At 53.4% G+C, this 229250-nt stretch overlaps 5 protein-coding genes and 1 pseudogene across 15 annotated transcripts; all 6 read right to left on the reverse strand.

Annotated features, from left to right (window-relative positions):
• Window positions 1–2344: 2344 nt before the first annotated feature.
• Window positions 2345–14405, reverse strand: KLHL30 (kelch like family member 30). Of its 5 annotated transcripts, none has more exons than XR_014296981.1 (9): window positions 14318–14405; window positions 11688–12501; window positions 10242–10377; window positions 8268–8354; window positions 7571–7726; window positions 6224–6412; window positions 5548–5693; window positions 3548–4176; window positions 2345–2659 (listed from the first exon to the last, which is right to left on the reverse strand). XR_014296981.1 is itself a non-coding variant. In XM_082658113.1 (8 exons), the coding sequence occupies exons 2-8, from the start codon at window positions 12459–12461 to the stop codon at window positions 3925–3927; spliced, it is 1740 nt and encodes a 579-aa protein (XP_082514239.1). In that variant the 5' UTR covers window positions 12462–12501; window positions 14318–14405; the 3' UTR covers window positions 2345–3924. The 5 variants fall into 5 exon arrangements, 3 of the variants coding, with proteins under 3 accessions (XP_082514239.1, XP_082514240.1, XP_082514241.1); XR_014296982.1 differs by having other exon boundaries at window positions 2345–2679; XM_082658113.1 differs by having other exon boundaries at window positions 2345–4176.
• A 5633-nt stretch (window positions 14406–20038) lies between these two features.
• Window positions 20039–47347, reverse strand: ESPNL (espin like; the record flags this gene model as incomplete). Of its 2 annotated transcripts, none has more annotated exons than XM_082658165.1 (9): window positions 20039–21631; window positions 23675–23869; window positions 24747–24856; window positions 25864–25981; window positions 32075–32206; window positions 40642–40824; window positions 43680–43866; window positions 45508–45698; window positions 46941–47347. In XM_082658165.1, 9 exons carry the CDS (start codon window positions 47232–47234, stop codon window positions 20039–20041), a joined length of 3003 nt encoding a protein of 1000 aa, XP_082514291.1. The 2 variants fall into 2 exon arrangements, with proteins under 2 accessions (XP_082514291.1, XP_082514290.1); XM_082658164.1 differs by having other exon boundaries at window positions 24759–24862; window positions 46941–47234.
• Window positions 47348–48225: 878 nt separating this feature from the next.
• Window positions 48226–77277, reverse strand: SCLY (selenocysteine lyase). Of its 4 annotated transcripts, none has more exons than XM_082657651.1 (12): window positions 77145–77277; window positions 74259–74374; window positions 68275–68375; window positions 63680–63860; window positions 60368–60495; window positions 60023–60187; window positions 58901–59007; window positions 55042–55078; window positions 52254–52337; window positions 51681–51780; window positions 50148–50223; window positions 48226–49272 (listed from the first exon to the last, which is right to left on the reverse strand). In XM_082657651.1, the coding sequence occupies exons 1-12, from the start codon at window positions 77231–77233 to the stop codon at window positions 49119–49121; spliced, it is 1338 nt and encodes a 445-aa protein (XP_082513777.1). In that variant the 5' UTR covers window positions 77234–77277; the 3' UTR covers window positions 48226–49118. The 4 variants fall into 4 exon arrangements, with proteins under 4 accessions (XP_082513777.1, XP_082513778.1, XP_082513779.1 ...); XM_082657652.1 differs by having other exon boundaries at window positions 74259–74371; window positions 77145–77264; XM_082657653.1 differs by lacking the exon at window positions 77145–77277 and adding an exon at window positions 68670–68767 and having other exon boundaries at window positions 74259–74280.
• An 18247-nt stretch (window positions 77278–95524) lies between these two features.
• Window positions 95525–146682, reverse strand: UBE2F (ubiquitin conjugating enzyme E2 F (putative)). Its single transcript, XM_082658945.1, has 10 exons — window positions 146561–146682; window positions 140830–140963; window positions 131192–131221; window positions 127095–127160; window positions 113923–113990; window positions 106806–106876; window positions 103326–103383; window positions 101761–101793; window positions 99468–99530; window positions 95525–96192 (listed from the first exon to the last, which is right to left on the reverse strand). The coding sequence occupies exons 2-10, from the start codon at window positions 140945–140947 to the stop codon at window positions 96142–96144; spliced, it is 558 nt and encodes a 185-aa protein (XP_082515071.1). The 5' UTR covers window positions 140948–140963; window positions 146561–146682; the 3' UTR covers window positions 95525–96141.
• Window positions 142353–142799, reverse strand: LOC309824957 (small ribosomal subunit protein eS19-like; annotated as a pseudogene). Its single transcript has one exon. The product of its transcript is annotated as a small ribosomal subunit protein eS19-like (transcript).
• A 967-nt stretch (window positions 146683–147649) lies between the features above and the next one.
• On the reverse strand, window positions 147650–228798 carry RAMP1 (receptor activity modifying protein 1). 2 transcript variants are annotated; one of them, XM_082657909.1, is made up of 6 exons: window positions 228537–228798; window positions 212172–212310; window positions 178258–178297; window positions 156732–156779; window positions 154351–154396; window positions 147650–147932 (listed from the first exon to the last, which is right to left on the reverse strand). In XM_082657909.1, exons 1-6 carry the CDS (start codon window positions 228586–228588, stop codon window positions 147805–147807), a joined length of 453 nt encoding a protein of 150 aa, XP_082514035.1. In that variant the 5' UTR covers window positions 228589–228798; the 3' UTR covers window positions 147650–147804. The 2 variants fall into 2 exon arrangements, with proteins under 2 accessions (XP_082514035.1, XP_082514036.1); XM_082657910.1 differs by lacking the exons at window positions 147650–147932; window positions 154351–154396; window positions 156732–156779; window positions 178258–178297 and adding an exon at window positions 180941–181554.
• Between the last annotated feature and the right edge of the window lie 452 nt (window positions 228799–229250).

The following is a 229250-nucleotide window of genomic DNA, read 5'->3' on the forward strand; positions in this document are numbered from 1 at the left end:
TCCCCCACGCGCCTTCACGCCTGGCTGAAATCTAATCCTCATTCTTGGGCCCTCATGTCACAGCCTCAGCCCTGGCTTCCCAGCGGCCTGCTGCAGTCAGGCTGTTCCCACTCTCCTCTCTTCCTCCAAAGGAAGGACCTTTGCAGATGAAGTCATGGGAATCAAAGCTCCCTCTGCCCCCCAAAACAATGGGAACCTTGTTGTGTGGTCTCCCGGTATACAGGCGGGCAACCTTTGCTGTCCGTCGGAGCCTTCCCAGCATGACATCATCTAATTCTCAAGTCACGTGATTGTCCCCATTGCACAGACAAGGAAACTGAGGCTAGGTCTTGGGATCGGCCTGAGGTCACGTAGCCACCAAATGAAAACTCGTCCAGATCCAGGCCCCGCAACTTGAGGTCAGTAACTCTGAAGCCCACAGATTCAATTCAATTCAATGAATGTTGACTCAGTTCCTGCTGCGTGCCAAGCACAGGGACAAGTGCTGGGAACCTGCATGTACCTCCTGGATGGGACCGTGGGCAACCTCAGGTCTAATGCTCAGGGGAAGCATTCCTTCTCACCTCTCACCAAGAGGGTCTCTTGGGTTTTTTTCTGCTAATTGTTTCCATGTTTTCAAGAGATTCATTTTAAAATTAGGCCTTAGCCCACCTCTCAGCTTATTACAAGATGGTAGGCTCTCAATGGCTCCGTTTGCCATTGTGGGAAGAAGCACATTCTTAAATGTGATTGTGACCAAGGTAATTCCTAGGACAGTCTATTAGCTTTGAGGACATCACGTTGCCTCCTAGGGTGTTCATGCCAAACAGGCAATTACTTTCTCCGTGAAGAGTCTCATCACAGTCTATTCCATTCTTCAATTAATCCGCTTCATGCCCGGCTGTTCTCCTGTGTACCTGGTCCTGCACACATAGCAACAGCAGCTACGCTCAGCCTGAGTGTCCAGCGCTGTGCTGGGCGCTGGGAATCAAAGACGAATGACATAGCCCTGGAAGAGTGGACATCCTTACGCTGTATGTGGCTGAAACTACCCCGTTCTTCAGCCACTACCAGAGTCCAGGTCAATACGCATACTTTCCACTGGGCCACCTGGTCAACCAGCCAACTGGTGCAGTGGTCTAAATGGACTACAGTGAACTGTCATTTGACCCGTCCATTTAATTACAAATGTCAGCTGGCTGATTCCAGCAATCCCTGTCCCTGCCTGGTACAGGGAAGATGCTCAGTAATGAAATGGTCTTGTCTAGGAGGTACTGGAAAATCCAAGTCCAGTGGAAATGGCTAGAAGCATCCCTAACCCCGGCTCATCTGGGGACCAAAGGGAGCTTCCCCCGGCTCAGCTGTGCTGGGCCTGGCGGCTGAGAGCACTGTGGTCGCTGCAGACAGGGTCTGTCACTGCAGGACACTGGAAGTGTCTCCGTCTACCCAGCATGGTCTGAGGGAAAGGCAGCATGCCCCCACCCGCACACACGAGTATTCTGGAGTAGGGCAGGTGGTCGCCTGCCGTGGGTCTCAGAGTGGTGGGCATCTGCACGTGTTCCAGGGTTACCTGTTCCCTTTTCTAGATGCCGCACTAGCCCCAAGCCTTCTGATGAGCCTTGATTTCTGGGGGCTTTGGAAAGGGGTGTGGAGGCCTGGATTCTCCACGACCATCCTTGCTTGAATGAGTACATGGGTGTCCATCTCACATGAGAATCTCCTGTGTTTGCTTTGTGTGCTGGAGACCTTGCTTGCCCATCCTGGTGCCCTGTCCACCCCTCTCCACCTGCTCTCTGCCCCTGCAGGCTGGCCACTACAGACTGTGTCCGTGGCCTGTCTTTCCTCTGATTCTGGTTGGGTTTGGCCAGTGGGAGGCGCTGGGGCAGTGGCAGTGGCTGCGTTCCTCTAGCAAAGGCCCCAGCCCCTCAGCAGCCCTTTCCCTCTAGCTCCCTTTCTGGGGTCTGCACCTCCTCTGCTCGGCCCTGGAGGCCGAGGGGTGGTGGCAGCTCCCCACCGTCGGTAGCCCTGGGAGCTCCTCGAGCCCTTGCTGGGTCCCCCTCAGCCTGCCCGCACCTCGGAAATAGCTCCTCATTAAAGTATTCTCCATCACTCAACTGGAGGGGCTCGATTCCAGCTCTGCTGATCAGACGAAGGGCGGTTTGGCGCCCCAAAGTTGAGGACAAGGCCCTGGGGTGGGCTATGCTCCCCCACCCCAAGTACTGCCCCCCAGTGCCATGGGGGCAAGTGGGGCAGAAAGCAGGTCTTCTAGAACACCACCTTTTCAACTACCCATTTGTCATCAAAATAAGTCCACTTTGACACGTTCAGTTTTTGTTTTGAAAAAGCACTTTCAATCACTGTCTGGATTGAAAATTCAGAAGATTTTCTTAAGGAAAGATTCAAGGATCCCAGAAACCTTCATCCTCATTTTCGCCCAGGCCACCAGCCCACCACGTGTCCTCAGGTGCAGAGAGCAGACACTCAGCAGGCCCCGCTCTGTCTGGGCCCTGGGGCCAACTGAATTCTCCCGTAAGACATGGCTGTGAGGGCTCAGGTCTGGGAGCAAAGTGGATCTGGATCCATAGAAGCTGGAGGGACCAGGGGCTCCTTCCTCAGGACCAGGGATGTCAAGGGTCCCTTGGGTCCCTGATGCCTTCACAGAGGAGCTTGTGGGCTGGTCCTGGAGAGGAAACCCGGGTCCTGAGGGGGTGGGAGGTACCCGAGGCCTCAGCTGCTCGGTGCCAGGCTGGACCCAGAGCTCCCCATCTGGAGCCCTGTGTCCCCTGACAGAGCCTGTGTCAAAGGGGCTGGCCCACGGAGGACCCAGTGGGAGTCCTTCATCATCCCCTTGGCTACAAACTTGGCCTTGTTCAGGATGAGGTGGAAGGAGCAGGGCGGCCGAGCCAGCCCCGCGAGGGGACCCAGTCCAAGTCGGGGGGCTCTGGGCAGGCGCGAGCCACCCGAGTCACCCCAAATGCTGGTCTTCCTCACTCAGGAGGCCGCCTGGGCGCAAACCACCAAAGCGCCCAAGGGCCATCCCCCGAAGTCCCTGCAGGACCCCCGCCCCTGTGGGCCCCCGTCTGGGGACCTTCATTTTGATGAAGAGCCTTTGTTTAGAAGCAAATCTCCCCAAGAAACAGGGGGGGGTCCTGGCTCTCGCTGCTCGCCTCCCTGGGAAGCCCTACTGCCCCCTCTGCCCCCAGCGCCCAAGCGGGTGGGAGGACCCTTCTCCTCCTGCCACGCCCCACCACCTTCCCTCAGAGCCTCTGAGTGCTGCCCTCCTGGGGCTGACACAGAAAAGGCTGGGTCTCCTTTGTCCCCAGAAACAGTCTTTGGAAACAAGGTGCCAACATAAGGCTGGGGGCAGGGAGAGCAGACAGCCCACCCGAGGCAGCCCCATGTGCCCGAGGCCCAGAGAGGGTCGGCTGCCGGCCGTGGTCACACAGCTGTGGGACAGGCAGAAGCAGGCCCCCCAGGGCTGGGCGCTGACCCCACCTCAGGCCCTTTGCTCTGTGCTGCCCGCCCTCTGCAACAGCCTCAGCTTCCTGGGCCTCCGTGTCACCCTCACCTGTGCAGGTCCTCCAAAAGCCACCAGTGGGACACACAGCCAGGAGCGGCCAGTATTCAGAGAGCACGGGAGTTCTCTCAAGGCTCCCCCGGCCCTGGGCTCCTTCCTCTGAGGTCTCAGACACCCCACAGGCAGTAGAGCTGCTTCTCCCATCCATACAGGCTTCCAGAGGCCCAGCCCTTCCCGCGGGTCAGCTCAGAGTTTGGCGTGGTGGCTGCGGAGACCAAGGCTGTGTCCTCTGACGTCCCCTGGTGGCCCGAACCCAGCCCAAGCCCTGGAGGGGACGGCGACACTTTGGTTCACAAGCCACAGTGAAAGGGGGCCGTCCCCCGGGGCGGGAGCTCAGCGGGCCTGCTCCAGGCGCGCCGAGGGGCGGCTTAGGGCTCCTGGGTGGGCCCGAAGGGCTGGGTCCACTTGGAGACATCCAGGAAGACGGCGGAGGCCCCATGGTAGAGCCAGAGGCGGGGCAGGGCGCCGTGGCGGGTCCAGGCGTCGCGCCGCGGGTCGTAGGCCTCCATCTCCACGTGGTAGTCGCCGTCCATGCCCTGCCAGCGGCCGCCCGTCACGTACAGCTCATCCCCCAGCGACACCAGCGCCCCGTTCTCATGCAGGCTGTGCAGGGACTGCACCTGTGGACAGTCCTCGGTCAGCGTCCAGTGGGCGACTGGAGGGTGGTGGTGACGGTGCCCTCGGGGTGGGACGGGGGGACATGCAGAGAGGACGGCCCGCACCCCATCCAGGGTACCAGCACACCTGCTGCCTGGGACCTCACCCCGGCTGCCCCTCCAGGACCCCTCAGACTCTCCCTTCAGTGGAGAGACCCCACTGGTCCCCTCTCCACCCTACGTCTCCCAGGATGATGTTTCCGGCCCCCTCTTTCTCTCTTAGGCCTGAATTTGCTCACATCTGAAGCTGGGGAGTCAAAGCGGGTGGGAGATGTGGAGGGCTGACCCCAGGGCTCCCTCCCAGGGTGAGGGCTGGGCTGCGCTTCTGGTTCTCGGCGGTTCTCTCTCGGAGGGAACAGATGTGGCCTCAGCCCTGACTGGTGCCCCATGGGACCCATCGCTCTGCCCCTGCACCCCTTGCCTCGGCCCGTAGCCTAGGGGTGCCCTGGATGGGGGCTGCGGGGTGAGGGCTAAAGATGTGGGCCCTTCTGGAAGAGCCTGGGAGGGCAGGAAGAGAGAGGTCTTGGGTGGCACCCCCCAGGCCTGGGGAGGACCAAGTGGAGCCCCGCACAGCTGGGACCCAGCCCAGAACCACGCTGTGGGCTGGGACGGGCCCGGCCGACGGGACCCAGGAAGAAAGCGGCAGCCTGGCAGGTCCTCCCTGCACCTGTTCTGCCACTGTAATGGGGGCCTCCGGTCAGCTGAGCGCTGACGCCAGGGGCCAGCTGCGGTCAGCAGGATCACAGAGGCCTTGCTGCTGCCCTGCTGGCCCAGCTAGTGCCGAGGCCACCACGGGCTCCGGGCACTGTCCCTCCCCCTTCTCGGGAAGAAACAGGGGGAAAGGCCAGGGCTCCGTTGCCCCCAAGGGTCCACCCACCGCGCCCTCCCCTGGGCCTGATGGAGGAGGGAGGGAGTAGCGGCAATGGGGGTGGGGTGAACGGGATGCCTAGGAATGGCTGCTCCCCGCCCCCACAGCTCAGGAATCCCCTCCCTGGCTTGACCACCCCCAGGGCCGGGAGACTCACTCCCCCTCGGGCCCGGCCGACACCAAGAAGGAAGCGCTGTCTCTGAGTCCACAGGTCCCTGAGTACTGAGCCCGGTTTTGCCCCCTGAGGAGGACAGGCGCTGTGTGCTGGGGACGGAGCACCCTCCACGACCAGCAGCCTGAGGTTCTCGGCGCGCTCATCCTCAGGGGGGCTCTGGGCTCTCGTGTCTCCATTCACTGTCCCCACCTCCCTCGGTGGCGACACCCCCAGACCCCACCGTCCCCAGGCCTGCTCTCTGCAGGGTCAGGGGTCCAGGTGGGGGTCGCCCTGGGAGGTGAGGCTGGCTCACCTTCTGCCACAGGTTGGCCCCGGGGTCGTACACGTAGACCTTCTTGGTATTGTCCCCCACCAGGTAGAGCGCCCCGTGCAGCGCGGTGCAGCGCGGCGAGGACAAGTACTTGGGGAGGAAGGGCGAGGCGACCACGCTCCACGCGTCTGCGGGGACATGCCCCAGCCCGCGTCACCAGGCGGCCGTGCGGCCAGGGCTCCCGAGGGGGCCCAAAGCCTGGCACAGAGTCTAGAGCCCACACTGGCGCCCACTGTGCCTTGGGGTCCGGGCCACTGCTCGTCCCCAGGAGACCAGTTCCAGGCAGAGGCAGCAGCCAGACAGCTTTCAGTCCCAGGGCTGGGCTTCCCTGTCCCCCGCCCTGGGCACTCTGCCCCCAGCCCCCTATACCTCCAGGCTGGGATGGAGCTGTGGCTCTGAGCCGGTGACCCCCTTTGTCCCCTGCCCCCTTGGTCCCCTGCCTTCCTCGACTGTCCCATCCGCTGCTGATGGGGCCGTGGCGGCCGGCGCCCTGCCCCCCTCGACCTCACCTACCCCTGGGGCCTCCACCCTCCCGCTCACTGAGGTGGGATCCCACCTGTGCCCTGCCCCCGGGTCCCACCTACCCCTCGGCCACACTGGGAGGGACTGGTGGCCCGGCCCCGGCCCCTCCCCGTGCCCCATGCCCCCTCTCCCCGACCTGTGACGGGATTGTAGCACTGCAGAGCCAGGGCGTTGTACTTGCAGGCGCTGGAGCCCACCAGGTAGAGCCTGCCTTGGCAGCCGGCCGCCGAGAAGTTGCTGACGTACTTGAGGGCGGGGCTGACGGGCGTCCAGGTGTCCGTGTAGGGGTCGTAGCTCTCCACCTCTACAGCATCCAGAGCGGTGCCTGCAGGGGCAAGGCGTGGAGGCGTCAGGGCTGCAGGGGGCTAGGATGAGCGAAGGCTCCCAGAGATGCAGGGTCTGGGGCCCTGTAGAGGCCGCAGGGACCACTCCGGGCGCCCCAGGAGGGGAAGGGCACGGCCTTGAGAGGCAGGGGACTTATCCTCATTTTACAGAGAGCGAAGCTGGGGCTCGGAGAGGTGAGGGTGTCTGCCCAAGGCCTCACCTCCAAGCAGTGGCATGAGGGTGGGCACCTGGACCCAGGACCACCCGACTCCAGAGTGGGCAATGGGGCCTCACGGTGAAGCCCAGCCTCTCTGAACATTTCAGAGCCCAGGGCGCTTGGAGAGGTGCCCGCGGGGCCCCCAGGAGGCCACCGCCCCCTGACCCCTCACGTGGTGGGGTCCTTCCGTGGGAGAGAGGAGGTCAGTGGATGGAGCTCTAGGCAGCACCTCCGCTCTGGATGTGACAGTGACATAGACCAGCCGTGGGTGGGAGGGCTTCCTGCTCTCCCTGGAGCCCACCTTGGGCTCTGAGAGCCTGGGGACCCTGAGCTGCCCTGGGCCCTACGCGTGCCCTCTACCCTTGGGTCAGGGATACGGCAGCCACTGAGGGCAAGGGGGCCGGCCAGGACAGGTGGGGCACCTAGGACGGCCTCAGGGCCAGCTTGTCACCTCCAGAGGCCTTGGGAAACTCCCACACGCATCTCATGTCTCAATACTTATCTAACCGTTAGCGTCTCCTTGCAGCAGCTCTGGGGTGTAAGGGGGATAAGGTGGGCCCTGGGCTCAGGCTGAGGGCGTGGCGTGGGCAAAGGTGACAGCAAAAGGAGGCACGGTGGGTCCCCTCACCCCAGGGACGTCACCAAGGAGGTGGCCCCAAGCTGAGGGCTGAGCCCAAGTTTCTGGGATGGGAGTGGTCGTCCCTGCTGGCAGCTCGAGGCCCCAGCTCCTCATGGGTCCCTTTCGGGGACTGACTCGTTGTCCTGTTCTTGCGTCCCTGGAGAGCATTGAATCACCCTGGGGCCGGCTACCAAGGCTCGCGTCTGAGCCTCACCCCAGATGCCCAGGGAGCAGGTGGCCCAGGTGTGGGGGCGAGAGGCTGCCAGGCGGCAGAGGGCGAGGAGGGGCCGGAAGGAGGCAGGAGGCGAGGGGAGGGGCCTCACCGCCAATGGCGTAGATCTCCCCGTTGAGCGCCGCGCTGGCGTGGTTGGTGCGGGCCTTCAGCATGGGCGCCACGGGCCTCCAGGCTGCCTCCCTCAGCGGGAAGCACCAGGCCTGCGTTGTGGACCAGGTGTCCGTCTTGGTGCCCCGAGAGCCCCCTGCCGGGAGAGGCTCTGTCCACTCGGGCGCCCGCCAGCCTGGGCTCTCCAGGGCCCCGCCCCCTTCCCCCCCCCCCCCGGCCAGGCCTCCGTCCTGCTGGACACTGGGCAGGGGGTGGCCGTGGTGGCGCAGTCTCGCCGTGTGACTTGGACACCCCAGAAACAAGCGGAACATGATCAGTGGTTTCAAACCTCCACGAGTGGAAGCTTTCTTCTCAATCAGACCTTACAAGGACCCCCAACTTCTAACACATAAAACAGAAGACTGACCCCGGCACCCTCCATCACACAGCTCCTTCTGGGGAGGCCCCGGCTGTAGGACAGAACACAGAACGGTTCCCTGCACCCTCGTGTGGACTGTAAATGTCCCTGCTTTCACAAGATGGAAAGGTCTGGAAGAGCCTTGACTAAACGGGCAGGTATTCCACTGAGTGCAGGGCGAGGGTTTGTCCTCACGACCATTACGTTCAGGGGTCAGATCTGCTCTGTGGATTAAGCTGCTGGGAGCCTGGCTCAAGGCGGGGAGCGCCCGCCTGCCCACCTGTCACGTAGACGTCGTTGTTCAGCGCCGCCAGAGAGAAGCCCCACTTGTGGTAGTCAGGGAAGTCTGGGAGCGCCATCCACCTCTCTGGCAAGAAGATTGAGGGGTCAGGGTGGCTGGGCTCACTGCGGGGGCCTCTCCTCCCCGCTCTAGGGGTGCAGAAATGTCCCCTCACCGGTGGGGAGGGCCGAGGGGGGGACTCAGCTGAGGGCAGAGGTGGGGGAGGACACCGGTGGGGTGAGGCTCGAGGTGGCCCCGGGTGCTGCGTGTGCACCGTCTCTCCTGGAGACCCCCGGTGCCCCACGCCGCCCTCAGAGCCCGGCACCCAGACTGGACACCTGACTGCACCCAGGGTGTGCCGAGTAGCGGTCCAGGCTCCAGAGGCCAGGTCTCACCCCGGCACTGCAGCAGATCCCACTGACCCCCGACGGCCCTCTTGGGCCTGAGTCAGGTCCCACCTCAGTCAGATGGGGGATGGGTTAAGGGGCCTGCTCACTAACCACAGGGGGGGTTATGACACCAGCCTCATTCGTTCACTCGTTTCTCATCCGTTCATTCATGCTGAGCACCTTCCGCGCCCACGGGCAGCGTGGAGGGGATCAGACTCAGCCATGTAGCGGGCAGAGCGGGTCCAGACCCCAGCTCTTCTGCACCGGCAGTGCGGCCTTGAATAAGCCCCAGCCTCGGCTTCCTCTTCTGTAGAATGGGGCTAATTCCCATCTCTGGGGGCGTGGGGACTACAGGAGACTCGTCTGTCAGACGGCTGCTGTTAAAGGTACAGCGTCCCCAGTGTGAGGGATGGGGTAATGCCCCCGCGCTGGACCTGCCTTCACGAAGCTACACGAGGTAAACTGAAGCAAGAGACGAGAAAGTGCTTTGAAAAAACCAAAATGAGGCAGTAAGTGTGGGAATGGTTAAGTCCTATAATGGACACATTTTGGGTGCTTGTGGGAGGCTGTGGGAGAGACCTGGGCCTCGGGGACGTCCCCGGGAGGACTTTGTTTACTGTTTACGACAGTTTTCAGGACATGTGAAACCCCAGGCTTCGCCGGGTGCCAGCCCGCTGGGCAGGGACTGCGTGTCCCCCTGACTCATGTCTGTGTCACCCCAGGGTGGGGACTGCCCAGCGGTCACCAGACCTTTGCCTGCCAGTGCCCCCCTGCCTCCTCCCCTCGGGGTCTGAGGGACAGCTGCTCCTGGGCTCAGCTCCTGACGTCAGCCCCCAAATCCCTTCTCGTCAGGCCCTGACTTGGGACAGCCGGCCTCGGACTTCCTGGAGCCCGCCAGCCGCTGACGCCATGGGGGTGGTGGCCACCTGCCGAGCGGCCCCAGGACAGCGGCCAGCTCCGCAGTGCTTTCCAAAGAGCTTCCTGGGGCCAGTGTGCCCCCTCCACCGTCCTGCTGCCCCCTCAACCCTGCTTTCTTGTGGTCAGGAGAGGCCCCATCCAGACGGCAGGCCTGGCCCCTCTTCCCATTGGCTCCTTGTTACAAAGGCCATCTCACAGATGAGGAAACCGAGGCTCAAGGAGGTGGAGAGACCCGCTCAAAGGCCAGAATCAGAGCCCCACTGGGCCGACCCAGAGCTCTCACTCCCCAGGCTGCCTGCACCCCCGGCCCTCTGTCCTCCCCCTGGGACCTGGTTCCACTGGGCGCACAGGGCAGGGGTGCCAAGAGGAAGCAGCGGTCAGGCCGCCCTCCCACTCCGGCCAGCGGCCACCTTCCCACGCTGTGCCGTCTGGGCGGTAGGACCCTTTACCCAAGGCCCTGGGGCCCAAAGTTAGGGCTGTGGCTGGAGGGAGAGGGGGCCGCAGCGCCCCCCCACAGTCAGCCCCCCTCCCTTGTGGGGGCCCCGGTTTCCTCTGCAGCCCCCCATCCCGCCCCTGCGCGGCCGGTGGGTGCCCCGCTCTCTGTGCAGCCCGTGTCGCGGTGCGGGGACAGCAGTGCCCGTGCCCTGGGCGCCGGACGGTCACTCACTGGCCTTGGGGTCGTAGAAGGCGAAGTTCCCGGGGCGGGGAGCCAGCTGCTCGGCGTCCTCCTCCTCTTCCTCCAGCGCCCGCCCGCCAACCACCACCAGAACCTCCTCCAGTTCCCGCGGGAGGCCCAGCAGCGCCTGTGGGGCCGGGAGGGCTGGGGTCAGAGGCGCCCAGGCGCCGGCAGGCCGCTAAGGTGGCTTCTGCGGCAGGGGGTGGCCGGGGCGTTTGGGGGCAGCCGTGGGCCCTCCGCGTGGCCCTGTGACAGGGCGGGGCGAGCTGCAGCGCGTGCGTGCCCGGGTGTGCTTGTGTGTGGGTGCGCACTCACACACACACACGTCCACACGCCATGCCGGCGACGGTAAGAAGCGCTCAGGGCCGGGAGAGGCGGGGGCAGCAGGTCCTGGTGTGCCTGCGCGTGAGACCTGCTCGCTTCGAGCGGCCAAGGCCCGTACGTTTCCCCAGCTCCCCACCTAAGCTCCCCGCCCCCCCAGGAGCCCAGCTCCCCGAGCCAGCCTGTGGCAGGTCGCGCTGGGATGGCCCAGCAGGAAATGCTGGGATGTTCCTACCTGGGTGGGTAAGGAGCCACCGCCCAGAGCTCCCAGGATCCCGGGGTCCCACTGCCTCTCAGACCTGCCCTCCCACCACCCGCCGTCACAGGGTGACCACCTAGTGGGCGGGGCTCCTAGCTGGCTCCAGCGCGAGGCCGCCCTCTGTGCCTGGCGGGGCCTGGAGGGGCCTGGCGGGGGAGCGGTTAGTATTTGCCACCACACACCCCGCCACTGGCCTGAGCCACGTCTTTGTCCCCTGACGTGGCTCCTAAGAAGCCCTTCCGAGCAAGGCTGCCTGGCAGCGGACAGACTTCGGCTCCCCTGGCCCGTCGCTTCATTAGGACCTGTCCACCCACTGGGCCCACCTCCAGCACAGATAGGAAATTGCACCCGATAAACGCTGGAGCAGCTTCCTAAGGGGCAGGTGGTGGCCGGCTGCCACGCCTGTCCGTGCTCCTTGCCTGGGCGCGAGCTGTGCCGTCTTCCTGTACTATGGTCCCCCTTGCCAAGCTCCTATCCTTCCTCTAAAGCCCAGCTCAGATGCTGCCTCCTCCGGAGAGCTCTCCGTGACTGCCTGACCCTCTGAGAATGCCCACAGTCCAGCGCTGGCCTTTCTCATGCTGCCTTAGGTGTGTTTCCAGGTTTGTCCCCACCAAGCTGTGGGCTCCTTCAAGACAGGGGTTGGGAATGACCACTTCTGGGGTCCCCCTCCCCTCACGTCCAGGGTATGGCACACCCAGGGGCGCAACCTGTACTTGGGGATGAACTGCGACCCCCTCACAGGTAACCGGCCCAAGGGAGGCAGAGTTGCAAGGTTGGGGACACCCCCATCATACTGTCAGTCCCCATGCCGGTGGGGTCTCTGGAGCACCTCTCCCCGCTCCCCACCCGTCACTTACCCCCTCGTGGCCCTGGGACAGGGCCTCCCGACAGGCCTCCGACTCCCGGATCAGCGGCTCCGTGGCCAGCAGCTGCTGCATGCGGGGCCGGGGCACGGCGTCCAGGTGCACCAGGCCGAGCAGCTCGGGCAGGTGGGTGGCCCGGGCCTGGGGGTCGTGGCGCACCCAGCGCAGCAGGGCCTCCAGCCGGCTCTGCTCCGGCTGCACCTGCAGCAGGTCGCCAGCCAGACAAGTGGCCAGCCGCTCTTGGGACAGCTGCAGAAACTCATCCTCCTGTGCCACGGCCTCAAAGTTCTCCCTCAGGAAGGCCCAGGCCTTGGCAGCCACGCCCAGCAACCCCTGCTGCTCCCCAAACTCACAGATGCCGAGGCAGTTGGTGGCATCCAGCTGCTGCTGCAGGTAGCGGCCGCAGACCTTCTGCACGGCGGGGAAGTGGAGGCGCGCGGCCGTGCGGGTCAGCGCCTCCACGTTGCCCTGGGTGATGGTCAGCCGGCCCGTGTACACGAAGTCCACCAGCTGCGCCACCACGGCCGGCTCCATGTCCCTCAGCTCCACGCGCGCCGAGAAGCTCTCGGCGAAGTCGCCCGCGAACATGGCGTGGAAGTAGGGGCTGCTCAGCGCCAGGAGCCCCCGGTGGCAGGGCAGCTCCCGGCCACCCACCAGCAGCGTGACGTCCGCCAGCTTGGGCTGGAAGCGCAGCTGCCGCAGGCCGTCCAGCATGTCCTGGGCGTGCGAGGGCAGGTGGAAGTCCAGGTCGTCCACGTTCCACACCATGACTGCGCGGCCACCTACTCACGGGCGTCCCCACGGGCTCCTAGGGAGAGGAGCCAGCACGGTCAGCCACGGGGACGGTCTCCTCAGCCCGAGTCACCCATCCACCCGACCGTCGGTCTGAGCATCAACTGTGTGTGAAGTGCTTCGCCCAGCCTCTCACCTAAGCCATCCCCACAGCCCTGCAAGGCAGGCAGTGTCTTTCCCAGGTTACAGTGCGGAGGCTGAGGCTCAGAGCGGGCGGGAGACCTAGTCGTGGTCAAGTGATCAGGGCAGGACAGGCCAGCAAGGGAACCAAGCCTCAGCCCCCCTCCATACCTCCTCCTGGAGCGTGGGGATCCCTGTGGACCCCCAAACCCCCAAGTGGCCTCCTCTGCTCCCAGATCCCACCTTGCTGGGGAGAGCATCAGCATTTGAATAGTTTCTGCCCCATAGGTCCTCACTGGGCATAACCTTGCTGGGTCACCTTGGGTGAGCCACGTCCCTCTCTGATCCCAGCTTCCTCATGTGCTGATTAAGAGGCTGGCGGTGAAAGGGGCCGAGGGGTCACGTCCCCACGGCAGCTTGTGCTGTCACGGTGCCCCCCACGTGCCAGGCCCATCCTAAGCTTTGCACAAATACTCATCACTCAGCCCTCGCGGCCACCCCGAGAGCTGGGTGCTGTTTGAGTCCCTTTGACAAGTGGGGAGACAGAGGCAAAAAAGGCTTAGGTCGCTTGTCCAAGACCACACAGCTCAGACATGGGGAACCAGGCTCGGGGGCCTGGGCCCTGAACCCCCAGGTTACACGTCGCTGGGCGTAGGTTGGTAAAGAAAAGCAGGCAAAGGAGACTTTCTGGGGGGCGGCCGCCGTTCATATTGCCTGATTCAACAGATCCTTTTCTGGGCTTATTTAATGATGTGCCTATTTCTTTATGATCTTCGGGTATTTTTGCCCTAAGAAAACCGCCCCAGAGAAACAAAGGTTCTGCACAGGTGATCTCACCCCGAGTTACCACACAGCAAAAAAGCTGTCTGTCCGCCAGGGGGCAGCTTCGGACCCATCAAAGCGAAGGCCAGTGCAAAATGCTGGGTCAACCAAGAGCCATGAAAGTGACAAAGCCCCATAAGGAGAACCGTGCACCACGGGTGCCCCGGGGCGGGGGTGCCGTTGGTGGGAGTTGAGCAGGGAAGCACCCCAGGAACCCACCTAGGGACCCAAGGACCTGCCTGGGCTCTGCACAGACAGGACTGGTAGGGAGCCCTGGTCCGTGTCCATCCTGCCTGACCCAGCGGTCTCGCTGGCCAGGATGAAGGCGGCCCTTCCCTCCCAGGGGAGCGCAGGAGATCAGTCAGGCGGCCGCCATCCCCAGGCCTCTCATTCCCCTCATTGCTGTGGCCCCGTTCTCCGGGCATTGCAGCCCTGGGGACCAGCGGGCCAGGGTGCCCAGCACCTTCCCGTGGGGCCTCAGGTCGTCTGCTGACACCTGCTGCCCCGCAGTTCCAGCAGGGGGGCGGGCGCTTCCAGAGGGTCTCAGAGCCTCCACCCAGTGCCTGCCAGGCCAGGAGAGAGGAGGGCAGAGTGGGTGGGACACCAAAGGGCCTTAACCCAGCTCTGGCCAGGGGCTGGCTGCTGTGGCCTCGGCTGCAGTCAGAGGTATGGTCCAGCCTCCCCCGGCCCACCCTCGCCCTCTTCCCCAGCCAGGACCTGAGCCCCCACCCCACGCTGAGGGGCCTGGCCTAGCCAGCATGCAGGGTCTCTCCAAAGCACCCAGCGCTGTGATCTCCAAGCCCACTGAGCTGTCCCACTAGAACCCACCCTCCCCTCTGGTGCCAGCCCTGGTCCTCACCTTGCCTTCCCATCTGCCCCCCAGACCCTACCTCTCAGTCAGCACCTGGACCTTGTCTCAGAACTCAGCCTGGAGAGCAGGACTGCCCAGCGGCCAAGGGGTATGGAGGGCCTGCTGGGATATGACTGAGCTGGGCTGGGCTGGGCGGGGCGGCCACGTGGGGACCGAAGGGTATTTTTAGCCTCTGTCAGTGTGGGGAGGGAGGAGGGAGGGAGGGTGGCCAGTGGGGGAAGGAGAGAGGTGACAGCTCTTCCCTGGCTGTCCTCCCTGAAAGCCCACACTGGCCTGGAGCCTCCTGTGACCCCCCTGAGACAGGACAGGTGGCAGGAGGCACCGCGGGGCAGGGGCGAGTCTGGGCTCACCCCCTCCCAGTGGTGTTCGGCTGACGGCGGGGGGTGGGCACGGCTCCCCCCACTTCTGTTTCTTCATCTGCAAGAGGGTCCCCCTCAGGTGAAGCCTGTGCTGGGGACTCAGGAGCCACACGGAGCCCCCAGTGCAGGGCCTGGGTGTCCTGAGCACCCAGCAGGTACCAGCTTCCCTGTGGTTATTGACAGGTGCCCACATGGCCTCTTATTCTCCGTCAAGCGGGGAAAAGTTATCATCATGAAGAAATCTGGGTTGCTCAGCAAAGACTTCCGAAACCTGGGGTCCCTGGTGGCGAGGAGTCTCGGTGGTAAAGGAGGGGCCAAGAGAGGTGCCTGCCAGGCTGGTAACAGGGTCGTGGGATCCCAAGCATCTGTCCCCTTGTATTGTGGCCTTGGCCTCCCTGCCCTGCTGTCTTCATTAGTCGTGAGCATCAAAGATGGCTAAGAAATGGGATCATCTACAAATACAGCAGCGGCGGCTCACAGCCTCCCCGGAGTGGGGAGTCCCTGCCGTCTGGGTCTCGCTGGGGCTCTGGAGCCGCAGGCCCTGACTGAGTCTGGGCTTGAGCCCAAGGAGCTGCGAGGGTGTCTCTCATGCCAGCGGTCAGAGGAAAGCTTCCCGGCCCAGGGCCTGCAGCCTGGTGAGGCCAGGTGGGGCCTCTACCTGTCAGCCCCTCCTTCCTGTCCCCGCGTGGGCCTTACCGATGCAACCACTTTCTAGGCGTGTTGCAACGTGGGAGAGTCAGGTAGGGCCGAGGCTGACAGGCCTCCTGACACCCACTAGGGACTGGCCTGATGCTCTTATGGTGCAGAGAGGCCCGGGGGTCCCAGGGTGACAGTCTCACTCCTGGCAAGATTTGGTAATTTCCCAAGGGTATCTGGGTGTCATGACACCTCGCGTCCGAGACAGAGGGCTCTGCTTCCTGCTGGGGCGCTGGTTGTGAGCTGGGCACCACAGTCTCTGCTCTTATGACATGAGGACCCCGTCGTTACACACATACTGCAGTGATTGCCTAGTTGATTATACGTTCACAAGATTCTTCCATACTTTGCTCACTCACAGGTTTCCTGAATCCGTGCTTCCCTCCCCAGCCCAGCCCAGCCCAGCCCAGTCATATCCCAGTTCAGGCCAGTCCAGTCATAGCCCAGCCCAGCCCAAGGCCCTGCCCCCTGCCCCCAGAGAGTCCCAGGACTTTCCCCGTAGCCTCGGGCATCAGCCTCATGCCCAGGGGCCTCATGGATGTCTCCACCTCTCATTGTGTCCAGGGCCATCCTGGGGAAGGCGCTGGAGGGGGAACAGAGTTATTGGTCTCGCCTCCCAGCCCCACTGTGTTTGCAGGCAGAACGCGGAGGGTTAAGGCATTCCCGGCTCAGGCTGGAGGAAATGAGGACAGGGGATTCTGATGACAGGCCACTTCACAGGCAGCCGCCTCCCCTCGTGTGCCAAGAAAGGAGGCCCTTCGGGGACCCAACGCCTCGGATGACAGGTCAGTTTGGGAAACTCGAAACCAGGGACTCAACATATCCTCATCATCAGATTGCTACCGAGTGGCGCAGTTTTTAAAAATACGCTGCTTGTTTGTTTTTATGATTATAAAAATAACACATGTTCATTGTGGGAAATTTAGAAAACACAGGAAAGTACAAAGAAGAAAACTGGTAGAAGGAAATCCCCATGAACACACTGGCGTTAGAATGACAGCAGTGTGTGTCCTGTGTTATCACAATATTCTATCGTGAGCATTTCTGATGTGATTAGTCTTTGAAAATATGATTTTGGGGACTTCCCTGGAGGTCCAGTGGTTAAGATTTCGCCTTCCAAGGCAGTGGGTGTGGGTTCGATCCCTGGTCGGGGACCTAAGATCCCACATGCCTCGTGGCCAAAAAAACAAAACAAAAACCAAAACATAGAAGAGAAGCGATATCGTAACAAATTCAATAAAGACTTTAAAAAATGGTCCACATCAAAAAAAAATAAAAAGAAAATACGATTTTTAATTTCATCATAAAGGGAACATATCACACTTTAAGAAGGTGGAAGTGACACCCAGTCGCTCCTATTAAGGGACGTGTGAGTTGTGTGTCGTTTTGGACTATGATAACTAGTGCAGTGTCGCCTCTGTGTTTACTCCCCCAGAACAGATTTGGAGAGTGAGATCCCCAAGGTTTACATCGACGTGTGGACAAGAGGGTCATCACCTTGGGTGACGGAGGCCCTTTCTCCACCAGGAGGTAAAACTGTCCCCTACACTTGGCCCAGTGCCTTCACGCCGTGAGGTCCTGCTCAACCAGACCCGTCCACCCCCTGGGTCATACATTTTTTCCCCCAAATAGTTACCAACATTCTCTGTACTGTTATTAATAATTCCTTCTTTCCCCCACGGATTTGCTGCAGTGCCTTTATCTCAAGGGCAAAGTTTTCTGTGTGAAATATCTCAGCTTTCTCTCTTCTGGTCTGTTGATCTGAGTGACCATATTCTGGGGTCAGAACCACCTTGTTTGATGGACTATTGCTTTGTAATTATGATGTCGTCATATTTGAAATGTAAGTCCCTTCGTTACTCTTCTATTTAAAATCTTCTAGTCTGTTGTATTAGTTAGCTATTACTGCATAACAAATGACCCCAAAGTCTAGTGTCTTAAAACAATGAACATTTATTATCTCACACAGTTTCATGGTTCTGGGACCACTTTAGTGGGTGGTTCTGCCTCAGGATCTGTCCTTAGATGGCTCCAAGGGGCTGGCCGGACTGCAGTTGTCTGAAGGCTGGCCTTGGGTGGGGGCCCACACGGACCTCCCCACAGGGCTGCTCCGAACATGGTGGCCAGCTTCCCCCAGAGATAGGACAGCAACAAAGATGGGAGCCTTTCATAACCTACTTGGAGGTGCTGTCTGTGGCTTCTGCCATATTCTGAGGTACAATGTGGGAGGGACTCCAGCAGACGTGCTTCCAGGAGGTGGGCTTACTGGAGGCCTTCTTGGAGGCTGGCCTCCACAGCTCGCTTTGTTCATGGTTTGCTTCAAAAGAACTTTAGAGTCATTCAAAAAGAGTTTGACTTTGCCTAAATCTATGCATTGATATGTGAACAGCTTACACTATTCCCATATTTTTCCCACACAGCTTTTTCTTCATACTTGTCCTGCACATGTTTATGAGCCGGGGAGAGAGACGGGGTTCCCTTTCTCCAGTATTTTCCCAACTCTTCTGGAAGCCCCTGTTTTTGCACCTTGCTTTGTGTCTGGTCACCTCACAGCCTCCGGATCCCTAGGTAGTGGCTCCGGGGTCCTCAGTGAGCTTTTGACAACTGGATGGCAGGATTATAGGGACCAAACAGGCCTCACAGCGGCACGTGCGGCCTTGCCGGGGCCAGCCCTCGCCTACGGCAGGGGACACCTGCTTCCCACAGGAGAGTTGCTAGTGGGCCAGGGGTTCCCAGGTCGCTGGGCATCAGGATCACCTGGAATATCTTTAAAAAGAAACCCAGCTTTATCAGCCCAGGCAAAGGGACTCAGAAGCCCCGGGGCTGCTCCCAGGACACCGTGTTTTTATAAGAAGGACCCCCAGGAAGCAGAGTGTCCGCAGAAAGGCATTTGGGGAGTCCCCCGTGACCGCCAAGCAGAGAAGTCCTCTCCTCCCTTCCAGGCCTCAAGCTTGGGTCTGAGCCCCCCGCCTCAACCCCTGCCTGCCACTCACCTTGAGCCCAGGTCCTCATGGACCCCAGGGTACTGTGGGCTGCTCCCAGCTGGCCTTGGTCCAGTCTCTTAGCTGGGAAAGTGAGGGCATGGAGGGACTTGCCCAAGGCCATAGTGAGTAGGCAGGGACGCCTTAAGGTGGGCGTGCTGGCCCCCCGCTCAGTGCTGTCCTGAGCGCCCTGGCCAGCAGGCGACCTCTGGGACAGCGCTCTGTGTCTGCCGCCCACCCCGCTCCGGGCCTCCTCTGAACAACAGTGTCCTGCAGGAGGCCCACAGGGAGAGAGACATCGGAGCGCCCAGCACCTTCTGACCCCCGGCCCCCGGGCTCCCCCCACCCCCCTTGGACCTGCACCCCGCCAACCTGGGCAGCGGAAGCGCCCTGTGGACCAGCCCTTGTCCAGCTCCAAGGGTTGAGTTTTGGGTCTAAGCGCCAGGGCATCATGACGGCAACAGCATATGGGATGCTCCCAGCTGCCTAGGGTTGGTGCCCTGCTCATTAGAACCTGCTCCTTAAAATACTGACACAGGCTGGTGTCCCTGTCACCCCAGGACAGAGACCCCCTCATACGGGACCTCAGTCCACCCTCGCCAGGACGCTGGGAATGGGCGGTCAGTGCCATACCCCCATTTCACAGATGAGGAGGTAGAGGCTCTGTGGGGCTAAGGATGCTGCCTCTGTTTCGGCCGAGCTGAGCTGAGGACTGGGTCTTGGTGCCCACCAGGTGGGGCCCTCGCTCTCTATGGGCACAGGTAGGAAGGCCGGCCAGGAATGGATCTTTATTTAGCAAACTCACGTCAGGTGTCCACCCTGCAGGAGGGTCTGGAGTGGAGCCATTGCCAGCGCTGCCCCCGAGCCCGGCCCTGGCAGCTCCGACTTTATATTTTCCTGATCATCCCTCCCTGTGACAGCCTCAAGTCAGCTGGCTGGGAGGACCCTCTGTTCCATCCCACATCTTGTCTGAGCCGTCCAAGCTCTGCAGGCACGTAGGAACACCACAAGAGACCCCTATCCCAACGGGTCTGTCTGCAGGGAGGCGGCGGCCCGTAGGAGATTCCTGAAACCTCTCCCCAGCACACTGCCTGCTGGGGCCACGGCACGGCTGCAAGACACCTGTCCCCTAAAGCCCCTTGGTGTCCCTCCCTGACCCGGAGAATTCGGGAGTCTGGTCTCTTGCCCGTCGAATCCCGTTCTCTACGACCCCCAGCTCCTCTGCCACTTCACAGGTGGGGAAAGGGGACAGAAGAGGGGAAGGGGCATGGCCCAAGGTCACCAGAAGGAACCAAGGCGGGACCCGAGGAGGGCAGACGGAGGCTCAGGACGCGACCAGAGCCACGGGCACCAGAAGCACTGAGAGGAGGGACACCCAGGCGACTCTGGAAGGAGGACCAAGGGGAAACCCGGGCTGGAATCACAGGTGCCTGAAGGAAGACCAGGCAGAAGGGCGCGGGCCGAGATGGCAAGTCATCCAACTTCGGGGCCGACTGGGGGACTGACTTTCGGGCCAGCGGTGAGAAGGGCTCTGAAGCTGATTCCCGCCAGGGGGCAGACCTGGAGGGTGGCAACTAGCACGCTGAGGATCCGCCGGCCTGCCCTCAAGGCTCACCTGGCCACCAGGTGGGCGAAAGGAAAAGAGGAGAGGACCAAAACCACACCGGAAGCCCCGTTGGTAGGAAGGCAGGCTGCCAGCCCATCTCACTCCCCGAAGCTGAACATCTCAGCTTCTTTCTCCTTCCAGAAGGCGAAGCTCCGGTCGATGTAGCCACAGATGTCCTCGCTGTTGAAGCTGCCCCGCTGGGGGCCGGACCCCAGCCTCTGTGCCGCGGGCCCGGGGCCGCCGCTGGGGCCGGCATGGGGCAGGGGCCGGAGCGGGGTCAGGCCCGACTTGCGGCCGGGCTCTGCGCCCCAGGGGTGACTGCGGCTGGAGCCGAAAAAGCGGGCTTTGATGTCCTCGAAGCCGTCGGTCCAGGCACGGCGGCCGGCAGCCACCTCGTCCGTCACGGCCTTGTGGAAGGCGCGTGCGGCCTCCCAGCCATGGGCGCCCAGGTGCTCGAAGACCTCGAAGCAGAGCAGGTGGCGCATCTTGCGCTCCTCAGCCGACAGGTCGCACTCCAGGAGCTGGAAGTAGCCCAGCATGAAGAGGTCCAGCGTGAGGCTGCCGTAGGGCACCGGCGCCCCGTCCACGTGGGGCAGGAACTGCTCGGGGGACAGGGGGCCATGGGGCCGCCGGCTCAGCCGCCGCAGCTGTCGGGCGGGCACGTGGGCCAAGATGGACTTCCAGTTGCCCAGCAGGTGGGCGATGATGCTGCGCTGCTGCCACAGGTGACCCAGCCGCGGGCTCTCGCTGGACGGCGGGGAGGGCAGCTGAGGGCCCCCGGCCGCCTCCCGCCGCCGCGGCTCCACGCGCCGGGCCTCCAGGGTCCTGCAGGCCACCGTCTTCAGGGCCGGCGTGTAGGCCGACTTCTTCCAGTGGCTGAGGAAGAGCATGACGATGCGCTCCTTGCGGAGGCTGGCCAGGTCGGGGCCAGGCACGGCTCCCGCCTCCGACGGGGCCTCCTCGCAGCTGATGCCCGAGTCGCTGGCCTCCTCCGCGTCGCCTGGCCCCGGCTCCCCTGCGATCGGGCCGCCGCGGGGCTGCAAGGGGGAGGGCCAGCAGCCTCTCAGGCACGGCCCCGGCTGGGGCCCCAGCTCACAGGGGCCAGGGCTCGGGGTGCAGGGCCGGCCGGGGGCCGACTCGAAGTTGCCACGAAGTGTCCGCACCGACACCCCACACTCCTGGATCTCGCGCTGGGCCTCGCTCCTCGGAGGGCTGGCTGGGGCCTCCCTGGGGGCCTCCAGTGGGGGCCTCTCCTCGCCTGGCACCAGCCCGTTCACGCCCTTCAGCAGCAGCGACAAGCTGCGCACCAGCCGGGAGACGTGGCTGCACCAGAAGGGCAGGGGCTGCGCGCCGGGCGTGGCCTGCGGAGCCCCCACGGAGCCCTCCGGCTCGACCTCGGGGCTGGGGCCCTCCTCGCCCTCCAGCCCGGGCGCGCGGGGCAGGAAGTGGCTGTTGACAGTGATGCTGACCAGGGGCGCAGGCAGCAGGGCCTGCAGCTCGGCCGCCAGCCGGCCCAGCTCGCTCTCGTACTCCTGGCAGCGGCGCCGCAGCTGCAGGTCTGCGATCTGCTTCTCCAGGTACACCAGGTCGTCCTCGGTCAGCAGCTCCCCGAAGGGGCCCAGGATGGCCTGGTGAGTCTGCGAGTACCGCCAGGCCGCCTGCTCTGTGGCGCCCGTGCTCCCGCCGTCGTCCTGGGCACAGGGAGGGCAGCTCAGCGGGGCCACAGCCCACATGGCGAGTTCCTGCTGGACCCCAGCCCAGCCCCTGGACACCCGCTGGCCACTGCCTGGACCCTGAGGGCAAACGAGGTGAGCGGCCAGCCCCGTTCCCAAGTCTGAGGCTCAGGGCAGTCACCCACCCTGGAGGGCCCAGTCTTCCCCTCAGAAGGGGTAAGGGTGCCTCTGCTCTGCCACCCGCATGTCCTCCTCAACTCCTCAATGTTGATTTCAAAGACTCTCTCTCCTCAGAGCCCCCCAATCCCTCCACAGAGTCTTCTGCGGTTGGACGGCAGCCCTAAGGATGGGCGGCCTCAACAGCTCTGCTCTCAGTTCTTGCAGCACGTGGCCAACTTCACCCAAAACACCACCCCTCGAGGCTTCCCCTGGCACCAGGATACAGCTGTGCCCCCAGCACTCACAGTTTGCGGGGGAGAACGACACAGAGAGCCTCCGAGCTGGGCCCCCTCTGGGTGCAGCTCTGTGCCCACCTGATAACTTCTCTGAGACCCCTGATGGAGGCCCTGCATCTGCCCCATTTCACAGGTGAGGGGACTGAGTTGCCAAGAGGCCCGGGATTGTCTGGTGCCAGGTGGCACTCTGCACAAGTAAGTTCTGATTCCTTGTCCCAGGAGGCCCGGGGAGGGGAGCAGGTGCTGCAGGGGTGGGGGGGAGCTGCTGTCCTGGGCAGTGTCCGGCCCACAAGGGTCAGGCTGTGACTGGGCCAGGCTGTGACTGGGCCAATCCCTTCCCCCTTCAGTCTGTCCTTCCTGTTTCCCGGAGTTCTTCCACATACCCTTGGCCCTGCCCCAGGGTCAGATTCCAAAGGGCTTCCTGGCTGTGGCAGGAGGCCCCACCCACCCCTGCCTGGCTCCACCCTCAACCCCATGGGTGTCCATCTCGGACTTCGAGGACAGGCTGGGCCATTAGACCAGCGCCACCCAACACTTCTGAGATGAGGGGATGGCATGCCGAAACCTGCCGTGGCCATTAGCCACCTGGGGCTACGGAAGTGAAATGTGGCTAATGCAGCTAACTGAGGGGCAGGGGGGTTATTTTTATTTCATTTAATTCACTTAAGTAGCCACATATGGCTGGCATTATTGTATTGACAGGCAGCTCTAGACCAAGGGTGCAGAATACATCATTCAGACAAAATTGCATCCCTCCAGGATAAGACTCTACAACAACGGTCCACATGGTAGCCAGAGGGAGCCTGTTGAAATCCAAGTCAGATCACAGCCCTTCCCTGCTCAGATTCTCAACGGTTCCGCCAAGGTGATACCTGCCTGACCCCTCTCCGACCTCACCTCTGCCCACCCTTGGGCCAGCCCATCCGTGCCTCAGGACCTTTGCACTTGCTGTTCCCTCTGCTCCCAATCACTTGTCCCACATTCCCATAGGGCTCCCCTCTCACTTGCTTCTGGCCCCTGCTCAAGGCCACTCCCCAGAGAGGCTGCCCCTGACCACCCAGGCGGAAGAGCCCCCTCCCCTTTTCATTGCTTCACTTCTCTCCTTAGCACTTGGAACCACCCTCAGCGCAGTTGCCCAGTCACCCCGCCTTCCCTGCTGGAATATAAGCGCCAGGGGGCGGGGCTGGTCTCCTTCACTGCTGAGAACAGAGCTTGGCACACGGTGGGCACGGGATACAATCGTTAGATCCAAGAACATGTGGGGACCACATCATTAGAGATGAAGGGTTACAGGTGAAGGGACACAGCCCTCAGATCTGGTTCAGCTTCATGGTCTGGCAGAAGAGGAAGCTGAGGCCACAGAGGGACACGCAGTGGCGTTCCGGGTCTCAGGACTCGAGGTGTGTGCTCAGGGACCCCACCTTCCACGTCCACCAGCCAGTACAAAGCCTCCTGTTCCCGCCTCCGCCCTCTACGCTCTGGTCCCACCCGGGCCCCGCCCACCTCCCACAACGCCACGCCCCTCACCCCATCCGGCCCTGCCCTCCAAGCCGGGCCCCGCCCCCTTTCAGGCCCCGCCCCCACCCTCGTCCCCGCCGGGCCCCACCTGGACCTCGGGCGCTGCAGCTGCGCCCAGGCGAGCCTGCAGCTTCCGCACCATCACCTGCCGCTTCCACTCGGGGATGGGCCGGCCGCGCTCATCCCGCGTGGGCACCAGCCCGTCGAGGTCGCCCGCGGGCAGCCCATCCAGCTGCAGCGCGACCAGGCTGTCCGGGGCGCCCCGCGCTGCCGTCTCCGTCACCTGTGTTGACAGGCAGGTCGTTCAAGGCCCCTGTGGGCCCCTGGTCCGGGAGGGAGCGGAGGGGAGGACCGCCCTGGGCAAGCGCAGCTGAGGGAGGAGGGGCGGTGGAGGCTGACCAGGTAGGGCAGGGGAGCTGACCACTGACAGCACCCCCAGCCTGTCTAAGTGTGAGTCTTCTGAGGGCAGGGACCCCGCTGTGCCCTGTGGGACCCAGGCACGTGTTGGGAGGCTTGCTGGCTGAGAGAGGCAATCAGAGATACCGCCCAGGGCACGCCATGTGGATGGGCAAACTCGTTTGGGGAACAGTTGCATAGACAAGTTTGGTGGCCAATTCTGGACTGCAGGACTTGTCAGAGCCTTTAATGTGCTATGTGCACTGTAACTCTACAAGGGGGCAGCACGATGCAGCACTTCCCAAACTCAAAAAGAGCATCTCAGGGGCTGAGAGTTCCCAAGACCCATTCAGGGAAAGGGTGGCTGGATTTAAAAGGGGCTGGTGCCCAGAAAGAGAAGGAGTGGGCCGCTGGGAGCCCCCCGAGGAGGAGAGCAGTGGGCGCCAGGCCCACCCTTCCCATGGACTGATGCTTCCCTGTACCGTGACAGCAGCATCTGTCAGGATGAGGGGCTTGGGCCACTGGAACCCCCTGGAATCAGAGAAGTGTCCCTCGTCTACTATGATGGGGAGACAGGTTGCTTCTGGCCTTGGAATCTCCATCTCCTCAGATGCCAGCCAGTCACCCCAGGGGCCTCCTGGAGGAAAGGGCCTGGCTGCCCCAGGAGTGACCTGGCTGGGGCCCACACAGGAGAACACGGTGAGAAGCCAGCCGGGCTTTGGCTGGGGTGCCTTGGGAGACAGGGATACGGCGGGGGTTCTCACCATAGGGACGGCTGTGGCACCGGTGGTGACCCTCGGGGGTGCTGTGCGGGTCACGTGCTCCCTTGGAAGAGGCTGGTCAGGCTGGCCGGGCCAGGCTGGGCTGAGAGACGCTGCCACTGGAAGGAAGGGGCAGCTGGAGTCAGAGAGGTCGGGGGATGGGGAGCAGAGGACCCCGGACCTGGGGCAGGACCGGCCTTCCTGAAGTACCAATGGACTTGGAGCCAAAGGCCCAAGCAGCTCCCTGCCAAGTGCCCTGGGACCTGGGCAAACTCATTCATCCCTGGCATTCCAGAGGTGTCCTTGGAGCCCCCTCCAAGCCCTGCCGGTTGGGGAGCCTGCATTCCACCCACCTCATCCCATCCCATGGCCCGTCCCCCCCTCCCCAGCCTCTCCTGTAGCCTAGAAAGAGCTGGAAAGGGCATAGGGTTCCGTGGTCTGGGGATCTAATGCAGCCGCATCAGACCACAAACCTGTCCTTTCACCGCTCCTGCCTCCACTAAGCACGCACGCCGCACGCACCCCTACGTGTGACTGTGTAACTGCACCCGTTCCATGAAGCACGCTGACCTTCCCTGCACATGGGGCCTCCCGACATTCTTCATGCTAGTCCATTGCCGTTTCATTTTCATAAGTGCTGTCACGGTTCCCTAACGGGTGGCGACCGCTCCCCCGCCCCCTGCTGGAATCTCAGGGAACAGCAGCGGACTCGGAGGCCCCTTCAGACACAGCCTCTGATTTCCCTCTGCACAGGCTGAGGCCCAGAGAAGGGAGGAGGCTGCCCGAGATCTCAGCGGCAGGAGAGTCAGGCCGCGGGGGCTTCAGGGCTCACAGAGAGACGCCCGAGGGCTGGGCAGGAGGCTGTTTAATTGTGGTTGTGGAGTTTGTCCTCACTTGAAAAAGGCAACAGGACAATAAAGGAATCCTGGAAGAGCGGGGGTGCTGGCTCACGGGAAGGGGTGGCCCCGGCCCTGTCCTCAGTGTTCTGCGTGCCCAGATGCCGAGGCTTCTGCTCCCCACCTCCCCCCGGCCCCTTCGAAGGACCTCGGAGGTGAGGCCGGAAAGGCCCGCTCCCAGCACGCACAGCCCAGGCCAGCCCTCCCTGGAGACGTGTACGCACCAGCGGGATCCCCGACACCTGGGCCCCCTCTTCTTCCATCCTCCAGGGAGTGCCTTGCAGCCGACAGCGGAGGAGGGGGGAACGGCGGCGGCGGCGGGGGCGCCATCAGGAGTGGCACCTGGGGGCAGACAGGCCTGGTCACTGGGAGGCCCAGGTGGGGGTGGGAGGCATCCAGCAGGCTAGCCCCGGCCCGATCTTCCTGGGGCTGGGGCTGTGCATCTGAACGGAGCTCGGAGAGGTAAGTTTGCGGGAGTGAGGGGCAGCGCCCCTAGAGGTTCTGTCCACCCCTCCACACTGGTGAGCAGCGCTCCCCAAACATACCCACGCACTTGTCTGAGAGTTCACCCCTCGGTGAAACCCTCGTCTCAAGGCCCGGCTCCCTGTGGAGGCAGCTTAACTCAGCGGCTCTGGGCTCTGGGTCAGGGTCTGGTGTCCCCCTCGTGCTCACTCACCACTCCTTGGCCTTACAAGAGACACGTGCACACTTGCACACACACACCCTCCCTGACTGTCCCCTGACTGTGCTGAGACACACTGCCTGGACCTGCCCCCTCTCTCAGCCCTGGGCATAGGGGAAACCACAACGAACTTGCAACTCTTCTCAGCCCCGTAAACAGTGCGGCCGTGCGACCGCGCCTCAGAGCAGAGGCGCTGTGCCCAGGACCCACCATGCAGTGTCTAGGCCACTCTCCCAAGGTCCACCCGGAGACAGAGACCACCAACATTGGTCCCCGGCAGCCTGGGGTCAGGGAGATCCATCAGCCCCACTCTGGGGCTGCAGGGGCACCCGCATTTCAACCCCATGTCTGCCCCGGGTCTGGGGCGAGGCACAGACCTGGCCTTGACCATCTCCCCTGCCCTCAAGCGCTGACTGGTGGGCAGCCGGAAAGAATCCTCGACCTGGAGGTGCCACTGCCCCCTGCATCCCCCCCGGCTGAGGCCTGCAAGGTCTCAGCTTTTGCATCTGGCCAATGGGAGCCAAGAGTCGAGACTGGAGCACGCAGGCTGCTGTGAGGCCGCAGGTGGTGCGTCCCTCCCCAGGCGGCAGAGAAGTTCTCCGGGAGGACGCTGAGCTGTCCTCCAAGGACTCCAGAGCCGGGCTTGCTGCCTTTTGGTTTAAAGCTGAACGTCAGAAGACTGGCCGGCCGTCTTTCAGATGACGTGGCTCCCGGCTGAGCCAGGATGGCCTGAGCGCACACGGCCACCCCAGCTCGGGTCCCCAGCAGGGAGGGCCACTCACGGCGGTCTCTCTGGGCACCCACCACCGGCTGTCAGACCAAAGCGCCTCGCCCCGCTCCCTCCAGTGGGTAGCTGCAGCGGAAGGTGGCCTCAGGGCTGCCAGGCGGGGCAGAGGGGCTGGTACCAGCCTGCCGCCCCCAGGCGGGACACGTGGTTTGGCGCCGGTGTCACGCATGGGTGGTTCGTGCTGCAGCTCTGTTGAAGGTTCTCCAGTCTCTGTCTTGAAATTCTTAATCAGTTGTTAACAAGAAGCCCACGTTTTCATTTTGCACTGAGCCCTGCACGTGATGGAGCTGGAGCTGCAGGGCCAAGTCCCCCGGCCACGCTGAGTGTCCCCTGGCTCACCTGTAGGTGGGCCCTGTCCCTCCCGCGGGCAAGGAGGCACAGGCGTTAGGTGGCCTCCCCAGCCTGGGGGATTCCCGTCAGAAGAATCCCCGGCTCTGCAGCCACTGCCTCGGGCCCCTCGGTCGCATTCCCATCCAGGACCCTCGGCCAGGCGGAGCCACGGGGAGGGGGACACAGCCCAACCCCTTATCTGCCACCGCCCTGCACCTCATACCTCACTCTCTGCAGGAATCTGTGCCGAGAGCCCAGGAGCCCTGGTCCGACAGGGCGGGGAGTGTCCGCCAGGCCCCAGCCGGGAGGACCTTCAGAAGCAGGTGCTGGGCTGTGAGCACAGGAAGCTGTTGGCTGTCCTGGACCGTTGGGGGCTGTCGCAGCTGCCGCCCCCAGGAGCTGGAGGTGTCGCATTAATATTTGAAGGCTGAGGTGTCGGGTGGCCCGGCGGGCTTGGGCTGGGTGTGGGATCCCTTACCACTGTGCCTTAACCCTCCGCAGCGCAGGGGCCGGGGGAGCGGACCCTCGGGAGAGGTGGGGGAGACCTGAGATCCCTGGTCACGCAAGAAGGGACCACCCAGATGACTCCCGCAGTACAGCCCTCCAGGCACAGATGGGGAACCCAAGACTCAGAGAGGCAAGGGGCTTTCTCAAGGGCCCACAGCTGGGACGGGGCAGAGCTAGACCAGAATCTTACTTGAGACGCCCCTCTTTGCTCCTTCCAGGACTGAGAGCCCCTCGAACAGCTGCTCCTTTCGTCCAGGGGCATCAGCAGTGGAGGAAGAGGCAGGCGGGTGGGGTCTCTTACGCCCCTACCGAGGATGCAAAGCCCTGGCCGCGCTTCACCCGGCTCTTCCTCTGGGCTGCCTTTGCACGGGAGGAACCCAAAGGAGGAGTAGGCTGCTCGCCGACTGCTACAGAACACGGGCCTTCCCAGGCTCAGGGGTCCCCGCCTGTGGCACAAGTGTGTGCGCGCAGCAGCCATCTGGGCCCATATCGGTCACACTGGGACTTGGAGGCGGGAGGGGATCCGACCAAACACGACGCTTTCTCCCTGCCGTGTCTCCGACCTAGGAATCCCCTGTCTTCTTCCAGCGTCCGCAAGGCAGGAGCCCGTTGGCCTAGGAACTTTATGCAGGGTCGAGTCAGACCCCAGACCCCACGGCTGGCGCCGACGGTCTGATGGGCAGAGCAGGGCTGAGTCCCAGGTGGGCCCCGGGCCCCTGCACAACCAGGACAGGGCTGTGAGGCTGCCGCAGTCTCCCCTGCTCCCTGCCCCTGCCTGGGAGCCCGCAGCCCCTCCCCGCAATTGAATCTGCTCTGGGGTTGAGGGGCAAGGGCTTCCCAGTCCCTGCAGAGTGAAGGGCTCAGCTGGGGTGGCTGGGGCCCTGTCATTCCGGGGAAGATGGAAGAGGCAGGAAGTTGGTCCAGGGCCCAGGGGGATGGACTTGGTGCCAGTACAGTACCCACAGCCTGGGAGACCTCATGCCACCTGGTCCCTGAGGCTGGAGTCTGCTCCAACCCTCACCAAGGAGAAGCCTTGTGGAGTCACTCAGCGTCCCCCAGGCCTGAGTTTCTCTGCCTTTGCTGGGAAGAGGAGGGGTTACTGAGAGCCCCCGGCAGGGCCTGGCACACGTGGCACTCAGACCTCTTTGCTGTTGTTAGCACGGTGTCTTGATGATCTCTGAATTTCGGCGGGGACGGGGGTCGGCTGTGGTGTTTCCCAGGTGACAGGAGTATCCACATCCCCGTGTCCCTCATTCAGGCCCTGGACACTAACCGAATCTACGAGGACCCGAGGGAGTGGCAGACGTTGGGTCCTGACGTTTGGGATTCTGACAGCTGGGCGTGTGCTGCCCCCAAAGGGGGCTGTTGCCCTAAGGTTGGCGGTCAGCCGGCCCTGGGCTGGTGCCCTTCCCATGGCCTGGTGTCTCCTTTTCTGTGTTTTTGATGAGATTTGAGCAGCGCCATGCCTGCCATGCATTATATATCGAGGACAGCTGTGGCGAGCCGGGTTACAGGCCTGTAATGCCACCCGGGCCGAGAAAATCATGACCCGCAGATGGGCGACGGCTGAGATTCGGTTACTGGCTGCACGGCCAGGCCCCGCCCCTCCCTGGGGGAGGAGACTGCCCAGGGGAGTCCCTTGCCCTCTCTGGGCCTCAGTTTCCCCATCTGTAGAAGGAAGGGGTCCTAGGGCCCTTCTGGACCAGGGGAGGGAAATTAGCACCCCCGTGTGCTCACGGCACACGTCTACCGGCCAGCAAGCCTCCTAGTTACATTATACAGGTGAGAACATCGAGGCTCACAGACGCTCAGAACTGGGGTGCCACCCGGCCGGGAAGACTCGCTCCAGCTCTGGTGAGCACTGAGTGCCGGGCTGGGGGCAAGCTGAAGGGCTAGGCTCCCCCTCCTGGGCCGCTACTCCTCACTGTTGCTGCCGTCCAGCGTCTCACTCTAACCTGGCCCTGCAGCCAGGAGCCCAGCTGCCCGGCCCACTCCTTGGGGGTCAGAGAGGCCCAAGCCCTCACTGTGCAGAGGGGTACCCCAGGCCCAGGGGGTGGCAAGGCTTGGTCAAGGTCGAGGTGGTGTGGTCGAGGCAGGGCCTGGCCTTCCCGCGCCTCGCGGAGGCCCCGCAATGGGCAGCGGGTGAACCCAGGCCCTGCGAAGCCTCCCAGGAAGGGGGCGCCTCCCACAGGGCAGGTCTCCGTTCCCCGTCCAGCCGTGCCCCCCAAGGCTGCCTCTCTTGGGACCCACGGCTCCCTGGGGGCAGAGGCAGGCGGCCGTGTGGAGAGGAAAAAGATGACTTTCAGCACCTCCCCTGAGCCCGACACAGGGAGAGGCCACGCGGGCGACCTCTGGATATCGTGTTTCCATCAATACTGCATCAGGCGCGCAGCTGACAGCCTGCCGTCTGCGGGGCCGGGACTGCCGGTGAGGCGGGGGCTGGCGGGGAGCAGTGGATCCCAGGGAGGTGGCCCAGCCTGCCCGCTCTCCACCACCGCAGGTGGGGCACGTGGACGGGCTGGACACCGCGGGCCGGAAGGCCGGGAGGGGAGGCTACACAGACAGGCCAGCCCGGCTTGGGGAGTCCTGAGCGGAGGGGATGCTGCCTTGTATCCTGTGGCGACACCAAGGAGGCCACCAGGACCAGGCGAAACCGCAGGAAGCCTGACATGGGCTGGTCCCCAAAACCCTGGGGGCTCAGGAGAGCGCCCAGAGCCTCCACCCCCCTAGGAGAGCTGGGCACAGTGGCCAGGAGGGGCTGGCAGATGTGCCAGGACCTGGGGATGGAGAGCAGGGGGCAGAGACCCTGCTTGGACAGAAGGCTCAGCCGCGGGCACCGCCGTGTGGGCTGGGGACAAGCAGGGGACCCCGGCCAGAGGCCCGGCGGCACCTGCTCCCTGGCAGCCGAGCAGCTGCCCACCCCCCCTCCAGGCCGGCCCCAGGGCCCACACGGAGGCTGGGGGCCCAGGCGGCCAGGGCATCCCTGGCCGCTGGACTGCAGAGCTCTGTCCGCTACACCAGGAACCCACTGAGTTCGCGCAACTTCTGGAACCCAAGCCAGAAAGACAACGCTTATCATACGATAGCCAATCGAAGGGTTAGTGAATAATCAGCACATCGATTACTTCAAGCAGTGAGTATAGTCCTGTTTCTGAAACCACGACACCAGGACAAACCAGGACTCCCAACTCGTGTGCCCCGAAGCACCCCTGGCCTTTGACCCAAGGCCTCCTGGGTGTGGCTTTCAGGCAGTGGAGACAAGAGGCTCTCAGTGGTGGTCGGGTGAGGACCAGGCCACTGGCCCGGGGCCGGGGCCGGCAGCTCAGCCTCAGCTGGTCACGGATGCTCCGGGGGGCGCCCCGAGGGAAAAGGAGGCACGGCAGCCCCTCTGGGCCTTGGTGCTCTCACCTGAAGGCAGGGCCAGGCAATCCCAGGGATGCCTTCCGAAGGGGCGGCCGCTACAGAAAACTGCGGCACGATCTGTATTCGCCGCCCGGGGCCTGGAGTCAGGGGTGGAGGCCGGGCGGGAGGGCGCTGGCCCTACGCTTCCCCACCGCACACCCGCCCGGCCACCCTCACCTGTCCACTCGCTCACCCGCCTGTCCACTGCTCCACTCATTCGGCACACATGCGTGGTCCATCACGTGCTGGGGGCTGGGACCCACGAGGCCCTTGCCCTTGCGGACCGAGGCCCGGCGAGGTCACGTGCCCAGGTGGGAGGGCGGGACGAGACTCTCCTCTTCCGGGCTGCACGGGGCTGGCCCGCCTCACTGGGTCACCTCACTCAGGGCCCAGGGCCCTGCTCCCACCCCCGGGGTGTCTTCAGCCTGACACAGCGTCACCCAACAGCAGCCCTGGCCGGAAGCATGGATCCCAGGTCCTAAGTGTGGTTGCTGCGGCCCAGGTGGAGGGCAGACCTCGGCCGAGGTCCAGCCACAGCCCAGCACTGGTCCCGGCTGTCACGGCCCCGGTCGCAGCCCTGGTCCCGGCACCGGCTCAGGCGCGGCCAGGCCCTTTCACGTGACAATGACACTGCGTACGCAGACGGCTCCCCAGCTACCCGGCCGTCAGCGCGGCAGGGGTCTGTCACCCGGGGGTGGGGGGGCGGGGGCGGGACCGCGAAGCTTACCGGCCGGGTGCTGTCGCGGAGGTACTGGGCGCAGTCGCGGTGGCCGTGGTACTCCGCCAGGTCTGCGGCCGTGTAGCCGTCCTCGTCCCGCAGGGCGGGGTCCACGCGGTGGGAGAGCAGGGTCTGGCAGCACTGTGGGGAGGGCACACCCGTGGCCGCACCGCCGGCCCCCCCACCCAGCCCCGAGCTGGGGCACGGCCTGAACCCGTGCCCGGACCCAGGCCGCCCTGCCCGCGGGCACCGGCATGCCCCTGTCCCGGGTGGGAACCCCAGGCGCTCGCGCTCAGGAGCTCACCAAGGGCCCAGCTGGTCAGTCAGCGACCCAGCCGGATCCTAGCCAGGCAGCCTGACCCCGACTCTGCCCTTGTAACCCTTGCCTCGGGTTCAGATACGGAGCCGGGTTCCATTTTTACAGCGACCTTCGGAGGCGTGTGTCATTTTCACACGAAGAAACCGGGGTGCAGGAGGCTAAACACCGTGGCTTCACCCCAGGACTCCGGGCCTGTGCCCTGCCCACCTCCCCCTGCCCACTCCTTGGCCTCCGGTCAGGCCTGGCACTCGATGAGCCCCTCTTCTTGGCCCCAAGCCTAGGCGAGCTCTGGGGGCTCCCACCCTCACCCTCTGCGTCTCTATGTCTGAGCTCATGGCTCCACCAGCCACACGCATGCTCCCTCCTCGCTCAAGCCGGGCCTGGGCCCCCTTGTCTCCCTCCTGACTGGTCCTCTGGGCTCGTGTGATGGGAGCTGGGAGGAGAGGAAGGCCTGGAGGCCCAGAAGCTGGGAGGAGAGGGGAGGATGGAGGAAAACAAAGCGAGAGGAGATCCGGGTCTGCGAAGGGCCCTTTGTGAAGGAGGCTGTGAAGGGCCCTTTGTGACGGAGGCTGCGATGGGGTGCGGGGGGAGGATACAGGGCGCTGCAGGAGCCGGCCGTGCGTCCAGAGCGTGTGTGTGTGGGGGGGTCACAGTGGAAACGCAGTGGAGCAGGGGCCCCCGGAGTGTCAGGCCTGGCCCCAGATGGGCGGGGACGGCACCCCGGGGGAGGGAGGGGGAGGAGAGAACTTGCCCCCCGAATGACGGCGATTACTGCTGGCAAACGATGGTGACCCATTTGTGAGCAGAGGGTGGGTGGTTACAGATGACCAAGAGTTAGGTCTGGAAATCCGTGAGGTAGCCGTGCCAGCGGCAGAAACAGGTGGGCAGACGGACCCGCGTCAAGGAGGAGAGAACCAGGCAGGTACCACCAGTCCACTCTCCAGAGTCAACGTACAAAATGGACTAAATGTGAAAGGCATCTTCCTAGAGCATTACAGGCAACAAGGAAGTGAGGGCTTGTCAGACCAAGCTCAGGACACAAGGAAAATCCTGAGGGATAAGCCCACCACTCAGAACAGCTTTCGCCCTAAGAGCAGGCTGACGCAGAAGAAATGGCTCTAACCAGAGCAGCTGTGTCACAGGCTCACGAGACTAGGGAGACCAGCAACAGTTCAGGGTCCACTGCAGGCTGGGCCTCCGCCCTCAGAGAAAAGGTAAAGCAGGAGCCAGCCCACCCTCTGCTTCCTGTCACGCAGGTGCTCCAGGAATCTCAAGCCGGATTGTGGACTAATATGATCCACGTGTGCCTGTCAGCCAGCAGCAAGTAAGACGTCACCTGAGGCCCTAAATAATGATGTGCAGCATCGACTCAAACAAAACCAGCAGCACAAGGAAATAAGATACCAGAAACGAGAACCAGAGGACCCAACACACAAAGAAACAGACCCACAAAGTCCTGAGAAATAGCAGACCGTAACACAGCTGTGCTCACTGCTTTCAAGGAAGTAAAAACCAAGCTTGAAAATTTAGGCATGGAATTGTAAATTCTAAAACGCGGCACAGATTTTAAACCATCAACAGAATGAAAAGGCAACCTACAGAATGGGAGAAAATACTTGCAAACAATGTGACTGATAAGGGGTTAATATCCAAAATATACAAAACAGCTCATACAACTCAATATCAAAAACAACCCAATCAAAAAATGGGCAGAAGGGACTTCCTTGGTGGCACAGTGGTTAAGACTCTGCACTCCCAATGCAGGGGGACCGGGTTCGATATCTGGTCGGGGAACTAGATCCCACATACTGCAACTAAGAGTTCACATGCCACAACTAAGGAGCCCTCCAGCCGCAACTAAGGAGACCACCTGCTGCAACTAAGACCTGGCGCAACCAAAAAAAAAAAAAAGGGCAGAAGACCTAAATAGCCATTTCTCCAAAGAAGACACACAGATGGGCAACAGGCATGTGCAAAGATGCTCAACACCACTAATTATTAGAGGAATGCAGATGAAACCCACAATCACCTCACACCTGTCAGAATGGCCATCATCAAAAAGTCTACAAACAACAAATGCTGGAGAGGGTGTGGAGAAAAGGGAACCCTCCTGCACTGTTGGTGGGGAAGTAAACTGATACAGCCACTATGGAGAACAGTATGGAGGTTCCTTAAAAAACTAAAAATAGAACTACCATACGACCCAGCAATCCCACTCCTGGGCATATATCTGGAAAAATGAAAACTCTAATTTGAAAAGATACTATCACTTTGAATTACTGGTTTCCTCATTAATTAATGAATTAAATAAAAATGTTTGACACAGGCTCATTTTATAGTTGAATGAAAGTCATGATTACCAGCACTTTATCCTTTAACATGTGGAATCATTGCAAATTCACGATTAAAAATCAGACAGCTGGAGACGCAAACGTCAGGTTCAGCATTGCCATTGGTGATGTCATTTGCTCAAATAGTGAATAAATTTTGGTAAAGTGCTAAATAAAACAAAAGTCTATCTTCCCTCAATATATACAATCGGACCATCCTTGGAAAACTCTTATGTATATTAAAACTATGAAGAAACATTGGTGTATGTGTACGTATATTTGAATTTAGGTTCTAAGCTTAGATAATTACATGTACTTGAGTTAGGTTCGAAGCTCAGATAACTACGAACAGGTTTTCTACCTACATACCTGTCCGATTCATTGGGAACTTGCTTGGGGCACAAGACCCTTCCTCACTGTGCAGGACTGTTCTGGAACAGCGGGCTACCCGGCCTCCCCCACAAGAGCACCCCAATCGTTGTAACAACAGAAACAGCCCTGAAATTTCCCAAGCCGACCACTCATCTACTGCAGGTATTCTCTGGTTCCCGAATCCTTGGTCACATACTAAGCAAGTGCTCAATAACTCTTTGTTCAATGAGTGTCTGCATGAAGGAAAGCGTGGACATGAATCGTTGACCATTAAAGACTCTAAAAAATTAGCCAGCACAGAAAGTCGACAGAGGCAATCGTCTGCTCGGAACGCCTTTTTGGGGACTCACGATACTCAATAAAAATTCTCTCTTGAATTAGCAGCAATGTTAAGCTAGGTAGAGAACTACCAACGAGTTTTAACTGCATATCTAAACCTTGAAGGGACCTCGTTTACACCTGTCTTCTGCTGTTTCCTCTTCAACCTCCTCAGCAAAGCCCCAGACCACACCCCATCTTATGGCAACTTCCCGGTCCACAGCGAGCCCTCCTCCAAACAGCCAGGAAATCATATGCCCTCTTCTCGGGATCCCACAGCAGCTCCCAAATGGCTCCTTACACAATATTAAAACTAGTTCAAGGTCTTCCACCACTGACCTCTCACTACAAGCCCCAGCTTCTACTCTCCACTCTGTCCTAGCACCCTGAGCGCTTATAACCCTCTCTCCCTTGCTAGAAACCCTACTCCTTCCGACATTCACTGCTTTAAGAATGACCGTCTTCCAATAAACTCTGTGTCAGTAACTCAAAAAGAAAAGAACGACCATCTCTATGAATTCTTTCTAGATTAGCTCAGCTAACGCTACTCACATAGGTGGTTCTCAAATTTGACATATATTAGAGTCACCCGGGGAGTTTTTTTTTTTTTTTTTTTTTTGCGGTACGCGGTCCTCTCACTGTCACGGCCTCTCCCGTTGCGGAGCACAGGCTCCGGACGCGCAGGCTCAGCGGCCATGGCTCACGAGCCCAGCCGCTCCGCGGCACGTGGGATCTTCCCAGACCGGGGCATGAACCCGTGTCCCCTGCATCGGCAGAGGACTCTCAACCACTGCGCCACCAGGGAAGCCCTTACCTGGGGAGCTTCAAGAAGTCCTGATACGTGGGCTCCCTAGGACCAATTAAATCAGAATCGCTGGGGTAGGTGGAGCTCAGGTATTAGAATATTTTAAACCTGTTCTGGAGAGTTGTAGTGTGCAGCCACCTTTGAGAACCATTACACCAGTGCTATCTACCACACTTAAAATCCTAAGCAAAATGTTAGCAAATTAAATTCACCTACGTATAAAAGAGATCGTTTTTCATGACCAAATTGAGTTTACTCCAAGAATGCAAGGTTGGTTTAACATTTTAGAGAGTAATCAGAGTAGAAAGCAAGGTCTTGAAGAGACAGTTGCACACCCATGTTCATTGCAGCATTATTCACAATAGCCCAAAGGTGGAACCCAAATGTCCACTGATGGATGAATGGATAAAGATAACGTGGCATAACATACCGTGGAATATTATTCAGCCTTATCAAAGAAAGAAAGCCTGATACATGCCACAACATGAATGAACCTTGAGAACATTATGCTAAGTGAAATAAGGCAGTCACAAAAAGATAAATACTGTATGATTCCACTTGTATGAGGCCCCTAGGGTAATCAAGCTCATAGAGACAGAAAGGAGAATGGTGGTTGTCAGGGGCTGGGGAAGTGGGGATGGGGAGTTGTTGCTTAATGGGTACAGACTTCCCGTTTTGCAAGATAAAAGTTCTGGAGATGTGTTGTACAACAATGTGCATATATTTACACTTCTGCACTGTACACTTAGAAATGTTTAAGATGGTCAATTTTATGTGATGTATTTTTTACTCAATTAAAAAACCAAGTAATCAGTGTAATTTGTGACATAAGAAAGACTGAGATACAGCAAAACAAAACACATACTAAACTGTCATCATCCCCCACTGGGGGTGCTAGGGCAGGAGCTCATTATTCTGAAGTTTTATTTTTAAAGGGTGGGGGGGAACTGTCACAGCTCGGGGGAGCCTAAGGAGACAAGATGATGAAATGTCACGTGGTGTCATGGAAGGGATCCTGGAACAGGAAAAGTACGTCAGGTGAAAAGTAAGGAAACCTGAATGAAGTATGGACTTCGGTTAGTAATATTGTATCAATTTTGGTACATTAATTGTGACAAACGTACCATGCTAATGTAAATTGTTAATAATAGGGGGAAATGGATGTGAACTCTGTGAGAACTGTCTGTACTAGTGTCTCAATTTTTCTACAAATCTAAAACTCTTCCAAATTATTCTAAAATAGAATTTATTGGGGCTTCCCTGGTGGCACAGTGGTTGAGAGTCCGTCCGCCGATGCAGGGGATACGGGCTTGTGCCCCGGTCCGGGAAGATCCCACATACCACGGAGCGGCTAGGCCCGTGAGCCATGGCCACTGAGCCTGTGCGTCCAGAGCCTGTGCTCCGCAATGGCAGAGGCCACAACAGTGAGAGGTCCGTGTACCACAAAAAAAATAAAAAATAAAATAAAATAGAATTTATTTTAAAACGGGGTGTGGCGTGGGGTGGGAATGAAGCATTATCCTATATTTCCTGGATGAATATATTTCTGGAATTGCTAACAGATTAAGACCCAACAGACAAATCAATAATGTGTGGACTTTGCTTCGCTCCTGATTACAGCACAAGCAGGGAAATGGATATTAGATGGCTACTAGACAGACTGGATATTAGATGATATTAAGAAATTATTGGGGGCTTCCCTGGTGGCACAGTGGTTAGGAATCCGCCTGTCAATGCAGGGGACACGGGTTCGAGCCATGGTCCAGGAAGATCCCACATGCCGCGGAGCAACTAAGCCCATGTGCCACAACTACTGGCCCTGCACTCTAGAGCCCGCGAGCCACAACTACTGAGCCCACATGCTGCAACTACTGAAGCCCACGTGCCTAGAGCCCGTGCTACACAACAAGAGAAGCCACCGCAGTGAGAAGCCCGCTCACCGCAACGAAGAATATCCCCCTCTCGCCGCAACTAGAGAAAGCCCGTGCGCAGCAACGAAGACCCAACGCAGGCCAAAAAATTTAATTAATTAATTAATTTTTAAAAGTAGTCTAAAAAATAAATAAATAAATAAAAGAAATGATCATGAATTATTTTTAGGCGTGATAATGGTTTGAGGCTGTGATAAGAAACAAAGGGAGTCTTCGCCTCCTGGAGAAGAGTCCACTGAAGTATTTATGGATAAAAAGATGTGCCTTCTCTGACTTGCTGTTAAATAATAGTGCGGTGGAGGGAGTGGCCAAGAGAGGCCAATGAGCTGAGGCAGGAGGCTCTGCTCTTGTGTGTTTAGAGTTTTCGTAACAGATTGAAGAGGAAAGCAGCTGTCAGCCTTGAGGCCTGAGCTATTTTATTTTCGCATTAAGGGAGGGTGAGGCGGTGGTGGTCTCTTGGCTTATCGGTGAGCTTCTCGGGCTCCTATAGACTATTTCACTTGAAAAAGATGCTGCTGCTTAAAAAGTTTTTAGAGCGCTGCTCCAGCCACCCTCCCGATTACGGAGCCGGAGGCTGGGAGACGGGCGGCTGCCTGAGCCTCGCTGCAACGGCTCAGGGCTCTTCAGGCCACCAACCGCCAGCGGGGACCGCCCTCCCCGCCTCCCACCCTGTCACCTGCTCAGCTTCTTCTCTCGTGTCCAGGACAAAAGGGATGACTGTAGGGGTAACTGCAGGGTCTTCCTCTTCTCTGAGGACTGCCCTGGCCCGGACTGAGGTTCACGCCTGCCCTTCCCCTCCCTCTAGATAGGGGCGGATTGGGGGCATTGAGCCAGGGAGGGCTGAGTGGTGGCTTGCAGGGGTGAGAGGAGGGGGGCTGGGGTGGAGGGGTGGAGGGGTGGTGGGGTGGAGGGGTGGTGGGGTGGAGGGGTGGAGGGGTGGAGGGGTGGTGGGGTGGAGGGGGGCTGGGGTGGAGGGGTGGTGGGGTGGAGGGGGGCTGGGGTGGAGGGGTGGTGGGGTGGAGGGGTGGTGGGTTGGAGGGGTGGAGGAGTGGAGGGGTGGTGGGGTGGAGGGGGGCTGGGGTGGAGGGGTGGAGGGGTGGTGGGGTGGAAGGGTGGTGGGGTGGAGGGGGCTGGGGTGGAGGGGTGGAGGGGTGGTGGGGTGGAAGGGTGGTGGGGTGGAGGGGGGCTGGGGTGGAAGGGTGGTGGGGTGGAGGGGGGCTGGGGTGGAGGGGTGGTGGGGTGGAGGGGGGCTGGGGTGGAGGGGTGGAGGGGTGGAGGGGGGCTGGGGTGGAGGGGTGGAGGGGTGGTGGGGTGGAGGGGTGGAGGGGTGGAGGGGTGGTGGGGTGGTGGGGTGGAGGGGTGGAGGGGTGGTGGGGTGGTGGGGTGGTGGGGGGCTGGGGTGGAGGGGTGGAGGGGTGGAGGGGTGGTGGGGTGGAGGGGTGGAGGGGTGGAGGGGTGGAGAGGTGGTGGGGTGGAGGGGTGCTGGGGTGGAGGGGGGCTGGGGTGGAGGGGTGGAGGGTGGAGGGTGGAGAGCAGGAGGGACCCCAGGACTCCTGAGAGTCAGAGGAAGACAATTTCAGCAGCGCTGCCAGGAGCTGGACTGGGCCTCTTTCTGATTCTTCAGAAGGTCCTTGCGCCTTCCCATGACTCTTGGTGGCCGCCCTGGGCTGCATTCACACAACGCTGCTCAGGCTGGGCCCCAGGGACACTTTGGGTTCCAGCTGGAAACAGCTGTCCAGAATGTAGGCCCAAATGGGATACCCGGTTGCACCTCAGTAAAGACTGGCCTTTCCTGGGCCAGGAGCATGTTGCTCACGACGGCAGATGCAGCAGGCATCCCCGGGCACTGTGGGAATGACACGGGAAAGCCCGGGAGCCGGCATGGGATGAGCTGACTCACTTCGGAGCCCTGCTGGGTGGGGCAGTGGAAGAGTCAGCCTGTGCGCTCCCCTCAGATGCAGCCCTGCCTTTACAGGAGGTCAGTGGGCAGGTGATGCCAGTGCGGGGCCAGTGGCTGACGGCCAGGTCTATTCCCAGCGTTGGACCGTAAATATTTGAACACCATCCCTGCCTACTCTGGATTTCTGGATGCTGTTTCCTGGGAACTGGGCCACAGGAGCCCCCAAGGTCTATCTGGATCATAGCGAACCCGCCAGGGCTCTGCTCCCAGGCTGCTCCCATCAGGGGGCCAGCAGCTAAAAGGCCCTCCGGGGAGGACCGGCAGGAAGACCGCTCCCTGAGCGGGAACCTGGGGAGTCTCTGTGCTAAGGGAGGGGCCGAGCACACAGATTTTGTTCCCAGCTGGGTCAGAGTCTGGATCCTGGGCAAGTGACGGGCCCTCTGAGCCTCAGTTTACCTGTCTGTAAAAGGGGACTAATCACATCTATTCTACAGGGCTGTGGTGAGGGTTAAATGACTTATTCATAGGAAGCCTTCCAGGACTGCTGGCTCTCGGAGGCCCCCCAGCCCCACCGCGCACCCTCCCCCGGCCCCTGCCTCACCTCCATTTGCCCGCTCTCCGCTGCGTCATGGAGAGGGGTCCCACCCCAGGAGTCTCTCATGACGGGGGCGCCCATCAGCAGGAGCCGGTCTAGAATGGGCGTGTGGCCGCCTCGAGCGGCAAAGTGGAGGACGGTGGCCCCCTCGTTATCCCGCGCTGTCAGGCCGATGTCCGTGAAGGTGACCTGAGGGACGAGGAGGGGGGATGGGCCAGCTGAGGCTGGACGGGGGTGACCACTCCTACCTCGGGGCAGGAAGCCCTGGGACAGAGCTGGCTCCTCTTGGCGCGTCCCGGGCAGCATGGGAGGAAGTGAGCTCAGTGATTTTGCTGGGAGACTCCACGGTCCCCAAATCTGCCCCAGCCCTGACCGTAAGCTGAACACCCCCAGGGGCTGGTTTCACACATCAAATAAAGAAATGCCTTTGGGCGGCACCTAAGGGACAGTAAGCAGATGTTTGCTGATGAAGGGAGGGAGGGAGGGAGAGAAAGGACATCCTGGCACCAGGCCTGTTTGTACCCTATCACGTCTCCAGCACAAAGATGCAGGGGTGCTGGGAGGCGGGTCCTGAGCAGCCTTCCTCATGGTGGACCCAAGCCTGGTCACCCTGCGGCTTGGGCCCCGTCCTGCTGGCAGCCACATGAGTGACTTCTGGCCGGCCCTCCTCACGGGCCCTCAGCTGCCCCTCTGTGAGGGCACCAGTGGGCTCTGGTCCACGGCACCCGGCCAGGCCCGTGGGCACGCAATGGACTGCGTGCACCGGGGCAGCCATGTGACAGTGAGGCGTAAGGGGCTCTTCTTCTGCCTTCCTGATAGAAGGGGCTGGTGGATGTGGCGTCACCCCCTTTTCTCCCTCTTCCTGCCTTGAATGCGGCCAACTCTCACCATGAGGGAGAGGCTGGGAGAACAGCAGAGATGTGACCCAGTGTCAACGGCCTCTACGTGGGAGGGACAACCTTTCAGTGGCTCAGTGCACTGGTCACTGCAGCCAAACGCTGGCGTCTGTTAGAAAAAGGCCAGTGAGCCGGGAACAGAGACCCTCCCCTCGGCCAGCTCCCCGAAGGGAGGGGGCGCCCAGCGCTGGGTGGGTGAGCCAGGCTGGACGCCGCCCCCTCCCCTCTCCGTCCACCCTGCAGGAGGCGGGGCTGGGGAGTCACATCTGGAAAAGCCTTTCTGGCCCTGGGACCCCGTGGCCCCAGCTGTTTCTCGCGGGATGAGCCCCTGTGGGGCTCCATGGGGCTCGGTGGACATTCTTCCCTCCTGCCCACCCTCCCCCTGCTCCTGGGCACCCCCGCTGCTCCGAGCTGCTTCTCCTCACCCTGCACAGCCCACTGGCTCACTCCCACACCGTGTGCTGAGCACCTGCTGCGATTGTGGCCCTGCGGCCAGAGATGACCAGGACTCAGGCTCCCGCAGGGCGAGCAGTCCAGGTCTGGGGACAGGCACTTTTCTGGGAGGCCAAGATCTGAACTACAGTGAGGGGACATAAGGACAACTCCACCCAGCGGCCCGGGCGGGGCCGATGACGGGAAAGTTAGTGCAGCAGGAGCCGCAGAGCTTTCTCCTGTGAGAGGAGCTGGCCGTGTAGGAGGGGCTGCAGCAAGGGGCCCTGGGAGGGGACTCAGCCTGTACGAAGGTGCGGCTGCCTGAGGGGCTGAGGCCAGCCTGGGAGATCCAGCAGCGAAGGGAGGCTGGAGGCAACTGCTGGCAGCCTCTGAGGCCAAGGTGAGTGGCTGGAGGCCAGATTCCTTCCCTCCTTCACTCACTCATCAAACATCTCTGGAGCCCTTACTATGTGCCAGGCACAAGGAATGCAGCAGCAGGGCTGCGCCACTGCTTCCTGGAGCGGCTGGAACTTACAGCCTGGGGTGGGAACAGACAACCACCAAGATGAAGGCAAACACAACGTTCATCAGTGTTGGTACAGGACAGACGGCAGCAGAGCAGGACGGGGAGCTGGGCCAGGTGGCTGCCATCCTACACAGGTGGACAGGGGATGCAGTGGGGGGGAGGCACATCTGGGGAGCTGTCACCAGGCAGAAGGTGCAGCACGTGCAAAGGCCCTGGGGCAGGGAGGCCGGCCTGCTGGAGGGAGGGCTGGAAAAGCAGGCCCCATGCGAAGGGAGGGAGGTTCTGAGTGAGGAAGGGCTCTCCCTTCTCCACCAGTGACCTGCGTGACCTTCAGAGATACCAGCAGACCCTGGCGCTCCCAGCTCGCAGTCCTTCAGCGGCTCCCCAGTGCCCCAGGAAAGAGCCCAGGTCCTCCCGGGGCCTTGGTCTGCCTTTCCGCCTCACGCCACCCCACGGGCTCTCCCAACTGTGACTGAGCTGGGCCCCCGCTCCTCCAGGAACCACCCCCCCTGCCCAGCCACCTCCTGCCCAGCCTCAGTTCTGCCCCTCCCCAGAGAGACCTCTCCACTCTGAGACTTGGCCGGGTCTCTGTAATGGACCCTCAGAGCTCCCAGGCCAGGGTTTTGGTGGCGGAGCCAGGAAGTCCTCAGCCCTGGAAGAAGTGTTGGCGGAAGGCACCCTCCTCAAGCTGGGTCACTCTGTGTTCCTTCTGGAAAGAGGTCTGGGTGACCCTTCCATGGGTCCAGCGGGCAAGAGGGGAGGGGTCTGGCCCTGGGCTCCAAATGGCCAGGGCCAGGCACTGCCTGTGCCAGAGACAGAGCAGCTGGGCGCCACCGACGCTGAGGACTCCTGGGGGAGGGGCAGGAGAGCCCCCAGGGGGCCCTGCACAAGCCCACGGTCCTGCAGGGGCTGACTTTCAGTCCGCAGCCACCTCCAGTCAAAGCTGTGGGCTCCGGGCTGCACCACGGGGCCGAGACTGGGCCTGGCATGTGGGTGCTCTGAGCCATGGGCCGGCCCATCTGCTCCCCCAACCACCGTGTGGGTCCTCGGACTTCCTGCGGGCAAACTGAGACCCAGTTTGGGTGTGCCGCGCCCACCCCAGCCGGGAGCCACTCGCTCGAAGGCGGTTCTGCAAGCCAGTTGCCAGCTTTCCCGGCCCTCCCCTGCCCGCGCCCCCGGCGGCCCCTTACCAGCCAGACGACGAGCGAGTAGTGGCCGCGGGCAGCGGCGGCGTGCAGGGCGCTCATGCCGTCGAGGGCGCGCAGGTGTACGTCGGCGCCGCAGTCCTTCACCAGGAACTGGGCCAGGTGCAGGTGGCCCTCCTGGCAGGCCAGGTAGAGCGGGGAGGCGCCGCTGCGCGTCCGCCGGTTCACGCCGCTATGGGGGAGGGCGGGGTTCAGAGGGCGCTCGGCCCGGGGGTCGCGGGGAGCCGCTCCAGCCAAGGGCCCAGATCGGGGAGGGGCGTCCCGGCACCTGGCTGAGCTGTTGCGGCCACCCCGCTTCCCGGCTGAGGTGAGGGGCCCAGCCGGCCACCTGTAGCGTTGCACAGGTTGCGCACAGCGCAAGGGCACGGGGTCGGGGCGGGGGTGAGGTGGGCACGGGCCGCCGGAATCCAGCTTCCCCTCCCCCACCCCCCTCCCCATCAAGATGTGCGCGCCGCCAGGGGTTGGCCGGCAGAGGGCGCTTCTTAGGGGGTGACTAGCCCAGCAGGGCCTGCAGTGGACGGGTCAGGGAACCTCCAGAGCTGGGGGCCTGCTCTGTACAAGGGGCCAGTGATCAGGGCAGTAGCCCTTCTGTGGTGCCCAGCCCTAGCATCGGAATTCCAGGCCCCCATGTGGATGGACTGGGGCAGGGTCGTCAGATTTCCTGCATCCGGCTTTGCCTCTATGGTGCTGCAGGCCCAGGAGAGTTCTTAGTCCCCAGGGCAGCCCCTCCCCAAACCGGACCCACGCCCTGTTGACAAAGACTTCACCTCTAGGTCCTGTGGTCGGTGCCGGTGGGAATGTGGGCCCTGGGGCGGGGGACCTTCCCGTGTGCTTGTGTGTGCTTTAATGTGAAATCTTCCACTTTTCAAATGACAGAAGCTGCTTCTAAAACTGCCGGTCTAAGAGACACTCTGTGGCCGGCCGGGCCCGGGGCAGCTGGTGTGGACGCTCTGGGGAAGATCCGCAGAGGCGAGTCCCGAAGGCCTTTGCCGAGGGGTCGGGATGGGAAGGCCCAGGGACAGGAACACTGTTCCACAGCTGAGCTGTCCGGTCTCGTCCAGGAGCAACCGTGGGGTGGCCAGGACAGCCAGCCGGCCAACAAGAGGCCCGCAGAGGAGAAGGCGTGTGGTTACAGAGGCAGGCAGGTTTGGGGGACAAAGGCCAGGTCAGGTGTGGGGCGGACACGGAGTCCCACCCCCAGCCAGGGCAGTAGCCCTGAGAACAGACGGTGGGGGGCAGGCCACGTGCACGGCACCCTAGATGGCCCGTTGTGTGCCCAGGGTATCTTTTGTGGGGCGCAAGGGCCACAGCGGTGCCCACGATGGGGAAGGGGAGTCCCGCTGCCTGCTCCCCCGCCTCGCCATCCACCAACTCCAGGTGGTGGGACAGGGGTTCACAGTGTCAGGAACCGGACAGTGTGGAGGGAGAATTCAGGCCGACCTGAAGGGGCCCCCAAGTCCACTGCACAGCCTCTGCTCCCTTCGGGTGGCTTGAGGGGGCCACCTTCCCAGCCAGGGGAAGCCGGGCCCTGAGACGCCCCCAGGCAGGGCCGGGAGCTGCCTGAGCATATAGAGCGCCTCCTGCTCTGACTGCTGCAGCAGCTTCCTCGCCGTTCTCACTGCCCCCTCCACGCTCCGAGCCTCACCCCGAGCGCTCTCCGCCCGCGCCTTGGCCACAGACTTGCCCCTCCACACTCCCCTCCCCCAAGGCCCGCCTCCAAGGCGGCAGCCCCTCCTCCGCCGCCGCCTCGGTGCGGCCTCCCCAGCACCTGCACCCCCCGGACTGCCCAACAGGCGGCGCTGCGGCTCCTCACCTGCCGTGGGCGGCCGTCAGGAGCTTCAGGCAGGTCAGGTCCCCGCTGACGGCGGCGTGGTGCAGCGGCAAGGCTCCTTCCAGCGTCTCCAGCGTGGCTGCGTGGCCCTCTCGCAGCAGCCACTCCACCAGCACCGGGTGTCCGAAGCGGGCGGCCAGGTGCAGCGGGGAGACGCCCGAGGAGTCTCGGTCCTACGGAGGCACGGGCGGGGCGGTGAGCGGGCGGCGGGCCCGGACCCAGCCCTGCCCGGCAGCACCAGTGCGGCCAAGGCCAGCCGCCCGGCACCACAGCGCCCGGGACCCCGGCAGAGAGCTTCCGCCCCGCCCCTCCGTCCGGCGTGCTCCATCGCGGGGCGTGCGGGGGGAGGTCTCTGGGACTGAGAGGTCGGCGGCAGGGCCAGGATCAAGTCCAGGCCTTCTGGGTCCAAGTGCATCCGAGCTCCCTCCCCTTCTCTGCTCGCAGTCAGAGCGGCTTCCGCTCGCCCAGCTGCGCCCGCGCCGGCCGGTGGCCTGCCCCGTGTCCAGGGCTGCGGCGTCTCTGGGCCTCTGCCCCATCCCCACTGAGCGCCCACCCGCCGGCCCCCGAGTCCTCTTGCCGGGGACCCTATCCACCGTGGGCCTCTGGCAGACCTGGGCGTTCTCCCAGGCACAGAGGTGGCCCCGCTCCCGCCCCCGGGGTTGTGCGAAGAGCCGCTGAGGATGAGGACGGTGGCCTGGAGGCTGTTGGGACGCTTAGGCTGTGACCGCTGAGTCCTCCCCGTCCCGGACCGAGCGGGTCACGGTGATGCCCACCCCCCGACTCCGGCCTCTGGGAGGACGTCCTTACACCGTCAGAGCTGGCTCACCGACCTCCCGTGGTCCTTCACCCCCACACGGAGCACCCACCGGGCCGGCAGGAGAAGGGAGAGGCGGGCCCTGAGACTCTTCTCTTCACATCAAGGTTCTCGTCCCACTGCCCCCCACAGCTGCGCCTGTGCTGTCACCCACCGGGGCCCCCGGCCGTCCAGGCCGGTGCCCACAGCTCCCGAGCCCGAGTGCCCACCTTGCTTCTCTTCGTAAGGACCCTTTTCTAGACCCTTCGGAAACAGGCCCACGGATCAGGCCTGATAAGGGCTCCGTGAGATCGCCACTGGCAAGGCCAGGTGCCCCTGGGTGGGACGTGGGGAGGAAGAACAAGGATGGCCACTCTGTGCTGGGCGCTGGGGGACGCGAGGGGGTTTAGGAGGTGCCCACTTTGGGGGCGGAGGGACGTTGGGCAGAGACAGACGCCATTGACTGTGCCGTGGGGCCCGCGTGGTGACTCCCCGAGAGGAACAGCCCAGGGCCGAGGTGCCCAGGGGAGGCCGAGGGCTCCGGATCCAGCTCTTGGCTCACGCCTCCCTCCATCCCCATGGACACGGGTCCCCCCGCGGCCACCGTGCCCGCTCGGCTCACCTGCAGACCGCAGCCCCCTTCGCGCACCAGCCAGCACATTTCGGCCAGGCTACCGGTGGCGGCGGCGTCATGCACCGGTGTGGCCCCGTTATGGGCCCGCTGGTTGCCGGGTAGCTGGGCCCGCTGAACCAGGAACTTGACGCAGGCCAGGTGGCCGGCCCGGGTGGCGTGGTGCACCAGGCCAGCCCCCAGGGCGTCGGTGACCCCCGGGCCCAGGGCACCCGCCTCCAGCAGCCGCTCCAGGGTGGCCAGGTCCCCATCCTTGGCGGCCGCGAGCGCCCGCTGCTCCTCCATCCACCCGGCCGGCTCTCCTCGACTCACGCACAGGCCTGGGCTTCCTGTTTCAGGCGTGGACGCAGCTCCCGGCTCCGGTTACCTGATAAGCGGCGCACAGGGCAGATGGGAGGCGGCAGGGGGGTGGGGGGACAGGCCTTGGGGACCGGGCCTCCGCAGCCCAGCCCCAGCCGCTCCCGCGGCGCCCGGAGCTGCGGTGGGCAGAGGGCGCGGGGGAAGGGCCCACACCGGGTTTGGGTTGGGGGTGGGCGCTGGCCCAGGGGGCACTGCCCTGTGCTGGCCCACGACTCCTCCTCCCGTGGAGCGAGGGCTGGGATGGACTTCCCGCGTCGAGCAGGTGTTCACAGTGGCAGTGTCCTTTCCAGAAAGCGGTAGGCAGCTGCCCTGAGGGCTGTGCTGGGCCATGGGAGGCCACCTGGGAGACCCTTCTCACAGGAGGGCAGACCCATCCAAGTGGAGCCCTTTCTGGGGACCTTAAGTGTTTGGGACATGTTGTCACCCACCGGGAGCTGGGGGCCTTCCTGGCCCCTGAGAAATCTATGCTGGATCCTGGCCTCAGTTGGCCTTGGAGGCTCCGTGAACCTCTGGACAGCAGCTGCTCCCCAGGGCCGGTGACGGGCTCAGGGCCCTGACCGAGAGTCTCTGGCGCTGCAGCTAAAGGTCCCGAGTGCATTTTTCAGAGCTGCCAAGCATCTTTTTCCAGACTGTTCTCTTCCGTGGGGCTGGACACCCATAGTTCTTTGCTGGGGGAATCGGGACACCACAGCCTCTGCCTGGCGGAAGCAGGATGCTGCATGTTAGGGACCTACTTTCTAGAGCTCCCAGAGACACAGTCGCAAGCCGAGTTCCTGAAGCTACAGGGTGATTATGCAGTGAGCAGTGGGTCTGACCCCACCCCACTGCCGGCACAGACACACTGTGCCCCCAAGAAGAACCCACTAGAAGAACCACAAAATGTCCAAAACAAGCACTGGAAGCTTTTATTAGTTCATCTAATTTCTGACGGTTGTTTCCTCAGAGCCATCACGAAGTTCCTTGCACCTTTCAACCGCACATTACAAGTGTTATTCAATTAAAAAAACCCACTCCTATGTAAATGTCTCCATAGACACGACATTTGATGTGAATCAGACACCACAATGCCACTGTGAAGATCAAAGAATCCTCCCGCAAATACAACTGAGATGGGAGCTGAGCGAGGGATGAACGATTTTCCGCCTTGGGAATGAGCCAGCATCACGCAGGCGCTGCCGCCCATGACTCTGACGGCTGAGCTGAAACCCTGAGCAAATGATCGAATGGAAGGGATGGGAGGGGCCTGCGGACTGGGAGAGAGGGCGCCCAGTGGTCGATGGCCCGAGTGACCAGCAAGTGATCAGGAGGATGGGCGGGCCTGGAAGCGGGGGGACGCCCAGCGGGGAGGGGCCTGACCACAGGGGCCCCCACCCTCTGGAAAGGGCTTGAGAAGGGCCATGAGGGTGAGGAGGGACCAACCTCTCAGGCAACAGGTGCACAGAGGCCAGGACAGCAGCCAAAAACCAGGTCTCCTATTTCCATAGAGCAGCTGACAATCAATTATAAATACTAGCATTTTACCTTTCGGATAAAAATGCCACCTTCCAGGAAGGGCGTGCTTACAACAAGCTCGCCCCGCTTCCCAGAGGGGAGGGTGGACGCGGCTAAAGAGTTTCTAATCCAACTGGTGCCACTGGGCAGCAGTGACAGGGACGGTCCCACGAGGGCATCTTGTCCTGGGCCCCTCAGCACCGGTGGCGTCTGTGGGCCCAGCAGACCCACTCCCTCACTGACCAAGGGACGGGAGGGAGCCCGGAGCCCACACGCTCTGGGACAAGAGGAAGACTCCTTCTGGCACCGCCCTGGGCACTAGGCCTGGCCCTCCAGCCGGGCCACCGCCTGCTTCAGGTCCTGCACGACGAGGTCCACTTCGGCCCGGGTGGTGCCGCGGCCCACGCTGAGCCGGATGGCATTCCTGGCCAGGTCCAAGGGGACGCCGCAGCTCAGCAGCACCGGGGATGGCCTGTGGGGCGGGGAGACGGGCCAGCCGTCAGGACACGGGCTCTCCCGGGCTGCCGCGTGTCCTTGGCCAGCTCCCCACTGGCCACGCACACTCTTTGGCCCACTGTCACCAAGGGCCGGCTCAAAGCCTCCCTGCTCTCCAGCCGGGCCTGCCCTGGCACAGGCCCCGACCCCGGGAGCACAGAGGCGGCCGTTGGCCCCTGCACCCGAGAGCCGGAGCCCGGGGTACTGTGGCAACTCCCGTCTCCAAGGAGCTAGCGGGCTCGGTTCCTGGAGGGGACACTGAGCCACACGCGAGGCAGAGGGACGGCCTCCTGCAGACCCTGGAGGCTGCGGCCCGCCCAAGTCAGTGCTGAGTTTGGTCCCGGTGCCCTGGCCTCGAAGAGAGGCCTGTTGCTCATCACGACCACAGCTCCGCTCTCTCCAGAGCCCAGGTGGCCGCATCCAGCTCTACTCCCACCTGCAGGGCCCCCCAAGAAACCGAACCCCCTTCTCTTCCTCCAGCAGGGCTGCTTCCGATGCCCAGGCCCGAGGCTCCACCCTCCCCTCCCGCTTCCGCCCGCTCCTGGCAGGGGGCGTGATCTGAACCCAAATCTGGTCACAGCTCCCAGTTTTCTCGAGGCTGAAGTGGGCGCCCGCAGCCCGGCCCTGCTGCACCAGCCCGCCCCTCCTCCCTGCTCCCCACCTCACGCGGAGCCCTGCTGCCCGTCTCCTGGTCCAGCCCGAGGCCCCTGAAGGCTGCAGCTCCCACTCGCTCCTCCCGAGGGCCTGCGCCGTCTGGTCACTGTCCACGCCCCTGCTAGGCTGCAGAGCTGCCCAAACCTAGAGCCCCGATGCGCCCTGGATGCCGCGGCCAAGTACGTGGAGAGCACTCACCGGTCTCCATGGTCCGAGTGGCACGCAGCCCCCAGGCTGGCCAGCAGCGTCCTGCACTGGGCCAGCACCAAGCGGCCTAGGAGACAGAGCACAGGGCCCCTGAGGTGGAGTCCAGGCGGGGGCCGCCTCTCTTCCCTGCTGCAAGTTTGGACGCTCCCTCCCTCGTACCACCTGACGGAATCCCAGGGCACAGGTCCCTCTGACGGCAGGTGAGAGAAACCACAGCAGGTCCCAGAGGAAGCGCTTCCTCTGCCCCTTGGCTGCAGAAAAGCAGACACTCTTTGGCCTCATAAGACTGGCCTTGAGAATGTGGTACCATCAGCTGCCTGGCAGGACTCGCAGAATCCTGACGAGCTGCCTTACCGAATAACATGCTGTCCTGGTAATAATGTCTAACTTGACGTCTCTGTTTTCTAAAGGGAGAGACACTGGGAGCTTGTCTGTGTTAAGCTAGAAGGCACTTCCCTCTTCCTTCACGGGCACAGAGATTTAAAAAAATACAATGATGGGAATTCCCTGGCGGTCCAGTGGGTACGACTCTGCCCTTACTGCCGAGGACCCGGGTTCGATCCCTGGTCGGGGAACTAAAAATCCCACAAGCCACGTGGCACAGCCAAAAAAACCCCAAAAACATAAACAAACAAAAAAAAAACCCAACACCGATGACTGCGATTTAATTAAAACGAACAGCCTGTCTCATTTAAATTAACACAGGTCATCACAGAATATAAAGTCTGCCCCCAGAAGAAGCGGGGAAGACACTAGAGGGAGGAACTTCCCTTCCCACAGCGGGGAGACCTGGAGAGTTAGCCGTGTGCTTCCTTCCCAACGAGGATGCACTCCAGACCCGGTGACGGCCGCCCCAGGGTTTCTTCGTGGTCCAAACACGCTGCCCCGTTTCTCAGAGTGACCAGGAGGCAACGACCTCTTCTTCTAAGAGGTGAAAACTGCCCTTCAGGTCGGCTCTCCCGTGCTCTCGGGGCCACCGTAATCTCCTCCCAGACAAACAGGATGCTCTACACCCAGGACTCAAGCCTCAGGGACTCCGGGCAGCCAAGTTCTAAGCGTCTGGGATACAAGTCGCCCTAAGACTAATCCTAACCCGAACCCTAACTTTTCCAGCTGGGAGGCAGAGATCGCGGGAACTAATGAAGCCCACAGATCTGCACTTCAGCCTGACTCTGGGCCAGTTTTCACTTGGTTGCCTCTACTTTCCTGACCCTCATAAAATGTTTTGTAAAAATTGCAGACAAAGATGGACCAACTAGCCTAAAATTCAGTTCACTTTATCTCCATCCCTCACATCTTTGGGGCGGGGCTAGGACCCTGTGAGAGCTGAGCGCCGCTGTGCTGTGTCCAGAGAGAGCCTTAGCACCTGGAGCAGGTCAGCAGCTGTGCCCAGAGCCCCACCACCACAGGACAGTGCCTGGTGGGGTGACCCTGCCCTCGGCCAGTGCCCATGCCTCCCCACGGCTCAAGCTGTGCCCAGCCCAGCCCAGCCCCCAGCCAGGGAGAGCTGGGGGCAGTCGTCACCTTGCAGCCGGGGTCCCTGGATGGAGAAGTTACAGGTGTTGGGGAGTCGCTCAGTGCCTGGAAACTGGCTGTTCAGATGGACCCTCTCACCAAACTCGGCCTGGAAAATGAACAGAATATGTGCAGTAACATCTTCGAAGCCCCCTCCCCCCAACTGCTTGAACTTCAGACTTTCTGGAAAACAAAACCTCACTCTTGGGAATTCCCTGGCAGTCCGGTGGTTAGGGCTCTGCACTCTCACTGCTGAGGGCCTGGGTCCAATCCCTGGTTGGGGAACTAAGATCTCAGAAGCCACACGGTGTGGCAGGAGAAAAAAAAACCTCACCCTCAACACACAGAATGATTATCTTACTGATAAGCATCTACTGATAATAGTCAGGGAGACTGACTATGGAGAGCAAAGTTAACTGGGAGAAGAAACTTCTGAATACATTTGGATCGTCTTCACACAACCCTGAGATATTCCGTCTCTGGCATTTCTGTCACGTGTCTGTGAGAACGTCGCCTGGTCTGGAGCCCGCCTTGGGGGGTCTCGGCCCGCTGTCCCCAGAGCCCCGGGCCACGGGCGCTCACCACCAGCCTCTCCTCCAGGTAGTCGCGCACAGCCTGCATGTGGGCTTCATAGGATTCGCACTTCTCTGCCACCAGCTCAGCCGCCTAGGGACACAGGAGGGCCCCTCAGTTACGGTGAAACAAGGGGAGCAAGACAGCTTTAAGCAGCAGAGGTGATTCTCCCCGAAGGCAGACCGGTGACACGGCCTCAAACTGCTCACTCTCTGGAACCTCACGGATACACAGTACGCGCCGACCGCGTGACCGGGGCCGGGATAAGTGCCGAGTACCCTTCACTTGTTAACAGGAATTCACTTTTTCGGGCTTCCGGATACCCCAGGCGCTGCAGGGTCCCTAGCCGGTGACCAAAGGCAATCCCAGTCCTGAAGGCACGTCCATCCCAGGGACAGACACACCAGGGAAGAGGTGACCACGGCAGACCGGCGGGTGGGCGCCGTGACGGGAACTCGGGGCAGCGGGGAAGGGCATTCCAGGTAAAGGCCCTGCAGGGGGAAAGGCGAGCGCTCCTGAAACAGAGTGAGCGAGGGGGACAGCGCCCCAGAGGCCCCAGGACAGGCGGGATCTGAGCCTAAACACAAGGCAGACGCACGTGGATTTTGAGGAAGGGGTGGGCTGCTCTGATTTGTGTGTTAGAACTGGATGCTACGTGGAGAGTGGATGAGGCATCCACACACAAGACGGGGATGATCCGGCCTGGAGTTGGTACAAGAGGCAGGTCCTGGACCTCTCGTGGAGACTGAACAGACAGGCCCGGCTGCTGCGTCAGGTGCGGGGGACGGGACAGGGCAGATCAAGGGCACCTCCTAGATTTCTCAGCTGAGAGCCTGGGTGGCAGGAGGCACCACGGGGAGAGACGCCAACGATGCAGGAGAGAGAGCAGGACACATCGTGGGCTCAGAGGACACGTTGAGGAAGCAGGTGGGACGTGGGCCTCCCAGCAGGTCAGGACCTGCCCTGAGACGTCAAGTCCAAGACCGGAGCACAGGCTGGCATCAGAGCCACGGGACAGGGTGAGCACAGCGAGAGAGAGAGGAGGCACCCAGGATGCTGATGGGTGAAGAGGCAGAGAAGGAACCTCTAGGGGGAGAAGCGGTCCCACAGCTGCAGGAGGTCACAGGGCGAAATGGGGACCTCCTCGACCAGCTTCTGGGGAGCAGAGCAGGTGTCAGGAGAAGGGTAGGGGGTGAGAGTGCGTGCGGGCTGCTCTGTGGGGCGGAGGACCCGGGAAGAAGCTGGAGCAGTGAGGACCATGGGAGGCCGGTTTTAAAGGCTGGGGGAGGAACACCCTGGCAGAGGACTGTGAGGGTGCAGGGCAGGGGGTGGCCGCAGGGGGGCGCCTTTCTTCAGCCGGCACACGGAGAAGGGGTGGAAGGCAGCATAGAGGCCTTGACTCGCCCCAGGGGGGCCAGGACACACCTCCCAGGGGAGAGGGGGGGCGTGTCCCGAGCCAGACCACACCGAGGAGGGCCAGGCTGAGCAAGGGGAGGGGGCGACAATGGTGTGCCACCCCTCCAGTGACAGCAGGGTCAGAGGGCCCGGGCACAGGTGCAAGCCAGGAGCGAGGAAAGGGTCACGGCTGCAGAAGGGAGCGGAGGGGCCTGCTGCTGCGCCGCCATCTAATCCTCATCACGAAGATCTTGAAGAAGCTGCCCCTCTGTCACCGTCTCGGGGGGCGGGGGGTAACTGGACCCAGGGGAGGAGCAAACCTGTGGTGATGACGTCATTGCTTTTAATATTAGAAGAGACTTGAGAAAAGATGCTTCCCTTTTAAACGCTAAGCGCATGAAACCCACTCCACATTTCTCAAACAGCACATCTCCAGGTTGATAAACACCATTCAAGGTTCCTCTTATGTTGGTCTGTGTCTTGGGATCATGAACGTGATCTCTCCTAAAGCCAGGAGACCTATTAAAGCTGCTGGGAAACTGATGTGAGATCGCAGAAATATGCGCTCTGGCCTCCGCCCTGGACCGGGCACGGAGCTCCTGAGACCCTTGGGATTTCCTAAGCAGGAGGAGCAGCCTTTATTCTAATATTCTGGCTTGGGCTCTGCTTCCTGCTGCCAAGCTCCTAAATCCCTTGGAACTTCCTGGGTGACAGTGTCTTTTGCCCTAATGAGGCGACCCCGGGTGGGCTCCTGGATAGGGGCTGGTCACCGAGTCCTGATTAGAAGCCTGGAATTTTTGTAGAGATGGGAAAGGGGCTGGAAACGGAGTTGATGACTGATCAGAGCCTCCATAGAAACCTCAACAGTGTGGGTTCAGAGAGCTTCCAGGTTGCTGATCACAGAGGTGCTAGGAGGCTGGTGCCTGGAGAGGGCATGGAAGCCCCTTCCCACATCCCCTGCCCTACACTTCTCTTCCTTCTGGAGGTTCACCTGTACCCTTTATCATATCCTTTCATAATAAACCAGTACTCTAGTTTCTCTGCGTTCTGTGAGCTGTTCTAGAAAATACACTTGAACTCAAGGAGGGGCCATGGGAACCTCTGATTCACAGCTGGTTGGTCAGTAGTGCGGATGGCAGTTGGCATCTGAAGTTGTGGGTGCCCACAACTGAGCCCTTAGTCTGTGGGCTCTGACAGTAACTCTGGGTAGACAGTGTCAGAATTGAATTGTAGGAAACTCAGCTGGTGCCACAGAATTGCTGGGTGGGGACCCCCAACCCCGCACATCCGGTGTCAGAAGTGTGGTGAGTGTGGCAGTGGTGTGAGAGTGAGGCGGAAACACAGGAGGAAGACATCGATGGACAACACACGGCTTCAGCTGTCCGAGGTCACCAAGGCTTACCTTCCCAAGGCCGGCAATCATCGGGGTGTTCTCTGTCCTGTAAGAAACAAAGGATTCAATCCTATTTCCATGCAAAGCGATTAACAGACATCCCTGGAAGGAATTCTGTCTATCTGAAAGTCAGGTGTTCAAATAAAGTCACACCAACATCTTTCCTAAACAAGGGCAGCTGCCAGTCCCCAAACCCTCGTCATCGCCCAGGGACAGTAGACGTGGCCCACTGTGGGCAACATACAGTGGGCATCCACGTGACAATTCTACCTGGACCCGCCTCCTACCCAGGAGAAAGCCCTCCTCCAACTGCAGGCCCCAGAGCCCCCCTCTTTGGTCTCCCTGCCAAACCAGGTGAGGGTCTGAGGAACTCACTCCCCACTCCGTTCCCTTCAGCTGACATTTCAGCTGAAGCCTCTCAACTGTAATATAGGATGAATCTTTTGTTACTACAGACTTGGGGCGTAGTGTGTGTGTTCAGGGGGGCTGTGCAGGAGGGGACAGGAACACCCCCAAAGACCAGTGGTTCCCATACACTGATGTAACAAACTGAAAAACTACCCTTCGGGTTTCCCTGGTGGCGCAGTGGCTGAGAGTCCGCCTGCCGATGCAGGGGACACGGGTTTGTGCCCCGGTCCGGGAAGATCCCACATGCCGCTGAGCAGCTGGGCCCGTGAGCCATGGCCGCTGAGCCTGCGCGTCCGGAGCCTGTGCTCCGCAACGGGAGAGGCCCCAACAGTGAGAGGCCCGTGTACCGCCAAAAAAAAAAAAAAAAAAAAAAGAATGTGTATTTTGCTGTTGTTGGGTGGAGTGTTCCAAACAGGTTGATTAGATCCTGTTGGTTGATGGGTGTTATTGCGTTCTTCAACACCTTAGCCAATTTTTGTCTAGTTGTTCTATCCATTGTTGAGGGAAGGGTGTTGAAGTCTCCATCTATAATTGTGGATCTGTCTATTTTTCCTTTCAGTTTAGTTTGGTTTTTTTATTCCTCACATACTTTTCAGCTCTACTGTTCAGTGCATCCACATTAGGATTGCTATGTCTTCTTGGTGGACTGATTCTTTTATCATTATATAATTCCCCCTGCCTCCCCCATCCCCGGTAATTTTCTATTTTCTTTGCTCTGGAGTCTCCTTTATCTCATGTTATATAGCCATTCCTGCTTTCCTTAGATTAATGTTAGTGTGATACACTTTTTTCCAACCTTTACTTTTAACTTGCCTCTTGCTATATTTGAAGCAAGTTTCTTATAAACTGCATATAGTTGGATCAGTTTTTTAAATTTTTATTCTGCCAATCTCTGCCTTTTAATTGGTATATTTATACCATTTACATTTAATGTAATTGTTGATGTTCGGGCTTAAGTCTTCCATTTTATTTTTTCTCTGTTTTCTTTTTCCTACCTTTCTGTGGGTTACTTAAACAGTTTTCAGAAGTTCAAGTGAAGAACAGGAACCTTACCTCCTTTTACATCCCTTTACCCTCCCCCATTCATAATATAATTATCTTAAACATTTCTTCCACATACATTTGGAAACACATCAGACAGTGCTATGATTTTTGCTTAGGCCATCAAACATAATTTAGAAAACTGAAGAGAAGGAAAGTCTATTTTATTTACTGTTTTTTTTTTGTTGTTGTTGTTGTTTTTGTGGTACGCAGGCCTCTCACTGTTGTGGCCTCTCCCGTTGCGGAGTACAGGCTCCGGACGCGCAGGCTCAATGGCCATGGCTCACGGGCCCAGCCGCTCCGCGGCATATGGGATCTTCCCGGACCAGGGCACGAACCCGCGTACCCTGCATCGGCAGGCGGACTCTCAACCACTGCGCCACCAGGGAAGCCCCCTATTTACCCATATTTTTGTTTACCATGCTCCTTCTCTCTGATGTTCCAAGGTTCCTTCTTTTACTGTTTCCTTTCTGTGTAAAGAACTTCTTTAGTCATTTTTAGCATAGGTTTTCTGGTGACAAATTCTGTTAGTTTTTTCTTTCATCTGAGAATGTCTTGATTTCCTCTTCGTTCCTGAAGGATATTTCTGCTGTGTTTTTAATTTGGTTTGACAGTTCTTTTCTTTGAGCACTTGAAAATTTTTGCATACTTTCTCTGGCCTCCATGGCTTCAGAAGAGTAATCTACTGTCATTCAAATTATTTTTTTCCTATAGATAAGGTGTTATTTATTCTTTCCTCTGGCTGCTTTCAAGATTTTTCTTTGTCTTTCTTTTATGGAAGTTTACTATTTATGTCTTAGGGTAGATTTCTTTTGGTTTATCCTGTTTGGGTTTTGTTCAGCTTCTTGAATCTGTGGGTTTATGTCTCTTGCCAAATTTGGGACATTTTCAGCCATTATTTCTTCAAGTTCTTTTTCATCCCACCCTCTTTCTCCTGTCCCTCCAGGACCTCAACGAAATGAATGTTAGATCTTTTGCTATAGTCCCACAGGTCCCCAGAGGCTCTGTTCAATCTTCTTCCAGTCCACTTCCTGTCTGTTTTTTATATTGGTTACTTCTATTGTTCTTTCAGTTCACTCTTTCCTCTGTTGCCCCATTCTGCTGGTGAGCCTGTCCACTGAGCTTTTCACTTTGGCTGCTGTAGTTTTTAGTTCTAAAATTTCTGTTTGGTTCTTCTCTACATCTTCTTCTTCTTTGCTGACATCTTCTATTTCTTCTGTTTCGAGGGTGTTCATAATTGCTCATTAAAGCATTTTTATTGTGTTTGCCTTAAAATCTCTTATCAGATAATTCTAACATCTTTGTCATCTCAGTGTTGGCATCTCTTGATCGTCTTTTTTCTTTGATTTAAGATCTTTCTGGTTCTCAGTATGATGAGCGATTTTCAGTTGAAACCTGGACAGCCCTATGTCATTATGAATCTGGATGCTTCTTAACCCTTCCGTATTAGCTGTCTTTTTTTGACCTTCCTCTGGCAGGAGGAGTGTGCCAACTGACTACTGCCAAGCGGGGGCAGACGTCCAGGTTCCCTCCTCGGCCCGTGTCAACATCCAAGAGGAGAACGCACCTTGTTAGTGATGGGTATCGGTGGAAGCCCAGGGTGCCCACGTGGTCTCCACTGACACCTTGGTGGGGTGCATGACTGTGGTGGGGCAAAAGTCCTGGCTCTTCACTAGGCCCTGTCTGACACAGGTGGGGTGTGGGGCTCTTGTCACAGCCTGTGTGGGTGAAGTCTGGGCTCCCTACTCTCCTTTGTGGCACAGGTGGGGGTAGCAGCAGTTTACCATGGTGACCGGCTGGAGAAGAGCAGGTATTGTCTAAAAGTTCTCTGTATTGCTAGGCTCTCCTTTCCCTGGTCCACTGGCTGGAGAGAGAGGGCTTTCTTGGGCATTTTTCATCAGCCCTTATTGGTGTTTTTGAGTTGTGGGCTTCTTCTGCTCCAATTCTGGAATAAAGGAAGCAAGAGAAACCCTAGGGGACTCACCACATGTTGTCTGTTTCTTCCTCTTGTTATCAAGTTTCTGACAACACGTGTGGTGCTGGTGCCACCTCATTCCCTGGTTAAAACACCCCTGCAGGTCACAGGGACACAGGCGCTTTCAGAGAGGAAACCAGGTGCTCACCCCGCAGTCAAGAGAAGGGCAGCACATCTCAGCCGGGGGGCTGGGCCAAAATAACAAAAGGAACTGGATGCTTTGAAGCAGCTGAAAGAGACTTCCTTCATCTGCTTTGAATCATCCCCAACGAGACTGCAGATCTGTGAGTCCCAAGTGTAGAACCGGCCAGTGGAGCCACGTCTGACTCAGTGGAGATGACAGCGCTGTGCTATCACCGTGCTTCCAAGAGACGGGAGAGCCACTGCCCTACATACAGACAACACAGCCAGCGGCCCAGACACCTCGTTAAACTTCTACCTTACCCTGGCCTGAAATTCCGTTCTTGTCCACCTCCAAACAGCATAGGGTACAGAGGGGTGAGTTCACCGAGCCCTCGGACATAAAGTGCTCCAATCCTGGGGCCATAGAACTGAAAGAAAAGTCAGTCATTTATTCAACAAGAACCTTCTGGGGACCTTTTCCATATATGTATTGAGAGGCCCACAGAGATACTCTATGACGTCCAGGCCCGCCTCCTCCGGTCCCGCAGGTGGCCACCCATCCCCACTGCAGACACGCGGGGGTCACAGAAGCCTTTGGGTGGGGGCAGGTGCTGGACTCTGGCCCCCAGCTCGGGGGCAGCAGAGCACCTGCACGGCGCGTGGGAGACTCTGTGAAGGAGAGGGGCTGGAGAGAGAGATGGCCAAGGGCTGTCCTGCAGATGACTCCATGCTCTCAAATCCACATTAGCTAGAAATCTCAAGGGCCCCCATGTCAGGCCAGCACCTCACTCCCTTGGGAACCAGCTGAGGGGAAATTACTAAAAATAATCCAGCTTCTAGTCAGCTGCTGGAAAGATGAGCAAAAGCTTCAGAAGGGTCTTCACTGTTAACTATTTCCCCAGCACACCCTAGAGATGAGGGCTGTGAAAACCACAACCTCACACTCAGAGCCACAGTTTAAGTCAAGTTAGAGAAGCCATCATTCTTGAACCCTGCATCTTCCGTCCCTGGGTGTGGGGGTGAGTGGGGTGAGGAGGGGTCTGCACACACTCTCCGGGCTGCAGAGCTCACTCACTCCCAGGCTAAACCCACCTGTGACCTCCACTCCCCCCATCCTTTCCCCGACCCTGCCTCTCCCCCTCCCATTCCCCCCTCCCCCGAAGGCCTTGCCTGGCCTCCCCTCCTGCCCCCTATGAGCTGCCCTGTCCAGCATTCCCGGTGGGCACTCAGCCCTCAGCATCCTAGCTCTGCCGGGCTCTCCTCTGAGCTGCCGAGGGCGGGGCCGCGGTCTGCCCATCACCATGACCCAGGGCCTCGCTCGGCATGTGCGCCGGGTGCACCGGTGACGGAGGATGAGCGGGGCCGCGGGCTCTGCTTGCAGGTGAGCCTCCCGGGCATCGAGGCGTCTCCCCGGCAGGAGGGCAGGAAGGCGGATGGACGCACCTTGTGGCCCACGACGGTCAGGAAGTCCACGCCCAGGTCCCGCACGTCCACGCGCCGCTTCCCCAAGGCCTGGGCGGCGTCCGTGTGCACGAGCACCCCCGGCAGCCCGCCCGCCGCCCGCTGCTGGTTCAGGGCTCGGACTCGCCGGCTGATCTCAGGCACCGGCTGGAGAGGGAGAAACACACGGCTGAGTGTGTTGATTTGACGAAGACGGAATGAGAGAAATGAGGAGTTGTTAATGAGGATGCACCAAAAGGTTCCCGGATTGAAGAGCAGGGGAAAGAAGAGGCGGGGCTGGGAAGCCGGGGTCCGCGCTCCATCTTCCTAAGAGGGGCCGCGACTCACCATGATGACGCCTGTCTCGTTATTGGCCAGCATGATGGTCACGAGGCACGTGGCCGGGCGGACGGCCGCCAGGATGTCCTCAGCCTCCACCTGCCCATTCACCTTGGACACGGGGACAAAGGTGACCTCTGAGGAATAAGACACAAGCATGAGGTCAAACCCACAAAGTATCCTTTCTGGAACGTTTACTTAGACACAGTGAAAAAAGCAGTTTATCATAAAGGTTCAGAAAACTATGAAGAAGGAATATGAGCCCCTTTATCGCCCCGCCCACAGACAACTGGCTTGAAGGCTTCGTCAATGAACTTCAGTTGGGGGGCTGTCTGGGGACACCCTGTTCCGCCTCTAAGGGACCCGCAAGCAGCTGAGACACCCTCAGTCCATGGGAGCATCTTGAGGTGCTAAGTACTTAACCTTCCCTCACTCGGCACTGACCCAGCCTTTGTTAAGCACCTACCGTGTGCCAGGCACCTAGAATCCTACTACTGCAGATGGAAAACAACGAGACGTGACCAAATCGAGGTTTTGGGTTCAAAATGGTGAAGACAAACACACCCACTTTCCCCGCAAGGTCCCATGGAAACGAGAGAACGGATATATTTCTCAATAAGGGCGACCACCTGTGGACAAGGAATTTTGAGCAATGCCCAGAATACAGAAAGATGATGTCATTAGACTAACAGCATCAGGGAGAACCCACCCAGGACACTGATAGGCGAGAACTGACTCCACAGAAAGTAGGAAAGGATCCAGAGGCCACCCACGTTCAGGGTGCACTTGTGGAGAGCAGGGTGGGGGCCGACTGCCGAGGCAGGCAGGGGACCAGGTTCCGACGGACGAGGACCCCGCCTCATACCCAGCAAGTGGGTGGCAGCAGCGCTGGCCTCGACAGCAGGCGGGCTCCGGGGTGGGCGGGCGGTGCGGGGCAGCAAGAGAAGGGCGGAGCTGGTACATCCACTACGGGACTCAAACGGGAGCAAAGGAAAGGCAGCTCCGGCCAGGACTTCTGTCTTTTTATTAAGTCTATGAGCACCTGCTCAACATCATCAGCCCTCAGGGAGACGCAGATCAAAACCCCCATGAGCTCTCACTTCACACCCGCTAGGACGGCTGTTACGGAAAACACAGACACTAACACACGTTGGCGAGGACACATGGAGAAACTGGAGCCCCAGGCACTGCTGGTGGGAATGGAAAACGGTGCAGCTACTGCGGGATACAGAGGTTAGGGTTAAACAAGATACTGCGAAAGGTGAAACAGAGTTACCACATGACACAGCAACTCCACTCCTGGGTATATACTCAGGAGAAACAAAAACATTTGTCCACACACAGACTTCTACACACATGCTCACAATGGCGTTATTCGTAGCATCAAATGTCCATCAACTGTTCATCAACTGACGAATGGATAAAATGTGAATATTATTCACCCATGAAAAGGAATGGAATACTGACACAGGCCACAACGCGGATGAACCCTGAAGACATGATGCTAAGGGAAAGAGGCCAATTACACAAGACCACATATCATGTGCCTCCATTCATATGAAAGTCCAGAATGGGGGAATCTCCAGAGACAGAATGTATTAGTGGTTGCCCAGGGTTGAGGGAAACAGAGTTACAGTTAACAGATGAGAGGTTCTTTTGAGGGTCAGGACATGCTCTATAATCGACTGTGGGGATGGTTGCACAACTCCGTGAATTCACTAAAAACTACTGAATCGTACACTTCAAACAGGTGAAGAGTATCATACGTGAGTTCCATCTACATAAAGCTGACATATATAGTAAAAAACAACAACAGCAACAATTGGACAGCGTGGAGGTGGAGGGGTGTGAGACAGTTGAGGTCAAGTCCCCGTTTTATACCAGGGAGTCAACAAATAGATGCTTGAGTTAATAAACTAAGAAATGGAGATTATGTGTGTAAGTTATTAAGTATTAACGTGGAAGTAATTAAAGTGATAAATGCCACAACCACGAGAAAACCTGAAGGCAGACTTGAGGGGCGGCTGCCTCTGAGGAGCCGGACTGGGGGCGGCGGGGAAGAGCCTCCACTTTACAGCAATGCTTGAAGCCCTTCTGTGATCTTTAGGTGCATGTCTATTCTTTGTAAAAACTTGTACAATTTTAAACAAGAGGCAAAATGTAACAGCAACCAATAACAATGTATTAAGTTGCCCTTCCCTGTACCTGAGACACAGAAAAAAAGGCACCAGGGATTAAAAGGAAGGACAGTTTAAACAAGAAAGTTGGACCTGACTGTTTTTTAGTTAGAGTGGTGCATAAAGAGAAAACCTTTCCAGTGGTCAAAGGGGAAACGTGGTAGTAACAAGGCTCACAGTCAAACCGAGCAGTTCTGGCACGCTCCTTTATCTTTTTTTTTTTTTTGCGGTACGCGGGCCTCTCACTGTTGTGGCCTCTCCCGTTGCGGAGCACAGGCTCCGGACGCGCAGGCTCAGCAGCCATGGCTCACGGGCCCAGCCGCTCCGCGGCATGTGGGATCTTCCCGGACCGGGTCACAAACCCGCGTACCCTGCATCGGCAGGCGGACTCTCAACCACTGCGCCACCAGGGAAGCCATCCTTTACCTTTAAGATAAGAACACTCTCGCCTGCCTCCCCTTCAGGTTTCCAGGCAGATAAGGTAAGAAGGCAAATGCTTCGTAGAAAACCAGTCTTATTCCAAGGAGAGGTCAACCCTGGCTGTCTTGGGAAAAATGTCTCTTACGTTTCCAAAAGCTAGTATCTATACCCTGTGTCTTGAGATGTCACATCACAGGACATGTGAAAGGACCAGAAGTAGCCAGGGCCACTGCCACTGCTGGGCAGAGGCTCCACCTGCCCCTCAGACTGCCTGGCCAGGTGCACCTCCCGGTGGGGCCCCAGCACCCCCCCCACCTCTGCTCCCCCCACCCCGGGAGGCCCTCACCTCCTCTCTGCTGAGATAACAGGCTCCCAGCAGGGGTGCACTTATTCTTGTTTTTACCACCAGAACTTGATGTCTACTGGATCCACTTTCTTTCTACCAGAGGGAGTGCAAGCCAAGATTCAATCATTAAAATCAAACAACGAGAAGCACGGGTTAGCATCTATAGGCATGCTGTTAGATATGCACGTATGTATCCTGTACAAGAGTCTGACATCTCATGCGGTGATAAACGACCAGTTCCACGCACTGGTGATTGATTTCTCCCTCAGGGAAAATCTGGAAGGACAGGCCTCGTAACCTTCGCCCCTGGGCACAGCCAGGCAGCCCAAGCGCCAGAGGGCCCCCGGGTCGCCACACCTCAGCCAGCTGCCCACTCACCGGCCACTTGTTCTTCCACCAGGTGCTCCAGGGGCAGGCGGATGGAGTCGTGTTCCACAGTGCAGGTGATGATGTGAGGCAGGGCCCCCTCCACTGGGCTGGGACGCTCGGCCGTGTCCCCCACTGCGGCATGGATTTTGTGGAAATGTTTCACCACAGAATGGATTACTAAATTATTTGACTGCAGAGACAGAGCAGAAAAATCATTTACGAAAACTATGCTAAGGGGAGACTCAGAGTAACAATCTCTCTCATTTGTAGTTTCCTTTGTAGCTAACATTTAAAAAGAAAACAACCAAACAGAAAAACGGTCTCAAAGAAAACCAGCTCCTGAGCTGCACCTTCTGAAAGGCCGAACTACAAAGATTTGGGGGTTTTCAACTTGCAAAAATATCAGAATTCGTTTCCGGTGGATTACGCACGCTTTTTGTTAAGCAACATTACGCATTTTAAAAATTTTCTAAATCTGTCAAGAAAGAATATTTTGCCCAGGCACCCATCGCTGGTGGGAACGTGAGCTGGCACGACCTCTGTTAAGGGCCATCTGGCATATCTATCAAACAGGCCCTCTGACCCAGGAAGTCTAGTTCTTGGACTTGATCCTACAGCTACACTTGCACAGAAGCAAAATGATGGATGTAAACGGTTACCGGTTAAGTGTACAATGACGTAACAGCAAAACCTTAGGAAACCCTTCAACGTCTATCCATAAGGGGACTTGTTCAGTGGACACCGAGCAGATGTAGAAGCATAGGGGGAACGCCCTAAGGGCTGATGCCAGAGATCTCAAAGCACCTGTTAAATGAAAACAGGTAGCGGACATTATATGCAGTATCACACCACTTGTATAAAAAGGGCGAGAAACATACACATTTGCTTATACATCCCCCAAACCCTTGAAGAGGTAGAAAGGGAAGGAGAAAAGAATATATAAATCTACACACTTAATCTGTTTTTAAGGCAAAGGCTATCTCTGCAGGACTCGACAGAAACTACTACTGGTCTCCTGTAGGGAGAGGAAGTGGATAACTGAGGGGATAGGTGGGAGATTTTTGTTTTTAAGGACCTTTTCTCTTACTGCTAAATACAACATACACACAGGAAAGTGTATAAAACAGAAATGTAAGTTTCATGAGAAAGTATGACAGTGAAGGCCTGAGTAACCGTGACCTGGGTCAAGACGAAAACAGGACCCACACCAGGGAACACCTCGCACCCGCCCTCAATCACTGCCCCACCCCCATGCCAGCTACCTCCACGCTGATTCGCACGGTAATCATTTCCTTGCTTTTCTTTATGCTTTTCCTCCCTAGGTAAGGATCCCTAAGTGATTTTGCTAATTTTGCCTCTTTTTGACCTTCAAATGAATGGAATTGGACTGAATTAATTTTTTTCTCAACTGAAGATCCAACCTATTCGTGTGTCTAAAGGCGCCACCCAGCGGGAAGGCGGTGGCTGCTGCTTGTTGGGTGCTGAGGAACCCACACACGGTCAGCCGGTGCTCAGAGGACTTGAAAGGCACTGAGAGTCCAACAGGTGGCCCTGATGGAGGACCAGGCGGCCGACGGCAGGGCTCACCCAGGTCTGAGACGCAGCAAACCAGATGAAGGGGAGGAGACGGCCAGGATGGAAGGCTGGATGTGTCCCTCTGAAGGTGGATGGCCCTTTAAAGTCCCAGGTCACCCCCTCGCAGAAAACACAGCGACTCCTGGTCCGGAAAGGAGGGCCTTCGGGGGCCGCACACCTCAGGTCAAAGCTGAGCCAATCCACCGTGAACGCGACGAAGGTGCCTGGGCCCCTCCCACGGGCCGCCTCCACCTGCAGGTACCAAAGGGCACAGGACTCCATGCTGAGCACCCAGGTGGCACTGGGAGCACAGCAGCCTCCGTCGCAACTAAAAACGTACCACGTGCCCCCAGGCCACCAGGCCCCTCAGCACCTGGCCCCAGGCAAGACCAGGACGGCCCACAGGGCAGCAGGGGCGGCCCCTTGCGGGGCACCAGGAGTCTGGTCCTGGGGGGTGGTCGGTGCCCAGGGGCCTGGCGGCAGCTCCCCTCCCCTCTGGCCAGCTTGGCTCGGCCCGGGCCCGGCTCAGCATAGCCTCTGGCTGACGCCCGCCGCTCCACACTCACGATCCCTCCGCGCTGCTGCTGCAGGGGACTGTGTGGTACCCTTCCACCCGGGACTGCATCAGAGGTGTGAATATCGGTCCATGCTATCTGCAGGGACATCTGCGTTGCCGCCAGTCTCTCCTGCCTGCCCCTGCTGCCCACGTGCCCCCTTCTTCTATGGTACGTACCTGAGAGGAGCTGCTGGCTGACGGGGTGGCGTGGCCTCGACTTCACGAGGTGATGCCCACCCACCTTCCAGAACGGTTTCCAGCCTGCACTCCTGCCAGCACCGTGCGTGCTCGCTGCTGTGCATCCTTTGTCAACACTTCTTGTCGTTGGACTTCTTAATTGTTACCATCCTGATGGGTGGGCAGAGGCAACCCATGTTGTTGTTTACCCTTGTATTCTGATCACTTCATGAGGCTGAGTACCTTCTCCCACGTAGAAACCACATGGGTTTCTCTGTGAAGTGCATATTCACTTTTCTCGCCCATTTTTCTACCATCTTCACCCACTGTCAGGCTGGTCTTCTGATTTCCTTCAGGGTTTTCTGATGAACTACAAATTGTTTAGTGGTGGTGGTGGTGGTAGAATTTATCGACCTTTTCTTTTATGATTAAAGTTTTCTGTATTTTATCTAAGAAATCCATCTCTTCAACATCACAAAGGCCAGGCCTTGTCACGTGACAAGGACCCATCCAGGTATGGCCCTGTTTCGGGCCTCGTGTCTCTCCTGCCCTAAGACCGTCTGCCTTAATTAGCAGAACAATTCACGGTGTTCTTAATCTTGAAGAAGATTTGGCTATTCTTGGCATTGTGTATTTCCATATAAATTAGTTTGCGAGATTCCATCAGAAAAGAGTCAGCATTTTGACTGAAGTTGCTTTGAATCTACAGGTCAGTCTGGAAAGAGCTGACGTATTTATCACGCTGCGTCTTCCCATCTGTGAACATGGTATATACACTGCATTTCTTTAGAACTTCTTTGAAGGCTCTCGGTAATGTTTCTATTCCTTTCCCAACGTGTGTGTGCGGGTGTCTTACAAAAGCTTTTTTACTAGATTTATTTCCTAAGTATTTGATATTTTTGGTGCTCTGGTAAATACCTGTTTGTTGCTGGTACATAAAAATACAATTGCTTTTTTTATCTAATAACTTAGCTGCATTTACTTACTAACTCTAATAATCTAGCTGCAGATTCTCTTGGTTTTTTACGTGGACAGTCACATCACCTGTGGATGACCTTCTTCTCCAGTAAGAAAATGAGATGGTGAGAATTACTAACTGAGTAGAGACCTCGACATCATCACATTGTCACTGAGTATCTTCTATCCATTTAAAAATAAGTACCTTTGAAATCGGGTCAAACCTCAAACTCTTTTTTTTTTTTTTAATTGAAGTAGAGTTGATTTACAATGTTGTGTTAGTTTCAGGTGCACAGCAAAGTGATTCCATTATATATATGTTCTTTTTCAGATTCTCTTCCATTACAGATTATTACCAGATACTGAACATAGTTCCCTGTGCTATACAGTAGGTCCTTGTTGGTTGTCTATTTTATATAAAGTAGTGTGTATCTGTTAATCCCAAATTCCTAATTTATCTCTCCCCCGTTTCCCCTTTGATAACCCTTAGTTTGTTTGCTGTGTCTGTGAGTCTATTTGTTTTGTAAATAAGTTCATTTATATCATTTTTTTAAGGTTCCACATATAAGTAATATCACATTATATTTGTCTTTCTGTCTGACTTACTTCACTCAGTATGACAATCTCTAGGTCCATCCATGTTGCTGCAAATGGCATTGTTTCATTCTTTGTTTATGGCTGAGTAATACTCCATTGTGTATATATATATGTACCACATCTTGATCCATTCATCTGTCCATGGACATTCAGGTTGTTCCCATGTCTTGGTTATTGCAAATAGTGCTGCTATCAACATTGGGGTGCACGTATCTTTTTGAATTAGAGTTTTTGTCTTTTCCAGATGTATGCCCAGGAGTGGGATTGCTGGGTCATACGGCAGTTCTATTTTTAGTTTTTTAAGGAACCTCCATACTGTTCTCCATAGTGGCTGCACCAATTTACATTCCTACCAACAATGTAGAAGGGTCCTCTCTTCTCCACACCCTCTCTGCATTTATTATTTGTAGATGTTTTGATGATGGCCATTCTGACCGGAAACCTCACACTCTTAACAAGGTAAGCAACTTAGTGGGATTCAAAGGAATGATTACAGGCCAGAATGAAGGGGAAACTCTCTTTATTGAAACAGCAATGCAAAGCAAATTAATTTATACGTCATGTAACAAATATCCTATCAGCCCCCTGGAATTCACTTATAGGATAAATGTTGGCTAATTATATCAAGGACAAAGCATTACTCTTTCTTTAAAAAACAATAATACCAAGAGGCAGCCACCTTCTACATTTTCAAAAAAATAACTTACAGCTAAAAGAACACGAGACTGTTGAGACTGTTTACCTCTGTGCCCCCGGAAGTGAAGATCATATCTTGAGGCCTCCCACCCATCATCTTGGCAAGGTTTTCCCGAGCTGCGTTGATAATCTCCTTGGCCTTCCTACCTTGAGGGACCAAAGTGGAAATTCATTAACTTTGCTTCACCAAGTCCAATCAACACATGTTTAAAAGAACAACCAGACATGAAGGAGTGAGAGATCTGAGTGGGCAGTTCTAAGACAAAACGTGCTCCACTAACGTGAGCTACAACCAGAAATCACTCGGCGAAGGGGCAGCTGTAAGATGTCAGCAAATCAGTGAAAACTACTGAGATTTCAGTAAGTTAGTAAGAGCCAGAAACAAATATGGGAGGATGCCTGGGAACCCTAAAATTCCCTGAGACATGGTTTTCTTCTTACCGGATGCTATGGGAGAGGGGAAGCTGTGGCCATCTGCCTTGCTTCCCATCCGTCAAGACAGGAGAATGAAAGGATGGAATAATTTGCTTAAGATCACGCTGCAAAACAACAAAAATAAGCAAAAATAGAACTTGTGACTCCTCGACACAAAGCCCGATGCCATATGTCATACTGCCAGTCCCCTAGGTAATGAGAAAGGTCACCGCCTCAGGGACACGTTTGCTTTCAAACAGCTGCTAGGAGCCCAGCTACTCCCAGTTTCACTGGAGAGCAGGAAAACAGGAACCAAACTTCATGCGGCAGAGAAAGAAAGGCTCTGGGGTGGGAATTCTGAACATTTTGATAGCCATTTTGAGTCTGTAGACCAGTAGACTCCAAACTTTTTTGACTATTCAGTCCTATTTACAAAAAAACTTTTCTGAGCAGGTACCACTAAAATAAACAAATAAATAATAAAACATACGTAAAAACAGAAATGTAAAAAGATGTGGTAAAAATAAATATACAAAGTAATCCACACGCTCCTTAAGACTATTGCGTAGGTTCTAATTACAAGCAATGAAGGTCTGGGGTGTCTAGGAACCCAGTCCTTTCAACCAGTGATACTTGAAAAGACTGCAGTAAATGTCAGTCAGTTTGGGCGGGACCCCGGCCTGGTCCACTGTTGGCTCCTCCTGAGTGCCGCTCAAAGCCCGTCCACCAGCTCACGGCCCACTCTTCTTCCAGGATTCTGCTGAGAAGCCCCCTCTGAGGGGATGCTGGGCTGATCCCACAGCAGCAGGTCCCCTGCCCATGCCCCACTGCCCTTCCCAGGACAATCGGGTGGCCCATGTGGCGTGTAGCCCCCAGAGCCTGTTTCGATGTGCCTGTAGACCTTCATATAAGCATTTCACAGAGTTTTCTTTTTCCTTTTCAAAAATAGGTTTCATAATTTACAAACTGGTTTGCAAAAACTTCCCTTTCCACTTATCGATACGTCTTGGAGACCCTTCTACACAAGGATTCGGGGGGCTACCTCACCACCCTGATGTACCTATTGGAACGGCTAAAATGAAGAGACTGGCCAGTCCAAGTGGTCAGGAGGATGTGGAGAAAACGAAACTCTCATTCACATCAGTGGAAACAGAAATTGGTACAAGCACTTTGGAGATAGCACAGCAGTTCCTTAGGACGTCAAACTTACACCTCCCATCTGACCCTGCCGTTCTGCTCCTAGGTGTTTAGGGTAAACAGTGTTTACCCAAGAAAAAAGGTGATGTCCACAACTTGTACATCAACATACGCCCAAAATGCCAACCCAGACCTTGTTCTGGACGCCACTCACCCTACCTGGATGTCCAACAGGCATCTGAAACTACACACATTCAAAGCTGGATGTCCGGGGGCTTCCCTGGTGGTGCAGTGGTTAAGAATTTGCCTGCCAAGGCATGGGACACGGGTTCAAGCCCTGGTCCGGGAAGATCCCACACGCTGCTGAGCAACTAAGCCCGTGCGCCACAACTACTGAGCCTGCGCTCTAGAGCCCGCGAGCCACAACTACTGAAGCGTGCACGCCTAGAGCCCGTGCTCTGCAACAAGAGAAACCACCGCAATGAGAAGCCCGCGCACTGCAACGAAGAGCAGCCCCCGCTCGCCTCAACTAGAGAAAGCCCGCGCGCCGCAACTAGAGAAAGTCCGTGTGCAGCAATGAAGACCCAACGCAGCCAAAAATAAATAAATAATAAATTTAAAAGCAAAAACAAACAAACAAAGCTGAATGCCTGCCTCCCTCCCCTCAAACTGGCTCCTTTCTCAAAGGCTCCCAGCCTTTCCTTTCTCAGTAAGTAAACAGCATCTCAGTCCTTCCAGGGGACCAGGGTGAAAGCCCCTGTCTTTCTCCTACCCCATCACCCAACCCATTATCAAATCCTGTAGGATGTGCCGTCAAAAATGTCCAGAATCCAACCCCACACCCCCGCCCCAGCCACCAGCTGAGTCAAGGCCACTGCTGGGATATTCCCCTGGCATGACCCCAACTCCACGGACCCCACTGTGGTCCATTCTCCACAAAGTGGCCAAAGTAATGCCTTGAAAACCCAACAATTCTTTGTGCTCTGTGCTTTCCCCTCACCGGGAACAATGCTTGGCACACAGTAGGTACTCAACCACTATTGGTTAAATCACCTGTGTTCAAAGTGTGGTCTGGGGAACTCTGGGGGTCCACAAAGTCAAAACTATCTTCATAATAATACTGAGACATCATTTGCCTTTTTTACACCCATTTTCTCACAGGTATATAAGGAAGCCCTCCAGAGGCTACGTGATGTGAATATTGCAATGGACTGGAGACAGAGCCAGGTATGGGACCCAAACGTCTTCTATTTATCCAGACCTTGAAGATTTTCAAACATGTACCACAGTGCCATTCTTCTCACTAAATTTGTTCTGCTTTGGAAAAGATAGTTTCTTTTTCATAAAAAAAAGTTAACATGTAATGGATTTATTATTGTTATCTTTAATGAATAGCTACGTATCTATTTAAAGTGTTTTAGTGTTAAGCTCTGATATGGCAAATATCTACAGACAAAGCATGCATAAGCAGAGGCTCTTTGGGGTCCCATGAGTGACCTCAGTTATGTCACCCCTCTGCTCAGGCCCTCCAGACGCACTCCACCCCAGGCCCACGAGAGCCAGCCCTCACCTCACAGTGGCCTCCACAGCCCAGCGTGGCACTGCCCCCAAACCCCTGGGACCCCCGAACCCCCTGCTGTCACCCACAGCCCTCTGCCTGCAGTGCCTCCCCAGGTGTCCCCTCCTCATGTCTGCAAACATATGCCATCCGAGAGTAGGGTCTTCTCCGTGAAGCGGGGCCCCTCCCCCAGACTGTGTGCCCTTTACCGGCTTCACTGCTCCCCACAGGGCTCTGTCCACCTCACACACCTGCATCTGTAACTGCCCTGCCTGCTGCCCCTCACAAGAGCAGGACCTTTGTCTGTTGGCTGCCCCACCCACCAGGCACAGAGTAAGCGCCCTCCAGGCAAGCTGAGTGGAGACTCACGGGGGAGGACTGAAGCCCTTGAAGGTGAGCCCCACACACCTGGGGAAAAGGCCCTAGGGAATCCCTGACAGCAGCAGGAGGGGTGATGGTGGGAAAACCCCAGAACCCAGGGCTAGGAGAGCTGGGTTCCAGCTGGGGACCAGCCCGAGATGCTGCAGGCCGCTGGCCCACTCTGAGAGCGGACGCCCTCATCTGTGAACCTGAGCCCCGATCCCCACCCACCATGCAGGTTCTCACTAATAAGAAAAGTGGGTGCGTGCGAGAGCACCGTCAACCTAACTCACTGTACACACAGTGACACCCTCCCTGCATTTCCACAGCCAGAGGCACCCACCAGCGCTGGGGGGTGAGCCGGGGAACGTCATAGCACGGCGTGTGTACTGCCGTGTCAGCTAAGAAAGAGTTCTGAAGAGACAACAGCTTGGCTTTAGTAAAGTTTTCTTCTCATTACACTAGGCATGCTGATTGCAGAAGAATTAAATACCATGATACAAACAGAAAATACTCAAAACCTCCTGCCATCCCGCTACTCCAAGATAACTGCGGTGGGAGCACCTGGTGCGCGTCCCATCTGCGTCGGGGCTGCCCTTGCTGCCACTCTGCCTCCCTACCACGGAGGCATTTTCAGCTGGAACACATCTTAATTAAGGCCACATTTAAATGAAGAAAGCCTTAGATGAGTTAAGAATTTAGAGCCCATTTCCCAACTTCCACTGCAACCGAAATGCCAACGCATGGCCACGGGACCAACCTCTGGCAATGGGCTACAGGCCAGAGTGGTACTTGCAACTTCCAGAAGTGTCTCTGAAGGACTCAGGCAGCCCTTTCTCCTCCTCTTTCTCTCCGTCCCACAGGCCGGACTGCTTACATGATGGCTTGAACTGCAGGAGCCATCTTGACCCCAAGGGGCAGGTGCACGTTAAAGATGGAGGAAGCTCTAAGATAGAAGGAGCTGCATCTCTGGTAGTGGCTGAGCAGCCACGTGGGCCCTGGACCGTGAGAGAAATAAATTTCAAGCTGTTTAATCTCCAGGTATTTGGGAGTTTCTCACAGCAAAACTATACACCTGCCATACTTGCTCTACGTAATTTTTTCTTGGGTGGTGGGCAGGGGAATCAATCACACGGCACATAACGTGCATTTTCCACTTGGGCCAAATGCTGCAACTCTCCTCCTAGGTCGTCAGTACAGTCCACACCATCGCTTTAAGGGCGACCAGAACTCATGCCAGGGCCTCCGCCCACTTATGTGATCCATCCGTGACTGATGGACACTGAGGCTATAAGCGAGGTAGTAAAAAACATCTCGGGTTTCTGAACTCTGCCCACACCGCCTTAATATTGGCCTTAAAACAGATTACCCTCCAAGGGATTATTATCATTATTAAATCATAATATTGTGAAAATAATTAAACCATTCTACCATACAGGTGGTTTTTTCTTTCTTTCCTTTTTTTTTTCTTTTCCATTTCTACCTGAGTGTCAACAGAGAATTACTGCAATGCATTTTTAGTTATGGTTCTTAATTTGTGGAAACAAAGGCTGTCAAGGCAACATGCAATCCACAGACAGACAGGCGTCATCAGGTCTAGAAGGGTTATTTCTCCCTGAGGGTTATTCCTAAATTTCTTCATGATAAATGCTTTTTATTAGCACTTGACTGTTCTCTGGATTCTCCAGTTTTCTGCGTCAGAAACTTCAGTTTCACTAGAGGAAAGATTAGCTACAAGGCAACGTCCAGAAGATTAGCCAGAATACATGTATAAGATAAACCAACAACAAAGTTAATGAATGACTAGTATCTGATTTTGCAAAAGCTTTTAGTTATCAAGCTGTGAAGCTCTGAATAAGCAAACCGACATGAAAACCCACAAAAGTCTATAAATTTGTACACAGGTGTTGCTAAATCCTAGGGCGTGGCAGTAGTCTGAAAGTTATTTTAGTTCATCAGTGATCCACAGTTAAGATAGTTTATCTTCATTATCCCCGATAAAGCATTAAATAAGAAGACACAGCTTCAGCTCACTGTCTGAAAGACACAACGTGACTCTGCCATGTAACTCCTGATTTGAAGCAAATTCTTTTCCAAGACCTCCAATTTAATGCTCTACATTAAAACAAGAATAAACGAGAAACATATAAGAATATTTATAATTGAAGAATTTGAAAGTAATTTTTATTTTTAAAAAAAGACCAGGATTCTATGTGATACTGATGTTGTAAAAGATCTATTTTGCAAATTTTGTAACAGTTGACTGAGACAGATACGTGACAGGGTTTTAATAGGTACTGTCACTACAGACAATTCTTAATAAGACAGCTTTTTCATCTGGGAAAGGAAGACAGGAGAGTATGTTAAAGATGAAAGATTATGGTATCAACAAGGCTCAAATTTGGACTTCTCAGGAAAAAACTACCCAAAATTACAGCTAAAGATTTGCAGTTAACAGAAAATCTATTCAAAACCGAGTCATCCCATGTGGGATTCTCTAATTTCTCTAAGAGCACCTCTGCCCCCCACGTCTCTGATCTGCGTGTGTCTTCTAGAATTACCTGCCGCGTAAGGGCTGCTGGGATTTCCCCAGGCTTCCTGCATGGCTTCAGTCATGGCCTGGATGACTTCCGGCTCCAGGGGGGTGGTTGCATTATAGTCCATATACACTTTCCTGCTGGAGAGAAAATAAAGACGTGCCTATTAGGGAAAAGAAGGTGAGATCTGGAAGCGCAGCTGCACCCTGTCTATCGTAGCAACAGGAGCAAATGATTCAAGGTCGGGGCGCTTCTCTGCATTTACATGTGCCGGATTCTACAAGCTCAGAAATTTCCACATCTTCATTACTTATGGAAAATGTATACATGTTTTCCAACCATCTATCAATAGTATTTGCTAGTTTCCTTTATCACTGTTAGGAAATTGTCCCTTTGGACTTTCAAAACTTTTTTCCACCACTTGGTAGGAGGGGTGGTCCGCTGGGCCTGGGCTACCTACCTGACTCCAACCTTCCTCCTGAGGGAAGCAGGGGAACCTTGCAGTCCCAGGGAGCCGCACATTCCTCAGGGCTTTTTCCCTGGTTTTTCAACTTCACTTCACCAGTAGTCTTCCTTTATTTCCCTGCAGTGCCTGCGATGGCGTGAGGCTCGGGTGATCTAGGCGCCCACTGCTCCCCCCTCTCTCCCCTCTGCCTCCCCTGAGATGCAGTCTCCTCTGCGGGGTGGGGGGCATGTGCAGGCTTCTCCTCCCTTTGCACTTTCCGTTTTCTTTGCCTAGAATGACCACACTGACACCCCCACCTTACTTTTTAGGTCTTTGCTCCGACTTGACCTTCTTGTGAGGCAAACTGGGCTCTAAATAAAATTGCAGCCACCCATGCCCTCCTCCCCAGGGCTGTGCCCCCTGGCACCCCGTTTCTCCAAGGCACCCCATCATCTAACACACTAGACTTGCTCCTTGTTTATTCTCTATCTCAACAGAAAGTAACAGAACAGCAGCTCCACAAGCTCCCGTTTTCCTCCCAGCTCTGTCGCCAACACTGAGCACAACGGCCGGCGCGGAGTAGGGACTTGATTTATAAGGTGACAAATGTCACAGAAAGCGCACAGCCCCTGAAAGATCCCTAAGTGAAACTTATCCGCATATCTTTTTACCAGTACCAAAAACTTTCAGGAATATGTAATAGTAGGCAATCCTCCCAGATACCATTAATTATTTCACCTGACTTTAAAATCAGCAATAGCATTTAAACCAATCCACATGAAAATTCAAACACAGTTACCAATGGTGGCTGTTAAAACACAGGTTCTTTAACCCACGGAGTGTTTTTTTTTTGGCCGCGCCTTGCAGCATGTGGGATCTTAGTTCCCCGACCAGGGATCAAACCCATGGCCCCTGCAATGGAAGTGAGGACTCTTAACCACTGGACCACCAGGGAAGTCCCCCCCATGGAGTGTTTTAATGCAGCATCTTGTCTCTAAGATGCCCAAGCACAAGGCTTTGGGGCTTGGGAAGTCTGAGCAGCCATCCTTGGCCACCCGGGTATTAGGAATCCCTGGGTCCTGTTGAGTCTTAAATCTGCATGTGCCCCTAACTCTGCTCTCACTTCCAATGGTAAGTATTCCAAAATGACTCAAACCACTAGTGACCACAGCTCTTCAATCTCCTGCTTGGCTGAGTTAATTCAAAGCTTGAATTTCAGAACACTTCAGAGATTTCTCTGCCCCATTATTTGTTACTTCTTTAAAGTGCTATCAATATTGCACGGGAAAGCTAAACTTTATTAGGTTCATAACCAAAAAGAAAAAGGCATCACGAATCTCTTCTCCACTCGGTACATTTTCCCAGCTCCCTTTTCTCAGTTCCAAGCAAATGAGACCTAATGAAAGACATGGCAGATTTAGGCCTGGACCCACATTTTAAAGACACACACCCGTTCCTCATACTCAGGTAGAGAGGATTACCCCTCCTACCCAGAAAGTATTTAACAAATTCCTGGGTTGAGGGTGAAGACTCACAAACAAACAAAGATGCATCTCCCCCGCCCAAGGGAAGGTCCCAGCAGGCTGGAACAGCTCTGTGGGCTGGAGTGCCCCCCGCCCCGGTCTTCACCCCCACTCTGCCAGGTGCTCAGGCCAGCAGCCTCGGGGCATCCTTCTTAACCCTACCTCTCCCCTACTCGGAGGACGCATCAGCAACTGCCCGGTTTATTCTCAGTACAAACCCTTCTCCCGCCACCCCTGCCACCACTGCGGTCCACACCGCCTCTCCCTCCTCGATTGTGACAAAAGATTCCCAACTGGCTTCCCTGCTTCCTGCAACCCCTACTCCCTACAAAGCAGCCAGAAGGATTCCTTTAAAATGTAAAGTAGTAATCTGTAATATAATTAAACGACGTCACTCCCCTCTCAAACCTCCAGGACACCCCAAGTCCTTCCTGGACTCTGCGGCTCTGCTCGTGGACAGCTGCCCCAAGCCCCTCCGCTCCGCAGTCCTCGCTGCCCTGGACCCCAAGGGCTCGTTCCTGCCCTCGGGGCCTTTGCTGCGGTTTCCTCTTCCCCGCGCGCTCGCTCCCAGAACTTGTGCGGCTCACACCTGGATGTCACTCAGGTTTTAGCCCAAGCGTCACCTCCCCGGAGCCCTTCGCAGGCCACGCCTCGCATCCGCTCGTCCTCCCAGCGCTCATCCCTGCTTTAGGCCTCCCGCGCGGACAGCCGGGCGGCGCTGCATCCCCGCGCGGACCCTCATGCCCGCGAGAGACCGGCCTGCTGGCGGCCCCTCTCCTGGAAGGACCCCTCCCCTGGAAAGTGACCACCAGCTGGCCGCCCCCTCCCTCGGGGAGTGACCACCGGCCGGCCGCCACCCTCAGACCTCGCCACGCGGCGCCTGGAGGGCTTCCTGGAGGAGGGCGCCGACGGCTTCCCCTGCCTTCCGCTCAAGGAGCGCACCTCTCCGGCGGGCTCTTCTCTGCTCGGCTGCCAGGCTGACTCGCCGCTCGCCCCTGCGCGTCCCTGCTCCGCGGCCCGGCCGCCTCCATCCCAAGCCCTCCCAGCCCGGCCGCCCCGGGCGCAGCCCCAACCGGCAGAGCATGTCACTGTCAGGAGCGCCACCGGGAGGGGGGGGGGGGGGCCGCGAGGGCCGGGGCGAGTCCGGATTGGCTGAGGTGCACACTCCCAGCCAATCCTCGCGCTTCAGTGGCGCTCCGCCGGGAGGCGGGGCCCCGGCTGCGCGCCGTCTGGTGATGGGCTGGGGGCGGGGCTTCATGCGCGTCACAGGGGGCGTGGTCCCGGCGGCGGAGCGCGGGCGGAAAGGCTGTGAGCTGGCCCTGGGCGGTGAGCGGGTAGGCGGCACCGGGAGCGAGGGCGGCGGGGGCCCGGGGGCGACCGGGGAGCGAGGGGTCCGCGTGCTTCCGCCCGGCTGGAGCGGGAGCCCCGGTCCTCCGAGGCCGGCGGGCCACGCCCTGCGTCACCGCTCCCGGGGGGCTCCACGATGATCCGACCCTCTGCTTGGGTGACTTTGGGTGAAATTAGGGCTCATTTCCTGCGGGTGGATCTGAGGGGTCTGGAGTGGAGGCTGTTACAGGAGCCAAGGCAAGACATGAGGAACACCAGGCCCGGGCGCAAAACGCAGGAAAGATGGATCCGGGACAGATTTAGGGAACGGGGTCTGCTGAATGTGGGGCACGCGGGAGGGTGAGGGAGCAGGATGTTAGTCCCTTTACCCTGACAGGAAGGAGCCCCGGGATGGGGAAGGTGATGGGCTGAGTTTCCGACCTGTTGGTTTGTCTGAGAGGCAGCCAAATGGACATGTCTAGTGTATCCTGCCAACCATAACACAAGTCAGTTGCGAAAGCGGTGAGAGAGGGCAAAGATCCAGATGTTTGAATTCTAGTGAAGCCACCCACCGTCTCTTGCCCTTTTGACAAAATAACAATTTCTAAGTTTAATTGAGCCCTGAGCATGTGTCAAGCACTGTTCCAAGCGCCTTTCCTGTATTCACTAGTTTCCTCTTGATAACACCCTTATCAAGTGGGTGCCTTTATCCCCACTTTATATATGAGGAAAGTCAGGTACAGAAAAGGTCAGCATCTTGCCCAAGTTTACACGGGGAATAATGGAGCCAGAATTTGAATGCTTTGTCAAGAAATTGAATTTTAGGGCTTCCCTGGTGGCGCAGTGGTTGGGAGTCTGCCTGCTGATGCAGGGGACACGGGTTCGTATGGGTTCGTGCCCCGGTCGGGGAAGATCCCACATGCCGCAGAGCGGCTGGGACCGTGAGCCATGGCCGCTGAGCCTGCGCGTCCAGAGCCTGTGCTCCGCAGCGGGAGAGGCCACAGCAGTGAGAGGCCCATGTACCGCAAAAAAAAAAAAAAAAAAAAAAAAAGAAATTGAATTTTAATTGGATGTTTGTAGACTTGCTCAATTTTATCTCCTGTTGGGGTCCAGAAGAAGTTGTTTTTTTCCAGCTCTTCAAGTCTCCACATTCCTGGACTCCTTATTTCCTTTCATTCTTGCTTGCAAACCGAGCTCATTTCTTGCCAAATGCGGCCAGGAGCAAAGGACACACCAACATTTAAGAAGCAAATAGAGGGCTTCCCTGGTGGCCCAATGGTTAAGAATCCACTTGCCACGGGTCATGGGTTCGAGCCCTGGTCCAGGAAGATCCCACATGCCGCGGAGCAACTAAGCCCATGCGCCACAACTACTGAGCCTGCACTGTAGAGCCCGCGAGCCACAACTCCTGAAGCCCGGGCGCTTAGAACTGTGCTCTGCAACAAGAGAAGCCACCACAATGAGAAGCCCTCGCACCGCAAGGAAGAGTAGCCCCTGCTCACCGAACTAGAGAAAGCCCATGTGCAGCAACGAAGACCCAGCACAGCCAAAATAAATAAATAAATTTTAAAAATACCCTTTCAAATTAAAATAATAATAATAAAGAAGCAAATAGATACACAGAAGCTCAAGGCCAGTGAAAAGAGGAGGAAAGGAAAGGGAATGAAGGAAGAGCGTCAAAATACAGAAGGTAGTGTAAGTGCAGCTGAGAGGAGATCTGAAGTGTCTGCTGACACTCCGTAGTCAATCGGGAGACACTGATGGTCTCAGCGAGAGGAATTTCAGTAGAGCAGTGGCGGGGCAGGGGTGATGCAGAGCTGAAGAAAGAACAGGTCAAGAAAGGGTGGCGAAGGCAGGCAGCTCTTCAAAAGGTGGAGGAAGGAGGCCAAAGGGGTACAGGATGAAGGGGAAATGTTTTAGAGACTGAGCATGTTTATAGCTGACGGGAGGTAGCTAACAAGGAAGCTGAAGATAGAAAGAAGAGGTGAAGTCCTGGATGCAGTGAGCGGGCATGAGGGCAAGAGCAAAGGTGGGGGGCACGTTTCATTCTCTAAGTCTATATGGAAGGCCGTAAGGGTGGGAGCTGGAGGGGCCCAGGGACCACTGACAAGGGGGTTGATTCATCTCCAGCCCCCCTTGGACCAGTTAGGCAGCGGTTAGAGGGTTTGCGTTTCCAGGTGGATATAGTGAGTGTAGTGGTGAAGTCAGAGACAAGACAGCGCCCCATGTGGCTGGCGATGCCCACACACAGAGGACCAGTGGCCTCTTCTCCACTCTTCCTAGAAGCGGTAGCAGCCACCACGATTCCAAGTGGGCTGGTCAAACAGATGCAACAGGTGCCCTAACAGGGTGTCTTAATTACGAAATCAGTGTCCAATAAAGACTAAACGTTTGAGGAACGCCATCTCCATGGAAATGAGGAAGTAAATGCACCAAACAGCTCACACCTAAGGGAAAAAAGTGATACAGCACTCAGTGTCTTCAGTACAGGAAAGGTCTACAAGGAGATAAGGGGGTATATCTTATTTTTTAAAAAAGGCAGTCACAAAACAAGAACAAACAACAATAAAAAAAAACACATTGGGACCTCCCTGGCAGCTCAGTGGTTAAGACTCTGCGCTTCCACGGCAGGGGGTGCAGGTTCAACCCCTGGTTGGGGAAATAAGATCCCGCACGCTGAGTGGTGAGGCAAAAAAAAAAAGAAAAAAAAACACATCGGACAGAAACTATAATAATTGAGGTTTAGGGCTTCCCTGATAGCGCAGTGGTTAAGAATTCTCCTGCCAATGCAGGGGACACGGTTTCGAGCCCTGGTCTGGGAAGATGCCACATGCCGTGGAGCAACTAAGCTCGTGTGCCACAACTACTGAGCCTGCGCTCTAGAGCCCGTGAGACACAACTACTGAGCCCACATGCCACAACTACTGAAGCCCATGCACCTAGAGCCCATGCTCCACAACAAGAGAAGCCACCGCCATGAGAAGCCCACACACCGCAATGAAGAGCAGCCCCCGCTCGCCGCAACCAGAGAAAGCCCGTGCGCAGCAACGAAGACCCAACGCAGCCAAAAATAACTTAAATAAATAAATAAAATAATTGAGGTTTAAAAACAATAGAGTTGCCAGGGATTGGGGGGAAGGGAAGGATGGATAGGTAGAGCACAGGGGATTTTTAGGGCAGTGAAACCATTTTGAATGATACTATAATAGACAGATGTAATTATAGAGTTGTGAAAACTCATGTACAACACCAAGAGTGAACCCCAATGTAACATGTGGGTGACAATGATGTGTCCACGTAGGTTCATTCGTTGTAACAAATGTTACCTTTGTGTGATCTCGGTAGTAGACAAGGTTAGACATATAGGGACAGGGTTATGTGGGAACTCTGTTCTGCTCAGTTTTCCTGAGAACCTAAAACCGCTCTGAAAAATAAAGTCTGTTTTTTAAAAAATCAATAGAGGGACTTCCCTGGTGGTCCAGTGGTAAAGAATCCACCTTCCAATTCAGGGGACGCGGGTTCAACCCCTGGTCAGGGAACTAAGATCCCACATGCCGTGGGGCAACCTAGCCTACGCGCCACAACTACTGAGCCCGCACGCCTCAACGAGAGAGCCCGCATGCCACACACCACAGAGTCTACACGCTCTGGAGCCTGCACACAACAACTAAAGAAGAGAAAACCCGCACGCCACGACTACAGAAGCCCACACGTCGCAATGGAGGATCCCACATGCCGCAACGAAGACCCAACGCAGCCAAATACATAAATAAATATTTTTAAAAAATCAATAGATGGGCTGAATAAAATAGGCATAAAAAGTGAATTAATGCCCTAAATGCCTGAGCATAGGAATTCCCTCAGATTATTGCTCAAAAGCATAAAGAGATGAAAAATATGAAAGAAAAGAAACATCCATCTAATAGTGATTCTCAACTGGGAGTGACTTTCCCACCAGGGGACATTTGACAATGTGTAGAGACAATGTTAGCCGTCGTAACTGAGGGTTGGCGCTTCCGGGATCTAGTGAGTAGAGGCCATGTATGCTGCCAACCAGCCTACAATGCACTGGATAGCCCAATTTGGGGCCAAATCTGGCCCCCAACGTCAAGAGTGCTGTGGTTGACAAACCCTGTTGTGGTTCCATATTTCCACTTGGTATCATTTCCTTCTGCCTGAGGACTTTGTTCAAGGTTTCTAGCGGGGCTAGTCTGCTGGTATGACTTTCAGCTTTCGTACATATGAGAAAAATCTTTATTTAGCCTTCATCTTTGATATCGTCCCTAGATATAGAATTCTAGCTTGAGTTTTTTCTTTCAATAAAGATTCTTCTCCACTGTTTTCTCGCTCACATTGTTTCCAACAAGAAATGTGCGATCACCCTTTATAAATTATGTGTCTTTATTTCTCGACTGCTTTTAATATTTTTGCTCTGTCACTGATTTTAAGCAACTTAGAATGTGATTTGATGTAATTCTCTTCATGTCATTGTGCTTTGAAGCTGGTATCCGTGAGTTTGTAGTGTTTATCAAGTTGGAAATTTGTCAGTAATTATATCTTCAAATAATTTTCTCTCTCCCCTGCTCCTTTGGGAAACTCTAATTACAAGTTGATTGGGCTGTATGAAGTTTTCCCACAGCTCACTGAAGTTCTGAGGGTTTTCTTCCCAGATCCCACCCCGTTTTTCATTTTGTTTTTATAATTGCTATATCTTCAAGTTCACGAATCTTTTCTTCATCAGTATGTAATCTGTTGTTAAACCCATCCACCCAGTGTGCTTTTCACCACACATTTGTGTTTTCTTCAGGAGGCTTATTTTGTGTCTTATATTTTCCATCTCTTTACTTAACATGAATTATCTTTTCTCTACCTTACGGCACTGTTTTAATGCTCTGGTCTCTAACATATTTGTCATTTCTGGGTCTGTTCTGACTGATTTTCTTCCCCTCTAGACGTGGCTCTTGTTTTCTTGCCTCTTTGCATACATTGAAAATTTGTATTGATTACTAGGTATTGTCAGTTTTATCAATACCTTCTAGGGTGCTGGGTATATAGTTTAATTTAAAATTTAAATGAGATCCTTGTAGGTTTAATGCAGTTGTAAGAATGGTACAGAGTCCCTCACCCAGTTTTCCACAATGGTAACACCTCCCCACACTATAGTAACCCACTCTGTAAGTCTTCGTCTTTGGGTGTATTAGACCATTTACATATAATTATTAAATGGTAATACATCTTAAATCTACCATTTTACGATTTGCTTTCTCTCTGTTTCATCTGGTTCTCAACTGTTTCCTTTTGCTTGCCTTCCTTTGGGTAACTGAACATTTTTTAGTTTTCCATCTTAATTTCTCAATGTTTAAAAACAGATATAATTCACATACCATAAATTTCACTCTTTTAAAGTGTAAAACTTAGCATTCACAAGGTTATGCAACTACCACCATCTAATCCCACAACATTTTCATCACCCCAAAAAGAATCACTGTACTCGTTAGCATTCAGCCCCTCTTCCTCACCACAACCGCTATCAACAAGCCACTTTCTATCTCTATAGATTTGCCTTTTCTGGGTGCTTCATACAAATGGAATCATACAGCACGTGGCCTTTTCTGTCTAGCTTCTTTCAGTCAGGAAAATGTTCTCAAGGTTTCAGTCCAGGTTGTAGCATGTATCAGTAATGCCTTTTTGCTGACGATTACTATTCCTTTGCCTGGCTGCACCACATTCCGCTTTTCCATTCGTCACTTGATGGGCATTTGGATTGTCTCCAGTTTTTGACTATTATAAAGGACGCCGCTCTGAGCATTCATGTACAGGTTTTCACGTGGAGATGTATTTTCAGGTCTCTTGCTTATATAATTAGGAGTGGAATTGCTGGGTAATGTGGTAACTTTATATTTAACCTGAGGATTCCAATTTCTCAGCATCCTCAGCAACATTTGATGCCTGGTTGTTTTGATTTTAATTAAAAAAACTTTTTAAAAAAATTTTAGCCATCTTTGTGGGTGTGAAGTGATCTTGATTTGCATTTCGCTAATGACTAATCGTGATATTGCAATTTACAGTATGTATAGTTCACCTTTGTCCCTGTTCCTAGTACACAGAGGAGATTAATCCAGTCCTGTTGCTCCACCTTAGCCACAAGCACGAGCCCCCTCTGTCCTGTACTCCTCTGTCTGCAGATGGCTTTTGTCTCTGTTGTCCTCGTCTGCGTTCTGGGAGAATTAATCAAGTTTGTGTCCACGTCATTGCTGTTTTCCCAGGATCGGTCCTGCCTGTACTGTTGTGCATTTATTATTATGGTTATAGTTTCATTCTGTTGCCATTTCATCTTAGCCTGTAGTCTCCTTATGAATTTTTGATTCCGGGTCAAAGGTGCCGTTTACTGCATTTTCCTAAACATGTGGACTTCTTTTCCCCTGCAAAAGTTTCTTTAAATCCTACACTTCATTCCCAGCGTCATGTTCATCCTGAGTCTGCTGGATACCGTTCCTTCTTTTTCTGCAGGATTTTCCGTGGAGCCGTTTACGCAGGCTACGCAAGCAGTTCAGACATGGCGTCTGTCAGCTGAAGGGCAGGTGGTCTGCCGGCCCGTGTGGCCCAGGGCTGCCGGCATGCCCCGTCTCCGGGCAGGGGCCTGTCCTGAGCAGGCCTGACTCTGGCGGACTCATGCTCTTAAGCTCCTGCTACATCTACTCAGCGTTAGGTCATCACATCGTAAGAACCTACTCAGTTACTGCCGGATGACTGAGGTGAGGCCGTGGGTTCCAGATGCTGACCGACGCCCGGGACAGGCAGAAATACATGTGAGCCTGCATGGACCACTTCCTTGGTGCTTCTGGAAGCCTGGGCGAGATGAGGACACTCCAGGAACTGCCCATCTGCCTGTGAGACAGGCTTCACGGGGGGCACCACCTGAACTGAATCCTGCAAGGAGCCCCAGGAGGGAAGCTCAGAGTCTGGGGAGAGCGGGCCTCACCACAAGGTGGGAAAGCACTGCTCTGAGGCCAGGGTCCCCGGCACAGTGGCTGGCAGGTTGGACAGGCCCAGTCACAGTGGGCTCCGTGTGCCAGGCCAGGTGCTTCTTCTGGATACGTGGGAAGACATGGCACGGGACGGGCTGCTGTAGGAAGCCCTCTGGCAGCACGTGAGGCGGCTGCCCCACGTGTGCTTTGGTCTCGGCCGGCTGTGGCCGTGCCTTCCTCCGCTGCTGCTCTTCTGCAGAGACTGTGGTCCGTGTCACACCCGGTCACTGGCCTGGCGAGACACCAGCGACCACACTGGCTCCGCAGTCACAGCACTCGCCTGGGACACAGGCTTTCTCTGCTCCGACTCTAACGTGAGGCTGAAACTGCTTCGGAACAGGCTGCAGCAAGGCTCTCTGTCCCCAGCGCTGCCCCCGGCTGTGGCTCCCAACTCCATCCTGGCTGCGGGAAGGGAGGACGCAGGTGAACAGGGGTACTGAGGGTGGAACAAATTTTTAAAAAGAGCTGTTTGGTAATGACTGGCTTAAGAGACAAAACAATCTTTGGCCATCAAGCACCACGCATCTCCTGGGAACGATGCGTCGTGCGGAAGGTGAGGGCTGACACCGAGGCAGTGAGGATCCAGCACCAAAAAATATAACACAGACTAGTGAGTCCTGCCAGGCGGACAGGAGACCCAACAGGCCTCACTCGAGTACCAGAGCAGGGGGAGCATCCCTGGATGTGACCTGTGGGGGGCCACGCGAGGTGCCGGCCCACGCACAGCCAGTGCTAACCCTCTCTCCGGGCCCCCGGCCCCGGCCCAGCATTTGTCCTGGACTGCAGTGCACGGGGCCTGTGCGTAGTCTCCCCTCCAGCGCCGGGAACTCTTGGGACGTGGATTATTTCTTCCAACTGGCCATAAGTTAAAAACCAAACCAAACCAAAAAGAACAGTGAATTTACCGGGAGGGCTCTGGCCCAGTGCATTTGGTAATGAAAGTGAATGAGACCTAAGATGGATATTTAAAAAGAGATTATAATTCAGTTTATACAGCTTGACATGAATAAACAGACATTCTTAACAATGCAAGGTCCCCAAAGGCCTCTATCACGGAGTTTTTTGAAGAATTTTTTCAAACTACAATTCTTTCAATAAATCAGTTTTGGTAACCCATGGAACCCCAGGGCATGAGCGGTAACTTCAGCAGGTGATACGAACCCCTCTGCAATGGCCCCTCCAACCTGCTGGATTCGCTTGAGGCAGGCCATGGGAGCATGGGGAAGAAGGGTGTGACAGTTTTTCTCATTTTCCGAGTTCTTCTTTGGCAAAGGAAAACATTATTTTACTAAAACTATATATTAGCATCTTACTAGACACTTTATGAAGAATAATGAACTTGTAACAAAACTGACTTTCCATATTTTTAAGTGGATGGAAGTGAAACAACCCCAGAACAGATGGCAGCACCTGGGAAAGGGTCTCCTTAAAGCTGCCATTGGTGGTTAACGTCTTATTTATTTATTTATTTACGCCTGTGTTGGGTCTTCGTTGCTGTGCGCGGGCTTCTCATTGCGGTGGCTTCTCTTGTTGCGGACACGGGCTCTAGGCTTGCGGGCTCTAGAGCGCAGGCTCAGGAGTTGTGGCGCACGGGCTTAGTTGCTCCGCAGCATGTGGGATCGTCCCAGACCAGGGCTCGAACCTGCGTCCCCTGTGATGGCTAACATCTTGTTGGACTTTTTTTTTTTTGCGGTACACAGGCCTCTCACCGCTGTGGCCTCTCCTGTTGCGGAGCACAGGCTCTGGACGCGCAGGCTCAGCGGCCATGGCTCATGGGCCCAGCTGCTCCACGGCATGTGGGATCTTCCCGGACCAGGGCACGAACCCGTGTCCCCCGCGTCGGCAGGCGGACTCTCAGCCACTGCGCCACCAGGGAAGCCCCTGGGCTTTTTATATGAAGAGAATTCTGCTTGATCTGATAATCAAATCAGCAGAAAGTCCAATGGTACAGGAATTTGGTTTTTTTCACAGCTGTTCTTTAAAGAAAGAAGTGCGGGGCTCACGGAGCAACCCAGGGAACAGTGGGATTTGTCCCCTGAAGCCATGTAACACATTGTGGTGATCACCACTGCCTGGGAGCTTGCCCTCCGAGATTACTTTGCTAAAGCTCCAGCATCCGGCAGGACTGCTGAATCAGCTTCTGCTGCCCTAAGACAGAGACACGCTGCCTCCGCCCCCAGACGTCCTGAGAGCGGCCTGGCTGTGGCCAAGCCACGGGGAAGGGCGCTGGCGCCTCCCGAAGTTGTGAAGTCTTCCTAGACGAGTGTGCAAGCCCCGGGTAACGAAGGGCAGAGGAAGACGTGCACGGACACTTTGGAGCACTGAAACCGGCAAACACAAAGGGACACGTTCCTCTCAAAGACTACATTCAAAATAGTTTAGCTACTGCAAATGGTCTGAATAGGGGAACGTTTTAACATGAAGTTTGTACTGCAGGCTTCTCCAGCCACGTGCAAGGCCTGACTTATCTGAGGTCGGTCGATCAGACAAGCAGGCCTCTGAGGCTTTCAGTGCTTGGAGGTGAGGGCAGGTGAAGCAGGGCGTCTTGTGAAGCTACCCATAACCCACGACACACCGCTCCCTGGGGCCAGCGTTCTGCAACAACGCACAGTGGCTGAAAAGAACACACAGGAGGTGCGAAGACCAGGACTGCAGGGAAAGAGGAGACACAAAGCCGGGAGGTCAGTGCTCAACACCCGGGTTACACTCGGCCCAGCTCCTTAGAAAGGCTGCAGAGGAGGTAGCCTGCAGGTGGTGTGTTTGAGGGAAGGTGAGAGGCGAGATGTGAGCCTTCTCCTTCTGAGAGGGCTACTCTGGGGAGCTGTTTCCTTCTAGAAAAACACGCAGCTGACATACCCCATTTTAAAGAGCAGAGTCGTGGGGATCCACCTGACCTTCAGAGTCAGAGCTGTGCCACAGCGTCATGCCCCAGGCCTGCCCCACCCCACCCGGCCCCAGGGCTAGTCTGGCTGGCCAGACGCTCGCATCCCACCCCAACCCCCGCAAGTCAGAAATCATCAACTGTCTCTGGGCTGGTGGGGCACATGGACGGCAGCCAGAAATGTTACTTTGGCCTAAGAGTGGGAAAAAGACCCCAGGAAAGCAAAAGTCCTGGAGGTCAATGTCCCGCAGCCACCAAAAGGTGCCACGGGCCCCGCTGGCCAAGCACCCAGCACAGTACCACTGGCCCACGGAGATGGGCCAAGCTGGGTGGGCTCCTTAAGATGGGAGGGGGCAGGGAGGTAAAACGCCTCTGAGATCACCACTGGACAGAAAGGGATGATCGTTACGTGGAAATGTCATTTTTGAAGAACTGCTTGACCATGTATTTTTCTATATTGCGTGAGGTCAGAATTAACAAGGGATCCTCTCCCTTGTTTTCTATATTGTGTGAGGTCAGAATTAACAAGGGATCCTCTCCCTTGTTTTCTATATTGCGTGAGGTCAGAATTAACAAGGGATCCTCTCCCTTGTTTTCTATATTGCGTGAGGTCAGAATTAACAAGGGATCCTCTCCCTTGTTTTCTATATTGCGTGAGGTCAGAATTAACAAGGGATCCTCTCCCTTGTTTTCTATATTGCGTGAGGTCAGAATTAACAAGGGATCCTCTCCCTTGTTTTCTATATTGCGTGAGGTCAGAATTAACAAGGGATCCTCTCCCTTGTTTTCTATATTGCGTGAGGTCAGAATTAACAAGGGATCCTCTCCCTTGTTTTCTATATTGCGTGAGGTCAGAATTAACAAGGGATCCTCTCCCTTGTTTTCTATATTGCGTGAGGTCAGAATTAACAAGGGACCCTCTCCCTTGTTTTCTATATTGCGTGAGGTCAGAATTAACAAGGGACCCTCTCCCTTGTTTTCTATATTGCGTGAGGTCAGAATTAACAAGGGACCCTCTCCCTTGTTTTCTATATTGCGTGAGGTCAGAATTAACAAGGGACCCTCTCCCTTGTTTTCTATATTGCGTGAGGTCAGAATTAACAAGGGACCCTCTCCCTTGTTTTCTATATTGCGTGAGGTCAGAATTAACAAGGGACCCTCTCCCTTGTTTTCTATATTGCGTGAGGTCAGAATTAACAAGGGACCCTCTCCCTTGTTTTCTATATTGCGTGAGGTCAGAATTAACAAGGGACCCTCTCCCTTGTTTTCTATATTGCGTGAGGTCAGAATTAACAAGGGACCCTCTCCCTTGTTTTCTATATTGCGTGAGGTCAGAATTAACAAGGGACCCTCTCCCTTGTTTTCTATATTGCGTGAGGTCAGAATTAACAAGGGACCCTCTCCCTTGTTTTCTATATTGCGTGAGGTCAGAATTAACAAGGGACCCTCTCCCTTGTTTTCTACATTGCGTGAGGTCAGAATTAACAAGGGACCCTCTCCCTTGTTTTCTACATTGCGTGAGGTCAGAATTAACAAGGGACCCTCTCCCTTGTTTTCTACATTGCGTGAGGTCAGAATTAACAAGGGATCCTCTCCCTTGTTTTCTACATTGCGTGAGGTCAGAATTAACAAGGGATCCTCTCCCTTGTTTTCTACATTGCGTGAGGTCAGAATTAACAAGGGATCCTCTCCCTTGTTTTCTACATTGCGTGAGGTCAGAATTAACAAGGGATCCTCTCCCTTGTTTTCTATATTGCGTGAGGTCAGAATTAACAAGGGATCCTCTCCCTTGTTTTCTATATTGCGTGAGGTCAGAATTAACAAGGGACCCTCTCCCTTGTTTTCTATATTGCGTGAGGTCAGAATTAACAAGGGACCCTCTCCCTTGTTTTCTATATTGCGTGAGGTCAGAATTAACAAGGGACCCTCTCCCTTGTTTTCTATATTGCGTGAGGTCAGAATTAACAAGGGACCCTCTCCCTTGTTTTCTATATTGCGTGAGGTCAGAATTAACAAGGGACCCTCTCCCTTGTTTTCTATATTGCGTGAGGTCAGAATTAACAAGGGACCCTCTCCCTTGTTTTCTATATTGCGTGAGGTCAGAATTAACAAGGGACCCTCTCCCTTGTTTTCTATATTGCGTGAGGTCAGAATTAACAAGGGACCCTCTCCCTTGTTTTCTACATTGCGTGAGGTCAGAATTAACAAGGGATCCTCTCCCTTGTTTTCTACATTGCGTGAGGTCAGAATTAACAAGGGATCCTCTCCCTTGTTTTCTACATTGCGTGAGGTCAGAATTAACAAGGGATCCTCTCCCTTGTTTTCTATATTGCGTGAGGTCAGAATTAACAAGGGACCCTCTCCCTTGTTTTCTATATTGCGTGAGGTCAGAATTAACAAGGGACCCTCTCCCTTGTTTTCTATATTGCGTGAGGTCAGAATTAACAAGGGACCCTCTCCCTTGTTTTCTATATTGCGTGAGGTCAGAATTAACAAGGGACCCTCTCCCTTGTTTTCTATATTGCGTGAGGTCAGAATTAACAAGGGACCCTCTCCCTTGTTTTCTATATTGCGTGAGGTCAGAATTAACAAGGGACCCTCTCCCTTGTTTTCTATATTGCGTGAGGTCAGAATTAACAAGGGACCCTCTCCCTTGTTTTCTATATTGCGTGAGGTCAGAATTAACAAGGGACCCTCTCCCTTGTTTTCTATATTGCGTGAGGTCAGAATTAACAAGGGACCCTCTCCCTTGTTTTCTATATTGCGTGAGGTCAGAATTAACAAGGGACCCTCTCCCTTGTTTTCTATATTGCGTGAGGTCAGAATTAACAAGGGACCCTCTCCCTTGTTTTCTATATTGCGTGAGGTCAGAATTAACAAGGGACCCTCTCCCTTGTTTTCTATATTGCGTGAGGTCAGAATTAACAAGGGGTCCTCTCCCTTGTTTTCTATATTGCGTGAGGTCAGAATTAACAAGGGACCCTCTCCCTTGTTTTCTATATTGCGTGAGGTCAGAATTAACAAGGGACCCTCTCCCTTGTTTTCTATATTGCGTGAGGTCAGAATTAACAAGGGACCCTCTCCCTTGTTTTCTATATTGCGTGAGGTCAGAATTAACAAGGGACCCTCTCCCTTGTTTTCTATATTGCGTGAGGTCAGAATTAACAAGGGACCCTCTCCCTTGTTTTCTATATTGCGTGAGGTCAGAATTAACAAGGGACCCTCTCCCTTGTTTTCTATATTGCGTGAGGTCAGAATTAACAAGGGACCCTCTCCCTTGTTTTCTATATTGCGTGAGGTCAGAATTAACAAGGGACCCTCTCCCTTGTTTTCTATATTGCGTGAGGTCAGAATTAACAAGGGACCCTCTCCCTTGTTTTCTATATTGCGTGAGGTCAGAATTAACAAGGGACCCTCTCCCTTGTTTTCTATATTGCGTGAGGTCAGAATTAACAAGGGACCCTCTCCCTTGTTTTCTATATTGCGTGAGGTCAGAATTAACAAGGGACCCTCTCCCTTGTTTTCTATATTGCGTGAGGTCAGAATTAACAAGGGACCCTCTCCCTTGTTTTCTATATTGCGTGAGGTCAGAATTAACAAGGGACCCTCTCCCTTGTTTTCTATATTGCGTGAGGTCAGAATTAACAAGGGACCCTCTCCCTTGTTTTCTATATTGCGTGAGGTCAGAATTAACAAGGGACCCTCTCCCTTGTTTTCTATATTGCGTGAGGTCAGAATTAACAAGGGACCCTCTCCCTTGTTTTCTATATTGCGTGAGGTCAGAATTAACAAGGGACCCTCTCCCTTGTTTTCTACATTGCGTGAGGTCAGAATTAACAAGGGACCCTCTCCCTTGTTTTCTACATTGCGTGAGGTCAGAATTAACAAGGGACCCTCTCCCTTGTTTTCTACATTGCGTGAGGTCAGAATTAACAAGGGACCCTCTCCCTTGTTTTCTACATTGCGTGAGGTCAGAATTAACAAGGGACCCTCTCCCTTGTTTTCTACATTGCGTGAGGTCAGAATTAACAAGGGACCCTCTCCCTTGTTTTCTACATTGCGTGAGGTCAGAATTAACAAGGGACCCTCTCCCTTGTTTTCTATATTGCGTGAGGTCAGAATTAACAAGGGACCCTCTCCCTTGTTTTCTATATTGCGTGAGGTCAGAATTAACAAGGGACCCTCTCCCTTGTTTTCTACATTGCGTGAGGTCAGAATTAACAAGGGACCCTCTCCCTTGTTTTCTATATTGCGTGAGGTCAGAATTAACAAGGGACCCTCTCCCTTGTTTTCTACATTGCGTGAGGTCAGAATTAACAAGGGACCCTCTCCCTTGTTTTCTACATTGCGTGAGGTCAGAATTAACAAGGGACCCTCTCCCTTGTTTTCTACATTGCGTGAGGTCAGAATTAACAAGGGACCCTCTCCCTTGTTTTCTACATTGCGTGAGGTCAGAATTAACAAGGGACCCTCTCCCTTGTTTTCTACATTGCGTGAGGTCAGAATTAACAAGGGACCCTCTCCCTTGTTTTCTACATTGCGTGAGGTCAGAATTAACAAGGGACCCTCTCCCTTGTTTTCTACATTGCGTGAGGTCAGAATTAACAAGGGACCCTCTCCCTTGTTTTCTACATTGCGTGAGGTCAGAATTAACAAGGGACCCTCTCCCTTGTTTTCTACATTGCGTGAGGTCAGAATTAACAAGGGACCCTCTCCCTTGTTTTCTATATTGCGTGAGGTCAGAATTAACAAGGGACCCTCTCCCTTGTTTTCTACATTGCGTGAGGTCAGAATTAACAAGGGACCCTCTCCCTTGTTTTCTACATTGCGTGAGGTCAGAATTAACAAGGGACCCTCTCCCTTGTTTTCTATATTGCGTGAGGTCAGAATTAACAAGGGATCCTCTCCCTTGTTTTCTATATTGCGTGAGGTCAGAATTAACAAGGGACCCTCTCCCTTGTTTTCTATATTGCGTGAGGTCAGAATTAACAAGGGACCCTCTCCCTTGTTTTCTACATTGCGTGAGGTCAGAATTAACAAGGGACCCTCTCCCTTGTTTTCTATATTGCGTGAGGTCAGAATTAACAAGGGACCCTCTCCCTTGTTTTCTACATTGCGTGAGGTCAGAATTAACAAGGGACCCTCTCCCTTGTTTTCTACATTGCGTGAGGTCAGAATTAACAAGGGACCCTCTCCCTTGTTTTCTACATTGCGTGAGGTCAGAATTAACAAGGGACCCTCTCCCTTGTTTTCTACATTGCGTGAGGTCAGAATTAACAAGGGACCCTCTCCCTTGTTTTCTACATTGCGTGAGGTCAGAATTAACAAGGGACCCTCTCCCTTGTTTTCTACATTGCGTGAGGTCAGAATTAACAAGGGACCCTCTCCCTTGTTTTCTATATTGCGTGAGGTCAGAATTAACAAGGGACCCTCTCCCTTGTTTTCTATATTGCGTGAGGTCAGAATTAACAAGGGACCCTCTCCCTTGTTTTCTATATTGCGTGAGGTCAGAATTAACAAGGGACCCTCTCCCTTGTTTTCTATATTGCGTGAGGTCAGAATTAACAAGGGACCCTCTCCCTTGTTTTCTATATTGCGTGAGGTCAGAATTAACAAGGGACCCTCTCCCTTGTTTTCTATATTGCGTGAGGTCAGAATTAACAAGGGACCCTCTCCCTTGTTTTCTATATTGCGTGAGGTCAGAATTAACGAGGGACCCTCTCCCTTGTTTTCTATATTGCGTGAGGTCAGAATTAACGAGGGACCCTCTCCCTTGTTTTCTATATTGCGTGAGGTCAGAATTAACGAGGGACCCTCTCCCTTGTTTTCTATATTGCGTGAGGTCAGAATTAACGAGGGACCCTCTCCCTTGTTTTCTATATTGCGTGAGGTCAGAATTGACGAGGGACCCTCTCCCTTGTTTTCTATATTGCGTGAGGTCAGAATTGACGAGGGACCCTCTCCCTTGTTTTCTATATTGCGTGAGGTCAGAATTGACGAGGGACCCTCTCCCTTGTTTTCTATATTGCGTGAGGTCAGAATTGACGAGGGACCCTCTCCCTTGTTTTCTATATTGCGTGAGGTCAGAATTGACGAGGGACCCTCTCCCTTGTTTTCTATATTGCGTGAGGTCAGAATTGACGAGGGACCCTCTCCCTTGTTTTCTATATTGCGTGAGGTCAGAATTGACGAGGGACCCTCTCCCTTGTTTTCTATATTGCGTGAGGTCAGAATTGACGAGGGATCCTCTCCCTTGTTTTCTATATTGCGTGAGGTCAGAATTGACGAGGGACCCTCTCCCTTGTTTTCTATATTGCGTGAGGTCAGAATTGACGAGGGACCCTCTCCCTTGTTTTCTATATTGCGTGAGGTCAGAATTGACGAGGGACCCTCTCCCTTGTTCTCTATATTGCGTGAGGTCAGAATTAACGAGGGACCCTCTCCCTTGTTCTCTATATTGCGTGAGGTCAGAATTAACGAGGGACCCTCTCCCTTGTTTTCTATATTGCGTGAGGTCAGAATTAACGAGGGAGCCTCTCCCTTGTTCTGTATATTGCGTGAGGTCAGAATTAACAAGGGACCCTCTCCCTTGTTTTCTATATTGCGTGAGGTCAGAATTGACAAGGGATCCTCTCCCTTGTTTTCTATATTGCGTGAGGTCAGAATTAACAAGGGATCCTCTCCCTTGTTTTCTATATTGCGTGAGGTCAGAATTAACAAGGGATCCTCTCCCTTGTTCTCTATATTGCGTGAGGTCAGAATTAACAAGGGATCCTCTCCCTTGTTCTCTATATTGCGTGAGGTCAGAATTAACGAGGGACCCTCTCCCTTTCAGTCTGGCCCAGAGGGCAAAGTCTTCACCTGCACCACACACGTTTCCATTTCACTACGGGCGCTGCCATCATTTCTTCCACCTCTGTCCGCACCACTAGGGGAGGGTGCCGCCGGGAGAGCTGGGGGTTGTGAAATGACTCGGGCTAGAGCTGGCAGAGAGCAGCACGCCCTGGGTCACAGGGGCACCAATCAGGCGTGTCGATGGCCAGCTGCTACCCTCCTGACCCCCTAGCAGAGGATGGCTCTGAAGCCAGTTGGTGAGTTGAAGTATGTGAACTGGAGCGCCCCTCCCAGGGTGACTGTGCCTGACAGGCTCTGGGCCACAGAGACGCTACCATGCCCTTAACCAGCCCCATCCTTCCTGCTCTGCACACCCGACGGAGTGGCCCGTCAGCCAGGGTCACCCTCCAGTCTAATGGGCATGATTGCTGGTTACAAATGGGAAGCATGGCCCGAATTCCTCCCCCGCTGATCTCCAGGACAGACTGATCTCATAATCTGGGATCACGTCATAAATTAAGAAAAACGAGCCAGACCGGTTAGCTGGTAGACGGGGGAATCCAGAGGCCTAAGGAGGCTGGCTGTCAGGTACACTGGAGCGTGTTAGGTGAGCGGCAGACAAAACCATACAGATGTTTATTTTGCATTTGATTCCAAGGGTTCAGATGTCGAACGCTGTAATAAAGCCACTCACCTCTCCTCAGTGTTCTGACTCTGAAGTGCACTGACCTGACCCAGGAATGGCTGAGTGGCGCCACTGATTCCTGGCCCTCCAAAGGCCTGGGAGACTCAACCCCGAGACGGGGCCCAGAATCAGAGAACTCGGAAGGCCACATGGGTGGTCTCAGTGGCATCAGACATTGTTTGGGCCGATTCCTGAGGTATCTCTCCTGTCCCCAGAACACGAGGGTCTGGCTCTCTTGCGCAGTGGCTCACAGACACATGACCACGGCAGAAACACCAAGCCCCTGGCGGGGCTGCGCTCCAGCCAGTTTCCTCTGGGCAGCATGTGAGAAAGGGCTCCCTGCTATTATTATTATTATTTTTTAGTTCATCCAGATCTAGCTTCAAAGGGTCCCTAAACTTTGCCCCATCTGGACCTGAAAACAGGAGCTGATTTTCACAAGCCAAATTCTCGTTGCATTTGGACAGAACGAATACTGTGTCTTTTATATTTTCTTTGTATTTCTCTTCAATAGTTGCTTGACCCAACATCTTTCTGTCTGCTCTATACAATGAAAATACAAACTAAATGAGAATAGAAAAAAATAATTAAAGCATTAAATTGTACAAATTACAAATCTGTTCCAAAATATACTTACATTAAATAAAATACGCATTTCAGTGAGAGATCTACAGTGAACGACCATATGCACTCTGGGAAGCTTCACGACACCTGGGCAGGGCCAACATTCGTGGAAGGAGCGAAGGGAATTCGCATCCAATCACGGTTTGCAGCGGGTTCTGACCGCCGTCTGCGAGCTACACTGAGCACGTCATTAGCATCGCCTGGGCAGGGACTGACTGGGGAGAGGGGAGAAGCAAGCTCTAGCCTCAATGCTGAGTTCATCACAACTTCTCGAGAATCTCATTAACAGCCTATACAGTACAGTTTCAAAAAAGTAAACATGTTAAGGTAAGCAGACAACTCTTTAGGACCCGAAGCACATTTTCTGGCTGTATTTATGCGGAACTCTCTGTCTACAATGGGCGGTCGTGAAGAGGTGCTTCCTCGGGACGGCATGGTCGCGGGACTGGGGCGGCCCAGCAGGACTGAGGGGAGCCAGGGACGGGAGGAGACTCCCTTCTCGTTTCAGCTGGAGACAAGCTGGTAGCGCACAGTCCACGGCCCCGCAGCCCTCTCCTCCTGTCATCTGGCGTAGCGCTTAATGTAGTCTTCAACTTTATTCCGGAAGTCCTCCTGTGGGGCAGAGGGGAGGAAGGGGGGGTGAGTCAGCGCAGGGCGACACTTCAGGGACAGGCTGCGTGCCCCCGAGCCAAGGGCCCCCGCCAGCTCTCGGGAGGGCGTGCAGGGTCCGGCCTCCAATCCTCCAGTCGCCAAGGTGGCAGGAGACTCAGAGACCCACGGGGCTGAGTGCCACCTCCCTGTCACTCTGGGTGCCGGGAGGGGACACAAACAAGCTCTGGGCGGACGGGAACCAAAGACCCTTCGTTGTGCCGACGGGGAGAGTGAGATCCACCAGTGTGGTCAAGGTCACGATGCGGGTCCGGCCGGGACTCTGGACCACAAATGGGCATGAGCCTTGGCTGCGGCTCTCAGGAAGACCCTTGTGTCCTGATCTGTCTCCCCAGGACCCTGCTACCTATGGCCCAAGTGCAGCCCGCCATCAGGGTGACCACCCTGCCCGAGAGGAGAGGTGGGCTTGCTACAGAGGGCCCTCCTTGGGCATCAAGCAGAGGCCACCTGGGGGCCTGGGCTGATCCCTCAGGGGTAAAAACGCTGTATGGATGCAGGTATCTCCCAGGCTAGCGCGAGAGGGAAAGCCACCTCAGATCTGAGCCAACGCCCCAAGTGTGTCCCCAGGTCTTTTCTCTCTAAGGTCAGGAGCAAAATTCCCTGGCCTTACAGGACTGGGAAGGGCCCCTGGGACTGTCTGAGCCACGAGTGACTTGGAGCCTGTCCACCTCAGAACACCCGCCCGCATTTGGTGGCGGGACAGCCTGTGACCTGAAGGCGGGCTCTCAACCCTCTCACCCCCACCCACAGCTGCACACAGGGTCCCAGGCTTCAGTCCCATCCAGCAAGAGGCACAGCCCCGGGCCCTGCCTGCTGCAGGGGCCACCCTGGGAGGCGCGGGCGGAACGGGGCTGCTCCCCTCGGCCACGCTGCAGTCACTCTTTCAGGGTGGGGCGGGTTCAAGGAAAGGGGAGAAGGGGACCCCTGTGGTCGCCACCAGGCGGCCCAGGACTGTGCTCAGAGGCTCCCTCACAGCTGCCTGCCCGCAGCCAACACGGGCTGCACAGAAGCCCTGGCTGTCTTCAGCAAAACTCTCACAAGGTCACCTCCACGGTACCCAGCTGCCGACATACCATCGGCTCCCAGGCAGCCGCGGCCAAAGCTCCCGGGATGCGGAGTGACGATCCCACAGACACCCAGGACCACAGGTGCCTCAGCTCAGCCTTAATCACCTTTGCTCTCGTCAGTGAGAAGACCACGAACCCTGGGGCCAAACCGCCTGGGTTCAAATCTTGGGGTCCGCCCCTTCCCGGCAAGTCTTTCACTTCCTGGTGGCCCTGCTCCCTCAGCAGCAAATCAGGGGCAAGAGTCCCTCCCTCGTGGGTTGTCAGGGGAACAAGTGTGTCTGGGAGCAGGTATGACACTGCCTGGCACCTGGAGGGCCATGCAGGGCTGCTGCTACACCATGTCACCACTGCCCTCCTGCTGCCCTGCCCCAGTCACACGGGGCCTCTGAAGCATCGCTGAACACCAGGAGCGCAGTCCTGCCTCAGGGCCTTTGCGCTGCCGCTGAGGCCTCTGGAACGCTCCCGCCTGAGGTCCACTTGGTTCACAACCGGCCTCTACTCACATCTTACCAGAAGGGCTTTCCCTGAGAACCCGACATAAAGCAGCAACACCCATATCTGCGAAGCACAATAAAATGAAGCCTGCCTGTAAGCTGCAAGTCTCTTCCTATTTCATACAAAGAGCAGGAAACACCCTTCCGAGAACAATAAAAAATAAACAATCGTAACATGTTTTTTCTCCTCCTGGCTCTATAAGGGTGTTCCCTCCCGACAAGGTTTAGTCTACAGGGGCTACAACTGTTAGTGCTGAGTGGGGACATCCTTGTTGGGCACAATGACAATGACAGGTGGAGTTAGAACTTGAACAGAGCCTCCTGGGGGCCCACCTGCAAGGCTTGTCAGCACGGGGGACAAACAAAGGCTCCTCCCCGCCAGGGCCGCCCCGAGGGTATAGATGGCTGACTGCCAAAGGCCGGCGAGGCCAGACTGAAGACCTCGGCCGCCTCCCGGCCTGCTCAGCAGGACGTGGCCTCCTCTGCCTGCCCGACCAGAGGCACCCGCTGACCCTCCGGGGCCACCGCCTGACTCTCTGCTCCCCGTGTGCCGGGACACGTGCCGGGGGGCCCTCCTGCCTGCCCTTCGGGGCCCTGCTAAGGCCGGCTGTGGTGAACACCACACGTGGCACATTTAAAACGCCCGCGCGGTCTGGCACACGGTAGGTCTTACATGTACAGAAGCAGCTGACCTCAACATTAAGCACGGTATTTAGAACCAGCTTGATGGCCTTTAGAACGTCCTACGTTCAGAGCCACGTCAGCCCATCCAACAGCGTTAGGTGGCTGACTCCTGGGCAGGGCAAGGATTCACAGGGAATGTGGCTCAGAAAACGAAACGTGAGGTCCTGTGACTAAACGGAGTCAGCGCCGCAGAGCTGTCTGCTTAGGCCCGACCAGCTCCGAACAACCTCCAGCAGCCTCACCTCGGCCACGCTCGGCCGCCTCCCGGGCTCCTGCCCCAGACCCTGTGCCTTGTGCCCGCACACTGTAAGGATGTGTGTACGAAGGGCATTTACTGCAGCGCTGTCTGTAGCTGGAAAATAATCCCGTGGAAAAACCTGAGTGCCCAGCCATAAGAGAATGGTTGAGAAAAGTACGGTAGAGCCACACCACAGGATATTATTCAACAGCTCCTAAAATGAACGAGGGATAGTTTATGCACTGACTTGGGGGGAAAAAGCGAAAATACACGAACAACGACAACAAAACAAACACGACCCCATCGCTGTGGGCTCGCGTGCCCCTGCACTCTGGGAAGGTGTGGAGGGCGGTCAGCCCGCTGGGTGGCGGCAGAGGTGGCGGGGGTGGGGGGGCGGTAACACCCTTGGTTCGGTCTCCCTTCTGTGCTCCTACGCCATCATGCGGTAAAGCGACGGCCGCCTGTTGTAGATCACTCATACTGAACTCTACCAGGGAACCACACCTAGAAACACTTCTGTCTGACCTCGGGTCAAACACTTTTCTGAGACCACTCACATTTATTATAATACATCATTCATACATTGCTTTAAATTCTAGTCCCATTTAATTCAATGGGATTTAATTCTAGTTAAATTCTAGTCACCATTCTCAGTTTCATACTTATTTAATCAAGGGGCAGTAATTATCTTTTCACCAAATACATCAACCTAGAATATTCCTGTTACTAACTTACCTTGTCCCGCAAATGATGTTCTGCAGCTTCAATATTCAGTGGGTCATCAAAATTCAAAAGATCCTTAAAAAGAGAGAAACTCAAAGTAAACAATGGAAAGAATCTGTTTTTCTGCTGTTGCAAGTCTTCATTTTATGAAGCAGGCAACAGAAACCTAATCAGAAAATGACAGAACGACCCAGAGCTGAAAAAACTCCTGAGAACTAAAGTTCCTTTTGATGTAGGAGCACTGAACGTGAGATACATTTTCAGATGGTGATTAACGGTCCACTGAAAGAAGGCAGGGATGTGTTTACTCACGATTACCCAACGTTTGGTGAGGAAAGAGTGACCACACTGATTTCTAATGCTAGTTTTGATACTTGGGGAATGACAAACCACTCTTATTATGAGCATTTCTAAATAAAAAATCCTATTAATTTTTCCTTAAAAATTCATTTTCTCCTTTATTTTGTGATTAACAACTCTGTCTTCTAAGTCTATGTTTCTATTCTGACTTTGCCTAGACTCTCCCTTCACCTTTAACTCACCTCCACAAGCACGGCACTCACAATCCAGTAGGAAGGACGTCTGCAACCCGACCTAACAACGTAGGATGGTGCCACTGTGGCCAGGGCTCCCTGGCCCCAGGGAACCAGCACCAGACCCTTTCCACCTTAGAAGAGCCCTGGAATGCTACTCCCCCCCACCCCCAAGAATAATGACGGATTTTAGATTGAAGACCGTGTCTTTCCTTTATACTACCTAGTCCTCTTCTTAAAGGTCAGGGCAGAAACATTTGTTATGTTGAGTCACTGCTTTCCAAAGCCACTGATGGATCATTGTAAAGACAACTGTTATTTCTCCTGAGGAGAAATGTTTAATCTGGGGATTGTATTCCTGATTTGGAAATAAATATGGGTGTGACCAATATGTCACAAATACAGCCAGGAAAAATTATAAATCTCTATGATCATTAACAGCTGGGAAATTAGTTCCAAGTCCCAGAAATAGGCAGAAATATAAAGCACGTATTATATGAGAATCCCGGTGCATATACAGACTCACACCAGACATACAGAATTCTTCATCTTCTTTACCATGTATTTTACCTAAAATGAATATTGAGTTGGAATAACCGTTATAGACTTCATTAGCAAGTTTGATGGGCTCTTTAGAATTTGGAAGGTTTGGAGTGCTTGGAGAGATGGGGACCCATCAGATGTCCTTCAAAAGAGAAGCAGCACAACTGCCAGGCAGGTTTTAAATCACACTCCAGCCTCTGCATCTCCAGAAGTAAAACTTCATTCACTTCAATGGAGAAGCCAAAAACAATCACAACAAAACAGCTGAGACCAGCAGAAACCTGTCCAGATGGCCCGGTACCCCTTGGGTATTGCCTTCTCCTGGAGATTACGGCAGGTCCCGAAATCAGGAGGTGTTACTGGACCACCCGGTGACATCAGCCGAGAAGGCAGGGGGGGCAGGCACTTAGGGGTCTCCTCTGGGCTCTGCTCTGCTGTCTTTCACTGGCTGAGGACGGCAGGGTGAGGGAGCCGTCCCGCCGTCCTGGGGGCTGTCCAGGATGGGCTCATTTTCATGGGGGGACTTAGGTTTTACCAAAAGTAGCAGAGATTTTTTTTTTTTTTTTTTGCCCAGAGACAGATCCCTGAAGCTTATTTCTTTCAAAGCTTCTTTATGATCAAAAAGCCAAAACTCAAAGGAACGAATAATACTATATAAAACTCCAAATACCAGCTTTCCCCCTTTCCCGTTCTCCTACACCTCTTCCCGCCCTCCAGCCCCTGCCTGAGAGGTGCTGTTCTCTGAGGACAGCAAACTTCACTGATTAAGAGAATAATTCTAAGGTTCTGGGTTTGTGAAAAGCCTAAAGGTTGGTGACGACACACTCCTTCTCCCAAACTGGGCCTCTGGGAGCGAAGGAAGCTGTGGACTGGCTGCCGGTGAGAGCGGACGGTGTGAGGTGGGCCAGGCGCTCCCAGAGGGGCCTGCGTGGAGGAGACCACAGAGAGCGGAACTGGCCCACGCCGGCCCCCGGGAGCGAGGCGGCCACGACAGCAGGGCGGAAGTGGGGACGCTCTGCTCCCGCCCCTCCCGGCCCCAGGACCTCCCAGAGTGTCACTCCAAAGCCCCCTCAGTTCTTGTCTCACTGCTCCTCTGATTCACAAAAGTGCCAAAGAAAAGGGGGTTTTAGTGCGCCCACACCGCTGGTTTTGATCCCCTCATGTTATCCTTGATGCGATCTTTAAAACCAGGAGGCAGAAAAACTTGGGATTCTGGTCAACATACTTACAGTAAACAAAGAGTTTAATCCCCAGACAACATCCTGAAATGAGAAAGAAAGACAAAAACAAGTTTCAGGTGGGGATGGTCTCTAAGAGATGAACCAGTTAAGTCAGCATATAGTGGAAGAGGTTAGTTTTCTGCAGGAGTTATTTTAAAAGGTAGGGCCTAGGGCTTCCCTGGTGGCGCAGTGGTTGAGAGTCACCTGCTGATGCAGGGGACGCGGGTTTGTGCCCCGGTCTGGGAAGATCCCGCATGCCGCAGATCCTGTGCTCCGCAACGGGAGAGGCCACAACAGTGAGAGGCCCGCGTACCGCAAAAAAAAAAACAAAAAAAAAAACGCAGGGCCTAAAAAGTTAGTCTCAGGTTCCCCCTTGCAACCTGGGGGACAGCATCCAGCGCAGCAGCTCTGTTACCAGCCATTGCTCGCTTTTTGTGCACTTGGCACAGACTGAGACCTATGAGTGGTTTTAGGTGGGACAGCATTTATAATCCATGCCTGACTGAGCCAAAGTGGACATGTGTGGAAAAACGTTACGAGAGAGAGAGGCAGGGAGACGGCACATGTGATATGCCACACGGCTCTCAGAGCTTCACAAACAGGCTGACTGGAGGCCCACGGCCCTTTCAAGTTGAAAGGTGGGACCATCAGTGTCAGAGCAGCAGGACGGTCACCAGGGAAGACGGCGACTGGCTCAGAAGACCACGCCTTTGTGCTGAAGTGCAGGCTGGGAACACGGCTGCCCCTAAACCCAGTCCCAGGCGATCGCTCTTCTGGGCAGGATCGATCCCTCAGCAGACAGGCAGAGGCTACGACCGTGTGGGACCAGTTCACTACTCAGGCAAAGAAGATGGCAAAAGTCAGGTAGCTGCTTACTACTAGGTGAACACTGCCCAAAAGTCCTGACTCCTTCTGATAAAAGGTCAGGCGTGGGGAGAAACTGCAGGTGCCTACGGACAGCACCATGGAAAAGCCCTGAGGCGAAGCACAGCCAGCGGCCTCACGTGGGCACCCACGACACGCACCCCTGAAACCCACTCAAGCCATGTTGGAGAAGCAACTGGGGCCACTTATTTAGTCCCTGTGGCTCCCCTTTCCACCCCCTGCCCCAGCAGAGGGGCCCCCGTGCAGCACACCTGGCTGCACCCTGCCACCCCTCCTCTGTCCAGTGTAACTCAGAGCAGACACAGAACATCCAGCCTTTCCTTCCTCCGTCTCTACCCACGCCTGGCGAATCTCCACTGCTTAAAGGGGGAGACAACTATCAAGGACTGGGGCGAATAACAAGACGAGGGTAGAAACAGTAAACCACCGAAGCACAAACCGTAAACGGTAAAGGGCAGAGGGGAGAGGAGATGACCCGACACCCTAATCCCCGCCCCCAACCGAAGAGAAGTGGGGGCAGAGCTGAGCAGGGCCAGCGCCTGGCCAGCAGCCCCAGGCAGGCGGTGGCGGGTGGGCAGCGTGGGCCCGTCCACCCATGCAGATGGGACAGCGTGGACATCGCTGTCCTTACAGGAGGCTGGCTGCCGATGGAGGGGCATCCGGGGAGGTGTGGGCAAAGGACACGCTACCTTCAGTGTCCTCGTGGGGGCCCAGCCAGTGCCGTCAATCGAATGTTCTCTCAGTAAACTGAAACAGACACAGAAAGGCACAGCGGTCAGCAGGGAGCAGGCTCCAGTCCCGCGAGCTGCTCAGCGTGATTTCTGGCGGAACGGAGGTGCACGTCTCATGCAGTCCGTCTCTCCTCTGTGGCTCCACAGTTTCCTGTGTCGCTACAGAAGGCCTTCTCTGCCTCACGCCTGTATGGGTCCTCCAGTCTAATCGTGAGTGTTATTTTTATGTATTGTACACTCAGCAGGGGAAAAGCGTGCTTAAATCAGAACATACAGAGCGCATCTGTCAATTTAACATTCGGAAAAGGACGGTGACAACAATGACAGCGGAGCTTCCTGTTTGCGTGTCAGCAGGACCCAACACTCACCCAGTGCCCCAAGACCAAAGAGGGAGGGGTCCCGTGCTACAGAGGAGAAACCAAGGCGCAGGGCAGCACCCGCCCCAGGGCACGCGCCCCCAGATGGAGCTGTAGACTCACCCACGTGAGCACCTAGCACATGATTTTAATAGCTGTTTAAAAAATAAAAGCAGATGAACACAAAATTCTGGAAGGTGCTCACCCGCGGGTGGGAGGACCACGCTCAGGGAAGGTCACGTGGGCTCCAGGGGTACGTGATGTGAGCTGACCTAAGAGTCACTTTCATGACTGTCCTACCAGCTGCAACTGCACAGCATGTGCGCATACAAATAAGCACCAGTTAGAGTAAATAAAACTAGCCTACAGCTCACTTCGAGCGCCGGAAAGAAAACTCCCATCATGCACCCTAATCCCATCTACCCGGGGCACGGCTTCCCACCCTGCAGAGGTATCAGTGAGTTGTTGAGATAAAATCTCTACAACTTCTGAATAACTTTTTGGGAACCAACTGCCTAATCCTGGTGCTTTATATGATCCAAGGAGAGACTTCTTTACTAAGACAGGGGAAAGAATTATTTCTGATCTAGCTTATCCTTTTCATTTATAGACCTTATTGCAATTTTAGCTATACCCTTGTTTACTTGTTTAGTGCCTGTCTCCCCACCAGCTGGCAGACTCCATAAAACAGAGATCACAAACTGCTCCCCACTGTGTCTGGGCTCAGCCAACATTAGCTGATGGAAGGCAGGCGGGCAGACTGGGCGACCAGTCAGCGCCCTCTGAGCTTCCCCGTCAACAAGCACAGACAGAGCAGGACTGCCCCTGGAGGCCAGGTGTGCCCATGTCTGGGGCCGCAGATCTGGGCAGGGTGACACCACGGAGGTTCAGGCCCAGCCTGAGCAGATGGCAGTCCCGAGGGAGCTCAGGTGACAGCCACGTGGCCATCAGAGAGGGTACAGGCAAGGGGACAGAGGATGCCCCAGGGACTACACTGGAAACTCAGGTTCTAGGAGAACAAAAATCTGAAGTGCAACCGCCGGGTTCATGGCCCTGGTCCCTCCAATCCCACAGACATAGCACTGCTGGCCCTGAGCCAAGAGCAGGGTGTGGGCCCTTGGTGGGAGCAGGGCAAGTCTCACTAAGAGAAGCAAAAAGCACCCCTGTGACTAGACCAGACCCCATGGAGCGCCAGGCACGTCATTTCCTTTACTCAGGAGATGCCATGTCCAAAACCATCGCTGGACATTGTCTAGTTTTTCACAAAGAGGTAGTCTTTGTACATAAACCTGGCACATTACTTCCCTCAGTTAAATTCCCAGAGGTGCAGCTGACAGGTCCGAGGGTATATACAAATTAAATGTAGGCCTTATGGCTGAAGGACCAATGAAAGGTGTACAGGTACACGCACTCTCCAGTGGAACGAGGGAGCCTGTTCTCACACACACTTTGCTTTTGTATCTGCCAGTCTGAGAAGTGGTGAGCGGCATCCCCTTGCTTCCACGTGTCCTCTGATCACCAAGGAGACTGAGCATCAAGCAGACGCTCAGCACCCGCTGTGCTTCTCCTATGAATCACCTACTTGTAGGCAATGCTCATTTTTCTGGTGGATATGTCCCATCGTTTTCATATTGATTGAAAGGACTGTTTACATACAAAGGATGTAATCTTGCTGATCTTTTCTCTTTCAATTTTGTGCTTTTGTATTTTAAATTTTAATGTGGCTAAACCTATCAATGATTTTCCTTTAAAGTTTCTGTCTTTTGTAGCAGGCTACAAATTTAACCAAATTTAACTACAAATTTAACCAAATTTACATTTAACCATCTGTTAAATTCCTATTATACTTTGCTAATAATCTGATTTCTCAGAAGGCTGCAAAAGTGAGTAGAGAAATGCCCTCTCTGGACCTAATTCTGACCGGAGAAGGGGACGTGACAGGAAGTGGAGTGTGGGGAGCCCCCAGGAGAGTGGGCACAGGTGAAAAGCCTGGGGAGACAAGGCCGGACCAGAAACCACTTACAATCTGGACCTGAAGATCATAGATTTTTAAAGTTTCAACACTTAAAGGACAGATACTTAAAAGGGAGGATGACTGACTTATAAAGTGTATTTTTAACTATCTTTTTTTTTTTTTGGCGGGATTGTGGTTCCCCAACCAGGGACTGAACCTGGGTCCTTGGCAGTGAGAGCGTGGAGGCCTAACCACTGGACCACCAGGGAATTCCCGTTAACTAGCTATTAAAATGAAGCTGATATGAAAGAACAGGGGGCTCCACATACAAACTAAAATGGGGAGATGAATCCTAGTGGTTGTCCTCGCAGGGAGGAGCGGTCACAGTGCACGTGTGGGGAGAAGAGGGTAAAAGGACAGGACACAGAGGCAGGGCCTGAGGAGGGACTAGCTCACAGTAAGAAAGCAAAGGACACACCGGAGAAACCCTGTCTGCCTGCTTTCCAGGTTCCCGCAGTCCCGAAGCTGGCAGTGGTGGGGCTGGGGCTTGGCCCGGGGGTCCAGCACCAGAGCCTCTACAAGTTAACCTCACTGCCCTACCAGAGAAAGCGCAAGACGTAGAAAAATAAAGCCCACAAGCTAAATTTACTAAAAAACGACAACAACCAACACTCTACGCAACTCCTCCAGTTCTCTACGTTAGTGACCAGCAAGCTTAGGCGGCACGAAGTCACTGACCCCTGACCATCTGCCATTGGAAGGGTGGGGACCCAGGCACGACTGGGAAAGCGTATCCTGCTACGAGAGTGCTCCTATGCGCATCCAGACGATTTGGGAAAGAGGACATTTAAATACAAGTGCCTGGGTCTTCTGAAGCCTCCCGTCCACATCCCCCCACCCTGGATTCCATTACTCATATTCTCCCCTCTTAGCTAAAATCAGCCAGACGGAGGGAAAAGGGTAAGGGCCCTCGACGGGGGCACCTGGGTGGACCGCAGAGTGCAGCCAGAAGCCTCCCTAACATCGGCCCAGCCTCAAGATCTCCTCTAGGGGGAGATACCGTGTAGAAAGCCCATCACTCACACACGGTGCTCACAACACGGAAGACGGGAACGCAGATAAACTCACCTGAGACATATCTCGCCTGTCTCTGTGATGTTGGGGTGCCAGATCCTGGTCAGGCATCTCACTTTAGGAGGCTGCAACACAGAAGGAAGAGATCACAGGCTCTCCAGAGCCTTCCACGTACCCCGCCCAGGGCCTTGTCTCACCACTCACGTGGCTCAGCAGGCACCGGCTCCGCCACCCCCGCAGCAGTGTGTGCACACTGCATGCACCGCGCCGCTCGCACGGGTAAAGCCTGCCTGCACCCCGAACAGGACCCCTCTACAGGCCCCGGGGCTGCCGGCGGCCGGGCTTCTGCGTCCTCTGACCCTGCCTGTGCAGGAGAAGCCACGGCGCCCTCCGGGAGGAGCTCTGCAGCCTCCAGGCCCCACTGCCTACAGGAGCCCGCGGCCTCCTTGACGCTACGTAGCTGGGCTACGGCTGAAATGCTGCCCCTCACGGCGGCGCTGGCCCCCTCTGTGGGTGTCTCTGAAGGCGTGGTTGTCATTTACTTTCTTCTCGGTGCAAGTCCTAGCCCACTTTATACTTAAAGGAGGAGACAACGAACACAAGTACATGGGAATGAGGCACACCAGCAGTACTCAGGGTGAAGCATGTTTGCATAAAACTGTTCTTTTACTATTACTCTGTTTTAAAAGCAATCCATACTCACCTAAGAAAACAACAAAAAGGAAAGCTATCTGCACATCTACAGATATAGAGAATATAAAACTCTCCCCAGAAATAATCTCTAGTAACACCTGATGCACATGTTGGAGCCTCTGTTCTAGGCGACACACAGGTGCGTGTGATGCACATTCATTTTTCTTGACAGAAGTAGGGAAATGTGCTATACGTTTCTTTTCCACGTTTATTTTTGTCACCATTTCAGATGACTTTGGGCTTTTGTGCATTCCACGGTACAAACACTAGTATTTAACAAGCCAGTTCCCTATCACTGGACGTTTAGGTTGCTTCCCACTTCCACTACAAACCTGCTGGATCAACGCTGTCTTCATTCGCATCCATGAGATATGTCCCCAGGATGAAGGCCAGGAAGGGGAGGGGCTGCCAGAGAGCAGGCTGCGCACTCAGCGCCAAGTGCCCTCGCCTCCAGAGAGGCCGCGAGCCCACCCACTGCAGCGGGTGCGCCTTCTCCCCAGGCCCAGTTCCACCACGAGGTGGCCTTGCTTTGAGGAGCTTGACAGTCGTCTCACAGAATCTCACCAGACAGCTCATCTCACAGATACGAAGCCTTCGTCATCAAATTTTTATCTTTGATACCAATCTAGAAAATCTTTCACCATCCAGATCTTCTCCTGTACTATTTCTAGTACTCTAATAGTTTCAGCTCCTTATTTGTATAAAACAAACATATTTTTCAGTACCCTCGTAAGTTTTCTTCCTGATTTCAAAACACCATGACATCAGAATGTCAAATATGTCATGTCACCTAGACTCCCCAAAATGATTAATCCAACCATGCAGATGTAGGCGTCTGAGGATTACAGAATTTAGGTTCACAGTGAGCTGAAATCAACTGAATACGCTCATTTGCTTTCCTGCAAGTAAACAGGAATGCATTCGACAGCACAGCCTGCACTTTCAGCAGGGCCTTCAGGCTGAAGAGGGAAGGTCCGCGTCACTGGCGCTGTACATATTGGTAAATCTCTCTAATGAACACTGAACGCAGGTAACCTACTGGGTAGAGCGCATCACCAACTCAGGATCTGAAGGGACTGAAGGCTCACCCCCTCCCTCCTCTGAGGCCCCAACACACAGTCACCCCGCCGAGTGTCCACGCGGCTCCAAGGGTCCGACTGCACTTGCCCCTCTCCTCCTTCTCCCTTCACACCGTCCACAGTTAGATGTTGGTGCAGCCGCCCCCCTGGCCAATGGCCCTCGTAACAGCGGTACCCCACAAAGAGAGCAAACCTCTGCACCAGAACTGTGGTCCTGGATTCTGACACACACTTTCTAAACTGAACCATTCTTGTAGACCTTTACCGCCCCCAAAGCAAGACCAAGAAATACCAGCTCCACCTCCTACCTCAGTGGTGGCATGACCAGCCATCCCATCACACAGCTAAGGGTTTAGTATATGACAAAGACTGCAGTGCAAATCAATGGGAAAGCAGGGATTCTTCAGTGGACAACTGGCTAACCATTCGGAAAAGTACAGTTAGATATTCACTTAGAGCTTTATTCCACATAAACGACACAGAACTCTAAGAGGACTAGAAGAAAACGTGGATGAGTTATCTTGGGGTCTGAAGGCCTGTTTTAAGCATTTCACAACATGAAAAATTCAAGAAGGAAAAGTAGATTTGACTACAGTGGTGAAAAAAAAACCACAAACTTTTATAGAACAACAAAAAAAATGAAAAACAGGAAAATGTTTACAGCACAGCTAAGTAAACTAAGAAAAAGTTTCATATAATTTCTATATAAGAACTCTTATAATAAAAAAAAAATACCTCAAAGGAAAAAAAGGGCTAAGCACATAACAACAGCTCATAAAAGACATAAAGAGCTAATAAGTAGGAAAAAAATTTAGCACCCTACTTATTTAAGAAATGAAAATTCAAATGACATTTACATACCACTTATTTCCTCCCAAAATAGCAAAAAGAAAAAAAATAATGAAAATATCCCACGTTGGTAAGGGTTTAGGAAAAAGGGAATTTTCAAACACTGATGGTGGGGATGTCAACTGGAAAAACTCTCTGGAGGGTAACTGGATAGTACTGATAAAAAGCCTTAAAATTAGCATCAGTTACTCAGTACCTGTAATTCCACTTCTAAGAATTTATCCAAAGACAGCGGCAGGCATGCACAAGCTGCTGTCTAGGACATGTATCACAGCACTGCTTATTCCAGGGGTCAGTAAACTACAGCCTATGGACCAAATAAGGCCAGGCCTGTTTTCACGTGGTCTATAATCTAAGCATGGCCTTTACAGTTTTAAAAGGTTGTTTTAAAAAAACAATATACGACAGAGACCATATATGGTCCACAAGGCCTAAAATATTTACTATTTTGCCCCTTACATAAAGTCTGGTTCATATAATCAAAATATTGGTCAGCCAGTGATCAACTATAAAGGATTAGTTTAAAACCATGATACATCATACAATTAAGTGTTCTTACTAATGATGATGTCATTATATATTAAGTGACGTGATAACATACGTTCTCACGATATGATGACATACTGTCCTATACTATGATGTTAAAAAAAACCCAAGTTACCAAGCTATGTGTAGCGTGATCCCACTCGTATGTGTGATTATATATTGTGCATAACATACATCAAAAAGTTAACGGTGATCATCTCTGGATGGAGAGATAACAGGTGATTAATATTCTATTTTTGCATAGTGGTATTTTCTCAATTTTCCACAGAGTATAATAAATTACATAAAAAGAAGAGGGGTGACTGGGTATTCAAGTGTTACTTGTGGTACCTCCGGTTCTCCTCCTTCTGGAAACGTGGCAGGGCAGCCCTTCCTGACCCCTTTCAGGGCTGGTCACGGTCACATTACTCGATTTGGTTGCATCACATAACCTCACTTCCAGGGAGAGAAAAGCCGCATTCCTTTCTCCTGCTTCAGCACACGGTTTCCTCTGACCACTCACAGCAAAATGCCATGGGAGCATCGTGAGGCCTGGGACATCACAGCCAAGCTGCCATCTGCACTCAGGCCTCCTCCGGGCATCCCCATCACATTGGTTCGTCACTGTTTCTGTGTCCAGAGACTGAGCTTCTTCAAAGGCCGCTCGACTCTCATCTCCAGCCTACAGTGTCTGACACAGAACCCAGCGCATTTCAGGAGCTCATTAAACGCCAGTCAATCATTGCAGCCTATTTCTAGGACTGAGAGAGATTACGAGGCAGCTGGAGACTGCGAGATAAAGTTCAGGGAAAAAAGGACCAAGATCCCGAGGAAATCTGCCTTTCAGCTGCTGGGGCGGAGGGGTGTGAGGGGTGAGGGGGCACCAAACAGGTGTATTCTTTCTGTTCCAAAAAAGTTTATTCTAAAATAATGATCTACTTTACTGCTTAAAAGGTTTTCATTCACAACCTTAATAACTGACCTTAATTATAGGAACTATAAGTGTTAGGGGTTAAAAACAAATTCCTCATGAAGTACAGAAATCATGTAAATTATGGCATTAGAGCAAATGAATCCTGAGAAAGCTCCGCAAAGCCCTTTCAGGCTGACTTGCTAAAAACTGGCTGTATCTCCTCATCCAGATGAAACATGAATTCCTTCAAGTCTGCCCTCATAATCTCTACCTATTTGCCTGTAACCTTTCATATGCTGGTTTAATCTGCAACACCATAAATTTGTTGGGGGGCAGAGAGCATGCCAAGCACTGGATGCCTGGTGTGGCAGCCCCCGCCCAGCACTGGAAATACAGTGAGATTAAGACACCTCCAGACTCCTCCTTCAGGGAGCAGATGGTCTAGTGAAGAAAGACGCTAAGAAGAATTCTGTAGATAAAGCTTAACCGCAGAAAAGGTGAACAGAACTACCTCTGTATCACTGAAGAACTTTACCTCACGCACCCTGGAGGCAGGGCAGCCCTGTGCACCCTGCGTGAGCTTGTGACCCTCACTGGCCTGCTGGTAAGGCAGCTGCACCACCTCTGCCTGGATGAGAGGCAGAGAGGTCCTCACGGCAGCAGGGTGGCGTCTGGATACAGCCCCGAGGGCCTGGCCTCCCAGGGCTTCCTGGCTGGAGAACATGGGTCTCCTTCCCGATGAAACAGGACTAGCCCATCATTTAGAAATTTTCCAAAGGAGACAGAAACTAAAACCTAGAAATGTAAGGTCTTTATATGCCACCAGTTAATACAGGAAAAGTGTCTTGGAGGCTCAGTGGCTTTCTATCCTCTGTTTATTTCATTTCCTACTCCTCTGCTTCTTAAACGGGGAGTATGACAAACATTTTCTCACTACCAAGCGGCCACCAGGTGCGGTGGGAAGGACACACATTAGGAAGCCGGGCAGCTCTGGACAAGAATCAGCTTTGGCAGTTGAGCCACCTAGACCGGCAAAGCCAACAAGTTCTTAACTTTACCTTTCTGAGCCCTAACTTCCTGATGGGAAAGATATGAACATTAATGTCACCGAGAGAACTACTGGAGAGTGACATAAGGTAAAACTGAGTGGACGCACCTGACACACAGAAGCCCTCGACAAACTCTGTTCCTTCCTTGACGTTTCTGAGGTTTTGCTTTCTCCTCACACTTGGAAAAAGACACTCTGCCACTAAATGATGCCAGTGCACCCGAACCACGGTTCTCAGCCCCGCCAAATTCACTGCTTTTCTGAAGACTGTCACAAACTCACCGCCCTTTAATTTTAACATTCTCTAGGTGAGTAACCCACGGATATGGCATATGTCCAGAAGGTTAGAGAGTCTAGAGTTTTAAGTACCGCACGTCAGGCTGTTTCCAGAAACCATTAAAACAGCCCCAAATCCTTAATATGTGCGCACTTAAACCAAGTTCTCAAACTGCTCTCACCTGAGGGAGTGCAGTGCTCTGTCAGGCCAGGTTCCCCTGTTGGTGATCAGGGAAATAGGGGAAGTCTCAGCGGGTGGCTGGTTGGCTGGATTGACAAAGACCTGAAATGCATATTTTCCTGTCTTCACTTAAAAATTAAATTTATTTTTTGTTTTTCTTGGACTGCTAACTCTTCCATCCTCATAAATTACATTTCCAAAAGAACTTTTAATACAGTAGCCCAGTAAAGATCAATTTCCATAGATAAAAGTTTGGCTTTAAACAAACAAGTGTTAGAGCCACTGAACTAGACTTGGGCGGTGGAGATGGGCCGAGGTCGCGGGGAGCAGGTGATTCCCCCTGTCAGAAAAGGAGGGAGCAGTTACTGCAGGGAAAGCAACGGGACACACGCTGTGCCCGATTCCCACAGCCTCAGGTTAACAGGAGACTGAACTTTACCATCAGATTTTTCTTTCCTAGTCGACAGGCCAGAGAAGGCTGAGGAACATCACGGGGGGAAAGATGTATATCACATCGGCAGAGCTGGCCACGTGCCAACCTCGGCAGCTCAGGGATGGAGAGGGCCCGCGTACCACGCCCACTCCGGCGCCCGACTCAGGGGTGTGCGGTGCTGTTCCGAACCTTCAATGATTTCTCACAGCCACAGTGAAAATGCCCCCAAAACCCCAAATCTGAGTTTTCTCACCTCTCCACTATTCCCCAAGCCTGATTCTTCATTCAAGTAGACCTGGTCAACTTGACCTGTACACAGGTTGCCAGTTCTCATTTCCATACCCACTGACACAGTTGCAGAGACGTCCTCGTCACCTAGAACACCCGCCCCAGTTGTGCATGAGCCAACCCGAGACAGGACGACTCCAATTCTAGTTCTCCTCAGAAGCTTAACTGGCCCCGACCACTTTCCAAAAGTGACCCTCTCTCTTCCTTCTCTGAATTCCTCTAAAGCATTCTCCTATTATTAACCAATATCACTGTCTGCTACTTACCACTTTTATCATTTTATGGTAACTTCCTACACTTTCTCTCACCTTCCTAATGGGTCGGCATGTTCCTTAAAAGCAAAGACAGATGTGACAGCACTTGGCACGGTTATTACTGGGAGGATCCTGGAGAGATCAACATGTAGCTAGGGGTGTAAATCACTCATAATTTGAAACTACAGGTCATTGTTCTTTTCCAAAATTCTAAAACGCACGTTTTATACACTTCTGGAATTGTGCTGTTATACCATAAACAAAACTACAGTTTAAAATAAAATGCTCTTTTCTCCAGTGCCAGAATCTAACAAGATTTGCATGAAATACCCAGGCAGCCCCCTTCAGAGGTGCCAGCCTCGGGGGGGGGGTAATTCCAGCCCCGGCAGAGCTGCACCCCAGCACATACTGGCACACGGTACTCGCAAGCACTTGTTGAGAAAGGGAACCTCTCCGCTAACACTCTCAAGAATGCTGATGAGGGGCATTAACCACACAAGTGTCAGCCATCTCGTGCTCAGTCCTAGGACTGGGTGGGCTGCACTCGAACACAACGCGGGGGGACTGCCGGGCCCTGTGACGGCCACCCGCCACAAGAAGGGGGAACAGCGGCTCAAGCGCGGGCTACTCACCACCATGTTGTATGCATCAGGAACTTCAGTTTCAAACTGAAATTTTCCACCCTGGTAGTAACCCTCATCTATCAAAAAACACAAAACAAAACAAAAAAATCCTTTAAATTAAAAAAAAAAAAAAGGAAACAAAAGGCAAACACTATGTTAGCATATGGCAAATACAGAGAATTAAGAGTTGAAAAAGAGGACTGCAGGGCTCCTTTGTTACTCCACCAGCCTCACCCCTGACCTGACGGTTACAAGTCAGCCCACACTGACTGGCGCCTGCAGCGCTCTCCTCCTCACTGGCCACGCGCCCTCGGGAAAAGGGAGGCCTCTCCTGGGAGACTGGCCCCCTCCCTGCGCTCAGCCCCTCGGTCCCGGCCCGCGGCACCCAGTGCCTCCCCTCAATGACACGTGACCACCTTGCTTCAGCGCTCGGTCACCTGTGTGCCGCTGGTCTCCCCACGAGAATCAGCTCCACGGGGGAGGCAGGCTTGTGCTGACTGCTTTTCCCCGGTGCCCGGCATGTGGCTTCCAGTCACTCGGCAAACACTGACTGAGCATGGACCCTCTGCCAGGCCCTGCTCCAGACCCTGGCCGGGGACACGGCAGTGAACCAGCCAGACAAAATCACCGTCTCAGCGACTGTGCCCGGTCAGCACTCGTGGGCTGGCTGGCCGAGCGCTTGGTACAGCCTTCAGAACAGAGCAGGCCCTCTGGAAAGGGGCTGGAGGGTATGCAGAAGAATGTCCAGGGTCAGAGCGGCACCGCCGTGTCCCCCCCGCCGCCCCAGGTCTGCAGACCCCACAGCTCAGTCCCAACTCCCTCGCTGCGCCGCCCACCTCTCTGCCTTTCCTGGAGTCCGCCGGCGGTGGGCTCGGCTGAGTTGCAAGCGCTGCTGGTGTGGCTGCCAACAGAGGGCGCTCCAGCACGAATGCCCCCCACAGGAGTTAAATTACTCTGAACTTCACAATTTGATAAAATTACCACCATCTTTAAAACGAATGTTCAACTTCCTCTAATATTATCATCGTGAACAAATCAGCAATATTACATTTTATCACTTCCCTCAGCTTTTTATATAAAATGAACATTTAATAGGAAGTTGTTGGTCTCAAACCAGCCACTAAAAAACCATTTTTCTTCTTTAAGGGCGTTGAGATTGTGTCAACATTTATGTCTGTCCCGCAGTTAGAACTCGCCTTATCTCGCTGTGTTACACAGGGAGCCCTCTGTGCCCTGGAGCCTACTCCCTCCTTCCTGCCAGGAACCATACGCTAGTGTCTTCCAGCCAGGGTACGGGTACTGCGGGGAGGACACACTGTCCACGGGGTATGTGGGCACTGACAGCTTTAACAGAATCCACTTCTAGATGGCCAGTGTCCACGAGTGCCCTATCATGAAATCAATCTGCCCAACAGTACTTGTGAGGCCAAGGAGTCATGCCAGCTGCCCCTTCCCACCTCCCCTTTCACTGTCTTTCTCCCACTTGTAACAGAAGGCCTCCTGCTCATCTAGCCTCTCCCTGTGATGCACTGCACCAAGGTGTGATGCACTGGTCACAGTAAAGCTCCTTGAATCGAGGCACTATGCAGGGTTGTGCCTTTCCCTATCTTACACCCATTTCTGTAAAGGGCAAAGCATGGCGTTAAAGATAAGATGTCCCAGTTCAAGTTGGAATGTCTTGAAGTTAGACACACGTGGAGCCTGATGGCAGGGACGATTAGATTTCATTTAGTAATGTCAATCACGGGACTACTGGAAAAGAATGCCTCACCCCATGAGAAGCAAGCGAAGAGGGTGCCAAGAAGCAAGAGGCCCGTGCCTTCCCCCGCGCGGTGCCAGCCCCGCACCTCACCTCTCCACTAGGGGTTAAACTCGGAAGTCAGGCAGCTGTTGGAGACACATCTTACTTTAGAGGCTTCGCCAGAGAGAGAGTCTTGGCAGTTAGAACTGGTCCTGCCTACTGATGCACACGGCAGAAATTTCTGATACGCTGAACGAGCTAAATCTGCAGCCACGAGTCTTTGTAAACCCTAAGTTTTTAATATATATTGGTAGGGGTAAGAGGAAATTAATATCACAATGTTCTCAATGCTTTCTGAATATTTCAGGTAACATGAGAGGCCGTCAAGTGAAGAATGATGGGTATGATTAGCGGTCGGTTGGCAGGTCTTAGGAAAGTGGTTTCGGTGCGTACCTCGGAAAATGCAACACAAAGGGATTCTAATGACTGGGTTTGTAAAGCCATTTCCAGCCAGGTGGTTCCCAACTCTTTGCTTCCAACAAAATAGAAGAAGGAACCTAATCTAGTAATCAGCTGAAAGACCACAGTAAAATACCTTGTATGATTTTTGGCCCCTAACTTTGAAGTCCAGGGACACAAAGACGTAGTGACAACAAACACCTTCCGTGCCTGCCTACTTATTTATATGAACAAGCAGTTCTCAGTGTCTATACCTACAAAGACAAAAGGAAGGAATAAAACTGATATTGACCCCTTCTTTCTGGCATTAAGTAACATCGTTCACAAGCACATCAACTAAATCAGAAAAATGCTAAGAGCAGCCTCTCGCTCTCAGATACATCTCCGATGAAACGCTATTGTGTTTAGTAACCATCACTATTTATCCAACAAACATTTGGTGAGTGTTACTATGTGTCAGGCACTGTTCTAGGCACCACCAGCAAGAGACCTTCCTGCCCTCATGAAGCTTACATTCTAGTGGGAAGAAACAAAGTAAGTAAGTTAATCATATAACAGAAAGTGAAAAAGGGCTGAGGGGCCAGGAGGTGGGAGGAGCTGCAATTTTAAATAGGGAGGTCTGAGAGTGAAGGCTGGAAAACGGAGGGTATCCGGGAGAAGAACACTCCAGGTATGGAAGAGTGGTGAGAGACCCATGAGAGCGCCTGATGCATTCAGGGCACATGCAGAGGCCAGAAGGTGAGGCAAGGGAAGGGGAAGCTGCGGCTGCGGAGGTAGCAGGCCTGGCCTCGCAGGCCACTGCTAAGTGCACTGGCTCTTATTCAGCAAGGCAGGGAGCCACAAGAGGGGCCTGAGCAGAGGAGGGGCAGGACCACAGAAACATCATGCTGGTTAGGAGCAGGGTAGAAGCAGCTGGAGTAGAGATACTCTGATGGTAGCAACACCAGGATTTGCTGGCAGATCAGGGGTGGGGTGGGGAAGAAAGGAGTCGAAGCCCTGCGCTGTTTGACCCTGCAATGGAGAAGGGCAGAGCCGTCACCTCGAAGATACAAAGACTGCAGAGGGCACAGGTGCGCCAAGTCCAACATCAGATTTGAGATTAATTTGAGATTTCATGTCAACAACCAAGCGGAGACACTGATCGCAGCTGGCAGATCTTTCTGGACAGATCTTTCTGGAGTGTAGGGGAGAGGTCAGGGCTGCATGCGAGGTTTGGGAGCTGTGTATAAGAGCATCCAGATTTCATGAGCTGGCGAGGTCCCCAGGGGCCTGACTATGGAGGTCCAAGGACAGTACAAAGCCTTGAGGCATCCCCGACTTGGGCCAGGAGACGGGACAGGAGGGGCAGTGGCAGCAACAGAAGAAAACCAGGAGCCAGGAGCTGGTACAAACAACAACTGTAACAATCGTTCAAAAGAAGATGCTCAACACCCAGGAGTCTCACAGTGATAGGAACTTCTTAAATAAATATAAATATATAGTTACAAAACAGTATGACAGGGTGAAAAAATTCTTATAGGCAGAGGAATGTTTATATTAGGATAAAATTCTGTGAGACGAGTGAAATAAAAATATATGAGTGCAAGGAGAAAAGGCAGCCACGAACATTTTCCAACCATTAAAGTGGAGCCTGTTCATATACATATGTTTTTTTTTAATGCGTGATGGTGGGTGTAGCCACGGTATTTAGATTCTACTGGAAACATTTTAAAGAGTAAAATAATACTTTCCCCTTTAAATGTCAATATTTACAGCACACTGGAAATTACACTCTATGCAAATTTTAAACTTAAGGGCAGGAAAAACACAATTCCTGCCAAGATAACCTTGTAGATCAGGGGTCGGCAAACTCTCTGAAAAGGGCCAGGCGCTACGTACCTGGGGCTTTGGGCTACAGGTCTCTGTCATGTACTGTTTTGTTTTATTTTTTATCTTTTTAAATAGCCCTTTGAAAATGTAGAAACCATTCTCGGCTCGAGGGCTGCACAACTGGCCCGGGGTGGGCTTTGGCTCACAGGCCTGGCTTGCCCACACTCAGGTGAAAATATAGCAAAAGAAAACCGCGGCGACAAGCTGAGCGACACTGAGCGCCCGTGCAGCGGGCTCACTGAAGACGGAGAGCCTGTGGGGCGGGCGTTACGGAAGACCTGAAGACAAGCACCGCCAGCAGCACAGCAACAAGCACGCTGACACGTGGAGCGTGGACCACGCGCAGCCGCCGGAAGCTCTGCTCATGTACCCAGTCCGCCACACTGCGGCTGCTTTAAAGGAGCCACTGAGGCACATGGACTGAGTACCAGCTGCTCCACAGCTGGCAGGCCACTTCACATCAGGCGGTGTCACAGGGACCTGGGGATGAGCGGGTCAAGGGAAAGGAGACAGAGTGGGGGTGGGGGGGCGCGAGGGGAGCAGAGAGAGGAAGGCCGCTGGGAGCAGAGGAGGAGCCAGGCCGGGCGGAGCTGCAGACAGACCCCGAGTCAGCTGTGAGAGAGGGGTGCTGAGATTCAGAGGAAACCGCGAACATGAGGAAAGAAATGGAGAAGACATTTTAGATGTAGTAAACAGAATATCAAGAGCTAAAAAACATAATATCTGAAACGAACACTTCACTGGATGAGCCTCAGAGTCAATCAAGCGCTGCAGGGATTTGCCTGGCGTCCCGTGGTTAGCACTCGGCACTCTCACTGCCAAGGGCACAGGTTCAATCCCTGGTCAGGAAACTAAGATTCCACAAGCCGTGCAGTGTGGCCAAAAACAAAACAAACAAAACTCAGCAGAAATAGAAACGATCCACAGTGAGGCACAGAGAGAAAAGTGAACAAAACCTTCTGACCCCAATGGAAGTCTAGTTTATATGTATAGGGAATATACAGGTAAGCGATATATATTTTGGGGGGGCTTCCCTGGTGGCGCAGTGGTTGAGAGTCCGCCTGCCGATGCAGGGGACGCGGGTTCGTGCCCCGGTCCGGGAAGATCCCACATGCCGTGGAGCAGCTGGGCACGTGAGCCATGGCCACTGAGCGTGTGCGTCTGGAGCCTGTGCTCTGCAACGGGAGAGGCCACAACAGTGAGAGGCACGCGTACCGCAAAAAAAAAAAAAAAAAAAAAAGAGAGATATCTTTTTTAAAGTTTTACTTGGGGATATGCATACTTTTTAAATATTTATTTTATTTATTTTTTTATTTTTTTATTTTTTTGGCTGTGTCGGGTGTTAGTTGCGTGTGGGCTCTTCGTTGTGGCGCTCGGGCTTCTCTCTAGTTGCGGCATGCAGGTTTTCTCTTCTCCAGCTGTGGCACACGGGCTCCAGAGCACGTGGGCTCTGTAGTTTGTGGCACACAGGCTCTCTAGTTGAAGTGCTTGAGCTCAGCAGTTGTGGCATGGGGCTTAGATGCCCCGCAGTATGTGGGATCTTAGTTCCCGGACCAGGGATCGAACCCGCTTCCCTGCATTGGAAGGTGGATTCTTTACCACTGGACCACCAGGGAAGTCCCTAGGTAAGAGATATTAACATTCGTATATCTAACTGGAGTCCCATAAAGGGGTTATAGATAAAATATTGAAAGAAATGTTGGTCAGTTATTTCTATATATGCTTTTTCCTTTTTTTCTTTTCTTTTTTTTTTTTTTTTTTTTGCCGTACGCGGGCCTCTCACTGCTGTGGCCTCTCCCGTTGCGGAGCACAGGCTCCGGACGCGCAGGCCCAGCGGCCATGGCTCACGGGCCCAGCCGCTCCGCGGCATGTGGGATCTTCCCGGACCGGGGCACGAACCCGTGTCCCCTGCATCGGCAGGCGGACTCTCAACCACTGCGCCACCAGGGAAGCCCACCACTAACTTCTTATAAGAAAAAACAATGTCAGAAGGCAGTAGAATGATATCCTTAAAATGCTGAAATTGTCAACTTAAGAATTCAACATTCAGCAAAGCTGGCAGAATTCATCATTCAGCAAATCTGCACTACAAAAAAAAATCCAAGGACGTTCTTCAGGCAGAAGAAAAGTAACAGATGGGACCTCAGATCTACAAGAAGGAATGAACGCTGTTAAGTGGTAAATATGCTGATAAATATATGAAGAAAATGTAATTATCTGAAACAAAAATAGTAACGTACTGTGGGTTATAACAAATGCACAGTAAACGAGACTCTGCGCGACGAAGGCCCGGACGGGAGCGGAAGCAGAGCAGCGCTAGCCTAAGCGTCCTCCTGCAGAACTAAAGAAAGACGGGCAAAGTAAACTGAGACGAGCAAATACGAGAGAACAAAAGTACATTCGAGGAAAACCAATGAAACCGAAAACTGGTTCCTTGCAGAGACCAATAAAATTGATAACCTCTAGTTAACCTGATCAAGAATACAGAAAACGGACATTTTCAATGGCAGGAATTAAAGAGGGGATTATCAACACAGACTCTACAGAACTTAAAAGGGTCAGAAGATGTTAAGAGCAACCTTATACCAATAAATGTGAAAATGTCGATGGTATGAACAAATTCTTTGAAACATACAAATCACCAAAGCTCACTCAAAAATAAGAAGCCCAAGTTAACCCCTATCTAAGAAATTTTATTCATACAGTACTTAAACTCTTACCACAAAAACAAAACAATAAAATACTAGACCTAGGTGGCTTTACTGGCGAATTCTATCATTCAATAAAGAATTAATAGTAATTCTACATAAAACTCTTCCAGGAAACAGAAGGGAACACTTCCCCATTCATCCCAGGAAGAGTAAGGAGGGGAGGGGAAGGAAAGAAACTAGAGCCCTATCTTGCACCATATGCAAAAATTAACTCAAAATGGCTCACAGACCTAACTTTAAAACCTAAAGCTATAAAACTCCTTAAAAAAAAAAAAAGGAAATCTTTGCATTTCTTAGGACACAAAAAGCACTGTATTAGTTTTGTATTGGTTGCTGTAATAAATTACCACAAACGTAGCAGCTTAAACAATAAAAAATTACTATCTTTTGTAGGTCATTTGTCCAAAATGAATCTCACTGGGTTAACATAAGAGCTGGCAGGGCTGCATTTCTTTCTGGTGGCTCTAGGAAAAATCCACGTCCTTCACTTTCCAGCTTTAAGCAGCCACCTGTATTCCTTCCTCCACCTTCAAAGTCACTGATGGCCAATGGAAATCATAACACATGCACCAACATGGATGACTCTCACAAGCACTGTGCTCAGTGAAAGAAGCCATGGACAAAATGCTACATACTGGCTGGGGCCATTTATATGACATTCCGGAAAAGGTAAAGCAACAGGGCAGAAATCAGATCAATGATTGCCAGGGGCTGGGGGTGGGGAGAGGAAACTGACTACAAAGGGGCCCAACTTTTGAGCTGATGGAAACATTTTATGTGTATCTTGATTGTGTTGGTGTCTACACAACTGTATGTGTCTGTCAAAATGTAGAGAACAGTACACCTAAGAACAGTGGCTCTACTGTCTGTAAATTATACCTTACTAAACATGATTTTTAAAAAAGATACAGGTAAATCCTGCTACATAAAAGGCACCATCAGGTGGTCCAGGAAAATGAAGGGGCGCTGGCGATTTTACAATGCCAAAAAGCTCAACATTTAAACAGCACGTCATTTTTAAATATTTTATGTAATTATACACATTTTTACTGGTAACCATAAGAATATATATTTAACCATGGTAACGAATGGCTTCTAAAACAGTACGTCAGACATTTAATTGCACACCCACTCCTAGAAACCTGAGCATCCCAAGAGAGAATTTGCCTCAGTTTTACGTGCGAGGCAGAGGGCAGAAATCAGTATACATCGGACAATCAGAAAACAGTATATATCGGACAACATGTCACCTACTCAGCAGTAAGCAGAGACATATTGCATCAACACAGTTCTTGCAAGCAGCAAGGAAAAGAGCAGTGAATGTTTCCCTAACAAAAGTTAGCTGATGTGAAGGCAGATAACCGACTGTCTCAAGAGCAATCACCACGTATCTATTATATATGAAGGGGGGAGAACTGCCACCTGCATTTCCAGGATGATTTGAAAGAAAAGACTCCATCAGGGAAAAGTCTGTCCCTCATGATGGGTATCCCTATAAAGCTAAAATCACCCTAGAAAGCACCAGGGCTGAGAGCACACATTCTGTGTCGAAACCGCGACACATTAACAGTAAGCTACACACACACTACAGTGAGACTGGGGTGGTGGTCAAGCCAAAGGCCTGCTTCAGTGCTCTGACCCATTTCCGCATCTTTTAACACGTCCATGATTATTTAAATGTTGTTCCAAATGTTCATGTGTGGAACCAAACCTGTGTTTCAGGCTTACTAACCGTATTTCTTTGCTCAGAAACTGGGAACCTTACTTTATTTCATACTAAGAAATTTTTCCTTCTATAACTCCAAAGCTCTGAAACAAAGCTTAGAATAACTAAGAACCAAACATAATGGGGATAACAGATAAAACAATTTAAATTTCATGACTCAGTGTAAGGTGCACTTTTATTATCATGCTCATCACTTAGGGAGTTTTTATAAATTAAATGTTAAAATTAAGAAAACATGACAAATCTAATAACCAACACATTTAAAAACATACTTACGTGAATATACACATAAATATACAAGATTTACAATGTAGCTATAGAATTCCCCAATCAGAATTTTTAATATATGTAACAATAATAAAAAGGATGTTATTAACCATTAAAAAACCCACTTCCCTGGTGGCACAGTGGTTAAGAATCCGCCTGTCAATGCAGGGGAAACAGGTTCGATCCCTGGTTGGGCAAGATCCCACATGCCACGGAGCAACTAAGCCCGTGTGCCACAACTACTGAGCCTGCACGCCTAGAGCCTGTGCTCCGCAACAAGTCACCACAATGAGAAGCCCGCGCACCACACTGAAGAGTAGCCCGTGCTCACCGCAACTAGAGAAAGCCCACGCACAGCAACGAAGATCCAACGCAGACAAAAATAAATAAAATTAAAAAACAAAAAAACAAAGAAACAACCTCCCACATATCTAATAAAGAACTTATACCAGGTATATAAAACTTACAACTCAGTAATGAGACAAGCAATACAATTTTTAAATGGGTAAAATTATTTGAATAGACACTTGAACAAAGGAGATAGAGAGTAAACAAGCTTGGGAAATGATGCCCAACATCTTTAGTCACTAGGGAAATGCAAATTAAAGTCACAATGAGACACATACCTAACAGAATAGCTAAAATTGAAAAGACTGATAATACTAGCTATTGGCAAGAATGTAGGGTAACTGGAATTCTCATTCATTGCTAGCAGGAATGCAAAACAGTACTTTCATTTTGGAAAAGAGCATGGCAGTGTTTTATGCAGTTAAACTTACTCTTATCACATAACCTAGTAATTGCACTGCCAGGAGAAATAAAAAACGTTGGCAAACGAAGACCTGCCCACAAAGGTTTACAGGAGCTTTATTCACAACAGCCCAGAAGTGGAAATAACACAAAGGTTCATCAATAGTCTGTTATAACCTGTTACAAATAAAACCCATACAATAGAATACAGCCCACCAATAAAGATACAAAATACCACACAGATGAAACTCAGAAGCATTACGCTGACTAAAATAATGTAACTTATAGCTCAATCAACATTGCTTAAAAATTTTTTTTTAAATCAATCTAAGTTTCCACCTTAGGAAAGCAGAAAAAGAAAAGCAAATTAAACCCAAGGTATAAGGAAGGAAATAATAAAGAAAACAGCAGAAACCAATAAAATGGATAAACAACTGAGAAAAACAAAAGCTTGCTCTTTGTAAGAGATCAACTGGATAAACCTCAAGCTAACATGATCAAGGAAAAAAATAGAAGATTCAAATAAATCAACATCAGGAATGAAAACAGGGACATGAGTGCAGATCCCACAGACATCAGTAGACTAATAAGAAAATATTCCAAACAACTTTGGATGGTATGAGAATGCTAAGAGCAGTCTTACTCATCACAGCCAAAAGCTGGAAAGAATTCAAGTGCCCATCAATAGGTAAATAATTAGGTCATATTCATACAACCAATACTGTTGCCCACAACAATACATATGAATTTAAAAACATGTTACGTGAAAGAAGCCAGAGAATAAGAATAAATAATATGATTCCATTTATATGAAATTCAAGAACTGACACAACTAATTTATGATAAGAGAAATCAGAAAGCAATTTTGGGTGGGTAGCAGGGGGTGAGGAATTGACTGCAAAGGGGAAGAAGGGAACTTTGGGAATGCTGGAAAGATGTTTACTGGGATTGTGGTTACACAGGGATGTGTATCCATTCTGCAAAACTTATTACACTCTACAGTTCAAGTTAGTACATTTTATTGTTTGTAATTTTATACCTCAGCAAAATTTATTTAAAAAGTAAAAACTAAAATAAAAAAAAAAAAGGGTCCATGGTCCCCTCTGCCTACAAGCCACCATGTCACAGTGGGGGCAGGCTGAGGGGACCTCCACAAGTCAACTGGGCAACTCTGACCTGGCCCAGTTTTTCAAATCATCCCTCTAACTTCACAGAAGACTCTGGTGGTATTTCAGCCAGTCTTTAGATTTTTGCTTTGTTTTGTTTCATTTTACTTTCTAGTATTGTTTCTTGTTTTGTGAGTTGATGTGGGGATTTTTTTCTTCTAAGTTCATTTCTTTTCTTTTCCTCTATCACCAAATTACATTTCCATCTTTTCTCTGAAGAATACATTTATTCCCAAGCATGAGGGACATTCCAAAAACAAACAAAACTATAAAAATGTTACCCAGTACGAACAGGAACTATCTTGCCAGGAGCCAGATAAAGAAGAGCTTTGAGCTTCAAGTGCAGATGCAATTCTTCCACCCTGACCACCTAAATATCTAGATCTTCTATATTATTGAGTTTTCAGACTCAGCCCCAGTATTACTGGCTGCAAATGAGCCACTTTCAATACCACCTGCTCCATATACTGTTAAAACTTTACTACTCAGACCTATTTTTCTTTAATAACTAAGAAGAGCATGACTCCAAAAAGTTTTTTAAAAAACCAGGATGTTGGGCAAGTTTTTAGCGTTGGCGGATCTCTGCCACGCTTCACTTAATAACAAAGGACAAGAACCACAGCAGCTTTCTGAGTCACTGACACCACACAACATGGGCACACACACAGCACCTGAAGAGCACGCCACACAAAACTCCATGTGCGCACTTCCACAAATATAAATGCTCAAGTACTAAGCAGTTACAGGCATCAAAACACAAATTCCTTCTTTACTTGATGGAAGAGCGAACACAAAAACTGTAACAAACAATCGTGCTGCAGTTTCAATAATAATATCAAAGATGGCGTCATAGACATAATCTCAATAAGAACAACATCCATGTAATTTAGTAAAAAAAATTCAGTTAAAAAACAAACAAAAGACCTATCCAGAGGCTGGTTGGACTCCACACAAACTCACTCATGTAAGCCAGTAACAAGCCCGGCAAAAGCAAACACGGTTCTGAATAGCTGAGAATCACAAAGCTCTCACAAATGCCCCAAAAAGGCAGAGAGAAGAAAATATCTTTACTACAAACCCTCAAGTGTGAGACTACTTAGTAAACAGAGAACCGATCTTAATTGCCACAATTTCTGAAAACACCCTGCAATGCTTAACAGTAAGAGTAACTGACATTCATAATGGTGACCTCTGGTCACCTGGAAACAGTGTGCTCAGTATCCCTCACTAAAAAGGGCAGAGCTTGCAATGTGTTTATGAAGGTGGTCAAAGAATGGTTAGAACCTCCATCACTTCACAGTTACAAGTCCTGAGCTTCAGTCCTCTCTCGAGGTCAGGCTTGTGGAACGCCTGTTTCTGACAACGATGTTCTGATGTTAGTATCTCTACCCTAGTGCTCACTCATCTTAGAAATGGAAATGGTACCAGACTGAATTTATGGATACGCCCCAGAGTCGTCTGTAGAACCACCACACAAACTAAATGAATTTTTTTTAAGTTTTCAAGCACATTTTGAAAATGGGATTGCTCCTGTTCTAATACAACATCTTCCATGGGAAAAAACCATCCTACCTGCAGGGAGACAATGCCAGGGGTTATTTGTGGGTTCATTACCACCTACTGAAATTCTGCATTCTTTCACTTTTTAATTAAATTAGCTAGTGACTCATTATTCTCAGTTTCTCACTCCCTTTCCCTCCCCCAAATAAAATAACACCCTCCACTTCCTCCACAACACTGCTTCTCCTCTTGTTAATTCCCTCTGTCCTGCTTTCTTCCTTCACCAGCCAGCCCACAGCAGCTCCACTGGCCATGACACCCACTGTCAACATAAAGCCAGAGGGCTGCACTGTTGAAACGTGCAACTCCCAGAGCTGCACTATAACCAGGAAAAACCCAAGCCCTCCCTCTAGCTGCGCAGCGTGACCAAGGAGAAATACCTACCAGCTCGGAGCACTTGGAGCTTGGACACTTGATCAGTGCTAACAAGGACAGCTGGTAATCTGCTTCCTTCCTGGTGCCTGTAACAGGCCAGGCTGAAGTGCTTCACACCCATTATCTATTTAATCCTCCAAACGGTCCCATGAGATAGGTTCTATTTGATCCCCACTCTGTAGCTGGGTAGGCTGCAGCTGAGAGGTTATTAAGCAATTTAACCATGGCCACACTGTTGCTAAATGGCAGAGCAGGATCTGAATCCAGTTATGTCCTCAGAGCTCATACTCTCCACCCTACACCAGGAGCCTTCGGCGTCATTCGCTGGGGGCGTTAATGTCTGCACCTAGTTCCTGGGTACACGCCACATGCCTCAGAGCACTTCCCTATGCTTTATTGGACTACAGCATGTATCCTGTCTTCATATGGAATGGTCATTACCGTCATAACTTTCAAAGAGTTGGAGGACAAATCAAACCAAATATTATAGATTTCAAAAGCCTTTGGAATTTGCTGTTTGAAAATCACTTTAATACTTACACATGTAAGAATATTACCTGGGGTGACAGTTAGCTGAAAGCAATGAAGCTTGTTTGGATCAGGAAAATACACTTTACACGTACCTGCAAAAGAAACAGGCCGTCAGGAAGGTCTGACAGTTAGCAGCAGTCTTTATGTTGAGGCAAACTTTGAAACACATGGGAAAGTTTAACGGTGCTGAGTCTATAGACTAAACCGGTGTATTTCCCCTGTTTGTTTAATAATAATTATGCCAACGTGCTGAAGCTGCAAACCAGTGATATTTGCTACGTGTTTTCCTCCTCACAGTTTTTTATTAGTTAGTTCCAAATTGGGATGTTATCTTTAACCCTTTAAATGGTCCCTAAAATAGAGATTTTTCCATTAATTTCAAGAATGATGCTACTTTACTTTGAAAAGAAGAAACCGTACCTCAAGGAGATTAATGTATGTGGGTAAAGGCTAACTAAACATAGAAAAACCAGAAAAAGAGCCCAGGCCGAACTTCTGGTCTGTTCACCCAGCACCACAGTCATCTGTACCCACCACAGCAAAGAGAAGTTAAAAGTAACTGTACCAGCTAAGGTAGCTCACACCCAGACCACGGCTTTTCTTTTTTTTTTTTTTTTGCGGTACGCGGGCCTCTCACTGTTGTGGCCTCTCCCGTTGTGGACCACCAGGCTCCAGACATGCAGGCTCAGCGGCCATGGCTCACGGGCCCAGCCGCTCGGCGGCATGTGGGATCTTCCCGGACCGGGGCACAAACCCGTGTCCCCTGCATCACTGCGCCACCAGGGAAGCCCTCTTTTTTTTTTTTTTTTTAATGTCTTCACAACCCGACCGATAATTCAGATTGGTTTGCTGGTGACAGGATGCTCTGCTGACTTGGACGGCAACACTCTAATCGCATGTGCACTGAACCAGAACGGTCTGGATCAGGAGACCCAAGTAGTTCCACTGGAGAAGAGCTACTGCAAAGGTGCAGACAGGGAAGACATCCTACATCTGCCTCCTTCAGACAAACGATGCAGAAGAGGGTAAACACCCAAGGGATAAATACTGAAGGAATGTGGAGGGAATATACGTAGAAATTGTCTGTATTTTATAAACCTGGAAAATATTATGCTAGATTCCTTGGGTCGTCTGCTATTTCTTACAAGTCCTGATGAAAATATTTGCCTAGTTTTACATGGTATGAATTTTCATCAAAAATAGGACAATTCAAATTTAGCCTTGGAAACAGCCTTAGAGACCATCTAATCTAACATCATCAATTGTGAGAGATGACATGAAGGTCCAGAGAAGTTCAGTGACCAGCCCAAGACCACACAGGTTATCAAGAGAAGGAAGTTTAGTTCCCAAATTAAAAACTAGTTCATGGGCTTCCCTGGTGGCGCAGTAGCTGAGAGTCTGCCTGCCGATGCAGGGGACATGGGTTCGTGCCCCGGTCCGGGAAGATCCCACATGCCACGGAGCGGCTGGGACCGTGAGCCATGGCCGCTGAGCCTGCGCTCCGCAATGGGAGAGGCCACAACAGTGAGAGGCCCGCGTACTGCAAAAAAATAAAATAAAATAAAAAAACTAGTTCATGCCTCATTTCATTACTTCATGAACATGCCAGAGATGACACATAAAAACAATGCAAAACTGTTAGTGGGGTTTCTTTTTTTGACTGATCCCTCAGAAAATAGTTGCAGAGTGAAAGGTAACTCCATCTAGAAGAACAGGAAAGGGTCTCAGAGATCACATTGTCATTTTCCTTGTTTTCAAAATAAAGAAACCAGGGGCCAAAGAGTTCAAGGCTTTCACCCAAACCACACATTTGAACTGTGTGGAATAATTTAAATGGCATTCGTTTTTCCTAATCTTAACTTGGAAAGAGAAACACCATTTTTCTAGTGAAATATATGTAACAAAAACATATGACAAGGGCTTAGGAAATGTTTCATTGATTAGTTAAAGTTGGCAGCATCCATTTGTTTTTAATGTCTAGTATTCTCCTTTGTTTTAATAAAAGTACAGATGTAGAAATCAATCCTTCTAATATAGACTGGCCCACCAAGAATAAAGAAATTATCGAGATGGATTAAAAATAACAATAAAACTTCTAAAAAGAACCAAACATTTTAAAGCTAAGAAGAAGTCTTAGGTTCTAACATGACAACAAAAGGTTAAAAGTCAGCCTGTTTAGTTCAGTGCAGCAGCTTTACTAAAACTCCAGAACTAAGCTTTTCCTCTCTGCAAGCACAGGCTAAGGCTCTCACGGTATCTCCGTCCATCTGAAAGAGATGTCTTCTACTTTTTGCAAACAGAGAAACCTCTACAAACTTACATGAACAGAGCTCCTGAACTAGTTCTGAATCATTACTAAGCAGCACTGCTATATGGCAAGTTATTTTGTTTGCCTTAATATTTTAGAAAGATTATTAATCAGATAGTAAAGATCTATTCTTTGGTGGTTTCTTGTTTCCTCTTTAGTGAGTTGCATACTTTTGGAAAGCCTGGCTTACTTGTATAAACTGATTTATATGTCCCCCCACTTTGAGAGAATAGGCAGGGAGAAGAAGAGAAAGGAAGCATATAGCATGTAGTTTTTAAAATCTGACATCTTAGCTATAAAGGCAAGGAAGATGGGGCATGCCTTTTCCAAACCTAAGGTTTTTAGTTAAAGTCCTGGTTTGAAAGCCAATTATAGTTTTATTGTTTTTAAACCAAACATTTAGATAAAGCTAAACTATATTAGTTACAAACCAACAATCTCTGTAAGATTAACATACAAGGACAAAATAAACTGGGTGTAAGTTGGAAGTTTTTTATGGTCTTTGATTAAATGTCTGCATGTGTATATATGTTCAAGATGGAGGGCCAGTGGGAAGAGATGATGGGCGTGGAAAATAGAAGGATTACTTCATTTTCCTTTTTAATTGGACCTTATTAGATTATTATATAATCTGAAAAGAATAGAGAAAAAAAGAGAGAACAGTATAATGAACCCATCACCCAGCTTCGGTATTTTACTAATCTTGCTTCGTCTGTCCTACCCACACATACAGTCATTTGTTTTCCTGGAACATTTTAAAGCAAATCAGTTGTAAATACTTCAGTAGGTGGAAAGATAACCTTTTAATAGAAATCCAAGATATTTCCTTCTAGTTCTGACTAGAAGAAAACTTTGAAGTCAAGCAACTTTGAAGTCAAAAATCCAGACATTTTTGACTTACACTAAAATATATTTTATAGCACAACCCACTATACTCATATATAAATACTATATATTAAAAATAATTTTTCAAGGAACAATATGTACTTACCCTTACACACTGATTACACAACCACTTAAGGGTTGCACCCCACAATTATCTTTCCAACTTTAGGTGGAGGTTGGGATGGGCCCTCTCTCACCCTGTATCAGATGGCCTCCGTATCAAACTCTCTCGAGCATTCGCCCAGACTAGGAGACCCACGTATAAAATAGTTCACTCGTATTGATAAATATATTCAGCCTTAACCAAGTATAATGATAAAAAGTTCTAATTTCAAAAAATACTAAAATGGTCGAAGCTTTCAGACTTTGATGGTCTTACAAAATATAATGGCTTGGGAAGGCATCAATGATAGGGGAAAAGAGAAACACTGACACGTATCACAGGAGTTAACTGGCTGGTAAGCAAGCCCGCTGACGAATGAGGCCCGCGGTCAGTCCCTGTGTGCTGGGGCACAAGGACCTAGCAAGGTGAGGCGACCTGGAGACATCAAGGCAGCACAGCTGTCCTACCTTGGGCACAATGATAAATTACAAATAAGCACTTTTCGGGCCAAAAACATGGTACTGTCACTAACAAAAATAGGACTGTCCACCACTGATTTATATGCCTTTTCACTAAAAGAGGACGTGGGACAGAATGCTGTGTAAGAGGAACAAACCCTAACCAAACGCACCTCTGCAACAAACAGTAAGGACAGGAAGTACTGCCGTGCTTCATTCTCCTCCTTATCAGAGTCTCGAAAATGCTCCTGTCTATTCCTAACATACATAGGAAACGGGCTTTTTGCTACGCAAAGTTATCAAAACATAAAACAAGCTTCTCCATGCAATTATTTCACAGCATTTAATGTGTGGGGATGCTATACTTACAAGGTAAATTAGCTTCAAGTTCTGCAACCTCTGTAGAAACAAAGAGATAATTGTTAATATTAGTCAATTGCTCCACATAAAATCACCAGCTCTAAACTGGCAATTCCCTCCAGAACAATGAAGAAAACAAACAAACAAACAAACAAAACTGAATTAACAGAAATCTACACTTGGTCTAAAGGTTAGACTTTTAGCCAGGAAGTTGCTTTCAAAGATACAAAGTGACTTGCAGGATGCCAGCAAGTGCAGTCGAGGGCCCTTGAAATTTTACTTCCGCGAGAATGAGAACTACTCAAAATTAACATAGAAATTATGTATAGGTAAACAGTCACTAAAGCGTTTTTGAAAATCTTGTTCCCCCAAGTAGTGGAACTACTGCCCTCAAAATCTGATTTATATTTATATCTCCGCCTCTTCCAGTTTTTCCGGATTTGTCCTCCCGTGAGGGCTTGCCCAGTTTGCGCTAGAACTTTTCCAGGGAGAGAAAACTCTCTACCTCCTGCTGGGCTCATGTGCTGCCCCTGCCATCTGTGGGCAAGCTGATACCCAAGGAAGCCTCCTCCTTGGAGCTACATTCCTTAGCCCTAGTGCTCTCCTCTGGGACCTCTTCTATCCGTCACTCATTCAGCATTCAAGCCCAGCACCCCTCTGCCAGGACAAAGCTGCAGAGCTCCCACCAAACCTGCTATTACCGAGCTGAGGTCTGGGGGAGCACCCAGAAGAAACCGGGCAGGCAAGTCGTCTGCGCCTCTGACATAACATAACGTGCTCTGGCGACTCTCCAGCTGCGGAGACTAAAGGAAGGAGGAGGTTTTCAATCTGGGCGTTAAAGAACCAGTAGAATTCAGTCCCACAGAGGTGGGGAAAAGGTATTTCAAGGAGATAAGTCAGCAATGTGCAAAAGCACAGAACTCAGACAAGCACAGAGACCAGACGGTATGCAGTGCGGCCAGAGCAATGGGAGACAAGGCGGGGGCCAGGGCCAGGGTGGTGGGGGGCGCAGAGTTCTCCACTGTATTCTGCAGCAACAGGGGCCAGGGGAGGTTTCTGAACACAAGTTCCTAAGCTCTGCCTCAAGAGGACACCTAGGCGGAGGCCAGGTGACCTGGGAGGTGGGTGCTCTGAGAGGCGGCAAGGACTCAGCAGAGGTGGGGAGAGCCAGCGTGCCTAACAGCAAAGAGGACAGAAGGCTCTGCCAACTGTCGCGTGTGTGTGTGTGTGTGTGTGTGTGTGTGTGTGTGTGTGGCAATCAGAGATGGCACCGAGGCTTGAGGGCTGAGGAAGCTGAGGGGGGCGGGTGGGAGAGTTGAAGTCTGGGTGCACGACCAGGGCCAGGGCTGGGGAGCCCCTGCAGAGTGATGCCACCTGACGTCATGAGACCAACGAAGGGGAGAGACTGGTGAGAAGAAAGAACTTTGGCAGAAAGCAGAGGACAGGAGCAGGGAAAGTCACCGATGAGAGACAGGAGGAACAGTAGGAATGATTCAGTAGAGAGGACAGACTGGTCCGAGGGGAATGAGGCCTGAGGCAAGCCTGGGATGTGGATCTCTGACCGGTGTGAGATGATACCTCATTGTAGTTTTGATTTGCATTTCTCTAGTGATTAACGATGTTGAGCATTCTTTCATGTGTTTGTTGGCAGTAAGGTAGATAGCTGGTGGGAAGCAACCGCATAGCACAGGGAGATCAGCTCAGTGCTTTGTGACCGCCTGGAGGGGTGGGATAGGGAGGGTGGGAGGGAGGGAGACGCAAGAGGGAAGAGATATGGGAACATGTGTATATGTACAACTGATTCACTTTGTTATAAGGCAGAAACTAACACACCATTGTAAAGCAATTATATTCCAAAAAAGATGTAAAAAACAACAACAACAACAACAGGAAGGTAAGTGGAAAGATGAAACCAGTCTACAAAACACTAAGAAGCAAATGGCTCCTTCAAGTGCAGAGCAGGGGGTGGAGAGGGGGAGAATGGGTGGGAAGGGAGAGGCCACAATGTTTGTAAAGCTGAGTGCGTTAGTGGGGAGACTGGCAGATGGCTATTTTGAGGCTAAAGGTTTAGGAAAGGCACAGGCTCTGACCTCAGCTAGCTGAGAATCTCGGTAGAGACGGGTGGCCCACTAAATGTATTAGGTCTGGGTTCCAGGCACTCGGGATGGGTATCCAGACAAGTGAGGTGAGGCAGAGGAGGGAGGAAGTAAGGACTGCAGTCCTGGCAGTCTTGTGCTATGGTATACTAGAATATATGCACTTAAAACAAAATGATGAAGATCCTACGGAAGGTTCACTAGCATCATACTTATAACGACCACGGTGATCTTTAGTTTCGCCTTTCACTCTAGCAGGGCACGGGGTAAAGAAACACTCTGAGGCCACCCACCCCGGCCCTCCGACCAGGATGGGGTCCGAGCCAGGCTCTGCTCCAACAGCCCACAAAGGGCACTCATTTTATCAAAAAAGCACACCTCTTATCAAATGAGTCATGCATATTAATCACTTTTAAATATATGCTATCCATATAATTAAATCTAGATGGTTTTAAGGTGAATACTATTTACATATTTATTACACTATTACTTAACTTTTTGTTGATAAGAATTCACAAGAAACTCTTCTTGAGGACCCTTCTTTTGAGAGATTGATGCTGGCCACTGGAACCTGGTTTTCTCTGGCGGGCCTATCCTGACTCCTGTCATGAGAACTCTGGTCATTCAGTTTTACAAAAACCCAGAGAAATAGAAAACATGCCCAGAGGATGTGAAATGGGGCAACATGACAGAAGTGAAAAATTTGAGAAGACAGTCTACTGCCAAGGAACAGGGAAAAGGTGAGGCCTGGACACAGGAGGGCAGGGATGCACTGACCAGGGTGTCGTGATGACTGAGCAACAGAACCGGATGCTGCATTACAGGGACCTAGTGTGGGGATGAGAGGCTCTGGGCCAGAGGACGCCTCACTGTAGGACAGGGGTTCTCCGCCCTGGCTGCACACAATCATCTGGGGAATTTTTTTGTTTTTTTTGTTTGTTTGTTTAATAAACAGTCTTGGTGAGGTACAATTTACATACTATAAAATAGACCAACTTTAAGTGTATAATTCAATGATTTTTAGTAAAATTTGGAGCTGTGTACCCATCCCCGCAACCTAGCAGCTGCTGAGCAAACCCTGCCACCCCACCCTATCCAGACCAATTACACCAAAAGTCCTAGCTGGGGCCTAGGCCTCTGACTGTTTTATTCCTCCAGGTACAGGAACTGCCGTAGGCTACTTTGCCAAGCTGAACTATCTACACACAGCTAATTTACACAGACGGATTCAATAATTTCACATTGTGGTCTAGAATTCAACTCCAAAGACGAGAGCCCTCAGACCTAGTCCAGTGATGACCCCCACCACAGTCAGGGCCTCTGCAGACTTCTGGTCCAAGAACCAGAGTGGGCAAGGAATATGACCTTGGAGGCAGAAGGATTTCATTAAAGATGCCTGGCATTTTAGTCCAGCCCAGTATGGAAGATAAACGAACTACAACGCAGTGTTCCTCTCAGGGAGTTGTCACAGATGACAAGTAGTTTGATGATGGCAAATAATAATTCACTGACATCGAGAGTAAAAACCTCAGAATCCACCTACAAGCAGACTATGGCCAAAGAAACCAGGGATTTGCTTTGCATGCTCAAGAGGCCTCTTGGCAAAGCAGCAGTCCTCCCCTGGATAACCTCACTGCCCAAAGGACACCACCCCACCTGGAAGGTAACAAGAAGTTCAGATATTCTTAAACTGCTGAAGTCGCGCCTGTTGCAAAGATGCTAACACCTCTCCGGCTCACAGGCCCACCTCTGGGGAGGCACCTGGCACCTGGCACAAGTAAGTGGCTGCACAACTTCCTCCTGAGAAAGTAGACGCTTTTCCTGTCTAACTACACATCAAACCACAGAGCCCACTTGAAGCACGACTGACTGCCCTGAAATGTCAGACTACAAAATCCGCCCCATCACCACAATGGCCCCCACACAGCACGCACTCAGCCCCTTCTGCGGTAGGCTGCCCACAACACAGTGCTCTAGCTGTTTCCGCACCACCTGCCACTTGAACCTGTGCCTTTTTGGTGGTGGGGCCTGTAGATCCTGACCCAGCCCTGGGACCCCAGTGCCTGGGCCTGAGCTTGGCACACTTGGAGTGCTCAGGAAATGCTCAACAAACAAGCACACTTGCCAGCAGGGTGGCAGTACTCTCAGTGTGAAAATCCTGAGACACGAGGAGCCTTTCTGCTCAGACAGCTGGGGACTGAGGCATTCCAAAGGTGCTGAGGACTGAACCGTGTCCCCCGCCCAAGTTCTTATGCTGAAGCCCTAAACCCCTACCCACCATGTAATGGTATGAGGTGGGGCCTTTGGGAGGTAGTTAGGGTCAAGTGAGGTCAGGAGGGTGGGGCCCTCATGATGAGATTCATGCCCTTATGGGAAAAGACACCAGGTGCTTACAGGCCAGGAAGAGGGCCCTCACCAGGAACTGAATCTGCCAATGCCTTGATCTTGGACTTTCCAACCTGCAGACCCATGAGAAACAAATGTGTGTTGGTTAAGCCCCCCAGTCTATGCTCTTTTATTATGGTAGCCTGAGCTGACTAAGACAAAGGCCAATCATAGATGCAGATGGTTCTTAGCAAGAGCCAGCTCCGAGCCCCATCAGGTAACACGAGGCAGGGCAGCTGTGCCCTTTGACCCGGGAAGAGCTGGCAGCTATGTCCCATGAGACTTGATTACCTCTTTCCACCTGAACCACTACCTCTTCGATTTCTTGAACTACAACTTTATCTCTTAGCCTCCCGTCTGTCTTTATGCCTTGAGCACCTCTTCTGCATCACCAGCATCCATGCACAGTGCCCTTATGGGGGAGACACTTGCCCCAGCAGCACCATCCTATTCCCAGAGATGGCATGGCTACTGCCCAAGAGCCCCATCAAGCCCCACATCAGCCCTTCCACTCAGTCCAAGGGCCTTCTAGCAGCACACTGCAGAGTGCAGGCCCAGAGTACTCACGGCCCCCTCCCTCCACACTCTGGGGAAGCCAGGATGTAACCCCGAAAACCAGCACAGCCCCCGTAGCAGTCTCTGGGAATGGATCCCCAAAGCCTCATATCACCCACTTTCAACATGAGCAGACAAAGCTGACTTGAGCCCTCACGTGTCTTCTACAGATCCTCCCTGCCCACCCCCATTCCTGGGCTATCCGGCACACCTGAGGGCCACCAAATTCCCTGGGCAGTTTCAGTGGTGTTTAACCCTGCAGCCAAGCATTTAAAGGTTAGGCTTGGGCCAGCTGCCTTACTCCACGTTAGCAGGACTCCTCCTCTTTGGGCCACTGCCCTCGTCTTTAGAACACATATTGGAACACACAGCCACAGCTTCAAATGCTGCTAAATGCTCTGAATACCCTGCCAACATGACAAGCCAACCCTGAGCCCACCTCCAGAGTCCTGGGCAGGGCCTGGCATGGAGAGAGCAGCTCTGGAGAACAATAAATGGTTCTCTTTTGCCCACTCTTCCAGGAAGCGCCCTGAACCGGAGCCGTTCCTATACCACGTGACCAGACCGCTCATGTGGACACAGAAGCGCTCAGCCAAAGGAGGCCCCGTGTGGCACCTCGTGGAGACACCTGCACCTTGGATGCTGGGAAGCCCATGCAGGAGGGCAGCCAGGCCTCTCTGCTCTGCAGAGTAGGCTCAGAGTATGGAGAGCCGCCACAGCTGCTAAAACAAGAGAACACCAGGAGCCACATGGAGCACAGGGGCTGATGGGACAATGGCTATAGATTCATTCCCAACTCCAGCCCTGGCCCTGAACTCAGTCAGCTCAATTCCAAATCTCCACATTTAGCAAAAGCTTCCTGCCAGCCTGCCTGGAGCCCCTTGAGGTCTTCAGGGGCCACTAACAGGAAGCTGGCACACACCAGGCACTAAAATCTTTGTCACGTGAACAAGTCAAAGGACAGGGAGACACACAATCACGTTCCCATTATATGAAAAGTGCCAAGCTTCAGACAGAAAAAAAAGTAGGTCATTCTGCCCAGAGGCTTTTTTGGAAGGTGGGGAGCATCATCAGACTCAGAAATTGACGGACTCGGAGGAACCACAAGGGTCCACCGGAAACGCAGTGCCCTCTGCCCTGTGGCTGAAAGCACCGGTGATGGCTCCCAGAGAGGCCCAGACCTGAGCTGGGGCCAAAAGGAAATGTGCAGATCTGAAACGCTCTCTCCCCAGTGTCCCCAACTCCCAGGATTCAGGGCAGACAGCAGCCCTCAGTCCTCGCCCAGAAACACCTGATTGTTCTATACCCTCCAGGGACTGCTGCTGCAAGCATCTCTCCAGTTGCAGCCTGGAGGATATCCTTGAGAATGACCCCAGGGGTGCAAATGAAAAGCTGGTATGGCCAAGGTGCCAGTGTGGTAGAGCCTCACACTGGCCAGCGGCTCCGAGGCAGGCCACAGTATTCCAGGGACAGCTGACTCCACCTGTCACCTTCAGAACTGGGCCCACTAGCCCAAGAAAAAGAACAGAAGCTTCAGTTTTGCAGCTACCACTGGCCCTCACCACTAGGGACAAGTGTCCCTGTCAACCTCCGATCTCCCACGTTAACCTTACAGCCATCCGCACCAAGCCAGATCTCCACCGTGCATGGTCAAGCATGGCAGCGGACCAGCTAAAAACATATTTTTGCCTCTAAGTGTCTGTGGTCTTTCCTCTGGGCGATGGACGCATGGCCCAGATGCCCTCTCAGCGAGGGCTCTCAGCAGATGGCCTTCAGCTCTCAACCCTTCCAGGGACTGTGTGGGCTGCCCAGAGTCCCACCTCAGGCCAGACCCATCTGACGACTGGTCGAGCAGAGCAGGAAGGCCTGACCATCTCCCCTGACTGGGGACAGCTGTGAAGGGCCACGCCTGCTCTGGAGCAGAGGCTGTCATGGGGCCTCCGTCAGAGCTCTCCCTCTCCCTCTGCCTGCTCCTGCTTCCTCCACCACCCTCCACAGGCATCAGTCCCAAGGATACCCTTTAATAACTACACCGCACGCCAAATTCCCCACTCCCGGGAACCCAGCCCGTGGCACCGAGTCCCAAAGGCGCATGAATACACTGTTCTGCTACTCAGGGATCCTCAGGAGCAACATCCTCACGTGAGCCAAGGCCACAGCCACAGCCCCAGATGACAGTCCTGACTGCAGCCATCTCACTGAACCCGGACAACTGACTTTTCTCAAAGTCCCCAAGGGGAGTTTCAGCTAGGAGGGACTCTCACAGTAACCACCCCTCCAAGTGCCTCACCAGGCCCACAACAGCCATGGACTCCGCCGGGCTCCACCTGACCATCAGAAACCCCCAGAATGGAGGTGCTGCCGCATTCTGAAGGAGCGCTCTAGGTGCAGCCCAAACAGTCATCAGCCATGAGAGCGTTCTTTATTACAGCCTCCTCTCTCAGGTCAGGCCCACCCTTCCTCTCCACCTACCCTCCACCACGAGCCCAAACTACTCACCACTCAGTCAGCCGGCCCACACTGGGCTGGCCACCCCGAGGCAGATGGAGAGCAGGCCACATGAGGGGCGTGTTACACTGAAGCTTGGTACACAACCACCGCCAACTGCAAGTGCTCTGGGCCCGGAAACCTAATAATCCCCAGTGTCTCTGGGAGAATGGAAACAGGTGGCCTCTCGAGGAGGTTTTGCACCTCTCCTCGATAAGCCTCACAAAATCAAAGGACCTCAGCTGGGTCCTGTAAACCCAGCCAAAGACATCTCCTGTCCTAGGAGCTGGGGCAGAGTCCAGCTCCATGGGCCTCAGGGGGCTCCCCTGGGCTGCGTCAGGGCCTCGAGTCATTTGAGAGCTCTCAGGGAATCCCTGAGCGGGAGGGCGTGTGGTGGAGCCTCTGTGCCTCCCTGAGTTCTCTCTTCTGGGGACTCACACTTCTGTTCTGCTCCTTCGGGTTCTGCTTGCTGGGTCTGTTCCCCAAGTGCCTGCCCTACCCCAAAATGTGGGTCTGGCTGTCTTGCTGCAATAAAGCTGTGACCTGGGCAAGCTTTTGAACCTCTGAGTCTCAGTTCTTGAGCTGTAAAATGAACCACCCACCTGGCAAGGCTTAGCAAAAGTCAAACAAGAGCTGCCCCTATAAAGCACCCAACAGAGGGCCTGGCCGCAGGCGCTCAGCAGACAAGTGCTGCTGTCCGCCGTGACAGGAGGCGGGAAAGAAGATGGCGCCGTCCATTTGTCAGCTTCCCCCCCGCTCCTCCTCAGCTGCAACCCCCTTCCTCACCGCAACTCCCTGGCATTAGAACACCCTCCCCTCGAAGGACTCTGACTCACGCGTCAAACCCCTTCCCTGGCTTGCTTGGCTCCTGGCTTCCTCTGCAGATGGAACCCTTGAGCCAGCACCCAGGAAAGAGACTCAAGTCCTATCAGGCCACCCAAGTGAGGGGCTGCAGCCCAGGCCACAGCCCCAAACCCCGCAGGGTAAACCTTCCTGTGTTGTAACAAACTAAATACCGTCTAACGTTCTCCCTGACACAGAAGGTATTTTGCCAAAATGTCAAAAACGATTCTGACTCCATCTTTAACCTATCACCCATCAGGCTGGGAAAGCCAGAGCTCAGTCACGATCCAGGGGCAGAGGGAGAACAGGGGAGAGTACACCAGTGACGCGTCCCGGAACCCGGCATCTCCTGTGCCCACCCCTTCCCAAACGCAGCTGTGCTTTGCTTCTGAGAAGGCCCAACACGGGGCATTCATAAACGCCAGGTCTCCCACCAGCAGATCTGTTCCCGGACATGCAGACGGCAGCCACCCCCACCGTGTCCACCTAACACAACATGAAAACAGACCGTTCTAACAAATCATTTAACCCTCTGTGCTTCCTAGCTCCTCACACTTAAAAAACGTAAACACGTGTCATAAGGTAGAGTGCTCCTTCAAGGCAGGAACTGTTTGACCTTTCGTGCCCTCACGACCCTCGGGAACTGCCTTTGCACTCAACAGCTGTGAATCTGCTCCACGGGTACGTGCAGAAGTTCCACACAGACACTCGCATAGTCACACACATACATCACGTAACCCTTCTCCAAAGACTATGCTAGGACACTCTATTATTAATTCTGGGACAAGAACCAATTTTGCACAAGGCTGTCCTCAGGCTGTGAATAAATAAAAGAGAGAAGGATCCTAAGAGATTACCGATCCCCAGTCCCTCCCTCTACAGGTCAGACACTCTGCTGCTGAGGAGTCCAGAAAGGAAGAACCTCCCCGACTCCCCACCCCCACCCCCACACCAGCCGGATAATGACAGCACTGAGACCAGAGTCGCCAGTCTGCTGAAGGAGTACCTTACTCCTTCTGCTAGCATTCTGGCAGCCCCTGCAGAGAATATCCCAAGGGCATAAGACACACCAGTTTTAATACCGTTTTCTTGCCATCAGCATTCCCATAGTGTGTGCAGAGTACAAAGTTCTTCTGTTGTATGTGACAGCAATTATATTTCAAAATATTTTCAAACAGGTATTTCTATTCAACAACAGGCTGCTTCGTATCCCAGAAGAGCCTCCAGGCAGACTTCATTTTGTTATGGGATAGAAAAACAGCTCACACGGATGGTCATTACCTTTGACAAGCAGCCTGTCTCTCACAGAAACCCGCCGAGTGGAGTCGGAGGCTGTGGCTGACGCCCGGGACCCTTTGAGACCGTCATCCCGCTTCAGTTTGCTTGCCAGTGTCAGCATCACTGCTACCTTTATCCTGAAAGGCCAAAAGCAGGTTAAGACAGTGACTGGACAGTGAAGACAATGATGTAAGGTGGTTTTTAATATTTTTCCCATAATTCAGTTACAGAAAAATTTAGCATGTAAGATACAATAACACTGCATTCCTTCATAATGAATTTGGATAACCTCTATGCCTCTCTAAGTCTGCTGTTGTAAAGTATGAATGGAAATTCAGCAAGGGTGAGCCAAGCATTTAACACTCACTGGGCGCCAGGCCCCGGGACGCAGCAGTGGCAATGCTCCTGGGCGCTCATGGTCTAGGGCAACCTCCGCTGACGGGCCTCACGTAGGCCCACCGCTGTCCACTGGTAAGTCTGCCCATCCCTGCTGTGTGGACCATGCACCTGAGGGTGTGGCCCCAGGGCCTGGCCCAGCACAGACTGAAGGGAGTGTCCACCTCTGGTGAGGAGGGAGCACCGCAGTGCTTTCTTTCCTCCTTCCTTTAGTAAAGGTGTGGCTAGAACCTTAATAAGCACCTTCACATTTATTTACGTTGTACTATATTTATAGTTAGGCAATAGCAGCATAATTAAGTTATAATTAATGTTCCAAACTAGATTATTTTCACTTGGCTACTTCCAACCCACCTATGTTTCAGGTTCCCTCACTGACAGCTCACTGGGAAGGATAATAAAGACCAAAAATAGGTGATGCACCTGACTGCTTCGGAGAAAGGACTAAAGATGTCAACGATGTTTACAGATAGAACTGTCCTCTAGAATCTGCCTTCTGTTTCTAACATAAACCGCCATTCATCTGACAGGCCTCCTAACTCTTCTTGCTTGCTTTACCAGTTGGAGAGGAATTCCGGAACTTTTTTTTTTTTTTAATTTTTAAATTTTATTTTTTATTTTTGGCTGTGTTGGGTCTTCGTTCCTGCGCATGGGCTTTCTCTAGCTGCAGCGAGCGGGGGCTACTCTTCATTGTGGTACGTAGGCTTCTCACTGTGGTGGCTTCTCTTGTTGCAGAGCACGGGCTCTAGGCGCAGGAGTTCAGTAGTTGTGGATCACAGGCTCTAGAGTGCAGGGTCAGTAGTTGTGGCGCACGGGCTTAGCTGCTCCGTGCCATGTGGGATCTTCCCGGACCAGGGCTCGAACCCGTGTCCCCTGCATTGGCAGGCAGATTCTTAACCACTGCGCCACCAGGGAAGCCCTGGAACTTCTTTTGATTGAGGACAAAAATTGGTCACCAGCTCAATATTTTCATAATTTCCTTTGTTGCTTTAATGTAATTTCCTTTCAGTACCACTCTGATCATTTTCAAAAGAAAATGATCTAAAAACTTCCAGATGAAAAACATGACCTAAGCACAGAGCTTTTAGTTTGAAGCCAAGATCTTATTTGTTTGTTTTTACGAATGAGCATCATTTGTTCTGATGCTGCTTCTTGGCGGCTGTCACCTGTCCAGCGATTCTGTCCAGATCTCTCTGTCCCTGAGGTGTTAGTTTGTGGCCCCCATCTTGGTCCTTTTCCACCATTTTCAGCCCCTCCAGGGCTTGGAGGACCCGACGGGCCACGCTCTTGGAGCCTCTGCTTAAGTGGCTGGGCATGACGCCATGTCTCTGACGCCCCCCCATAGATCTTGGTCATGGCACCAACCCCAGCGCCGCCCGGAGGTACAGGTGCCGTGCTGTGGAAGCAGCTCGTGTGTAGAACCAGTTCTCATCGTAGGGAGTGAGCCCTTTATGCTTGGCCAGCTTGACAGTGTCCACCCATTCAGGGACTTTCAGCTTCCGGACTTTCTGAGGAAGGCTGCCAGAGCTCTGACGAACTCCCGCTGGTTCACGTCTTTTACAGGAAACTCCAGGCATCGTGCAGCCTCTGCACTGCCAGCCAGGGGCTGAAGCCAAGATCCTGAAAGCCAAACTATAAGAATAACTCTCCCCCCATCAGTATTTTTAACCATTTTAACCCAGGTCCCTCACATAGCTTTTCACACCATCTTCTGTGTATTCCCCCACCCCACAAAGACTGTAAGATTTAATTTTCTATTGTTTGTACCATGAAAACAACATATTGAATATGACCTTCTGAACTGTACAGGACCTATGCACAAACACACACACATCTAATCCCTTTAAGAGTCACTGGTCTAGGGACTTCCCTGGAGGCACAGTGGTTAAGAATCCGCCTGCCAATGCAGGGGACACGGGCTCAAGCCCTGGTCCGGGAAGATCCCACATGCCGCAGAGCAACTAAGCCCACGTGCTACAAATACCAAACCTGCACTCTAGAGCCCATGAGCCACAACTACTGAGCCCATGTGCCACAACTACTGAGCCCGCGTGCCACAACTACTGAAGCCCGCGTGCCTAGAGCCCGTGCTCTGCAATGAGAAGCCACGGCAATGAAAAGCCCACGCACCACAGCGAAGAGGAGCCCCCCCTTGCCGCAACTAGAGAAATCCCACGCGCGGTAATGAAGACCCAATGCAGCCTAAATAAATAAATAAACAAACAAATAAATAAACAATTTTTAAGAGGAGTCACTGGTCTAAATGCTTCAAGAGATAGTTCTATTACACACAAGCACTCACAAGCTCCTAGAATTTCAAACCTGCGAAGGACTTCTCCCCGACTCCCACTCTATTTTATGGATGTGGACTCTGGGACAACCAGGGCCCAGGAACTGGGTTGTCTGAGGCCACTCAGCTGCTAGAAGAGGTCACCACGAAACACTAGTTTCCCTCGTGTAGATGATGGGATGTTTTTATCTCGAATGTGGTGATGGTTTCAGGGGTATATCCGTACGTCAAGACTGATCAAATTGCATAGTTTAAGTATGTACAGTTTAGTGTACTTCAGTTATACCTCAATAAAATTGAAAAAAAATGTGAAACCAAACCATTGCTAGTTTCTTTACTCCCACTCTACCTCAGCTGGACCCACGGAGAGGACCATCACCGATGGACACACACCTTCCCAGCTTCACCCAGGGCAGGGACTACCGGTTCCGTTTACCAAGCCCCCTCACAAGGGAGGGCGGGGCGGGGGGAGCGGGGCAAGGAGTCGGGAACTCCTGTGGAGGCTCCAGCCCACAAGCTACCAGACACAGCAGCACCAGCTAGAGCCAGCACCCCCCTGCTCAGCGGCCCCCGAACGATCCTGCCAGGAATCCCTCAAGCAGATCTGGATCCCAAAGCAGGGTCTGCCTCCCCAGCAAGCCCACTGCCAGGCACCCACACCTGAACACATCACTCTCACCACATCGACAGGGTCGCCTGATGGTGGGCCAAGATATGCGTCTATCACGAAGTCCCCTTGGTTTCTATCCTCTAGCTGACCTTGGTAATAAAAACAGGTCAAGCAATAAAAGCACAGCGTGTGTAAAGAGAGTTCTGTAGGCAGCATCCTAGGAAAGCCATAATAAAGAGCCCAACAGAAAGGGGAGTCCTAGGGCACATGATTGGTCCGCACCCAGCTCCCTGCAGACCCGCACTGAAGGAGCTGCTCAGAGGGTCCTGGCAAGACCCACTCATACAAAGGAAGGCTCACACCAAGACACTCTTCTGTGTGGCTGCAGTCTGAGGACTCTGCTTAATTCTCTTATACTCCTACCCCACACCGAATTCTTCTCTGTGGGCAGAGTATGCCCCATACGCAATTCCATTTAGAGTCAGATTCCTGGTTTTCAATCGTCAACACGTTTGTGGCCCTTAATAAAATACACAGGACACTGACTATGCAAGATATCAAAGAAAACACTGGCGTCTGTTTCCTGTAGAAGACAAAACTTAGTTTCCTAACATTCTATGAAATCTAAGTATATAATGACCATCTATTTCTCCATCATCTGTATCATTTTCACACACCACTTTAGGGATAAAGCAAAGGCCTAATCGGGGGTTGCTACATAGCTGCTAATTTAACTCTGTACAAAGAGATCTGAACGAAAATAATCATTCAAGCTGTCAGGTTAGCGGAACACCTGCAGTTTGCTGCAGAATTCTCTCGTCTTTCTTCAATATGCTTCACCCCTTGAAGACCTGATTTAAAACTAAACTTCCCCTTTACTGCAAATTACACTTTGACTAGGGCAGCATTTTCGGTAACAGCACCCTCAGTCTCTAAATTCCACAAGTTGTAATTGGCCCATTTAAGTTCTTCCTCTGGGTGGGACTTGCTTGCAGACTGTTCAGAGAAGATTCTGATGTACCGTATTTACTAGGCTCATCATCGAGCAGTACTGACTCAGTGTTCCTGCTTATAGTGGCAAAATCAGGCCCTGTCACCCGTGCAGGGGCCAGTCAGCTCACGGGGTGAGGACCTCCTCATTTACGATTCTTCCTGCCCTAGACAAGTCCCAATCTAAGTGTAAAAGGTGGAACTGCAGGTCACTAGGGGACAACCAACTTCTCCAGCCAAAGAGGCCCAGATCAGGACACAAAAAAGCCCACACCCCACCCTTCTCCTTTAGAACGCCAGGGCCCAAGGAACCTCCCACCTGGCTCCATGGCTGGCTGACTGATGACTTTTGGAGCCCAACCCTTTTACCTGAGCAGTAAACCTGCCTCCTCCTGCACTGCCCTGCCTACTACCTGAGCAGCAGGTATGTCCAGCCCTGCACCACCTAGCCTGGTGATGATTTCTGTCTCTGAACATCTCCCCCACCCGTGCCCTTCCCCTACCTTCATCCCCTTACTCAGCCATGAATCCTCTGCACAAGGTAGGTGGGCCTCCTCCCTGTTCCTCAACAACACGCCGCTCGTTTCTGGAAGCTTCTGCTCACCCTGACATCCAGGTCTGGAATGCCCTCGCTCCCTTCACCACCTAAACCCGCTGCTTCTTTAGGATAACAGATGACCACCCAGATTCCTACCTCTCCTCCAAGAAGCCTTCTCCGGCCACTCCAGTCCATCCTGACCCCACTCCGGCGCTGGAGGGAAGGCAGAAGGGCGGACCCGATCCCCTCGTGGGACGGATGAGGGAACTGAGACCCAGGGAGGGTGGGGCCACACCCAAGATTACACACCAAACTTGGCCGTACGGATCGGTCCAAGATGTCCTCCCAGCTCCTCTGGCCCGGGAAGACCCTCCAAACCAGACGTGGTCTCCCCCGGTTGTGGGGAAGCCGCAGGCAAGTTGGCGAGGCGGCAGCCGGGCTCCCCCTCACCCTCAGCGTCCCCCTGGCCTAGCCCGATTCACAGATGATCAGGAGTCCGGCTGCCTAAGTCCGAGCCCCGTTGCCTCCGGCCACGTCGGGCCGGTGACCTTGGGCCCACTCGGCGCTGCGTTTCCTCCCGGACAATGCGGCTAGCAGCTCCCCCGCGACGGCGGGCGCGAGCGAGGCCGTGTGTGCGCCCGGCACAGGTCCGGGCTCGGGGCGCACTGCCCCTGGAGCCCGGCCGCGGCCAGCGCCCCGGACCCAGCCCCGCGCCCCCCGGCCCACGCCCCGCAGCGTCCGCCCGCCCTCCAGCCCCCGACGCCCGGCCGTGAGGACCCGCACGGCCTGTGGCGGCCCCGGCGCCGCCCGCCCTCCGGCCCGCCCGCCGGGTGCAGCGGCGCCGCGGGAGCCGAGCCACCCTCCAGCCCGTGGCAGCCCCTCGCCCACCGCACGGCCGCGCGCTCCTCACCTGGGCACCCCGAGACAGGCGAGGCGGGCCCGGCGCCCAACACCATGCCCGGCCGGCCGGCGGCGGCGAAACGCAGCCCCTCACAGCCGCACCGGCTCCGGGCGGCGAGACCGGAAGTGGCGGGGCGGGGACTCGGCCGCTCTCGCCCGCGGCGGCCGAGACTGCAGAGGGCGCTTTAAAAAAAAAATTCAAAGCCCCGAAGAACTTTATTTGGAGCCTGACAGGCGAACAGCAGAGTGCGCCGGCCGGGGCTGGGCTCGGCGGCCGGCCTCTCGGGCCTCTCTCATTGGCTGACGGCACGGCCTGGGGCGGGCACGGATCTAGCGGCCCGCGCTGATTGGTCAGCGGCGACCGGGGGCGAGGTCGCCCAGTCAGTTTCCGAGCCTGCGCGCCGAAGGGCCGGGTTCTCTGCGCGGTGTTCCTGCCTCCATTCGTTTGGCCGTGTGCTAAGTCTGGGCCTGCGGCTGAGAGGATCCCCGCGCAGCGTGGCCTGCAGGGGCTGCTAGGCCGGTACTGACTGCCTCGGTGGATGGGGCGCCCGCTGTGTGCCCATCACAGTGCTCAGGATGCAGAGGAGCGGCCGCCCCACAGCCCGCAGTGTCGGGAGTGAGCGGGGCCGGGCGGTGAGCCGTGCAGCCACCAACCCCCCCGGGTGCTCCGGGAGACTGCAGTGGAATGGGTGGGCGCTTTCCTGTTGTCTTACGGTTTTCATGCCTTGTTTTAGCTCTAACACTTTTGCAAAGTACTTACTTTAAAAAATCTGTTTCAAATTGTTCTAATTTCTAGCTCGTTGAATACAAATTATTCTCACGTCCATTCGCGTCCTGGTGTGGTTGGTAATAGGCGCTCTGGCAGGGTCAGGTAGGGCTCCTGGAGGAGTGAGCCATCTGAGAGAGGAGGTTCACCTTGTGGACAGGGACAAAAGAGCCAAGGAGTTAGAATTTTATTTCCAGAAGCCCCACTGATAGGTTTTAAACGGTGGAGTGACAATATCAAGTTTCCTTGACCCGAGTGAGGAAGACCAGTCACGGACAAAATTCACGGTATTCCTTCTGTCTGGGAACAGTTTCCTCCTTCTTCACCTGGCTAACTCCTAAATTTGCCTAAGCTTAGACAACACTTGCTCAGAGAGGGCCCAAGGTCTGGGAGAGGCAGGTGCCCCTCTGTGACTTTGCTGAAGCCCAGTGCTTCCGCATTCCTGGTGCTCAAGACGCCGTCAATGCCTGTTTCCCGAGCTCAGCTCCTCAGGTCCTCCTCTTCTGTGTTTCCCATAACACTCCTCCCCGATCCTGGCGACAGGTGGTCAAAACACATCTGCCGGATAAGTATTGCATGAGCTTGTAGCAGCAGTCCTGGCGAGAGAAGATAAGGCCTGAAGCAAGGCAGCAAATTAAGGTACAGTGCATTGGCTTGAGTATTTGTCTTGCTAAGGAACACTGTCTGTAGGACAGCCTGAGCGCACATGGGCCCGCGGTGGCCCAAATCTCACCACTGTGGATAAATGAAGCTTCATTTCATGAGGCTGCCTCGTGCCTTCACCTGAACCTTATTTAGGGTTTACTAGGTTATTGACTCATGTAATCCTCACAACAACTTCATGAAACAGGTGTTTTATTATCCCCATTTTACAGATGAGGAAACCGAGGCACAGACGTTAAGGAGTCTGCCTGATAAGGCAGAGCTGGGATTTGCCCTCAACCAATGCGCCATGTCCAATAGGTGGCAGGAGAGGGGCAAAGCTGGCCCCCTTGCTTCCTGGAGAAGCAATTTGTGTTCATCTGCGGCTCCTTCAGAACCGAACTTTCACTAGCTTAAGCACAAAACATTTAGAAGACAAGGTATGCTCATAGGATATGAGGAGACAACTGGGAGCCCGGCCTCCAGCTCTCGGTGGCTCCGTCTGAGTCCTGGCCTCTGGGGGTGGCCTTGTCCTCCCAGATGCCTCAGTGGAGCTGAGGCCTGGCCTCATACATCTTTACAATCCAGGCCACAGAGGGGGCTGTCCCTTCCCTCCCAATTTCACATTTTCCGGGAGAGGATGGCTGGGCTCAGATCATGTGCCCACCCTGTGTGTGTTTGTGTGTGTGTGTGTGTGTGTGTGTGTGTGTGTATGTGCATGCGCACCCGAACATATAAGAGGAAGGGGTAGAGGACCAATTGTGAGCCTCTAATAGGGAAGAACCTTTGTATTTTATTACAAGTTAATCACAAAAGGGATGTTGCCTAGAAGCTTAAATTATACATAATGGTCCATCGCTGGGGACCCTGCCTCCCAGGTAATGAGCATTAAGCTACAATGCCTATGTTTAGCTCACAGGAAACATCCTGACCGGGCCCACCTGTGAATGGCTGCAGAAAGGAAGAAATTAGCACATCCCTTTGGGAGGCTGACCAGAACCAGGACCTTACCCCCTCCCCTTTGAGTATAAAAGAAGCCTGAATTCTAGCTTGGGTGAGATGATTCTTTGGGACACTGGTCCATCACCTTCTCAGTTTGCTGGCTTTCTGAATAAAGTCACTATTCCTTTCCCCAACAACTTGTCTCTTGATTTATTGGCCTGTCGTGCAGTGAGAGCATGAGCTTGGACACGGCAATAAGCCTCCCAGGATAGTACTGGTGCCAGGGGACGAGCCGGTGGACACAACTCATTAGGTGTCCTTCCCACCTCCTTCACCCCTACCCTGAGAAGCGCAGCCCAGGGCTTCTGGCTGGAACAGGGAAGGGGAGATGGCCCCTAGCTTTTCAGCCATTCCTATCTCTGGACACAGCTTCACAGGCTGTCCCAGAAGCTGTCCCAGCCTGGTCTGGGACTGACCTGGGTGACACGCTACCACCAAGCCAGGGTTCTGGGCACTCTTCAGCCTGGGGCAGCCTGCCAGCTGGTTAACATCGTCTGGTGCGAGGGCCTGGGTGCCTGCTGGGTTAGGGCAGGGCTTCCTAGGCAGGAAAAGCCTAGGGAAGCCCTAAGGGGCGAGCCTTCCTTAGTCATTCCCTCCACTCTTCCCTCCTGCACACGCTGTGGACAGAGCAGAGCTCTCCCACACCAGTGGCACCCGACCGGGGTAGACGTTCCTGGCTCCGTGTTTCAGTGGAAGACTGCTCTGCCCCACACCGTCCTATGGACTCGAAGCCTTTGCCAGGGCAAGACCTCAGCGATGTTCCAAACGCAGCCCCTTGCGTGGATTGGGAAACTGCACTGGCAACACTAGGTGTGGAGTAGACGTGGATGGAAGGGTCCAGCTCAACCCTCAGCTGGTACCTGCTCCAACCTGTTCTGTGTTGTTCCAGGTTATTCCACGGCGTGCATCCTACCCTCCAACCAGGCCCTATTCTCCTAAGGAGTAAGGCCCAGGGCACTGAAGAGCAGCCTGGAGACACACAGGCCCGTGTCCCTACAGGTTCTTCTGAAATATATGTCAGTAAGTCAAGAACTGTATCATGAGCATCTACCAAGTGCTGAGTGCTGGGAGGGGACAGAATGTATACAGCACAGACCCTGCCCTCCAAAACCACGAGCTCCTTGGAGAACTAGTACTGGTAAATCATGATAGAATGAGGGATACAACTGGGACTCAAGGTTTGCTCTGCACACAGCAGATCAGCGACTCCGCAGTCCCACTTGAGTTTAGAGACTGTTGGGGGAAGGAGGGAGGGAGGATAGCTATGCCTTAGAGTCCAGCTGGGGAGGCTGAAGACGAATGTACAAAACCCAAGGTCCTCCTGGTGCTTTCTGTTGCTAAAAGTAGAGATGGTACGTTACTGTTAGGAGAAGCTTTATTGGGCCTTTTATGGTGAAAGGCAGTGCCCTGGGTCTAATTTGGAGAGGAGAGGATGAAGCAAAGACGACACCAGACAAACAGTGGCTGGCAGTGGTTGTGGGGTACCGGGAGAGGCTGTCAACCAAGACGCATCAGCATCCTTGTTCAACCAGTTCTGGGATCCTTTGTAACATGAGGGAGGGGCAAGCCCCTTATAGTTGGGTCAGATCGGGGCTTGAATGATGGTGATGACGATGATGATGGTGGAAGCCGCTATCATCCAGGCAGCAGACAATTGGATTCGAAGTAGTATGACTCTAACCAGGGAAAGCATCATGTTTCCTTTTATTCCTTTAAAAAATAATAAATGGGCTGTGACAGCTTTCCTGAAAAGGGACTGAATCAAAGCAGTGTTTTAAATATTACAGGACTGAGATTTTCTCACTCACCCTAAAGCCACACTGGGCACGTTTTAACAAGGGCTGTGCGTTGTAACTGGCATGGAGACATCGTACAATCTGCTCCCCGTGGTCCCTGCTGCCCCTTCCTGCAGACTGCACTTCTGTGATTCTTCCCCTTCAGGTCACCCTGTCAGATCAGGCCCCTACGTGGAAAAGCCCTGCGAACATTACACAAGAGAGAAGCTGCCTTTCTCTGAGGATTTTGCTTTTACTTTCTCAGGAAAATATATTAAAATCATCTGCCTTTGTCACACTCTCTCCTGTTTTGCGTTGCATATTCTTTTGTATTAGTCACTGACTGAAGTCTGTTCATGTTTTCAGGTATTTTTATGCTGCTGATGAAAAGTTTTTATTGTTTAGTTCTGGTAGGGGACATGAATAGTAGGGTGTGTGTGTGTGTGTGTGTGTGTGTGTGTGTGTGTGTGTGTGTGTGTGTGTGTGTGTGTGTGTGTGTGTGTGACCATACATGCTAAGCTGAATAATAGCCCCCTGAAGGTGTCCTTGAACTAATTACTAGAACCTGTGAAGATGTTACTTTACATGGTAAAATGGACTTTGCAGTTATGATTAAGTTAAGGATTTTGAGATGGGGAGTGCTACACATGGAATGTTTATGTCCCCCCCAAATTCATATGTTGAAATCCTAGCCCCCAAGGTGATGATATTAGGAGGTGAGGACTTCGCGAGGTGATTAGGTCATGAGGGTGGAGCCCTCATGAATGGGATTAGTGACTTTATAAAAAAAAAAGTCAGAGAGTTCCCTTGTCCCTCCTGCCATGTGGGGACACAGAGAGAAGGTGGCCATCTATGAATCAGAAAGTGGAACCTCCCCTGTTACCAAATCTGCCGACACCTTGATCTTGGACTTCCAGCCTCCAGAACCATGAGAAGTAAATTTCTGTTGTTTATAACCACCCAGTTTGTGGTATTTTGTTATAGTAGCCTAAATGGACTAAAATGGGGATTATCCAGGTGGGCCCATCATAATCACAAGGTCCTTACAGGAGAGAGTCAGGACATCAGTCACTAGTAGAGGATGTGACAGTGGAAGCAGAGGTGGGGGTGATTGGAGGAAGAGGCCTGAGCCAAGGAGTACAAGTGGCCTCTAGAAGCTGAAAAAGGCAAGAACATGTCTCCCCTGAATCCTCTGGAAGGAACAGGGACCTGTAGACACCCTGATTTTTCATTTCTGAGTTTCAGGACCGCTAGAGAATAAACACGTGTTTTAAACCACTGTTGGTTATGGTACCCATGGGAAGCTCATGCACAGTATCTCCAGGAATCGTGCCAAGAATGGTGGTTGGTGGCTTCAAGGGCAGCCTGGGATCTGGGTATTAAGGAGACTCCCTGGAGGACTGGGCAGGTACCATCAGCCCAGGGCTCATCATGACACATTCATAGGGATTCAGGATGCTCAGACCACTCCTGCAGTGAGGTGCTGCTGCCTGGGTTTTATATTTTGTATAATACCTATAGTTTTTGTTGTTCTAAGTATCTGGCATTGTCTGTTTCGGTGAGTCATATGGGAAGAATGCCACAAAACCTGTTTTCCCTTTAAAAAAAAAAAGAACCCTGTGGTTGAAAATGTATATCCATGAGAGTTTATGTAAACACCCGAGGGAAGAAGGTAGGAACAGGATCGGGAGCAACCATCCTGTGTTCTGAGCATCTGTAACAGCCCAAGATGACATCCATTGGGCTGCATCTTGGGCTGCAACCCCTGGGACCACACTGGGGTCACCCAAGACAGTCACCTGGCACATCAAGGCAGTCCCACCTCCAGGGAGAGTCCCTCCCCCTGCAGCCACAGCTCCATCTCACTGGAGACTGGGGTGAAGAACCAACATCCCAGTAACTCCTTTCTAAACCCTCATGACTGACGTCTGACTCTGGAACTCTGGTGATGGCCATGCTGTGGCTCCCGTTTGTGAAGAGGAGGAGCCGCCGTTCAGAGTGGACCTGGGCTACTGCTTGCTCTGCTGGTATCAGGTGACCCAGCACAAACCTTTAAGAGGGCAATAAAAGTCCTAAAAGCCTTCAGATCTTTTGACCCAGTAATCCTATTGTAGGGATTGGCCTAACGGAGTAATCCAAAAGCAGACAAAGCGGTGGCACAAGAATGTCCACTGTTACAGAACCTGGAAGCAACCCCGAGCTCAGTGTTAGGGGAAGGTTAACTAAAGCACCATTCGTTCACTTACAAGAATATTACACAGTGAGTAAACTTGATTGTTATGCAGATTATGTAGAAGCATGAACATACTTATTAAATTAAATGAAACAATCAACATTCAAATTGTATAAATTCAATGACCGCAATTCTGGAAAACAAATATATGGGCAGAGACTAGAAGTAAATTAACAAAAATGAATATAATTTTTGTGTCAGAATGGTAGCATTTTGAGTGAATTTTCCTCATTTTTCTTCAAACTTTTATTTTGTCTTCATAACGATACAAAGGTCTCTTTTAACATGACTGACCCTTACCTTGGAGCTCAGGTCTTGCGTCAAATAAGTGATTTTAATGCTGCGACCCACTAGAGAAATAAATATGGGGCAGCATACGGCTGCCTTGAACACACTGTTTAAAAAACAGGCAATCCAAACCAGGCTTCCAAAGCCTTTCTAAATTTCAAGAAGACAGATAAAATTGTTTTGAAATAAATGGTGACTCTCCACGTGGCAGGAGAAATGCCCCTCCACATGCTATATGTACAGTACATGCAAGTCCAACGAAATTCTAAACGTACGTTTTCTGCAAGAAAATACAGTCTGCCTCACGGCAGTCCCCAAACACATGCTGCAGGAAGAAGGGGACACTACCTCCATCTGAGAGGCCAGGAGAAAGACCCAGGGAGCACTGGGGCAGGTTACAATGAAGAGAGATGATGGAGAGGGCACAGTCAATAGGATGAAGAAAGACTCAGATATCCACCCTCACCATCGTTATTACCTAATCTGGCTACCGCTATAAGGCACGTGCCAGAACCAGAAGATAGTTAATAGAAAGGACTAGGCAAGGTGACCGTTACATAATGAGACAATGTGATTGGCTCCCTAGAATATCCAAGAGGCAACTGAAAAGTAAAAAACTAAAACTGAACAAAGTGACTCGAATTAAAAAAAAAATCAATAGGTAAATTTTATGTACCAACATCAGCCGATTAGAAGTTATCAAGAAACCCTTTTCACAATGCAGGGGAGGGGAAAGAAAGACGTAACATATTTAAATAAGCTTGATGGCAAAGAGGCATGACCTGGGTCAGAAAATTACAAACTTTACATCTCTCAGAATGTACATGTCTGGATCAGGGAGGAGTTTGAAGACATCGTCTGCATGGAGAAGCCCACATCACATGAAGGAACCACTGAGAACCAGCTAGCGGGGAAGAGTGGGACCTGAGCCTGGTCAGAGCCCGCATGGGATGTCAGGTAGAGAACAGGTTACTATCACCCCATCACTGCTGTACTGTTCTCAGCAGCGTCAGCCTGGAAGCCACCTAAGACTCTACCCACAGGTCCTTGAGGAAATCAGGCGCTTCAGGGGGTGAGGTTAGGTAGCTACTCACAGAAGCAGCAGACGGGCACCTCCTGGCATGGAAATGTGTCCACCGTCTATCATAAAATGGAAAAATTAGTGGCATAATTGCATGAATAGTATAATGACGTTGTGTAAAAATAGTCTGTTTAGAGATAAGTTTACAAACTATTAGAAAATATTTAGAAGCATATTGTATTAGTTTGCTAGAGCTGATGAAACAAAGTACTATAAGCGGAGTGGCTTAAACAACAGAAATTCATTGTCTCTCAGCTCTGGAGCCTGGAAGCCCGAGACTAAGGTGTCGGCGATGTCGCGAGAGGGGATCTGTTCAGGGCTCTCTCCTTGGCTTGTGTCTTCTCCCTTTGTCCTCACATCTTCTTCCCTCTGTGCGTGCCTGTGCACAAATGTCCCCTTCTTACAAGGACACCAGTCATATTGGATTGGGCCCCGCCCCAATGACCTCATTTTATTTTAATTAAATCTGTAAAGGCCCAATCTCTCAATAAGGTAACATTGTGAGGGTCCAGGGGTTAGGGCTCCAACATAAATTTGGAGGGGACACAATTCCACTTGTAACACTTATACACCGACTGCTGATAGTTGCTCTGGGCTATGGGATGGGGTGGAGGTGGAAACCTGGCTTTTCACTTCTTAGAACCCTGTGCTGTTGGGATTTGTATGCGGTGGGGAGGGAGGGAGAGTCTAGGACCTTGTTCAAAACATTGCCCATCAAGTGCTGAGAGGGGTGGGAGCTGCTCAGCTTCCAGGTTCCAAAGCCACATAGGCAGCCCGGCCGTGGATGGTGGGGGCACTGCCCAATTGGAGGCCCCTGGGCCCGCATGACGTGGGGAGCTGGGGGCAGAACAGCCCTGGGGCTCAGAGAGCATCTCAGAGACCTCTGTAAGTGGTCTGGGAAGGTAAGGGTCTGAGACCAGGCAGTCCCGAGTGAGATAGCCTCTCCCCATCTCCTGTCACTTGGCATCTCTTGGAGGAGGGGGAGGGGAGGGGGAGGGGAGGGGAGATGGAGGGGAGGGGGAGGGGAGATGGAGGGGAGGGGGAGGGGAGGGGAGAGGGAGGGGGAGGGGAGGGAGGGCGAGGGGAGAGGGAGGGGGAGGGGGAGGGGAGGGGAGGGAGGGGAGGGGAGGGGAGGGGAGGGGAGGGGAGGGAGGGGGAGGGGAGGGGAGAGGGAGGGGGAGGGGAGGGAGGGCGAGGGGAGAGGGAGGGGGAGGGGGAGGGGAGGGGAGGGAGGGGAGGGGAGGGGAGGGGAGGGGAGGGAGGGGGAGGGGAGGGAGGGGGAGGGGAGGGGAGGGAGGGGGAGGGAGGGAGGGGGAGGGGAGGGGAGGCAGGCCGCTGGGCAGGGCTAGGCCCACAGCTTCTCCACCTCTGCTGGGGGGTGGGGGGGGTGGGGGGAGGTGGGGGGTGGGGGGAGGTGGGGGGTGGGGGGTGGGAGGGGAAGCTGCCCACCCCCAGCTCCACCCGAACCCGGTTGCCTCTCTGAGGCCACGTGGAGGCGCCGCCAGGGCCAGGCCACGAGGGGTGTCCTTCCACCAGGGCGATAGTGGGCGAGGTGCCTGCCTGCCTCCCAGGGTAGCCCGTGGGGAACACGGAGGTACCTCGGGCATCCTGGGCCACCGCGTCTACACCAGCGGGGCACTCGCGGCCGCTCTGGATGCCTTCTCGGCTCAGGCCTTAGACTCGGCCGGGCTGCTGGGGTCCAGCCCCTTGGGAGCCTCCGGCTCAGTGCGACCCGGAAGGCCGGGTGACCACCCCGCAGATGCCATGCTCCCCCGGACCATGGGTGCGCGGACCTGGAGCATGCGGTTATCCTGGACTAGGGGACACGGGACGCGGGGTTACAGGGGCGCGGGGGTCCGGAGCGTGCGGTCGCTCGGGTCGCGGCTGGGGGCACCGCCCGGCCGCTGACACCACCCCCCGGGGGCCCCCTTCTCGGGCGCCCTCCGGATGGTGAGCGCAGTGGCCTCTCCCCGGGTCCACGCAGGAGGTGGCCCAGCGCCGCAGTTTTGCCAGATCCCTTAGCCCGGGCCGCCTGGGGCTGGGTGGGAACCGCACTCGGGCGGTGGGCCGCCGAGCGTGGCTCCAAGGGTGGGCCTGAGACGGTCGCGGGCAGGGCGGGGCCCGCAGGGCCGACAGCCCAGCCCAGGGCTGCGAACTGCGTTCCCGCGCCAGCTGTCCTGGCCTCGGAGGAAGCTGCAGGAGCTGGCTGCGGGGCAGGACCAGCCTCCAGGGGGCATCTAGAAGAGCCGTGGAAAAGCAGAGCAGAGGAAAATCCGTGAGGGGGGACGCTTTATACACCTTTGGGAAGAGCTTCCCTGCACGGGGGAGGGCGGCTACCCCTCCCAGGATGGACTTTAGGACCCCGATCCCAGCCCTCCCGCCACAATTGCTCACCTCACAGGAGAGATCGCAAAGGGTTTCCGTTACAGGTGGATTGTAGATCTAAATGTGAATGGTAATAATGCTTTAGAAGAACTCATAGAATACTCGGAGAAGGCAAAGATTCCTTAAACAGAACCCAAAAAGCACTAACCATAAAGAACAAAAAGAATACCTCGGACTACATTAAAATTGAGACTTTCTCTTCATCAAATGATACCATTAGGATAGTAAAAAAACAAAACAAAACAACAAGCCATAGAGGGAAAGAATATATTTGCAATATGTGTACTCCACAAAGGCTTCAAGTCCAGAATCTATAAAGATTCTGCAGATAAACAAGAACAGGGAGAAATTCCCAAAGAAAAACCAGCCAGAGACTTGGACAGGTGCCATGCAGACAAGATTACTCAAATGGCAAGGAGCACGTGACACATGCCTCCTCACTAGTCATCAGGAAAGGCAAATAGAAACCTCAGTGTAACATCCCTTCACACCCATGAGAATGCCTAAAACGAAAAGGCTGGGAATACCAAGCAATACCAAGGACGTGGGGCAGCTGCAACTCTCATGCCCCACAGATGGGAGTGAGAACTGGCACATCGGCTTTGGAAAATAGGTGGTGAGCAAATGCTCACCGTACAACCAAGCAATTCTACTCTGAGGTGTTTATACATTTATTCACACACACGTACTTATTCCACAACTTGGTTTTTAAGCTTAATAGTATGTTTTTGAAGTCTATTCGTATCCATATATAGAGATCCATTGTATTCATTTTAATCTATGCTTGTGTTATTACTTCGTAAGAATATTTCACAATTGTTCCTCCCGTCTCCTGGACGTTTAGGTTGCTTCCACTTACCTGGTATTACAACAGCGCTGCAGTGAACACCGGCACAGCAACCTGGGGCACAGGGAAAGGGCTTCTCCAAGGCCTGCCTCCAGAAGTGAAATTGCCACTGGTGGAGGACACACATTTTTAACCTTGCTAAAATTGCCAAATTGGTCTTCCAGGTGGTCATAACTTAACATGCCAACAAGCAGTATATAAGAGCTTGCATTTCCCCATAACTTCCTGGCAGTGACAGACTTGGTGATTTTTGCCATGTGATGGGTATGAAATGGTCTCTCACTGTGGTTTTAATTTGCATTTCCCTGAATGGTGAGTTTCTGCATCTTTTCTCGTGTCTATTGGCCATTCAGGGAATGGCCTCTTCATATCCTTTGCCCACTTTTTCTGTTAAGTTGTCTTTTTCTTACTGATTTGTAGAAGTTCTTTATACATTCTGGAACAAATCCTGCGTTGAATACACAAAATCTTCTCCTGGTCAGTGGCCTGTATGTGCTTTGTTTATGGTTTCTTTTGTCATATGGAAGTTTTCAATGTTGATGTCAAATTCATCAATCTTTTATTTTTTAAAAAAAAATTTTGGCTGCACCTCAGGGTACGTGGGATCTTGGTTCCCAGACCAGGGATCAAACCCCAGGCTCCCTGCATTGGAAGCTCAGAGTCTTAACCACCGGACTGCCAGGGAGTCCCCAGTCTTTTCTTTTATGAGTTGTGCTTTTTCACTAAGAACTCCTCTTCCCAGAGGTTATAAAATACATTCTCCTATATATTTTTCTAATAGTTTTACAGTTGTTAATATTTGAGTGTATAACCTTTTAATTCAACTGGCGTTTATGTTGGGCTATGGGTAAATAGGAATCCAATTGCATTTTTTTCTGTACAGAAAACCAGTTGTTCCAACGGTATGTCACCGAGCTGTCAGCTCTTTCCCCACCGAAGCGTAATGTCATGTCAATCATATGTCAAGTTCCCAAATGTGTTTGGGCCTGTTTCTGGACTCACTATTCTGTTCCACTGAGCTATTTATCTTCCTACCAATACTACCCTCTTCTCATTATTAGTTTTATAATGGTAGATCTTAATCTCAGGTAGCACGAATTCCCTTCACAAATTCATCATCCTTCCCCCGCACCCCACCAGAAATGCCTTAGCAGTTCTAAAATCTTTACTCTTCCATATGAATTTTAAAATCAGTTTTTCTAATTCTTTCTGAATTTGTATTGGATTTTAATTGAATCACATCCTGATTTTGACTTAAGAAAACAATTAAATTTTTCTTTATAAAAATACTCCAGGGCTTGGGAATTCCCTGGCAGTCCAGTGGTTAGCACTTGGTGCTTTCACTGCCAGGGCACCCCTGGTGCCCTGGTCAGGGAACTAAGATCCTGCAAGCCACGTGGCCCAAAAAACAGTACTCCAGGGCAGATCAGGTTTTGGGGGTCTATGGCTCAATGTACAGTTTGGAGCCCTTTAAGAAAGATTATACTCAGTTATATAAAGTTGGTATACAAAGTATACTTAAAGAATTCAATGTTAGAGATGAAAGTGAATATTCATTTACAGTGAGAAAATAACTAATAAATACTAAAAATATTATGAAACCCCAAAAATATGATCACATAATATTTATATATATGTAACATATAAAATTTATTTATTTAATATAATATATTTATTTTACTTAATATATAATATAAAATTTTTTATAGTATATAAAATAAAATTATAAGTAAATACAATATGTGAGTTATATCTTTTTCTGTTTTTTCATGTTTGTGGTATTTGCAATTTACTTTCTCATTCTAAATAATATTTACTTTCATCGGAGTCGTTTGTTGCAGCAAGAAGAGCACACACAGCCTCGTCTCCATAGCTGCCTCTAGAAGCATCTCTTACACAGCCGGGTCACACTCTACCTGAGCGCGGCAGCTCGCTTTGCCCCTCTTCCCAGCTAACAGCAGTCCTGAAGGTCTTTCCTATACGCACGCGCAGAGCACCTCACTCGTGTTAAACATGCTCATGAGCATTCCCACTGCTCCCCCAGACCCCAGACCCCGGGGCAGTGGGGCCACCCACCCCCAAGTGCTACCCCCAGCCCCGCCCCACCCTAACGCACAGCTGCCTTGCAGACATGGTCTGTGCTGCTCAGTTACTCTGTAACATTAGCAGGGGGAGAGGGGAGGGGGGAGTTTCTGGGGGCTCGGGGGTCAGGGCATATGTCCATGGAGGCCCACAGTGCACGCAAACACCGACACGGCTCCCCTCTGGGCCACGCAGACGATCCGCGTGCTGCCCGCACTGTCCGGTCTTCGGTTCTACCTTCCGTTAATCCACCTTGCTTCAGTCAAGATTCTTTGGTAGCAACACCCAGAAACCCACTCTAACTTGCTTCCAAACTTGGCATCTCTAAACTGGGGACGGATCAGCCAGCAAGCCTCAGGATACTAGGAGGCCTTCAGGAATGGAAGCTTCTAGGGGGCTGGCTCGGTCCTGCCTCTCTCCACCACCCGCTCCCTCCTCATCAGGCTCCCTCTGCCCGGTGGGAAGCCCAGCAATGTCTATCTGCTCCCGTGGCCAGCCACAGGGCTGGTGGGTGCCGAGTCCCAGGAAATATATGTCAGCCAAGAGGGGGCTTATCTAGCCACCCAACTTATTAATTAGATAGCATGCACCAGACCTTGTGCTAGGATTTTATCATAGTTGATAAAAACCTTGATGCTGGGTTGATAAAAAGATAAGGTAGGCACGTACTTTTGACTAAAGGTTGAGGGCGGGCAGTTTACATGCTTAACAGGACCTGGGCAGCCTAGACAGGAATCAGAGAGGGGGCCTCGTTACCCACCGTGACAAGATCAGGTTGGAAAGCAAAAGTCAGCTAATGTGAACATAACCTCCAAAGAACACTCCACTTATAAAATGACCATTCTCTGTGCCTTTTAAGTTTATTTTATTTATTTTATTTTTGACTGTGTTGAGTCTTGTTGCTGCGTGCGGGCTTTCTCTAGTTCCGGCGAGAAGGGGCTACTCTATGTTGCGGTGCGTGGGCTTCTCGTTGCTGTGGCTTCTCTTGTTGCGGAGCATGGGTTCTAGGCGTGCGGGCTTCAGTAATTGTGGCACGCGGGCTCAGTTCCTCCACGGCATGTGGGATCTTCTCGAACCCGTGTCCCCTGCGTGGCAGGCGGATTCTTAACCACTGAGCCACCGGGGAAGCCCTCTCTGTGCTTTTTAAAAATGAATATGGCAAGTGACATGAGTAAAAATGGAGTAAGGAACCCTGAAATTCTGCCGCTTCTAAAGAGCAATAAAAAATTGGCCCAAAGAGTCAGAGCCCACTTTTTGGAATCTGGAAATTAACCAAAGACCAGCAACAAGTCAGGAAGCACTCATCAAAAGGAGCAGGTAGGGCTTCCCTGGTGGCGCAGTGGTTGAGAGTCTGCCTGCCGATGCAGGGGACTCGGGTTCGAGTCCTGGTCCGGGAGGATCCCACATGCCGCGGAGCAACTAAGCCCGTGAGCCACAACTACTGAGCCTGTACGTCTGGAGCTTGTGCTCCGCAACAAGAGAAGCCGCGATAGTGAGAGGCCCGTGCACCGCGATGAAGAGTGGCCCCCGCTTGCCACAACTAGAGAAAGGCCTCACACAGAAACGAAGACCCAACACAGCAAAAATACATAAATAAATTAATAAACTCCTACCCCCAACATCTAAAAAAAAAAAAAAAAAAAAAAAGGAGCAGGTGAATCTCAGCAAGAACAGTTAGAACATGTGGGTGTCCACTTACGCTGGTCCCATCCCCGGCTCCCCAGCCCAGCAGTAGCCGGAAAACAAGAGAGACTGAAATATAAGCAGACAATGGCCAGCCCCTGTATAAAAATAGAACTCTGGCTCACAGCCTGCAGCAGCGGCCCAGGTCATTAACCCCTTCTCGACGGTACACAGAGCAGGAAGCCGGCTCGCTGTAAGTCAGACTTGCGGGGAATGGGATTGTTGTTTCTAGTAACAATCCAGGAAGCTAAACAAGTACTTCTGTAACAATCAGCCCCAAATGGCCAGGACTGGATTAATAACTGACAGCTTCCCTAGTTTTTGTCCTCACGTCCAGCTTAGGACCAACCAGAGAAAGCCAAAAATACTAATCACACGGGCCACCCCAGGCCCATGGCCCCATCAGGCACCCTGGAGCCTTCCCTGTCTCCCACTGGAAAGCTCTCCCGCTCCTCTGCCTGTCTTTGAGTCTCTGTCAAACACAAGTGATGGTGGCTGACCCTCTTACTACAGCCGGCTATGAACAGATAAGCTTTTTTTTTTTTTTTTTTAAAAAAAGAGATGGGGCTTCCCTGGTGGCGCAGTGGTTGAGAGTCCGCCTGCCGATGCAGGGGACACGGGTTCGAGACCTGGTCCGGGAAGATCCCACACGCCGCGGAGCAACGAAGCCCATGCACCACAACTACTGAGCCCGCGCCCTAGAGCCCATGAGCCACAACTACTGAGCCTGCTCTCTATAGCCCGCGAGCCACAACTACTGAGCCCATGCGCCACAACTACTGAAGCCCGTGCGCCTAGAGCCTGTCCCCCGTGACGAGAGAAGCCATCACAATAAGCCCGCGCACTGCAAGAAGAGTAGCCCCCACTCGCCGCAACTAGAGAAGGCCCAACGCAGCCAAAAAAAAAAAAAAGAAACCAATGTCTGGGTGCTTGGCATGGGCATTGCTACTGGGGTTTGGACCTGGTTGGAGAAGCTGTAGGCACAGCCCACTGGATACCAGAGAGGTTTGCTGGTTTATCCTGGTCAGAATTGGTCTGCAGTCACGGGGCTAGCGGGAAGCTATCCTCCAGAGCTCCGGCTGAGAACAGGCCATCAGCTACCAATGCCCAGGCAGGCATACAGAGGGAGTGGGGGCTAGTGTTAATCCTCTGGGTGCAAGGGGATGCAGGTAAGACATAGTCATGGGCCAGGTGTGTGGGTGAGCAGAAGGGATCGGGGCACTGGTGTGGCAGGAGACCTGGACCTCGTGGTGTATCAGGGGGACCATAGGAAAGTTGTCTCCAGATCAGGCTGCAAGGCTCTTAAGGGTCCATGTGTCCTCGGTACATGCTGGGGACAGAACACCAGCCCACGGACCCGTCATACAGCAGCTGCAGGCAGGTGAACCTTTCTTCTTGATGTGTCCCTACAGCGCCCTCTGCTGGGGAGCTTAACACTGCTCACTGTGAGGGGAAAGGCTTAAAGGAATTACTCCATCACTGCAGGGCAGGCACTGAAGGGTGAATTTGGAGCTGAGAGGCGATAAATTGATTACTGGCATCAATTAGGATAACTGTCTACAGATTCCCATCTACTAATTCTAACACCTGCGTCAACTCTCCATCAGTTTCAATTGATTGGTTTTGTCCGCATCATGGGTCATATTTTCCTGTTTCTTTGCATACCTGGTAATATTTGCTTGGATGCCCGATACTGTGAATTTCACGTTGTCAAGTGGTGGATTTGACGACTCCTAGAAATATCCTTGAGCTTTGTTCTGGGATGCAGTTAAGTTGCTTGGAAACCGTTTGATTCTCCTGGGTCTTGCTTTTAAGACTTGTTAGACTGGACCAGAGCAGTGCTCAGATTAGGCTAATTATTCCCACTACTGAGCTGACCCCTCTGTCTATAAGGGATAGTGGAGAAATGGGGTAACCGAGGGAGATGTGGGCGTGTCCAAGGAGGGTTCATTAAGGGGGGGAGGTTTTGTAGTTTATTTGTAGGCTATCAGTAGGAATCATCCCATTAAAGAGGGAAACACTGAGGGTGCCAGAGAGAGGTAGAGGATCATGGCTTATGGGATGTCCTTGACAGGAGAGGGTGGGGCTTTAAGCAGAAGGCCACAGTGACAGGGAAGGCAGGGTGCGGGGGGACGGCCCCTGCTGTGCGTCAGTCACGTAGGAAGCCAGGCTATCTGCTGAGAGTGAGGGGGGAAAGTGGGGAGGAGCAGGGCTGCAGAATTCAAGAGACCCGGGAGAGGGCTGGTCCCTCCTCTGTAGCCCTGGGAGGCACAAAGGGCCCTTCTTGGGGTCACGGGTTTGTAGGACTAGACATGTGCTGAGACAGACATTTTTGAGCACAAAATTCATTTCTTCTCTAAGGCTGGGGCCCAAGGAATTGAGTCTCCTGGCCCTTCACCTTCCTGAAATGAACCCCAGCGGCAGGGGCCGGGCTTCCCAATAGCCCCCCTGCCCGGCCTCTGCCAGGTGCCCTGAAAACAGGGAGGTTCTTGATCTTTGCCACTCCCAAGTTCTCTAGGGGAGTCCCCCACGTTCTTCCTCAGAAGTAGAGGCAAGAGTGGGTGGAGGCCTAGGGTTGGGTGGGCCTGCAGACCCGGGAGGGGGCACAGTGACCAAGCCTGAGGGGAGGAAACCTGCGGGGGAGGGACACAGTGGGGGCAGTGCCCTTGGCCAGCAGCTCCCCTGTCCCGGGTCAAAGGTGAACACACAAAAGCCACGGAAGGGGACTTCCTTGGCGGTCCAGTGGTTAAGACTCTGCGCTTCCAGTGCAGGGCGCACAGGTTTGATCCCTGGTTGGAGAACTAAGATGCCGTATGGCGTAGCCAAAAAAAAAAAAAGCTATGGAAGAACAGGACTCCAGGTGGGCAAAGTCAAAATGGAAATTTTGCTTGGGAAACTGAGGGCCAGGTTTGGGTCGCTTTTTTTGGGGGGGGGTCGCTTTTTTACTGAGCCTGTTATCATTTGGCGTCACATACGTTAAAAAAAAAAAATTAAAGCTGGCAGAAATCATTGCACCAGGGAGTGCGGAGCAGGCGCTATTAATCCATGAAAACTAAAGGTGTCCCGCCTGGTTTTCCACCCATTAGTGGCGGGCTGTGTGTAGTTCCGGCGGCCGACGCTCACGCAGGTTGCAGAGATGCATGTCAGCATTAACCAGTCACCGCAGGATGGGGGCAACCCAGGGGCGCTGCCCACACAGGTCCAGGTGAGGGGTTTGCGCTCATAACGCATAGGTATCGGTGTCCCGCAGGTGGAACCAGGCTCTGTGCCAGACAGACCTTGCCGTCCCAGCTCAGCCTTCCCTTGACAAGGGTCTAAGCCTCTTCAAGCCACAGATTTTCATCTTTCCATCTGTAAATTGGTATTTATAATTGTGCCTGTCTTAGAAGACCATTGGGAGAAATATGTAAAACATGGTAAGTGCTCAATAAATGGGTGGCATTGTCGTGAATTATAAGAATTAAGGACGACACAAGAAAAAGGACTGCTGTCCTGAAACTCTGCACCTTGTATGTTTACTGTTAATTGAAAAGCAGTCTTGGGCTGTGCCAAACGTCTGGGAATAATTTAACAACCTGAGGTTTTATATCATAATATCAATGTCATAGCATGTAATTGTGACATTGCAACTGAAACGTATTGTGGCAGTGGGCTGTCCCTACCCATGTGACAGCTGTAACAGTCATTTCTCTGGAAGGATCAGGATTTTCATTGGAGACTCCAACTCACTTTGATGCTCCATTTCTAGAGACCCACCCAGCAGTGGGAGAAAATAAACACTCAGAAGCTGTGAGTTTTGGATGCCTTGACTGTAAAAACAGTCAAAAATTCCCGGGAAAATATTTCAAGCTTTCTGGATGTGTTTGAGGAATAGAAAAGTCAAGGACTAGCTAGGAAAGAGGGTGGAGTGTAAAGTAAACTCAGCTGCACAGACATATGGTCCATGGGTGGAACTGGAGTCGGACCAGATATTACTCCTCAGGGAGGTAAGGCTCTGAAAAAGCCTCTCGTCCTCAGGTGTGATTCCGGGCTGCCAGGGAAAGTTGCGCAGGCGTGCACTGCACAACTCAGGGCCACCATTAACATCACGCATAATCTTACCTGGCAAAAGTTCTGGCTAGGATGCAGCCTTTTGATCTTACTATGCTAAATGCCTTTCTCGGCAAGCCGCTGTGAACCTGAGAGCCTGCCAGGGAACAAACACTGCAGGGCTCCCCTGACCCTGGCCGTGTGGCACCCCAGAACTCTTCCCCAAGGGCCCTCCCAGAGGCAGCTCCAAAATCTCCTCGTGGGGAGTGTGGCAGACAGACCCTAGGGTGGCCCCAAGTTCATGCCTTGTAATGCATGATCCCCTCCCCTTGAGGGTGGGTGGAACTGGTGGCTTGCTTATAACCCGTAGAATATGGGGAAGGTGATGGTGTGTCACCCCCATGACTATGTTACGATGTAGCTGTGTAAGACTGTCTTACTAGCACGCACTAGAGAGTCTCCTTGCTGGCTTGATAAAGTAAGGAGACACGTTCTGGAAGTTCACTTAGCAAGGAACCTAGCAAGGACCTGACGGGGGCGGGGGACCTCCAGTCGACAGCCAGCAAAATGCAGCACCCTCAGTCACTCAGCCAAAAGAAGATGAATTCTGCCAACAACCTGAACGTGCTTGGAAGCAGGTCCTTCCCCAGTTAGGCCTCCAGATGAGAATGCAGCCCGGCCAACACCTGTACTATAGGCCTGTGAGATGCTGCAGTCTCAGAGGACCCAGTGAGGCCATGCCTGGCCTATGACCAGATAAGAAACATCTGTTGTTCGCACTGTGAGTCATGGTGCTTTGTTACACAGCAGTAGGTAGCTGATGCAGAGGGTCTCGGGGATACAGTTCAACTGGGATTGGAAAACAGGTGAAAGACATAGGGAAGAAATTTGTCTTCAGGTGGTGAACATGCTATTTTGTGTTAAATTATGTGTTCATTTGGGGTGACATGGGAGTGCCGATGGAATTATGGTAGCTAAAGTCCCTATGGGCCACCCTGGGACTCAGAACTGGGCCCAGGAACCTGGAAGAGGGGGAGGCAGGCTGGAACCTGGCTTGTTGAAAGGATGCTTGCTTGGAGCATTCTTGTACCATTAACTGGCGTGAAAAGGGTTGCTGGTATCATTTGTAACTTTTGGACCCCGTTTGGTTTGGTTAGATTTTAAAAGTTATAATGTTACACATGAAATATTATGTAATACATGAACATATAATATTCTAACAGTTTAAGAGGGTACACGAGTTCCCTTCCTAATCCAGTCCCCAGTAACTGTCCCCCAAAGGCAACCACTGTTCGGTTTCCAGTTTGCCCTTCTAGACATCTTCAGTGCACAAATGGGATCATATTGTTATACTCTTTTCACTTATCAGTATTCACGCATCTGCCCTGTTCTTTTTAGTGGCTACATAGTTGTCCGTTGTATGGGTGGATGTGTGTTTACTGTGTCGCCCCTCCCTGGCAAAACACTCAAGATCCTCCAGAACAAGCCACAGTTCAAGGTCAAGGTGATCTCAATTCACACACAAAGTCATCTACTCTCGCCTGAGGAAGGGGAGACAAAAACCTCAGCCACAGCTCCGGCTCAGCCAACCCCAAGTCCACCCCACTCCAGAACCTGTGCGGCTCCTGTGGCCAGGCTGCCCCCGAGAAGAATTTCGGGAGCAGCGTTGAGGGTTTGTAACCAAAGGCTGATGGTAGTGGTTTTCTCAAAGCATAGAAAGCGGTGGCGCCAGAGCTAATTCTCTCCATCCTAGAGAGAGATCTGCTTGCTACTTGCAAACAATGGGCTGATCTATCCTTCCCGCCCATCTCCCCCCACCCCACCGCCAAACACACACACACACACACACACACACACACACGTACGTCCAGCCCCTTCCCTGCTCCACATGTGGGGTGCACCTGTAACCACCCCAGGAGAGCCAGAGAAGGCCTTGATAGCATCCGCCGTGAGGTCTGTGTTCTTCAAGTTGCAGCTGTATATTTACAGCCTGTAGCCGTGTGGGTTTGGGGCCCTGGTGTCCCTCGTCATCCCTCCTAAGCAGAGCCCGGGTGGATTCAAATGATCCAGGCTGCCAGGCCATCGTGGGCGGAGCTCCAAGTGCAGCTCCAGGAACCAGGAGCCATCGTTTTCCTGGGGCTGGTGCCACCTGCAGATTCTCAGAACAAAGACTCCATGGAGCACTGACTGGGGTCTCAGCAGCCATGAGGTTGGCCAGCGTGATGTGACGTCCTGCCCAGCATGCTTGACTTGCCCAAGAAAGGGGCAGGTTTGCAAAACTGCTCCATCAGCTTTCTCCGCGCCTCTCTAAGGCCTTTAATATTTAAGTCATTCTCTTGACCCACCTCCATTGTCATTTTTGCATCACATTAATTAATTAATTAATTTTTAATTTTTGGCCGTGTTGGGTCTTTCTTTTTGAATGCGGGCTTTCTCTAGTTGCGGTGAGTGGGGGCTTCTCTTCATTGAGGTGCACGGGCTTCTCATCGTGGTGGCTTCTCTTGTTGTGGAGCACGGGCTCTAGGTGTGCAGGCTTCAGTAGTTGTGGCACGCGGGCTCAGTAGCTGTGTCTCGCGAGCTCTAGAGCGCAGGCTCAGCAGTTGTGGCTCATGAGCTTAGCTGCTCCATGGCATGTGGGATCTTCCTGTACCAGGGCTCGAATCCGTGTGCCCTGCATTGGCAGGTGGATTCTTAACAAATGCACCACCAGGGGAGTCCCTCTGCATCATTTTTATTTTTTTTTATTTTTATTTTTTGCGGTACGCGGGCCTCTCACTGTTGTGGCCTCTCCCGTTGCGGAGCACAGGCTCCAGACGTGCAGGCTCAGCGGCCATGGCTCACGGCCCCAGCTGCTCCGTGGCATGTGGGATCTTCCCGGACCAGGGCACGAACCCGCGTCCCCTGCATCGGCAGGCGGACTCTCAACCACTGTGCCACCAGGGAAGCCCATAGTATCATTATTGTTTGAATAATGCATTCCCTGATCCCCTTGAGGAAGGGCATCTTTTCATATACTTATCATACATTTGTCACATACCTTTTCATACATTTACTCATATATTTCCATTTACTTTCTCTGCATTCCTCATGCTCTGTAAACCATTCCAGGGCACAGAATAACATGGTAACACAAATCTGATCACAAAACACAAAATCATGACAAAAGGATTCCCCAGAGAAAAACTACAGACCCACCTATGAATATATACGCAAGAACGCTAAAGAAAACAGAGGCATTTTGCGCATTAAATACGTTCCTGAAAATGTGTATATAGTCAAATTGTGCAAGCAGAGTGCTATCGTGGAGTGAAATCATCTGGAAATGGGTAAAGAACCTGGGAGGTAATTTGCTCCAGAAGACTCCCGCGGGCAGTATCCAAGAAGAGGCTGGCCTCGAGGTAACCAGATACGCACAACACAAAAAGCAGTATATGTGAGTTGAGACTCAGGTGCTGGTGAGTGGGTGATGCAAACGTTCAAAATGGATCTCGCAATATTCACAGGAAGCTTGAATCCCCTTGCTTCCCAAATTCTAAACACTTGTTTTAAGGAATAGAATAAGGACATGCACATCCGAGCATTATTTTTACACAGCAATAAGCAAAACAGACAAACCCCGCCTTTAGAAATTTATAAAGACTGTGTAGTCATTTTGTTAAATGACGTTTTAAAAATTTAAAACGTCATTTACAAAACTGTGTGGGCCCATTTTTTTTCTTTTTTCTTTTTTTTTGGTTTATCTATCATCCATGTACTACCTAAGTACAAATTAAAGTTCGGAAGAGTGTATGCCAAAACGTATGTTAGAATTACCTGAATGGTAAGAATGAAGGCTTTTTATTTGCTTATTTTATTTTGTTTCTACAATGTACAGGTTATTTCTACTGATATAATAAAAGTTACTTATTATTGGCAAGACAATAAGAAATCGAGGGAAACTGCTAATACGTTAAACGCCCGACAATACAGGATTGGCTGATGAGGTTGCAATTCACTGTTATTATCGATAATTACAGTGAGTTAATTCAATAAGTACTTTTTGAGTGCCAACCGTGTGCGGGGCACTGCTTTAAACACTGGGAAGTTCTTTAGCTGTTCTGCGCTGTACATGTGACTAAGCCCTTAGTGAAAAAGATAAGGGACCGGAGTAAGAGAGAGAAGTAAAGAGGGGTCCTGGGTTGGGCAGGTAGCAGGCGCTGCTGCTCAGCTGACAGGTCGCCTCCTGCCTTGGGTCCGCCCCCCCCCACGCCCCGCCCCACTCCAGCCGTGGCCTCCGACTCGCGAGTGCCCCTAGCGGAGAGCCGAACACCTGGTGCAGGGTTTATTACCTTGTCCGCTAAGCCAGGCAATGCCAGCCAGGCAACGCCAGCCAGGCACTGTCTGAACTGCGCCCCAGTTTTCTTTCCAGAGTCCCCCGCCCTCCACGGGGCCAAGTCAGGACCCAGCAAGTGGCAGCCAGGTGTCCCCCAGGCCGATAAACGGGCAGAAAAGGCCGCGGGCACAGGCCGCGTCTGAGCGGGTGCCTGTCCAGCCTGTTTCCTGATCCGTAAAATCATTTCCAGCTGTGCATGACATTCTACAGCGCCAGGACTTGAAAGCTAGAAAGCAGTTATCTTTTTAAAATCACAAGGAAGGAAACTATGAACTAAGAAAGTCCCTCATCCAAACCCATCAACAGAAAATCACTGTTATATTGGTACCAGTTTTGGAAAAAAAATTTTTTTAATTGAAAATTGGGGATTGAGAAGAAAGAACGGTGATAGAAAGGAATGTTCCCGTCGGCAACCTTGGGTTTGGGCTGGGGGCTGGGGCCTATTAGGAGGTGCAGGCTGAACAAGGCAGCGGGAGGCCCGGGGGTGTGTCTGTGGCGCCCTGCTTGGCCCCTTCCTCCTGGGACAGGGGACTGAGCCCTACTCCTGGGCTACACAAACATTCCTCCCTCAGACACGCCACCTTATGTCCCCAAAGTTTAAGCACAGCTTGTTCTGGTTGGGGGTCAAGCTGTCATCCTTCCTCGGGGCACAGGAGGCTGAGAGGCAGGAAGACTTATTAACACCACTCTCCTTTCCATAAGCTCTGGGGAGAGGTGCGGTGGAAGGACCAAGAGGCCTCCCAGTTTCCTCCCCCAGGCAAGACGCGGAGGCTTCCTCCAACCTGGTGGGCCGCGGAGAGCCAGAGCACCTCGTGGGGCTGCAGGGGATGGATGGGGCCTCCCCAAGTGGGTCTCCGTCCTACGGTTTCCCGAAGGATCAGTCGTGAGGCTGCTGTGTGGGGACAGAGGAGGGCCAGGAGGGCTTGGGGAGGAAGGGGCACGAGTCCTGCAGAGGGGGGCCCACTTGTACTCCTGCCACCTGGAGTTGCAAACACCCAGTTGTGGCCCACCTCTCCCTGTCGCCCTCTTGGAACCCTCAGTTCCTGACTGTTCTCCACTCTCCTGAACCAAGGGAGGTGGCACACGTGAGAGAACCGGGGGTCTGGGGGCCAGAGGGCTCCGGCTTCAAATCTTGGCTCCAGCACCCACGGTCAGGGGTAGCTGAGCGTGTGTTGTCACCTTTCTGTGCCTCAGTCTCCTTATCTGCAAAATGGGCCTAACTTCCCAGTCTGATGGAGGCTAGGAGAGCAGAGATAAGTCGAGAGCATCCTTCATTCACCGCGGTGCTTCTCTCCGGCCTGGCCTGCTGTAGGTGGCTGGCTGGCATCTCTCACCCTCACCCTTGGGAAGCAGGCCCAGGCTGCCCTCACCCGCCCTCCTTCCCCACAGCTCACAGCAGGCTGATTCTGCAGGCATCTCTTTAACATTCTCTAACAGTCTTCCTCTTTTCCCTGCTCTCCTGATGGTTGACCTGGTTAACTCAAGAAAAACATCTGTACTTTTTCTTCCTCTCTCCTTAGCCCTTCATTTCTTTGTTCCATTTCTGGGCCCAAAAAAGAAAAGGAAGAAAAATTATTGTGCAGAAACACCGGCACCAGGCAAGAGGAGAACTGTCCATTTTTCAAAAAATGAGACAAGATGAAAAGTCTATGTTGCCAGACTGCCAATGCCCTCGAATGCACCGTCTCTGGGAACCTCTTAGGAATCACCACCGAGATCTTCCCCTGCCCCTGCAGCCTTGCTCCCTCCCAGAAAGAATGTGTAATGCATCTTAAAGCAGGTTTTTTATTTGATCTTGTGATATTTCTATAGCAATCACCTTGCTACAATGCTGTTTTCTGCTAATTTTCAGGGTGAATTACAGCCCTTTCGTTCCATTGCAGCTTAAATTGGCTGCTGTAGGCCAAATGGAAAAGCTGACCGTCTCCTGAGTGGCAGTTCCACGGCTGGGGAAGCTGGGCCCTTGTTAGGGCTGAGTTGTGTCCCCCTCACCCCCAGTTCATGTGTTGAAGTCCTAACTCCCAGTTTTTCAGAATGTGACTATATTTGGAGATAGGGTCTTTATTTATTTATTTATTATTTATTTATTTCGTTGTGCCGGGTCTCAGTTGCGGTAGGCGGGCTCCTTAGTTGTGGCATGTGGGATCTAGTTCCCTGACCAGGGATCGAACCCGGGCCCCCTGCATTGGGAGCGCAGAGTCTTAACTACTGTGCCGCCAGGGAAGTCCCGGAGATAGGACCTTTTTCTTTTTTTTTCTTTTTTAGATAAATTTATTTATTTATTTTTGGCTGCATTGGGTCTTCGTTGCTGCGTGCGGGCTTTCTCTAGTTGCGGCAAGCGGGAGCTACTCTTCATTGCGGTGCATGGGCTACTCATTGTGGCGGCTTCTCTTGTTGCGGAGCACGGGCTCTAGGCGCGTGGGCTTCAGCAGTTGCGGCACACAGTCTCAGTAGTTGTGGCACGTGGGCTCTAGAGCGCAGGCTCAGTAGTTGTGGCGCGTGGGCTTAGTTTCTCCACAGCATGTGGGATCTCCCCAGACCAGGGCTCGAACCTGTGACCCCTGCATTGGCAGGCGGATTCTTAACCACTGCGCCACCAGGGAAGTCCCCGGAGATGAGGTCTTTAAAGAGGTAATAAGGTGAAAAGAGGTCACTGGGGTAGGCCCTAATCCCATATCCCATATGACTGGTGTCCTCATAAGAAGAGGAGATTAGGACACAGATGCACAGAGGGATGACCATGTGAAGATACAGGGCAAGACGGCCGTCTACGAGCCAAGGAGGGAGGCCTCACAAGAAACCCACCCCGATGACACCTTGATCTTGGATTTCCAGTCTCCAGAACCGTGAGAAAATAGATTTCTGTCGTTTAAGCGGCCCCACCTGTGGTCCTTCGCTACAGCTGACTAACACCTCCGCCTGCACCGCATGGGATGGACCCCAGGAGTGGGAGAGAATCCCCAAATGTCGCCACTTGAATTATCATGATTCTTGTCCCTTTACACACCTCCCGCCCTCTGCGCAGTGGGGCTGGGACCACACTGAGAGACAGAAATGGATACCCAGGCAAGTGCATTCCGCAGCCACCAGGCCCCAGATCCTTCGTGAAAGTGCATCACCACGGCCAAGTGAAAGAGGGTTTATGCTGTGCTGGGCACAGCGCCAGGGGCTTTCTACAGCGACGCCCCAAAGCACCTATGGCCACCCCTTCACAGGTGAGGAAACAGGCCCGTGTTCACTGTGCAGAGCTGGGATTCGATTCGATCGCAGGCAGTTCGGTGCCGTCGCCTCTGTGCTACCCGTTTTTTCCTTCTTAATGTGGACTGTTTCTCGTGAGGAGAAGGTGCTAGGGTGAGAGGCTGAGTAGGCGCCTGGTGTGACCTTGGGCAGCCTGGGCAGGCGCTGGGATGGAGCTGCCATCACGATGATGGGCTGCACTGACCTGCAGGCGCCCCCGCCTGTCTCCGCCCCCACTCAGAAAACAGTCGGGGAGCGACCTGCCCGGCCTCCTGCGAGCGTGTCTGTTGGGAAGACGGCCCATTGGAGGGAAGGAGCTCCTCGGTAGCCACCACAGCCCAGGGACTGTGGCTGGGGGGCGCTAGCCAGGAGGGATGCTTTTGAGGGCCATACGCAAACTATGCTTGAAGCTGCCATCACTCTGGTGTCCTCTCTCCCTGTAGCACATTTATGAAACCGAGTAAAGATGGGCAACCTCACGGCCCATCTCACCCTGTTCCCATGGAGAAGAAACCAAAGTCAGATCCAAGTTCAACTCCAAAAATAGCCTTGAGAAATACTGCAGATCCTTCCTAAATCTGTTTTACAAGGAACCAAAGGGCAGTTACGCTCATAAAAGAGAGAAAAGTTGTCTTAAAACCTCTTTCCTCTCACTCTCTCAAAGCCCCCAGCCTACTGCTTGTTCTCCACACCCCACCTCTACCCCTACCCCACAGACATACGGATCCTCTGGCCAGGAGCCTGCTCTTCGGTGTTTAAACACAGTCCGTGGGATGGGGCTGATGACGGATGACAGGCCATCAAGCCAACAAGCACATAAACTCACCAGAGGGATGAAGAAGCCGCTCAAAGCCACACAGGTGGACAGGGGTCCAGCCAGATCCCAGCGAGCTCGAGTCTAGCCCTGGGACCCCTGAGCACGGCTCTAAATGGCCTTCCATCCCAGCAACTAAACACGGCGGCTAGATCCAAACTGTAGCGCGTCGTTACCGTTTCTGTGAGTCGTGTTATACCGCCTTTTCCTGGTTAGATACGGCCTGGGGACGCACACTCTCTCACACAAACAATCATACACGTACCCCAAATGGAGATCATCTTGTTTCCTTGTTCTGTAATCTGCCCTTTCCAATTAACTCTATACTGTGAGAAAAATTTCCCATGTACTTAATTTTTCAAGTTTTTCACCATCATCTGGATTTAATCTACCTGAACAGCCATCTAGTGCGGGCACTCAAGACGGTTCCACTCACTCTCATATAAATAACCCTGGGGGCAGGTCATTCCACACAAGTCCTTTAGCACGTCTCTAATTATGACCTTGGAATACATTCCTAGGAAGGAAATTACTGGGAACAAACATTTCGAGACTTTGGGTACATATATCTAATCTGTCCTCCACGAAGACTGTGCTGATTTTCATATTTGATGCACGAGAGGGAATTTCAACTCCAGGAGACTCAGGGTTTTTCTCCGGAGGGAATCCACGTGTCCAGCCTGAGGCTCACTCTGATTCTGCTGGATCTTAGTTCTCTTGGCCCCAGGCTGTTGCACCCTCCCGAGCTGCCGGCTCCACCAGGGATGTCCTTTCTGTGAAGATGATCTCAGTTCAGAGCTGCTTCTTGGCTTGCAGGAAGCCCTGTCTCCAGAGCAACTGTATCCCTGGGAGCTCATTAATGTGAGCAATTTGGGAACAATACATACCTGGCCAAGTCCACTTCCCAAATCCTTTCCCTTTGTTTTTTTGGGTTCTTTGACTTCCAACCAATTATTTTCTGGGGATTTCCATGACAAAGCTCTGGAGAAGGGGCCATTTACCTAGCTTGGGACACAAAGAAAGCTAGTTCATCTTATTTTTCAAATTAAAACTGTCCTCAGCTTCCCTGGCCAGCTTAGCGGAAATCTCTGTTGGCCTGTCAGGGAAGCCAAAGAAGGTTAGCTGCTTCCATGCAGCCCTCCAGGGGCCCACCTGCTCGGCTGGGCGCTCCTGGTGGGAAAACAGGAGGGTGATCGTTTGTGATGGTGTGTAATCCACCACTGTCCCTCTTTGACTTTACAGGCAGCCCCAGGGAAAGACTCAGGAGAAGAGTGCAGAACACAGGTGGGCAGAGGGAGAGCAGTGCCCGGTGTGGTGATGTCACTTGTGCACATCACCCCTTGCCTCCCCGGCTCACCCTGGGCCTGAGCAGTGCCCCTCGGTGGGGAGGGCCCACAGCTCCCGCTTTCTTCCCTGACCCCACCCCACGGCGGACCCCTGAGCAGGGGGGCCCTGAGGAGCCCCACAGCTCCTGCCTGAGGTGGCCCTGGGGAGTCTGGCATCATCCCACGTGACCCTGGCAGGTGCTCATTCTGCTGCCAAGGTCGGATGCCTCATGCGGCTCTTGCCCCCTGCCCGCACCTCTTCAGAGGATGGGCGACTCACACGGCAATTCCAGGAACACTTCTCAAGGCATCTTAGAAACTCGTTTCCTGGAAAAGTCAACCATCTACTCAGTGACCCTCCAGGAGATAACGTGGGAGGGGCCCTCACAGCCCGGGGTGTGGGACGGAAGTGGTTGAGGGTGGCTTCTGCCCAGAGGACTAGGGCTGGGGGCCAGGACAGAGCTGCCAGAGGCCTCTGCTTACCTCACCCATGTGTGCACACACCCAGACATACACACATTCACGGACACACACACACGCAAAGACACACACCCAGACATATGCACTGCACGGACACACACACACATGCAAAGACACACACTCAGATGTACGCACATGCATGGACACACCCACCCACATGCAGACACACACCCAGACATACGCACGTGCACACACACACACATGCAAAGACACACACCCAGACATACACACATGCACACACGCATGCACGTGCACACACACACACACGCACGGAGTGGTCCCTGGCTCTCAAAGGCAAACCTGAAGCAGCTGTTAGAGTGGTCTGTCTGTGGGAGCAATGGCCTGTACCCTAGCCTTGGGGACAAGGCATTTTCTCAGGAGTTCCTGGGACACCCGGTCTCGTTCTATCACCTGATTGGCTGGGCTTTGGAAACAGCCTCTGCAGCAGGTTATTAGATGTTGTCCCCTCTCATGGCCCAGACAAAGGGGAGGGCCGAGGTGGCACCAGCTCTTGAGTGTGCCGGATTGAACAGTGTCCCCCCCCAAATTCATGCTCACGTGGAACCTCGGCATGTGACCTTCCTTGGAAATAGGGTCTTTGCAGATGTAATTAGTTAAGTTAAAAAGAGGTCATGCTGGATTAGGGTGGGCCCGACCCAATGTGACTGGTGACCTTATAAGAAGGGACGACACGAAGACACACAGACAGAAGGTGGCAAGGAGTGGTGGGACGCAGCTCGGAGCCGGGGAACACCGAGGAATGCCGGCACGAGCAGAGGCTGGAAGAGGCGGGAGGGACCCTCCCCCGGAGCCCTGACAGGGCCTCGATCTCGGGACGTCTAGCCTCCAGAAAACTGTGAGGGAAAACACATTCTGTCGTTTTTAAGCCACCTAGCTTGCGATAATTTGTTAAAGGCAGGCCTAGGAAACTACAACTGTCCTCTGGTATCCTCGGGGGATGGGGTCCCGGACCCCCATACATACCCAAATCTGCAGAGGCTCAAGCCCCTTGCAACTGACCCTCTATCCGAGGGTGCAGAAGGGCTGAGTGTAAGAAGAAAGTCATTTGTGTTTGTTTGTATGTTTATTTATAATAAAATCTCAAACAAACTAATAATACAAAAATTCTGCTTTGGCTTAGTAATTCTCATTAAGCACCTTATTCACTGGTGTTGGGTTCTTTGCCCTCAGCCCCGTGATGTGCAGATGCCTGACCACAAACCCGGACGGACGGAAAGCCCCTGGCGAGCAGAACCTGGCCTCCATGCCAGCCAAGACTGGTGACCTGACGAGGAAGAGGGAAACCTGAATGCTCTCTGGGTCCTCCTAAACCTCTACAGCAGAACTATTTCACTTGAAGGAAAGTTCCAGATCAGGTGCACATATACTCAAATGTACTTACAAACACACATTCCAAAGTCCAACCTAAATGTTTAAAAATTACCCACAATAGCCAAGCTGTGCAAACAACCTATATGTCCATCAAGAGATGAAGGGATAAACAAAGTGTGGTCTATCCATACAGCGGAATATTACTCGGCCTTAAAAAGGAGGAAATCTTGTCATATGTGACAACATGGATGAACCTTGAAGACATTATGCTAAATGAGATAAGCCGGTCAAAGAAAGACAAATACTGCAGAACTCTATTTACAAGAGGTACCGAAAATAGTCAAGTTCATAGAATCAAAGAGTGGGAGGGTGGTTGCCATGGGCTGGGGGGAGACGGAAATGGGAGCTGCTAATCAAGGGGCACAGAATTTCAGGGAAGCAACATCAATCAGTTCTGGAGACCTGGTGCACGGCATCGTGCCGACAGTGAACAAGACGCCAGTGAACGCCTGAAACCGTGCTGAGAGGGTAGAGACCGCACGCCATGTGTGCATACAACAACGCAACATCTAGCGAAACTCTATCTAGCAAAAAAGATTCTGTCTCACACAGGTGGCCAACGGGCACATGAAAAGAGGCTCAACGTCGCTAGTCATTAGAGAAATGCAAATCAAAACTACCTTGAGGTATCACCTCACACCTGTCAGAATGGCCATCATCAAAAAATCTACAGACAACAAATGCTGGAGAGGGTGTGGAGAAAAGGGAACCCTCCTGCACTGTTAGTGGGAATGTAAATTGATACAGCCACTATGGAGAACAGTATGGAGGTTCCTTAAAAACTACAAATAGAACTATCATACGACCCAGCAATCCCACTACTGGGCATATACCCTGAGAAAACCATAATTCAAAAAGAGTCATGTACCAAAATGTTCATTGCAGCTCTATTAACAATAGCCAGGACATGGAAGCAACCTCAATGTCCACTGACAGATGAATGGATAAAGAAGATGTGGTGCATATATACAAGGGAATATTACTCAGCCACAAGAAAGAATGAAATAATGCCATTTGCAGCAACATGGAGGGACCTAGATATTAGCATACTAAGTGAAATAAGCCATATAGACAAAGACAAATATCATATGACAGCACTTATATGTGGAATCTAAAAAAAATTATACAAATGAACTTATTTGCAAGACGGAAACAGACTCACAGACATGGAAAACAAACTTATGGTTACCAAAGGGGAAGGGGGGGTATAAATTAGGAGTCTGGGATTAGCAGATACAAACTACTATATATAAAATAGGTAAACAAGGTCTTACCGTATAGCACCGAGAACTATATTCAATATCTTGTAATAACCTATAATGGAAAACAATGTGAAAAAGAATATATATACATATTTATAACTGAATCACTTTGCTATACACCAGAAACACAACATTGTAAATCAACTATACTTCAATAAAAAAAAATTTTGTCTCTAAAGACAAGACCCAATTTTTGTGTACTTTAAAACATATTGAATAAACCTGAAAAATACTTAAAAATGGTCAATCACTGTTCTCTTCCGTTAGCTTGGATAATTTTAAAATAATGATATTGTTTAGCGTTAGTGACACAGGCTGTAAAACGTTTTAATACTAACAGCTACCATTGAGCGCGCAGCGTGTGCCTGCGCCCTGCGCGGGTAGTTTCTGAGGAGGAGCGTGACAGGCCCTCCATCACCGGGAGTGGGGCTGCCCCACGGCCCCCTGCCAGCCCAGCTACCCATCAGGCCTTTATCTGCAGGCCACACTCCACGAGGCCCTTCGCGAGAGCGGGGAGCGGGCGGGTCAAGGCAGGCCTGCTAGCCGGGGCTCCGGGCCGCGGGCTTTGGCGCAGGGACCCCCATGGCTTCCCCGACCCTCCTGAGACCCTCCTGGCATCTAGAACCTTCCCCAGCTCATAGGTGCCGTGCCAACAACCGCCTCACCAGAATCCCATGCGGGCGGAAACCTGGGGCTACGACATTTTACTTAATTAACGCATCCCCCTTCGAGGGAGACCCCATTACCCTCCCCACTTTATGGACGAGGAGGTGCGGGCACAGAGCCATGGGGGGGGGGACAGTAGGAAGGCTGTCGCGTGGCTGAGCTTGGCCTTTTCTGTCGGGTTTAACACCATTAGTCTTCATAGGCTATGATGGCAGGAAATACACTTCCAAAGGTTTGAAAACAGGTACCCAACTGTTTTTCCGGAACACGAGACATTCTGACTTCATGAAATTAGGGGACAGCTTTCAGAGCAGACCTTTCAGACGAGAGCGCTCGGAAAACACATTCTTCCGATAAAACCGTCCTCTGCCTCGTAGGGACCAGCTCCCCTCAGTCCGTTTTCTTTCAAGTGAAAACGGTCATACGGGTCTACATATTGAAATGTGAGAAACAAGTGGCCTGCTGTCCCGCAGAAGGTTACTTTCCTTGGTCAAAACTGGAAAATCTCATTAACCTGCCGTCGGTGGTGCAGAAGAGAGTGGCCACTTAGGAAGACCTGAGGCAGGAGACGCCTTTCCACCAAGGGCGACCCCGACCCCACCCCACGCACCTCCGGCCAGCAAAGCACGTGGGGAGGGACGGCCCGGTCCCTGAAGACACCACAGTCGGAAAACTGACTCTGGAAGGACCCCTTGCTCAGCGCTGGGCCTTGGGCCGTGCGGCCTGCGGGCGAGGGCCTGCGGGGTTCGGGGGTCAGTGGTCAGGGGTCGGGCGCGCCCCGCGGTGCCGAAGGGGAGGAGTCCCCGCGAATCACCGCGAGCGGCCGGACTTGCAGGAGGGAAGCAGGGGCCGCGGTTCCGAAGCGCCGCCTCCGGCAAACGCACGTGTCACAAGTCACGGGGTGATTCACCCGAGCCCGGCGGTGCTGTCCTTCCGCGTGCGCACCGCCGCCCTGCTGTCACTGGACGAGGCTCGTCGGGACCCGCCCCGCCCCCGGTCCCGCCCCCGGTCCCGCCCCGACCGTGGCACCCCGCTGCCGGCCCCGCCTGCTCCCGGCCGCCCCTCTGCCGGCCCCTTTCCGGGAGGAGGATCTACGCCCCCTAAGGCGTCTGCGTCCTCGGGGGCAGCTGCTCTGGCGCCGAGTCCGCGCCGTGGGGAGGCCGAGGAGCCGGGCCAGCCCGCCCTGGGCTCCGGAGTACGGACGCGGGACGACCCGAGGGATGGCCCGTCGTCGCTGCAGAGGGCTGCCCAGGGGGACGGTCGGGGCTCTCGGGCCGGCCAGGCCCAGCCCCTGGCCCGTCGCCACTGGGGCGCCTTTGCGGGGGTCCGGCCCGTTCAGCCCCAGCGCGGGTTCAGCTAATGTTGAAGAGCTCGGGGGCCGTGGCCTTGGCCCCGTGTCTGGGTGGCTGTACAGCTGGGAGGAGGGGAGGCCGACGCGGAGGGCAGTGGGCCTGATAAGGGGCAGGTCCTGGGCCGGTGGCGCTGCAGCCAGTTGGGGGCTGTAGGGACCTCAGAGGGGGGTTCTGAGCTCAGGAGCCATCTGGGAGGGATGGTGCAGGGAGCTCCCTTTGGAGATCCAGAACCTTCTGGAAGGTGGAGCTTGGGAAGCATGGTGAATGTGGCGCAGCAGCAGCCTGAATGGGTGCAGAGGAAATAGCCGCTGAAACCCTGGGGGACAGAATGGAGGTGGTTGCCTGGACCGGGGGCTGGCGAGGCATCTTTGGGGAGGGGCCTCAGTAAAAACTGAGCAGACCTGGCCTCCTCCTGTCTGCCAGTCGCAGCCCATTAAGCCAGTAGTTCTAGACAGAGTGGCGGGGGAGGGGCCGGGGCCTCAGAATCCCGGGGAGCAGCTTCAGCGCACGCACAGCACTCAGCCCCCATGGGGCCTCACCATCATCGTCCCCCATATAGGTACCTGTGAGGGCTCCTCCTGTCAGAGAAAGACAGAATCCAAAGGGGCTAGAGTTTCTCCCATCCTTCTACTCCCGAGGGTCCACATCCAGAAAGAATGACGCTTCCCAAATTCAAGGACGTCCTTTAATCACAAACTACTTATCCATGATCGAGCCAGGGGGTGGTTCATAAACACCTTGGGAGACAGCTCAGAACCCTCCCCAGAAACACTGACCGCTACGCTCTGCTCCCTCCCAGCACCTGGGCTGCCCTTCCTAGGGTGGCTTCTAGGTCAATGCCTGTGCCGTGACCACGCCAGAATCCTGCTGTGAGCTCTTCTCGGGTAGAAGAAGAGGGGACCAGGGGTCTGCTCTGCCACTGGAGTCCCAGAAGCCTTGGCCAGGCTCGGCCCCCACGCCCACACTCTGGCCTGCCCGGCAGCCTCCATGAGCAACAGCCCTCCCCCTCCCCTGCTGGGTGCGGGAGCCCCCAGCCTACACGATGCCCTCCAGGCGCCTGCTCCTCCAGACCACCAGTGCCGTCACGAGCAGGGTCACCAGGATGGGCACCACGATGAAGGGGCAGAGGACACTGCTGGGCGGGTCCTGCAAGGCCCTGCCTGAGACGGGGCAGTCTCTGAAGTAGTGCCGGTGGACGGAGAGGAAGAACCTGTCCACCGCCGCGTTGGGCCAGAAGCAGTCCAGCTTCTGCGCCACGTGCCTGGTGCAGTCCGAGAGCTCTTCGTAGCTCCTGCAGATGGAGAAGCAGGTCGTCAGTCCCTGGTGGGCAGGGGATCAAGGTGGGACTCCAGCCAGGGGCTCCCCACCTCACTCCCCACTGGGGCGAGCTCCCCCAAAGTCCAAGCCCTGAGGCGGTGGCCCTGGCTTGAGAGACACAGGTCCTGCGCGGGTCCTGTGCGGGCTCCCTAGATGTCCTGCACGTGCTCACACCCCAGAAGGCAAGCTGGGGCTAAGGGATTCCAGGAGCTGGGATGCCACACCAAGGGCAAACGAGAAGATGGACCAGCCAGGCGTCTCCAGAAGGCAGCCTGGGACAGCGAGCCCTCAGGCGTGGGCAGATGTGCAGCCTCTTGAGCCCCTTGCTGTCTGCATCACCCCGAGCAGACGCCCCCCCAGCCTGAAAGCCCCCCAGGTGTCCACAGGACTCACTGTGAAGCCTCCCAGGCCTACCCTGACCTCCCACCCCCCCATCTTCCCACACTTGCTGAGGAGTTTCCCACAGCACTGTCACCCTGCACTGCAGCGGGTTACAGATTTATTTTGCTTATTGAGTGTAAACACCATGAGGTCAGGGATTTTGTCTATTTTGCTCACCTCTGTAATCCCAGTACCTAGAAGAGTACCTGGCACATGGCAAGAACCAGTCAATTTTTTATAAAAAAATGGTGGTAAAATATAAAGAACATACAATTTACCATTTCAACCATTTTTCCCTGTACAGTCCAGTGGCATTAAGCACTATTCCATCGTCGTGCAACCATCACCACCATCCGTCTCCAGAACTATTTTATTGCCAAATAGAAACTCTGTCCCCACTGAACACTCACCCCCATTTCTCCCTCAGTCCCTGGCAATTCCCATCTGTCTTCTGTCTCTATGAAATCTGACTACTCCAGGCACCTCATAAAAGTTGGCTCTACAATATTTGTCCTTTTGTGACTGGCTTATTTCACTGAACATAATGTCCTCCAGGTTCATCCATGTTGTAGCCTGGGTCAGAATTTCCTTCCTCTTTAAGGCTGAATAATATTCCATTGCTCGTACATACTTTATTTTGTTTATCCATTCATTGACGGACATTCAGGTTGCTTCCGTGTTTTAGCTATTGTGACAAATGCTGCTGCTATGAACATGGGTATGCAATTATCTACTCGAGTCTCGGCTTTCAATTCTTTTGGCTGTATATCCAGAAGTGGAATTGCTGGATCATATCTTAAGTCTGTGTTTAATTTTTTGAGTAAATTGTTTTTTTAATTTAATTTAATTTATTTATTTTTTAAAAACATTTATTTTTGGCTGCATTGGGTCTTTGTTGCTGCGTGCGGGCTTTCTCTAGTTGCAGCGAGCGGGGGCTACTCTTTGTTGTGGTGTGCGGGCATCTCATTGCGGTGGCTTCTCTTGTTGCAGAGCACGGGCTCTAGGTGCACGGGCTTCAGTAGTTGTGGCATGTGGGCTCAGCAGTTGTGGCTTGCGGGCTCTAGGTGTGCAGGTTCAGTAGTTGTGGCATACAGGCTTAGTAGTTGTGGCACGTGGTCTCAGTATTTGTGGTGCATGGGCTTAGTGCTCTACAGCAATGTGGGATCTTTCCGGACCAGGGCTCGAATCCGTGTCCCCGGCATTGACAGGCGGATTCTTAACCACTGCACCACCAAGGAAGCCCCTGTTTTTTAAGAAATGAAGATCCAGTGTTGGGGGAAATTAAAATGTATTCAGTAGTTTCCAGAAAGTGTCACTTCTGCTCAGAATGGAGAAAGCAACACAGAGTGTTGATCCCATATGAACAGCAAAAAAGCTGAAGAAACTACAAAATCATACATTTTCTTGAGTCCCTCGGAGAGCTGAGACTGCAAGGCAGGAAAGTAACCTGAGTCTCAAGGAGGAGAAGGACGCAGCTGCTGTACCAGCTACATAACAGCTGAACTGCCCAGGGCTTAGCGTGGGCTGGAGAGTCATTCTGGAATTTCTGGGGCCCCAGATGTGGTGAGCGGGGTTCCATGACCATCTGCTCTTTCCCGTGAGGCTCCAGGGGGTGCTCGTGAGAAAGGTTAGGGGCGGGCAGGGGACTGGCTGCTGTTTGGGGCCAGGCACAAACACCACACATTTCCCAAACCTTCTCACAGAAGCAGCGACAGGCTTGGGGCCCTGGGGGATGAGCAGCTGATCTTCATGATCAGTGGCTTCAGCTGAACGGGCCTGAAGCCCTTCCTACTTCCCCAGACCCCGTGCCCACAGGGGTGCGTGGTTTTTCTAAGTGAATGAGGACTCGTGTTCCAAGTAGAAAACAGAAGTGGAAAAAGCCACGGGAAGTCAGGACAGACTGGGTCTCATTGTGAAAAAAATGAATTAGCACACGTCAAGGGCCTGGCACAAGGTAAGTGCAAGTGTGTCAGGTATTATTAAAAACCAAAGTCCAGACTTTTGAGCTGGTCGTCCATCAACCACAGGGCTGCATGTTACAAACACTAGCTTGAATGGTCGTCTTTTTCCCCACCTCAGACCCACTGAATCAACGTGTAGTTTTAGGTGTTCTGCAGACGCAGTGACACACAGTCAGTCCTAAATGTTGTTCCCTACGCTCTGCCTGAGGAGTGAAGCTGGGATGTCCCTAGAAGGAGGTGTTGCCACCTCCAGGCTGGCCAGCCAGGATGGGAAGGACCCCTGACCCAGGGACCTGTGACACCGGGGACCCCACGCTGAGGCCACGCTGAGGCTGAGCCCGTGGTGGGCTATTCTGGGACGAGGCACTCTCTCCTTGAAATACCCTTCCAGTCTGCAAAGCCATCCCCGTCTAAAAATATCCCTAATGGGCAGTCGGCTGCCCACTTCATCCTGTTTATTTATACCGAAGTAACAGCTGAAACTTTCAATAAATATTGTGAGCCCTGTCAGCAGGGATGTGATAAAAGAATTTCCTCCAGAGGACAGACATTCTTCTGTTCAAAAGAACATTGTGCTGACTGAAGGGGCCAAAATAATCATGAAAAAGTATGCTTGCTTTCACCCTCTATTTTCAGTTCTCATGTAATGGAATGATTATCCTTTTTCTTGGCCAGGACTTTCTGTTGTGGGCCCCTAAGTGAACTTTGCTTGGAATGTTCCTGAACACTGTGGTGGGAGTAGTTTCCAATATATCTGGGTCCCAAGTCAAGGCTTCTGGTACCATGCTTCATGGTTGTTTGACAGGAAGGTGCCCACTGATGCCCACAGGGGAGTCGTCTGCTCTGGGGACACCAACTAGCCCTGTCTGGCCCCGACGTGGAGTATGTGACTCTGGGCCCTGGTGCCCCACAGAACTGGGTTCAAATCCAGCTCCACCTCTTATGCTGAGTGATCCCAAGGGCCGCATCTCACCCATCCAAACCTTGTTCTCTCTATTCAATGAAGAGACAGGTACCCACCTGACAGGGTTACTGGGCAGATCAAGTTAAACAAGGGCAAGGGCCTGATGTATAACAGGTGCCCCGTAAGTGGACAGCTTCCTGACAACTGGTGTGTGGCCCCTTAAGAGTCCATTTCTTATTCCATAAACTCGAGTAAACGTTGACCAGGCAATGTGTGTCTAAGCCCTCAGAATATCTGAGGAGGAACCACTATTTTGGTTCACTCTCTCTGGACCAGTATTTGCTTCCATCAACTCAGGACAATTCACAACCTGGTGGCTTCCAGCAGCTTTAAATACCTGCTGGGAGGAGGGGAGGTGGCACCCTCGGCACCCTGGCAGCCGGGGCAGGTGAAGGTGAACAGGGCCCATTTGAAGCCGGCCTGGGGAGCCTGACTAATAAGCAGGTGAAAACAATGTCTAACCTCACTTTTAAGGAAAAAAAGAAGCAAACATCCAAATAGAATCCATTTTCAAATGAAGAATATACTCAGGACTTCCCTGGTGGTCTGTCGGGTAAGACTCTGCACTCCCAATGCAGGGGGCCCAGGTTCCATCCCTGGTCTGGGAAATGGACCCTGCATGCATGCCACAACTAAGAGTGCGCACGTCGCCACTAAGACCTGGCATAGCCAAAATAAGTAAATAAATATAATAACAATAATAATAATAATAAAAGAACAAGGTAATTTAAAAAATGAGAATACTCAGTGCTGGTGAAGGTATAGTGAAATGAGGCAGGTGCTCGCATCATTGCTGGTAGAAGATAAACGGGTAAAATTTTTCCAAAAAGCAGTTCGGCAATTATGTATCGAGAACTTCAAAATCACAGACAGCCTTTGAGCCGGTAACTCTATTTCTGGGAATTATCCTAAGTCAATCACATGAAATGTAGATAAAAATAATGTAAGAAAATGAACATTACAGATTTATAATTATGAAAAAGAGCAAACAATAGAACAGTGAGGAAAAAATTGCTTATAAGAGCCTCGGCTATGTAGCTATTAAGATGATATTTAGGAGGAGGAAAATATTTATGTTACAATGTTGAACAAAAGGAAAAGCAGTTGAGACCAAATTATACAAACAATGTGCTTTCAGCATGAATGGTCCATGTAGGAGGGGAAGACCTCAGAATGTTAGGAGGACTTGTCACCACTAGAGGGTAGTGATATGAAGGACTTTTATTCTATCTCCGCTTTCGGGGGCATTTTCCAAGTTTTCCGCAGTGAGCATACATTATTTTTATAATTATATTTTAGACAGCTCACTGAGGAAAAGGCCTGCAGAAAACTGGACATCGAGGTCCCCGAATCTGCAGCCGTGGGGCGCACATTTCCTCGTGTCTGGGGCAGCGGGGGGCCTTCGGCGCAGGGGACTCGTGTGCTGTTCTAACTCCCGAGCTGCGTGGGGTAAACCCCGTCCCAGGCAGGGCAGCGTCCCCACCACGGTGACACCCTCTCTCCCACCCTCTGCTTCCAGCACAAGGGGTTCTCCCCCCGCCACTCCAGTGGAAGGAGCTCTGGGAACCCCCGCCTAGGGGACACCTGGCTGGCAGCCCTGCTCCAGGCGGCAGTGCTGGGGGCTGCGCCCCTCCGAGCGACATAATGCGTTAGCTCGGTGGCTCAGCCGCCAGCGGGCCCTCGCACACCTTCAAGGCTGCAGAGCTCCGGATGTCCGCTCACTCCCCGAATGTCCCCAGGGCCTGGGCGGGCCGGCGGCTTCGCTCCATCACTCGCCTCCTCCAGGGTCTGGGTTGCCTCCGGGGTGGAACGGACCTCCCTGCCGTCCCCGCACGGATGCTGCGGGGATTAGACGCCGGGTCCCGAGGGGCGTGCGGACCTGGGGGCAGGGAGGGCCCTGAGGGTAGGTGGGGGGGGACGCAGGGGTGGGCTCCGAGGGCAGGACCCCCTTTCGCACCCATCCCCGCCGGCTCCCCGCCCCAGGCGCCCAAGGACACTCGGCTCCCAGGAGCGGCCCGGCCTCCCGGCCTCCTTGTAGGAAGGGCGAGGCTACCAGATGGCGCCCCCTTCCCGGGGACCTCCGCTCCTTGGTCCCTCCTCCCCTGATCCCTCTCCTAGGGACCCTCCCTCCTCCGCCTCACCTCGCCCCTCGCCGTCAGCACCCCGCTCGCTCCCTCCCTCGCCCCTGGCTCTCGAGGCTTCTCCCTCATCAGCAGCCCGGCGCACCTGCCTCCGCTCCTCCCGCCAGGTGAGGGGCCTTGGCGCTCTGCAGCCCTCGCTCCTTCCCTCCTCCGCCGGCGCCCAGACTGCAACATCCGACACCCGTGACATCCCCACCCCCATCTGAAGCCTTGGTCCAGTGCACAACGGGCGTCCACACCTGACTCCCGGGATGCCCCCCACCCCAGCCCCATCTCTCATGCCTGGGAAGCCTTGCCCCCTCTGAGTTGCCATGGATCCCCCATTTCCGGGGGTCCCCTCCCCTCCTCCAGCCCTGTCACTGTGCCCAGGAGTAGGGCAGAGTGACTAGCCTTGGTGGGTTATTACAACCACATTTCTAATACCAGCTTCCACTTCTCTGCACTGAGCATGGGCTGGGGCCTGGGCATCTCTGCTCCCCTTCTCCTCCCCCAACCCGCTTAGTCAGGGCAGCCATCAACACCCTCCCCTGCTTTCCTCCTCTCTGAAGCCCTGGGCTCCATTCACCATTGGCTCTTGGGGCCACAGCCCTGGCCTCTGCCTTCTGCCTCCCCCAGCCCACTGTCCACACAGACTCACCCTTGCTTCAGGCCTTCAACGCTCCCTGCTGCACCTGTGCTGGATTCAAAAGCCCTCATGTGGCCCCCACCTCTCCACTCTCAACTGTACCCTCTCCCTTTCACTGGCCACCCTGGCTGATACTTCTGCCTCAGGACCTTTGCACAAGCTGCACTTTCTACTTGTAAGGCTCTTAACCCCATCTTTAAAGGTCGACATCTGTGTATCCCTCAAACATCACCTCCTCAAACAGGTGCTTTCTTATGCTTCAACCTCACTTGGATCCCCGGCAAAGTGGGGTTTTCCATCATAGTTGTGTCTTACTTTGTACCTGTGCTTTCACTCTTGATTATTCACTCACTGTTGGTCTCAACAACTTGACTGCAAACACCATGAGGGCAGAGAGAGTGTAGGGAAAAAAAGTCCCACTCATCCTGTTCACAGCAGTCATCTCAAAGGCAAGAGAAACAAAGGCAGAAGGAACAGAATGAGACAGATCTGCCTGGAGATGTGAGTAGGACAGCAGGAGTGGTGGTCTTAGCAAACACAGCACATTCCAGTGCAAAAGACAGTAAACGGGAAGAGGGGGCGTTTCACACTGAGAAGAGCGTTATTATCGTAGCTTCATAGGACAAAGACAGCCTACCGCTGCGAGTAATCGCGACGCACTCAACAAAATCTTCAGGTTAGGTGAATAGAAACTAGTATAAAAGTGAAAAATAAAGTTAATAAGCCTGACTCAGTGACTAATGAGGAAGTTTCTATCCTCCAGAGAATCAACAATCTTTTCAAAAGTCCCTGGATCCTACTTAGGCTCAAAGAAAAACTTGACAAATTCTCAAAGTGGAGATTTTAAGTCAGTATTCTTTGACTATAATATTAGAAACTAGAAATTAGTAAGAAAAGGATAAATTAAAAAAAAAAATGGAATCCCTAGAAACGGAAGATCACTCATATAATTTTAGGGTCAAACAAAGATTTAAAAATTCAAGGATAGGCTGTTAAGAAAAACTAATGGCAATACTGCACGTGAACATCAGTGAAATATAGGCAAAACTGAATTCTGAGAAAAATCTGCAGCTGTAAATTGTCTTATTACCAACCAAAAATAAATGAAAATAAATGAAGAATCCAAATCGAGACGTTTAAACAAAGAAGCACAAAATAAATCTCTGCAAAGGGCACATAATTTAAATGCATTAATAATTATTGAAAACTAATATTTATTGATATTTTAAAAAACATAAAACTGAAAAAGTAAATTCAACAGTTGATTCTTTAGAAAAATAGCTACAATGAAATCACATTTCTGGATAGTCTAATCCAGAAAAAAAGCAGAGAAAACACCACTGTACAAAATCTCAGATGAAAGATTAGAACAAGTATGAGATGAACGTACAAAACATGTGTGTTAAAAATCGGAAAATCCTTGAGGAATTGGGATGCTTTTTGGGGAAACAATAAATTATCAAATCTTGATTTAAAAAGTAGAAAATCTGAGAAGAAAAAACAGAAAAAGTTGTTAAAGAATTACTTTCACAGAAGGTGCTAGGCCCGGGTAGTTCTTTCAAATTCTTAAGATCACACCTAGGGGCAGGACAGGAATAAAGACCCAGATGTAGAGAACGGACTTGAGGACACAGGGAGGGGGAAAGGTAAGCTGGGACGAAGTGAGAGAGTGGCATGGACATATATACACTACCAAATGTAGAACAGATAGCTAGTGGGAAGCAGCTGCATAGCGCAGGGAGTTCAGCTTGGTACTTTGTGGCCCCCTAGAGGGGTGGGATAGGGAGGGTGAGAGGGAAGGAGACGCAAGAGGGAAGAGATATGGGGATATATGTGTATGTATAACTGATTCACTTTGTTATAAAGCAGAAACTAACACACCATTGTAAAGCAATTATACTCCAATAAAGATGTTAAAAAAAAATTCTTAAGATCACAGAAAAAGATGTCAAGCTTCCCAGTTCTTTGAAAAAGTTAACAAAACCCTGATCCCAAACCTCTTAAGATGACTTCCCATGTGCCTCAGAACTCTCGCGAACAAGCAACAGATGTTCACTTTCACTTATAAATAGACATATTAGTCCTGTTTAAGCGGCTGGCAATTTTAAGCTAGCCGTACACCATAGAATAAAGTAGGTTTATTTCAGGAATGCTTTAATGCTATTATGATAAAATCACACTTCGATCTGTCAAAGGAAAATAACATATAATCATTTCAATACACGTTGAGAAGGCATTTGATAAAACTGAACATTCGTTTCTGATTTTAAAAGACCCCAACCTTGTAAAGCACCAAGAAGTTCTTCTTAATGTGATAAAAAAAAAATCTCTCTCAAGCCAGTAGCAAACACCACATTTGCTACTGAGGCATTTTCATCACTGTCAGGAATCCATTTAGTTAATTTGTAGGTGGCCAGGTCTGTCTTCTCCCTCGTGGTTTCCACCTTTGGCGTCAGGGCTCCCACCCAAGGCTTCATAGTCACCACAGAGCCCTTCCAAGGCGGGGAGGGGCTGCCCGCGCATCGGGCTACTTCCTCTGGCGACAGAAAGCCACAGAGGGGCCTGGCCTATGCTAGGCTTGGAGCGAGCCTGCCCGCCAGCTCATCTCTGCAAAGGGCCTCTGACCACAGACAGGAGGGCCGAGTGGCCTTCAGGGTGGGTAACCAAGCCCACGTGGGGTACTTCTCCCACAACCCACGGTGGGCGCACGGGAGCTGCCCGGAGGCAGTGCAGGACAGGGCATCTTTTGTTTTTCTTGACGCTGCAGGGAGCATATAAGGAAGTCCTGTTAATGGTTTGATTCAAAACATTTCACTTCCAACCCTGGTGTCGTCTGGGAACGCGTGCTGGGCCGGCAGGACCCAAGCCGGCGGTGCACCTGGAGCCCGCCCGCACCTCTGGGACTTGCAGTGGGGGTCGGTCTGTACAACGAAGGCCTTCCTAAACCAGGTAGATCAGAGAGATCCCATCAAGCTGGGAGAGTCCAACGAGACCAAGTGACAGGAGTTGTCATGCATTTCCGCCGGCCCAGGGCTGACCTACAGGACACCTCGCCAGGAACGTTTTGAAATCAGTGTGAGCACAGCGTGCAAACTCACACTTGCAGAGGAATGTTTCCAAGGTTCTGACTACGTTGTAGCACAGGGACTCCTGGCATCTGGGCCACCCCGTTCTCCCTGGGAGCACTGGGAATTGCCAGGAATGACAGCACTGGTGAGCCCGCGCTAGGAGGTGTCCACTAAGACTCTCGGATCAGTAAATGAACAGAACAACGCTACAGGCTTCATAAAAAGCCTGCTGGACGGCGGAGGTGAATCCCATCTCCCATCTTCGTTACCAGCTCCCTGGCTAACCTGTACCACCCCGACTGCGGGCATTTGCTGAGCGAGGTGGACGGACGCCATCCTCTCGGAAAATGAACGATACGAATAAAGCGGAGAATAAAGAACCTTGGAGGGGTTTTCCAAGGCAAGAAGAGGAAGACAAATGGAAATGGGCTGGTTTTTTCTCCGCTGGGTAGGAGACAACAATCCCTCCGGAAACACTCCCAGCCCATCTGGAGGTACCGTCAGCGGAACAATGGTGGAAGCAAGGTGGTCGGGGAAGACGGTGGGACCCCACTGTTGAACAAGCTCTCTTTGGCCCCATCCTCGCCATGTCCCCTCCCACCCCGGGCCTTTGGCTTCACTCCTTCTGTCTTTCGCTCTCTCAGTCTCTCTTCTCCTGGCCTGGAGCCAGCCTGGCTGTCCCACCCCTGAGACGTTCCACCAAGGAAAATGTGTCAGTGGAGTTTGGGAGATGCTGCACAGACAGGTTCCCCCCCCCGCCACAGTACAGACAGGCCCTGAGGGGCTTCGGGAACGCAGTCCTCGATTCCCCTAGAACCGAGTCCTTCTCCACCTGCTCCCCCAGGACCCCCCACCCTGCGGACACGGAGGAGTGCGAGCCCGTCTCCTCTCTCACGGTCTTCTTTCTGGCTGCTTCTCAGGGCTAACTTAGGAACGACCTGCTCCCTGACCCTCAGGCCGGAAGGGATTTCACGCCTCCTCTTCCGGAGGGGTGTGGTTCTCCCAGCCCTGCTTCTACAGCAGGGAGGCGGGAGAGTCCTCTCGCTGCTGCTCCGGTCCTCCCACCCCCGCCTGCCGACATCCCGTTCTCCAACCTCCAACCCAGTACTTTGGGGATACACCTCCTGAACGCCACCTCTGCGCCCCGCGGCTCCCCTCCCCGTATCTCGCCCATCCCTCTGCTCGTGCTGCAGCTGCCCACTTACTGTCCGTCCTCCCTGGACTGAGACCTCAGGGAGGGCAGAGCTCAGCTCCCTGCTGTACTCCGGGCCCCGGGACAGGCGCACCGTAAGGCTCAGTGCACGACGGTCAACGGATGCTGTGTCTGCAACTCCAGGAGCCGCTCGGAGCCCTTGTTCCCCGAGCCTGGGCTGGGAGGGAGGGGGTGTTGGGGGTCACCGCCCCTTCCAGCCTGGGCTGCCCTGGGGCCCCAATGTGGGCAGAGGAGCCCTGGGGGCATCTGGGGTTCTTGCCTGGATATGGGGTCTGCCGTGGGGAGTCCAAGGCCCCCAGTACACACACCTCTCAGAAGCACAGGCTGCAGCCCCTACGTTCAGAGCTGTCAGTTCCCATGGCAGCCACACAACCGGGCCCTCGGACTCCGGGGAAGGAGCGGGTGAATGTCCTGAGCAGATTCTTCAGCTCGGCATCCAGACCGGCAGGCCAGGCCACCTGGAAGCAGTGAGGGCAGTCACGTGGGGGCTGGGCTGTGGGAGGGGCCGTGTGGGGCCCTGTGTAGAGTGGGAAGGGTGCCCCCTCCTCCAGGCAGTGCACGTGGCTTGGGTAGAGGAGCGCAAGCTAGATTTCAGCTTCTACCTCGGCTAGCTGCCCCGTGAAGCTGCTGTACGTCCTTGGGCAAGAGACTCAGGGTCTCTGAGCTGTGGACTCTCCATCCGGGCAGACAGCCCAGGGCTGAGATGGAGGCCAGGGAACCAATGCACGTGGGAGTGGTCCCCACTCCCCGACCCCCGTGGGGAGAAGCGCCCAACCAAGGCAACTGCTGTCAACTGAGGACGCCAGTGCTTTCCTATGTTTCTGGAAGATTTCAACAGAGTTTGGTGGATAACTCAGAGCTCTGCCACCGCACGGGGCAGCTCGTGACCCAGCCCTGGTGTCCTGAGCTTGGCCCCGGTCAGGCCACGGCACCTGTTCCCTCTCCAGGGTCTGCAGACAGAGCATCAGCTCCTTGCTGGCCCCCAGGCTTCCTCAGCCGGGCCCAGCCTGCGAGACGCGCCCACGGGGCAGGAGCAGGAAGGCCTAGAGGGGGCGAAGGGGCTGCTGGGCACCGGGCTGGGAGATCAGGTTCTAGGGACCCAAGGCTGCAGAGACCGAGCGAGGCAGGTACCTGGACGGGGCGGGTGGTGCTCACCCTTCCGCGTCTCCAGACGCCCTACTGCAGTTGTGGGGCTGGTCGGACATCCACAAGGGGTTCTGGGCTCCTGCTGGGAGCACATGCACGCTGGGCCCTGGGACAGGCCAGGCCCAGTTCTCATGCCCCGGGCGATGGATGACCCGTAACTAAGAGGGAGCTGTGGGCATGCAGAATGCGGACCCGCTCAGACTGGGCTATGCAGCCCACAGACCCCCCGCAGCCGGCCGTGACCCCCGATGGCAACACGCCGCACCCCCGTGACAGCGGAAGGCCTGGCCCGCTGCCGTCCAGAGGACAGGACACACTACGGCTATTTACGTGGAGACCCCTCACAGCTGCTCCCCCACTTACAGACCGGGGAGCTGGGGAGGGGCCCGAGCGACGGGCCCCAGGTGGCAGCGAGGTGGTGGCCCCGGGGCCCGTGTCGGCTCTGCGTGGCTCCGCCACGTAGGCCGCTGTCCCCTGCTCCCCGCTGAAGCCCCTCCTGGGGAGGGGCACCCTGGCCTCTCGGCCTCCTCCCCTGCGCCTGTTCTGTGGGCCCTGCTCCGGGCAGGAAGGAATCTGGGCACCTCTGCTCAGGCCGGCAGGAAGCGAGAGGTCTCTAAATCCATCCCCAGCTCCGCATGCAGCTCGCCTGGGCACCAGGCTCTCCACGGGTGGCAGGGCACGATGCCTCCTCGGAGAACAGGCCGCCGCGGGAACCAGGCTCCAGGCTCATGGAGACAAAGCCACAGTTTTGAAATTCAGTGGGTGTCCTCCGAGGCCTGGCAGGTGGGGCGAGACTGGGCCCGCAGTGATCCCGCCCTGGGCTCTGAGAACGCTGGGGGCTATGCCCACCGTGGGCCCAGCCGCACGTGACCCGCTCTGACTCGCTGCAACCCTGGGACCTCCTGGGACCCCTGGGCGGACACCCGGGTCTAGCAAGGTGAAGCCACCGGCCGGCCGCACCCGGGCCTGCCAGGACCTCAGGGCTCCCGCCCCCCCCCCACCCCCCCCCCACCCCCCCCCCGCCCGGGACAGGGGTGAACACACGTGTCCGGGCGCTATATTTGGATACTAACACCCCGGGGACATTATCCTTGTGAAACAACGCTGGCGGCTGGAGGGTAGGGCTTCCTCCTCCAGTCCCCCCTCAGCCCTGCCCCCAGGGCCCTGTGGAGCACTGCTCTCTGCCCGCCCTGCCCAAGAGGCCCTTTGTCTCCCTGATGCACTGGATTCTCCTGAGGGAGCTTCCCAAAGCCTTGAAGGACCGACCCACATATCCCACTAGCTTGCTGCCTCTGTCAAGGTGGCCCCCTTCCCTCTGTGCCCCTCCTGCCCCACCCCCCCCTTGTTCAGAGCTCAGGGCAACACTGAGTGTCGGGGAAGGGCCGTGGAACATTCCACACCACGGAACATCGACCAGTGGTGGACTCAGTACTGAGCCTCGGTGCTTCCCCCTTTAAAATGGAAACAGTGGTCCTGGGCTCACAGCAAGGGGGTGTGAGTCCCCCCTCCCCGCCCCAGTAGGAGGCAGTCATGAGGCTAAGAAGCCCCCACTGAGGTGCCCACCACACCCCGCACACGGGTACCTGGCCATCCCTGACCTCACAGCTGTGGAGGAGCCTCTGTCTCTGAAGGAAAGCCCCCTGAGGGCAGGCACCGTTTGTCTCCCAGTCCAGCCCCGAGTGGGCACTGCAGGTGGGGGAAGGAAGGGAGCGTGGCCTCTCCTAACTCGATGGGGCCACTGAGACCTGCCAGCAGGTGGGACATTCACGCGGAACTCCGCATGGGCCTGGCATGGGACACGCTGTCAGGAAACGTGAAACGGCCCGCCTGTCTGGTCAGGCGTGCAGACGCCAGGCTGGCGGGAGGGGAACACAAAGAAATGCCCCACCCTGGGCTGCTTCCAGGAAAGCATGCAGGGTAGCATCAGCGGTCACGCTGGCACGGCACGGCAGCCTGCATCCCCCAGGGTCCCATGAAGGTGACCTCCGGGCGGGGTGGCACTATCCCAGGCCAGGTCACTGCGCCACCAGGACAGGGGACAGTGGCCGTGGCTTCTCTGTACCCCGACAGCTTCTTGCCCTATCCTCGCCCTGGGCAGAAGGCCATGCCGGCTGGCAGGGTGACCCCTCACCAGGTTCCTGCAGGGCGGCCTTGACACCCAGTGGGGGGTTGCAGCTGGGGGCCATCCCTTCCTACTGCTGGGGTTCACCCCCAGGGAGCGTGAGGGGCTCCCCAGCAGCCAGGGTGCTGGGAGGAGGTGTGTCCAGGTCCCGAAGCCTAAACCCACAGGGCTGTGGCTCCAGGAAAGGGAGTCTGCTCCCTGCGGCCCCTGCTGCTGCCCAGTGGAGAAGAAACATAACCAAGTAGGGTAGGAGCAGGCCACCCCTGGCCCCCCGGCCTGGCGACACTCTGTCCCACCTCCCCAGGAACACGTGCCCGTGCAGGAGGGCAAGCCACTGTCACCCCCAGCGAGGGCAAAGCTCCCAGTCATCCTCAGGGGCTTCTTCGTGACCCCAAATCACCCTGGGACACAAGCTTGGACCAGAGGCAGCCCCAGCGCACCGGGAGGATGAAGACACATGGAAGTAAGTGTCACGGGGACCCTGCAGACCACGCTGGCTTCTGGGAGGAGGTCTCAAAACTCCCCCACCTGCTCTGGGACCAAGTGGAGAGGGGGTGTCAGGCATTGGTGCTGCCCATCGACTCATGGCCCCAGTGGTCCTGGCTGCCAGGGTATGAGGACATGTGTCTTGAGAGCTGCCCCCAGGCAGCCCTGACTCAGTCACGAGGGCTCCAGGCACACGTCCTGTGTGCCTGCCCTATGCCTCTGCCATCTCTTCCTGGTCCCATAATTCTAGCAACCCATGAGCAACCACGCCCGAAAAAAGGAGTTCATATTTAAAAGACAAACCAAAATCTCTTCTGCCTCCTCTGATAACATAATGAAAACCCAGAGACGATGGGACAACAGCTACGTGAACTTCAGAAAGCAAGGCTGTTCATCGTAGGTTTATTATCCTGTCAAGCTGCCACTCGAGTTACAAAGCCAGCGAAAAGCTCCTTGGAAATTTCTGAGGTCTGAGAAAGTACTAATTACATGGCTTATTTCTAGGGTCTACTTCAAATAGTTGCGTGAATTGAAAAGAGGCATGTGAAAGGGAATGATGATGTTAAAAATAATGACATGTTTGAGTTAACAGTCTATTTGCACAGATAAGTAACCAAGAGCCCTGTCAGATCAACAGTTATTACTGATAAAATTCAGAACAACAAAGAGTACAAAAAAAAACGAAATAGAGGCAGAGAGAAAGAAGTAGGGTTTAGAACATTAGCTGACATCAATGAGGAGAGGCAGAGAGGAAGAGATAGGTAGATAGACAGATAGATGGACTGCAGGATGGATAGATAGACAGGTAGGTAGGTAGACAGAGGTAGATAGATAGGATAGGTAGGTAGGTAGATGGATACAGATAAGTAGATAGAGGGATAGAGGGGTAGATAGATAAGTAGATAAATGGATAGATACATAGATAGATAGACAGAATAGGTAGGTATGTAGGTAGATGGATACAGATAAGTAGATAGAGGGATAGATGGATAGAGGGGTAGATAGATAAGTAGATAGTTGGATAGATAGATAGATGGACAGATTGACAGACAGATATGGAGGAAGCCAAAACCCCAGAGACTCCTGCTCTTTCATCAAGTAGAAGCCAAAGTATGTCGTTTGATAACGTAAGCAAATCAGTACAGGAATAAGCACATCTGTGTTTCACATTTCATGGCCGGTTGAGTGAAAAAATAGCTTTGCCAATATTTCCACCTCCTTTAAAAGGTAAAAGAAAATACATCATGTTTCAACGATAGGGAGAAGAGGAAAGAAATCAGCAACCAAAAGTGGAGTGCCTGAAAATAGAACAGAAAGGACAAGTATGATGTAACCTTCTTTGCTTCAAGGCTTGTCACTCTCCAGATGGAACAAATAAAAGCCAGCAATAAGCTGCCTGCAAGCGAGACGATAAAGACGGAATCAGACGGACGCCCGAGAAGAGCTACCGGTAAACTCCAAGCAGCTGAAACACTAGGGTTTTGATGTCAATATGAACCCAAAGATCATTAAAGCGAAAAGTATTAAGTATGATGAGGAGACATATAATGATGTTTCATGGTTGGTAACGGCCACATGATAACATGGAATCTCAATGTTATAAAAACAGAGCAAAATATAGACATAAGACCCGCTAGAAAAATAGAAACAATAACAATATGATTAGAATGGAAGAACCGAATCATCGTCAAGCACACAAAAAATTCAGAAACATACAAAGGGCTGGATAACACAACAACGCAGAATTCATGATTGTTCTGGTGGGAGTTAAACAGAATGAACAGAACATGCTTCATTTTTGAGTATTCATGGTATGTTCAGAGAAAGGTCATCATATACCAGATCTCAAAGAAAACCTCAATAAAAATACAAGAGCAGAAATGATTTGAGCTATGTTCTCTCACTACATCAAGAAGAGATTAAGAACCAAATAGAAATAAAACATATGATAATTAAAACACACTTGCCTAGAAATAGAGACACAGATGCAGAGAACAAATGTATGGACACCAAGGGGGGAAAGTGGTGGTGGGGTGGTGGTGTGATGAAGTGGGAGATTGGGATTGACATGTATACCCTGATGTGTATAAAATGGATGACTAATAAGAACGTGCTGTATAAAAAATAAATAAAATAAAATTCAAAAAATAAAAGAAAGAAAATACACTTGCCTAAAGAAAAAGCTGTAAACAAAACGAAAAGACAGCCCTCACAATGGGAGAAAATATTTCCAAACGAAGGGACCAACAAGGGTTTAATCTCTATACAAAGAGCTCATTCAGCTCAATATCAAAAAAACCCAAACAACCCAATCAAAAAATGGGCAGAAGATCTAAACAGACATTTCTCCTAAGAAGACACACAGATGGCCAAAAAGCACATGAAAAGATGCTCAACATCACTAATTATTAGAGAAATGCAAATCAAAACTGCAATGAGGTATCACATCACACAGGTCAGAATGGCCATCATCAAAAAATCTACAAACAATAAATGCTGGAGAGGGTGTGGAGAAAAGGGAACCCTCCTGCACTGTTGGAGGGAATGTAAATTGATACAACCATTATGGAGAACAGCACGGAGGTTCCTTAAAAAACTAAATATAGACTTACCATGTAATCCAGCAATCCCACTCCTGGGCTTATATCTGGAAAAATTATAATTTGAAAAGATACATGCACCCCAGTGTTCACTGCAGCACTTTATACAATAGCCAAGACATGGAAGCAACCTAAATGTCCATCGACAGAAGAGTGGATAAAGAAGATGTGGTATATATATGCAATGCAACATTACTCAGCCATAAAAAAGAATGAAATGATGCCATTTGCAGCAACATGGATGGACCTAGAGATTGTCACACTGAGTGAAGTAAGTCAGACAGACAAATATCATATGATACTGCTTATATGTGGAATCTAAAAAATGACACAAATGAACTTATTTACAAAACAGAAATAGAGTCACAGATGTAGAAAACAAACTTATGGTTACCAGAAGGGAAAGAGGGGGGAGGGATAAATTGGGAGATTGGGATTGACATTTACACACTACTATATATAAAATGGATAATTAATAAGGACCTACTGTACAGCACAGGGAACTCTACTCAATACTCTGTAATGACCTATATGGGAAAAGAATCTAAAAAAGAGTGGATACATGTATATGTATAACTGATTCACTTTGCTGTATACCTGAAACTAACACAACATTGTAAATCAGCTATAATCCAATAAAAAATTTTTATAAAAAGAAAAGAAAAAGCTGTCTGAAGAAGAAAATACCTGTCTATTAAGAAAAAAGGATGGAAAAACGGACATAAAATCTACAGAAAGTGAGGAAGGAGGTCCTTAGGAAGAATCATCAGGTTTAAATGCCTTTATTATGTTTAAAAAAGTGAGAAAAAATGATGAACTAAGCATCTAAATGATATCTTAGGAAAGAAGTACATATTTTTTAAAAGAGGTGAGAGTGAATGCTGAGTTAATGCCAAAAATTTAAAAGAGCCATTGTTACGTAAAGCCTAGCCTATTCTGTAAAGACTATAAAAATGGGCACAATTAATGAGGAAGTGGGCCTCCTGATTTCCCTTTGATGATTGAGGTGGCATCCACCCAAAGGAAAAAAGGGGGAGAGAAACACGAAGATAAAACAAAACTTGGATATAGAGGATAGTAAACATTTAAAGGGATACTACGCATCCTTGTGTTTTAGTGAGAAATCTGGAGGATACGGCCCAAATAAATATAGCTGAAATACAAATAGGAAATAAGAAACAGCCAAAATTCATCAATAGTGGAGGAAGAAACTGGAGAAAGGAATTCCCCAAACCACCCAGAGCTGATGGCTTCGATGATGAGTTCATTCAAACTTCCGAGGGAACATCAGTTATTTCCTACCCTTGACCCCAATCGTCAGCTAAACACATATATTCCATTAGGCCAATAGGAGTCTGATCCTAAAACCCGATTAAGGAAACTCGAACAGAGGGAAATCAGGAACTGTCAATCAAGAAAATGCCATTATGGGACTTCCCCGAGGTCCAGTGGTTAGGACTTGGCGCTTCCATTGCAGGGACGCGCCGGTTCCATCCCTGGTCGGGGAACTGAGATCCCGCGTGCCGCACTGTGCAGCCAAAAAAATAAAGAAAAAGAAAAAGCTGTTATACTATTTTCACTGGGGAGAAAACAGAGGCCCACAGAGAGTGTAAGCAGTGAAAGAATCAGCAGGATTCGTGCCCAGGTGGTCCTATCGGAGCTCCACACTTCTTCTTTCCCCACACTTGTTTTTTCTACTGATTGCTAAAAGACAGCACCCAAAGATAACAAGTGGTCAATCCAACTAGGCCAGATGCCAATCCTCAGGATGCTTGGGGGGGGGGGGGGGGCTGCAGGGATCCCCATGGGAAGGACTCTTGCAAACAGGTGACGCTTCCTGAGTTGACTGATTGATACTGGCCGGCTCAATTAAGATCTCAATAGGACTTTTAATGGAATTTGGCAAAATGGTTCTCCAGTTGTTTCAGCAAAATAGGTGGAAAATATATCAAAGAGAGCACAACACAATGTGAAATATAACAAAAATGAACACACTCGTCTCGGAGGACCTCTCCTAAACTGTAGAAAATATCATAAAGCCATGATAATTTAAGTGGTGGAATATGCCCCCAAAACAGGTTAAAATTAACTGAAATAGACTCTAATGTGTACAAGAAGGTATTAAATGTGTTAAACTAAGAAGAACTGAACGACTGAGGTAGGAAAAACTGTTTAACAAATTATGTTAGGATAATCGAGATAGGAAGGATATAAATTTTAATTCATGGCTTAATGTAACTACCCACTGTGTTAAGAAGATAAACATTATTTCACAATACAGAACAACTGAATAGAAAGAGAACGTAAAATGTATGGCCACGTGACTCGACTGAATTTGTGGAACAGATAGGACCCCGCCCAAATCACAGAGCTCTGGGGAGAGAGCGGGGGCACACGCTTAACTGAATAACTAACTGAAACATAGAAAATTAACATCACCAGAATAAACACAAATGGAACATGAAGCTATTTAGAACAAAATGACAGAGAGCTAATCTCTACCATAGTCAAGAGTTTGTAAAAGCAAATTAAAAATACCCCCAGCGGGGCTTCCCTGGTGGCGCAGTGGTTGAGAGTCCGCCTGCCGATGCAGGGGACATGGGTTCGTGCCCCGGTCCGGGAAGATCCCACATGCCGCGGAGAGGCTGGGCCCGTGAGTCATGGCCACTGAGCCTGCGCGTCCGGAGCCTGGGCTCCGCAACGGGAGAGGCCAAAACAGTGTAGAGGCCTGCGTACTGCCAAAAAAAAAGAAAAAAAAATACCCCCAATGACTCAAGTATAAATAGCAAAGGTTAAGGTCAGATAATCTGTGTTTGAGAAAAAGCAAATTGCAAACAACTGAGGGAGAACAGCTCAATCCTCCTAGGGGCCAAAGATGGGCAAATTGAAACCAAAAGGAAATCTCATTTAAACCTGCAAAAATAGTCTCTACAAACTCAATACTCAGGAACCTATATGGAAATACATATTTTCCCATATGTTGCTGGTAATGTAAATTAGTGAAATTCTTTAAAAGGGCGACTGGGCCAAACCTATCAGGAACCACAGAATGTTCATGGCATGTGTTGTAGCAAGCCCACATGCAAGAATTCTTAAAGAAATTAGTCAAAAAGGAAGTAAGGCTCGGCGTACAAAAGTTCTTATAGCAGCATCATTTATAATATCAAAACCCTGGAAATGGCTCAACACAAGTAGGACTGGAAATATCAGGACATGTTAATTTGGCCTTCCTGCCATCGACCTAGGCTGCCTCCCCTGCCCTGGCAGTGAGGGTCAACTCACCTCCCTGCTACCCCAAAGGAGCGTGTTTTGAACAAAGTGTGGTCTCCATTTCTAAGACAAGGCGCTGAAGAAGAGGGATCTCAGACCTAAGGCCTGTCCCGAGCGTGTCCTGCAGGGCCCCCTGTGCACACGTGTCCAGGGCTTAAGTCCTGTACGACGCTTGGGTAGAAAGGTGACCTCCAAAGATGCCTGGGGCGTGGCTGCTGTGCCGCGCCTCGGCTCCCGGACCCCTCCCACAGAAGACTCTGAGTGTGCTGGGGACAGGGGACCGCCACCTGGGTGACTGACGAGCGGATGGGTCCCGGGAGACCCTGTCACCGGGCTTGGGGCGGGGGCCCTGGTGGGCAGGGGGAGCGCTGGGGTAAAGACAGCATTACGAAGCGACGTCTGCTAGGATCCCCCCGCCCAGCCTCCCCTGCCCACCAGAGCACACCCCATCCTCGTCTCCCATCACGAGCCCGCCCTGCCCCCTTCCGTGTGTGCGCAGCTCCCCTGACAGAGAAGCCCCATCTGCCTGGACGGTCCTGGGTTTCCCGGGCTGGGGGGAAGGGGGTGCCGCAGTGTATCCTGTGGGAGGTGGGGATGAACGCGCAGAGCAGGGAGGCCCCGTCACCGGATGGGTTCCATCTGCCTGTCCCTCCGCTCAGGCCAGGATCTGCTGAGTGTCATCTCCTTATGACCTTATATGTTCTGACACTGGCCTGATTTGATACCCAAGCTGTGGAGATTGTGAAACAGGGCGGTTAATGGTTTGATGGAAAAAGACGTCACAGCAGGCCGGGTGCCAGGGCCCAGCGGTCAGTTGGCCTCGCATCTGGGGACATGCGTTCGTCCCCTCCCAGGGGAGCAGTGGAGAAGAAGGGAAGCTGAGGTCGACGGGGCAGCCCCAGGCGTGGACGGTGAGGGCCGGGCCCTCCTCCCCAGCTTCGGGCTCCTCGGTTGTGGGCCCGCAGGCGCATCGTCTGGGAGCTTCCTGAGACCCTCCTGCCGCTCACCCCCATCTCCAGGAGCCCAGCTCGGGGTGCTCGAAGCCCCAGACGGCGCCTGCCTGCCTTCTCCAGCATGCCTCGCTCCTGACATCGGTCCCATCGTCCCAGCCCTGGATCCGTCCCCCAGGCCAGCTGCGGCTGAGCTCCCTGGCCAGGGCGGAGGGGCCTGGCAGGCCTCCTGAGCGCCTCCGGCCCGCCAGCAACAGACAGGCCCGTGTTGGCGCCGCAGGGTCTCAGGGCGCACAGCGCACTCCTCCCCCGTGAGCTGGCATTCCCGAAGGCTCTGTCGCGATGCCATCTGGGTGCAGGCTTCAGGAAGCCGCCTTGGAGAGCGCGGGGCAAAGGGCGCCCCTTTCTTCTGCCCGCCCAGCAAGCCTGAGCACGTGCTGCCTCCTTGTCACAGCTGGGGCCTGACGCACCCGGGGTGGCTGCGGGGAGCCCGGGGTCTCCCGCCCCACGGCCCACAGGCAGCAGCAGGTAGCGGCGTCTCCACACACCCGAAGAGCCAGCGGGAGGTGAAATGAAGCAGCAAAGGGCCGGGGAGAGCTGGGGAGGCCCGCGGCCCCGTCCTCAGCCGCCTGCATGACCTCGCCCCCCGCTTCTGGAAAGCCGTGTCTCCACCTCTTCCCCGAGGGCAGGAGCCCCTGCTGAGGCCGGGCCAGGGGACGGGACCGAGGCCTGAGCAGAGCCGGCTTGGCTTCTCAGGGTGAGCTGGGGGGTGTTCCTGGCACGGTCCCTCCCCGAAGGCCCCCAGAGGTCCAAGATCGGCCGCCAGCTGTCCGCACTCCTGGGCTTGAGGGGGCGGCTGTGCTGCGGGACACCTGGAGGGTCCCCGGCACGCAGGTGGGCAGAGGGTGTGGGAGGGGCGTCTGTGCCAGGTCGTCCCGACGAGCATGTGGCCCGAGCACGGGTGAGTATCAGGGCAGATCCTTGACGAGGGCCCGGGGCCCAGATCCGAACGCTCCGGCTGTGAGGGGTGCGCAGGTGGGCCAGCCTCCAGGCCAGGCGTCCTGCAGGGCTCCGGTGAGAGGCTTGCCCAGCACCCTGGGCGTGGGCCTCCCTGAGCCCCGGGCGGATGGGCCGAGCACAGCAGGAACCCCAGGAGGGTGACGGCCGCTGCCCCAGAGAGACCTCCGTGGTTAAGGAAGATGCCCGCTCTCAGTTCCCATTGGGATCAAAACCAAAGCAGCTGTTCCAACGCTGCCGCTGAGCCGGAAGAACTTCCTGACTTGACCCTTTTCACGGGACACACAAAGAAGGCCCTTTGTTCCAACAGCAGGCCGGGGATCACAGCAGGCCCAGGAAAGACCCCGCGGTGGGTCAGCGCACCAGGCCTAAACCAACAGGCGCCTGGAACTGGGGGGCTAGGCCTGCAGCCCACGGCTGCAGGAGCAGGTCTGCAAGCCCTCTGCGCTGCTCTGGGTCCTTCACTTAACTCACTGGGCTGTTCCTCCACTCGCAGGCCAGAGACCCAGATTCATCGCTGGGCCGCGGCTCGCGCCAGGCTGGAGGACTCTCATGGCCCAGCATGGGGCCAGCATGGCAGGGAGGGGTTCCCGGGAGCAGGCTACGGGGACCCGGGTCCCTTGGACCCCGAAGCTGACATGCGCTGAGGCGGACACAGTCAGGGTTTACAGACCTGGATGCTTTGGGGCAGAGAGACCGGGATGAAGGTGAAGTTGGGCTCTCTGATGACCAGCCTCGGAAGGCGGTGCCCCGTGCCCCTGGGCCACCTCTGATCTCCTTGGATACTTCCCCAGCCCAGGTGACACCTTAGAGCCTGAAGCTGGGCAGGAAGTGGGGGAGCAGGGCTGCCCCCTGGTCTCCTAAATCCACCCGGCATCTCTTGTCTGGGGGGGAAAATCGATATGCAGTCACTTTAAAACCAGCCCTTCCCTGGTTGAGTTCTGCACGTTCCAGATTCCTCTCCCTCCCCAAACAACACCAACAGGAAGGTCTCTGGAAATGAGAGTTTCTGATGACACATTTCCCCAAGTCCTCTATAGCTTCCCCAATTAGATTACGTTCCCAGTTAATATGTTAAATTATGTTAAATTTCCGTTAGTGAACCAAGGCTGTACTTTAACGAGCTGACCTCTGGGACATGGTGGACTTGGCCTGGCGCACAGTGGGGAGCCTGCCCTGCTGGGCTCACTGGCCCTACAGGGACCCAGAGTGGGGATGGGTCAGACACCTGCGGAATCTGAGGCCCCCCCAAAGCATCCTCACACGGAAGGACTCAGGAGTAACCCCCGAGCCATTCTCACGACGGAGGAGCCAGGGGTCCCGGCCCAGGGCTGCTGGAGAGAGGGGCCTGCATTGGCTCAAACACAGAATCTCGCTGCGCAGCTCTGGTCGCAGGGTGAGCTCTAACTGTTGCAAACCTTGAAACGCAAAAACAAAGCAGGCCCACATGCCAGGGCAGGTCACTCAAGAATGTCCACTGTCCTCTTGTTAGAACAAGTCATCAGCCCTCTGCTCTCCCTCGAGAAATTCCTATCCGTGAGCAGCGGTGCACAGCACTGTGAGAGCCGGCCAGCAGGGGCAGAGGCCCCGACGTACCCATGGCGGGCTTTATCCCCACGTGTTCTGGAGTGTGCGTTCTATGGAAGACTGGCTCGCGTTCGTCTGTGTCACTTAGTGCGAAGGTGATCTCCTCTGACTTGCAGCTGTTTTGAACTGGAGTCTTTTCTGATTTCGGGAGAGCCCAGAAGGTTCCCTCTGACAGAGCAGAGCCGCACTGACGTCAGGGGGCAGGCACCAGGCGGCTCTGGCCCTAGCTGCCCTTACTCTAGGGGCTTCCCACCCTCAGCTGCAGCCTGGCCCTGAACCCCAGACCCCAACAACGGCCCAGTACTGCTTGCTGGGCTGTGGCCTTTGCCTCACCCACAGGCCTTCGCTGCACTTGGCTTGGACAGGCGTCCTTCCCAACACCCGTGCCCTTTGCCAGACGCCCACCTGGCTTGTGGCCCTCCGGCTCCAGGAGAACCCCCTGAGCCACCGCCGCTGTCCGGCTCTCTGCCTGCTGGTCCCCACCTTGGGTCCCTGCTCTCCCGCTGGTCACTGCGCTCTGGTCATGGTGATGGCCCTCCTGCTTACATCCTCACGACGCCTAGCCTTCTCTCTGGGTCCCTCTTCCGTTCTCCTTCCACCCAATCCTTTGGACAGGTCTGTCCACCCCCAAGACCCCCCAGACCTCCACTGTTCCAGGAGACCCTGGAAAGTCTGCCCTTGGCTCGAGCACCAGGCTTGGTACTGAAGCCGAGCAGGACCCTGTGGGGCTCCTGGGCACGGATGCCTTTCCATGTCCCCTGCTTCTTGTTTGTAGGGACAAGACTCCAGCCTCCATGACCTTCCCTGAGTTCTAAAGCACAGATTCAAACAGTTGCTAATCAGGGAAGGGACGGGATGCAGAGACAAGGGAGGAGCGGCCAGGAAGCAGTAGAGCAGCCTTGGGCCAGGCTCCTGGTCCCTCCTCAAGGGACACATATAACAATGTATTTGAGCTCTTTACAGAACTGAAACCCCCAACAAATGGAAGATGTCAGCATTCTTCATTCCAAAGAAGCTGCCTGAGGCCAGATTAAAGGAACCAGAGAAGCTCATCAAGAGATTACCGTGAGACCAGATTAAAGGCGCTCAGGCCCTGCGCACACCCTAATCTTACCAGCAACCCCACCCTTGAACTATTGCTATAAAACTCCTCACCAAATCCTCCCAGGTTAGGACACATGGTTTTTGAGGGCAGGAGCCTGCTGTGCCCCCTCTGCCTGGCAAAGCAATAAAGCTATTCTACTTCACCCAAAACTCTGTCTCCGAGATTCTATTTGGCACCTGTGCACAGAGGCCAAGCTTTCGGCATCATTATCCAATGCAAATGAACTTCACCAGGCCCACTGGATGTTGGCGGGGGGCAGAGATGGCCACTGGAGGCCAGCATCCACCTCCCGGGGAGCCACGCTTATACAGAGAGCAGCCCCACACTGCCCCCTGAGGTTCAGGAAGCGGCCACCTAGTGCCCTTGGGGAGTGTCAAGAGCTGGGACTTTGACTCAAAGAGACCTTCCTTACTAGCTGTGACCCTGGGCAGATACAGTGGGAATTACAACAGTTCTGCCTCTTCCTGAGTCGCTGCCTACTTAACTGAGATAGTGAATGTTCAGGGCTTAGCATGATGCCCAGCTCACAGTAGGTGCTCAGTAAATGCGAGCTATAATAATAAACTCTTTTCTTGGACGGAGGGAACTGACAACTAAGTAAGTGTTCAGTAGGCAGTGAGCACCCACTGATGGTTCTGGAGGAGAAATTAATGCTGTCGATGCAACATGGGGAAGGCTTGAAAAGGGACCATTTATAAAAGTATGAGCAAAATGCACAGGGAAACTTAGTAAAGGGCGAAGTGGCGTCTCCAATCACTGGGGGCAAAGATGGGTTCATGAATAAACAGGACAACGGGCAGCTCATCTGGAAGAAGACAAAATCTGCTTCATAGTTCACACCGCAAACCACAATTAACTGCAGGTAGACCAGGGGTTTAGATGTCGCCACTGAAACCAGACACGAGCTCGAGAAGAAAACATGGCTGGATTCCTCTTGAATCTTGGTATAGGGAAAGGCTTTCCAACTATGACTCAGATCCAGAGGCGATAAAAGATCAACTCTCACGTGACTACTTAAAAAAAAAATTACGTGGCCCCAAAAATGCTGAAAACAAGTCGAAAGACAACTAACAAACTAGGAGAAAATATCTAACATGTATCACACACAAAGGGCTACTCTCTGTTCTGACTTACAAAGAACTCTTGAAAAAGGACCAGAAATGGTCTTGACAGAAAATGGGAAAAGACATGAACAAACAACTTGATTTGAGGATGGCCGTTAAACGTAGGAAAGATGTTCAGATTCACTTGTAACTGGAGACTGCAAATTAACACTCCACTCAGACACCAGTTCTCATTCATCCAACGGGGAACGTTCAACGTCTGATGACAGTCTGCTGGCGAGGCTTGGGGAAACAGGCCCTCCACTGCTGGCGGGGTGCAAACCGCTGCACCCTCAGGAGAGCCATGGGCAGTACTTAATAAAACCATGTGTGCCCTTACCGTTGACCTGAAGATACAGCTCCAACAACATGAAAATGCATCTGCACAAGGTCATTCACTTCAACGCTATCTGAAATTGGAGACTACTGGGAAAACCTAAATGCCTCTTCACAGGAAAGCGACGGAAACACTGTGCATGGTGGAGTATATTATCCAGCTGTAAAAATGAATGGGAACATTCTCTGTGCACTGATAAGGACTGATGTCCAGGATATACTTCTCAGTGAAAAAAGAAAACCCCAAGTGCAAAAAGAATATCTATAGTGTAGTATAAGAATAGCTATAGTATAGTATAGTATATTTATAGTATAGTATGAGAATATCTATAGTATCTTATCGTACAGTATGGTATAAAGATATCTATAGTATAGTATAAGAATATCTATATTATGGTATAGTACAGCATAAGAGTATTGATAGCATAGTGTAGTAAAAGAATATCTATAGTAAAAGACTATCTAGAGTATAGTACAGTACAGCATAGAAGACAATCTATGGAATAGTGTAGGATAGGAATAGCTGGAGTACAGTATATAGTATATCACGTTGGCCAAAAGGTTCTTTCGGTTTTTCTTCTGTAAGATGGCTCTAGTAGCACTTAGTTGTCTTTAACGTCATTGGAAACAACTGTGTTAGATTGTATGTGACAGCTGTCATATCAGCGTGCATTTAAAAAAAGACGTCAAATTGGTGAATTTTTGTGTAGCCATTTTAATATTGAAGATGGAAGAAAACAGCAACATTTTCGGCAAAAAAGGTAAAAATGCGACTGAAATGCACAAAAAGATTTGTGCAGTGTATGGAGAAGGTGCTGTGACTGATCGAACGTGTCAAAAGTGGTCTGCGAAGTTTCGTTCTGGAGATTTCTCACCGGACAATGCTTCACAGTCGGGTAGACCAACTGAAGTTGATAGCGAGCAAATTGAAACATTCGTTGAGAACAGTCACCGTTATACCATGCTGGAGACAGCCGACACACTCGAAATATCCAAATCAAGCGCTGAAAATCACCTGCACCAGCTTGGTTACGTTCATCGCTTTGATGTTTCGGTTCCACGTAAGTAAAGCGAAAAAGACCTTCTTGACCGTATTTCCGCATGCGATTCTCTGCTTAAATGTAACGAAAACGTTGTTTTTAAAACAAATTGTGATGGGCGATGAAAAGTGGATACCATACAATAACGTGGAACGGAAGAGCTCGTGGGGCAAGCGAAATAAACCACCACCAACCACACCAAAGGCCGGTCTTCATCCAAAGAAGGTGATGTTGTATATATGGTGGAATTGGAAGGGAGTCCGCTATTATGAGCTCCTTCTGGAAAACCAAACGATTAATTCCAACAAGTACTGCTCCCAATTAGACCAACCGGACACAGTACTCACGAAAAGCATCCGGAAGTAGTCAACAGAAAACGCATAATCGTCCAGCAGGATAACACAAGACCGCATGTTTCTTTGCTGACCAGGCACAAGCTGTCACAGCCGGGCTGGGAAGCTCTACCTCATCAGCATATTCACCACACGTCGCACCTTCCGATTTCCATTTATTTCAGCCTTTACAAAATTCTCTTAATGGAAAAAATGTCAATTCCCTGGAAGACTGTAAAAGGCACCTGGAACAGTTCTTTGTCCAAAAAGATAAAAAGTTTTGGGAAGACGGAATTATGAAGTTGCCTGAAAAATGGCAGAAGGTAGTGGAACAAAAGGGTGAATACGTTGTTCAATACAGTTCTTGGTGAAAATGAAAAATGTGGCTTTTATTTTTACTTAAAAACTGAAGGCACTTTTTGGCCAACCCAATACTTCATGTAAGAAAGAAGAGGATATAAGGAAAAAAATATGTCCACCTGCCCATTTGTACAAAGGAATACAAGGAGGAAAAACCGGAAGCTAATGAGACTGGCACCCGCAGGGAGTGGGTGGGAAGGGGGTGAAAAGGATGGAGAAATGCGGTGGGGGGAAATGACACTTCTCGGAAGCTACCATTGAGGACAGCTCTGACTCAGAGCCCCAGCGTGATGGGCAGTTCTCTGCCTCCACCTGCCCAAGCTTTAGTTCCCAGTTACTCAACCAAACACCAACCCAGGTGTTGCTGGGGCAGTTCTGCGATGTGGTTCACCTCTACAACTGGTTGGCTTTAAGTAGAGAGATGCTCCCTGATCATGTGGGTGGGCTTCAGCCTCCAGTTGAAAGGCCTTAAGAGCAAGTTAAGAAACTCTGCCTCAAGGCTGCAGCCTTGGCCCCGCCCAAGCGTCTCCAGCCTCAGCCTGCTCCGCAGATTTGAACTTGACACACCCATGATCGTAAGCCAGTTCCTTGCAATAAGTATCGTTATATATAGCTTTTCCCTACCCCAAGGTTAAAGGGGGGCTCTCCCGCGTTATTTTTCTTCTTGTGCTTGGGTGGTCTCCCTGGTCACATCTAAATCCCTGGTAGGAACATATGTGTATGTTTATCTTGGCTTTTGAGCCTCATTCTTTAATCAAAGGAACCGGGGCTCCTTGGAAATATGGCTGATTCCAGGGCTGGGGCAGAAAATGCACAAAACGAGCCTGGAGAATCTCATGGTGCCAGAAAGTAAGGAACGGCCCCCAAAGGATGCGGGGTGCGGGGGGGATGTCAAGAGAACACAAAAGCCAATTTGAAGGTGCTGCAACTGCCAAAGCTGGGACAATTTAAGGACCCTTGTGATGGTGCTGGACCCACCCAGATAATCCACATAATCACCCCATCTCAGGGGCACGTGGTCAGCAGCCTTAGTTCCATCTGCAACTTACCTCCCCGTCACCGTGTACTGTAACATATTCCCAGGTCCCAGGATTAGGATGTGGTCACCTCTAGGGGCTGTTATTCTGCTGACCACAGACCCCGGGGCTGGCTGGCCCCAGCCGATTTGCCGAGATGCTCTCAGGATGAGGACTTCTGCTTCTTCCTCCCACAATTATCTTGATTTTCTTTTTAAATAAAGACATTTCCTAGCAACCTCACCTCCACCCCCGGCTTCTATTTTCAGCTGTATCACCACACGGCTCAGCTCGGATGATGGCAAACTCTGGGGCCCGGGTGATAATGACTCCTATCTGCACTCTAAGCGGAGTCGGAAACCGTCTGCGGTGGCTTCGTTTCCAGTAACACGTCACCACTGCTTCGTTCAGAACGTCACTTGCCAATTGAGTTACCTCTTCTGCGAGGCCACCTGTTTGGAATCTGTCTACACAAATCACTTGCCCAGAGCTGGGGTCGGGGGCGTGGGCATGTTGTTCCCCAGGGACCCTCGTGGTGTTTTCTCTGCGTCATAATAATGTGCACTCTTTAATTTAAACACGAATCTCTCAGCGGAGGCAGAAAGCCAATTAGCCTCAAGAACAGGCTCTGCTGATTTTGAACATCCTGCCCCCCACCACCCCGGCCCCGCTTTGATTTCTAACCCCGCCCCCCTTTGATTTCTAACTCATGACTGATTTCTCAGCTCAGAAAAGGAGACCCTGAAGTCTGGGAAGAGGCAGCAGAGAAGGAGGAGGGTGAGGAAACCCCACCTGGCCCGGCGCCCGCTCGGCCTCTGCTCAGACCCTGGAGGGCCGTGCGGGTTCCATGTTAATTGCAGGGGCAGGAAGCCAGCACCCCCGCGCCCAGCTCCTGTGTGTCCTGCGCTCTGCTGTAAACCGAGGTGCAGGTCTTTGTACAGAGGACATCGGAGCCCAGGTTGGAAACCCACAGACACTCTGCGGACCCTGCTCGCCTGGTAGGTCGGCCGCCCGCCTGTGATCTCGGCATCTGGAGGGTATTTCTCTTTGCCTTTCCTCGCCCACTGGAGCCCTCTGATGCTCCCGGGCCCTGAACGCTGAAGCAGAAACACAACCTGGGATAGCGCCTGCAGACACACCAAGTTATGACCTTTGCTCCAGAAGACGGAGGGGACGGGGCCTGGGCAGGGAGAGACGCCGACCCCGCTGAGCGGCCGAGGGGCCAGGGATGAGCCCTGTGGGGGAGGAAGAAGGACGTCTTGGCAGAAGGACTGAGTCAGGAAGGGGAAGGGGCTCAGCTCGAGCTGGGCCGCCCATGGTTCCAGGAAGCTCCGAGGCCCGAGCAGGCAGGAAGGACAGCCCTGGCCGGACCACGGGGAAGGAGGGAAGCTGCGGGGACAGCCCTGCACTCGGGGGCTCCTGTCACAGGGACTCGGCCCGGCCGCTAGACCTTTGCTCCCGGCTCCCGGCCTCCCAGACCGGACAAGGACCAAACAGAACCCTCCGCCCGCCGCCTGCCACGCTGGCGCCCGCCACCCACCGTGACCCCAGGTCGCCGCGCTCAGGCCTCCTCCACCCCACCGTCCACGCTCACCTGGCAGGGGCGCCCTCCTTCGCCCTCACCCTGGACCCAGGCCGTGGCGCATCCACAGCCTGGACTTTGGTGAAGAACCGCAACCGCGGCCTTGAGGGAAACCCTCTCACCCGCCCCGCGGCCCCGCCCCCGACACGCCCCCGACACGCCCCCACGCCGGAGACGCGGACTCACCCGATGGTCTTGCCCCAGTCGCACCACAGCGGCCTCCCGACGGCCTCCATGTCCACCTGGAACTGGGCGAGGCAGAGCTCGTGGAGGAGGGTGCTGAAGGTGGCGTCCTGGCAGGCGGTGGCCATGAAGAGGTGGCTCACTGCAACGACAGCCCCCAGACGACTGTCACCCTCCGGCCTCGCCGGGCCCGCCTGCCCCCACTGTGGGTCAGGGACTCTTATGTCCACAGCCCACATCCATCGGGGCTCCCAGCCCAGGGCCCGCCGGGGAGCCCCGTCTGACTCTGAGGCCACCAGGATGCCCTGGGGTCCCCGTGATCCCTGGAGGGGGCGTCTAGGCTCCAACTGGATCATTTCTTCGTCAGTTGTTTCTGGGCCCAGCAAAGGCCCTGCCTGCTAATAGCGGGTCTGATGATGAGGCCTCCCTGGGCGACAGCGACAGAATGGGGACCGCACTTCCTCTTGTCCGGGGCACAGAGTCTGACTCTCACATACTGTTTCATCCTCACACCACTCCCGACATGGTTCCCAAGGCCTGCCCTTCACTGACATGGAAACTGCAGCTGCGGACCCTGGTTCATCACCCGCGAGGCCACCAGGCCCCTGCCGGGGAGTGAGGAGGAATCAGCCCGCCCCAGGGAGGGCCAGAGGCACAGGGTCCTGGAGCCCGCCGCCCGCCCCTCTTCCTGCGGCACCTGTGGGCTGCGCTGCAGCACCCAGCACCGAGCTCACATCCTCTGTGTCTGGATGTTCACCAATTAGAAACCACCAAGCAGACACACTGTCGCGTGAAATGTTTCTACCCTCCCGCCTTGATGAAGGTACAGTCAGAAATTACAAACGGCCAAGCAGGGCCCTGCACGAAGCAAACTTCACTCATTTCTCCCAAGCCCAAGCCTGGCTCCCGTGGACGCCAGGCAGGTGAGGAAGCTTCTCCACTGGGTCCTCCCCCTGCCAGGCCTCCTCCCCCTCCCCTCTTCAGGCTGAACGTCCACTGTCCACCTTCTTGCTGCTCTTTGGGGTGGGGTCGGGGTCCTTGCATTCCCTGCTTGGGCTCTGCCTGCAGGGCACCCACCCGCCCCCAGGCCATGCTGCGTCCTCTGCCTGCAGGCACCCACCCGCCCCGCCCCGCCGGCAGGCCCTTCCAAACCCCTGGGGGGAGGGGCTGCGCTGGGAATTCTTGGACTCAGGGACATGGGTGGACGGCAAGCTGTCACTTGAGGCACTCGGGCCTGGTAGGGGTGTGCGCTCAGGTGGGAGCCCCTGGCCCCTCGGACTCCTCCCCCTCCACCTCTGTCTTCCCAGAGTAAAATGCAGAGGAGCTGGTTCTCCAGCCCCTACAATATTCGGGCGCTGCTCAAAGCTCTTTACGACTACCCTGAGGTGGGGTCCTATGGTGATCATCGCCTTACAGATGGGAACTGGGGATTCGGGGCTCAGAAGCAGGCCCAAGGTCCGAGCACTGGGAGCGGTGTAGACTAGACTGAACCAGCCCTGCCCCCGTCGGGGCCTGCACCCAGCCGACTCCCAGACCTCGAGGCTCGGGCCGGAAGCAGGAAGTGGGGCAGCAGGCCTGACCTGTCCTCTGCTGCAGAGCTCGGGGAGGGGGTAGGTGAGGAAGGTGGGGCGTGGCCAGAGGGGTGGTGACGGCAGGGGGCTGGGAAGAGCCATTCTAGTGTGCGACTCTGGGGGCTCAAGAGTTACTGCGTGGGGGGGACGAGGCGGGGGGATGGGTAGGTAGGCGGGTGGGGGGATGGGTAAATGGCTGGGTGGGTGGATGGCTGAGCGGCTGGGCAGGTGGACAGGAGGGTAGATGAAGGAGTTCACACACCACAGACGGGGCTCTGACCGGCCCACGGTGGGCAGAACGGAGAGACGAACGGGAAGCTGAAGGCCCGGCCGGGGCAGAGGGGAGGACCGGTTCTCAGAGGAAGCCTGTGGACTTGGGAGAGGGGCAGGTGGACAGTGGTGCTGGTTACAGGTAACAGCGACGGGCTGCCTTAAACAGAAGTGAAGGGCAGGCCGGGCACAGGGGCCCCACACAGGCAGGAAGAGCATGCTCCGTCCCTGCCCCGCCGAGAGTCTGAGGCGAGGGAGCTGGCGGGGGGCCCCGGAGCCTGTGCAGGGCACTGACCTCCTGCCAGAGCCTGTGCGCCTGGAAGCCGGGCCAAAGTGCACACGAGCCGTCCCCTCCCGGCACGGCTGGTTCTCAGCACGGCGGGGACTGGTGGCCAGTGACAAGCACGCCGTGTCCGGCAGGGTCGGAGACTTGGGGTCGGGGAGGGCTGTGGTCAGAGGGAGCCGCGACAAGGCCTCTCCGCTCTCCCGGGGGACGCGATGGTGGGGGCTCCACACGCCTCCCCAGGATCCCCGTGACGACCCCGCGTCCCTGGATTCCACGTCCCCCGACATGTGACGGGGTGGGAGGCTAACGAGCCCATTTACCTAATTTAAGTGACAGACTCCAGGCTGGACACATCTCGGCAAGGGGGCCAAGCTAACAAAGTGACATTTCCTAGCAGTAAAAGTACAACTCTGTGATTAATTACAAATAAAACCGCAAACGCAGGGAACCCACGGCACATGGAAGTGGAGATGAGACCAGTGGCAGGAGCTGGAAGCAGCCCTGGGCTGCACCTGCCTGCACGCTGAGGTGCCTGCTTCCGCACCCGCCGCCTGGAGGGTCCCACTGTCCCCCAGGTCTGGACAGGCAGGCCGGGGGCCTGGAAGCCGCTCAGATGGGGAGGACCCCCGGGGGTTTTAGCTCGAGAAGCCGGGAGTAATGGGGGGGGGAACGGGGAAGATGAAAGGCTGGCAAGAGGGAAAGCCCTTCGGAGGAGCCCCCAGGAGAGGACGGGGGGGGGGGGGTGGGCGCAGGGCTGACCTGCTCTCGACACCCTGGGAAGGGGCGCCCGGCTGGGTGTGAAGGAGTGAGGCCCCCGGGGCGCTCAGGGGGCCGGGGAGGGAGACGCGGGAGCCTCTGAAAGCCCGAGTTCACGCTGCTTCCCAACAGCCCCGGTGTGGCCCCCTCAGGGTCCACACGGCGCGCACGTGCGCCCGAGGGCCAGCCGTGGGGACGGGGCAGCTCCCCACCCCTGCCCTCTCAGCACACCCCGAGAAAGCCCACCTGCGCCGGGGGTCGCAGGGAGCTCAGGAAGTCTTAGACACAGACTCAGGGAGGAGCTGCAGCCTCATTCTGAAGGTCGGTCGCCCCTCCGTGTGTCCCCCGCTCCTCACTGCTCGTGGCATCCGCTCTGCACTCCCCACCTGGACCGCCCTTCCTGGCAAAGCTCAGGCTCAAATGTCACCCGTCCTCCTCCCTAAGGTCCCAGCACCCCCCGCCCCACCTCTACATCTAGTGCCTTGTTTAGGGCGGGCGGACGGTTCTTTCTTTTCTCAGAACCGCTTTGCTGTCCTCTCCTCGCCCACTCTTTCTGACTCACGCGGATGTCCTCCCTGGTACCCAGCGGCTCTGCATGTTAATATTTGTCAGGTGAACCAGATGGTGACGCCCAGTTTACCAGTGGACATTCTACGTGGGAGTGGAGCATGGTGTCTCGGACTGTCTCAAGGAGGTTCAGGAAGTGCGGCGGGCTCCCCTTCTGCTCTGCAAGGGCTGGTTTACGGCGAATGAAGATGAACGCGCATCTCAGGGCACTGGGTGCTCACGACAGAAAGCCATGGGCTGATGTGAGCGCTGGAGGGATCTGATCTAAGGGTGCTGGGTGGCTCCCGAGTCCCTGGAATGTCAGGGAAGCAGGGGCCCACAAGCCCCAGAGTTAGTGTGGGGGGTGGGTGGGGGGCCAGAGGCCGAGGGCCTGGTTGGAATGGGTTCCGAGGGACGTGTCCTCAGGCCACAGTCCCCCCTGTGAGGGGGTCCCTCCCTGACGCTCGGGTCGGCCTCTTCCTGCTGCCCCCTCCTCTGGGCTGCACACATCCAGCAGCCCCCTGCCGCCGCCCGGCCGGCTCAGGGCCTGGGTGGCCACCCTGCCCTTCGGCCTCAGTGGTCACACTCTAGCCCGCACTGTCTGTGCGCCGCCCTGCCCTGGGCTGGCTGCAGGGCCTGCCCTGTGGCCTTGACCCGGCCTGGCTCTGGGCTGGTCCCTGGGCGGCAGCTCCCACCTCTCTGTGAGCCACTGTCTGTCTCCCGAGGGCGGGACCTCTGCTCCCTGGAAACAGACACCCCTACCCCGCTGCCCCTTCTCTCCTGCCCTGGGGGAGCCCAGAGCCGCTGTTCTCTTTGCCGTCGTTCCTACACCTGGGATGAGGCTGGGCAAGCTGTTCGTGTGAATCTGGAAACCAGTTTCATTTTTAAGTAGAGGAGAATGACACTTAGATTTACAAACAAAAAGAGCCTGATGTGGTTTCTTTCATTGGGAAGAGAGGAAACGTTATGGTTTTAACATGGAATAAAATTGCCCAAAGTTTTAAAACCAGCTGTTTGGGGCCAGATGGGTTCCAATCCTGTGTCACTGCAAATTTAATCATTCATAACTCATGTCTTTAAAAGGCCGAGTGCAAGGCTGCCGGGCGGACAGCAGCGAGTCGAGGCAGGACTTTCCCTGGTGTCTGCATCGTTCAGTCCAGCGAGCCTGGCGGCGCCTCGAGAAACAGCTGGAAAATGTCCCCGACGCGAGGAGAAATGGCAGTGAGATCCCTACGGCCACGTGCCTGGGGCCAGAAAGATGGGGCGGCAGCCTCCCCACGGGGGACCTCGGGGCTCTGGGGCATTTGGGTTTTCTAACGAGAGATGAGGGCTCAGAAGTGAGGACCTGATAGGTGTTGTTTCATGCCTGTGCCCTTGGCCTGTGGCCGCACGTCTGCAGGACGGCCCCATCCTGCTGCCACTCGTCCCACCCCACGTTTGCAGAGATGGAGCCGCAGACTCACACGGTCCTCCCAGGGCTGGGGTGACTGGTGGGAGGTGAGCCGAGGGAAGGGCACCTGCTGGGGGGCCTGCTCGTCAGAGTGACCGGCTGGGGGCTGAATTCAGAGCCCGTGAGCCTCCAGGGCCCCCAGCACACTGCCCACCCCCACCCCCAGGCCAGGCCCAGAGGAGGCCTCACCACCCCTCGGCCACAGTTTCTTTCTCTGTGAAATGGGAACGTCCCACACCAGGTGGGCAAACAGGCCTGGCTTCCAGAAGACGTGTTCACAGAACCAACCCCACCTCAAGACGAGTGGCCCTCCCTGTGGATTTGCAAACTGAGTGGCCCTTAGCGACTCACAGGAAGTGCGAGCCTGACCCCAGGGCCCAGCAGGGGTGATGGGAGGGGGCAGGAGGGGGAGGGGACAAAGGCACGGGACACTTCTGGAGGTGACGGATATACATGCTCACGGTCTTGGGGCCACGTGGGTGTGTACCTATGCCAGAACCTTCCAAATGCTACACTTTAAACATTCAGTTTATTCTCCGTCAGTTACACCTCAATAAAAACGGTAACTCTGAAGGGCATGCCGAGTGGGTTACCTCTGAGTGGTGTAATCACAGATGACCTTTATTTTCTGCTTTATGCTCTTCTACGTTTTCCACAGGTTAAGAGTATAATTTCTAAAACATTCTCCCTGTATTCCGTCCAGACCTTTTCCTAATAGCTATCGGAAAAATCCTTGCTAGGCATGTTCTTGCTGAATCACTTTTTGCTCACCCAGCTAGGGCCAGCAGGGTGAAAAACACCCACTTCCAGGACTCTCCTGGGTACAGCCACTTGGGAGCCAAATGCCCAGGCAGCTACATGCCTGGCCTGTCACTGAATGCCCCAGAGGATGATGTAAACAGAACTTGGTTTGAACATGTTACCTTCAGCCTTTCTCAGTCTACTCTGGAAAAAGAAAACAAAAACCCAAACGACAAAATGAAAAAACAGGAACTCTGTGTGTCCAGTAAAAACTCCTACTCAACCCTCAAGGCCCAGTGAACCATCACCTCCTCTGCCCTGCTCAGCACAGAGCCCTCTCTGACCGTGCATCGCGCCGTCTTCTAACCCTTGGTTAGCCACCGAGGGGCCTCGGAGACTGCGTCTCCTGCACACCCAGCGCCGGCCCTCAGCAGGCTTCTGGCTGACGGCACACTCACTGAAGGAGCAGATGTGCTGGGGCACACCGCACTGCTGGCCAGGGGCAGCTCTCTTAACTTTCACGGTCTGTTCTGGCTTCTAGAAAGCGCAGAGTGGTTTGGGCCTCAACCTGTCCTCAGCCAGCAACTTGTGAGATGCTTCTCTCTCCTCCCTGCTTAAATACTCTGTTGATCTCACCCCCTTCTGGAGGGCTCCGGGGACTGCGCAATGATACCAGGTCATATTTCGTGCCTCAAGGTGCCTGTGTGTCTGTCAAGAGCCACTGTCCGTCTTCTCTTTGGAAGCGAGTTGGTATAAACGGATAGAATGCAGATCAGGCTCTAGATGGGTTACACATCAACTGCAAAAGGCCTGCTACTTCCCCTCCCACTGCCACATGCTGGGAAGGCCCCATCGAAGGTGGTGACAGCTGCAGTTCACGTGGCCAGCTCCTGTCCTAAGCCCTCTACGGGCATCAGCTTATTAAATCCTTGCAAGTAACAAACAGGGCAGGTATTATTCTCTCATTTTACACATGGGGACAGAGGGGCCCTGAGAGGCTAGGTAACCTGCTCAGAGCCACACAGCCCAGGAGTGGTGGAGCTGGGGTGCAACCCCTGGCATGCTCATCTCAGACCACGTGGGAGACAGGCTGAGGGCGGCCACCTCGACGCCAGAGACCCTGAAAGCAGCCCCAAAGGCTATAGATGATCCATGTCTGCTGAGGCTTTGAGGGCCTCGAACCAAGTCACCTCTGCAGGTGGGCTTCCCCAGGGCCACCTCCCCATGAGCGGCCTGGAGGGGTCTCACTGGAGAGGTGGGAGTGCCATGAGATGGATGCCTGGCCGCATGCAGGCGCCCCGAAGGACATGAGGTCAAGCCAAGAGCCAGCGGCCGAGCTGCCTCCTCCCGGCACCGGGTCCACCTAATCCCAGGGGACCAGCATTTTCCACCTGAGCAGGTACAGCCGACTCAAGCCCATTGCTCCCACTAAAATCACTGGTGTCCTTAAGGAACACGTGGTGCCCTCAGAGGAAAGCAAAAGGATTTTCATGGTTTTAGGAACTAATTTCAACGTCTCACTTGTTAAGGGAGTCTATCTTTGCATGCTTTTCTGACACGCAGAGGAATCACTGCACAGCGACTGGAGAAGCACATCCCAGCGAACTTACTGACAGGGGCTGGGCCAAGAGAGCCTGGAGACGACCTCTCCAGAGGATGGAGAGCCTGGGGCCCAAGGGAGGAGCTCCCCAGCCCATCTGAGTGCCCATTCCTGCCGCCCGCGAGTTGGGGTCTCCTGAACTGGCTCCATCGGTCACCACGCTCCGTCGTTGGTGGGCCAGAGGGTCCCTGTGCCAGCCCCTGAGTGGGTGCCGTGGTCCCTCCAGCATTCCCCACGTGGCCCCTGGGCATCTCCCCACTGCCAGGCTCCGTCAGACTGAACTTCCTCTAGGGCAAAAGCCCCTCGGCTTCCCCTGAGCTCTTCCTCTCCCGTCTCTGTTCCATCTAATGCCCTCTCTCTGCAGGAGGTCAGCTGGTCCAGCTCGCCCCCTGTCCCAGGATGCTCTCCATGCCTGGCAAGAGGAATTTCCGCCCTTGCCACCCTCTGAGCAGCTAGTCAAGGTCTGAGAGAGCGCAGGAAGAGTCCCCTCCTCCCGGCCCAGGGGCCCTTCCACTTCCCCCTCAAGCAGCAACTTGCTCCAATGAAGCCCTCACCTAGAAGATTCTCCTGTCACCTGATTTTCATCCTTGCCGTCAGCCTGCAGACCCACCGTCCCCTTGCTCTGGCCCAGCGATGCTGCTTCCCCTTCTCCCTCCCCTCCTTGAAGTGCCTGCTCTGTGCTGGTTGTGGGAGGACCTGTCGATGTGTGCCCTGAATCCACAAGAAAATAGGATGCTAAATGAGATCAAACGCCTAAGTGATGCAGAATAACACCCAAAACGTGGGCAGTGGAGTCAGACAAATGTAAGACCAAAAAATAATAAAGCACAGTATCATCCCTGACAAAGTCAAATTCCACCTGGAAAGAAAGAAAGGGCATCCCACACCCAGCAGGACAGCTACCGTCAAAAAACCAGGAAAGAACAGTGCTGCTGAGGATGTGGTGACATCGGAACCCTTGTGCACTGCTGGTGGGAATGGAAAATGGTGCAGCTACTGTGGAAAACAGTAGAGCAGTTCCTCAAAATAGTAAACATAGAACTACCATACGATCCAGCAATTCCACTTCTGGGTATTTACTCAAGAAAATTGAAAACAGGGTCTCTAAGAGATAACTTGCACACCTGTGTTCATAGCAGCGTTATTCACAATCGCCAGAAGGTGGACGCAATCCAGTGTCATCGATAGATGAATGGATAAACAGAATGTGGTATATACATAGGAGGGAACATTATTCAGCCTTAAAAAAGAAGGAAATTGTGACACATGCCATAGCATGAATGAAGACATAATGCTAACTGAAATAAGCCACTCACAAAAAGACAAACACTATATGATTCCAATTCATGTGAGGTACCTACAGTAGTCAGAATCAAAGAGACAGAAAGTGGAAAGGTGGTTGCCAGGGGCTGGGGGAAGGGGATGGGGAGTTAGTGCTTCGTGGGTAGAGTAACATTTTGGGAAGATGCAAAAGTTCTGGAGGAGGGTGGTGACAATGATTGCAGGACAATGTGAATAGCCTCAATGCCACAGAACTGTAACCATCTTAAAATGGTTAAGATGGTAAATTTTATATGTATTCTACCACAATTAAAAGTAAAAAAAAATAAAATGAAAAAACAATAAAGAGGGGCTTCCCTGGTGGCGCAGTGGTTGAGAGTACGCCTGCCGATGCGGGGGACGCAGGTTCATGTCCCGGTCCGGGAAGATCCCACATGCCGCAGAGCAGCTGGGCCCGTGAGCCATGGCCGCTGAGCCTGTGCGTCCGGAGCCTGTGCTCCGCAACGGGAGAGGCCACAACAGTGAGAGGCCCGCGTACCGCAAAAACAAAACAAAACAACAAAAAACAACAATAAAGAGGACACAGAAGGTTACGCTATAAGAACTCCTCACGTGGATGTGACTGGCAGAGATTAGGTGTGTGAATTCCCCACTGTCCCAGTGGCACAGAACGTGCAGGAACTCAGCGACAGAAAAGTGAATCAGAGAAGCAGCGTGGGGTTGAAACACAGTTCTCACAGCCCTGACACAGCTGGGGGACTACAATAAGTAAGGATACGTAAGTAACATAGTTTAAGATGATGACTAGAATCAACACATAAAAACTCCACACTCGGAAATTCCCTGGCCGTCCAGTAGTTAGGACTCGGTGCTTGCACTGCTGAGGTCCCGGGGTTTGATCCCTGGTTGAGGAACTAGGATCCTGCAAGCTGCTCAGCACGGCCAAAAAACAAACAAACAAACAAAACTCCACACTCTTTTTGTGGGTTTAGGGGCCTTTTACAAAAGGGAAATTCTGCAAGGCCCAGAACGATGCCTTCACTCGCACTAAGCCGTGGCGGTGGTCTACGACTGCTTCCTGACCACGGAGTGTCGGGGGAGAAACCAAAAGGCTGAGTCACTGGGATTGTTCAAAACTTGCTTCCAAATAAGTCATATTTTAAGAAGATATAAAACCCACAAAGACAGAAAATCAAGAAAACGTTAGCAACGGGCACAAGACAGAAAGAAATTCAGGGGCTGCAGCCATGATGCCAAAGAACAAGTTTCATTCCTGAAAAAGACAGAACAAAAACAAATGGATTTGGCATTCAAGGGAAATGAACTGGTTCTTCTGGGGGGACGGGAGGGGTCTAATAACAGAGATAAATCACTGTCTCTTCTGATCGAGATATGACAGGAAAATGCCAATTCAGACCAGACATGGCAAACATATGTCCACAGATACAGTGGGAAATAGAAAAATAAGATGCCTATATTAATGATATATTGGATAAAATGGACAAGTTCACAGGAAAATGTGAAACATCATCACTATAAGAAATAGGAAACCCAAGAGGACCAAGACCCACGAAAGACACTGAAAACGTTCTCGGTTATCTTCCCTGCCAAACAGGGCCCCACTCGATGGTTTTGCAAGTGAAAATGGAGGTCCTTCAGGTCCTGGAGGAGCTGGTCATTCACATCATCCCAACTGCCCTGACGCAGACAGAAAGAGTGAACGTTCACAAACCTCTTCTGGGAAGAAACCCCAGTGCTGCTAATAAAACCCACCAAAGAAAGTGCAGAGCTCTCTCACTTAGGAATAGCAAAGCATAACTCAGAGTAAGCAGTGGGCAGCAGACTCCCAAGTCTGCTGAAAGCCAGCACAGGGACCCAAGGAACACTCCATTCATCCCAGAAATGCAGGAAGGTTCACACTGGGGAAGCCCTTCTCCACCTGGGGCCCCGTTTCACCAGTGCCAGCAGCCCGCCCCTCAAGGAGGGAACTCAGAGCTCTGCACACTGCCAAGGAAGAAATGGTTCTTCCTTAACCTCATAAAAGAGTATTTCACACATGGAAAGAAGACTCATTCTCTATCCCTTCCCCTCCCTGTCTCTAGCAAACATAAAATAAAATTAAAAAAGCATCTTGCCCAAAGGAGAAAGACTGAAGGTTTGAGGCACTGTTGCCCTCAGTCAGGAATGAAGGAAGGCAGCTGCGGCCACACCCCCTACTCAGCAGAGTCACCCTCCAACCCAGCTGGAGCGGGGAACCAAGAGTGTCAACGTGGGGAGGAGGTGACACCCTTCCTTACAGATGATCTAATGATCTATCTGAAAAAGCCAAGGGGGAGAAGAACGAAAACAAAACAAGAAGCTGGCACTGTTAGAAACCACGTGCACAAAGACTGCCAAGTGTAAAACAAACGCACAAAAAAGGAGCTTATGTCCCAGCAAAGACCAGATAGAAGATAAATTGGGGGAGATATCCCAGTCATAGAGCAGCCAGAAACCACAAGATTTCTAGAAATTGAAGAAGTAATCTGCAGGAGAAAAGGAATCCTGTGGGTGGGGTGGAGGACAGACTGCTGTTTCCTGAACAGGTGGTCTTGTTAAAATCCTCCCAGATCAGTCAACAAATCAGGGCAATCACCATTCAAATCCCAACAGCCACTTAGCTAGAAAACCAGCAGACATTCCAGATGAATCAGAGATCTGCATGTCTAAAACCCCCGGCACGGGAGGACACCCTCAGTGGGCAGCACTCCGGGTGAGCCCTCTCTGCACCTTCTCAGAGGACCTGACCTTCTCCGGGCTGCACTAGCTGTCACCTCTTCCACACTCGCCCCTGCCAACTGCCTTCCCCAGTCTCTGTCTCAGCCTCTCCTCGGCCTCGGCCTCCCCTCCCCGGCCTCCATCGGGAGCCTGCGCCCCACCTGCATCCGCACCCCCGGGGCCATCCCTTCTATCCGAGGCTCTCACACCATCTTGACACGGATGCCGCCCCAGGCGTCTCTCCCAGCCACACTTCTTCTGTGCCCTGCAGACACCTGCCTACTTGCCACCATCCCTGAGTGTCCAAGGGGACGTGTCACCCAATGTGGCTGCTGTGGATAGGGCCGCCAGCTTTAGCAAATAAAACTACAGGACGCCCAGTTAAACTGGAATGGCAGGTAAACGAGTTCTTTTTAGTATAAGTATGTCCCAAATATTGCTTGAGACACTCTTATACTAAAACAATTTGTCGCTTCACTGACACTGAATTTAAGCGGGGGCCTTATGACTTCCTGGAAGCCTCAGCTGTGATGCGCCAGCTCTCTGGCCGCTGCCTGCTAGGTGCCCAGCTCTTCTGCATTCCTCGCTGCTCCCTCCCTTCCCACAGCCAAGCCCTCTGTCCACCTGTGGAACCCTCTGGAGCCTCTCCACTCCTTCCAGCTCAGCCCCACCTTCCCGCGCCCTGTCTCCCACCTCCAGCCCCCGCCCAGCTCCCGCTGGGCTCCGGCACAGCAGCCCAGGGCTCTTTAAACCATTTGTTCCATCTCGTCACCGCATTTAATATCCTCCAGGTCTGCCCATTGCCCTCGCAACGAAATCTGAACTGCTCCCCTTGGCCTGGAGGATCGGGTCCTCCTGTAGCTTGGCTCAAAGCCCTCTTCCCCTCATGCTTCCATCACAAAGGCTTCTGGAAAGTTCCAAGGCCTTTGCATAACTGTCCTTGTGCTCTGGAGCGCTCTTCCCGACTCCCGGGGGCTTGAGATCTGGGGCCCCACCGCCCGCGGCTTTTACTTCTTTCTGCACAGATGGCACCTTCGCGTACGTGGCTCAACGGGCGCGCGGCTTCTCAGCCTTGGCACCGTCGGTGTTTTGTGCTGGACGTTTCTTCGTGTGGGGCTGCAGCAGGCAGCCCCCAGCAGTAGGCTGTGTAGCAGCACCCCTGGCTTCTACCTACTAGAAGCCCCTTCCAGGCCTGACACCCTGGGGCCCACTTGTGTTCTGCACCAGGTAGAAGTTACCAGGAGAAATTAGTGCTTCCCCGATGCTCCCTTATCTGTCCCTCCACCCAGCCCGCAGCCATCCTTCCTCTCGCAAATGGACCCTGGAATCTTCTGGAGGCAATACAGGCATATGCAGAGAGCACCAACCTGGGGTGTCAGTGTCACCACGTTTCTGTTACCTGACTACGCCGTTCAGGCCTCTTCCCCCGTAACATGGATTTGCTATGTGATACATGAACTGCTTTCATTCCAGCCGACAACTGGCCTGAGTCTGTGACAGTAAGGCAAGCGTTATCATTCAGTCATTTGCTGGGTAAACTGCTGCCCTTGGGCCTCTCAGGTGAGGTCTGGCTCAGGAGAACCCTTCCTGGTGAGCCTGTCGGGTGTCGGGGTGCAGAGCCCCAGGGAGCAGGGTGGGCACTGCCCGGCTGGGCCGTGGAGGGCAGAGGGATGCGGGCCAGGTCTCTGGTCCCACAGAATCGACCGTGGGAACTGCACCCGGGAGGGAGGGCGCCATCGTGGAGGGAAATAAAGGAGACACTGTGAGGCCTAACGAGGAATAAATAAGAACGGCTTGGCTGTGATGCGCCGCTCGGGCCCACGGGGTCCCCTGCTCCCCTGCCGGGACTTGGCAGTTGATCCTGCGTGAATGAAGCTGCTTAGCGTCTGTGTTTTGAATGATGACTGAAGTGATGTCTTAGAAAACACTAAAATAGAACAATCTTAGGGAAAAAACTTCCTTCTCCACCGACAATACCGTCATTATGTTACAAAGAATAAGGTCTTGTTTAGGTTGGGAGCCTCCTCCTGCCGCTGTGTTGACATAACCCTCCTGGCTAAGAACAAACGCATTCTCTAGAAATGTTACCCAGACCCAAGGTCATCCATCCTGGAGCAGGGAGGGCTGGTGCCAAGGACATCCCTGTAGGGGCTCCGTGTGTGTTGTGTGTGTGTGTGTGTGTGTGTGTGTGTGTGGAGGGCTGGTGGCTGGGCCTGGGGACAGGACAGAGCCCCAGCAGCATCGTGTTTTTCTCCATCTGCCAGGAAGAAAGTGAAGAGCCAGGGGCGGGCGGGCACAGGGCCAGGGTAGGCGCTAAGGCCAGAGCAGCCGCCCCATCTCCCCTTCACCCCTCCTAAGGCTGCAGCGTCTCCTCCTCGGGTCTTCCCGGAGTCCCCAGCAGAGCAAGAGGCTCTTGGGCAGGGATCCCGCAGCCCTCAGGCGTGTGCCCTTCTTAGAGCCCCGTGAGCCTCTGCCACATATCAGGCACTGTTCTGCAAGGGACACGGCTGGCTCAGATGTGATGGGGTTACAGGATTGAAAAGTTCACCTCTCGGGGCTCAATCTAGGCTCAATGAGGAGAGGTCCTGCCTGCGTCTGTCAGCTTGGACAGGTGCCCTACGCCCAGTCCCCCGAGGTTCCTGGGATGCGATCTGGCACCCGGCACTCACATCCAGCCAAGAGGAGAGAGTCAGAAGGCTCCAGGAGAAGACGGATCGCTCAGTCTGGGTCCCGTGCTCCTCCCTGAGATGAGCCTGGGGGGGCGGGCTGGGGCCGGTGCCCTCTGAGTGGGGAGCCCTCCATGCCAGGTGGACCTTGGGAAAGACGGGCTCTGTGCCCAAAGGAGTGGGATGCTGGTGGGCAAACCCGTGGGGCTGCACGGTCGGCAGCTCAGCATCTTCACTGGAATTCACACCGCATGGGGCGCCCACATCGCACACTCTGCCAGACAGCACGTCTGAGTAGAAGCTGTGAAACTGCTTCATCCCGGGAGAAAAAAATCAGGAGGAACAGACTTTCCGAATTAGCTATTTGCCTTAAGTAAGGATTCCACCTACAACATTTCCTTGACGTGTTGCTATCACCACTTCCAATGAGGGCATAAACATCTCTCAACAGCCCTGGCCTGGGACTGACACTACGCACACCGACTGGCATGCACCTATGGAAGGAAGACAAAACCCAGAAACTTCTCCCTGCACCTAAATAGAATAGAGAGGGTAATAAACAAACACACCAGGTCGATTAGCAGAAAGAATCCTTCCGATTTGGACTCCAGGATTAGAACCGCCTCCAGACGTCAAACAGCACGGTAATCTGCAGTTGTCACATTGACTGCATTTCCTGTGACGCCCCGCTCGGTTCCCAACAGTTATACTTGCATTTATACAGAGTCACATATTTCAATAAATATAGCAGCCTTGCAAGAAAACCCCCAACCGCCCCCAGCATGCCAGGGAAGGTGCGTGTTTCCCAGGACAGACGACAGATGAGTTCATAGAGGACAGTGTCAGCCAGCCCTCCTGAGTAAAGGTGGACTCATAAAAACAGGAGCTTACAATGAAGTCATCATAGACTAACTCTGGGTCCTCTGGAAACGCCCTTCTTTTCAGATTGATGAAAAACAAGAAATGCCACCTTGCTTTTCTGGGTAGCAAAATCTTCATCACCATGGAGATCTAGCTCACGTCACCACTTGGGAAGAAAACTGTGTGCTCCTGTAATTCTTCTAATTACCGCTGGGCTCCAATGACACTAATTAACGGATAACCTCATAAAGCCTGTGTTTCTTTTTCCAAGATGTAACATTAGCCAGACCTCTCAGAATAATGTTAAGATTCTAGGATTTTAAACTTCCACCAGAACATGTATTATTTTCTTGGTAAGCAAGGAAGGTCTTTATATGTGACCGTGAAACAGTGTTTTATTTATACAAGCTTTAGAGGGTGCAGTTTCTGGACAGCTGTAAAGAACATTTATTTATTTATGTTTAAGAAATGAGCCAACCCGGCTCTCTAACTTGCTAAAACAGAAATGTTCATTTCTTAGGAAACTAAAACAGTGAGTTCCACATCAAGCCTATAGATCCTAATGCAAAAGAAGAGAATAATATTATTATAAGACTGGGCTTTTCACATAGCTTCAGCCAAAACACTTAGGTGGCAAGATCAGCTTTCAGATTACACTCTACTAAAGCAGATACTAAGGGTTTTAGGCAGATCCAACACGCCTTGGCGAGGTGTGCGAATAGGGAGATTGGAATTGCAGCCCCTCTCGTCCCAGCCAAGCCCCACGGCCCCAAGCTGCTTCTCCAGCAGCTACAAGGCAGTGTGGTGTCACCCCTTCACCGAGAGGCACCTCGCAGCAGGTGCTTCAGACCAGCATCATCTGTTCGGCAGCCAGGACACAGGTTTCCCAGGGCCACTGGATTCTTTCACTTTAAAAGATCTATTTAGTTTTTATTAAAAGGTAACTAACTAAATACACGAAATGAGTCCAGCAGTTAAAGCAGTTTAGGAAGGTTTCTTAGCATTTTGTGAGAACATTTTGGACAGGGAAGTGAAGATGACAATTTCTTGTGAAATTTTGCTAAGGCTGGTGCAGGTTCCTGTCACCACTGGGTTTCCATCTAGTCCCTCAAAACAGAAAGCCGAGCGCGTCCCGCCCCCTCACCAAGGGTCCCTCTTTGAACTTCTATTAGCCAGAAGTGACAAGTCAACGACAAACAACAACAAGCTGTGGCGATGTCCCCGAAGAGGACAGAGAACATCTGCAAAGGAGGCTTTACTGGCAAATCAGCAACTGCTGCCTGTGACAGTCAGATTCTCAGTTTTAACTAAGTTTCTAGGTAAATGGCCCGTGGTCTGATTCCGAAACCCTGAAACGGCCGCACCCGCAGGGCAGAGCCGGGAGCAGAGGTGCGGGAAGGGGGGCCGCGCGGCCGCTGTTTCCTCCTGAGCCGAGAGCTCCCGTGGGGCCGGGGTGGGGGGGAAGCGCCCGCCCCTCCAGAGCCCGCGACGCCTCCGAAGCCGCCCCTTCCCCTGAGGGAGGCGCCGCCCGCGGCCCCGTCCCGAGCCGGACCCGGGGTGGCCGGGACCCCCGCCCTACTCACCCAGGAGCAGCCAGAGGCCGCGCCGCGGGAGGCCGCGCAGGCCCCGGGCCATGTCCGCAGCCGAGTCCGCCCGTCGCGCGCCCCGCCGAGGAGTGAGCCCGCCGGGCGGCGCGCCGAGGGCGGGGGCGGGAGCGGAGCGGGCGGGAGGCGGCGGCAGTGCGGCCCGCCGGGGATGGCGCGGGGGCGCCGGGACCCAAAGGGAAGGCCGACAGCGGGGGAGCCCTGCTGGCCAGCACCTGCCAGCGGGGCGCCGGGGCAGAGGCTGAACCTGCGAGGCGGCCCGGCCCTCGGCGAGTAGCCCTGAGCGCGCGGAGCGAGCGCGGGGCCGGGACCCTTCCCGGGCGAGCGCACACTCGGGCTCCGGGGAACGCTCCTGAAGTGTTTGACAAACAGACGCTTGTTTAACTAGGGCGGCTCTTCTAGACAGGGCATCTCCATGTCAACCCGGGCACCATCCCTCCTCCTCTCCCTGGGTTACAACCGCCCACTCCTACCTCGGGGGTGTGCTCTGCAAAAGGCCAAGGTGCAGGCACTGGGGATCCTGAGAGGACAAAACCAGTCCCGGGGCCTGAGGAGACTCAGTAACCAAAAAAGGACCCATAGGTCCAATGAGGAACTGGAAAGACAAGATGAGGAACAGGGTGCGGGCGCAGGGGAGGAGGTGCACGAAGGTCCTGGGACTGGAGGGAAGAGGGCTGTTTGAGGGGACAGAAA

Source organism: Grampus griseus (genome assembly GCF_964374135.1).
Source record: "Grampus griseus genome assembly, chromosome: 7".
NCBI lineage: Eukaryota > Metazoa > Chordata > Mammalia > Artiodactyla > Delphinidae > Grampus > Grampus griseus.

Bases quoted from the DNA above. Each gene is read 5' to 3' on its own strand.
- UBE2F (XM_082658945.1), bottom strand. From the start codon at position 140,947: ATGCTGACACTGGCAAGCAAACTGAAGCGGGATGACGGTCTCAAAGGG. The intron at 103,384-106,805 runs GTGAGTTTATCT...TGTCTGTTTCAG, and splicing joins ACAGGCGAGATATGTCTCAG to TTTACTGAGAGAACATTCGA. The intron at 101,794-103,325 runs GTAGCGTGTCCT...TTCTCATTTCAG, and splicing joins CCCCCACGAGGACACTGAAG to GATGTTGTCTGGGGATTAAA.
- KLHL30 (XM_082658113.1), bottom strand. From the start codon at position 12,461: ATGGTGTGGAACGTGGACGACCTGGACTTCCACCTGCCCTCGCACGCC. The intron at 6,413-7,570 runs GTGAGGCCCCTC...TTGCCCCTGCAG, and splicing joins GGAGATCTACGCCATTGGCG to GCACCGCTCTGGATGCTGTA. The intron at 4,177-5,547 runs GTGAGCCAGCCT...GACTGTCCACAG, and splicing joins GGGCCAACCTGTGGCAGAAG to GTGCAGTCCCTGCACAGCCT.
- RAMP1 (XM_082657909.1), bottom strand. From the start codon at position 228,588: ATGGCCCGGGGCCTGCGCGGCCTCCCGCGGCGCGGCCTCTGGCTGCTC. The intron at 178,298-212,171 runs GTGAGTCCGCGT...TTTCCATTATAG, and splicing joins GACTGGGGCAAGACCATCGG to GTTATTACAAGATATTGAAT. The intron at 147,933-154,350 runs GTGAGTAGCTAC...GCCTTGCTTCAG, and splicing joins GGTGCCCGTCTGCTGCTTCT to GCCTTATCTTCTCTCGCCAG.
- SCLY (XM_082657651.1), bottom strand. From the start codon at position 77,233: ATGGAGGCGGCCGGGCCGCGGAGCAGGGACGCGCAGGGGCGAGCGGCG. The intron at 63,861-68,274 runs GTAAACAGTCTC...CTGTCTCTGCAG, and splicing joins TCACTTCCGGGGGCACAGAG to TCAAATAATTTAGTAATCCA. The intron at 60,188-60,367 runs GTGAGTCGCGGC...CTCCCTCTCCAG, and splicing joins ACGAGACAGGCGTCATCATG to CCGGTGCCTGAGATCAGCCG.